The sequence below is a fragment of the Tachyglossus aculeatus genome, chromosome 5 (assembly GCF_015852505.1).
Source record: "Tachyglossus aculeatus isolate mTacAcu1 chromosome 5, mTacAcu1.pri, whole genome shotgun sequence".
NCBI classification, from domain to species: domain Eukaryota; kingdom Metazoa; phylum Chordata; class Mammalia; order Monotremata; family Tachyglossidae; genus Tachyglossus; species Tachyglossus aculeatus.
Genome location: NC_052070.1, coordinates 72102330 through 72390687, shown reverse-complemented (window position 1 = coordinate 72390687; position 288358 = coordinate 72102330). Strand labels below are relative to the sequence as shown.

At 47.8% G+C, this 288358-nt stretch overlaps 1 protein-coding gene and 2 non-coding genes across 9 annotated transcripts; 2 read left to right on the top strand and 1 right to left on the bottom strand.

Moving 5' to 3' along the window:
• Positions 1-84131: 84131 nt before the first annotated feature.
• On the top strand, positions 84132-283537 carry CELF6 (CUGBP Elav-like family member 6). 7 transcript variants are annotated; one of them, XR_005451109.1, is made up of 14 exons: positions 84132-84276; positions 94233-94315; positions 229048-229096; positions 251231-251359; positions 251887-251966; positions 253452-253595; positions 257688-257832; positions 258786-258935; positions 261569-261631; positions 263029-263109; positions 264838-264981; positions 269563-269718; positions 274198-274296; positions 277605-283537. XR_005451109.1 is itself a non-coding variant. In XM_038747440.1 (13 exons), exons 1-12 carry the CDS (start codon positions 84132-84134, stop codon positions 269688-269690), a joined length of 1338 nt encoding a protein of 445 aa, XP_038603368.1. In that variant the 3' UTR covers positions 269691-269718; positions 277605-283537. The 7 variants fall into 7 exon arrangements, 5 of the variants coding, with proteins under 5 accessions (XP_038603368.1, XP_038603369.1, XP_038603367.1 ...); XR_005451110.1 differs by lacking the exon at positions 277605-283537 and adding an exon at positions 274878-275843; XM_038747440.1 differs by lacking the exon at positions 274198-274296 and having other exon boundaries at positions 251234-251359.
• Positions 188282-188418, top strand: LOC119929357. Its single transcript, XR_005451484.1, has one exon. It is a non-coding gene; the product is annotated as a small nucleolar RNA SNORA7 (small nucleolar RNA).
• Positions 244158-244294, bottom strand: LOC119929268. Its single transcript, XR_005451400.1, has one exon. It is a non-coding gene; the product is annotated as a small nucleolar RNA SNORA7 (small nucleolar RNA).
• Positions 283538-288358: the final 4821 nt, after the last annotated feature.

Sequence of the window (288358 nt, the reverse complement as noted above, 5' to 3'; positions counted from 1 at the left end):
GGCTCACAGTCTATGGAGGAAGGAGTAGGATTTAATGCCCGCTTTACAGATGAGGTAACTGGGGTGCAGAGAAGTGAAATGACTGGCTCAAGGCCACACAGCAGACATATGGCAGAGCTGGGATTAGAACCCTGGTCCTCTGAATCCCAGACTCATGCTCTTTCCACTAGGCCACAGATGACTCAATTATTCCACTCCACCAATGGACATCCTGTGAACTCCAGCTTCCATTCATTCATTCATTCATTCATTCATTCATTCATTCAATCGTATTTATTGAGCACTTACTGTGTGCAGAGCACCATATTAAGCGCTTGGGAAGTACAAGTTGGCAACATATAGAGACGGTCCCTACCCAACAGTGGGCTCACAGTCTAGAAAATACACTCATTTCCGTTTTAACAGCCCCTGTGATGACATCCAGGCAGCAAGTTACTTAACGGGGTCGTTTTAAAGGGGTTTTTGAATTGGAGAGGCTAGTGCCAATCCATCCCGGATGATAAGTCATTAAATAGCTTGGCGTTTCTATGAAGCAGCATGGTGTAGTGGATAGAGCAGGGGCCTGGGGGCAGAAGGTCATGGGTTCTAATCCCAGCTCCACTACTGTCTGCTGTGTGACCTCGAACAAGTCACTTTACTTGTCTTTCCCTCAGTTACCTCATCTGTAAAATGGGGATTGAGGCTGCGAGACTCCTGTGGGACAGGGACCGTGTCCAACCCGATTTGCTTGTATCCACCCCATTGCTTAGTACAGTGCCTGGAACATAGTAAGCACATAACAAATATCACAATTATTATTATGAAAGCATTTGTGGCATGTGAGGTTTTTTGGGGGTTTTTATGGCATTTATGAAGTGCATACTATATGCAAAGCACTGTTCTAAGTGCTAGAGAGGTTACAAGGTGATCAGGTTGTCCCACCTGGGGCTCACAGTCTTAATCCCCATTTTCCAGATGAGGTAACTGAGGCCCAGAGATGTTAAGTGACTTGTTACTTGATTCACACAACTGACAAGTGGCAGAGCCGGGATTTGAACCCATGACCTCTGACTCCAAAGCCCGGGCTCTTTCCACTGAGCCACGCTGCTTCGGAGGCCTTGGAGGGAGAGGGAGTGGAGTAGTTGGAGTAGGAAAAGTGTCTGCTTCTTCCCGGCTGGGACTCTCTTGGAAGGAGAGCAGCCCTGACAGGAGACTTGATCCCGCTTAGCTGGTTGATCTCGTCACCTGGCTCTTGTCCTGTACAGGACGGCAATAATCCCACTCCCTAATCTACAGATGGAGAAATTGAAGGCCAGAGAGTGCGCTTAGTACAGTGCTCTGCACACAGTAAGCGCTCAATAAATACGATTGAATGAATAAACGCAGGGCTGTTGATTATGGGGGTCTCAGATTACAATGAACAAAAAACATTCTGCTCACCTCTGCAAGGCAATGGGCTGGGAGGAGCCTCCTCTCTTGGGGAACAAAGCAGAACAGATGGGTTCTGTTCCCGACATTTCTCCTCATAACAACAAACTTCATCTGTTTGGGTCTATACTCACTCCCTGTTTTCTCAGGAGCAGCTGGAGATGCTTCAAACTGGCTAGAGCACAGGCTTGGGAGTCAGAAGGGTCTAATCCCGGCTCTGCCACATGTCTGTTGTGTGGCCTTGGGCAAGTTAACTTCTTTGTGCCTCAGTTACCTCATCTGTAAAATGGGGATTAAGACTGTGAGCCCCATGTAGGACAGAGATTGCGTCCAACCCAATATGCTTGTATGTATCCCTGTGTTTAGTACAGTGCCTGGCACATAGTAAGTGCTTAACAAAAACAATTATTATTATTATTATTAGAGGCAGGCACATATTCAAGGGCTGTTCCTTCTCCTTGCTCTCAAGAGGAGCTGGACAGGATATGTGGCCTAGTGGTAATCAATCAATGGTATTTATTTAGTACTTATTTAGTAGTATTTAATAGTACTTAGTGCAGATCATTGTAATAATAATAATAATAATAATTTTGGTATTTGTTAAGTGCTTACTATATGCAAATCACTGTTCTAAGAGCTGGGAGGATACAAGGTGATCAGGTTGGCCCACCTGGGATTGACAGTCTTTATCCCCATTTTACAGATGAGGGAACTGACGCACAGAGAAATTAAGTAACTTGCCCAAAGTCACACAGCTGAAGAGCTGGGATTTGAACCCATGACCTCTGACTCCAAAGCCCAGGCCCTTGCCACTGAGCCATGCTGCTTCTCTATAATGATGGTATTTGTTTAGCGCTTACTATATGCCAAGCACTGTTCTAAGCGCTGGGGAGATACAAAGTGATCGGGTTGTCCCACGTGGGGCTCACAGTCTTCATCCCCATTTTACAGATCAGGGAACTGAAGCCCAGAGAAGTTAAGTGAGTTGTCGACAATTGGCAGAGCTGGGATTTGAACCCATGACCTCTGACTCCAAAGCCCGGGCTCTTTCCACTGAGCCACGCTGAGGCCTACTATGCCCTTGGGAAGAATACAACAAAGTTGGTAGACACTTTCCTTGTCCCCACTTGGAAAGAACACAGAACTGGGAATCCAAGATCTGGTTCTAGTTCCAGCTCCTCTATCTGCCTGCTGTGTGAATGAGGGCAAGTCACCTAACTTCTCTGGTGTAGTGGCTAGAGCACAGGACTGGGATTCAGAAGATCCTGGGTTCTAATCCCAGCTCTGCCACTTGCCTACTTTGTGACCTTGGGCAAGTCACTTTACTTCTCTGTTCCTCAGTGACCTCATCTGTAAAATGGGGATTAAGACCGTGAGCCCCTTGCGGGACAGGGACCGCGTCCAACCCGATTTGCTTGTATCCACCCCAGTGCTTATTAATAATAATAATAATAATGGTATTGGTTAAGTGCTTACTATGTGCCAAACACTGTTCTAAGCATTGGAGTAGATACAAGGTAATCAGGTTGTCCCACGTGGGGCTCACAGCCTTAATCCCCATCTTACAGATAAGGAAACTGAAGCATAGAGAAGTGAAGTCACTTGCCCAAGGTCACACAGCAGACAGGTGGCATAGTCGGAATTAGAACACACATCCACTGTCTCCCACGACATGCTCTTTCCACTAAATCATGCTGCTTCCCTGGGTATTGCACAGAGTAAAACTTAACAAATACCATTATTATTAATTATTATTATTATTATTATTATTATTATTATTCTCTGCACCTCTGTTTCGTCATCTGTAAAATGAGAGTAAAGTAGATGGCAAAGCCTGTGTGGGACAGGAACTGTCTAACATGATTGTCTTGTAACTACTACATATTTTGGGCCATAGTAAACACTAAATATCACCATCACTATTATTAACTTAGGCTTGCTTTCCGTCATTCCCTTTTTCTTCCACTTGCTCCCACTAGTTGTCAATCATTTTTGTCTATCTGTCCACCCCCATTCGATTGTAAAGTCCTTGTGATGATGATGCCAGCGTGGTTTTCCTTCTGATATACTCTCCCGACCCCTTGGTATAGTGCTTTTCCCAAAGAAGGTGCTTGGTCTATATCATTAATCGATTGATCGATTGACAGGCTGAGAGGGTCTGACTGCAAAACCATAAGGCCATGTCTGAGGGAAGAAAGTGGAGCAATGAATTTGGAAAATAATCTCTGCTATTTCAGAACTGATGAGCACACTCAAAATAGGATTCCGAACAGCTGGATTGACCCAGATCCTTTGTCCACCTGGTCAATGTGGACAACTGCCATGAGATTTCCAGGCATTCCTCGAGCGGAAGATGGGAGACAGGGGCACAATTTAGCCCATTAGTGATTTAATGCAACCATAATGCCCACCCTCCGGATAGAACAGAATTATTTCGTTTTGGAAGCTGGCTCACTGTTCGGGAGTTTGGATGGGATTGCAGTCAATCGATCAGTTAATCAAGGGTATTTATTGAGCACTTACTGTGTGCAGAGCACTATACTAAGCACTCGGAAAGTACAATTCGGCAACATATAGAGACAGTCCCTAGCCAACAACGGGCTCGCATATTGTGTGCTGAACACTGTACTAAGCGCTTGGGAGAGTACACTATAAGAGTTGATAGGAACGTTCCTGCCCACAATAAGTTTATAGTCTAGAGGGTGACTGTGGTCATGATGTTTGAAGTCAGGTAGCTGGCTGGAACCTGTTGGGTAGGGACTGTCTCTATATGTTGCCAACTTGTACTTCCCAAGCGCTTAGTACAGTTCTCTGCACATGGTAAGCGCTCAATAAATACGACTGATGATGATGATGATGATTTCTATGACCAGGTCTTGCCTCTGATGTCCCTGCCCCTCACCCAGCCTCATTCTGATGGACACAGCCCTTGGGCGGAGTCAATAGCCCATTGTTGGGTAGGGACCGTCTCTATATGCTGCCAACCTGTACTTCCCAAGCGCTTAGTACAGTGCTCGTCACACAGTAAGCGCTCAATAAATATGACTGAATGAACGAATAGGTCTGGGAAGCAATGTTGCCTAGTGAAAAGAGCATAGGAATGGGAGTCAGAGTTCCTGGGTCCTAATCCTGTTACCTGTTATGTGACCTTGGGTTGGCCACTTAACTTCTCTGGGCCTCAGTTTCTTCATCGACAAAATGGGGATTGAATACCTGTTCTCCCTCCTTCTTAAACTATGAGCCTGATGTGGGGCCTGATTATTTTGTATCTTCCCCAGTGCTTGGTACAATGCTCGACATATAGCAAGGGCTTAACAAATATTATTATTATTATTATCATTATTCTTATAAGGCCAGATTCCTGTCCCTTCATGGCTTTTGTGCCATTGAGGCAAATTGGGTCTTCCTTATGTTCCTGGACTTCCCCTCTCTTCCTCCCTCTCCACTCCCCACTTCTTTCAAGGTTCATCTCGGACACCATGCCTGGCTATGTACTACTGCCTGAAGTAAACACCTTTTCCTTCGCTCTCCACCTTCTTCCTCTGCTCCCCCATCCCCCCAACCCACCTCCAACCCTGCCTGATCCCAGGCTTTCCACCTGCCTCTCCCCCCTTCAATATTGGTGGATTTGGAGGATTCATCGAGACTGTCCCGGGCAAGAAGCCCAGCTGGATATCTGAGTCACAAGCGCTACTCCTTTTTTCTCTTCCGCCCCATGGAGAGATGCTTTCCAAGTCTCTCGCTCTCCCCATCTCCTGTTGCTTTTCTGCACGTCAAAAGCCGACTCCCCATCTCCCCCCTCCCCGCCTCGCTCTCTGTCTGGAGCTCCTAATCCCACTACTGATTGGAGGATCCGTTGCTGGGGGAAACAGCCTGGTTTCCAAGGGAAGAACTCGGAGATGCTGGCGAGAAGCAACAGGTCGCATGCTACAGGTGGTGTTGCCTCCTGGAGATACTGGTGCAGTGCCGGGCCCTCTCATTGGTGGTTGTCATGGTGCTGTCCTACGGTGCGCAGTGGGAAGGAGCTGAGGGGTGGGCAGGGGGAAGAGGAGGGAAAAGAGGTTCTGATTGTCAGGAAGTGAGATCTGACTGTGTGGGGATACTCCTGAAAGGGGTCCCCAGGGGCAAGGAGCTGGGCCCTGAATAGCTACCATTATTTTCTTCTCCTCCTACCCGACTGCCCCACCTTCAAAAGAAACACACACAAAAAACCTAATGGCACCACCTGCAACCTGGGCAAAAGCATCACCCTAAAGCAGGAAACCTTGATGATAGCCCCAATCTCAGCCTGTCATTTTCCTTTAATGATGTCTGTGAAGCACTGGCTCAGAGATGAGCACTGGGTTGTTTACCAGATAAACAGATCAGACACAGTCCCTGACCCACATGCAGCTCACGTTGTAAAAGGAGGGCAGTTAACATCCTCATTTTGCAGATGGGGAAACGGAAGCAAATGACTTGCCTAGGGTCAACCAGCAGGCTAACAATACAATATGGTATTTATTAAGGGCTTGCAATGTGCCAAGCACTTTATTAAGTGCTGGGGTAGACAAAAGATAATCGGGGTGAGGGGGCTCACCGACTAAGTTGGAGGTCAAACAGGTATTCACTCATTCATTCAATCGTATTTATTGAGCACTTACTGTGTGCAGAGCACTGTACTAAGCACTTGGGAAGTACAAGTCGGCAACATATAGAGACGGTCCCTACCCAACAACGGGCTCACGGACTAGAAAGTATTGAATCCCCATTTTACAGATGAGGAAACTGCGGCTCAGAGAAATTAAGTGACCTGCCCCAGGTCACCCGGCAGGCAAGTGGCAAAGCCAAGACTAGAATCCAGGTCCCCTAACTCCCAGGCCTAATGGTACTGGGGCCTTGGACCTCACCGTTCTGAAAATCCCTGGAGGTTTTCTGGTTGCAAGGGCTGAACTGAGCAGTGGCCTTGTAACTACAAAGGTCCCCATTCCTCCTTGAGAATGAGCAGATTCAGGGCATTGGTTTTCTTTGGGAGGGTGGGACCATGGGGTGAGATCGGGAATTTGGGGGGCGGGGGCCCAGAGATGTCAGGAAGAAAGAGGGCAGGGAAGGTGAGAGACCAGAAATACTGGGTGTTGAGTGCAGGTGGGCAGGCCTGAGATGCGTTCTGTGACTCAGTAGCCCAGAGTTGAACAGGCTTGTGGCAAACAAAGCTGACCCTGGCCGGGGAGGAGGAAGGGGCGGGGAAGAGAAGAAGAGGAAGGGAAGAAAGAATGGGCTGCAGGGGGAAGGGAAGAAAGAATGGGCTGCAGGGGGAAGGGAAGGAGGAGGGGGGGAAGGGAAGGAGGAGGAGGGGAAGGGAAGAAGAGCCATACCTGTTTTCACTGCTTCTTAGGGCAGATGGCAGGGCCAGCTGTCTTTCACTAGAAACCTCAAAAATCTCCAGTGGCTACCAATCAATCTGTGCATCAGGCAGAAACTCCTCACCCTGGGCTTCAAGGCTCTCCATCACCTCGCCCCCTCCTACCTCACCTCCCTTCTCTCCTTCTACAGCCCAGCCCACACCCTCCGCTCCTCTGCCACTAACCTCCTCACTGTACCTTGTTCTCGCCCGTCCCGCCGTCGACCCCCGGCCCACGTCCTACCCCTGGCCTGGAATGCCCTCCCTCTGCCCATCCGCCAGGCTAGCTCTCTTCCTCCCTTCAAGGCCCTACTGAGAGCTCACCTCCTCCAGGCGGCCTTCCCAGGCTGAGCCCCCTCCTTCCTCTCTCCCTTGTCCCCCTCTCCATCCTCCCATCTTACCTCCTTCCCTTCCCCACAGCACCTGTATATACGTTTGTACATATTTATTACTCTATTTATTTTACTTGTACATATCTATTCTATTTATTTTATTTTGTTAATATGTTTGATTTTGTTCCCTGTCTCCCCCTTCTAGACTGTGAGCCCACTGTTGGGTAGGGACTGTCTCTAGATGTTGCCAACTTGTACTTCCCAAGCGCTTAGTACAGTACTCTGTGCACAGTAAGCGCTCAATAAAGACGATGGATTGATTGATCAGAGAAGCAGCGTGGCTCAGTGGAAAGAGCCCAGGCTTTGGAGTCGGAGGTCACGGGTTCAAATCCCGGCCCCGCCAATTGCCGGCTGTGTGACTTTGGCCAAGTCACTTCACTTCTCTGTGCCTCAGTTCCCTCATCTGTAAAATGGGGAGGAAGACTGTGAGCCCCATGTGGGACAACCTGATCACCTTGTAACCTCCCTAGCGCTTAGAACAGTGCTTTGCACATAGTAAGTGCTTAATAAATGCCATTATTATTATTATCATTATTGATTGATTGATTGAAACCCAGATATTTAGTCAGGCCGGCGCGCACATGCACACACGCATCCCCTTGTTATCCACTCACCCGTCTGAACTGTTCAGCGCTTAGAACAGCGCTTTGCACATAGTAAGTGCTTAATAAATGCCATTATTATTATTATTATTATTATTATTGATTGATTGAAACCCAGATATTTAGCCGGGCCGGTGCACACATGCACACACGCATCCCCTTGCTATCCACCCGCCCGTCTGAACTGTTCAGCGCTTAGAACAGTGCTTTGCACATAGTAAGTGCTTAATAAATGCCATTATTATTATTATTATCATTATTATTATTATTATTATTATTATTAATTGAAACCCAGATATTTAGTCAGGCCGGTGCGCACATGCACACACGCATCCCCTTGCTATCCACCCGCCCGTCTGAACTGTTCAGCGCTTAGAACAGTGCTTTGCACATAGTAAGTGCTTAATAAATGCCATTATTATTATTATTATTATTAATAATAATAATAATAATAATAATAATAATAATAATAATTGAAACCCAGATATTTAGCCGGGCCGGTGCACACATGCACACATGCATCCCCTTGCTATCCACCCACCCGTCTGAACTGTTCAGTGCTTAGAACAGTGCTTTGCACATAGTAAGTGCTTAATAAATGCCATTATTATTATTATTCTTAATTGAAAACCAGATATTTAGCCAGGCCGGTGCACACATGCACACACGCATCCCCTTGCTATCCACCCGCCCGCCTGAACTGTTCAGCGCTTAGAACAGTGCTTTGCACATAGTAAGTGCTTAATAAATGCCATTATTATTATTATCATTATTATTATTATTATTATTATTATTATTAATTGAAACCCAGATATTTAGCCAGGCCGGTGCACACATGCACACACGCATCCCCTTGCTATCCACCCGCCCGTCTGAACTGTTCAGCGCTTAGAACAGTGCTTGGCACATAGTAAGTGCTTAATAAATGCCATTATTATTATTATTATTAATTGAAAACCAGATATTTAGCCAGGCCGGTGCGCACATGCACACACGCATCCCCTTGCTATCCACCCGGCCGTCTGAACTGTTCAGCGCTTAGAACAGGGCTTGGAACATAGTAAGTGCTTAATAAATGCCATTATTATTAGTAGTAGTATTATTGATTGAAACGCAGATATTTAGTTGGGCCGGTGCGCACATGCACGCACGCATCCCCTTGCTATCCACCCGCCCGTCTGAACTGTTCAGCGCTTAGAACAGGGCTTGGCACATAGTCAGCGCTTGACAAATACCATTAAACAAAGAAACAAACAATCCCTACAAACAATCAATCTGTAACGGGGCGCGCCCCGGGACCAACGTGCAATATTCCGAGTTGCCAGCAGGTGGCGCCCCCTCCCCGGTTCCCGCCTCGCCCCGAAGCCTTTGCTCCTCAGCTCCCTGGGGTTGCTCATCATCATCATCATCAATCGTATTTATTGAGCGCTTACTGTGTGCAGAGCACTGGACTAAGCGCTTGGGAAGGACAAGTTGGCAACACATAGAGACAGTCCCTACCCAGTAGTGGGCTCACAGTCTCTGCCTAATTTTTTCTCCGTCCCTCAGTCAATCAATCAATCATCAATCGTATTTATTGAGCGCTTACTGTGTGCAGAGCACTGTACTAAGCGCTTGGGAAGGACAAGTTGGCAACACATAGAGACAGCCCCTACCCAATAGTGGGCTCACAGTCTCTGCCTAATTTCTTCTCCGTCCCTCAATCAATCAATCAATCATATTTATTGAGCGCTTACTGTGTGCAGAGCACTGGACTAAGCGCTTGGGAAGTACAAGTTGGCAACATATAGAGACAGTCCCTACCCAACAGTGGGCTCGCAGTCTAAAAGGGGGAGAGTCTCCCTCGGCTTGCAGACTCCTTCAGAGATGCTTGGCCAATCTGTTCTTTGATCCATGCCCGCCACATTAAGGGGGATCAGGTCATTGGCAAGGGGATAAACAGATTTTCCACCGGGGGCCCGTTTGTGAGTGGGACTGTGGGTCAGTGGAGTGAGGCTGGAGGGAGGATGACTGGGTTTGGGCCCCCGCTTTCGTACCCTTCCTGGTGTCCTAGCTAGCACGGAGAGCACTAGACATCTTGAAACACAACCCCTCACAGGCCGCCAACTCCCTCCCTCCTGGGGCTCATCCACAGCTTCTAGACTGTGAGCCCACTGCTGGGTAGGGACTGTCTCGATATGTTGCCAACTTGTACAGTGCTCTGCACACAGTAAGCGCTCAATAAATACGATTGATTGATTGATCCACATCTCTACTCTGTAAGACTTTCAACTTAATAAAATAATGACATTTAGTAAGTGCTTACTATGTGCAAGGCACTGTTCTAAGCGCTGGGGAGGTTACAAGGTGATCAGGTTGTCCCACGGTGGTGGGCTCACAATATTAATCCCCATTTTACAGATGAGGTAACTGAGGCCCAGAGAAGTTAAGTGACTTGCCCAAAGTCACACAGCTGACAGTTGGTGGAGCCGGGATTTGAACCCCTGACCTCTGACTCCAAAGCCCTTGCTCTTTCCACTGAGCCACGTTCCTTCTCCTTGGACTTGGCCTGGGCCTCAGGATGGGCTCAGCCATCTTGATGAGGAGGCAGTTCCCTGAGGGGCTTCCTCCTGAGGTGAGGAGAGTGGATCTTTGTGTCACCTGAATGGGGGGCCCCAATATGGGTGACTCTCTAGGGTCATATGTTTGCCAGAACCCTGCTCCTCTTCCCTTTTCATCAAACACCCGGCAGAGTTCATGGTTTAAAGCAACAGAGGCACACTGCCAGTTTCTACTTCGCCAACAGCCACTCTGAGTAATTGCGTAGGACCCTCCATTGGACTCGTAAGCCCCCTCCTCCTTTTTCCGAAGGTTGCAATCATCCTCCACAGCACACCCCCGGGTGGGGCCTATAGAAATTGAAGCATCTTTACTCTGGTGGGACTGATGGAAGACCTTGGAGGGTGGGCTCCGTTTCCCAAAGCCTGATGATGATGGTATTTGGTAAACACTTACTCTGCGTCAAGCACTGTTCTAAGAGCTGGAGCCGACTCCACCCCAGGATCCAACCCTGCTCCTACATCGGCTAAACTCTCCCCTTGAAGCAGGCCTGCTCCCCACCTCCATGCCAGAGAGGAGCACAGGGGGGCTCAAATCTAGAAGAAACCCATCTGTCCCAGATCTGCCTTTCTTTCTCCATCCCTCCAGCTCAGGGAAAGCCCCGGGTACCTCGCTGCAAGGCCTGTCCAGGGAAGGAGGCAGGCAGGGTCTCGAGCTCCAGAGGTCATCCCTGCCTGGGGTCCGAGCCATGAAACTGCCAAATAGGTGACGATTGTCTACTAAGGACGAGGGAAACCCTGGAGCCCCGCTTCGGGCCCATCCCTCCCCCTCCAGGCAATCCGCAAGCACCCTCTCACCCATCCACACATACGTATTCCTCCATCTGGACGCATTTGCACATATCCACGCACACAAAGGCACTGAAAAATGCAGATAACCATTGGTGTGCATTCAGAGACAGCCACCTACTCGCGTGTGCCAGACAAAACAGACGCTCCCTTTTGCACGCTCACAGAAATGTGTACAGACCTGAACACATGCACGCATCCTGGCGTTTCTAGGCACACTCCCCAGACTCAAGGCTCCTTCCCACCCCAGTTTCCCCCTCCCATTCCCCCCTTCACTCCCATCTCAGCCGCTCCCCAAGGGCCCCCTACCAACATCCGGGATTTACACAGAGAGGAGGCGGAGGAGCTAGATTTTGGGTTTCCAAGAGATTTTAATTCGAGCTTTGGAGCTGGGTGTCCACTTCCAGGAAATGCACATTTACACCTTCACCCCCACACCACGTTCCCCCGGCTAGGGAATGGGCCCCCACAGCTTCTTGCAAGCTAGATATAGTCGCTTCGTGCATACACAAACACACACACACACAAACACACAATGCTCAGCCCCCGTTTCCGCCAAGACATCCACTCGGTCAGTCACATGGATGCCCTCCCTCTGGTCCCCAAGCCCATCCCGCCCAGTTCTGATGGCAGGGCGCTGAGTGAGCTCACAAAGGAGGCCCTAATTGCAGCTTGCAGGTGTCCGCTCTTCAAGGAAGCTTTGTTCTGGGGCACACCACAGCAGGGAGGCCGCAGACAGGAAGGGGTTTTAGGGTGGGGAAAAGCAGCAACAGCATGGGAGCTGCAGTAGGGGAGATGCAACTGGGGCCTGGCACGTGCCCACCCCCCTGCAGCTGCGATTCCTCAGCCTCTCTGAGCAAGCCTGGCGTGGGATGCCACGGGAGAGTAGTTAGGCTGGAATTTGTAACCTGAATCAGCTGGGGGCAATTGGGAGGCCGTAATGATTAATAATAATCATGATACTTGCTAAGTGCTTACTATGTGTCAAACACTTCTCTAAGCGCTGGGGTAGATACAAGTTAATCAGGTTGGACACAGTCCCTGTCCCATATGGGGCTCACACTCTTAATCCCCAATTTGCAGAAGAGGGAACTGAAGCCCAGAGAAGTGAAATGATTTGCCCCAGGTCACACAGCAGACATGAGGCGGAGCTGAGATTAGAACCCAGCTCTTTCTCCCTTCAAGGCCCTCCTGAGAGCTCACCTCCTCCAGGAGGCCTTCCCAGACTGAGCCCCTTCCTTCCTCTCCCCGTCGTCCCCCTCTCCATCCCCCCATCTTACCTCCTTCCCTTCCCCACAGCACCTGTATATATGTTTGTACATAATTATTACTCTATTTTACTTGTACATATCTATTCTATTTATTTTATTTTGTTAGTATGTTTGGTTTTGTTCTCTGTCTCCCCCTTTTAGACTGTGAGCCCACTGTTGGGTAGGGACAGTCTCTATATGTTGCCAACCTGTACTTCCCAAGTGCTTAGTACGGTGCTCTGCACACAGTAAGCGCTCAATAAATACGATTGATTGATTGATTGATTGATTTCTGACTCCCAAGCCAGTGCTCTATGGAGAGCTATTCAGTTTAGGGGTGAGGACAGAGCAGGGGATGGGGCATGGAGGTGAGAGAGCTGTCCCTGGGCGGCCTTGTGGCGGTGGGTTGGCTACCCACGTGAAGGTGGGCAACTCGATGAGGCTTCTGGACCAGGCCAACAGGACCCAGGACTGGCACCTTGGACTGGGGGGGGATTCAGATGAGTGTCTGAGCATCCATTTGCGACAAGAACCCTGAGAGTATTTATATGTGTGTGTACGCACATGTGCCCGCACATGTCAGAGGGAATTGGAAAATGCAAATGAAAAACAACAACAGTGATATTTGTACAGAACCTCATATGTCAAAAATGAGATTAAAAAAGTAATTACCAAAGTCTGGAATGAAGGACAAATGTATTTCTTGGTGCAACAAGCAGCAGGAATCAATAATTCCCAGCTCAGGTTAAGATGATAAAAGATAAGTACATTTTGCCTTTGGGTTTAGTTGTGAATTAAATGGAGCTTCATGCTGTATAAATTAATTTCCATTTTCCATATAAAACCATCAGCCCTTGCCTGGAAATACTTAAAGGTCAGACAGATCCAGCGAAGCGGCTGTGCCAGGAAAGAGCCTACCCTGCAAAAGGGAGCACACGCTTTTAATTGGCTTTGAACAACCCACACAGACACCCAGATGCCCAGCCACACAGTCGCACGGTCGGCCAGCCGCAAAACCCCACTGCCCCCAGATACCGGCGGGTCTGGCCAGATCCTCCCTCGGCTGCCTGTGCCCACAGTCCTAGCCACCCGGCTTGTTGCTGAACAGAGGGTAGAGTGGATTGGTAATGGCCTCCATTCTCCGGCTCGGCTGCGGCTGTGTGCCGAGCGCAGGCCCGGGTTGCGGACATTTTGGCCACCTGGAAGTGGGGAGAATTCACCGTCTCCCTTTCCTCCCCGCCCATCCCCAGCCTATTCCATATGACGTCAATTTTTTTTTTTTCTGTGTGCAGACACAACGGAGTCATGCCGAAATCTGTTCGAACACCTGAATCTCGAATGTTTCTGCTGCAGGGACGCCTGGCCCCCCTCCCTTGTTCTACAGCCATTGCGTCCCCTTCCAGATCCCTGTTTCACATACATGTCGGCTCTGGCTTGGGCAGAGGGAGGGTGGAATCGGCCAATTTTCAACTGCCTCCACTCTGCAGTCGAACGGCGGTCTCCCCACTGCTGCCCGGTGACTCCCTCCCAGATCGCCCCCCTCCCCCTCTCAACTCCTGCGCCATTAGCTAGGCGCCTCCCTGGCTGAAGCCCTCTGAAGCTGGCCCTGGAGCAGGGGGTTGAGAAATATCGCTCCTGAAGGCCTGGCCCTCTTTGGCTTCTTGAAAGCCTCTAGTGAGGGCCTCACTGGGCGGGGCAAGGGGTAGGGAAATGATCCTTCACCCCACAACCCTCCTGCCCCGCCCTGCTCTGATGTAACCTCCAGGGCAGATGGTGGTCCAGAGAAGTTGCAGGTCGCTCTGGCTCATCCTGGGAGCCAGTTAGTGCCAAGACCCATTAAGGGGTCTGGTTCACCCAGGGAAGGGCCAAGCCTCCATTTGGGAATCAGGCAGTCAGTCCTCATGGATCATCGGTAGGGGTTCAAGAGGAAAGAACCCGGGACCGGGGATCAGGGGACTTGCATTTGAATGACAACTCTGCTATTTGCGTGCTGTGTGACTTTGTGCAAGTCACTTAGCTTCTCTGTGCCGCAGTTTCCTCAACTGTAAAATGGAGATGAAATACCTATTCTCTCTCTCCACTTAGACTGCAAGCCGCATGTTGGATAGAGACTGTATCCACCCTCATTGTCTAATATCTACCCCAGTGTGTAGTACAGTGCTTGGTAAATAATAAGCACTTAACAAATACCACAATTCTCCTTCTCCTTCTCCTTCTTCTCCTCCTCCTCCCCCCCTCCTCCTTCTCCTCCTTCTCTTTCTTCTCCTCCTCCTCCTTTTCCTCCTCCTCATCTTCATCCTCCTCCTCATCATCCTCCTCCTCATCATCAAAAAGCATGTCTGGGCTCCTACCCCCCAGGAGCTTACCATCTAGTAAGGGAGATAATTTGCACAAAGAGATAATCAATGCAAGTGTGAAAAAATAAATTCAGAAGTGACAAGATGAGTCACTCTGGACCCTCTCTAGAACAGACCCAAACCCCTGAGAAGTGGGCTGGGAACAGATGAACTTTTGGGCGCTAAGAGGGGACATGGCTGATTGGCTTCGACAGCTGGGCTTTGGCATGCAGGCCTCTGCTAGGGCCCTGCCCTCCTCCCACTCATGTCTGCTTTATATCATCATCAATCGTATTTATTGAGCACTTACTGTGTGCAGAGCACTGTACTAAGCGCTTGGGAAGTACAAGTACCTTCTGAGGTCATCTGCAGGGAGCACTAGAAGCTGAACAGTGGCAAGCCCAGGCTGTCTGGGTGAGGGGCAGAGACCAGCTGACACCTTAGTCTGAGCTGCCTGGCACTCAAGGAAGGTGGGAATGGGGAAGAGCCTGGAAGTCAGAGGACCTGGGTTCTAATCCTGATTTGGCCACTTTCCTGCTGTGTGGCCTTGAGCAAGTCACTTAACTTCACTGTGCTTCAGTTTCCTCATCGGTAAGATGGGAATTCAGTACCTGTGCTCCCTCTCCCTTAGACTATGAGTCTCATGTAGAACAGAGACTGTGCCCAACGTCATTATCTTGCATCTACCCCAGTGCTTAGAATTGTGCTTGGCACGTAGTAACCACTTAAAAGCACCACCATTATTTTTAGAGGCAAGGGCGAGACCCTTTAAAGACTCTCCCCACTCATTCTCTGCTGCTAATGGAGGAGAGGGCCTGAGCAATATGAACTACTGGATTGCTCCCACCCCAACCACCAAACAAGCTAGGAATGGAGGTTTATCCATAGAAGCCCAGTTTCCTCTCCCTTAGCAAGGAAGGGCTAAAGGAGTTTAGTGGGTGAAGGCGAGTAAAGGGAAAATGACGGGAGTTTCATGCTGCAGAGAAGACCTAGCTCCGATTGACTGCAGGGTAGCAGCCAATAAATCGGTGGTATTTATTGAGCATCAACTGCATGCAGAGTGATGTATCGGCTGTCCTACTGAGTGATGTATTGGCTTCCCTGTGCAGAGCACAGAGTATAGTTGAATACCATCCTTGACTTCAAGAAGCTTACAGTCTAACAGTAGATATGGATGAACACAAGCTGTGCGGAGCTGTGGGTCTAGTGCTAGCTTGGCAGTGGTGGATTCCTCCAACTGAACCCCAGCTTAGCTAGAGTGTTTTGTCTGAGGTGAGTCGGCTGGGGGGGCCCTGACCATCCCCCAACTCCTCTAGATACATTGCATTCCCCTCCCAGGAGCTGAGGAACTCCGGTACCACTTCTGAACCATGGAACTCGGCAGCAGGATTTGGGTGCTTCAAATAAAAACACTGGGCATAAAGGCTTCTGGTGTGATATCCATAACAACCTGGGGACAGACCAGCTGAAATCCAATGGCCACCTTATGACTGAGCTCTGCCTAGATCCTAATTTTTTCCTTGGGTTTTTCTCAGTTCTAACTCAAATCCTTCTAATTCCAAAGTCTCCCTCCTCACCCGACCTCTCCCTCCTCCCTTTCTCTTTCTCTTCATTCCCTTCATGGTTTTCTCTCTCTGAAATAGTTTCCTTGGCTGGGTCTGTCTTATTCTGGACTTTTAGGCTCCTCACATCTTAGGGCTAATCGATTGACACGGCCAAGTTGGAATATGCTCTCCAAAAGCTCCCTCTATGTCCTCTCCATCTTTTTTTATGGTATTTGTTAAGTGCTTACTATGCTCTAGGCACTGTACTAAGCCCTGGGGGAGACACAATTTAATCAGGTCGGATGTAGTCCCTGTCCCACATGGGGCTCACAGTACTAATCCCCATTTTACAGATGAGGTATCTGAGGCACAGAGAAGTGAAGTAACTTGCCCAAGGTCACACAGTAAACAGGTGATGGAGTCGAGATTAGAAGCCAGGTCCTTCTGTCTCCCAGGCCTGTGCTCTATCCGCTAGGCCACGCTCTCTTTTTTTCATTAAACCAAAGCCCCTCGAGGACAGGAGACATGTATTTTCCATTCAGTGAACACTTCCAAGTGTTAAGCACGGTGGTCTCCATTCAGTAAGTGCTCAGTTAATACCACTGACTGATTGGCTGTTTTTCTCTCAGGCCCATTTAGCTAGTGAGGAAGATGCCCAGCTGAACTGTGGCTGAATTTGGAGATGGCCTGGGGGTCAGTACAGAGTGGGAGGGAAAAAGAGGAGTAGTGGGAATGCAGCGAGTCACAGTCCAGTGGGAGTTACTTTGGGCGAATAAATTTAGGAAATAAAAGAGGGAGAAAGAGGCTGGCAGATTGAAGAAGGACCCAGTTACCCACTGAAAATCCCAAAGCAGCTGAAATCTGGGGGTGTGGTGTTTTGCCCATGCCCGCCCAGAGGAAATGGAAAGTGGGTAGGAGGAAGGGTGCTAGAACTTGAGTAGGTCTGTGTGACCCTGCCCAGGAGCAGCATGGCCTAGTGGAAAGAGAATGGGCCTCGGAGTCAGAAATACCTGGGTTCTAATCCCAGCTCCCCCACTTATCTGCTGTGTGACCTCGGGCAAACCACTTCACTTCTCTGTGCCTCTTACTTCATCTGTAAAATGGGAATTAAGACTGTGAGCCCCATATGGGACAAGGGCTGTGTCCAACCTGATTTGCTTGTATCCACCCCAGCATTCATTCATTCATTCAGTCGTATTTATTGAGCGCTTACTGTGTGCAGAGCAATGTACTAAGCACTTGGGAAGTACAAGTTGGCAACATACAGCACTTACAACAGTGCCTGGAAATACTAAGTGCTTAACGAATACCACAATTATTATTATTATTACTAATAACCCCTTAGGCTGCCACCATCTTCCATTTCCTCATGTGGCAAAGTGTAATGGGAGGGACCAGATATTGTCAATGCATTCTGCACTGATTGGTGGAGGGGCAGAGCAGGCTGGGAGTTTCCCCTATTTTCCCATCCTGGTGGGCAAGAATGCAGCTGAGCCCTGGACAAGTGGTCCTCAGGGGTCCCTGTACTCCTTGGGTCTGGGTTTGGGGGAGCAGCAGGGGTATTGAGAGCTGGGAGAGGGAAGGGGTGAGTCTGCCATGGACCCATGCTCAGGGCTCAGTGAAACACACTCTTCCTGCCAGCTCTGGCAGGGGAAGGGAGATGGCACCCCACTCACAGAGCCGGCCTCTCCTGGGGTTCCCCCCAACCCAGGCTCCTCACCGAAACTCAGTCTGGTCCTGCGAGGGGGAAGAAGGGGAGGTCCCAGGGCTGGCTGCGGTGGGAGTGAGGTTGGTTCTAGGAGCTGACGCCTGTGGGGCGGTACCCTCTAAAAGGTTAATTACTCTGTAATTGGAGCTGCCGGTGATTAATTGGTGACATCAAGCCATCTTCAACTCCTGAGCCTTTCATCCGTGAGATGAATTATGGGCCCCAGGAAGCCGCCTTGGAAATATGCGGTGGAATTAACCCTGTTGCGTGGGTGGGGCACCGGCTAGGGTGGCAGCCCCAGGGCACCAACTTGTGCCATTGGGGGAATGACTGGCACTGAGACCAGGGCCCCTGAGGAGAGAGCACCTTCCCCGACTCGAGTACCCATTCTCCTCTTGTCTTAATATCTATAATTATTAGAAGGACAGCTCCATCTTCCCCAGCTGCCCCAACCCACCCCGCCCTCTCCCAGCTGTGCTCCTTGGTCCTCTCTCCCCTCTCCCCCACCCTCCGGGTTCAGGATTCAACAACCACAGAGAACATGATCTCTTTTCTTTCAATCTCCTCTCTCATATCCCTGCCCCTCCCTCCTGCTGCTGCTGCTCTCCACCCCCGGCCCCCTGTTTTGAGGGATGAATTACTATGTAGGTGTAGTGTTAAAACGATGCTCATTTCTGCCCCGCATCCAGAGGCAGACTGCGACCCCAAGGAAACTGGGATGGAACTGTCGATCATCATGATGGTATTTGTTAAGGGCTTACTATGTGCCAAGCACTATTCTAAGCGCTGGGGTAGATACAAGTTAATCGGGTTGTCCCACAGAGGGTTCACAGTCTTAATCCCCGTTTAACAGATGAGGTAGCAGGCACAGAGAAGTGAAGTGACTTGGCCAAGCTCACACGGCAGACAAGTGGCAGAGGCGGGATTAGAACTCATGTCCTCTGAATTCCAACTGACAGACTTTCGACTGACTCAGGAGGGACAGCCGCCTCTGCCAGGGCCACCGTCCCCTGCCATCTCTGTTGGCTGAGGAGAACCTTGAGGGGCAGTGAGGGGTGAGGGGTTGAAGCCAGAGGAAGGGAATTGCTGTCAACGAACCGGCTCGGCTCTTTGGCAGCAACTGGGCTCACTGGGCGGGAGCGATTCCAGGTTGGACTCCCGAGTCCAATTACTTAGGCCAAGCCAACATTTCCCAGATCCTGAAAAACAAAATAGGAAAGTAGAGACATGCCTTGGGGCACAAAGGGGGGATGAGAAAAGGGGAAGGATGTGAGCTATCTGCAGAAACAGGAATCAAATCAAGTAGGGACGGTAAAGTCAGGGCGATAACTATGGATTTGCAGAGACTCCTTAGAGTTCCATTCGTCAGAGGAGCTCAAAGCGCTTTGCAATTATCTGAAGAGATACCCATCTCCATATCCATCAGCAAGGCTCCCAGAGGCCTCCCCGCAAGACAGACCTGGGAGATTCTCTGCCTCCACGTTGTTTTTCTTAGCTGGAATGATTGATCGCAGCTGACTAGTCATGAACGAAAAGCGGGATCTAAAGTAGGTAGGTGAACTAGACATTTAACCATCTGGAGCATTGCTTTTCCCAGCTATCTCATTGGCTCAGGTTCGGGTGGCTGGGTTATGGGGAAGGTTGGGTAGAGAACCTGGATACCCACTCTGCCAGATGGCTTATGTCTTCTACCTGCCAGTGGGACTGACTCTTTTCCCTCATCTTGCTCCTTTTTGTAATGGCATTTATTAAGCAGTTACTTCATGCTAAGCCCTGGAGGGTTACAGTAATAATGATAATAATAATAATTATTATTATTATAGTATTTGTTGAGTGCTTACCATGTGCCAGAAGCTATACTAAACACCGGGATAGATACAAGATAATCAGGGAACACAGGTATTCATTCACTCATTCATTCAATTACATTTATTTAGTGCTTAATGTGTGCAGAACACTGTACTAAGCGCTTGGGAGAGTACAATGCAACAACAGACACATTCCCTGCCCACAATGAGTTTACAGTCTAGGCAGCAGGGGGGTAGGGAGACAGACGACAATACATATAAATACATTACAGATATGTACATAATAATAATAATGGCATTTGTTAAGCACTATGTGCAAAGTGTTGGAGAGGTTACAAGGTGATCAGGTTGTCCCACGGGGGGCTCACAGTCTTAATCCCCCTTTTACAGATGAGGTAACTGAGGCACGGAGAAGTTAAGTGACTTGTCCAAAGTCACACCGCTGACAATTGGCAGAGCCGGGATTTGAACCCACGACCTCCAACTCCAAAGCCCGTGCTCTTTTCCATTGAGTCATGCTGCTTCTCGTAAGTGCTGTGGGGCCGGGAGGGGGGAAGAACAAAGGCAACACAGAAGGGAGGGGGAGAAGAGGAAAGGAGGGAGTTAGTCTGGGAAGGCCTCTTGGAGGAGGTGTTCCCTCAATTAGGCTTTGAAGGGGGGTGGGGAGAGTAATTGTCTGTCGGATTTGAGGAGAGAGGGCCTCCCAAGCTAGAGTCAGGATGTGGGCTAGGGGTAAACTGAGCCCCTTCCTTCCTCTCCCCCTCACCCCCCTCTCCATCCCCCCATCTTACCTCCTTCCCTTCCCCACAGCACCTGTATAGATGTATATATGTTTGTACATATTTATTACTCTATTTATTTATTTTACTTGTACATATCTATTCTATTTATTTTATTTTGTTAGTATATTTGGTTTTGTTCTCTGTCTCCCCCTTTTAGACTGTGAGTCCACTATTGGGTAGGAACTGTTTCTATATGTTGCCAACTTGTACTTCCCAAGTGCTTAGTACAGTGTTCTGCACACAGTAAGCGCTCAATAAATATGATTGATGATGATGATGATGATGATAAATGAGATCGAGGCAGAGTAAGAAGGTTAGCATTAGAGGAGCGAAGTATGTGGGCTGCGTTGTAGAAAGAGAGTAGTGAGGTGAGGTCGGAGGGGGCAAGGTGGTGGAGTGCTTTAAATCCAAGGGGATGCCCATTGGCCAGATGAGGGATCTGAAGCACAGAGAAGTGAAGTGACTTGCCCAAGGTCACACAGCAGGTGAGTGCTTCCACTGGGATTAGAATTCAGGTCCTCTAACTCCCAGGCAGGTGCTAGGCCATGCTGCTAGAGCCCAACACGTGCAGACATGCCAGGACCCAGTCTGACCTGGTCTGGCCCACCCTTCCCTTGCCAGGGCCTGATACGACCCAGTCGAGCCCTGTGGGTGATGGGGCTTGTGCCAGCCTCACCCTTGTTTATCTTGTAGGTGGGCTCAGCCAGGTCCAATCTGACGTCTAGGAGAATGAAGTTGGGGGTGGAAGCCTGGATGAAACTGTGTGACAGGCGTGACCTTGGGCAAGACACTCAACTCCTTTATATCTCAGTTACCTCAGCTGCAAAATGGGGATTAAGAGTGAGAGCCCCATGTGGGACCGGGACTGTGTCCAGCATGATTAGCCTGTATCTACCCCAGAGCTTAGTACAGTGCCTAGCACACAGTAAGCCCTTTACAAGTACTATAATTATTATTATGCAGGTCTTCGCTGGGGCGCGGAGTCCTGGCATAAAGACCCCGTACCCCTACATCATCAGCATACAACAGGGCTGCCAATGCAAGGGACCTGGGGTCCTCCTTGACTCAAGACCACAGACTGCCCAGTCTGGCCTAGTCTGGGGAGAAGATTCACCATTTCTCGATTTCCTGCAGATCCAGGCAGGGCTCTGGGCCCCTGGTGTCCCTGCCCAAGTGTGTGGAACAGTTACAGACACCTGCTGCTCTTGGCCCAGAAACTTGTTGAAAGTCGCCTGCTTCAGCGGTTCCACCCTCAGAGGACTTTACAAACTCCCTAGGCTTTGCATTCTGTGTCTACTGTCCATGACCCTAATGGGCTCACCAGCTCCTTCCCAACTTCATTGCTCCTATTCACCCCGCTCCAATTCCCTTTAGGTCCCATCAACGTTCCCTTTCCCCTCCTCACCAATGCGATCTACCATTTCCCCTCTTTCACCTTCCCCACGCCCTGGACCTTCTTATTTCTCAGCGGTGTCACTTCGTAAACTCTGTTTGTTCTGTTTGTTTCTGCTCCAGCTCCATGTCATCATCTTCTCCCTTCCTCATCTCCCCCAGCTCCTTTACCTGATTACACAGGGAACCACCCTGTCATGACTCTGACTTCTGGCTGGCTGAAGGCTATTTATTATACTCCAGAGTGTAATAATGATGGTATTTGTTAGGCACTCACTATGTGCTAGACACTGTACTAAGTGCTGGGGTTGACACAAGCAAATCAAGTTGGACAAAGTCCCTGTCCCATGAGGGGCTCACAGTCTCAATCCCCATTTTACAGATGAGGTAACTGAAGTACAGAGAAGTGAAGTGACTTACTCAAGGTCACACGGCGGACAAGCGAGAGAACTGGGATTAGAATCCATGACCTTTTGATTCCGAGGCCCGTGTTCTTTCTTCTAGGCCACACTGCCTCTCACTAGGCCACCTTCCTTCTTCCTGTATCAACAGCTGCCTCGGGCCACCCAGCACATCCCTCCCCTTTCTCCATCCCTCCCCCAACTCACTCTTGAGGGCATCCAACCGCCTCCCCCCACCATACCTTCTTGCCTCAGCTAATTAGTTACAATATTTATTTAGCGTTTACTATGTGTCAAGCACCGCACTCAGGGCTGGGCTAGATACTGGAACATCAGCTCAGACTCAGTACCTGTTCCACATAATAATAATGATGGCATTTAAGTGCTTACTATGTGCAAAGCACTGTTCTAAGCGTTGGAGGGGATACAAGGTGATCAGGTTGTCTCACATGGGGCTCACAGTCTTAATCCCCATTTTCCAGATGAGGTAACCGAGGCATAGAGAAGTTAAGTGACTTGCCCAAAGTCTCACAGCTGACAAGTGGCGGAGCCAGGATTAGAACCCATGATCTCTGACTCCCAAGCCTGTGCTCCTTCCACTGAGCCACGCAGCTTCTCTTAGTGACTCACAGTCTAAAAGTTAGGGAGAGCAGCTCCCAGGGCAGAGCAGGGATTAGAACCCAGGTTGCCGATTCCCAGTCCCACAATCTTCCCATTGGGTTTGCTGGTTTATATGTATGTCCCATAATTTCTTCTGATTTATTGTTCTATTCCACCCTTCGTATTCATACAGCCTATTGTATTCTCATTCTTCTTCCTGCCCCTGCTACTGATAAATCATTTATATTTTCCTGAGTTCCACATCATATTTGAAAACTCCTGAGGGCAAGGTATACGTATTTCATTTCTGGTATACAACGTTCTGCACTCCATAAGCCCTCAATAAATTCTATTTATCCATTGATTTTAGGTACAGCGATGACACCAAGTCCTCTTGAGGGATCAGCAGAAAGTTTAATTCTCTAAGCCACCAATTTAGTAGGCAAGGGTAGTACATCAACTCCAGAAGTCAAGTTAAGAATCCAAGTCAAGGAAGTTGAGGCAAGGAGTCAAGATCAACCTGGGCCTGGGACTCAAGTGCTCTTGAGGCAATAAGTCTAGAGTCATTCATTCATTCATTCATTCAATCATATTTATTGAGCGCTTAGCGCCTGGGAAGTACAAGTTGGCAACATAGATAGTCATCATCATCATCATCATCATCAATCGTATTTATTGAGCACTTACTATGTGCAGAGCACTGTACTAAGCGCTTGGGAAGTACAAATTGGCAACTTATAGAGACAGTCTCTACCCAACAGTGGGCTCACAGTCTAGAAGGGGGAGTCCTCAGTGGAAGCCAGCATATGGAGCGAACCAATTGGCAGGGGATTCTGTAGCCTGAAGATTCCTCTTTGCATTCCTTATTTATTACCTTCAGGGCTCAAGGGAGAAGCTGTGAGACTGTCTTTAATTAGAGCTATGCATATAAGCACTTAGTATAGTGCTTTGCACACAGTAAGGGCTCAATAAGTACAATTGAATGAATGAATTCACCATCATCCCGGGATTTATTAAGCATCTATTGTGTATAGAATGCTGAACCGGGTAATTGGGAAAGTAGATCTATACATACTTTCATATTTAAAGGAGTCACCACTGGCGAAGAAGATAAATCAATCAGTGGTACTTTCTGAGTGCTCATTGAGAAGAGCAATGTGCACGAGAAAGTACAATTCTATAGAGTTCGTAGAATCGATCCCTGCCTACAAGTAACTTACAGTCTACAGGGAAGCAGCATGGCTCAGTGGAAAGAGCACGGGCTTTGGAGTCAGAGGTCATGGGTTCAAATCCCGACTCTGCCAACTGTCAGCTGTGTGACTTTGGGCAAGTCACTTCTCTGGGCCTCAGTTACCTCATCTGTAAAATGGGGATTAAAACTGTGAGCCCCCCATGGGACAACCTAATCACCTTGTAACCTCCCCAGTGCTTAGAACAGTGCTTTGCACATAGTAAGCGCTTAACAAATAGCATCATCATTATTATTATTATTACAGGGCAGGCAGACAAACAGTTCACCTACTAGTAGACCAGAAGCAGAAGGCAAGCACCTTACCCTCTAGAGGCCTCCAATCTAATGGGTGGTAGGCCTCTCACAGATCGAGAGGAGCGAGAGCCTCGGAAGCAACAAACCCTACCAATTTCTCAGCAGTGGCTTTTCCACAGCCCCTTCCACGCACCTCTGGAAATGGGAACAGCTGAGCTACAATTAACGGGTCATGTTACAAATGATTATTAGACAAGTGAACATCACTACATAATAGCTGTACTGCCACACTGCATAATAGATGCGGGGCGAGGGGAAAGGATAGGAAGAATCCTGAATCTTGCTTCCCGGCTGCTCCCCATCCTTTGTCACTGAGGTCTATTTGTCTTGATCTCAGCACAGTTTCTGCTCTTTAGGCCCAGCCCTGTGGGTGGTTTACCATCCGCTGGCTGGTGTCTCAGGGACATGGAAAATAGAATCTTAAGGGGGCTGAGTCTTGGAGCCCTGGGGTCTATTCAGATGCTACAGTTTAAAAGGGGTGTGTGTGTAGATGAGCTTGTGGGATAAGAGGAATCCAGAACCTCCGGACCATCCTTAAGGTTGGGGAATATTGGACTGAACCCAGAACTGACCCAAACTCCCTAGCCTCCTCAGCGCGGGGAGAGAGATTCCTCTCTCCCCTCCACCCCAGGGTACTGTGATGGATGCAGATCTCCAGGGGAGCCTCAGACAGGCCCATTCATGACCTAAACTAAGCAGGTTTGAGCAGGAACCGGATTCCTTCTGGGGCAGTTAGAAGACAAACGGTGATCAGAAAGTCACCAGCTCTAGAGGTTCCCGGCCCTTTAAGCTGACCGGCTAGGGAGGGACGAGTGGAGGGCTGGCAGTTTCCTCTGCAGCTCTAGCAGGATGGTTAATAGGGCATCCTCCTCTCACCACCCAGGGAGAGACCGACAGATGGCCCTTCTGCCCCTCCCAGGAGTGAAAGTTGGCTGGGAACAATCCCATGAATTGGGAACTGCATGGTGAGCAGGAAAGAACTTTTTATTGCCTGCAAAGTGCTCGGCAGTTTCCTGGTAATAGCAAACATTGGTAAAGAGAATTGGGAAAAGCAGACATTTTTATTGCCTAGGAAACGGCCCCTTTCCCATCTCTCCCCGCCTGCCTGGGGCCTCGCCTGACTCTGGCAGCCCAGAAAGTAGGAAGTTTTTCTTCCTTCCTGTCCAAGAGGGACAGGGGCAGGTGCAGTAGTGACTCCCCCTACACAATTGGTATGTACCCTCCTCCAGAAATGGGGAAAATATCATGGCCTAGTGGAAAGAGCATGGCCCTGGGAGTCAAATGACTTAATTCTAATCACGGATGCACCACTTGTCTGTTGTGTGATGCTTGGGCAAGTCACTGCACTTCTCTGTGCCTCTGTTCCCTATCTTTAAAATGGGGATTAAGGTTGTGAGGCCCACGTGGGACATGGATGGTGTCCAACCTGCTTAGTTGTGTCTACCCCAGCACTTAGTACAGTGCCTGGCACATAGTAAGTGCTTAACAAAAAACGGTAAAAAATGGATGACCACTGAAAACTCTTTCAATTCCTGCTTTTCAAATTCTTCCATCTTATACCAAGAAAGAACAAGAAACCTAGCTCTGGGGACTTCGGCCAGTCAAAGATCATGCTCTCCCTACATGGCGCCAGAGCTATTAAAGGCCTTAAAGTTGGACCCTTGACCTTACCTGGATTTCATTGATCTGTCTATCTCACTCTCTGGGCTGCTATGGATCTGGAAGAGGCCTGAGGGTGAAGACTGGGGAGGTCACCCCCTCCCATCCCCACCCACAATGAGCTGTCCTAGATCCACATCAGCCACTGAGTCTCTTCCTTCATGGGTAGTCAACAATGGGCCGGTGACAATGGAGATGTGGTGAGTTCCAGAGGCCCACCTGACCTGTTCTGGACCCTTCATATTCCTGTCCCTGACCACTGACCCCATTCCCCATCTAGGTCGTATTTCCCCCCACCCCCCGATTCTCTCTGCAAATAGAATGGGCCAACTTTCCACAAGTTGAAGGGGGAGGCAGCTGAGACTCTCCAAACAGCAGGATGTCAGTGCCACAGTACATTCAGAGTGGATGCTGTGACTCCAGTGGCAACTATAAAGTGCCAGAGAAACTGTCAATCATAATCAGCATCATTTTGGCTGACGGGGCCAGAGGCTGGAGGGGTGAGCGGTGAAAGGCAAGATTTCTCTCAGAGAGGAGTAAATGAGTGAGTGCTTTAACCCAAACTGAGCAGCCTTTTCTCCTGTTGGAAACTTGGGCATTGGCACTGGTAACCTTTGGGGTCCATTTGGAGCACTAGTTTGGGTCCAGGGCACTAAGGCTGGGAACACCTGCTGTAAAACCTGTTTATGCTTCCATTTTTAAAGAAGCTGTCAAACCCATAGGAGACTTTGCCCTTTGTAGACAAGGATCATGTCATTTACCACTATCACACCCTCAATCAATCACTTGTATTTTCCTCAACTCCTACCATGTGCAGAGCACTGTGGTAAGTGTTTAGGAGAGTATAATAGAATTGCTAGATGATGATGATGATGATGATGATGGCATTTGTTAAATTCTTACTACATGCCAAGCACTGTTCTAAGCGCTGGGGAGGCGGATACAAAGTAATCAGGTTGTCTGGGGGGAGGCAAACATTAACATGAATAAATAAATTACGGATATGTACATAAGTGCTGTGAAGCTGAGGGGTGGACAAATAAAGATGGATGGAACCACCTACATCTTTATATTTGAAAGACCATCGCTATCTTCAAAGCCCCAATAAAATCATATTTCTTCCAAGAAGCCTTCCCTGACTAACTTCTCATTTCCTCACCCGTATTTGCCCTCCCTTCTGTGCCATCTAGACTGTGAGCTCATTGTGGGCAGGAGTGTGTCTGTTGTTATACTGTACTCTCCCAAGAAATTCAGGACAATGATGGAGATGGAACTTGGAAGGGATCTACCTTGGGACTTTCGGGAGAAATGCTTCTCCTTGAAGACTTCGTTTTGGCCTTGTGTCTATGTAGGGCAAACCCAGTGCTATGTGTCATCTAATAGAAAGAATTCCCTGTCTTTAAGAGCTCATCCTTGGATATTGGGTTGCCACGGCCACCTATGGGGGTTATGCTCCTTTGGGATGGGGAGCAGATACCCCTACAGACTTCAGGCTCTGATTCTCACATATAAGCATCTTGGCCCTCTCCAGACTCATCTCCTCAGAGAGTGGAGAAGAAGAAATCTCTGGATTAGATAAACACATCTCCTCCGAGAGTGGAGAAGGAGAAATCTCCAGATCAGAACACAGACTCACCAAGACTGGCCTGGAGAGATGCCAAATTCTGGAAACATCTTCTCCAGGCATCCGTGGTTGGAGTTGTTTTGGGGCCTGGGAGGATTTACACAACTAAATGCATCCACACTCCCCGCTCTCTCCCCAGCCCATCTGCATCCCTATTCTCAGGGATGCCGCGGTAGTTGGATGCCCTGGGAATAAAAACCCCCTCTCTGCCAGCCTTCTCCCAAGGACGTGATGCCTAGCTCATTAGGGAAATGTTTCATCAGTCCCAAAGCCTCCATAGATGCTTCTGACCTATGAAGCGGACCTCATTTTGTCCTGCTAATAAGGATAATTGATTAAGATATTTATGAAGCATGTACAATGTGTCAAATGCTTGGGCTAAGCGTTGAGGTAAATACAAGATAATCAGGTTGGACACAGTCCCTGTCCCACATGGGGCTCAGAGTCTAAAGGGTAGGAAGAACGTGTATTTAATCCCCATTTTACAGGTGAGGAAACTGAGTCCCAGAGAGGTTAAGCAACTTGTCCCAGGTATCTCAGAAGGTCAGTGGCAGAGTTGCCAACTTGTACTTCCCAAGCGCTTATTACAGTGCTCTGCACACAGTGAGCACTCAATAAATAGATTGAATGAATGAATGAATGAATGACAAGAACCTGGGCTCTCTAACTTGTGGTTTTATCCTCTAGGTCACACTTGGCTTCCTGACTTTAAGATCACTTTATGGACTCTAAGGTGGGAGCCGAGCTTGGAGAGGGTGTGGGGTCATCTGAGGTCATGAGTCAGTGACGGGGGACTGGCACTGGAACGGGGGGAATGGGGGGAATGGAGAGAGGAGGGCGGGAAACTTATGTACACTTACACTTGACTTAGATTCATTATAATAGTAATGTCTGTCTCCCCCTCTAGACTCTAAACTCTTTGGAGGCAGAGACTGTATCTGCTTATTGAGAAGCAGCGTGGCTCAGTGGCAAGAGGGTGGGCTTGGGAGTCAGAGGTTGTGGGTTCTAGTACTGGCTCCGCCACTTGTCAGCTGGGTGACCTTGGGCAAGTCACTTCACTTCTCTGTGCCTCAGTTCCCTCATCTGTAAAATGGGGATTAAGACTGTGAGTCCCACATGGAACAACCTGATCACCTTGTATCCTCCCCAGAGCTTAGAACAGTGCTTTGCACATAGTAAGTGCTTTACAAATACCATTATTATTATTATTATTATTATTATTATTATTATTATTATTATGAAAGGAGGGACCTCGGTGCCCTCTGGGGACCCAAGAAGCTGCCCAGGCCGGGCTTCTTCCACCAACCCCACGGGTGGCAAAGGGTTAAGCAGCCTCATGCAATAACCGTGAACACATAAAACACAACTAAACAAATAGAGAAAACCTTTTGCTTTCCAGCCGTTTCCATTTATTTAAACCCTGCCATGTTTCCCCGGTTCCTTTCTTTAACTAGTTTTCTTTGTAAATTTCCCCAGAGCTCTGGGGCTTGGCTCTTGTTTGTTCTGGCAGGGAGCGCAGAGAGAATTTTTTCACGAACCACAGATTCAATTACGCTGGAGTAATCCCGCTCAGGGTGCTGATTGCATGGCAATGAATTTGTGTGTAATTTGAAATCTCTGGACCAAACAAGAAAGGAGAAGGGGGCGGGTGGGGTGGGGAGGGGAGAGGGGAGACACAAAAAAAGAAAAGAAAACAATAAAAGACGAGGCACTTCCTCCCTGCTAATGGGCTCATTTTCACGCAGCAGTGAACCCCGATGAGAGCAGCCGTCCCCTGAAAGGCTTCCACTGGCAGAAGCGGGAGAACTGTGGCCTTAGCCGGGGCAGCCAACGGGCAGCAGAAAGGCAGTCTCCCTGTCCTGGGGGTAGGTGGGCCCGGGGATGTTGATAATGATGGTAATGGCATTTATTAAGCGCTTACTATGTGCCAAGCATCAGTATCAGTATCCTGTTCCTTTGGGACATTTCTTCCAATCAATCAATCAGTGGTATTTATTGGGCACTTACTATGTGCAGAGCACTGTACTAATAATAATGATGGCATTTATTAAGTGCTTACTATGTGCAAAGCACTATTCTAAGCGCTGGGAAGGTTACAAGGTGATCAGGTTGTCCCACGGGGGGCTCACAGTCTTCATCCCCATTTTACAGATGAGGGAACTGAGGCCCAGAGAAGTTAAGTGACTTGCCCAAAGTCACACAACTGACAATTGGCAGAGCCGGGATTTGAACCCATGACCTCTGACTCCAAAGCCCGGGCTCTTTCCACTGAGCCACGATGGGTCTGGAGACCGGACCGGGTGGAGGTGGGCTGTGGGTTTTACCTGGGGACTGGCCTGGCGCATCTCACAGAGACGGGTCCTTGACAACTCCAAGGTGCTATCCACTGAGCTAAGTGGCCTAACTCCCTTCACTACAGTCCAGTCTGGTGATAGCAACCCAGTAAGCCTTGGCAGGGCACCAGTGCCAGACCTCAATGGGAATGGCCTGGAGGGGACTCTGACAATTTCCTCCCATCTGGAAGGGAGCCAGGCTGAAGGTCTGGAAAACCTCAGGGACCATCCAAACCCCCATTCCCTTTCTTCTATCCACTGCCCCTCCACGAAGACCTGTCGGCAGTCGGGACCATAGGTGGGTGAGGTAGACTTAAGGGGAAAGGTGAAAGGAATACATCACTGGAGTTCCTTGGTCCCAGTTCCACTGCCTGTGATCTGTCGGGCTGTGCTCTGTGCTCGGATGTTGCTGGGTCACTCAGCTCTGGATAAGTTGCTGAGCACAGGGCTTGGTTTGCATCCCTGGCTCTCTCCTCTGTCAATAACCACTCCCCACACATAAGCATACCGAGCATAGATTGGGACAGATGTTTCTGGTTGCTTCTGAGATTGCTATTTCCACGTCTCCTGGAAACCAGGGCAGTTGTCCTCCCTTTGCGGATGAGGCTGAGAGGGTGGAGGGAGAGATAGAGAGGCTTCTGGGAAGGGCTCAGGCCAGTTCCAAGTGGGCCAGATAATAATAATAATAATAATGATAATTATGGTATTTGTTAAGTGCTTACTCCGGGCACTGTTCTAAGTGCAGGGGTAGATACAAGGTAATCGGGTCGGACACAGTCCCTGTATCATATAGGGCTCACAGTTTTAATCCCCATCTTAGATATAGATAAGGGAATGAGGCACAGAGAAGTTAAGTGACTTGTCTAAGGTCACACAACAGACAAGTGGCAGAGATGGGATGAATGGACAGAAGGAGGCCTGGATCCCTGCGGCCCACTTGCAGTTTCACTAGAGGCCCCTTGACATCTTGCCCCATTCTCCACCACACCCCTGCCTGTCTTTTTTTTTTAATGGTATTTGTTAAGCAGTTGTTATGTGCCGGGCACTGTACTAAGCACCGGGAAGATAGAAGCCTGTCAGGTTGGAGGACACAGTCCCTGTCCCAGATGGGGCTCGCGGTCTTAATCCCCATTTTACAGGTGAGATAACTGAGGCATGGAGAAGTTAAGTAATTTGCCAGGACACCCAGCAGCCATGTGGTGGAGTTGGGATTAGAACCTAGGTCCTTCTGATTCCCAGGGCCATCCTCTATCCACTAAGCCAGGCTGCTTCTCTTTAGCATCTTATAAAGAAAAGAAGACATAGCCATTTCACCCACACCCCCGTCTATGGGCCATCCCACACCTAACCATCCCACACAAATGAGCCTCTCTCCTATTAAAAAACAGCTCCAGAAAAGGGAATTCCCCAACCTAACTCCATCACCCATTCCAGCATCCAAGAACCATCCCTTTAGGGCAATCGAACCTGAATTCCTCTTGCTGTGGAGAACTCCATTTCTTCTCCTTCTGAATGGGAAAGGAGAGCACCACCTAGAGTTCTTGACTCAGTGGGGAGAACCCTTATTCGTTCATTTAGTCATATTTATTGAGCTCTTACTGTGTGCAGAGCACTGTACTAAGCGCTTGGAAGTACAATTCGGCAACAGGGACAATCCCTACCCAACAACGGACTAATGCCCCCACATACTGACATAAACATTTGATCTCTCCCCCACCCCTCCCTACCTAGTGGGGGAGTTTGATGGGGTGATGCCTAGATGAAGACTCACTGGAGAAGGTGAGATATGTGAACTAGCAACAGGAAATGATGTGGCTTCATGGGGAAGGAACTGATATTTCATGGGGTGACCACTAATCTTCCAAAGAGGAGGCAGTGACCCTGTCCTGTGACTGAAGCCGGGGGAGGGAGAGCAAGGGAAGACTCATTCACCTCTGGAGCAAGGGAAGCCTCATTCACCTCTGCACTGGTGCTACCTGTCTCGTTCAGTCCAGTTCCCTTCCAGCTGCTGAGCTTCTTTCCCGCTCTCACTCCCAAGGCCCCAGGGGTGCTGGGTTTCTGGGACCTCAGGGGTGAAATATTATCAGGCGTCTATCTCGCCACCGACAACTCACCCATGTCCTGCCTCTGGCCTGCAACGCCCTCCCTCTTCATATCTGACAGACAATTACTCTCCCCACCTTCAAAGCCTTACTGAAGGAACTTCTTCAAGAGGCCTTCCATTCATTCATTCATTCATTTATTCAATCGTATTTATTGAGCACTTGCTGTGTGCAGATCACCGTACTAAGTGTTTGGGAGAGTATAATATAACAATAAACAAACACATTCTCTTTCCACAGTGATTTTACAGTCTAAAGACTATAAACTTCCCTAAGCCCTCATTTAATAATAATAATAATAATAATAATAATAATAATAATAATAATAATAATGACATTTGTTAAGCGCTTACTATGTGCAGAGCACTGTTCTAAGCGCTGGGGGGGATACAAGGTGATCAAGTTGTCCCACGTGGGGCTCACAGTCTTAATCCCCATTTTACAGATGAGGTAACTGAGGTTCAGAGAAGTTAAATGATTTGCCCAAGGTCACACAGCAGACATGCAGCGGAGTCGGGATTTGAACCCATGACCTCTGACTCCAAAGCCCATTCTCTTTCCAGTGAGCCAAGCATTTCCTTTTCTACTACTCCCTTCTGCATCACCCTGATTTGCTCCCTTTATTCACCCCCCTACCCTCAGCCCCACAGCACTATGGACATATCCTTCATTTATTTATTAATATTAATGTCTATCTCCCCCTCTAGACTGTAAATTCATTGTAGGCAGGGAATGTGTCTGTTATAGTGTTATATTGTACTCTCTCAATTGTTTAGTACAGTGCTCTGCACACAGTAAGCACTCAATAATGTACTCTCCCAAGTGCTTAGTACAGTGCTCTGCCCACAATAAGCATTCAATAAATATGATTGAATGAATGAATAAATTAATACGATTGACTAATTGATTGATTGCGAAAAAGGGAACGGCCAGGAGGCGTCGTCAGTCAGTCAGTCAGTCAATCTTATTTATTGAGGGTTTATTGTGCACAGAGCACTGTATAAAGCATTTGGTAGAGTAAAATATGACAATATAAGAGACACATTCCCTGTTATGGGGGTGGGGTGAGAGTGGGAGGGTGGATAGGTGCCCAGGGGTGTGAGCTACCCCTGCAGCCCAGTGTGGATGATGGGCAGAGCCAGGGGGCCTCTTCCTGCCGGCCAAAAGAGCCAGAGCAGAGTGAGCACCATCTGTCCTGCTCTCTGTCCCCACGCCATGCCCGCTGTGCCCTGTTTGGAGCCAGGCCGGACTGGCTGGGGGAGCAGGCGGTGCTGTGGAGGCGATGGGCCGCCTGGTACTCTGCAGCCCAGCCTTCGGCCATGGACTCGGGGGGCCGGAGTCCATGCCCCTTCGCTCCTGCAGCTACAGGACCCCCTCAGATGGCTGTGGGGGCAGCCCAGGACCGCCGGTTAGAAATCCGAACCAGGTGCCCAGCCCCTCTCCTTAGCTGCAACCAAGAGTGGCTTGGAGCTGAAGGAAAAAAAGCATCCACTTGGCAGTAATTCACACTGGCACGACCACAAGGGCAGCTACTATATTACTGGGGTGGCGTTCTGGAGGGTTCCGCTCACTTTTGCCCCTGGGTGAGCTAATCATGTCCAGGGTGCTGTCGGCTTTTCCCCCGTCAGATCGGCCGGCCTCCCTAACAAGCCTATAGGCCCGTGCCTTTTCCTGAAAATTATGGAAATTCAATCAAGCTCTGTGCTAAAGGCTGGAATAGACATCATCATCATCAATCGTATTTATTGAGCGCTTACTGTGTGCAGAGCACTGTACTAAGCTCTTGGGAAGTACAAATTGGCAGCATATAGAGACAGTCCTTACCCAACAGTGGGCTCACAGTCTAAAAGACACAAGATAATCAGACCAGACCCATTCCTGTCCTACGTGGGACTAAGAATTGAAGTGGTAGAGAGAGCGTGCATCTAGCCCCCATTTCACAGATGAGGAAACTGAGACCCAGAAAGGGTAAGAGACTTGTTCAAGGTCACACACAATAGGAAAATGGTAGAGCTGGGATTTGAATCTGGATCTTTTTCTTCAGTAGTAGTAGCAACAGAAGCACTAGTAGTAATAATAGTAATAGTAGCAGCAGAAGCAATAGTAGTATTAGTACTATTACTAATGGTCCACGTCATCCCCCGGGCCTGGAATCCCCTCCCTCTGCCCATCCGCCAAGCTAGCTCTCTTCCTCCCTTCAAGGCCCTGCTGAGAGCTCACCTCCTCCGGGAGGCCTTCCCAGACTGAGCCCCTTCCTTCCTCTCCCCCTCGTCCCCCTCTCCATCCCCCCCATCTTACCTCCTTCCCTTCCCCACAGCACCTGTATATATGTATATATGTTTGTACATATTTATCACTCTATTTATTTATTTATTTATTTTACTTGTACATATCTATTCTATTTATTTTATTTTGTTAGTATGTTTGGTTTTGTTCTCTGTCTCCCCCCTTTTAGACTGTAAGCCCACTGCTGGGTAGGGACTGTCTCTATATGTTGCCAATTTGTACTTCCCAAGCACTTAGTACAGTGCTCTGCACATAGTAAGCGCTCAATAAATACGATTGATGATGATGATGATTAGTAGTAGCAGCAGAAATAGTAGTAGCATTTACGGAGCCCCACTGGGTGCAATGCACTGTAGTAAGAGCTCTTTCCATTAGGCCTCTGCCCCTCGTCTCTGCGGACACTCAACACATAAGGACCGGTCACCTGGGACACCAGACCAATTTTCTTAGAATTTTAAGGGCTCAAAGGAATCTTGAAAGGTCAGCTCCTCCATCACCCTGCCTCTGGATAGAACCAAATTCAAAACATCCCAAGGAAAAGTTGTCTATCTTTTTCTTAAAGATTCCCAGAGGAGCAAGTCTGTACTTCCTCCTTCAACATTCTTTTACAGATTCCCACAAGCCATGGAGTCATACGATTCTTTCTAGCCACTCACCCACAACACTTTCTGCTTCCCTGTCTCCAGTGGGAGCTCTAAATATTTACTTGGGCCACCCATAGTCTATTCTTTTCTAAAACTTGCCTTGACTCCAGAGGAGTCGAATACCAAGGGTACCTGGCTAATCCCTCAGTTGGAGTTCTCTTAGCCCCTGCTCAACAGCTATGAGATGTGTCTTCTCTCCATTTTACAGATGGGGATACTGAGGCCTGGAGAGACAATAGAATATGTTTCTGGTCACCCAAGTTTGGGATCCTAGTGTCCCACCACAATGTCCTGGAGGAGCATCATTTGGAATCTAACAAACAGGATGCACATCTGTTCCCCACAGTCCAGTTCCTTGTCCTGCCCTGACTTTCCTATCACTTTAGACAATACCACCATTCTCCCTGTCTCACAAACCCGTAAGCTGTAGCATTATCCTCGCTCTTCTTCTCTCATACAAACCAAATGCTCAATCTGTTACCGAATCCCATCGATTCAATCTTCACAACATCACTAAAATTCTCTCTTTCCTCTTTATCCAAGTTACTACCACGTTGAGCCAAGCACTCATCCCATCCCAGCCTCCTGTCTCTCCCCACTCCAGTCCATAGGTCAAGCTCCTGCCTGGATTATTTTTCTAAACAAAAGTTCAGTCCACATCTCCCCAGTCCACAAGAACCTTCAGTAGGCTCCCATCCACCATCACATCAAACAAAAACTCCTTGCCATAGGCTTTAAGGCACTCAGTCGCCTTGCCCCTTCTATCTCACCTTGATTTCCTACTACAATTCGTTTCTCCCCTCTAACACCAACCTACTCACTGCACCTCCATGTCCTCTATCTCATCACCTACCCCTTGCCCACATCCTGCCTCTGGCCTGGAACTCCCTTCCCCTTCATATCCAATTGATGATCACTCTCTCCACCTTCGAAGCCTTATTAAAATCTCATCTCCAAGAAGCCTTTCCCTACAAGCCCTCATTTCCCCTTCTCCCTCTCCTTTCTGTGTCTTCCTTGTACTTGGATTTTTACCCTTTATTCACCCCAACCCCAGAGAACGTATGTATATATTAGCAATTTATTTTAATGTCTGTCTCTCCCTCTGGACTGTAAGCCCTTGTGAGCCTGGAAAGTGTCTACCAACTCTGTTATATTATACTCACCCAAGAGCTTAGTAGAGTGCTCTGCACACACTAAATGCTCAATAAGTCGTTCCACTACATCAGGTTCTGCACTCAGCCAATAAAAATCCAGAAAGCTGGACCCCAGAGCAGCCAGAGAATGGGGAGACAGCTTAACCATGTAGGATCTCTCTTCCATGTACCCAGAAAAACAAAATCTGTCCTGGGCTCTCTGGGGCCATCAAGCCCAAGAAATTGACTCCCTATCTTCTAGCCAAGAGGCCAGTCTTTGGGGGCTCTCTGAGCCCACTGACAATAATTTGGGTGTGCTGTTCCCTGGTGCTCAAGAACCCAGGGCTTGTGAGATGAACCCTGGTCCCTAAAATCCTCAGGACCAAGCAAATCGACGGCACCCTTCATCACTTCCCTCAGTTTCAACAGAGCTGAAAACAGAAGACTCAGAAACCTAGCTATGACCCTGCAGGATGGAGACCAGCTCTGATGGAAAGCTGAGTGGCCCTGGCCCTGGCCCTGGCCCTATGCAGTGTTGACAGCGGGGACCTCTGGAATGCCGGGGTCCTAAACCGGATGGCTGACCTCAGATGCCCGGAGGGGGAGGAGAGTCACAGGATTTCTACGATTCCCCCTCTTCTGGAGCTTGGCTGTGTGAGTGTAGAAGCTGCAGAGAGACTTCAGGCTTCTGGGAAATGACCAGTTAAAGGCCTTGTGCCAGGGTTGGGAAGCAGCCACATCCAGAAGTGGGGACTTTTCTCTCTGCCCCCCAAAACGAGTGGAGGCTCAGCAGCGGGGGCAGACGCTGATGTTCTGTTCTCCCTGCCCTGGGCAGCTGTCTTGAAGGCATGTAGTTCCCATAAGATGCCTCTGGTCCTGGGATCCCACTCAGGGCCAGCGCAGACTGTCTGCACTGACCAGGCTTCTGGCTCCCTTCTTCACCACGCCCCTCTCCTGGACCCAGAGGAGCCTCTAGCTCTCAGCTGATCCCCTCTCAACTCTTCCCAGGGAGATGTTCCATTCTCCTCTTTACCTTTTCTGGCCATTTTGTTACACTATTCACACATCAACCAATCAATTGTATTTATTGAGCAATTACTGTTTGCGGAGTATTCATTCATTCAGTTCATTCACTTGCACTTATCGAGCACTTACTGTGTGCAAAGCACTGTACTAAGAGTTGGGGAGAGTACAATATAACAGAGTTGGTGGACACATGCCCTGACCACAGTGAGCTTATAGTCTTGAGTTTACAGAAAGTGCTTAATAAATGCCATTATTATTATTATTATCTGGAAAATGGGGATTCAGACTGTGAGCCCCCTATGGGACAACCTGGTCACCTTGTAACCTCCCCAGCACTTAGAACAGTGCTTTGCACATAGTAAGCGCTTAACAAATGCCATTATTATTATTATTATTATTATTATTACAGTCTACAGCCTAGTCTCCACCAGAACAGACTAGATAAGGTGTCGAAAGGCAGACCAGATCATTTTGCTTTTTGTTTACAGCACCACTGGAGGACATTGCCAATAATGGTTCCACTGAGGGTTTTGGGTTGTTTGTGGCTTTCTGTTTACCATGCTCTCCCTTTCTCCTGAGTAACTAAGAGATGGTTGTACTCACACACACAGACACATACACACACACGCACACACACACATTTTCCCTCAGAAATACACAATAATGCACATTCGTAATTATGCACTCCCTCATTGACAATCACCCATTCCTACAACCTAGTCCCTCTGAAAAATAAACATACATGTAAAACCATGCACACTTAAAAACGCGCTCACTCTCTGTCATAGAAAGCACATGAAAACGACCTTACCCTGAGAAACCAGGAAGGCTTGTAAGCTGACCCAGAACCCTCAAGTAGCTCTAGCCTCTGGCAGTCAAATGCACCGAACAAAAACAATGCTGTCTTCGCGATTTTTTTGCTCTTTCATTCCAAACCTTTGTTCACTGTTCCTTTTGACATAGAGAAGAGGAGAAGGAGGAGAGGAAGGTGAGAAGAGGGTGCCGGAAAAAAGCTAGGGGAAGTTCTGGATGAACTTGGTAATGATGGTGTGGAGGGATTCAGTGCAGCTCCCTGCACCCTGGGACACCCTGAAATTTGGGAGAAACAGAGAGAAGAGTGTATAGTTGGAAGGCGGGGGTGGGATGGAGGGGGAGGAGGTGTTACACAGTCCTTGGATAATCTCAGAGGGCCCTGAGGGGATTTCTGCTTTTCCTGGTGCTGTCTATGGCTGTCTCCTCAGCCCACAGCCCAGCAGGGCTGGAAAAGGGCCTGCTGGAGGGGCAGTGTGGCCTGGTGGAATGACCAGGAGTCAGGAGACAACAGCTCTAGAAACAGCTTGGTTACTTGCTTGCTCTGTGACTTCAGGCAAGTCGCTTACCCTCTCTAGGCCTCAATTTCCTATTCTGTAAAATAGAGAAAAGTTATAGGCTCTCTGTCACCTTTTAGATTGGGAGGCTAAATTGCCCCCAGTCTGATTACCTTGTGTTTTCCACCATTCCTGGCATATAATAAGTGCTTAATAAATAGCATAATGTTGGACTAACCCAGAGGCCCAATCTGAGCTCCTGCAGTGTCCAGGCAGAGATGGCAGGGGAGAAGTCAAAGCCCCTAAGATCCCAGCACTGGAGCCTGGATGGAGCGCCTCCTGCACTCTCACCCCCACACCCTCTGGGAGGGACGCAGTTGTTCTTGCTGGGACCAACCCCAGTCTCCTGGAGAGATTTCTCCGGTAACCCTAAAATACCCAGTTGCCAGGGCTTGTAGCTTAGGGTTGTGATAGTGGCAATAAATTCATTCATTCATTCATTCAATTGTATTTATTGAGCGCTTACTGTGTGTAGAGCACTGTACTAAGCGCTTGGGAAGTACAAGTCAGCAACATATAGAGACTGTCCCTACCCAACAATGGGCTAACAGTCTAGAAGGGGGAGACAGACAACCCCCCCCAAAACAAGTAGACAGGTGTCAATACCAATAGAATAAATAGAGTTACAGCTATATACATCATTAATAAAATAGAATAATAAATATGTAAAAATGTACACAAGTGCTGTGGGGAGGGAAAAAGGGAAGGGCAGGGGGGAATGGGGAGGGGAGGAGGAGAGGAAAAAGGGGGGCTCAGTTTGGGAAGGCCTCCTGGAGGAGGTGAGCTCTCAGTAGGGCTTTGAAGGGAGGAAGAGAGCTAGTTTGGCAGATGTGTGGAGGGAGGGCATTCCAGGCCAGAGGTAGGACGTGGGTCAGGGGTTGATGGTGGGACAGGGGAGAATGAGGCACAGTGCTAGGAGGTTAGCAGCGGAGGAGCAGAGTGTGCGGGCTGGGCTGGAGAAGGAGAGAAGGGAGGTGAGGTAGGAGGGGGCAAGGTGATGGAGAGCTTTGAAGCCCAGAGTGAGGAGTTTTTGCTTGATTTGAAGGTTGATAGGCAACCACTGGAGATTTTTGAGGAGGGGTGTGACATGCCCAGAGCGTTTCTGTACAAGATAATCCAGGCAGCAGAGTGAAGTATAGACTGAAGTGGGGAGAGACAGGAGGATGGGAGATCAGAAAGGAGGCTGATGCAGTAATCCAGTTGGAATAGGATGAGAGATTGAACCAGCAAGGTAGCAGTTTGGATGGAGAGGAAAGGGCGGATCTTGGCGATGTTGTGGAGGAGGGACCGGCAGGTTTTGGTGACAGATTGGATGTGTGGGGTGAATGAGAGAGCAGAGTCAAGGATTACACCAAGGTTGCGGGTTTGTGTGAAGGGAAGGATGGTAGTGCCATCTACAGCGACAGGAAAGTCAGGGAGAGGACAGCGTTTGGGAGGGTAGATATGGAGCTCAGTCTTGGACATGTTGAGTTTTAAGTGGCAGGTAGACATCCAGATGGAGATGTCCTGAAGGCAGGGGGAGATCCGAGCCTGAAGGGAGGGAGAGAGAACAGGGGTGGAGATGTAGATTTGGGTGTCATCAGTGTAGAGATGATCGTTGAAGCCGTGGGAGTGAATGAGTTCACCAAGGTAGTGAGTATAGATGGAGAACAGAAGGGGAGAAAGAACTGACCCTTGAGAAACCCCTACAGTAAGAGGATGGGAGGGGGAGGAAGAGATCGTGAAGGAGACTGAGAATGAACAGCCAGAGAGATAAGAGGAGAACCAGGAGTCTGCGAAGCCAAGGTTGGATAGCATGTTGAGGAGAAGGGGATGGTCCACTGTGTCAAAGGCAGCTGAGAGGTCGAGGAGGAGGATTAGGATAGAATAGGAGCCATTGGATTCGGCAAGGAGAAGGTCACTGGTGACCTTCAAGAAGGGAGATTTGGTGGAGTGTAGGGGACGGAAGTCAGATTGGAGGGAGTCTAGGAGAGAGTTGGAGTTGAGGAATTCGAGGCAGCGTGTGTAGATTACTCATTCAAGGAGTTTGGAAAGGAAGGGTAGGAGGGAGATAAGGAGATAACTAGAAGGGGCAGTGGGGTCAAGAGAGGGGTTTTTTTAGGATGGGAGAGACGTGGGCATGTTTGAAGGCAGAGGGGAAGGAACCAGTGGAGAGTGGGTGAGCAGGGGCAGAAATGGGGCAGGGACAGTCCTGGGTTCAAATCCAGCTTTGAGGTGGCCTTACCATCCACTTAGTGGTTAATTAGACAGCTAATATGACTAATTAATGTCTCTTTCAAGTCGTTAATTAATGAATGTATGACTGCTCCTTTAAAACCTGTGCCATTCATAATAAAATGAACCCAGAGCACATGTGCCCCTCATCCTCCTTACCCAGTCCCTCAAAAACAATTAAAATACACAAACTGAACAGCAATAACTGGTCAATCCATCATTCAATTATTTACCAAGTGACTACTGAGTTCAGAGCATTGTACTAAGTGCTTAGCAAAGTACAGTAGAACTAAAAGATACATTCCTTGCCCTCAAGGAGCTTTTAATCTAATGAGGGGAGACAGAGAAAACATTTTTATGTTTTTTCATTATTATTATTTATTACTTTATAAAATAAAATAGATAATAGAATGAATATTTCTGGATAAATTAGCTAAAGAAATAACTGACTAAACCACCGAATAGACAAATGTGGGGGATGGGTACACATTCATAATTATTGAGGATGGTTGGTGGTTAACCCTAGGCCATGCTCCATCCCTAATTCAGGCCAATGGAAAAGGTGGAGAGGGGAGTTGGGTGGTCTCGGTTTTATATGGTTCCCCACAGCCACCCCAACCTCCAAAGGCTGAGAGTGAATGTTCGGGCCTGTGACAGATGACATGATTCGCTTACTCCCTCCGTGTCACAAATGCCCCTGTGCCAGGCAATTAGTCCCATCTGCATTCGACTCCCTTTGAAGAAATCCCATCTGAGCTTGGACAGGGCCCATGTTCTCCATACTCCACCCTGCTTTGCCCTCGTTCCTCAAATTAGTCAGGGAAGGCTCATTAGAGAAGGTAATATTTTAGAAGGGCTTTGAAAATGAGAACTATAATCTGGCAGAATTGGTTGTGGAGGTGGGGAGACCAACGTGAGCAAGGGCTTGGAGTTGGTTCAGTTGGGCACGAGGTACAGCTAGAAGAAGAGATGTGGGGGAGTGGAGAGTATGAGCTGGGGAATGGTGGGAGGAGAGCACCCATGTATGTCAGAGGGTGAGTGGTAGGCATTGGGACCTGGCGGGAGGGATTTTCCTCAGCAAGGACTCCCAGAAAGAGGGTTTAGGCTCCCTGAAGGGAGGATTGAGGGCAGCCAGTTGGATTTGCCTGGCTGATCGATCAATCAGTCAATTAAAAAATAGTACTTATTGAGCAACTACAAAGGACAAAAACACTAACCTGAGCATTTGGGCAAATGGAAATAGAAGAATTCATCAAGATCATCATCATCATCATCAATCGTATTTATTGAGCGCTTACTATGTGCAGAGCACTGTACTAAGCGCTTGGGAAGTACAAGTTGGCAACATATAGAGACAGTCCCTACCCAACAATGGGCTCACAGTCTAAAAGGGGGAAACAGAGAACAAACAGAGAAGAATTGTTCTGTGGCTTGAAGATGGCACCACTGACAGAGGGATTGTATACAACAGAAGCTAACCACACATTCCCTTGCCTCAAAGAGTTTACTGATTCATTCACTCGATTCATTCAGTCATATTTATTGAGCACTCACCCTGTGCCGAACACTGTACTAAGCGCTTGGGAGAGAACAATACAATAATAAACAGACACACTCCCTGCCAGAATGAGCTTGCAGTCTAGAGGACTAATGGGCAATGTAACCTAATGGCCAATCTTAATTATGGAAGAAGGCAGATCTCTAAATTGGTGAGTCTCCATCTTAGCCCTACGGGCTAGGGCTGATGGGTAGCTGCAGTAGAAAGCCCCAAAAGTCCAGACCACTGGCTTTAAGGCTCTCCACCAACTCTTTATCTCTTCCTTTCCAAATGTCTTCTCTCAGTCAATCAATCAATCAGTGATAGTTATTGAGTACTTACTAACTGCAGAGCACTGTACTATAAGGTCTTTGAAGGGTATAATACAACAGAATTAGCACACATTCCCTGCTCATAAAGAGCTTACTCTCACTACCCCCCAAGCTTTCCATCTTTGTTCCTTCCGAACTCATAGTCCCTTTGCTCACACTTTCATTCATTCATTCAATCGTATTTATTGAGCACTTACTATGTGCAGAGCACTGTACTAAGCACTTGGAAAGTACAATTTGGCAACAGATAGAGACAATCCCTACCCAACAATTGGCTCACAGTCTAAAAGTGGGGAAGACAGACAACAAAACAAACAAACCAAGTAGACAGGCATCAATATAAATAAATAGAACTATAGATATATACACATCCCATCTTCTGCCTGAAACTCTTTCATCTGTCAAATCTGCCAGACCACAGCTCTCCCCATCTTCAAACTCCCCTTGAAATCCCACCTCCTCCAGAAGGCCTTCCTAGTTAAGTCCCACCTTTTCAGGCCACGTTTATCCCAAGGCCAATCTTACCCTTAACACTTAAACACACAGTCTCAACTTAAACTTATTTATCTATCTGTGAGCCTGTTATCAACAGCTGCATCATTATTTCATTCTCCTCCTCTAGCTATTCAATCAATAGTATTTAATGATGGCTTATTGTGTAGAGAACTTGGGAGGGAAGATCCCTACCTTCATGACATTTGCAGTACTATTAATAATTGTGGTATTTGTTAAGCACTTACTAGGTGCCAAGCACTGTATTAAACACTGGGGTAGATACAAGATAATGAGGTTGGACACAGTCACTGTTCCCTATAGAGACCATAGTCTAAGTAGGAGGGAGGCTGGGTACTGAATCCTCATTTTACTGACAAGAAAGCTGAGGTCAGAAAAGGTAAGTGACTTGCCCAGGGTTATACAGCCAGAAAGTAGCAGAGCTGAGATTAGAACCCAGGTCTCCTGATTCCCAGGATTGTGCTCTTTCCACTAGGCCATGCTGCTTTAGAATCTAAAAGTGGTGTAAGACACTAAAATAAATTACAGATAGGAGGAGGTAATAGAGGTTACAAGTTATGTACAGACTACATAGGTTGTGCACATGATAAGTGCTTATATGGCATAGAAAGGCTGAAGTGGCAGTGGCGGGGGGGGGGGGGGGGGGGGTGGTGATAAAGGTGGGGAGATTAGTGATTGTGAATAGCTGAGCCATTGCTTGCAATTAACCGAGCCATTGCTTGCAATTAACCTGTCTGTCAGCTTCCATAATGAGATTATTAGCTTCTTGAGGGCAGGGACCATGTCTCTTAGTGGCTTAGTAGAAAGAGCACGGGTTTGGGAGTCAGAGATCGTGGGTTCTAATCCCCGTTCTGCCACTTATCTGCTGTATGACTGGATAAGCCACTTAACTTCTCTGTGGCTCAGTTACCTCATCAGGAAAATGGGGATTAAGACTGTGAGCCCCATGTGGGACAACCTGATTACCTTGTATCTACCCCAGCGCTTAGAACAGTGCTTGGCACATAGTAAGCACTTAACAAATACCATTATTATTGTTATTAATGCTAGTGGCATTTGTTAAGTGCTTACTATGTCCCAGACACTGTATTAAGCACTGGGGTGGATACAAGCAATCAGGTTGTACACAGTCCCTGTCCCATGTCGGGTTCACAGTTCAATCCCCATTTTACTGATGAGGGAATTGAGGCCCAGAGAAATGAAGTGACTTGCCTAAGGCCACATAGCAGACAAGTGGTGGAGCTGGGATTAGAACCCATGACTTTTTGACTCCAGGCCAGTGCTTTATCCACTATATCCTGCTGCTTCTTTCCACCACAGCATTCGGCTCCCAGCAGGGGCACAGTAAATATGCTGATCGATTGATCGTTTGAGAGACCCTGCTACTGCTCCAGTGGAAAGAGCTCTGGGAATGAGGACACTTGGGTTCTAGTCCTGTTCCTGCCTGAAGCAAACGTGGGCGAAGAGCACACACTTACTTGGCGAGGTGCAGCCCTTCCGTCGGCTTCTCTGGTGGCAGAAGGCCACACGGCCCCTTTAAGTGTCCTCCCCCATCAGCCTGCTGGGGGTCTCTTGGAGCCTGATGGTGGCAGTGGATGTGGAAGGGCCCATCTGGTGCCCAAATCTCCCGCTTCCCCAAGATGAGGCTGGGCACACGGGATCTCGTCTTGAGCGCTTGGCGGAGAGCAGGGTTGGCACTGCTGCCCACTGGGCCCTGCTGGCGGTAATTAAGCGGGAGAAATATGTTCTTTTGGATGGTGTCTCACCGGGACCGCTGGCTCAGGTGTGGGCCTGGGCTGGGGCCAGCTATTCCGGGGGACGCCCGCTGATAGTGGGGAGGGGAGATCTCGGGAGCTGGACGGATGCTGGTGGCTCCCTGGTTTGCCCCGGCGCTGGACTCCAGCTGCCCTCCCCAGTGCCACATCAAGGACTCCTCTCTTTGAGCAGAACAGAATCGATCAATCAACTGCATTGATTTTTTCTTTTTTTATTGTATTTATTCAGTGCTCACTATTGTCAAACACTGTTCTAAGTGCTCTAAGTCTCTGTCTGGCATGGGGCTCACAGACTAAAGAATAATGGTGACATTTATTAAGTGCTTACTACGCAGTGTTCTAAGCGATGGGGAGGTTACAAAGTGATCAGGTTGTCCCACATGGGGCTCACAGTCTTAATCCCCATTTTACAGATGAGGTAACTGAGACACAGAGAAGTGACGTGACCTGCCCAAAGTCACACACCTGACAGTTGGCAGAGCCGGGATTGGAACCCATGACCTCTGACTCCAAAGCCCGGGCTCTTTCCGCTGAGCCACGCCGCTTCTCTAAATAGAAGGGAGAACAGAATTGAGACACAGAAAAATTAAGTGACTTGGCCAAGGTCACACAACAAGCAATTGGCAGAGGAGGGATTAGAACCCAGGTGGTCCTCTGACACCCAGGCCTGTGCTCTTTGCACTAGGTCATGTTGCTTCTCATTTAATGAATGCTTACTGTGCACAAAGCACTGTACTAAGCACTTAGGAGAGTACAATATAATAGAGTTGGTAGACACATTCCGTGACCGCAATGAGCTTATAGTCTAGACACGAATAGAAATAAATAAATTGTGGATATGGACGTAAGTGCTGTGAACCTGAGGGAGGGGTGAATAAAGGGAGCAAATTAAACTGCAAGGGCAATTCAGAAGGGAGTGGAAGAGAAAATGAGGGCTTAGACAGGGAAGGCCTCTTGGAGGAGATACACCTTCAATAAGGCTCTGAAGGTGGGGAGAAGAGTGAAGGACCCTCCTTTTTACACTGGTAGTAGCAGCCACAGGCTTGGGTTTAGCTCCCTCAGGCTCCGACACCTTCTCTGACCAGCCTTGCAGAGGAGGAGAGACAATTCCCTTACAGCTCTCCAGGGGTTCTAGGAGACTCCTGCCTCTAAACCATCCTGGCGTTCCTTGGAATACCTACACTTCAAGCCTTTTCCTGGGGTGCTGTCTGGTCCTAACATACCCAGCTTTACCTTTCTTTTAATATAGCATTTATTAAACTCTTACTGAGTGCAAAGCACTATACTGTTTGGGAAAGTACAGTGCAACAGAGTTGGTAGACGTGAGCCTTACCCACAAGGAGCTTAGAGTCTGAATGAGACAGATATTAAAACAGATTACGGAAAGGGGAAATTGTAAAGTGAGGAAATAGCAGAGTTGCCCCACCAGGCTTGCTGATAGCCTGTTCTTCTGCCTCATAAACCCACAGCCACTCCTAAGGGGTTGACAGGCCTGACACCCACCCACTGTCTTTTTTCTAATGGGTTTGTGGCTTAAAAATGTCCATGCCCAGCTCTGAAGGTCAAAGGGCAGCATGGTTGTGGCCACCCAAATAACCTATCATTTATTTCTGCTCTTTTCCAGCCCAAAAGCTTGGCTTTCTGCCCATTGTATTTGCAATGATCTGGGCTGTAAAGTCTGTACTGTCTCTGTCAGTGAGAAGAAGGACCTTCTCAGGTTAGATTCTGCATTCTGAGCTGGGGAATTTGGAACCATGGACCAAGAGAGAACCTAATAATAATAATAATGATAAAGGTATTTTGTAAAGCGCTTACTATGTGTCAAGCACTGTTCTAAGCACTGAGTTAGATACAAGCTACTCAGGTTGGACACAGTCCTGGTTCCACGTGGGGCTCCTAGTCTTAATCCCCATTTTACAGATGAGTTAACTGAAGCACAGAGAAGTAATACGATTTTCCCAAGGTCACACAGCAGACTTTTAGGTGTCGGAATTAGAACCCAGGACCTTCTGACTCCCACGACCATGCTCTATCCACCAGGCCTTGCTGCTTCTAATGATGGATTGTTTTCCAGTTATGAACTGGGCACAAGCTCTCCATGACACCTCAACTCCCTGTAATTCTGTTTCCCAGTGCCAATCCCGTCAACAGGAGATTGGATAAATTCATGGATGACAGAGCCATGGAAAAGTCAGAGCTGTCCTTCACTGCTGGATGGATGTCAAAAAGGGCAAATCTCACATGAGGGACAGCCTGGCCTAGGGGAAGGACCACAGGCCTGCAAGTCAGAGGACCTGGGTTCTAATCCTGGCTCTGCCAGTTGCCTGCTGCTTGGCCTTTGGAAAGTTACTTAACTTCTCTGGGCCTCAGTTTCCTCATCAGTGAAATGGAGATTCAGTGCCTTTTCTCCCCAATAATTAGACTGTGAGCCCCATGTGGAACAAGGATGGTGTCCGACTTGATTAACATCCAACTACCCCAGCTCTCTGTGGTGTCGCTATGGGTCAGAAACGACTTGACGGCCTAAGACAAGACAAGGCCCCAGCTCTTACAACGGTGCTTGACACATAGTAAGCACTTTAAAAATGCAATAATAAAAATAAAAATGATGAAAATGTGTGCTCCAAAAACTCTACTGCTGCTGTTGGAGGCAGGCTACTGTGCTGGATGGACCATAGATCTGACCTAGAAAAGGCGTCACTTAGGAACTGTTGCTCTTACGTTGTTACAAGTCTGACCTGTTCTTCTCCAGCGAGGGGATATTTCTGAGACTTTGCCCAGGGGGTCTTTGAGTCACGCTGCAGTCAGCACTCATTCTAGCACCTTGCAGTCAGTGTACTCCCAGCTTTCCACAGCTCATACACACCCTTTAAAAGAGCATGTACCCTAGAACCGAGGGCCATGGGAAAACCAAGCCACAAATCAATGGGGGTGGATCAATGGGGGTGGACCAGGGGGAGAATCAGGCCACCACAAGTGGATTGTGATTCATCATCATCATCATCATCAATCGTATTTATTGAGCGCTTACTATGTGCAGAGCACTGTACTAAGTGCTTGGGAAGTACAAATTGGCAACATATAGAGACAGTCCCTACCCAACAGTGGGCTCACAGTCTAAAAGGGGGAGACAGAGAACAAAATCAAACATACTAACAAAATAAAATAAATAGAATAGATATGTACAAATAAATTAAATAAATAAATAAATAGAGTAAAAAAATATGTACAAACATATATACATATATACAGGTGCTGTGGGGAAGGGAGGGAGGTAAGATGGGGGGATGGAGAGGGGAACGAGGGGGAGAGGAAGGAAGGGGCTCAGTCTGGGAAGGCCTCCTGGAGGAGGTGAGCTCTCAGTAGGGCCTTGAAGGGAGGAAGAGCGCTAGCTTGGCGGATGGGCAGAGGGAGGGCATTCCAGGCCCGGGGGGTGACGTGGGCCGGGGGTCGATAGCGGGACAGGCGAGAGCGAGGTACGGTGAGGAGATCAGCGGTGGAGGAGCGGAGGGTGCGGACTGGGCTGTAGAAGGAGAGAAGGGAGGTGAGGTAGGAGGGGGCGAGGTGATGGACAGCCCTGAAGCCCAGGGTGAGGAGTTTCTGCCTGATTCATCCATTGGCTGGCCACACCCCACCTTCTGTGACTGTCAGTCCTTCTCGAAATGCCTACCAAACCTTTTTTCTCCTTCCTTGACACACGATATCCTCCTCTGCCTCATATTTTCAGGTGCCCTCCTATGCTTTCACACCCTTTCTCCTCTCAAAGTCCTTGACATCATGAGAGCAGTGAGGTCAAATGGGAAGGACCCATCCTAGTAGTCCGAGGACCTGTGTTCTAGTCCCAGTTCTGCCACTTGCCTGCCAGTGACCTCAGGCAGATCACTTCACTTCTCTGTTCCTCACTTATCTCATCTGTGAAATGGGGATTAAGATAGTGAGCCCCATGTGGGACATGGACTGTGTCCAACCTTGTATCTACCCCAGTACATAATACAGTGACTGGCATATAGCTAACACTTAACAAATACCATGTAAAAAAAATGCCTGTTCTCCCTCCTCCTTAGGCTATGAACACCCCTGTGGAACATGGACTGTGTCCAGTTGGATTAACTTGTATCTACCCCAGTGTTTAGTAGAGTTTTTGGCACATAGTAAGTGCTGACCCCCACCCCCACCCCCAAGTATAATTATTATACTACTATAATTATTATACTATATAATTGAGAAGCAGCATGGCTCAGTGGAAAAGAGCACGAGCTTTGGAGTCAGAGGTCAGGGGTTCAAATCTTGGCTCCAGCGATTGTCAGCTGTGTGACTTTGGGCAAGTCACTTAACTTCTCTGTGCCTCAGTTCCCTCATCTGTAAAATGGGGATTAAGACTATGAGCCCCCTATGGGACAATCTGATCACCTTGTAACCTCCCCAGCACTTAGAACAGTGCTTTGCACATAGTAAGCACTTAACAAATGCTATTATTATTATTATTATTATTATTATTATCATTAAGAGCATTTATTGAGCACCTACTGTATGCAGAGGTCAGGGACCTGGGAGCTAGGTAACAGGGTAGAAATTAAAGACCCCATCCCTTCCCTTAAGGTGCTTTTAGACTAATCGTGGAGAGAAACAGACACAAATGGCCAAATGTATGATAGGAAAAAAAGGATAGAATGAAATGATAAAAGCAGTAGTATGCAATAAAGAAGCAAATAACAGAGTCTCCCATAGAGTGAAACTCAGCCCTGAGCAGCACAAACAGCCCAAGAGAAGGATTGGACTCTAATGCTAATGGTTTGCACAGCATCACTCACACTCTCTCATCTCTGCCAGTTGTCATGCTGCTGGAACATGGAATGCAATGAGCAAGGGAGAAATAATAATATCAATGTTATTTATTAAGTGCTTACTATGTGCCAAGCACTGTTCTAAGCACTGGGGGAGATACAAGGTACTCAGGTTGTCCCACGTGGGGCTCACAGTCTTAATCCCCATTTTACAGATGAGGTAACTGAGCCACAGAGAAGTTAAGTGACTTGTTCAAAGTCACACAGCTAAGTGGCAGAGCTGGGATTAGAACCCATGACCTCTGACTCCAAAGACTGTGCTCTTTCCACTGCACATGAGAGATTTTTACATACAGGGCCTATTGATTGATGGCCGTAGTGACCCCAGGATAATGCCAAAGCTGGACCGTGGGGACATAACCCAGTGGAAAGAGCGCGGGCTTGGGAGTCAGAGGTCATGGGTTCGAATCCTGGCTCTGCCACTTGTCAGCTGTGTGACCTTGGGCAAGCCACATAACGTCTCTGTGCCTCAGTTACCTCATCTGTAAAATGGGGATTAAGACTGTGAGCCCCACGTGGGACAACCTGATCACCTTGTATTCCCCTCCCCCAGTGCTTAGAACAGTGTTTTGCACATAGTAAGCATTTAAGAAATACCACCATTATTGTAACCCAGCAGGTGGCTGCCTTGGAACGTGGGCAAGTCCTTTTTCTTCTCTATGCCTCAGTTTTCTCATCTGTAAAATGGTAATTCAATACCTGTCCTTCCTCCTACTTAGGCTGTCTGTGAGCCTCATGTAATAATAATAATAATGATGATGGTATTTGTTAAGTGCTTACTATTTCCCAAGCACTGTTCTAAGCTCTGGGATTGATACAAGATAATCAGATTGTCCCTCGTGGGGCTCACAGTCTTAATCCCCATTTTATAGATGAGGTAACTGAGGCACTGAGAAGTTAAGTGGTTTGCCCAAGGTCACACAGCAGACAAATGGGGGAGCTGGGATTAGAACCCACGTCTTCTAACTCCCAGGCTTGGGGTCTTGCCACTAAGCCACACTGCTTGGGACTGTGTCTGACCATCTTGTTTCTACCCCAGCACTTAGTAGTGGTTGGCACATAGTAAGGGCTAAACAAATACCACTATTATTATTATTATTATTATTATTATTATTGTTATTACTACTACTATTGGAAGCCTCTAGTCTTCTCCATCCGTGTTAACCAGTTGGTTTTCATGTTACCTGCTGGGCCTGTCCAACTCGTGGATTGCCCATTAGTCCACTGGTCAGAAAACTTCACCATTCCCCAAACTGCAGAGGAGGGACTAGAGCCCAGCTTTCCTGATTCCCAGAGCTAGGCTCTTTCCATTGGACCAATAGCAGGACTATTAACTAAATTACAAATAAAAAAGCAGGCCTGCACCACTGCTAAGGTGGCTGATCAATCAATTAACAATCAAGGGTATTTATTGAGCACTTAATGTGTGCAGAACACTATACTAAGCTCTTGGGAGAGTAATAATAATAATAATAATTGTGGTATTTGTTAAGTGCTTACTATTTGCCAGGCACTGTACGCAGCACCGGGGTGGTTACAAACAAATTGGGTTGAACACGGTCCCTGTGCCACCTGAAGCTCATAGTCTTAATCTCCATTTTACGGATGAGGTAACTGAGGCACAGAGGCGTGAAGTGACTTGCCCAGGGCCAAACAGCAGCCAAGTGGCAGAGCCAGGATAAGGACCCATGATCTTCTGACGTCTAGGCCTGTGCTCTATCCACCATGCCATGCGAGTTGGTAGACATACTCCTTGCCCACAGTAAGCTTACAGTCTAGAGGGTGAGGCAGATTTCAATATAAACAGGGAATTAGTGGTCCTCTGTCTCCAGAAGGCTACAACCATCACCATACCTTATCCTCTTCCCTCTGTAACCCCCTCGCTTGTGCTCTGCAGAGGCTATTGGCTCCATCTCGAGTTGGAGTTCCTCTTTCCCGGCTAACATTTTCCAGAAGAGCTCTCCAGAGAGTAGCATCTGAGCCAGTCCCCTGGGCCGTGATGGCTCTGAACTGGGAGCCCTGGATTTGGGCTTCTTTCCAGCAGAGAAGGTAAGTCACTGATGAATATTTGGAAGAGGACAGGGCTGAGCCTGCATTTCTGCCGTCATCTTTTTTCATGCTCGAAAGGGCCCATTTGCCTGTCATTTATTTGAATCTGGTGGCTGATGGATTAATACATGGACTCGATTCAGTTGTACGTTCGCTCACTGTTCCTGCACTGTGGCCATCCTTGGTTCCAAGTCAGAGGCCAGGCTCAGCGAAGACTCTTTGGCAGCTAGGAGAAGACACAGGAGCAGCATGGGGAGAGTTTTTTTCTTTGTTACTCCCTCAGGATTCAATCGCCTAGCCCCCATCTATCTCATCCTGCTGCTTTTCTACTACAGCCCAGCCCGCACACTTGACTCCTCTAATGCCAAACTTCTCACTGTACTTTGATCTTGTCTTTCTCACCGCCCGCCTCTCGCCCACATCCTGCCTCTGGCCTGGAATGCCCTTTTTCTTCATAGCTGACAAACAATTACTCTCCCCTCCTTCAAATCCTTATGAAGGCGTATATCCTCCAAGAGGCCTTCCCTGACTAAGCCCTCGTTTCCTCTTCTCCCACTCCCTTCTGCGTTGCCCTAATTTTTACCCTTTATTCACCCCTTCCTCTGTCCCTCAGCACTTATGTACATATCTGTAATTTTTTTATATTAATGTCTCTCTCCCCCTCTAGACTGTAAGCCTCTTGTGAACAGGGAATGTGTCTACCAACTCTGTTATTTTGTACACTCCCAAGAGCTTTGTACAGGCCTCTGCACACAGTAAGCACTCAGTAAATATAATCGATGGATAGATTGATTTCTTACCAAGTGTGGAAAACAGGAAATGGCAGAGAGCTTCGATCGGAGAACTGCTACTTTTGGAGCTGAGGTAACCAGAGTCCCCTGCATGTAGCCTCAACGCAGTGACAAACTCAGACCAAGTCTCCCTCTTCCCCCGAATGCCCCACACACCAATTTTGAGTCACTCCAGGTCAGGGGGAGAGTGGCTTCTTGGAGGTGCAGCGGTAGTCTCTAGCTGCCACCCATGTGCCCCTAAAACAGTACATGTATATGTGTGTCCCTGGGAGCAAGAGGACTACAAGTCCAAGTGGGCCATGGAACAACTGTAGCCCCCCATTCCCACCCTGCAACCCCACCTGCATCAGGAAGCTTAGTATTCTGGAGAGGCTGGGGCTTTGAGCTCGGCTAAGATCTCAGCCCATACGGGTGTTTTGTGAAAGTCTTGTTTCTTTGAAGCTTCAGAGAAACAGTGCTCAATTGACACTGCCTTTTGGGGATTCAGTGAGAAAGCTGGGTACCCAGAGAAGGAGTTGTCTATTTTCAGGACACTTGTCCAAAGCCAACATTCTCTCCACAAGATTTCCTTGTGAGTAGGGATTGTGTCTACCAACTTTGCCATATCGTACTTTCCCAAGCACTTAGAACAGAGCTCTGCACAATGAGAACTCAATGACTATGACTGATTGATAGGTTGATGGGTCAAAGGGTTTTCGCTGTTGTAGCCCTGTGCCCATGGGGGTTGCTGTCCAGAAAAAAATGAGGGAGTTGGCAAGTAAACATTTCTGGAAAAATAAGAGTTAGAATCGCCAGGACCGGGCCAGTCCTTTGAACCACTGACACTCACTCCTGCCTAAGACATCAAGCATTGGAAATAAGAGGAAGAGCTAGTGGAAAAAATCTGAAGGCCTGATGATATTGCTGAGCAGGGAGAGGCAAGGCTGTGCAATGGGTTCTTTTGAGTCACTGGTACTCAAGAACTAAAAGAACCTTAATGCTTTTTGGAGGCTGAGAAGACCATTTCATCTATTTCTGCAGATTTATATTGGGTGTACTTTTGTCTGCCATAAACTCTAACTCCTTGAGGGTTTGGACCTTATCTATTTGTTACCATGCCCCTGTGGTGCTTAGTGAAGGGCTATGCATCCTGTGGACACTTAATTCACACTCATTGATTTCACTGCTTTGATAGAACATCCAACATTCCCCCTCTGGACTGTAAGCTTCTCGTGAAAAGGGAACATGTCTAGCAGATCTTCTGGTACTCTCCCCAGGGCTTAGTACAGAACTCTGCTCACAGTAAGTGCTTGATAAATACAATCAATCGATTGACTATTCCAACTCGGTTTAAAAAAACATTAATTATTGCATTTATTAAATGCATATGATAGCCAATACAATGCTTGGCAAAGCACTTAGCAAAAAGCGCAGTTATTACTATCATCATTATTACTAAGCACAGAGCTAAGCACTGGGGGAGATACAAGAGGATAGGATCAGACACAGTCCTTGTCTCATTCAGGGCTCACGATCTAAGAGATAGGCAAAGCAGGCATCTTATCCCTGTTTCACAGATGAGGACATTGAGGAATAAAGAGGTTAAGTGACTTGGCCAAGGTCACCCAGTTAGTAGTAGAGCTGGAATTTAGACCCAGAACTCATGATTCCTAGCCCCAGGCTCTTTCTATCGGGTCTCAATGCCTCCTTGGAGGCTTTGGAGAGAGATGAGTGCTCAACCTTTCCCTGTCATAAGTGTCCTGTTTTGAAGTCTTCTCTGGAGCTGAAGCAGTTTCTCCCCTGGTTCAGAAACCACCCAGCAAGCCAGGAACACTGACCTCACTGGGCAGTCACCAGAGAGGCCGAACAATGAAGGGAACTAGGGGAGGTCCCTCTGTCATTCCTTTCTCCAGGTCCAGGAAGACATTTTGATGTCTCAGTGGTCATGTGCCGGCTGTTTCCGAAGATGCCAGCTATTTCTGGAGAGCTCGGTGTTCGTAATTAAATTCCTAATTATCTGTTTGCTTGTTAATTAGGATTGTCAGGATAACTGGCAATGAGGCGCTGCTAAAGAGGCAATTACCCGGGAACAAGATCCTTTGCTGAGCAGAGATGGCTGCTGCTCAGTCAGTGAAGTCAGAGCGCTAAAGACTTTGGAAAACTTTTGTACGTGATATTTCTTTCCTTCGTGGGAATTGGTGTTTGGTTTGAGGTAGAGGACTGGGATGGGCTAATCATGGTGAGCTGAGGGATGACAGGTACTGACAATGCAGTGCATAGGCGATGCAGAGGGGAAGATAGGTAGGTAGCAGGGAAATGAGGGCTTAGTCAAGGAAGGCCTCCTGGAGGAGATGTGGTTTTAGGAGGATTTTGAGGGGAGGGTTGTGCCTTTATGGGTGTGTTTACTCCTGTGTGGTTCCAGAAGGGGAGGAACACAAGCTGAGACTTAAATGGGTTGGGGAAGTGGGGAGGTCGTTAACTTTTTCTTTCTTTCTTTTTTTTTTAAATGATATTTGCTAAGCACTTACTGCGTGTCCAGCCCTGTACTGAGAACTGAGAGTAGACATAAGCTAACCAGGTTGGACACAGTCCGTGTCCCACATGGGGCTCAGTCTTCAATCTCATTTTACAGAGAAGGCAACTGAGGCACAGAGATGTGACGTGCCCAGGGTTGCCCGTCAGACAAGTGGCGGAGCTGGGATTAGAACCCAGGTCCTTCTGACACCCAGGCCCGTGCTCGATCCTCTAGGCCATGCCACTTCTTTGGGGTCCTTCCTGCCAAGCAACAAACACACCCTGAATGTTGTACTCCTAGACCTAAAGCAGACGGCCTATTGGGCTCCTCCGACTACACAAGCCTCCAGAAAATAATAATAATGATAATAACAATTGTGGTATTTGTTAATCTCTTACTATGTGCCAGGCAGTGTACTAAACAATGAAATGGTGGGGTGGATGGGGTGGATCCTGTCTCACAAGCCCACAAGCTTGGTATCATCCTTGACTCCGCTCTCTCTTTCACCCCACATATCCAATCTGTCACCGAAAACTGCCGGTCTCACCTTCACAGCATCACCAAGATCTACCCTTCATCTCCATCCAAACTGCTTCCTCGTTGGTGCAATCTCTCATCCTATCCCGACTGTATTACTGCATCAGCCTCCTTTCTGATCTCCATCCTCCTTTCTCTCCCTGCTTCAGTCGGTACTTCACTCTGCTGCCCGGATTATCTTTCTACAGAAATGCTCTGAGCATGTCACTCCCCTTCTCAAAAATCTCCAGTGGTTGCCTATCAACCTTCGAATCAAGCAAAAACTCCTCACTCTGGGCTTCAAAGCTCTCCATCACCTTGCCCACTCCTACCTCACACACCTTCCTTCTCTCCTTCTACAGCCCAGTTCACAAACTCTGCTCCTCTTCCGCTAACCTCCTCACTGTGCCTGGTTCTCGCCTGTCCTGCCGTCGACCCCTGGCCCACGTCCTACCTCTGGCCTGGAATGCCCTCCCTCTTCACATCCGCCAAACTAGCTCTCTTCCCCTCTTCAAAGTCCTAATGAGGGACCACCTCCTCCAGGAGGCCTTCCCAGACTGAGCCCCCTTTTTTCCTCTGCTCCTCCTCCCCTCCCCATAGCCCCTACTCCCTCCTTCTGCTCTACCCCCTTCCCTGCCCCACAGCATTCGTGTATATTTGTAAACATATATTACTCTATTTTATTAATGATGTGTATGTAACTATAATTCTATTTATCTATTTTGATGCTATTGATGCCTGACTAACTTGTTTTGTTTTGTTGTCTGTCTCCCCCTTCTAGACTGTGAGCCCGTCGCTGGGTAGGGTTTGTCGCTGTTGCTGAATTGTATTTTCCAAGCGCTTAGTACAGTGTTCTGCAAACAGTAAGTGCTCAATAAATACGATTGATTGAATGAATGAATGCTAGCAAATTGGGTTGGACACGGTTCCTGTCCCACCTGGGGCTCACAGTCTTAATCCCCATCTTACAGATGAGGTAAATGAAGCACGGGGAAGTGAAGTGACTTGCCCACACAGCAGACATGTGGTGGAGCTGGGATTAGAACCCACACACAGAGAAGTGTGTTGTAAACCCAAGAGCCCTGTTCAGCCCAAATCAATGGTATTTACTGATCCCTTACAGTGTACAGAGCACTATTCAAAGCACTTGGGGGAGTACAACTGAGAAAGAGAGACTTGGACTCTCCCCTTATGGAGGTTACAGTCTAATACCTGGACCAATAACTTACTTCTGGATCCCTGAAGTCACTTACTGGGTTCTGCCACCTAGGTAGCCAATGGAGCTATTCACTGGTGAGGATGAAAACCTCGTGCAGGGTCGCCTCTGGAGCGTTTCCAGTCCTCTATCAGTCTTGACTATGGAAGGGAGAGTCAAGCAGAGGAATATCCATTCCATTCCTAGCTTGGACAGTGGTTAGCAAGTGGAAGACAATCTGCTACCAGTCAAAACTCCCCTGTGCTGGACAGCAGCGACCTGGGAGAGAGTCAAGGGTGGAGAATCCAGTTTACTGCATGGAAAGAGGCAACGGTAAACCACTTCCATATTTTTTAGCAAGGAAACTCTATGAATACACTACCAGAATGATTGCAGATAGAGGTGGGGCGTTCTGGGAGAGATGTGTCCACGGCGTCACTACGGGTTGGAGACGACTCGACTGCATAAGACAAGAGGATGAATAACACTACTGGAGGAGATGATCTACTTTTATTGCTTGCAGACTGTAACCTGCAAACTCCTCTGTAGATTGGTAAGCTCCTTGTGGGCAGGGACCTCTCTACTAGCTCTGTTCTAGTGCATTCATTCATTCAATCAAATTTATTGAGCATGAACTGTGTGCAAAGCACTGAACTAAGCGTTTGGGAGAGTACAATATAACAACAGAAACATTCCTGCCCACGACGAGTTCACAGTCTAGAGTGCTTATACTTCCCCCAAGCGCTTAATATGGGACTCTGCACACAGTAAGTGTTCAACAAATACCACTGATGGATTGAGAAGGAGTTGCTTATTTGCATCTGTAGCATGTGTATTGAGAGATGATGGGACTGGAGGTCAGGAGCCATCTTCCCAGCTCAGCCTCTGGCCTGTTGTGTAGCCTTGGGCAAAGCATTTAACCTTTCTGGGCATCAGTTTCCTCATCTGTAAAATGGAGGTATCTGTTCTGTACTGTACTCTTCCTAGCGTATAATACTCACCTAAGAACCTAGTGCAGGGCTTAGTAAGTGCTCAATAAATACTGCTGAGTGATTGACTCCTATCTCTTGCATTGTGAGCCCCAGAGACAGAAGCTCTGAGTCTTTCCTATCTGTCCAAACACTTTGCACAGTCCTTTGACACATGGCAAGTTCATCATAATTATGGAACACACCCTAATTACCCTACCAAAGCGGGTTAAAGAAAATAGGGTAAATGGTTCTCTAGGCACTAGCCTCACCCTGGGACATTCTAATGGATCTGATTTTTGCGATTTCAAACACTTTCCTCCCATTCTGTCTCTGGTGGAGAAAGGGCGCAGAATAGGGAGCTGCTTCTCTCTATAATGCTTCTTTTCCTCAGGAAGGATAATAGTAATAATAATGGCATTTGTTAAGCACTTACTATGTGCTAAGAAGTGGTCTAAGGGCTGGGGTAGATACAAGGTAATCAGGTTGTCCCACGTGGGGCTGACATTCTTCACCCCCATTTTACAGATGAGAAAACTGAGGCACAGAGAGGTCAAGTGACTTTCCCAAAGTCACACAGCTGATAAGTGGCGGAGCCGGGATTAGAACCCACGACCTCTGACTCCCAAGCTCATGCTCTTTCTGCCCCTCAGTCCTTCAAAGTGCCTCTCACTGAAAATCCATCACTCAATCAATTATTGAGCGCTTACTATGTGCAGAGCACTGTACCGAGCACTTGGGAGAGTGCAATTTAACAGAGTTGGGAGACACGTTCACTGGGCATGCCCAGAGACGCTCTTGATTGGTCCCATTTCCCAGCCAAAGGAGGAGCCAAGCTGGGCTGGGCTGCGCTCTCTGGGCTGCTGGCAGGACATTGCTAAGTATGATATTAAACTCAGGCAAATATCAGAAGGGTCAGCTGCAGTTTATTACCACAATAGAGGATGAAATATTTAACAAGTTAAAGTTTAATAAAGCTTAATTGGAGCAGAATTAAAAAATAATGGCTCTAATTTCCCAAGAAGTAATTGAGCTCAGACTCCTGGTATTCACCTTCGGTATTTGAAGACCCCCCCGCCCCCCCGGGTAGATCCCTTCATGTCTCTGTCTCAGATACTTCCTGGCCATGCCTTCTTTGACCCCTCCCTGCCGACCCTTTCCCTCCTTCCCCTCCCTGAAAAGAGAAGGGCCTCCCTGAGGCTTGGTGTGAGGGCCTGCTATCAGGATACCCTCTCCTCCATCGAGTTTTCCTTGAGGACGCTCGTGTCCCGCAGATTCCCAAGGATGATCATCCAGGCAGGCCTAGACTTGGCTTGAGACCACCCTCCTTCCTGGCCTCCTGATGTGGTTTAAAGCCCCAAGAGGCCATCAGGTCCAGCCCCCTGCCTCCAGGTAAGTGAATCCCTTGACCTTCAGGACAGCACTTAGAACAGTGCTTTGCACATAGTAAACACTAAATAAATGCCATAATTCTTATAGGTGGAGCCTGTACTCTTCTTTAAGGTCTCCAGTCCTGGCCTTTGGAAAGGTGAGGTCCAGGAGGATTTGGCCACCGTGTGAACCTGGGTTTCCCTGAAACCATGAAGGGAGACAGGGTCTAGGTTGGGGAGAAAGCTGGAGCACTTAGTACAGTGCCTTACTCACAGTAAGTGCTTAATAAATATGATTGTTCAATTGATTGGAGCCTGTAGCCTGGAGTAAGCAGACTGAGGCCATGGTTTGCCACTCTTTCTCAATAAAAGCCTTATTAAAAGCACATCTCCTCCAAAAGACCTCATTTCCTTTTCTCCCATTCCTTTCTGTATCACCCTTGCACTTGGATATAATAATAATAATAATGATAGCATTTATTAAGTGCTTACTATGTGCAAAGCACTGTTCTGAGCACTGGGGAGGTTACAAGGTAATCAGGTTGCCCCACGGGGGGCTCACAGTCTTAATCCCCATTTTACAGATGAGGGAACTGAGGCCCAGAGAAGTTAAGTGACTTGCCTAAAGTCACACAGCTGGTTATCGGCAGAGCCGGGATATGAACCACTTATTCACCCCTCTCTAAGCCCCACAGCACTTTCTGTCTCCCCCTCTTGACTATAAGCTCGTTATGGACAAGGAGTGTGACCACCAACTCTGTTATATTGTACTCACCCAAGCACTTAGTAGAATGTTCTGCACTCAGTAAGCACTCGGTAAATATTACTGATTTGATTGATTGAACAATAAGGGGTGGCAGAGATAGAGGGAGACCCAGTTGAGGGATATTCCCTCATAATCCCAGGAGACTCAGTTGGACTCCTGCTTAGCAGGGCCCATGCTGGACTTGACAGGCTGTTCACCCCCAGCCCCTGGCTCTCTTGGTCTCAGACCCCCGAAGATGCTCTAGGCCCAAGGGACTGTGTCTAATCACCCACAGCAAAACGCAGGTCCTTTTGGGCTCTGTTGTGCTCTCCTGCTAAAGTGAGCTCTCCAGGATGATCTTTAAGCCTAGAAAAGGCTATTACACCCAGGGCAATGACCTTCGCTGAAGCTGGAACAAGAAGAAATAGGCTTCATCTGCAGCCAGAGCAGAGGCGAGAGGGTGTGGGACAACCTTGACTGGAGGGTTCAGGTTGGGGGAAGGTGGAGGGGGTCAGTCCTCACCTGTCTGAGCTGGGGAGGCAGGTGGATGGGGTGGTCTCCTGCAGCCCTAGGAGGAGGCTGCTCCCAGACTTGTCAATCAATCCAAATGGGGGCAGAGAAGGGTTTGCCTCACTTACCAGTGATTTGGGATCTTTGTGGCATGGTTTTCCTAGGACAGAGTAACACTCAAGAACTCAGGGACTTTGGGGCCCTTTCTGATCCCCTACCCCCTGATCTAACCCTGCTGGGAAAGGAAGTTGCCAGAACTCTCCTGCTCTGGGGGAACAGGAGAAAGGCTTGGGGAATGGGGACCTCCACTTTCCTCTTTCTCCTGGGGTGTGACAATGATAGTAATAATAACGATTTGTTACTTCATTCCAAGCACTGGGGAAGATTCGATCCAATCCAATCTGACACAGTCCCTATCCCATATGAGGCTCACAGTCTAAGGAGAGAGGACTGATATTTAATCCCCATTTTCAGGTGAAGAAACTGAGGCACAAAGAAGTTGTGACCTTCCTAGGGTTATATAGCAGGCAAGTGGCAGAGCTGAGAATTGAACCCTGGGCTCTTTCTACTAGGCTACATTGTTTCTCAAAACATACTGTTCTTCTTAATAGAAGGAAATACACACAGTGTAGCTTCCCCAGGGATTGTATTCAAGCATGTCGAGTGAAAAGGAAACCAGTGCTGAACATGAAGAAAAGGAGGAGGAGGAGGAGGACCTAGAGGAGAAGGGGAGGGGAAGGAGAAGGGGGAGAGGGAGGAGGTGAAGGGAAAAGAGGGGGGGGCAGAAGGTAAAGGGGAGAGTGGAAGGGGAGAAGGTGGAGATGGAGGAGGGGGAAGGGGAGAAGGAGGGGGAAGAGAAAGTGAAGGAGGGAGAGGAAGAGGAGAAGGTGGTGTAGGGGAGGAGGAGGGAAAGGAGGTGGAGAGCTGGATAGTGAGGAAGGAGGAACAGTCAAAACTAATACTAAAGTGTGCTGAGGGCATACTGGCCATTGGGCACTGTAGTCTATGGGGCTACATCTAGTGGTCAGAAAAATCAGGCTCTAGCACCAACTCTCCCCCTGATCTGCTGTGACCTCGGGCAAGTCACTTAAATTCTCTGTGTCTCAGTTTCCTCATCTGTAGAAATGGGCATTAAATCCTACTCCCTTCTATCTAGACTGTAAGCCGCAGGTGGGACAGGGACTCTGTCCTTGTATCTACATTAGTGTTTAGAACAGTGCTTGGCACATAATAAACAATTAACAAATACCATAATTATCATTATTATTTTATTATTTTAAGACAAATATCGATATATTACCAGAGGGGTTAAGAAGAGAGTTTGCAAATACAATGGAAAAAAGCCCCAAGACTCCCAAGAGAGAATAGAGATCTCTTAATAAAGTGGGTAGGGGTGGTAATTATCAGTGGCTTGGAAAGGATAATAGTATTGAGCTCATGTCCGGATCCTGTCGTTATCATGAAAAATAAAGAGCAGAAATTTGGGCAATTAGGAAGTGATGTAGATGTTACTGAAGCTGCTATTGACAAAAAAGCCAGGCCAGGAAGAAGAGTCAGGATATTTCAGCAAGTGCCAGTCAGCAGATTCTGACGACCAGCCTCCTGGGGAAACTGAGACACCCCTCTGGCAATTATTTCAAGCAAATTATAGAGATCTGAGGAAATGTTCTTCAAGACAGGAGCAGAGGTGAGAAAGGAGATGGGCAACCAGCTTTCAGAAAGGAGAAGAAGAATGATCCTGCCCTTACCTTCCTGAAGATCTGCTGCCCATAATTAATGAGAAACTTTTAGAGAGGAGAGCTGGGTCCCACTAAATGACAGTAGAGTTATAAACAAGGAAGTACTGAGGGTTTGGAAGGAATTAGTTGTGCCAAGCAATGTTCATCTATTCATTCATTCAATCGTATTTATTGAGTGCTTACTGTGTGCAGAGCACTGAACTAAGTGCTTGGGAAGTACAAGTCGTTAACATATAGAAACAGTCCCCATCCAACAACGGGCTCACAGTCTAGAAGGGGGAGACAGACAACAAAACATGTAGAAGGTGTCAAAATCGTTGAAAGCTTTATCTTCCATAGGGTTACAAAATGATGGGAAGAAGGAAACCCATGAAGAGTTCACCTTATTTTAGTGTGGAGACAACGTCCCACAACATTTACTTGCCAAATGAATTCCAGTTGGCATGATAATAATAATAATAATAATGGCATTTATTAAGCACTTACTATGTGCAAAGCACTGTTCTAAGCGCTGGGGAGGTTACAAGGTGATCAGGTTGTCCCATGGGGGGCTCACAGTCTTCACCCCCATTTTACAGATGAGGAAACTGAGGCACAGAGAAGTTAAGTGACTTGCCCAAAGTCACACAGCTGACAATTGGCAGAGCTGGGATTTGAACCCATGTCCTCTGACTCCAAAGCCCAGGCATGAAGAGATGCACTAGATTCTCACATTTGAATGAAAGAACCAGAGAAGCAGCATGGCCTGGTGGATAGAACATGGTCCTGGGAGTCAGAAGGACCTGAGTTCTAATTTCTGCTCTATCACATGTCTGCTGTGTGACTTGGGGCAAATCACTTAACTTCTCTGTGCTTCAGTGACCTTATCTGTAAAATGGGAATTTAGACTGTGAGCTCTATGTCGGACGGGGATTGTGTCCAACCTGATTGTCTTGTATCTACCCCCGGGCTTAGTACAGTGCCTGACATACAGTAAGTGCTTAACAAATACCATAAATAAAACCCAGAGGAGCCCTTTGAGTAGGTGTGAGCCATGGGGAAGGTAGCAGAGGAGGCAGGCGGGTTTTATTCCTTCAGGAATTTCAGGACTGTAGAGGCTCTTGAATGCTGAATCTGAGTCACATGAGACTCCCAGAAGGTAACATAGCCTAGTAGAAGGAGCGTGTAGGTGGGGAGTCAGATTAGGGTTCTACTCCCAGCTCTGGCCCTGTCCTGTTATGTGACCTGGGGAAAATCACTTAATCTCTGGGACTCAGTTTCTTTACCTGTTAAATGGAAAGAAGATGTGCTGTTCCCAGCTCTTTGATTGTGAGCTCCGCGTGGGGCAGGGGCTGTGTCTTATCTGATTATCTTGTACCCACTCTAATGCTGTACCCATAGTAAATGCTTAATAAATTATCTGGCAACTACTGGAATGACTGAACCATGGAACACCCTGCCTGTGAGCAGAAAGACATTAATGGACTGGGGAAGGAAGTAGGTTCCTTGCCGGGGTGAAAGTGCCTGGCTTCAGAACTACTCATTGTCCAGGTTTTCTAGTCTCCTCAGATGATATTTTCCCTTGCACAAGGGCAATCCAGCTGCTAGCTAGGCCCTGGGGGTCAGACTCCCCCTCCTCAGTCATTGGCTGTTCTAAAGCATCTTTTTCTAGCTCCCTCGATGCCCTTTAATTGCCTCAGCTCTTCTCTGGTCACCCGCTACTTCTCCTGACCTCTTCCTCACCGGCTCCTGCCAAAGCCCTTGGCCCCCAGGGCCCCTTAAAGTTATCAAGTCAGTCTCAGACCATCCAGCTACAGGAGGAGGTCTGCAATTTATTTTGATGTCTGTTCCCCCTCTGTAGATGGCAACATCCTTATGGTCTGGGATTGTGTCTACCAACTGTATTTTACTGTAGTTTCCCAAGAGCTAAGTTCAGTGTTTTGCACACAGAAAATGCTCAATAAATACCCTTGATTGATTGATTGATTGATGGGTCCCAATGACTACCTGCCGTGGTTGGCCCTTGTTCTCAGGCATAACAGATCTGGCTCTCTCTAGGTTTCAATGGTTGGCACTGGTTTGACCTGGCACCCTTTGTTAGGGCATGACAGCCCCCTGGGAGAACTCCCTACATGACATCCCTGCAGGCCCTTTCACTTCCTTGGGGGGTTCTTTTTGGTGAGTCAGTTTTGGTCCCGGTGGGCCAGAGAGTCAGAGTCATGCTTCTCTAGACTGGAAGCTCACTGTAGGTAGGGAACATATTCATTCATTCATTTAATCATATTTATTGAGCTCTTTCTGTGTGCAGAGCACTGTACTAAGTGCTTGGGAAAGTACAACACAACAATTAACAGACACATTCCCTGCCCACAACAAGCTCTACCAACTCTGTTATAGTATACTCTCCCAAGTGCCTGGTACCGTGCTCTGTACACAGTAAGTGCTCAATAAATATGACTGATTGATTTCCCCTTACAGAACCTTTTCTCCCAGTAGCCTGAGCCTGCTCACTTTACTGCTGCTCATCTTACAGATGGGGAAAGCGAGGCCCAGAGAAGGAGAACAATAGGTTCAAAGTTGCTGAATGAGACTGTTGGAGAGTCAGGATGAGGACTCATGTCATCAGTGTATTCACTGAGTCTACTGAGTGCTAAGCACTGTACTGGGCATCCCCTGGGTGCTGAACACTGTACTGGCTGTCTACTGGGTGCAGAGCACTGCCCTGGTGGTGTAAGGAAAAATAATAAATGTGAAGACCCAGCTGGACTCGGCTGTTGCTCTGTGAACAACTGCTGCTCATCTGCTACAACTTCACCTTCACCCTTTCTCCTTGTCCCCACAACCCCCTTCCCCTCTACTTCCCTGAGCTTATCATACTAAAAAAAGATGGCTGCCAGTGACCGCATGTGATAGTGTCTTCTTATATGACATCATTCTTTCACCCAGTGCTGAATCTCATGTTATTCTGCCCTATATCATCATCATCATCAATCGTATTTATTGAGCACTTACTATGTGCAGAGCACTGTACTAAGCGCTTGGGAAGTACAAATTGGCAACATATAGAGACAGTCCCTACCCAACAGTGGGCTCACAGTCTAAAAGGGGGAGACAGAGAACAAAACCAAACATACTAACAAAATAAAATAAATAGAATAGATATGTACAAATAAAATAAATAAATAAATAAATAGAGTAATAAATATGTACAAACATATATACATATATACAGTGCACCCTATCACATTCCCTTCCATTTCTATATACACCATCCAATGTGCCAATATATCCCATGGTCACTGAGTAAAGGCACCTCAATGTTATCAGACAACCCTCCCAACCTTTCCTGTAAGGATTATACTAGATTGCACACTGTTAATACCTTGTGGGCATGGATTTCATCCACCAACTCTATTATATTATGCCCTCCCAAGTGCTTAGTAGCAGTATGCTCTGCACACAGTAAATGCTCAAGAAATACTATTGATTGTAAACTCCTTGAAGTCAAGAAACAAGAGTTTTATTTTTAGTGTGCTCTTCCAAGCCCTCAATGTACTCAGTAAGTGCTCAGTAAATACCACTGACTGGTTGATAGTTGTCTTATATTTCTAGCTCTCCCAGAGCAAGAACAACTGGCTTCTTAGTGAATCCTTAGTGTTGCAGTCAGGTTTGTGTCCTGGTTATCAGGGGCTGATGCCAAGGAGGTTGGATGATGTTTCCCAGCCTTTTTTTTTTAATGGTGTTTGTTCAACCCTTCCTGTGTACCCAGCATTGTGCTAAGCCCCGGGGAAGATAAGATACTCAGGTTGGACACAGTCCCTGCCCCCCAGGAGTCTCGCAGTCTAAGTAGGAGGGAGGAGAATTCAATCCCCATTTTACAGATGAGGAAACTGAAGCCTAGAGAATTTAAGTGGCATGCCCAAGGTCACACAGCTGACAAGTGATGGAGCTGGGATTTGAACCCAGGTCCTCTGGTTCCAGGCCTGTGTTCTTTTCATTTCTCTGGGCCTCAGTAACCTCATCTGTAAAGTGGTGATTGAGACTGTGAGCCCCACGTGGGACAGGGACTGTGTCTAACCCAATTTGCTTGCATCCACCCCAGCGCTTAGTACAGTGTCTGGCACACAGCAAGCACTTAACAAATACCATAATTATTATTATTATTATTTTCTCTAGGCCACACTTCTTCTCAGCTCTGCAGGAAAAGGAGAAAATGATTTTTAAAAAATAAAATCAAAATCCCGATTCCAGGAGGAGCTCTACATGCCCAAAACACAACCGCAGGTTTCTTGACTTCAGATTTTTGGTGGTGCTCTTGAGCTGTTTTGTGTTCCAGCCATTGTTGACTGCTTTCCCACACATTCTCAGCAGCACAAATTAGGAAACCGGTGTTGAGCGAAAAGTGTTTATAATACTCACTCTTCCAGTGACTGAGATATAAGTAACTGGAGGCAAAAGAAAAGTCAAAATAAACACTGTTTGGGTGTAATGTATGGAAGTAGGATGGGCCATGTGAGTGCTTAGAGACTACAGAGATAAACTCTTAAATAGTTTTCTCCTGACAGAATGAAGTGGTGGGGGTGAGGGCCGTGGGGATGGGAAGGGAGGGAGACAGGGACAGACAGAAAACCTGAGATAATCATCCCATGCACTAATTTATATTTAAACCCACTTTCCACACTTATGAATTTATCTATAGTCAATTATTTATTTGGCTAGGCCATCAGGACATCCTCACTCTACCTGTTATAGCCTTGTTCCTTCTCTAGATCACTTTATTTGAAAATCATTTATATCTACTGGGCTCCTCCATTAACCTGAAAACCCCCTGTGGGCAAGAACCATGGGCTTTCACTTCTGGTGTGCTCTTCCAAATGCTCAGACTAATGTTTTCCACAAAGCAGGGGCTCAGTAAACACCATTGATTGATTGACGGAGTCTTAGGGAGAGGATATTCTTATCAGGGTTTTCTGAATGACGGCTGTGGAGCTGTTCATTCAGTCAAAGTTTCAAACAGTGCAACTTGGGAAAATGTCAGGAACAGGTTCAAAAAAAATTTCTGACTGAATCCAGCACCCTAGTATGGTCGAATATTCCCAAGACCTACAGCCTGTCCTGACACAAATTCAGTTTGGTTCTTTTCTCTTCACTTCTCTTTTTACCGTGCCTTGATCTCTTCTTGCCCACCTTTGATCTCTTGCCCACTCCTCCGCCTTCACCTCTTGCAGACCACTGTCCACCCCATCTTCAAAGCCACACGTCCTTCAAGAGGCCTTCCCTGATTAATCTCTCATTTCTCCACCCTATCCTCCACCACTGCCACTTCGGCACTTTTTCATTTCCTAAGCACTTTCTGGATACACTACCAGAACTATTGCAGATGGAGAGCGGAGTGTTACAGGAGAGATGTGTCCATGGCATCGCTATGGATGAGAGACAACATAAGACTAGTATTGTAGTAAGTGTTTGGGAAAATACAATACAAAGGGTTAGGTTGTTGCTGACTTGTACTTCCCAAGCGCTTAGTACAGTGCTCTGCACACAGTAAGCACTCAATAAATACGATTGAATGAATGAATGAATAAATACAATTGATTGAATGAATGAAAGTAGGTATAGATGATCCCTGCCCACAAGGAGCTTACTAACTAGAGAAGCAGCGTGGCATAGTGGAAAGAGCCCGGGCTTGGGAGTCAGAGGTCGTGGGTTCTAATCCCAGCTCTGCCACTGATCAGCTGTGTGACTTTGGGCACTTGACTTCTCTGTGCCTCAGTTCTCTCATCTGTAAAATGGGGATGAAGATTGTGAGCCCCACGAGGGACAACCTCATTACCTTGTATCTACCCCAGTGCTTAGAAGAGTGCCTGGCACATAGTAAGCACTTAACAAAAGCCATCATTATTATTATTAGAGGGGGAGACAGACATTAAAAGAATTTACAGATGGATATGTATAGAAGTTCTGTGGGGCTGGTGGGGAGGGGACAATATCAAAGTACTTAAGAGGAAAAGATATAAGTGCATAGGCAACGCAGAAGGGAGGACTTAGAGAAGAGAGGACTAAGTCGGTGAAGGTTTCTTGGGGGAGCTGTGATTTTAGGAGGGTGTTGAAGGTGGGAGAGTGGTGGACTGTCGGACATGAAAGGGTAGGGATTTCTGGGCCTGAAGGAGAATGCGGGCAAGGGGTTGTCGGTGAGACAGATGAGAATGAGGTACAGTGAGAAGGTTGATGTTAGAGGAGCAAATTGTGCGGACTGGGCTATAGTAGGAGAGCAGCGAGGTAAGGCAGGAGGGGGAAAGCGGATTGAATGCTTTAAAGCTGGTGGTATAGATTTTCTGTTTGATAAGGAGGTGGGCGGACCCAATTACAGGTTTTTGAGGAAAGGGGAGATGTGGACTGAACAGTTTTTTAGAAAAATGATCCAGAGAGAAGCAGCGTGGCCTAGTGGATAGAGACCTTAGGTCTGGGAGTCAGAGGGACCTGGGTTCTAATCCTAGCTCCACCACTTGTCTGCTGTGTGACCTTGGGCAAGTGTCTTCACCTCTCTGTGCCTCAGTTACCTATCTATAAAATGGGGATTAAATGCCTGTTCCCCCTTCTACTTAGACCATAAGGCCCATGACGGACAGGGACTGTGTCCCTCCTAATTAACTTGTACCTATCCCAGTGTTTAGAACAGTGTTTGACACATAATAAGCACTTAGCAAATACCATTAGTACAGTGCTCTGCACACAGTAAGCGCTCAATAAATACGATTGATGATGATGATTTTTAAAATGGAGTTTGTTTAGTAGGCAAACTGGGTGGGCACATGTCCCGGCCCCATCTGGCAGGAGGCAAGGGATCTCTCCCGCTGGCGCCTCCGCCACAGCCTCCGCGGGCCCCTCAGCCTTCCCGGGCCCCCCAACTCCTCCTGGAACAACCGACTGGGCAGCTGGGGCCTCTCCCGCTCTTCGGCCCGGAACTCCAGCAGGCTGCTAGGGTAAAATTGAGTTTTCGGCAATGTAATTGCTGATGTGATTCAGTTCCTGTAGCATTTAGTGCAAATTGTGTTCTTTCCTTGACCGTGTACAGGTCAGCCGGCACAATGATGACTGCAAGGCAGGTTCCCCGGCACTGTCTCTCCTGAAAAGGGGGAATTGGTTACCCAGCAGAGCTTTATCAAGATATACAGTTTCTTTGGTCAAGTGTGAAATTCATTTCCTGGCTGTACAGAATACAATTCCAGGGCTGTACATCTCCCTCCTTTGCAGGCTGCTTGGGTCTTTTTTTTCCCTTTCTGATGGTGTCTCAGCTCCGGTCTGCCTCTTCTCTCTTTTCCCTCCTGGAGGGGAGAGACGAAGCTCATGGAAGAGCCCCCGGAGGGACCCAGGAGCTCAGCTCCCCTCTCCCAGGGAAGAGAGGACAGTTCTGGGGGCATGGAGTAAAAAGCAGGAGAAATTGAAGTGGGGTTAGTTCTTACCCACCTACCACAGAAGGGTCGCTCCCACTTTTCCCGTGGGTAGAGCTTCCAAAATGGGAGTTGGGGGTTGGGGAGGGCCGGGGAAGGAGGATATCGCTCCTTCCATATGCCGATGACGATCATGCTGATACCGCACCTGCCTCCCCCCGCCGTCTGAAGCTGCCAGCAACCGATGCCAACCCTTTAACTCCCTCACCGAACAGGGTACCCCAAAGGACGAAGGGCCAACCTGAAATTCTCGGTTGCAGTGGGAGAAGGAGGACCCAGTGGAGAAGGGGAAAAATGAAAAATATTCCATGGCACAGGCTACTTGTGGATTAAGCGGGAGAATGTACATAGCCACAATTTTTTGATTTATATTAATGCCTATGTCCCCCTCCATCAATCCATCAATCAATGGTCTTTATTGAGTGCTTACTATGTACAGATCACAGTACTAAGCACTTGGGAGAGTACAACAGCATTTGCAGATTAATTCCCTCTAGACTGTAAGCTCTTTGTGGTCAAGGAATATGACTACCAACTCTTGAATTGTACTCTCACTAGTGCTTAGTACAGTGCTGTGCAAAGAATAAGCACTCAACAATCGATCGATTGATTGAATGAGCTAATGACTTGAGTGCGGAAACTAGCTTTGTCACGGACTGTGAGAGGGGACAAATTACTTCACTGCTACGAGACTCAGTTATCCTATCTCCAAAATGGGGAGAAAAGCAAATTCCCCTTCCTATTCAGCGGATTAGAGGATAAACTATCTAAGAAAGAAGAAAAGTGTTGGAGAGAGCCAAGGGGTGGATTATTGTTGTTTCTGCTGTTGTTCTGATAAATGATTTAATTATAAAATAGACAGGTATGGAACATTAGAGTACACTAATTATATAATAATATCAATACTTATTTAATGGAGTAGACTCATTCTTGTGGTGTTTTCTCTTCCAATTGCTTATTTCAGTGCTCTGCACACAGTAAACACTCAGTAAACACTCCTGGAGAGGATGAAGATTAATGCAGTATAGCAAATAGGTTCAAAAACTTCTAACTGACTGTAGTCAATAATAATAATGATGATGATAATGGTATTTGTTGAGCACTTACTATGTGCCAAGCACTGTTCAATGTTTTAGTCCTTCTCATTCTCACCAATGTAAGGTTATATTCTCAGCAGTTAATAAATTCATCATCTTCCCTCCTAAGCCTTCGCCTTCTCCTAACTTTCCGATCCCAGTCAATAACACTATCCTCCCGGTCCCAGAAGCTCACAGCCTCAGTGTCATCTTTGACTCCTCTCTGCCTTTCACGTCCTCATTCAGTCTGTCGCTAAATCCAACCAGTTTTTCCCCCACAGTATTTCCCTGATTCAGTCCTTCCTCTCCACCCCTTACAGCCATAAACTGAGTGTAAGGCCACAAAACCTCCTGACCTGACTTTTGCATCAGCCTCTCCTCAGTCTCTCTCCTCCATTCTGCTGCCACATTCCTGATAAGTCATTCAGAGCAGTTAAAAAAAACCTTCAGTGGCTGCCCATTTTATCAAATGCTAACTCCTTACTATTGGCTTCAAGGTTCATCACCACTGTCTTTTCTTTTCTGCTCTCTTCTCCCGTTACATCCCAGCTTTCATTATTCACTCCTCCCAGACGAATCTCCTAACTCTACCTCACTCTTGACATTACTGTCTCTGACCGGTTTGCATGTACCTTTCCCCTGTGTGGAAGTTTTTCTACTCTGAAATCTCCCCAAACTCAACCCTATCCACGTTTAAAGTCTCATAAAAACCATCTCTCCAGGAGACTTTCTTCTCCCTGATCATGCCATCTTATTGCAAGAGTATTGGTGTATTTCCTATATGTACTCATATAATTGCCTCCACCACTTAATTGCTCCATTCTGCTTTTTGAGGAGGAAATACAATTTTATTTTTTGTACGTCTACTAAATAGTGATAGCCATAGAGAAGGGGGAGGAGGATCAGAATGTAGACAATATAGAAGTGCAGAGGAGTTACTTCATTAAAAATGCCGCAGACCAGAAAAGGCGAACAAGAAGGATGAGAGTGCCAAAACACAACAGTGGGGGGCTGGGGAGGGAGGGAGAATAATAATAATAATGGCATTTATTAAGAGCTTACTATGTGCACAGCACTGTTCTAAGCGTTGGGGAGGTTACAAGGTGATCAGGTTGCCCTACGGGGGGGCTCACAGTCTTAATCCCCATTTTACAGATGAGGAAACTGAGGCCCAGAGAAGTTAAGTGACTTGCCCAAAGTCACACAGCTGACAAGTGGCGGAGCCGGGGTTTGAACCCATGACCTCTGACTCCAAAGCCCGGGCTCTTTCCACTGAGTCATGCTGCTTCTATGAATGAAAGGGGTTAGGGCAAAGGAAAGAAGGAAAGGTTAGGGAGAAGGAAAGTTGAGCTACTCCAAATCAGGTCTGCCAGACTCTTGCTCTTTCCACTAGGCTGTGCTGCTTCTGTGAATGAAAGAGATTAGGGCACAGCTCATGAATTCAACCCAGCTTTGGGTTTAAGTGTACCAAGAGAGGTCCCTGAGTCTCTAATTAACTATCACAAACTTTCCAAATTACATTTAGTGATTCTGAAGGGAGTTTCAAGTAGGCAGTAACTGCGTATTATCCTCTAGATGTAAGCTCGTTGCGGGCAGGGAATGTGTCTGTTATATCATTGTTTTTCACTCTCCCAAGTAATAATAATAGTAATAATAATGGCATTTATTAAGCGCTCACTTTGTGGAAAGCACTGTTCTAAGCACTGGAGAGGTTACAAAGTGATCAGGTTATTCCAGGGGGGCTCACAGTCTTTATCCCCATTGTACAGATGAGGTAACTGAGGCCCAAAGAAGTTAAGTGACTTGCCCAAAGTCACACAGCTGACAATTGATGAAGCCAGGATTTGAACCCATGACCTCTGACTCCAAAGCCCGTGCTCTTTCCACTGAGCCATACTGTTTCTCAGTACTAAGTACTTAGTACACTGCTCTGTACACAGTAAGCACTCAGTAAATATGAGTTTCAAGCACTGTATTAAGCACTTGGGAGAGTACAATATAATATTAAAGAGAATCCCTGCCCACCACGAACTTACAGTGAGTCAGTCAGTCAATCATATTTACTGAGCACTTACTGTGTATATAGCAATATACTAGAGCTAAATAAATTAGAGGTAAGGGGAAACAACAGAGTACAAAGACACCTATGTAAGGTGATGCAGGATTGCTGAAGTGGCAGGAAAGGGGATGGGACAAGGATGGTGAGATGGGTGATTAATCAGGGAAGGCCTCCTGGAGGGGTTGTGATTTTGGCAAAAACTCCTCACCCTCAGCTTCAAGGCTGTCCATCACCTCGCCCCCTCCTACCTCACCTCCCTTCTCTTCTTCTACAGCCCAGCCTGCACCCTCCGCTTCTCTGCCGCTAATCTCCTCACCGTGCCTCGTTCTCACCTGTCCTGCCATCGACCCCCGGCCCATGTCATCCTCCTGTCCTGGAATGCCCTCCCTCTGCACATCCGCCAAGCTAGCTCTCTTTCTCTCTTCAAAGCCCTACTGAGAGCTCACCTCCTCCAAGAGGCCTTCCCAGACTGAGCCCCCCTCCTTGCTCCCCCCATCTTCCCTCTCCCCATCCCCCTGCCTTACCTCCTTCCCCTCCCCACAGCACCTGTATATATGTATATATATGTTTGTGCATTTTTATTACTCTATTTTATTTGTACATATTTATTCTATTTATTTTATTTTGTTAATATGCTTTGTTTTGTTCTCTGTCTCCCCCTTCTAGACTCTGAGCCCACTGTTGGGTAGGGACCGTCTCTATATGTTACCAACTTGTACTTCCCAAGCGCTTAGTACAGTGCTCTGCACACAGTAAGCGCTCAATGAATACAATTGAATGAATGAATGAATTTTGGAAGGGCTTTGAAGATGGGGAGGACAAGTTAGCATGATTTAGTGGATAGAGCATGGGCCTGGAGTCAGAAGACTCTGGGTTCTAATCCCGTCTCTGCCACATACCTGCAGTGTGACCTTGGGCAAGCCACTTGACTTCTCTGGACCTCAGTTACCCAATTCATACTTACCTGAGCACTTAGAACAGTGCTTGGCACATAGTAAGTACTTACCAAGTACTACTACCACTACTACTAAATAATTATGATACCATAGTCATTACTAATGTGATTTATATATGTGATGAATAGATATGCAATCTAGTACTCTTGAAGATCATCTAGAGGCTCACTAATAATCATGGAATTTATTGAGTGCTTACTATATGCCAAGCACTGGGGTGGTTAGATCAGACAGAATCTCTTGGAGTTTGGTTAATTCTTTGTTAGAAATTAGTGACCTCTACTGCATAATCTGGATCCAATACAATAATTAGACAAGTGGCTTCAAAATGAAGGGGACCGTCTGTGTTATCCTCCCTCTAGTTCCATTGTGCAATATCCATCAATCAATCCTAACTGTACAGCGCAAACTATACCAAGTGTTTTGGAGAATACAATCCTGATAAGAGCCTTTCTCTCAAGGAGTTTTCAATCAAACAGAGGACAGAGGCAGAAAATAATTTACAGAAAGGAAAAAAAGAGAATAGAAAGATGGAGAGGTGAATAAATGTGTGCTTAAGTAGCAGAGCTCATGAAGCAATATGGACAAAAGTGCTACAGGTGGCAGGAGGGGGGCGGGGGTGTATGCGATGGTTTATGAACTCAATAAATATGATTGAATGAATGAATGAACGCCGGGGTGGCTCCCAAGGAGATCGGGTTGGATGCAGGCCTCATCCTGCAGCAGGCTCTTACCATGTGAATTACTCTATTTATTTATTTATTTGTTTATCTTATATTACTCTTTATTTACTTATTTTATTTGTACATGTTTATTCTATTTATTTTATTTTGTTAATATGTTTGGTTTTGTTCTCTGTCTCCCCCTTCTAGACTGTGAACCCACTGTTGGGTAGGGACCGTCTCTATATGTTGCCGATTTGTACTTCCCAAGCGCTTAGTACAGTGCTCTGCACACAGTAAGCGCTCAATAAATACGATTGAATGAATGAATGAATGTGCCAAGATGATGGTTGTGAGGTGGTGGGCTTTTGGAGGCTGTTGAAGATGGGGAGAGCTGTAGTCTGGTGAAGTTGAGCGGAGAGAGAGTTTGATACCGTGCATTGGCCTGGGGTTGATGTCTTAGGAGGGGACTGGGGTGCAGTGGAGGGAGGAAAAGGATTTTGTAGCCAGTGACTGGGACTTGATCATTGCAATTGATTATATTGCTGATGGCCATGCTATTCATTTTCCCCTCCCCCTTACTTTCCTCCCCACTCCATGGCAGACTAATGGCCTGAAAATTGTCCTCTTCAGGCAGTCAGAAAAGCTGTACTTTGGGCCTCAGAGCTATGCTAAAATCAAATGGCCAGATTGCTGATGCTTTGCGGTGTTCCTTTTGTGGCTGAGTCTTGTCAGATGCTGGTTTGTCCTCAGGGAAAAATAATCAAAATAAATTCAAAGGGAGAAAGATTTCAAACCCTCTGTCCCCATCGTTGGGTCCTGGTCCTCCGGTCTGACCCAGCTGCATCTCTCTTTGGCCAGATGCAGGACTGATCTCATGCAGGAGGAGGATTCAAGCCACCATCAAACCAAGATGGTAATTTTGATGGTCTAGTGCCAAGCTGATATACATTGGCATCAATCAATCAATCAATCGTATTTATTGAGCGCTTACTGTGTGCAAAGCACTGTACTAAGCACTTGGGAAGTACAAGTTAGTAACATATAGAGACAGTCCCTACCCAACAGTGGGCTCACAGTCTAGAAGGGGGAGACAGAGAACAAAACAAAACATATTAACAAAATAAAACAAATGGAATAGATATGTTCAAGTAAAATAAATAAATAAATAGAGCAATAAATATGTACAAACATATATACATATATACAGGTGCTGTGGGGAAGGGAAGGAGGTAAGGCGGGGGGATGGAGGGGGAGGAGGGGGAGAGGAAGGAGGGGGCTCAGTCTGGGAAGGCCTCCTGGAGGAGGTGAGCTCTCAGTAGGGCCATGAAGGGAGGAAGAGAGCTAGCTTGGCGGATGTGGGGAGGGAGGGCATTCCAGGCCAGGGGGATGATGTGGGCCGGGGGTCGATGGAGGGACAGGCGAGAACGAGGCACGGTGAGGAGATTAGCGGCAGAGGAGTGGAGGGTACGGGCTGGGCTGTAGAAGGAGAGAAGGGAGGTGAGGTAGGAGAGGGCGAGGTGATGGACAGCCTTGAAGCCGAGGGTGAGGAGTTTCTGCCTGATGCGTAGGTTGATTGGTAGCCACTGGAGATTTTTGAGGAGGGGAGTAACATGCCCAGAGTGTTCCTGGACAAAGACAATCCAGGCAGCAGTGTGAAGTATGGATTGAAGTGGGGAGAGACAGGAGGATGGGAGATCGGAGAGGAGGCTGATATAGTAGTCCAGATGGGATAGGATGAGAGCTTGAATGAGCAGGGTAGCGGTTGGGATGTAGAGGAAAGGGTGGATCTTGGTAATTTTGCGGAGCTGAGGCCGGTAGGTTTTGGTGACGGCTTGGATGTGAGGGGTGAATGAGAGAGCGGAGTCAAGGATGACACCAAGGTTGCGGGCTTGTGAGATGGGAAGGATGGTAGTGCCATCAACAGTGATGGGAAAATCAGGGAGAGGGCAGGGTTTGGGAGGGAAGACAAGGAGTTAGTCTTGGACATGTTGAGTTTTAGGTGGCCGGTAGACATCCAGATGGAGATGTCCTGAAGGCAGGAGGAGATACGAGCCTCGGGGGGGGGGGGGGGGGGGGGGGCGGAGAGAGCAGGGGCAGAGATGTAGATCTGGGTGTCATCAGCGTAGAGATGATAGTTGAGATGGGAGTGAATGAGGTCACCAAGGGAGTGAGTGTAGATCGAGAACAGAAGGGGACCAAGAACTGCCCTTGAGGAACCTCCACAGTAAGGGGATGGGAGGGGGAGGAGGAGCCTGCAAAAGAGACTGAGGCATCACAGATCAACAAGGTGTTGACATTTTCCTGACTAACAGTAAGGGGAAGTAGTGTGGCCTAATGGGTACAGGTCTGGGAGTAGCAAAAGCCTGCATTCTAATTCTGGCTCAATCACTTGTCTTCTGTGTGACCTTGGGCAAGTCACCTCACTTTTCTGTGTCTCAGTTACCCCGTCAGTAGAATGGGGATTAAGACTATAAGCCCCATGTGGGACCTGAACTGTGTCCAACACGATTAGCTTGATTCTACACCAAAGCTTAGTAATAATAATAATAATGGCATTTGTTAAGCACTTACTATGTGCAAAGCATTGTTCTAAGTGCTGGGGAGGATACAAGGTGATCAGGTTGTCCCCCATGGGGCTCACAGTCTTAATCCCCATTTTCCAGATGAGGTAACTGAGGCACAGAGAAGTTAAGTGACTTGCCCAAAGTCATACAGCAGACAAGTGGCGGAGCTGGGATTTGAACCCATGACCTCTGACTCCCAAGCCCGGGCTCTTTCCACTGAGCCACGCTGCTTGGCACATAGTGAGCACTTGACTGCCATAACAACAACAACAAAAGGGTTTGATCGTGGCCATCCATCAGAGATGCATCAATCATTCGGTGGTATTTTTTGAGGATTTGCTGTGTGGAGCACTTTAATAGGCACTTGAAAGATTGCAATAGAATTACTGAATATGACCCCTCTTCTCAAGGAACCTGACAATATAGCAGGAACGACACACACTAAAATAAGTTACAGCTGAGAGGAAGTAATGGGATATACAAGATATGTACTTAAGTGGTGCAGGGATTGTGATTACTTAAATGCTTAGGTGGTATGGAAGTGTTGAAATGGCAGTAAGGTAGGGAAATAGAGGAGGGAGAGGAGAGATTAATCGGGGAAGGCCTTTTGGAGAAGATGTGATTTTAGAAGGGCTGCGAAGATGGAGAGAGCAGTGGTCTTCTGAATTTCAAAGGGATGAGAGATAAGGGCAGCGGGGAGGGTTTGAGCAAGAGGCAGGTGGCCGGAGAGTGAAGAGCAAGGCACACTAGTAGTAGAGGAGGTAGTAGTACATCTTCAAGACTGTAAACTCCCTCTAGAATGTAAGCTTGCTGAGGGCAGAGAACATGACTACCAACTCTGTTATATTGTACTCTCCCAAGCACTTAGTACGGTGCTCTGCATACAGTAAGTGCTCAGTGAATATGACTGATTGATCGATTATTTGATAGTAAATGTCCACTTGGTGCAGTGCACTATAGTTAGCGAGTGCTTGGAAACTACAGAATAAAGAGGGGAATATTAAAAGGCAAGGAACACAGGAGCCTATACTCTAATGGGGGGAGATGAACCTAAAAATATTCACAAATTGAGTGGTCAAAATAAATAATTGGATAAACTTATGGATGAATGGCCAGGATGGGTTATAAATAAGTTCATAAGAGTTGGGTTGGGCTTGAGAGGAATGAAGCTCGTTAGCTAGGGCGTAGTGGGAAAAGAGTGGATACGTGGGATGGGGAGAGCGAAATGAATGTTTTAAAGCTGAGGGTCAGTAGTTCTTGCTTGATGCAGAGAGAAACAGACAACCCATTTGGGGTTTTTGAGGATTGGGGAGATGTATGCAGGATGACACTGTAGAAAAGCGAGCCGGGTAGCAGAGGAAAGTATGGCCTGGAGAGGAGGTCATCAGTGAAGCAGCTGAGGAAGTCCTCCAACTGGGATTTGACAATTATCTGGACCAGCAGGGTGGCCTTTTCTTTTCAGTGGTATTTGCTAAGTGCTTACTATGTGCCAGACACTGTGCTAAGAGCTGGGATAGACACAAGCTCATCAGGTTGAACACATGGGGCTCACAGCCTTAATCCCTATTGGGCAGATGAGGTAACTGAGGCCAGAGAAGTTAAGTGAGTTGCCCAAGGTACATGCTTAGGTGGTATGGAAGTGTCGAAATGGTAGTAAGGTAGGGAAATAGAGGGGGGAGATGAGAGATTAATCGGGGAAGGCCTTTTGGAGGAGATGTGATTTTAGAAGGGCTGTGAAGATGGAGAGAGCAGTGGCCTTCTGAATTTCAAAGGGATGAGAGATAAGGGCAGGGGGGAGGGTTTGAGCAAGAGGCAGACAAGTGGTAGACTCGGGATTAGGACCCAAATCATCACCATCAATCGTATTTATTGAGCGCTTACTATGTGCAGAGCACTGTACTAAGCGCTTGGGAAGTACAAATTGGCAACATATAGAGACAATCCCTACCCACATTGGGCTCACAGTCTAAAATGAGAAAAGAGGCCCGAAGAGGAAGGGGAAAATTCTGGAGATGTTGTGTTCATTAATTCAATCAAGAAGTTTCTCAAACCAATTTACGTTTTCATTTCTGGATAATAACTGATCGCAACTGTGTGTGAAGTGCCCTCTGGCCCGAGGCACTAGAGAGAACAAAATATCAGAACCACTTTCCTTCCAGGGGTCACCTGGCTGCGTGGCTGAGTAGATTGGGAGCTCTGTGTTCTAATGCTGGCTCTAGCCCTCACTTGCTGGGTGTCTCTGGGTGTAACCTACCTTCTTTGATCCTTGGTTCATCCACCCGGAGCCAGAAATAAGGAGAAAGAACTCTTTTCTCTTTGCTCACCATCATGTTCCCACAAATGAAGTGAAAAGCAGAAGTGCAAAGTATTCCATTTTACCTCTATCTAGGTGATAAAATACCATGGCAGATTTCTCCAGGTAATATTATCCCATGCAGAACACTATCATATATGGATTTTAAAATCCTTTTGGGAGGGCTGGTGCTTCTATCTATCCATTTAGACTCTATTCTGCTATTTAATAACATTGCATTTTTATTCATTCCTTTTGTACCCGAAAAATCTTTCCTTCCTGGTTTTAAAGAAATGTTGGGTAACAGGGTAAGCCTGAAAAGCTAAGAAAGAACATGGTATTTCACACTGAATACTGCTAAATAAATGCCTCTTTGAATGGACCATTTCATTAAGGACAAAGGTTTGTAGTTTTTACACAGGTATGGGGCAGAAACAAAATCTTTGCATCTCTCCAAGATTGTTCTGCAATTGCCCCTACTTCTTCTTCTGTCCTGTTAGCCTGAATATGTTCTTTTCACTCGAAGTTTCCTTTATGATTGCCAATAAAAGGTGTTAGATGAAATCAATATATTTGCAAAACTTTTTTAACCACTCTCTACTTTTATTTAGTCTGATCGCTGTGAGTAGAGTGAATTATATAAATGAAAAGAGAGTGTGTGTGTGTGAGAGAGAGAGAGAAAGAAAGAGAAGGTCAGGCAGATTTCCCTTGAAGTCTTGAATGTGCACAATGTATTTCTCGTGGTATGTGCCCATTTTAGTGTGTGTAAATGGCTGAGTCTCTATATAAGAATCTATGTTTTGTGTTTGTGTTGTGCAACTAACTAATCAATCAATCAATCATTCATTCAATGGTATTTACTGAGCACTTATGATATTCAGAGCCCTGTACTAAGTGCTTGGGAGAATACAATACAGTAGAGTTAACAGACACATTCCATTTTTACTCTCCTAGAACATAGTGTCTAGCTCCTATTTAAGAGCGTCAATATCTCAGATTCTATTTGAGGGTGAGACTATCTCTGTATCTGTGTTTCTCTCATTATCGCTCTTCATTTCTCTGCATGGTTCCCTGGATAGGCACATTTTAACATTTGTGCGTGTGTGTGAGTCTGTATCCTGTTATACTTTTTCTGTGTTTATTGGGAGATCCAGTCTCCTGTCTAGGTGGGTTTGTAAATGTGGCAGAATCTCCGGGGAAGCTGAGGAAGAACTCAATACATTTTTATCTATGTAGGTGTGTATTTCTGTGCCTTTTAAGCATGACTAAATACTGGGTGTGCCCCGTTTTTATTTATGTCTTTTTATAAGCACTGTGTAAGAGCTTTTTTCTGTGCTTTCCCTGCTTTTTTCCATATATTTTCTTCTCTGTTGCTTTCTTTGTGTGTGTTTGTCTGCTACTCTATGTGTGTCGGGGCTGGGGAGGGGGAGGTGGCCGGGAGGGGAGGAGGTGGGAAGTGAATGTTCATGTGTATTTCTATGTCTTCCTCTCTTATTCTGTGCATGTGTGCCTGGATTTCTATTGAAGCCTGTCAGACGTCCTCTATCTACATTCATTTCTATGAATCTCTCAGATGGTTTAGGTGTAAGTCTCCATGTGTATGTGTGTACATGTATCTCTGTGTGTTGTGAATATCTGTCCCATTTTTCTTTTCTGGCAAGCTTTTCCTGTGTGTTTCTTATTTGTATGTGGCATATTTTATCATTATGTTTATGTGTGAGGAGTTGTGGGGATGTGGATGAGGGAAATGCAGGTATTGGTCCATTTTCACGTGTCTCTCTCTTGTTCTGGATGCTATTTTTCTGTTTCTAGTTATTCTGCATGCATATGAGCAGTGTGTGTGTGTGTTTGTGTGTGTTTGTGCATGTGTTTGTGTACATTTCTGGGTATGTGTATGTTTGTTTAGATATGGGCCTATCCACCATAGACAGTAAGATGTCTTCTTGCATCCCCCTCAAATGGAATCACATCATTCTTAATAGTCCCACTCCCTTCTGTGTCACCCTTGCACTTGGATTCACTCCCTTTATTCACCCCTTCCTCAGCCACATAGCACTTATAAATAAAACATAAATTATGGATATGTACATATCAATGTCTATCTCCCCTTCTAGACTGTAAGTTCGTTGTGGTCAGGGAACATGTCTATCCAGTTTGTTGTATTGCTATATTGTTGTCAGTCTATTGTATTTATTGAGCAAATACTGTGTACAGAGCACTGTACTAAGTGCTTGGAGAGTTCAGTGTAACATTTCCTGCCCACAACAAGCTTACAGTCTCAAGGGTGAGCTTACATATTATACTCTCCCCAGTGCTTAGTACAGTACTCTGCACACAGTGACTGATGCTGACAGCCCAGTTTCTCTCCCTTCCTCCCCCATGCCTTCACACTGACACGATTAACACAAACCGACTCACAACACACCCAGCCCACTCTCTCCTGACACGGAAACTTGCCAATAAATCTGGAGAATCGATCCCTTCTGTCCTGGAACCTGCAGGCAGGGCAGGAAAGGTGCCAAAGCAGGAAGGGCAGGCAGGGAGTCCTCCCAGGGTTAGTCCCTCTTACCCCTCGTATCTGTGCTTGGCCACCTCCTCATCAACTACTGCATAGCTCCTGCTCCTTTGCTGTCCTAGCTCCAGTTTCTGGAAGCCTTGGAAAATAATATTTTCATTCTTCTTCTCTTCGTTGCTCTTCCAAGTACCAGGGGATTTTTGCCCCCTGCCTCCCAAGGAATCACGTCCTTACCATGCCCTGTTGGTGGGCTTCGGACCTTTGCCATGTAGTATTCACAGCCATCTCACCCTCCACTGATTTGGACCCTGCCACTTCATCCTCCACTGATTTGGACTCTCAAACATCATTTTCTTTGCCTCCTGGGAGTATCTCCACCCTCCTCTCCTTGGTTTTTCCCCTGTGGATTCCTGTGAAACTTTCCGCCCTCCCTCCGCCCCACAACCCCTTCCCCTTTTCCTCCCCTCAAGAGATTTAATGGAGGATCTGGAGAGATGGGTTAAGCCAATTTTAAGAAATCTACCAAGCTACGTACATCAGCTCTTTCTCTTCCCAGCTCCTCTGGAAAGGTCAAAAACAGAAATGTACAGACTACTGTTGTTGTTATGATTATTTGGAAATCTCGGAAATGTCTGCCTTTCCAGAAAAGAGAAACCCTACACCCTCTCCTGTGGCTGTTCTCCTAGGTTCTTGCTCTCTGGGAGGAGAGTACTCGTTCCTTACAGCCCCCGGTCATTTTCTCAGCCGTCCCAGTTCTAACAACTACTCTGGATGGTACCCAAATCGCTAACCTGTTTTTTTGCTTCGATAATCCGGGCTTTCGCTGAGCCTCCCGTCCCCTCCCCTTTCCCAGTGTGGTTGCAACCGAGGGGTAGCTCGCAGTCGGCTCATCTGATCATTAATCTGTTCCAACAGTAACAGCCTCCTAAGCCAGCCCCACGGCCCCACTTCCCTCGCACTAACCTTTGTACTTGGAGCCGCTGCTAAATTTCGCAGTTGCTCGAGCCATCCACTGGGCACGCACACAGCTCCTCCCTGTAAGAAAAAAAAGAAAGAAAGGGGGGGGGGGGGAAAAAACACCATAACGAGCCGCGCCAGGGTGTGTATTGACGTGGGTGTGCATTCGCGATTCTGGGTGGTGGTGTGTGTGCTTTTGTGGGTGTGTCCGGGTTGTGTATAAATTGTGTCTCGCCCTCCATCGGAAAGCACACTCCCGCCTGCCCCAAACTCTCCATCCCTAGTGGTTCCTCCGACCCCTTGGCTACCCCACTGGGGTGCCCAGGCCGTGCCAAGTTCTCCGTTGCCATGGAGAGGGGTGGCACTGGGGGTTAGTAGGTGGTCTCCTTCTTCCTCCTGCCTCTCCCTCCCCTTCCTCCCTCTGCCAGCCGCCCACCTGCCCCCTCCCCAACCCCAAGACCCCCCCTCTTTCCCGGCCCTGGCCCTCCCCCTGGTCGCCGTGCCCTCATTATGTTAATCGTTCGCGGCTAGTCCAGGGCTGGCGGACTGACGTCACCAGGCACAGTGGCAGCAGATGCTTGGTGCCTGGGGGGCGGGGGGGCGGGAGAGGGGAGGGAGAGGGGAGGGAGAGGGGAGGGGGAGCAGAGGGATAGGAGGGGAGGGGGAGAGACAGAGGGGGAGAGGGGAGAGAAAAGAGAGCAAAGAAGGGGGGGAGAGGGAGGGTGACAGAAAGAGCAAAGGAGAGAGGCAGAGAAAGAACGAAAAGGAGGGGGGGTTCTCACTCTCCCTCCCTTTTTTCCTCCTGCCCTCCTCTCCATCCTCCCCGCCCTCCTCACCTCCTCCTCTTCTTCCCCTTCCCCCCTCCCTCTCTTCCTCCTCCTCCTCCTCCTCCTCTCCCTCCTCCTCTTTCTCTCCCTCCTCTTCCTCCAACCAGAGAGGACAGCAGGGACTAGGGCCGGGGCGGGCGGGGCGGGAGAGAGGGAGGGGAGAGGAGGAGGAGGAGAAGGAGGAGGAGGAGGAGGAGGAGGAGGAGGAGGAGGGGAGAGGAGGGGGAGGGCGGGGAGGGGGGTGGGGGTGGGGGGGGAGGGCGGGGGGACATGGCCGCGGTCCCCAACGGAGTGTCCGCGGCGGGCGAGAGCCCCGGCTTCAGCACCACGAACAGCGGCGGCGGGATGAACGGGCTGAGCCCCGGCCCGGGCCCGGGCCCCGGCCCCCTCCCCGGCCCCGGCCCCGGCCCCGGCCCCGGCCCCAGCCCCGGCCCCATCCCCATCCCCATCCCCGGCCCCGTCCCCATCTCCATCCCCGGCCCCATCCCCATGAAGGACCACGATGCCATCAAGCTGTTCGTCGGCCAGATCCCCCGCAACCTGGAAGAGAAGGACCTCAAGCCCCTCTTCGAGGAGTTCGGCAAGATCTACGAGCTGACCGTGCTGAAGGACAGGTTCACCGGCATGCACAAAGGTGGGTGGCAGCCCTCCGCCCCCCCCCACCCCCACCCCAAAACCCCCGGACGCCCTCTCCCTGACCCCCAAGTCTCCCGGGACCCCCAACTTCCCCTGGCATGCCCCTGACACTCCCACTGCCCTTTCACCCGCAACTCTTTCCCGCACTTCGAACTGCCCCAGCTCCCCCCTACATTTTTTTTCCTAGAGCCTTAACAGCCCCTCTTCCTCTTCCTGGCTCCCAACGTCTTCCTTTTCCCCCTTTCCAAAACCTCCTTCTCCTCCTCCTCCTCCTCCTCTACATATCCCCCTCGGCCCCTCTCTCCACTCTTATGTTCACTCTTTCATCCCATCCTCCTCCTCCTCCTCCTCCTCCTCCTCTACATATCCCCCTCGGCCCCTCTCGCCACTCTTATATTCACTCTTTCATCCCATCCTGGCCCCGCTTTCCTGCTCATACTCCCTCTCCTCACTCCCGACACACACACACACACACACACACACACACACACACCTGTTTCCAGGACTGCTCTTACCCTCCTCAAAAGAAAGGGGGTGACGAGGGAGTAGAGGGGAGAAGGGGGGAGTTCTGGCTGGAGGTCTCGCTGAGTAGGTTTGAACCTGGGGAAGGGGGGCGTTGTAAGTAGCTAAAGCCAACCGCATCTAATAGGGAACAGTTGCCCGTGCCTGGCATCCTCCTGTGGCACTTGGAGATCTCTCCTTCTGTCTCAGCTTTGCCCATCCCCCATCCCACCCCACCCAGCTCCATCTCCGAGTTGAAGAGGGTGGGGGGGGGGCAAGTCGATCAGGCTCTCCTATTTGCCCTCATCCATCTGTGCCACACCCCAGAGGAAGAGAAGGGAGGGAGGAGGAGGAGAGAGAGGAAGAGGAGGAGGAGGAAGAGAAGGAGGAGGAGGAGGTTTGTTTACACCCTGGGAAAAAAGTCAGCTCTGAAGTCATGAAAACCAGCCCCAGTGGAGTTGACTCCTTCTGGGCTAGGCAGCTAGGTCCTGGCCTTATCCCAACCTTTCCAATTTGGGGGGGGGGGGGGGGGTCTGAGTAGGAGGGGAGAGCGGGTGTCCCCTACATGACTGCCCCTTGGCCACAACTTTTCCTCGATCATTTCTCAAGCCTTTGGAAATACCAAACTCAAATGTCGTGATTATTTTTTTTAAAAGAACTAGCAGGCTCGGACGGCCATTTAGAGTAGATTGCTCAGGGCTGGGATTTGATTGTAGCAGAGGGAATCCTTTGACTGAAATGGAATATTATGTGTTAGTCATCTGGGGGCCGAGAGAGTTCGATAGGTGTGAAGCTGGGGAGGTTAGAAGGGAGGTGGACTGAAAGCTTACCTGTTGTTGTCAGCTCCTAAAAACAGCTGGAAAAGTAGCAGCACTCCAAAAGCCAAGGGTCTCTCTCTCTCTCTCTCTCTCTCTCTCTCTCTCTCTCTCTCTCTCTCTCTCTCTCTCTCTCTCTCTCTCTCTCTCTCCCCCCCCCCTCTTTCTCTTTCTTTTCTTTCCCCTCTTTCCCCCAGTGCTTCTTGCAGATTTTATCTGGGCTTCCCCTGGCTCCAACCTTTGCATTTTTAAATACTGTGTAATGAAGAACCCATTAACTCTACCAGCCAGATGCTGTGCATCCATCTACCCATTATCCTATCTAAGTATCTATCTTTGTATTTGTGTGTCTAGGTATCTGCCTGTCCCTCCACCAACATTAAGACACACACACATGCTTATAATATTCTCTTCATAATGAAACCAAAGGGGCCTATTTTCAGGACTTTGTTGAACAGGAGTTCTTTGTATGGGGGGTGGACGGGTGGGGCTTTTCAAACAGTCTCAATTTACCCAGCGAAGGGAGGACCAACCAGGAACTTTGCTATAGAGAGGTTTTTGTTGTAAAGGAGTTAGAGCCCTTTTCCAGAAGCTTTTCCAATAGCTGATCTCCAGAATTCATGGCTGAACTGTAGTGCAAATGTACCCAGAGCAGAACCCCTCTGAGTGTAATCTGGTCTGTATTCCTTAATTAATCAATCGATAGATCAATCATATTTTCCCATCAGTCATATCTGTCTTAGGGGAGATTGCTTTGGCTTCAAAATGCTAACTGGAACCTTCACTGTCTCACTGAATGCTCCCTAATCCTTGGATTCAGGGAGGCTGTTTGGGTGGGTTTCTGGAGCAGGCCCTTCCCAGAGAAATGGGGTCGGGGGGTGGCATTTTGGGGTTTTGACTGAAAAGGGAAAAGGGAAGAGGAAATCTTGATGCACAGACAACTTTTAACAGATGGTGTGTTTAGAAAAAAACAACAAAACCTTCCTCCATTATCTGCATGCGGTGGGCTTCGTAATCCACAAAGTGTCGTATGGCTAAAGAGCTTCCTGAATTAGGAAGTGGAACCTAAATGGCCTGAGAGTATTACTTGTTTATTTCTAATGTTCCTGAGCTGTTTCCCTGAGATGAAATGGTTATATAAGTCTGAGTCTTATGTTTACATAAAGACCCAGCGAAAGGAGAGAGGGGTTGGGGTGGGAAAAAGAAACCTTGGAATTTCTACCTTATTTTTTTTCTCATTTTCCTCCCACTCCCCAAAACAGCATTCACCTACGTTGTTTCTCCTCCCTGGAGTGTTCTGATTAACTGCCAGATGAGCTCACCTTGGAGATACAAATATTCAGATGCTTGTCAGGGTTCAAGGGATGTGGAATACAATTCTAGAGTTTCGATGGAGCTTTCACGAAACATGGCCTTTTCCAGCATAGTTAACCAATAGAATCGATTCCTCTTAAATTGGGCAACCAGATGACTAAGGCAACTCATTAAAAAATGCTGGGGGGTCAGAAATGTGTGTGTGTGTGTGTGTGTGTCTTCACATTACTTTTACTGGACACTTCCCAGGCTAACAAGATAGTTAATCATATTTATACAGTGTGTGCAGAACACTGTACTAAGCTCTTGGGAGACACATTCCCTGCCCATAATGAGCTTACAGTCTAGAGGCGGGGAGACAGACATTAATACATATAAATAAATTACAGACATGTACATAAGTGCTGTGGGACTGGGAGAGGGGATGAATAAGGGAAGCAAGTCAGGGTGACGCAGAAGGGTGTTGAAGAAAAGAAAAGGCTTAGATGGGGAAGACATGACAACTCAAAACTCAGAATGAATGCAACTTGATTACACAAAGGCACATACGCTAGGCTCACTACCCCAGGGGTTCAGGAAGGGGACAGTTGAGGGACGGGAGGTACAGCTTCTAAATTTTATGGAGCAAAACCAAAACTGAACAGCACCTTGAGAGGCTGGCGTGAACTGGCCCGGCCCCATCTACTGGAAATGTCAGAGCAACCAATTTTTTTTTTCGAATTTGAGAATGAAACCCAAATCCGGCCAAAGAATTCCAAACTCCCACTGGCTAGTTTCAGATGAAAACCAACATTCATGCCATCCAAGTCAAATGGGTTTCATGGGGAAAGGCCAGTGATTTGATCTGAAATGGTAAATTACATATTTAGAAATCTGAACAAGCGATGGAATCTAATAATGCCTGCTTGACAAGATCCAGTTTGATATTTTCTCCTGCCTTTCAGGCACTTAAAAAAAATCACACCGTACTAATGTTTTTCCCTTGACTCTTCCAAGCGGGCAAATAAATTAAACATAAGAAAGTTTAACAGTTGTTTAAGGCAAACAGAGAGCTCCTGGTGTACTTGGTTGCTTTTGTCTATCTGATTGCATCCTGATGGTTACACTTCTTCAATCTCCACCCTGTTGAATTCATTCCGTCTGAAGGCAATATGATTGCACTTATTAAGAGTTATTAATACTTAATCATCTGGTAGGTTTAATTGTGCCAATATTAAAAATGCATCTATGTCAATTTCATTCATTAAATATTTACTTTTTTAAAAAAAGGAAACTGTTTTGCTGATGTTTTAATACCTCTTAAAGAAGTTTTGCATTTTGACTGAATAAAACAAGAAAGAGAGGGAGAGAGAAAGACCCCCCATTCGTTGCAGCCCCTAATATGTTTTTAGGCTTTATTCTTGGTTCTTGTCTTCTGGACAAACCAGGGAGGAGGGCCACAGATCATAAAGTCGAGATGTGTTGTCCAGAAAAAAAAGACACAACACAAAAACAGTTCTAGGAGGCTGCCCAGGGAGGTGAGGACAAATGATGCTGACACTGTTTTAAGATTAAAAGCATTAGCAACAGGCTGGGTGTGACCTGCTCAGTACCTCCCCTCATCAGTCAGCAGGGAGAGGGGATCTAAGGGCTGTCAGGGCCTTTAAGATCAGTATTGCCCATCCTTTTCCTCGACCCTCCCCATTTCACATAAATATCCACCATCCCTCCCTGAGGAGACTTCTGTAAAGCCCTTCTTTACAGTCGTGGTGGGTGGTTGGGAAGGGTGGGGTAATAGTGCCGCATTTCATGACAAAATGGCAATCTTCTGAAACAAAAACTGCTAAAACAGCTATATTTCCTCAGTAGAGAGCCTTTTGGATGTCATCTAATCTATATCCACCACTCCAGTTTCTTGTTCTGGTCGTCTAGCCTTTTTCTACCTTCCCTTCTCACTGCACTCTCTGGGACTTCTGTCTCCCCTCCTGCCCTCCCCCATCCCCACCACTTCATTTAGAATTTTCTTGGCTGGTGGTTGCTGTGGTTTAGACTCATTTCCTTGAGTCTCCTTCAGTTGGGTAACTGGATTTAAATGTGTTATTGAAATTTAGCCTCTAGACCCAGATTTGGTGACAAAGCTGAAGGGAGAGTGGAGAAAGTGAATCAAAATGTCTAAAAAAAGAAGAAAGAGCTGTGAAGGGAAGGAAATAACAGACAGCACCAACACGGGCTCAGATCCTTTCAATACGAAGAGGCAGAGAGATGGAAACAGCACAAATTTCCTCTCTCCCTCTCTATGTATATATACATAGAAAGAGAGAAAGAATTTGTGCTGTTTGTGCTATATATATATATAGTGCCACACTCACACATACAACACATAAACTGACAATTTAGAACAACAGAGAGACAATAATGAGAGCAATAATAGCACTAATAATCATCCTTCCCACATGTAGAGAGCCATTTGTTCAATATCAAATAGGGTGAAAGCCTGTGATAGATAGATCCAACAATAATAATAAAATAGTGGTATTTGTCAAGTGCTTACTGTATGCCAGGCACTGTACTAAGCACTGGTGTGGACACAAGCAAATCAGGTTGGACACAGTCCCTGTTCCAAAGGGGGCTCACAGTCTCAATCCCCATTTTACAGATGAGGTAACTGAGGCACAGAGAAGTGAAGTAACTTGCCCAAGGTCACACAGCAGACAAGTGGCAGAGCCAGGATTAGAACCTATGATCTTCTGACTCTTAGGCCCATGCTCCATCTGCTTCACCAGGCTGGATCATTGCTTCACCAACAACTGAAATGCAGCCACTTCTGGGGTGGAGATGACATGTATTTAAACACTTCAGTAGAGCTCCCCAGTAGGATAGGTTGAGAAGGGATGGGAAGTGTTGGTTCTGGCTGAGACCCTAGGGCTAGGCAATGGATGGATCTGTGATTGGCGAGTGAATTTGGGGAAATTGTGTTTCCAGAAGAAATCGCTCATTTGGGTCTGAATGTCCCCAGTACAAGCCCCGCCCTAGACATCTCCCTGACATTATGAAATCTCGAGCCCCACAGAAGAGACCAGTGGTTTCAGATCCAGTCATGCCTTCAAAGTTTCCCCAATATTGTGGTCTGTTCACCCACCTGACCAACAGACTGAATTTCAGGCTGTTCCAGCCTCCATCTTGGCCATCTCACACTTTCTGTCCCTTCCCAACAATGTTGAGGTCTCAGGACAGTCACCAGAGTCTGGTGGCAGGTTGAGGGGCTTGGACAGTACCCCCTGCCCTTCTGGGGAGGAGCTGCCAATCATCCATACTCCTAAGCCAATCAGGAGGCCCCACGAGGATGCATGCCCGTCCCCAACCCATTCTCTCTGTTTTGTTTCCATCCCATTCGATCAAGACAAAAAAGTATGAATTGCAAATCCCCCCACAGAACTCAGATTCTGCTAGTCAAGGCCCCTGAGGGACTGAGCCAGGCGTGGATCCTGTGAACTTTCTTCCAATCCGGTTATAGGGAATCACTAGCTTTCCCAAGCAATAATCTCAGTGTCAGACTTGTGCCTGGTTGAGATGGATTCCCCTTCTTTCTTCCCACCCTGTGAGCATCGCCTGGCCCTCGCCCTCCCGACAGCATTGGGGAAGGCATCTTTCCTGTCATTATCTAACTCCCCCTCTCAGCAAGGAGGAATTGCTAGGAATGAAGCCCCGATAGAGGGACTGGATAGCTAAGGGGATTAGAATTTGTGGGGTGAACCATCTGACCCAGAATGAGGGTCTGGATGGGGAAGGATGGAGACCCCTCCCAGCTAAGAATACGTCACAGACCCCCCAGACAGCTGAGCCCAGTGGTCTGGTCTTCATGGTCCAACCTTAGATGGGCCAAGGGAATTTTAATCGTGTTCCTGATTCTGGGCCAGCAGCTTCCCTGGCAGCCTCTGCACATCTGAATGACCGAACCAACTTTCCTGGGGCGGCAAAGGCTACACAACCACAAAGATTTCCCCGAGGGTCGAGTTTAGGAGGATGAAAGAGCCAGCCCCAAGAATGTGGATGTGTTGCTTGGGTATCATTTGTGAACATATACCCCGCCCCTCTCCCCCCCGGCCTGTGGGCTCTTTCCTAGTTCAAATGAAATCCTACTTCCCTCAACAGTACAATTACTTGAATGGATTCCCCTTCACACTCCCCAAGCTTCTACTACTGCTCCAGATGCCTGTGTGCGAGAGTAGTCGGTGGGGAGCTGTGGGAAGAGAACTGGGGGCTGGTCAAGTCCCAGAGGGAACTCGCGGATGCAGTTTGGAACGCTCCAGTCCCAGGGCTAGAGAAACATCAATTCATTCATTCAGTCGTATTTATTGAGCGCTTACTGTGTGCACAGCACTGTACTAAGCGCTTGCAATTGCTCCACGGGACTGCTCTGCCTTCTGCTGACTCCCAAGCCCCTCCCTCCTGGCCCCATTTCCCTCAGTTTCTCCATCCACCGGGAGGGCTGAGAGGCAGAGTAAAATAATAATTATGAAGTTTATTAGGTGCTTACTTTGGGCTAAGCACTGGGTTAGATTTAAGGTGATGAGAGAAGACATCGCCCCATCCTACATGGGGCTCTATCCTATCCGCATTTTACAGATAAGGAAACCGAGGCTCAGAGAGGGTAAATGACTTGACTCAGGTCACACAGTAGGCTGGGGTGGAGTTGAGTCTTCTGACTTTCAGTCTGTGCTCTTTCCAGGACTTGGCTCCTCCCCATTTGAAGCCTCCTCCTGGACTCTGGGTGGGGGTCTACCTGCCAGCAGGAGGGAAGGAAGGCATTAAACCTGGAGCAGAGCTGGGGAAGGCCAGGGTGGCAGAGGGTCCAGAGTGTGGAATTTGGGTGAAACCAAAAGAAGCCCCAGAGCTAGTTCTGTTGCCTGGAAAAGGCCCCTCTTCTTGCCACTAGCTTCCATCTAGGGCACACTGGAGTTTGGTAGAGGTTTGTCAACAGAGAGGAAAAGGGAAAAGCAAGGAAGGCTTGCACTCAGGGCAGGAAAGAGAGAGATGACCAGAGTCAAAGAGGAAAGAGGGCTGATGTTGCTTCCCCATATGCCCTCCGTTGGCCAAACTGGCAGGAGGCGTGGGACACAGCAGGGAGGGCCATAGGAGCACAGGGGCGCAGAGACTGCTGGCTCCCATTTCACAGAGATGGAGGTGGCGTCGGAAGCAAGAGAACACGAAGTGGCCGAGAGTCCTCGATCCCAGGGAGCTGGAGGAGAGGTCAGGCCTGCTCTGAGAGATTCCCCCCACCGAACTGGGAGCACTGATGGCAGTGCTTCAACGTACCAGACATAATGTACAGTAGTCCCACTTCTAAAATTACCTCCACACCTCAGGGACGAGAGGCCCCGGTTCTGCGCTGCAGAGATGTCAGGTTCCCGCGTCTTTCCGCTGCTCTGGGTAGCAGTTGCATAATTCCATTCCATCGCTCCATCTCCACGTCAGCGGCCCACGGAGCTGGCAGCATCCAGCCGGGAGCAGCCCCTGGTTGAGAGGGTGTGGCTGATGCAGACTCCAGAGTGGGATGACATTCTCGGGTCCCTCGGGGATGGGTCACAGGCGTTGCGCCTTCTAGGTTCTCATCCTGCTCTGGAGGAGGATGCCTGCTGTGTCTGAGCTGCCAGGAAGACACAATCTGTGGAAGATCAGAGGAGAGAGGGGAAGAGAGAGAGAGAAAGAGAGAGAGAGAGAGAGAGAGAGAGAGAGAGAGAGAGAGAGGAGGAAGGTAGAAAAGGGGACTTAGCAGAGCAGCTAGACTGAGTCCTCTCCTCTCTCCCACATTTTGCCCATCTAGGACTTGCTCCCTCCCCACCTCCAGAACAACTCTTTCCCAGACCAGGTCTTTCGGGATCCCAGATGTCCTTCAGGAGAACCTCCACTGTAAAGCCTGAATCTGGCAAAGAGCCTGACATGGCTTAGTCATGACTTCCTCCCTTCAAGGCCCTACTGAGAACTCACCTCCTCCAGGAGGCCTTCCCAGACTGAGCCCCTTCCTTCCTCTCCCCCTCGTTCCCCTCTCCATCCCCCCCATCTTACCTCCTTCCCTTCCCCACAGCACCTGTATATATGTATATATGTTTGTACATATTTGTTATTCTATTTATTTATTTATTTATTTATTTATTTATTTTACTTGTATATATCTATTCTATTTATTTTATTTTGTTAGTATGTTTGGTTTTGCTCTCTGTCTCCCCCTTTTAGACTGTGAGCCCACTGTTGGGTAGGGACTGTCTCTATATGTTGCCAACTTGTACTTCCCAAGCGCTTAGTACAGTGCTCTGCACACAGTAAGTGCTCAATAAATACGATTGATGATGATGATGACTGCCTAGATTGTAAATTCGTAGAGGGCAGGGAATGTGTCTATTATATTGCTATATTGAATTCCCCCAAGCACTTAGTACAGTGCTCTGCACACAGTAAGTGTTCAACAAAATATGATTGATTGATTGATTGTTGGGAAAAGCCACTCTGGACCTCAGTTTTCTCATCTGTACAGTGAGGATAAGTCCATGGGCTAATTAACCTACTGGGCCCAGGATAGGAGGACTGAAGTTCCATTCTTCTTTGAAATGGTAAACCTTCACACTAGGTAACCTTAGCATTTTGTTTCAGTGCCTCATTGTCCCCTTCTGTACAGTGGGAAAGACTGGGATCCTATAAAGCAAAAGACACTTCCCTCTCCCTTCCCCATCCAACCCTCTAGTTCTCAGAGGTGCTTATGTGGTGAGTGAAAGCAATGGGCTGGGAAAATGACCAAAAGCCCCAACTAGGGCTATCAAGGGTTGCTAGCTCTGGATAATCTTGATTCAAAGCCTCCAAGGCTGAGATGAACCCCCTGAAGGGTGGGAAAATCCAGGTCTCTTACTGTTTCCCAGTAATCCAAAAGTTATGCCCACAGACTGATAGTTTCCTCTTGATGCTCCGGACTGATAGCTTGATTTGGAACTACTTCTGGCATGGTCATCATCATCATCATCAATTGTATTTATTGAGCGCTTACTGTGTGCAGAGCACTGTACTAAGCGCTTGGGAAGTACAAATTGGCATCATAACCAATGGTCCTGGCTCGAGCTCTTCATTTTCCCTTTTCTCCCTTCACCCAGGTGCCCTAGTGGGATTACAGAGTTGTGGAGGAGGGGACAACTTGGGGAAGGGTGCAAATGGCTCCCCATTCCTTTTTCTAGGCTAAGGGAGTCCTCCTGGTAGTCAAGGGTGAAGGGGTGCTAGCTGAAGGAGTGGCAGGTGGAATCTTCACCAGAACTGCCTGGCATTTCCACTTCTCCTGACCCTCTTTCTCTTTCCTCTTCAGGGTGTGCCTTCCTCACCTACTGTGCCCGGGATTCTGCCCTGAAAGCTCAGAGTGCGCTGCATGAGCAGAAGACACTGCCAGGGGTAAGTGTGATGAGAGGCGGTGGAGCAGTACGGAGCTGAGGTCGGGAACAGACCCAATCTCACTACTGCTCTCTCTGGACTCTCCCCAGGCCCCACCCCAGCCAGGCCTCTGTACTGTCACTTCTGCTCTGAAGTCGTATTTGTGTTTCTGAAAAACCACCTGGTTGAGGAATCGCATTACAGAACCCTTGATTCAGTGGGAATCGGAGAGTTGGCGGGGTAGATGATTTGAAGATACCGCAGTTAATATATTTCAATACAATTCCTGGATTATTGTTATGTCCACCATTAGCAGAATGCTTTACACCCTTACCCTTCTGTGCTACTTCTCTGCTTTATAAACTGTAAAGCAAAAACCCCAAGAATCACAAAGCAGCATACGGAATGGCACAGTAAGGCTGAGGCAGAGGCTGGGAAACGAAGCAGCATTGTGTCTTGACCAACTCCTCGCTCACGTGCATAACCTTTTCTTCCTAAATTAATCTACTTGCACCAACCCAGGAATTATGCGATGCCAGAATTTTCTGTGTTGTGTTGTATTGTGTGAAGGACAGTGCGTAATTCTTCTATTGTCTTATATCCAACTTGTGTGATGAAAACACATGCTATTGCAGAATGACTGCATAAAGGAGGGAATTTCTCAGCTCCTGAGCTGTGGGGATTACTGACTTTAGGCCTTGGTGATTTGGGGGTGGAAGCCCTGTCTGGTGCTGACCCAGCCTAGGGAGACAAGAGCTTTCTCATCCTCCACCATCCCCTCCCAACTTGACCTCCCCTACTGATTAGTGGATATTCTGCCAAATTCGATCTGAAGGCAGATTGACTCAGTGACTTTTGGGTGAGCTCACGCATCACTTGGGTGTGGATTTCAGAAGCTTGAAAGGGTTCAGTTATTGATGGAAGGGCATGTTGGCTGGGCCTGTCTCTCGTTTGTCTGGGGGCTTGGGAACCTCTAGGACCCAGCTTCAGTTCGGAGTTCCAATTCTTGCTAGGAGAGTAGAGGAGGGAGAGGAGGAGGAGGAGGAGGAGAAAAACAGAGGAGTTGTGGCTGTAGAGGAGGAGGAAGAGGAGAAAGCAGCATGGCCTAATGGATAGAACACAGGCCTGGGAATCAGAAGGACCTGGGTTCTAATCCCGGCTCCACCATTTATCTGCTGTGACCTTGGGTAAGTCACTTCACTTCTCTGTGCCTCAGTTACCTCATCTGCAAAATGGGGATTAAGACTGTGACCCCTATGTGGGACAGGGACTGTGTTCAACCTGATTTTCTTGTATCTAACCAAGTGCTTAGTACTTTGCCTGACACACAGTTAACACTTAACAAATGCCATTATTACTATTATTTTATATAAGGAGGAGGAGGAAGAGGAGGAGGAGTTTGAGGCAGTGGATGTGAGGGGAGGGTGCCCTGGGCTTTGTGGGCCTGGCCATGAAAGGGCAAGGTGAAACATGTGGCTGAAGCATCGGGGTAAGAGTTGGGGTGGAAATAATAATAATAATAATGATGCCATTTATTAAGCACTTACTATGTGCCAAGCACTGTTCTAAGCACTGGGGAGGTTACAAGGTGATCAGGTTGTCCCACAGGGGGCTCACATTAATCCCCATTTTACAGATGAGGGAACCGAGGCCCAGAGAAGTTAAGTGACTTGCCCAAAGTCACACAGCTGACAATTGGGGGAGCCGGGACTTGAACCCATGACCTCTGACTCCAAAGCCCGGGCTCTTTCCACTGAGCCACGCTGGAAAGGAGTTCAACAGTGAGACTGGTGCATCGTGAAGCCTCAGACTCGTTGTCACTTGGCTCATCCCTGGGGATCTGAGAGGGGCAGTGATGTAGCAGGTTTGCATGCACAGAATATAATCTGGAGCACTGATCACCAACCATCATCCCTAGCTGGGTTTGGGGATGCAGGCTCTGATGGCCAGCTGTTTCCCCTCCATTTTATTATCATTATTATTAACAATATTATTATTATTAATACTAACATTATTATTTGTTAAGCACCTACTTTGTGCCAAGCACTGTACCAAGTACCAAGGTAGATTCAGTATTAGTAGATCGGACACAGTCCCTGCCCAACATGGGGCTCACAGAATAAATAGGAGGCAGAATGGGTATTTAATCCTCATTTTACAGATGAGACATGGAGAATAATAATAATAATAATGATGGCATTCATTAAGTGCTTGCTATGTGCAACACACTGTGCTGGGGAGGTTACAAGGTGATCAGGTTGTCCCAAAGGGGGCTCACAGTCTTAATCCTCATTTTACAGATGTGGTGACTGAGGCCCAGAGAAGTTAAGTGACTTGCCCAAAGTCACACACCTGACAATTGGCAGAGCCTGGACTTGAACCCATGACCTCTGACTCCAAAGCCCATGCTCTTTCCACTGAGCCACGCTGCTTCTCTAGAAGTGAAGTGACTTGCCTAAAGTCTCACAGCAGGCAAGCGGCCGAGCCGGGATCAGAAACCAGGACCTCTGATTCCTAGGCCCGTGCTCTTTCCATCAGCCCACACTGCTTCTCTTTCCCCTCCTTCCAGGACTGGCAGATACTGGGGAGAACTGCGAGCCTGAGATGGTTCTCCCCATCTCCCAACCCTGCCTCCTGACCCTAGGCATCCTGCTCTCTGGATGAGAGGGAGAACCTTAGCCACCCTTCCTCTTCCCCCCACATCTTACACAGCTGACACCCAGAGGAGCCTTTCAAAGGGCAGCAGCCTGGGAAGGGAAATCTCAATGGAGCAATCTCTTCCCGGGCCCTGCACCACTACCATGCTCTGCTTCAGCTGTAAGTGTTGCCTAGGGGAGCAGTTCCCCAGCTGCCATGAGGGCCCGTGCTCCTCTGGGGCAGGGGTGCTTACCCTCCTCACCTCCAAGACAGTAAAGATGGTCTTTCTCCCCCCATACCTAAACCCAGAGGCACGAGCTCTCACCACCCTGGGGGTTGAAAAACGGGTGGGTATTCATGGCAAAACACCAAAAGTTCCAGCGGCAGAGGCTTGAGACGCCATAAACTGGAAGGCGATAGACCCAACGAGACAGACTGCTGGGGAGGATGAGCAAGAGAGTGATGGAAAAAAAGAGAAACAGGAAGAAGAAGAGGCAATGAGTGAGCTTGAGAGGGAGAGCTGAAGAGCCCAGGGGAAAGACCAAAATCCAGAAGAGGAGATTTAATAGATGTGACCCAGAGGGGACTTAGTGCCTGTGAGTGTCACCGTGACATCTCTGAACTTTCCTGGGGGAGTTTTTCCTCCCGTAGTCTCGCTATCTGAGAAGAAAACGCGTCTCATGGATGTAACAATGGCCCTCTGCCTAAAACGTGCTGCGCTGTTCATCCGAAGACTTAAGTACTTTGCCCGTGGTTACTACAGTAATAATACCTTGTATTTATTCAGGTCTGTCCTCCAGGGAGCACAAAGCCCTTACAGACTTCACTTCTGGCTGCACCCTGGGGAGGGAGAGAGGGAGCACAGAGGATTAACCTGATTCTGGATATGAGTTTTACCTTCTGTAAAATGGAGGCGAAAATATTATAATTATAGCATTTATTAAGTGCTCTCCATGTGTGCAAGCACTGTGCTGAAACACTGAGGGATCAAAGAGAGTCCCTGCCCCACGCAGGAGCATAGATATCTCATACTCATTTTTCAGAGGAGGAAAATGAAGAACTGAGGGATAACCGACCTGCCCGAAGTCACCCAGCAGGTCTGTGGTAGCTCTGGGGATAGAATTTGGGTTTCCTAACGTCCACCCTGTGCCTGTTCCACTGGACCTCACTGCCCCCCAACTCCACGGGCTGTGGTGGGAAATAAGGATCCCTGCCTGCAGTGTTTTGAGGTGGGATAAAGCGCTCACAGAAACCTTGCTTTCCTGCTGCACTCCCCTATTCCTCTCCCAAAATGTCACTGTGATTTTGGGACTTTCTAGCACAATGATGGGACAACCAAGGGCATAACAATGATAATGATAATGATAATAATAATAATAATAATAACTTTGGTATTTGTTAAGTGTTTACAAATGTGTTTATGTGTTTGTTTATGCGCCTCGGACTGTGCAAAGACTCTGCGGTAAATCAATCAATCACTGCAGTTAGCAGAGCCCTGTACTATGCTCTTGGGAAAGTACAATACAACAGAGCCGGTAGACACGTTCTCTGCCCACATGTTGCTTTTAGAACAGGCATGCAGAAACACAGTCAGTCAGTCAATTGTATTATTGAGTGCTTATGTGCAGAGCACTCTGCTACGCAGTTGGGAGAGTACAGCTGAACCAGGTCACGTTGGGGCAAATCTCTTTGCTTTGCTTTCTCCATTTCCATGAAATGGGAGTCATCATCAGCTTCTCGAGAGCAAGGATCATGTCTTGTATTTTTATTGTAGCTCCCAAGGGCTTAGTGCACTGTGCTCTGTGCATAGTATGGACCTCCTTCAGTGTTCTGCACAAAATACTCTCAGAAAGTACCAATGATGCTGATGAGAGAGGAATAATGTTAGTATTTGTTTAGCGCTTACTATGTGCCAAGCACTGTTCTAAGCGCCGTGGGAATACAAGGCAATCAAGCTTGTCCCACGTGGGGCTCACAATCTTCATCCCCATTTTACAGATGAGTTCACTGAGGCACAGAGAAGTTAAATGACTTGCCCAAAGTCACACAGCTGACAATTGACAGGGCCAGGATTTGAACTGGGAATGAGATGAGAGGGTTTGGAAGCAGCGGAAATACTTCTTAATGGCCTTGCTTGGTGTTTGGGAGTCTTTTGAGGAGGGATCCGGAGAGTCAGGTGAGAAGATAAGCTCAATCCTGTATGAGGAGACTCTCCCAGATCCATCCCCATCAGAAAGTGCCATCAGTGGGGCTGGTGTCACAGGTGTTGGCTCATTTCAGGGTGTCTCTTTCGATTGTGCTCCTGCCCTTGATACATTTACACCTAATTCTAGACTATAAGTTTATTGTGTACAGGGAATATGTCCGTTTATTGTTATATAGCACTCTCCTAAGCCCTTAGTACAGTGCTTTGCTCACAGTAAGTGCTCAATAAATGCTATTGAGTGAATGAATTAAACTAATGTGTGAGTTGCTGGAAGAATCTTCTTATTCCTGCCAGGGACCCTAACTCAGTGACACATCTGCATGGGCTGGAGCTGGAAACCCATCAGAATTAGGGGCTCCTGATGCTGGAGAGACCCCTACTGCCACCAACCCAAGGGACATGGGACTTTATCAGAGAAGGCAGACCCCTGGAACAGGTTGGGAAAACTTGGAGAGCATTGGCTTTTAATTTTGTGATGATGAGAAATTTAGCCCTGCCCTGGATGGTAGCCCTGCCCTGGATGAGAAGCAGCATGGCTCAGTGGAAAGAGCATGGGCTTTGGAGTCAGAGGTCATGGGTTCAAATCCCGGCTCCGCCAATTGGCAGCTGTGTGACTTTTGGCAAGTCACTTAACTTCTCTGTGCCTCAGTGACCTCATCTGTAAAATGGGGATTAAGACTGTGAGCCCCCCATGGGACAACCTGATCACTTTGTAACCTCCCCAGCATTTAGAACAGTAAGCGCTTAATAAATGCCATAATAATAATAATTATTATTATTAGCCCGGAAGTTGGTCTGAAAGTTGGACCAAGTCCTAGGCAGAGCTGAGATTTAGCCTTTAACATGGGGCTCAAACTGTGACCTCTATGGAGGTCAGGGTCAGCTGCTAGCCACCTGATGGAAGAAAGTTGAGGGGCTAAGCCTCAGGGAGGGGGGCAGAGGACAAGAAGGAAAGCTCATTAGGTAGGATTTGGCTATGGGAGCTGGGAAAGGAGGGGGTGGGATGGGATTGAGTGGGAGAGAAGGGCTTTAGGAGAGAGCAGTGGGGAGGGAATTTCTGTGCCCTGGAGAAGTGCTCTATTTTTCCTAGGGAAATACTTCTTGTGGCCAAAATCAGGACCATTCATTCATTCATTCATTCAATCGTATTTATTGAGCACTTGCTGTGTGCAAAGCACTGTGCTAAGCGCTTGGGAAGTACAAGTTGGCAACATATAGAGACGGTCCCCACCCAACAGCAGGCTCACAGTCTAGAAGGGGGAGACAGACAACAAAACAAAACATATTAACAAAATAAAATAAATAGAATAGTAAATATGTACAAGAAAAATAAATAGAGTAATAAATCTGTACAAACATATATACAGGTGCTGTGGGGAGGGGAAGGAGGTAAGGCAGGGGGATGGGGAGGGGGAGGAGGGGGAAAGGAAGGAGGGGGCTCAGTCTGGGAAGGCGTCCAGGAGGAGGTGAGCTCTCAGTAGGGCTTTGAAGGGAGGAAGAGAGCTAGCTTGGTGGATGTAGAGAGGGGTTGGTTGGAGTTCGAGAGAGTTGGTAGAGAAGATTTGGACTCTCTGCTAAGTAGACTGTAAGACTCTTGTGGTCAGAGGCTGTGTCAACCAAACTACTGTATTGTACTCTCCAAGCTTTTAGTACAAGTGCTCTATGCACAGTAAATACTCAGTGAATAACATTGATTGATTAAATAATTTCTAACTTCATTTTTGTGGCCTGTTTGGACACTGAATGCTTCCAGAGAATTAATCAACCAATCATATAGTATTTTTTAGTGCAGGACATTGCATATGAAGTGTGCTTCGGAGACTAAAATAGAGCTAAGTGGCACAATCCCTACCATCAAGGAGCTTAAAAGGAGACAGGCTCAAAATAATTTAAAGACAGGAGGGAAAAGAGAATGGAAAGATGACTATGTGAATAAATCAGTGCTCAAATGGTAAAGTACATAGTAGTAAGGAAAATGGTAATAGCAGTAGTATTTATGAAGCACTTACTGTGTACAGACACTGTACACAGTGGGAAAGAGTACAGGTGGGATTTACACACTGTCCCTGACCCTCAGAGGGGTCACAACGCTGAGAGGGACGAGCATCAGACACACAAGGAGAGATGAAGTGAACACTAAAACAACGTAATTAAAAAAAACAACATAAAACAAAAAGCAGTAGGGCACTGTGCCTAGAGGGGCAGAATTTTAGTCTCCTCTTGGCTCAGAGTTCACAGCCATAACTGGATATGGAGCTATGCTATGGTTGCGTTTCTCTGTGGGCAGGGAATATGTCTGTCATTTTGTTATATTGAACTTTCCCAAGCACTTAGTACAGTGCTCTGCACACAGAAGCGCTCAATAAATACGATTGACTGACCGACTTAATGACTGGTTCCAGGCAGGTCAGGACGGAGGTTCTTTTGTGACATAGAGGAGAGTCGGAGCAGATATCCAGGGAGCCAGGCTGACAGTCCAGTAGAGGCGAATGCCAAGGGCCCTGGGAGTCTAAATCGTGGTGGGGGGGGGGGGGGGGGACCAGCCGAGGGGCCCCAGCAGAAATAAATTCATTTGGACAAAAGCACTAAGATGAGTGGCTGTTGTGTACATAAGAACTGAGGACAAAGCAGGGAGGATGTGACCTGGAGAGAAGGAAAATGAATTGGGGAAAGCCTCCTGGAGGAGGAGAAATTTCAAGAGGGCTTTGAAGGCTGGGGAGAGCTGTGGGTTTTAAAGAAGAGGGAGCTCCAGCCTGGAGGATGGCTTGAGCAAGGGGGCAGAGGGGAGAGGTATTATTAATGTCTGTTTCCCCTTCTAGACTTCACATTCGTTGAGAGCAGGAAATGTGTGTATTGTTACAGTGTACTCTCTCACACACTTATCATCATCATCATCAGTCGTATTTATTGAGCGCTTACTGTGTGCAGAGCACTGTACTAAGCGCTTGGGAAGTACAAGTTGGCAACATATAGAGACAGTCCCTACCCAACAGTGGGCTCACAGTCTAAAACGGGGAGACCGAGAGCAAAACCGAACATACTAACAAAATAAAATAAATAGAATAGATATGTACAAGTAAAATAAATAAATAAATAAATAAATAAATAGAGTAATAAATATGTACAAACATATGTACATATATACAGGTGCTGTGGGGAAGGGAAGGAGGTAAGATGGGGGGGATGGAGAGGGGGACGAGGGGGAGAGGAAGGAAGGGGCTCAGTCTGGGAAGGCCTCCTGGAGGAGGTGAGCTCTCAGTAGGGCCTTGAAGGGAGGAAGAGAGCTAGCTTGGCGGATGGGCAGAGGGAGGACATTCCAGGCCCGGGGATGACGTGGGCAGGGGGTCGATGGCGGGAGCACTTAGCACAGTGCCTTGTCCATAATAAGCACTCAATAATGCGTTTGAATAAACGAAGGAATGAGTGAATGAGAGAGGTAAGAGCGAGGCGCAGAGAGGTTAACATGGGAGGAACAGAGAGTTCCCGCCCTCACTTCTGAGTGGAAAGCACCATCTGCTGACCCCCCCTCACTCCCCGTCCTTGCTATTTCTCAACCTAATACGGCCCTGCAGGCTCAGAACCCAAACTGGGTCTGAGCCAAGATATGGGAGTGAGCACGCCAACTCCTTCAGGATGTATAATGATGGCCAGGGGCCAGCCTCCTGGCTACAGATAGTCTGGTTGAGTAGCTCAACCCTCTCCTGGCCTTGGCAGCTGTGACCCTGCCCGACACCCCTCCCCACCACGTGGCAAGGTGGGTCCCTCGGCACAGTCGGTTCCTAATCCGAACAGGTCTTAACATCCTGGCATAGAAGAGGCTCCATCCAGAGCTATTGACCTGCTGTTCTAATTGCCTGACATTCTGTTTAGTAAACCCTAATTACCGGAGCAGCGAGTTAAATGTGAAACTGTTAAATGCAGATTGACAGCTGGGGCCACGGACCTAATTACCCACCTTCCAATCCTCGTGCCCAGATCCTGCGCAGTGTAAGCATGCGCTGCTCCCGTTACCTTGGTAACACCCGGGCATTGCCTGCACGATGAGAAGAGGGCCGGTGGAATCAGGCAGCAGGGCTCAGAGGCTTCTTGTTCTCTCTTCTCAACAGGAGAGAGAGCCACCGCCCCCAGAGTGGCTCTGCCTGACCTGGGATTCAGAGGGAGAGACGGTCCCTTACCAGAGCCTGGGAAAGTGGGAGACTCTGGGGTGCTGGGGTTCAGCGGAGATTGCCCTTCTTGTTGGGCTGCCAAAGTCCAGATGCTGTCAGTGACAGAGGATGGGAAGGGCCCTGGGCTTAGGTGACCCTCCCTGCCTTTCAAAGCCAGAAACGTAGCTTACAGTAGGTCTCCTCACAGCTCCCGGTTTAAACAGAACCACTCCACATTAATATGCCCCCTCAGGCTGTGTCCATCCGGCGGTGGCAAACAGGAGGGATGAAAATCAGACTTCCTGATTCCTTCCCCCAATCCCCAACCTGTTGCCCTGAATCTCATGTGAGGATTATTGAATGTGAAGGGATTTTGAAGATTCTAATTTACTTTTCACTGTCGATTACTATGGGCATTCTGCTCCGCTTAGCTTGTGGGGATTGAGTTTTTCATTTTTGCCTTTTTTGGGTCTATTTCACCTCTAGGTTCCCAGCCCTGGTCTCCAGGCTGGTGGGGGAATTGGATTCTCAAGGCTGCAGAGAATATATTTTTTTCAACAGGCTTTTGTCCCTCTTGATGGTTTTGAGCTTTAATTTTAGGATAAGTATGACTCCTACTGAGATGGAACAAAATCCATTTTTATTTTCCCCTACAAGGCTGGTACCAAATTCCTGGTCAGTAGCCTTTTCTGGGGTTGCTCTTGGGATGCAGCATTCTGGGTCGGAGCCTAGATGTTCTGCCCTGAGGGGTGGCCGTGACTTTGAGGTTGGATTTGAATATCAGGTTTGCCCCCTTGGTGCCCCGGCAGCAGGGTCCTTTCATTTGAAAGGGCTTTGGTTGTCTGGGCAGGCTCTCTGCTTTCCCTTTGACTTGGTGGAGAGAAAACGGATTCTTTTTATAGATGTTCATTGAAGTGGGCACTGCCCAGTCTGAATTCTTCTCACTGGGAGTCTTTTCATGAGGTGGAGGCTTTAGCCAAGATTTCAGCCCCTTCTCTGGTCCTTCCTCTTTCCACCAGCCATCTTCCAGGCCCAAGGACTGGGAAGTCACTGGATTCTTGGCTCCACTTGACATCTGGAGCAGAAATGGAAAAGGTTCCCTCTGGGAACTCAGGCACTTGCAGTTTAGTTGGTTTCCCCAAGAGCTGGGAGAGGCTGTGTATCTCTCCATTGCTTCCATGGCCCTGTCTGCTGAAACAGGAGCCCTGAGATGCCTTTCTTTTCTCTAGACTCTATGTTTGTTGTGGGCAGTGAATGGATCTACCAACTTTGTTATATGGTTATATTGCGCTCTCCCAAGTGCTCAGTCCAATGCTTTGCACACAGTAAATAAGTATTCAATAAACCCGACTGACTGGTCGTCGATTGATTGAATCAAAGTGAGAGTTCACACCCCAGGCAACTGTGAGCTCATCCTGTAGACTATGAGCTCATTGTGGGCAGGAATGTGTCTGTTGTTATATTGGACTTGCCCAAGTGCTTAGTACAGTGCTTTGCACACAGTAAGTGCTAATAAATACGATTGAATTGAACCATGAGCTGGGCTGTCATTGATACAGGGCTGGGGGGCGGGGAGGATGGGGACTACAAGTCCCAGAATTCCACTCTTCTTTGCCCCCTCATAAGATGTAGGTTGGAGAACAGCTTGCTGGGGCTTGTAGTCTGGCTGTTGGTGCCCATGTAGGCACACCTCCTCCAAGAGGCCTTCCCAAACTAAGCTCCATTTTTTCTCATCTCCCACTCCCTGCTGAGTTGCCCTGACTTGCTCCCTTTGCTCTTCCCCACCTTCCGCCCCACAGCACTTAAGTATATATCTGTCATTTTTTTATTTATATTGATGTCTATTTGTATTGATGTCAGTCTCCCCACCCCCACCCCGCCTCTAGACTGTGAGCTCACTGTGGGCAGGGATTGTCACTCTTTATTACTGTATTGTACTTTCCCAAGTGCCTGGTACAGCGCTCTGCACACAGTAAGGACTTAATAAATGCGACTGAATGAATGAGTGAATGAATGAAGCTGTCACGTGCTATGGGAGGTCCCTGAGGACCTGGCAGATCAAGCTGGCTCTTCTCCAAGAGTCAACAGGAACCTCTGGCCTCCTGGCCCCAGGCGAGGGGAAGGCTGTCCTGCCCCATGCTGCATTAATAAGGAGCAGGGAATGGACCCAGGAGAGGGCCTCTGGAACCCAGCTGACCAGCGTGGGCTCTGTGAAATTACCCTGAACAGAGACCCTTCCCACCCTCCCACTGTCCTGTCCAGGAAGCCGATCATTACCACAGTGTCCTGCTGTTTCCAGGGGGAAGGCAAGGGGCAGATGGATGCCAACCTGTGACTGGGCATGAGGAGGTTTCTGGAGAGGAGAGTGCTATGGGGCAGTGCAAGAGCACTTTGTCCTGCTCTCTGAGGGCCAACCGAGGCTAACAGTTCTGGGGCTGAATGGAGTGGTGGGGCTCTTGGGACAGCTTCTCCAGGCAAATGATGAGGAGACGGAGGCTGACTGGTGGGCAGCACAGCCCGGTCTGGTCCTTCAGGAATGTCTCTGGAGAGGCAAAGAACCAGGGCCTGGGGGCGGAGCACTGCTGCAATGGCGTTCCCGTTGGCAGCTGGGTGGCCCCTGCGGCTGGGTGGCTGTCTCTGTCGCGCTCTGCCTGCCTCTCAGGCAGACACTGACAGCTTTGCTGATACTTTTTGCGGAGCCCTGACAGATGGCTGCTTTACGGGATGGGAGAATGATCCATAAATTACCAAAGAAACATCTCCGGCTCCCCTAGGGTCCAGGCGGCAGCTTTGGAGCAGCTGCAGCTGCATTTTGATCGGCAGTGGGATTTGCTGTGGGGGTCTCTCCCCTCTGCTGTTCTCCAGCTGCTGAGGACATGGATACCTGAAGGGGAAGGGAGGGGGGCAGGGTGGTGAAGGTGGAAAGCCTGAGTTCTCTGTATCCTGAATCCCTGGGCTGGGGGGGCTTTTCCCAGGTGGATGTGCTGTACAGAGGAAGGGCTGACAGATGCTGTCCCTTCCTGAAATAGTCAGAACACTGCTACTGGACTCCTGGGTGACTTTGAGCGAGTCACATAACCTCCTTGGGCCTCAGTTTCCTCACCTTATAAAATGGGCATAATAGTATCTGTCTCTCCCAACCTCTCAGGGCTGATCAGAAAATGATATAGGATCATTGATGTGAAAATACAACCGAGGAATTCCTATTATTATTTTATTATTATTATAAGAAGCCTGGGGTCTGATGCCTGTGTAGAACACTGTTTGTCCATCTCAATCCCCTCCTCACCTTTAGGTCATAAACTCCTTGCAGTCAGGTCTGGGGTTGGCAAATTCCCTCTGTGCTTAAGGATGGGGCCATGTTGATACTTGGGAAGAGAACTGGGGGAAAGTCGAGCGGCCTAGGCTGGTGTTGTCTTCTACCCATTGTCCCTTTCCACTTTTTCCTCTCTATCTCCTATTTATCGTGATGTTGTCGATCTCCACTCAAGGGCCCCTTGGGCCTATCTTCTCCTTGCCCTTTCTAGTCTCTCACGCAGGGAAGACAGGAAATAGGCTGAGGCTCAGAGTCCATTCCACAATGAGTAGGTGAGGGCGGGACAGAGCATTGAAGAAATCTGCCCTACTCATCGCACCCCTACCATTTCCTTCTCTCCCCTCCCCTGAGGCTCGAGCTGTTATCACATCTTAGAAACCAGCTGGGTTCCCTGCCCTGTAGAGGAGGCCTAGGGGCTCTCACTTCAAGTCAGTGAGTGGCACGCTTGGGACTCAAGAAAACTGTTGGATAGAACACAGTGTGGTGGTCCAGATTTAATCAGATCTCCTGATTAGCAAATGATTCATTCAATAGTATTTATTGACTGCTTACTGTGTGCAGAATGCTGTACTAAGCACTTGGGAAGTACAAGTTTGCAACATATAGAGAGGGTCCCTACCCAACAGCAAGCTCACAGTCTAGAAGGGGGAGACAGACAACAAAACAAAACAAAACATAGAAACCAAATAAAATAAATAGAGTAAATATATACAAGTAAAATAAATAAATAAATAGAGTAATAAATCTGTACAAACATATATACATATATTCAGGTGATGTGGGGAGGGGAAGGAGGTAAGGCTGGGGGATGGGGAGGGGGAGTAGGGGGATAGGAAGGAGGGGGCTCAGTCTGGGAAGGCCTCCTAGAGGAGGTGAGCTCTCAGTAGGGATTTGAAGGGAGGAAGAGAGCTAGTTTGGCGGATGTGCAGAGGGAGGGCATTCCAGGACAGGGGGAGGACGTGGGCCAGGGGTCGACGGTGGGACAGGTGAGAACGAGGCACAGTGAGGAGATTAGCGGCAGAGGAGCGGAGGGTGTAGGCTGGGCTGTAGAAGGAGAGAAGGGAGGTGAGGTAGGAGGGGGCGAGGTGATGGAGAGCCTTGAAGCTGAGGGTGAGGAATTTTTGCCTGATATGTAAGTTGATTTGTAGCCACTGGAGATTTTTGAGGAGGGGAGTAACGTGCCCAGAGCATTTCTGCACAAAGACGATCCGGGCAGTGGCGTGAAGTATGGACTGAAGTGGGGAGAGACAGGAGGTTGGGAGATTGGAGAGGAGGCTGATGCAGTAATCCAGTCAGGAAAGGATGAGAGATTGAACAAGTAGGGTAGTGGTTTGGATGGAGAGGAAAGGGCGGATCTTGACGATGTTGCAGAGGTGAGACCGGCAGGATTTGGTGACGGATTGGATGTGATTTCCTCTGTTTCACTATACATTCAAGGATTCCATTGCCCTCCCACACCCCCACACCCACCCACCTACCCACCCAAACATCACTCCTCCCCTGCTGGTCCCAAACTAGAGAATAACAGCACCTTCCTGGATCTTTACCACTGTACATTCAATACCATTTTGGGGGGTGCTCTTAAGGAGAGGACTTAGTCTCTCCTCAAAGAGGGTATGTCCTCATTGGAGAAATGAAAACCCAAACGGGAATCAAAACCCAGATTCCAAAGTGGCCATAATGGATAAACTGGATCCTTGAAGAGATCACTCAGTCAATCAACCCACAGTATTTATTGAGCACCTATTGTGAGCAGAGCACTGTTTGAAGCATTTGGGAGAGATACCAAAAGCAAAGCGCATGTTCCTTGTACTTAAGGAATTTATACTCTAATGAGAGAGAGGGAAGATGGGCCTAGTCTAATCTCAATCCCAAAATTCCTTCCAGGGCAGAAGTCTGGAATGCTGCTGAGAGGATTCCCATCATCATGTCCTCCTCAAGTGTGGAGGGCAGGATGCAGGAATGGAGAGAACCGGGGTCCCTACGACCTTTCCTGTCCCTTTTATTTCATTTTATATTTTATGGCATTCATTAAGCATTTGATCTGTGCCAGGTGCTGTACTAAGCACTGGTGAAGATACAAGATAATCAGGTTGGACGCAGTCCATTTCCCATAAAATCCCAATCTTCATTTTATAGAGAAGGAAACTGAGGCACAGAGAAATTAAGTGACTTCTGCCAAGTGGTGGAACTGGGATTAAAACCAGTGTAGCCTAGTGGAAAGAGCACAGATCTGGAAGTCATAGAACCGATATTCTAATCCCGGCTCCGCCGCTTGTGCGTTGTGTGACCTTGGGCAAGTCATTTAACTTCTGTGTACCTCAGTTACCGAACCTGTAGAATAGGGATTAAGAATGTGAGTCCCTTGTGGGACATGGACCAAGTCCAACCTTATTAGCTTGAACCAGTTCCATAGTTTAGTACAGTTCCTGATACATAGTAAGCACTTAATAAATACCATTAAATTGTCGGCTGTGTGACTTTGGACAAGTCACTTAACTTCTCTGTGCCTCAGTTACCTCATCTGTAAAATGGGGATTAAGACTGTGAGCCCCCCGTGGGACAACCTGATCACCTTGTTACCTCCCCAGCACTTAGAACAGTGCTTTCCACATAGTAAGTGCTTAATAAATGCCATTATTATTATTATTATTATTATTATTTAAAAAAATTAAAGAACCCAGGTCCTTTGACTTCTAGGCCTGTGCCTTTTCCACTAGGCCATACTTCTTCTTGAGGTCACATGGCTGGTTATCACATCAAGGTCTTAGTAGCCATGTAATTTACAACAGGGTTAGGGACTCTCTGGGGTTCCATTCTGCTGTAATCCATCAATCAATCAATCAATTCTATTTATTAAGCACTTTCCAAATGCAACCCACGCTCCCTGCTGTCAAAGAGTTTACAATCTAATAAAGAGGCAGCCATAAATTACTTGGGAGGAGGAGGAAGAACAAGAATATAACGGAGGCAGGGCAAATAATGGAATAAATAATCACTTTTACAAACAAATTTACATGGGTACAGAACTGCTAAGAGTAGGGGTGGCAGTTGGGTTGACAGAATTGGTGCACCTGATTGTCAACCCCTCAAGATCAGGGATCATGTCCACCAACTCTATTGTACTCTCCCAGGTGCTCAGTACAGTGCTTTTCAATCAATTAATCATATTTATTGAGCGCTTAACATGTGCATTGCACTATACTAAGTGCTTGGGAGAGCAATAAAATGGATTTGATAGACACGATCCCTGCTTAGGGGCTTACCTAATAAGTACTCAATAAATGCCATTGATTATTGATTGATGCAATTAGAGTGTCATGAATTACCTGAGAAAGATTTCTTGAAAGAGATGGGATTTTAGGAGGGCTTAGAAGCTGGGGAAAGCTGTGATCTGGTGATTTTGGTAGGGGTAGGAACTTCCAGGCTGAGGGAACAGCGTAAGCAAAGAGCATTCAGAGGTGCGAGGGAAGTCGTCTGTTTATTGTTATATTGTACTTTCCAAAGTGTTTTGTACAGTACTCTGGACACAGTAAGCGTTCAATAAACACGACTGAATGAATGAATGAATGAATGAATGAATGAGGCAAAAGTGAGGTACAATTAGAGGGTGAGTTAGGGAGAAGCAGAGTGGGAACTGGGGAGGGGCAGTTAAAGAGGGCTGATATGTAAGATGAAGAAAGCTCGTGGTGAACCTTTGAAGCCAATGGTGAGGAGTTTGTGCTGGAAACAGTGGAGATACATTGGAGATTTTTGCGAAGTTGGGAAATGTATGCCACACAATATGCCAAAGGATGACATGCAAATTCGTGGTGTTCCATATTTTTCCCTTCAAAGCCCTACTGAGAGCTCTCTTCCTCCAGGAGGCCTTCCCAGACTGAGCCCCCCTTTTTCCTATCCTCATCCTCCTCCACTCCCCATTGCCCACCCCACTGTACCCCCTCACCCTCCCCACAGCACTTGTGTATATCTGTACATATTTATTACTCTATTTTATTAATGACATGTATATAGCTATAGTTATATTTATTCTGACATTTATGCTGTCTGTCTCCCCCTTCTAGACCATGAGCCCATTGTTGGGAAGGGAACATCTCTACATGTTGCTGATTTGTACTTCTCAAGTGCTTAGTACAGTGCTCTGCACACAGTAAGTGCTCAATAAATAGATTGAATGAAAAACAATACTTCAAGATGATGATCCGGGAAACAGTGTATAACATAGACTGAAATGGGCTGAGGCTGGATTCAGGAAGACCAGCGTGGAAGCTCATGTAGTAATCAATCAATCAATCAATCAATCGTATTTATTGAGTGCTTACTATGTGCAGAGCACTGTACTAAGCGCTTGGGAAGTACAAATTGGCAACACATAGAGACAGTCCCTACCCAACAGTGGGCTCACAGTCTAAAAGGGGGAGACAGAGAACAGAACCAAACATACCAACAAAATTAAATAAATAGGATAGAAATGTGCAAGTAAAATAAATAAATAAATAAATAAATAGAGTAATAAATATGTACAACCATATATACATATATACAGGTGCTGTGGGGAAGGGAAGGAGGTAAGATGGGGGGATGGAGAGGGGGACGAGGGGGAGAGGAGGGAAGGGGCTCAGTCTGGGAAGGCCTCCTGGAGGAGGTGAGCTCTCAGCAGGGCCTTGAAGGGAGGAAGAGAGCTAGCTTGGCGGAGGGGCAGAGGGAGGGCATTCCAGGCCCGGGGGATGACGTGGGCCGGGGATCGACAGCGGGACAGGCGAGAACGAGGTAATCTAACTGTGATGTGACAAGAGCATGAACAGGGTGGCTGGAGAGGAAGGGACAGAGGTGGGAAAGGTGGAAGAAACACAACTTGGGGAAGGCACCTCTAGATTGCCCCATTAATTTAAGGCCATCATCCTTGTAACTCTAGATTTGGTTCATCCCAAAAGGCACAGTAAGTGTTCAGCTAACAAATCTACCCCAGGAAGGCTACTGAGGTTTGGAGGAATGTCAAATGCCCCACCCTCCTCTAATTTGTAGGTTACACACACACGCGCACACACACACACACACACACACACACACACACACACACTGCTCAAATACCCTCCTTTAAAAAACATATAAGATTATACCCCCCTTTAAAAAACAGATAAGATTATGTCACACAGCAAGCATTCAATAAATACGATTGAATGAATGAATCAAACTAGACCCAAGAATAATCACTTATACCTGATCTGGAACTTGTTCCTAATTTAAACCCAGGTGGTACTTGTTCCTAACTTAAACCCAAGTGCTACCATCCCCTTGAACCTCTGCTTTAGTTCCCTTAGCAGGTCTCTACAGTACATGTCATCCACAGGTTCTTCCCTGCGCGGTCACCTTGCTGACCCTCAGCCTTTCTGGTGAACACTTCCTTCCTTATTGGCAGTGTCTCTGAGCAGTTTTCATCACTTTCCTAAACCCCTCTTAAAAATAATAATAATAATCACAATTATGATATTTATTAAGCGCTTACTATGTGCCAAGCACCATTCTAAGTGTTGGGGTAGGTATAAGGTAATTTGGGTGGACGCAGTCTCTTTCCCGCACAGGGTTCACAGTCTTAATCCCCATTTTACAAATGAGGTAACTGAGGCATGGAGAATTCAAGTGACTTGTCAAAGGTCACACAGCAGACCAGTGGTGGATATGGGATTAGAACCCAAGTCCTTCTGTCTCCCAGGCTCATTCTCTATTCACTAGGCCTCACTGCTTCTTCTTTGCCTGATTCCTTCCTGTAATTGGCTGAGCTCTGACTGATGTCACCAGGTGAGTGATTGGCATCCTTTGTAAAATCATTTTCTGTCCAGGAGGGATCCTTATGTGGAAGCAGATCCCCTGCTGGAGGAACTCCTGGGGCTCTCCCCGTTTTCTACATGAGGGGCTAACCTCTGGGCCGTCACGGTCCTGGTTCGGGTTCTGCCCACAGGAGGGGAGCAAAGGAGCAGGGAAGCCTACCTGCCACCCACCACCCATCACCACGCTGGCACAGAAGACGATTTGAGGGCTAATCTTCTCCACTATGCCTCGGAAACAGGTGGTGCCCCTCTGGGGGACCTGCTGCCCCCCCCTCCCCTCCCGCTTTGGGGCTCAGACCAACAGATGATCACTCCTCCCACCTTCAAAACCTTATCGAAGGCACATCTCTTCCAAAAAACCTTCTGCAACTCAGCCCTCATTTCCTCTTCTCCCACTTTTTTCTGTCTCACCCTTGCACATGGATTTGCATCCTTTATTCACCCCACCCTCAGTCCCACAGCACTTATGTGCATATCCATAACATTTCTTTAAACTAATACCTGTCTCCCCCTCTAGACTGTAAGTGCCTTGTGAGCAGGGACTATGTCTACCATCTCTCTTATATCGTACTCTCCCAAGCACTTAGCACAATGCTCTGCCCACAGTAAGTGCTCAGTAAATATGATTGATTGAATGAATGCAGGAAATCATCCTCCCCCCATGTCGCTGACCTTGCGCCTCCACATTCGAGACTTCCTTCAGAGGTTGGACCTAGATTGGGATTGTTTCTGGGCAGCCTGGTGACTGAAAAATGTGGGCTGTGGTGGGCCCAGGAAAATTGTCCAGAGAAACTTTCCATGTGCATAGGCACTATTGCTGAGGACTCCGGCGTCATAGAGTTGAGTTATTGCCTCTAGGAGATGAATGGTTGGATTATTCTTCAATCAATCAATCAATCAATCAAGTGCATTTATTGAGTGCTTACTGTGTGCAGAGCACTGTACTAAGCACTTGAGACAGTACATTATAACAGAGTTGGTAGAAACATTCCCTTCCCATAGCAATCTTATGATCTAGAGGGGATGGACATTAATATAAAGAAATCAATTATGATTATGTTTATATGTGCTGAGGGACTGAGGGAGCGGTGAAAAAAGGGTGTAAATCCAAGTGCAAGGGTGACACAGAAGGGAGTGGGAGAAAAGGAAAGGAGGGCTTTGTCAGGGAAGGCCTCTTGAAGGAGATGTGCCTTCAAGAAGGCTTTGAAAGGGGGGAGATTAATAGTCTGCAGCCTGTGTGTTTCCTCCCTCCCCAAAATGGGCATCTTTGTAGCCATCTGAAACCATTTAGCGGAGGTGGCAAAAAAATCTCTCAAACAGTATTCGCATCAGTATGTGAGCAGAGGTGAGGGCAGACTCATCAACTATATCTTTGGAACCGCTGAAAAAATCAGGTTGCCCTGATGCAAGGGTCTGATGGTCTGAGTTCTGAGGGTTAGGAGCCTGCTGGGGTCAATCCTCCTCTTCTGTCCCTGCCCCCAGCCCGGTGCAGGGAGCTGGACCCCTACCTGAGGTCAGGCTGCCCCCTCTAGACTGCAAGCTCTTTATAAACAGGGAATGTGTCTGTTTATTGTTATATTGTACTCCCCCAAGTGCTTAGTGCAATGCTCTGCACACAGTAAGCATTCAATAAATACAATTAACTGACTGACTGGCTAACTCTGTCCTGGCCCCGCACAGCCCCACTTTGGCCCTTTGCTTCCCCGGGCCAGGATCTGCAGGAAGCTGGTTTTTCCGAATTAACCCAGCCCAGAGTCCTGGCATCTCGCCGGTCTGGCACTCTGGGTCGGGAGCTGTCTTTCAAGCATCAAGGCCACTGGAGACCCCGAATGGCATCTTTACCATCCTGGCTGCAGAACATCATTAAAAATTAAGGAGCAATTGGAAATCCCACAGAAGAGATCAATCAAGGAGGGATGTCTGAAAACTCAGGCGTGAGTTTCCCAGGTGTAATGAGCAGGTAAAGACTGGGGCACTGCCTGGAGCCAGGTTTGGGCATGGAAGCTGCCTTCCAGTGGGGCAAACAGGGCCAAATCCCCACTCGCTTGAGGGCCCAGTAAACACGTACAATCCGGGGAATGACAATGAAGGCTTTGGCCAGGGATGTTGCTTCTGCTCCATCCCACAGAAACAAGGAGTGAGGCAGGAATGGAGATGGCTCTATCCCCAGTCAATCAATCGATCAGTCATGATTATTGAGAGCCTACTGTGTGCAGAGCCCTGTACTGGGCTCCCGCAAAGAATCAATCAATCGATCCGTCAATCGATAGTTTAGAGAACCTACTGCGTGCAGGGTCCTGTACTGAACCCTTAGCAGAATGCATCTGACTAGAGAGATAGCATGGCGGAGTGGAAAAAGCCCAGGGTACTAATCCCGGATCCAGAATTTACCAGCTGTGTGACCTTAGCCAAATCACTTATGTTCTCTGTGCCTTGGTTTTCTCATCTGTAAAATGGGAATTCAATACCTGTTTCCCCTCCCACTTAGTCCTATGTGAGACAGGGACTGTGTCCAACCTGATTAACTTATATCTATCCCGGTGCTTAGAACAGTGCTTGATACATAGTAAGTGCTTAACAAATGCCATTACTGTCATTGTTATTATCAATATTATTGTTATCATTGTTGGACATGATCCCTTCCCTCAGGAGCTTTTATTCCAATAGCTTAACTAAAGCAATCAATTAATCAATTATTTATTGAGCACTTACTGTGTGCAGAGCACTGTACTAAGTGCTTGGGAGAGCACAATATAACAGAGTTAGTAGACAAGTTCCTTGCCCCCAATAAGGTTACAGTCTAAAGGAAGTCATTCACAAATTGTTGGTATGGAATGGAACTACACTACAGGTTTTGAAAGCAGAAGGAGTTTATTTTACACAGAGGCTTTTGAGGAGGGGGAGATATGTGGTTAAGACATTTCCCTCTACCATGGGAAGAGACACCCATAAGCCCTCCTCCATTCTATGTCCTAGGTTTAATCAATCGATCAATCCATCCATCGTATTTATTGAGCATTTACTGTGTGCAGAGCACTGTACTAAGTACTTGGGAGAGTACACTATAAGAGTTGGTAGAAAAGGTCTCTTTCTATAACAAGCTTACAGTCTAAAGAGAACAGACATTAATATAAAGAAATTAATTATGGATATTTACATATGTGCTGTGGGGCTGAGGGAGGGGTGAATAAAGAGTTAATACAAGTCCAAGGGAAACACAGAAGGGAGTGGGAGAAAAGGAAATAAAGCCCTAGTCAGGAAAGGCCACTTGGATGAGATTTGCCTTCCATAAGGCTTTGAAGTTGAGGAAAGTTAAAGAGGGAGGATGTTCCAGGCCAGAGGCAAGACAAGGGGGATTGGTCGGCAGCGAGTTAGACGAGATGGAGGTACAGTGAGTAAGTTGACGTTAGAGGAGCAAGGAATGCAAGCTGGGTTGTAGCAGAAAAGCGGCTGATTAGACTGTAACCTCCTTGTGGGCAGAGAATGTGTTTGCCAACTCTGTTGTTACAGTACTCTCCCAATCACTTAGTACAGTACTCTGCAAGCAGTAAGCACTCAACAAACGCCATTGATGATTATTGATAACTCTGCCAGGAGAGCAAGAAGGAGAAGGCAGTGGCAGGGCAGGGCTGCAAGAGGCCGGTGTCCCCACCCAGACCCAAGAGCTGGCTGCACCAAGGGAGATTTTTCCAGGCCTCAAACCACGGCATTGATTTCTGCGGGCTCTGTGCTGTTTGGCTTTATGTGGGTTTCGACCTCCTGAGCTTAACAAAGTGAAAATAAATATTTAATTATTCTCCTAAATAAAAATCAATAGCACCACTGGCTGGCTAAGTAAATGGTGGGGGCCATAAATTTTCCCCGCACACAACTCGCAGATCTTCCATTACGGTTCCAAATAATGGGTTGCGGGCTCCGCTGAATGATGCCACAGGAAAACAATAATTAAACAAGGTGGAGGGGATGCTGGAAAAGTCCGGATTGAGGAGAGGATGCAGCGGGTCAAGGCTTTCCTCTGTGCCTGATCACTTGGCATGTCCTCGGGTAGTCTGTGCAGCATCCACACTGGACTCCTGTCTGCCTCAGAGGTGATCCTATGAGTTAGCTGACCCCATGAGTCTATTTATTTTATTTTGTTAGTATGTTTGGTTTTGTTCTCTGTCTCCCCCTTTTAGACTGTGAGCTCACTGTTGGGTAGGGACTGTCTCTATATGTTGCCAACTTGTACTTCCCAAGTGCTTAGTACAATGCTCTGCACACAGTAAGCGCTCAATAAATACGATTGATGATGATGATGATGATGAGTTAGCTGGTCTCCTGTGGGAATAAGGGCTGACAGGCAGGGGTGGGCTGACCTGCACATTCACATAGGTGGTGGTCGGGGGGGGGGGCGGGGGGTAGCCTGAAGGAGTGGGTGGGAGCATGACTCTGCAGGTACTCAGGTTATGTACACATAAAGGCCTGTGTGTACATCAGGGTGGCAGGGCTTGCATTTGGGTGTGGATGCAAGTATCAATTACAGTATTTATTTAACACCGGTACTAAACATTGGAGGAGGTACATCATAAACAGACGCAGTTCCTTTCCCACATGGGGCTCACAGTCTATTCGAGTCAATCGATCAGTGATATTTATGGAGCATTTCCTGTATGCAGAGCACTGAACTGAGCTCTTGGGAGAGTAATAATAATAATAATAATGATGGTATTTGCTAAGTGCTTACTATGTGCTGTTCTAAGCACTAGGATAGATATGAGGTAATCATGTTGTCCCACATGGGGCTCACAGTCTTAATCCCTATTTTACAGATGAGGTAGCTGAGGCACAGAGAAGTTAAGTGACTTGCCCAAAGTCACACAGCTGACAGGTGGTGGAGCCAGTACTGGAAAATAATAATAATAATGGCATTTGTTAAGTGCTTACTATGTACAAAGCACTGTTCTAAGCGCTGGGGGGATACAGGATCATCAGGTTGTCCCACGTGGGGCTCAAAGTCTTAATCCCCATTTTACAGATGAGGTAACTGAGGCTCAGAGAAGTTAAGTGACTTGCCCAAGGTCACACAGCAGACATGTGGCGGAGCCGGGATTAGAACCCATGACCTCTGACTCCCAAGCCCGGGCTCTTTCCACTGAGCCACGCTGCTTACAATAGTGTACAATAGAGTTGGCGGACATGATCTAAAAGGTAGGGAAAACAGGTAATATTCCTTGTGGGCAGGGAACATGTTTACCAACTCTGTTACATTATTCAATCCCAAGAGCTGCACTGTGTGCTTGAGAGTGCGTCCTCTGCACACAGTAAGTGCTCAGGAAATACAGTTGATTGTTTCCCATTTTAAAGCACTCAAATCACCTTGCCGCCTCCTACGTCACCTCGCTATTCTCCCACTACAACCCAGCCCGTACACTTCGTTCCTCTAATGCTAACCTTCTCACTTTACCTCGATTTCATCTATCTTGCCACCGACCTCTCGCCCACATCCTACCTCTGGCCTGGAACGCCCTCCCTCCTCATATCAGACAGATAATTGCTCTCCCCCACCTCAAAGCCTTATTGAAGGCACATCTCCTTCAAGAAGCCTTCCCTGACTAAGCCCTCCTCTCCTCTTCTCCAACTCCCTCTGCACTGCTCTTACTTGCTCCTTCATTCATCCTCCCTCCCATCCCCACAGCACATATGTATATATCTGTATATATCTATAACATTTATTTATCTATTTATATTAGTGCCTGTCTCCCCCTCCAGACTGTGAGCTCACTGTGGGCAGGAATGTGTCTCCCAAGCACTTAGTACAGTGCTTTGCACACAGTAAGTGCTCAATAAATATAATGATTAATAATGATAATAATAATACAGATGAGGAAACTGAGGCTCAGACAGGTTAAGTAAAGCCACACAGCAGGCCAGGGGCAGAGCTGCTACTGGGATCTAGTTTCCCGGCTCTTTTCAATAGACCTTGCTGCCTCCCTGTGAGTGAGTGCATACGTGTGCGTCTGCTCACGCGTGTTGGCTCACGGGCCATGCCCCGATCCCTTAACTCTATGGCAGCATCTCCGAGATGGGTGAGAGGGGGCTCTCTGGGTGTCAAGGGCTGACGTGTTCAGCAGGAGGCTCCAAATAAATGCAATTAGAAAAAAAAAAGCCACAGGGAGAGGGCAATCTGTTTTATTGACAGTAATTCAGAGCTGGTGTGTAAATCATTAAGATCTCGGAGTTTGAGACTACTTAGCTACGTCACCGTCTTATATATCAATACAGCCAGGCAAGCTTTTTTAAAATCAATTAGTCAGTGCTCTAACAGTAAATAAAAATAACATCCTGGAAGTGGAATAATCCACTTGGCAGCAGCTCTCAACACGCTTCTCAGGCCAGGGAAGGCATTGAGTAGAGACATTTTCCCTTATAGAGGTTTTAATCCTACCTTGTACGCTGAGCACCCTGTGGTCATCTGCCCTCTAGGTGCTGGAAAATTGATAATCTCTTTGGGTAGATGGATTTGGTGATGGCAGCTGACACCATCTCTTTTCTCCCCAAACTAAGCAACTAGAGATGAGTCAGAGGAAGGACCCCCCACTTACAGCCCTCCGCACATCTGCCAAGCTAGCTCTCTTCCTCGCTTCAAAGCCCTACTGAGAGCTCACCTCCTCCAGGAGGCCTTCCCAGACTGAGCCCCCTCCTTCCCCTCCCCCTCCCCATGCCCCCGCCCTACCTCCTTCCCCTCCCACAGCACCTGTATATATGTTTGTACAGATTTATTACTCTATTTTACTTGTACATGTTTACTATTCTATTTATTTTATTTTGTTAATATATTTTGTTTTGTTGTCTGTCTCCCCCTTCTAGACTGTGAGCCTGTGGTTGGATAGGGACCATCTCTATTTGTTGCCAACCTGTACTTCCCAAGCGCTTAGTACAGTGCTCTGCACACAGTAAGCCCTCAATAAATACAATTGAATGAATGAATGAATTGAAAGAATGAATGAAAATAACTAGAAGCAATTAGTAAGCAATGCGTTTGCAAATACTGGCATGAAATTATAGCAAATCACATCAGGCTGACTCCCTTCTGTGTCTCCCTGACTTGCTCCCTTCATTCATCCTCGACTCTGCTCTCTCCTTCATCCCACACATCCAATCCATCACCAAAACCTGCTGATCTCACCACCATAACATCATCAAGATCCACCCTTTCCTCTCCATCCAAACCGCTACCTTGCTGGTTCAATCTCTCATCCTATTCCGACTGGATTACTGCATCAGCCTCCTCTCTGATCTCCCATCCTCCTGTCTCTCCCCACTTCAGTCTATACTTCACTCTGCTGCCTGGATCATCTTTGTACAGAAACACTCTGGGCATGTTACTCCCCTCCTCAAAAATCTCCAGTGCCTGCCTGTCAACCTACACATAAAGCAAAAACTCCTCACTCTCGGATTCAATGCTCTCCATCCCCTCACCCCCTCCTACCTCACCTTCCTTCTCTCCTTCTCCAGCCCAGCTCGCACCCTCTGCTCCTCTGCCGCTAACCTCCTCACTGTACCTCATTCTCGCCTGTCCCGCCGTCCACCCCCAGCCCACACCCTCCCCCTGGCCTGGAATGCCCTCGCTGCACATATCTGCCAAGCTAGCTCTCTTCCTCCCTTCAAAGCCCTACTGAGAGCTCAGCTCCTCCAGGAGGCCTTCCCAGACTGAGCCCCCTTTTTCCTCTCCACCCCATCCCCCCTGCCCTACCTCCTTCCCTTCCCCACAGCACCTGTACATATGTTTGTACAGATTTATCACTATTTATTTTACTTGTACATATTTACTATTCTATTCATTTTGTTAATGATTTGCATCTAGATTTACTTCTATTTATTCTGATGACTTGACACCTGTCCACACGTTTTGTTTTGTTGCCTGTCTTCTCCTTCTAGACTGTGAGCCCATTGTTGGGTAGGGACCATCTCTATATATTGCCAACTTGTACTTCGCAAGCACTTAGTACAGTGTTCTGCACACAGTAAGCACTCAATAAATACGATTGAATGAATGAATTTTTAAAAGTGCCTCCTGAGGGAAGAAGAAATGTTATTGAGCAAGGTTGGCCTGAGTTCTGCCCCAAGGGGCTGTGTCAGCACCCAAGATCTCTGGACTGTGCGCTCATTGCGGGAAGGAATGTGTCTGTTATATTGTACTCTCCCAAACACTTTGTACGGTGCTTTGCACACAGTAAGCACTCAATGCATATGATTGAACCAATGAATGCCTGAATGTGGGAAGCACCCTATGACATTTTTGCAGAGAATCAAGGCAGGGGAATGTTATGTTCACTGAGGCAGGGGAGGGTTGTGTTGTCTGATATAGGATGTGCACACTCTTCCTAAAGCCAATGCTTCCTTTTTTAAAAAATGACATTTGTTAAACACTTACTATGTGCCAGTACTTACTAAGTACTGGGATAGATACAAGCTAAACAGGTTGGACACAGTCCACATCCCACCTGGAGCTCACAGTCTTAATCCCCATTTTACAGATGGGGTAACTGAGGCCCAGAGAAGTGAAGTGACTTGCCCACAGTCACACAGTCGACAAGTGGCAGAGCCGGGTTGGAACCCGGGTCCTTCTGATTCCCAGGCCTGTGCTCTATCCACTGGGTCACACTGCTTCTCATGCTCTTTTGCAACAGTGGTGGAACCAATAGAAGTAAGGAGACCAGCAGATTCTAAAATAATAATGATGGCATTTATTAAGCACTTACTATGTGCAAAGTACTGTTCTAAGCGCTGGGGAGGTTACAAGGTGATAAGGTTGTCCCAAGGGGGACTCAGAGTCTTAATCCCCATTTTACAGATGAAGTAACTGAGGCACAGAGAAGTTAAGTGACTTGCCCAAATTCACACAGCTGACAATTGCTGAAGCTGGGATTTGAACCCATGACCTCTAACTCCAAAGCACGTTCTCTTTCCACTGAGCCATGCTGCTTCTGGTAACTAGCTGTAGCCACTGGTCTCCATAGCCTCTTGGTTTCTTCCAGTACCAAAATGAGAAAAATATAAAGGATCATTCATTCATTCATTCATTCAATCATATTTATAGAGTGCTTACTGTGTGCAGAGCACTGTACTAAGCGCTTGGGAAGTACAAGTTGGCAACATATAGAGACAGTCCCTACCCAACAGTGGGCTCACAGTCTAGAAGACTGTGACTGTGGATCAGAAAAATAAAGTACGTAAATTAAAACTGGTTCATTAGTCTGTAAGCTCCTTGAAGGCAGAGATCATGATGATGGCATTTATTAAGTGCTTACTATGTGACAGGCACTGTACTAAGCACTGGGGTGGATCCAAGCAAATCAGGTTGGACACGGTCCCTGTCCCATGTGAGGCTCACAGTCTCAATCCCCATTTTACAGATGAGGTCGCTGAGGCAAAGAGAAGTGAAGTGACTTGCCCAAAGTCACACAGCTGATAAGTGGCAGAGCCGGGATTAGAACCCATGACCCCTGACTCCCAAGCCCATGCTCTTGCTACTAAGCCACACTTGTCTTCCTACTCTATTATACTTGTACTTCCCAAGTGCTTAGTACAGTGCTCTGCACACAGTAAGCGCTCAATAAATATGATTGAATGAATGAATTATACTGTATTCTCCCAAGTAGTTAGTACACTATTCTTCAACAGTAAATGCTCAATAAATACCCCTGATTGATTGAGTGAATTTTAGGAAAAGGCAGTGTCGTCTAGTGGAAAGAACACAGGGTCTGGTAGTTAGGGCACCTGAGTTCTAATCCTGCCTCTCCTTCTTACCTACTGTGTGACTTCAGGCAAGTCAGTTAACTTCTCTGGGACTCAATTTCCTCATCCGTAAAATGAGAAGTTATCACCCATTCTCTCCCCCTTAGACTGTGAGTCCTATGTGGGACCGGGACTGCATCTGATTATCTTGTATCTATCCTAGTGCTTGGCACATAGTAAGCATTTAGTAAATTCCATAATTATTATTAAATCAGGGAGGAAGCTATTTAATGCTTGACCAGATCTCGAAGTTGTAAAATCTCCTGAAATCCGTTTTTGTTGAAGACCTTTAAATAGAAAGATATACAATTAGCAGAGAGTATTTGTCTCTTGGCTTTGGGCTCCGATCAGTCCTTTATTACATATTGGAATCAGTTAAGAAGAAAAATGTGAAGAATTAGAAGACGGTTCAGAGAAACACAACTAGACACAGGCCCAGGAGGAACGGTTAGAAAAATTGGGATTATTTAGAATGGAGAAAAAAAGACTCAAAGGGAACTCAATGAGTCTTTAAATATCTGAGGTCAGAGTGAGGAAGCACCTATAAGAGATGTAAGAGAGGGTTTTCTCACTGAGAGCATTTGGGAGATGCTTCTTGAGGTTAATGACTCCTTTTTTGGAGAGCTCATTGAAGAGGATGGACAGAGTCATAACAATGGGATCATAATGGGTTTGTCCTGGTGCAAGACAGGGAACAGATCATCAGTCAACCAGGCAATCAATTGATCAATCAGTCAGTCATATTTCTTGCGTACTTACAGTGTCTGGAGTACTGTATGAAGAACTTGGGAGAGTACAAAAGAGGAGGTGCACCCAATCTCTGCTCCTGATGATCTTGCAATCTAGTGGGGGAGACAAACATTAAAAGAAATTACACATAGGGGAAGAGAAGAGCACAAAGATATGTAGGTATGGGGTGGGAGGGTGCTTATATAATTATAAATATCATATATAATTATATATTATAATAATTTTATTATTATAGTATTATATATTATACTCTCCCAAGCTCTTAGTACAATGCTCTGCACCAGTAAGTGCTCAATAAATATGATTAAAAGAATGAATGAATAAATGAATGAGGGTGGCTCAGACCCTCAGCCTCCCAACACTTATGTACATACCCATAATTTACTTATTTATATTAATGTCTGACTCCCCCTCTAGACTGTAAGCTCACTGTATGAAGGGAACGTGTCTACCAACTATGCTATATTGTACTCTTCCAAGCACTTAATATAGTGCTCTACACACAGTAAGCACTCAGTAAATACCATTGATTGATTGACTGATCGACTGAGAAGCAGGGGAGTATCAAAGTGCCCAGGGAGTCTGGATTTAAGTGCTTAGGTGATTCAGAAGGGAAGGAAAACAGAAAGGGGAGATGAGAGGTGAGTCAGGCAAAGCTTCCTGGAGGAGCTGTGATTTTAGTAGGGCTTCAGAGTTGGGGTGAGTGGGGGACTTCAAGACCTCTTGGGATCACTTCTAGTTCTGGCTTCAGTAACCCTCAGGTTAGGGTTGTAAAATCAATCGAGCTAAAATTAGAGCTCCCGAGCAGAGAGGGATTAATGTTGACCCAGGTTGGATGGGCAGAAATATCCCTCCCGAGGTGATTCTGAAACAGCAGAATGTTTTTTTCAGGTTGGCCTTTGACCATCCAATAAAAGAAGGGAAAAGTTTTCGAAATAGCCACTAACCATATGCAGGGGATAGCTGAAAAAAGAATCCCACAGGACCAGATGGGATTTGTGAAATGGCAGAGAGATCCTTAAACACAGAAAAAGCAGATGTGGTAGTGATTTTTCAACAACAGAAATGGGAGGGGGTGGGAGGGAACTGTCTGTACAATTACCATCCAATGAATCTAACTCTGGCTGGAAACCAAACTAATATTGAGAGACCCTATTTGTACACAAGGGTTGCCCAGGACCTAGGGAGAAGAGGGTAAGAGATCTGGGAGCTAGAGGCAGGAGACCTAAAGAATAAATCCTCTGGGAGCAATTGAATTGCCTTTTGGATCAGATGACAAATTCAGGGCAGGAAGGGAACACAGAAAATGGAGTGAACCCGGCCTTGGAGACAGCATTTGCTCACAAGGCCTCATCCAAAAGAATTCATTCCAGTTGGCTGGCATCTAACTGAACTGGACAATGGCACCCAAATGGGAATCTTGGCAGGAGGAAAGGGAAATCTAGGCTTGAGCTGGGGGAAGACAGGGAGGTAGGCAGAAGAGGGCATCTGGACAAGTCCCTGGGCTGGACTTTTAACACACCTTCATCCATGGGCCCCACCCGGAACAATACCTCACACCTTGGGCCTGGAAGAAATCAGGCAGCATGTCTAAGGAAAGTTGGGCAGAGAGCACAAACCCTGTCCTCCTCCTAACTTTCCAATCTCTGAAGTGAGCACCACCGTCTTTCCTGTCTCACAAGCCCGTAACCTTGGAATTAGCCTTGACTTCTCTCTCTCATTCAACCCACATATAAATCCATATCGACCATTCAATCCATCACTAAAATCCTGTCGATTCCAAATTAACAACATTGCTAAAATCTACCCTTTCTAGGTTCACAACATCACTAAAATCCACCCCATCCTCTCCATCAAAACTGCTACCACATTAATCCAATCCCGTATCCTACCCTCCCTTGATTACTGTATCAGCCTTGCTGATAACCTCCCTGACTCTTGTCTCTCCTGACTCCAGTCTATACTTTCACTCTGTTGCCCGGATCATTTTTCTAGAAAAACGTTCAGGCCATGTTTCCCCAGTCCTCAAGAAACTCCAATGGCTGCCCATCCACCTCCACATCAAACAGAAACTCACCATTGGCTTTAAAGCACTCAGTCACTTTGCCCCCTCCTACCTCGCCTTGCTCTCGCCTACTAGAACTCAGCCTCCACACTTCACTTCTCTAATGCTAACCTTCTCATTGTGCTTCGATCTCATCTCTCTCACCAGTGGCCTCACACCCATGTTATACTTCTGGCCTGGAATGCCCTCCCTTCTCAAATCTGACCGGTAATTACGATCTCCCCCTTCAAAGGCTTCCTGAAGGCACATCTCCTCCAAGAGGCCTGCCCTGACTAAACCTTTTCCTCTTCTTCCTCTCCCTTCTGCAATGCCCTGACTTGCTCCCTTCATTCATCTCCCTACCCCCAGCCCCACAGCTCTTACATGCCTATCTGTAATTTATTTATTTATGTTAATGTCTGTCTCCCCCTCTAAACTGTAAGCTTGTTGTGGGCAGGGAATGTGTATGTTTATTGTTATATTGTATTCTCCCAAACAGTGCAGTGCTCTGCACACAGTAAGCGCTCCATCAATACGATTGAATGAATGAATGAACACAAGAGAAATTAAATGAATGATGGAGATCTCACTGGGGCTTTTTCTCTAGTTTTCCTTGGAGCAGGGGTAGGGTCGTATTTGTGTTTTCTTTAGCAGGTGTCATGGGAACTGGTCATGCTCAGAAGGAGAGGGGATGACTTTAAGACCTTGGATTTGTAAAGCCCTTTAAACAATTTTTCCAGAGCACTTTCACATTCTTTATCTAATTTTATCCTCCCCACATCCTGTGAGGCAGGGAGAAAGGCAGGTATTATTATTGCCATTCTACAAAAGAAGAAATTGAAGCCCAGGGAGGTGATGTGACTGGTCTAAGGCCCCACAGCAGACCAGTGGTGGAGCTAGGGCTAGAACCCAGATCTTTTGGTTCTCATCCCCATGTTTTTCCTTCCAACCTACCTTCTCCCACTGTCTTCCCAGTTCTGATTCCTTTGGTCTGGGACAAAGTGAATTTTATGGGCTGTGAAAATATTTGTAGTCCAGAAGGGTTTTTTTGTTTGGTTGGGTTTTTTTTTTTAATTCAAACCTGTCAGCAAGGTTGGTTTCATTCATAATCTGGAACCGAGAGACACAGAGCAGGTTTGTGATGTTCATGACTTGAATTCACCCATGTGGCTGGGAGTGTGATAGCTGGTGGACTCTTGATCTAGGAGAGCAGGGCCATTTGGTCTTTTCAGTAGGTTGGAGTAACTGTTTGCACTTTTGGGACTTATCTGGGATGGGGTTTGAGGGTGACGAATGATCCCTGACATCGTTGTACCATGGGATAGGGCCAGCGAAGGAAGGAAACCAACCTAGCTGGGAGTCTTTGGGAAGCAGAGAGGTGGCTAATGTGCAAGGAGGACTATCTTTGGACCAAGAGCTTTGGGCTTAATGCAGGAGCTGGGGTCCCCTCTCCCAGGCATGCGGAAGAAACTGGAGTCTGGAAGCATGTGTGTGTGTTTTCAGGTGTGCTTGGGAAGTGGTGTGGCTTAGTGGATAGAGCATGGGCCCAGGAATCAGAAAGACCTGAGTTCTAATCCTGACTCTGCCACATGTCTGCTGTGCGATCTTGAACAAGTCACTTCACTTCTCTGTGCCTTATCTGTAAAATGGAGATAAGAGTGTGAGCCCCATTTGGGACAAGGACTGTGTCCAACCTGATTAACTTGCAGCTACTCCAGTGCTTTGCAAATAGTAAACACTTAACCAGTACCATTATTTTGATTATTATTATCATGAGTGTGTGTGTGTGTGTGTGTGTGTGTGTGTGTGTGTATGTGTGTGTGTTTGCACGTGTATGTATGTGTCTGAATTTCCTATCTGGGAATGAGGCTTCTGACAGATAGCTCCTGCATGTAGCTCTTACTACATGTGGAGCCCTGTTAAGCACTTGGGAAAAGTACAATATGATAGAGCTGGTAGATGCAATTCCTGCTTATTAGGAGCTTACAGTCTAAGAGGGAGATGGACATTAAAATAAATTGCGGATAGAGGAAGGCGTAGAATATAAGGATACTTTTATAAACCTTGAGAGGCTGGGGTGACTATCAAAGCCCTTAAGGGATACATAGCTAAGTGCATTGACAATGCAGAGGACAGGGAGTAGGGGAAATAAGGGCTCAGTCAGAGAAGGCCTTTTGGAGGAGATGTGATTTTAGAAGGGTTTTGAAGGAATGATAAGGGTAGTAGTACTTCACCATTGGCCCTGGGTCAGGCCTGTGAGGGTCTGAGGACCTCTGACTTATTCTACACATACTCTTGTCATGTCCCTCATATGTATGTCAGGCACTCCATTCTACATGATGCCTAGGTAGCTACCATATTGTTTCATTTGCCACTTGCAGGCCCCATCACTGTTTATAAAACCAGTTCTGAGCATCCTGATCTTCCCGGAGTTTTTCCTCTCATTACTGTTGCATGGCTAAATGAAATGTCTGCTCTTATGGGCATTAATGGCATAGTGGATACAGCACAGGCCTAGGAGTCAGAAGGTCATGGGTTCTAATTCTGGCAAAGCCACCTGTCAGCTGTGTGGCCTTGAGCAAGCCACTTCACTTCTCTGTGCCTCAGTTACCTCATTTATAAAAAAGGGATGAAGACTGTGAGACCTGTGCAGGACAGGGACTGTATCCAACCCAATTGGCTTGCATCCACCCCAGGGCTTAGTACAGTGTCTGGCACATAGTAAGCGCTTAAGAAATACCATAATTATTATTAATATTAACTAATTCAGTCATTCAGTCAATCATATTTATTGAGCACTTACTGTGTGCAGAGCACTGTACTAAGCGCTTGGGAAGTACAAGTTGGCAACATTTAGAGATGGTCCCTACCCAACAGCGGGCTCACAGTCTAGAAGGGGGAGACGGACAACAAAATGAAACATATTAACCAAATAAAATAAATAGAATAAATATATACAAGTAAAATAAATAAAGAGTAATAAATACATATATACATATATACAGGTGCTGTGGAGAGGGGAAGGAGGTAAGGGAGGGGGGATGGGGATGAGGAGGAGGGGGCTCAGTCTGGGAAGGCCTCCTGGAGGGCTCAGTAGGGCTTTGAAGCCCGTCCAGGCAGTTCACTAATAAGTAACATCATTTAAAAAACATGTAATTAGGTGCTGTGGAGTTGCAGGTGGGGAGAATATCAAATGTCCTAAGGTCACAGATCCAAGTGCAGAGACAACACAGAAGGGAGAGCGAGTTGTGTAAAAGAGGGCTTAATTGGGGAAGGCCACTTGGAGGAGATGTGATCTCAATCATGCTTTGAAGGTGGAGAGAGTGGTGGTCTGGCATATGTGGAAGGGGAGGGAGTTCCAAGCCAGGGGAAGGAGGTGGAAAGGGGTAGGTGGCAAGATAGATGAGATTGGGGCACAGTGAGTAAGCTGGCGCTAAGGGAGCTGAATGTGTGGGAGGAAGGCAGAGTGTGTGAGCTGGATAGTAGGAGGAGATCAGTGAGGTGAGGAAGGATGGGGTGAACTAATCGAGTGCTTTAAATCCAATGGTAAGGAGTTTCTGTTTGATGTGGAAGTGGACGGAAAGCCACTGGAGGTTCTTGAGGAGTGGGGAGATGTGGACTGCATGTTTTTGTTGATAAATAATCCATGCATCAGAGTGGGGAGAGACAGGAGGCTGGGAGGTCAGCAAGGAGGTAGACACAGTAGGCAAGGAGGGAGAGAATAAGTACTTGCATCAGCATGGTAGCAGTTTGGATGGAGAGGTAAGGATGGATTTTAACAGTGTTGTGAAGGTAGAACAACAGGATTTGGTGACAGACTGAATATGTGGGTGGAATGAGAGAGAAGAGTCAAGGACAACACCAAGATTATGGGTTTGTGTTTGGATGTGAAGATAGGGAGTTCAGTTTTGGATATGTTTAATTTGAGGTGTTGGCAGGACATCCAGGTAGACCTGCTTTGAAGGCAGGAGGAAATGCAAGATTGCAGGGAAGGAGAGATGTCAGGGCTGAAGATGGAGATTTGGGAATCATTTGCCTAGAGATGGTAATTAAAGCCATGGGTGCAAATGAGTTCTCCAAAGGAGTGAGTGTAAGGGGAAAATGGATGTTATTCTCTTTCCCACTAGAGTGATGGAAGACAGGGTAGGGTGGGGCAGTATGGCCTAATGGATAGAACACAGGTGGGCCTGGGAGTCCGAAGGACCTCGGTTCTAATCCTGGTTCTACCACTTGTCCGCTCTGTAACTGTGGGCAAGTCACTTAACTTCTCTGTGCCTCAGTTCCCTCATCTGTAAAATGGGAATTAAAACCGTGAGCGCTATGTGGGATATGGAATGTATCCAACCCGCTCATCTTGTATGTACCCTGGCACTTAGAACAGTGACTGACACATAGTAAGTGCTTAACAAATTCGCTGATTATTATTATTATGTCTCCTCAATGATGTGAGGGGAGCTGATGCCAGTTGCGGGGGAGGCAGTGTGGCTGGCCTCAGAGCATGCTGGGAGTCTGGCAGTAGTGCCCCAGTCACGGTGGGAGGGAAGGTTGGAGGCTGCTAGGACTGTGGCACAACCCTGCTTTACTCAACCGAGAGGAAGAAAAGTGTTAAACAAAGTCCCTTCAACTCAGACTCGATGAATTACAACAACATAGGGCAGGGGGTTTTAGGATCTCACTGAACTTGTCAGACAGCCAGACTTGCTAGTAGTTACCAGAGCTGAGGTCTATTTACGAAATCAAAAGCGTCTGTACAAATACATCATGGGAATATATAGTCGTCCTTCGAACTCGGAGACGATGACACTGTCAGTGACATCATGGGGAAACTGCTACCAGGGTGAAAATTTAGTCATTTTTTTTGGCCTTTCTGCCCTTCCCAGACGGCTTTGCAGCAGCTCTGCTCCCAGACCATTATTGCTTTCTCTACATCCAGTCCATTAATATAATTTATTGAGTGCCTACACATTGCCTACAGTACTGAGCACTTGGGAGAACAGGATAGAGCTAGGAGGCATGATCCCTGCCCTCAATAAGCATACAATATAGAAGACAGGTATAAAATAATTATAAAAAAGATGAAAAAGAGAAAGGAAAGATGGGTAGGTGGATAAGTACTTAAGGTGATACAGAAACGCTATGCGTATTTGTGAGTACATAAGTGCAGAAGTAGTACTAAAGTGCTGGGTTAGTACTGTAAGCTCATCTTGGGAAAGGAATGTGTCTGTTTATTGCTATATTGTACTCTCCCAAGTATTTAGTACAGCTTTCTGCATACAGTAAGCACTCAATAAATGTGATTGACTGTCTAATTAGGAAACTTTCACCTGGGAAAAGAGATGTTAATCAGGGAAGGCCTCCTGGAGGAGTGGGGGTTCAGAAAGGCTTTGAAGGTGGGGAAAGTTGCGGACTGGCAGATTTGAGGATGGTGGGAGTTCCATGTAAGACAAATGACTTGAGCAAAGAGACATAGGCAGGAGAGTGAAGAATGAGGCAATGAGGTGAGCTGGAGAGGACTGAGGAGTGGAGTTGGGGTGTAGAAGGAAAAGAGAGTGGATAAATAGGATGGAGGGAGATAATAAAATGCTTTAAAGCCAGTCATCAGGAGTTTCTGCTTGATGCCGAGAGGAATGGGAAATTCTTGAGGTGTTAGGAGATGTGATCAACATTTTAGAGAAGTAATCTGGGCGGCAGAGTGAACTATGGACTGGGGAGGCCAGAGACAGGAGACAGGGAAATCAGCGAGAAGGCTGATGCAATAATTAAACCAAGATGTGACAAATGGAGAGGAAGGGACATACCCTGGAAATATTTTGGAGGAAAAATAACAACAGGGTTTAGCGACAAACTGAATGTGAGAAGCCCATAGCAGAAGTGCAAGATTAAGTTGAAAAATAAGTGTTAATATAAAAATTGAAACTTTGCATAGGTGCTCAGGGTAGGTGTATAAATGTACGTACTGAGTGCAGCATTTAGATGAAATTTCTGCTCCTACCCCAGTGGCTAGTGCATTGCTCAGGGAATCTATCTCCGGCTCTGCCTGCTGCTGGCTAATGTGGACAAAGTCTGCATGTATACTTGTACTCTCCCAAGCTCTTAGCACAGTGCTCATCACATAGCAAATACTCAATAAATGCCTCTGGTTGGCTGATGCACTTTGCAATATCCTGCCCACCTACTGCACACTTTGCCCCAGCAGAATCGTGACTGGCAGCGGGCGAGTGGGTGAGTGTGGTGCAGAACAAGCCACTAGCACCGTTATCAATTCCTCCATGCACAGTCTCAGATCGGAAATCTCAGCACTGACACGCACCCATTGTGCCTGAGAATGAGATCTGGGAAGGAAGAGATTAGTCCTTAGCAGTGTGGTTCTGTGGAAAGAGCACGGGCTTGGGAGTCAGAGGATGTGAGTTCTAATCCTGGCTCCACCACTTGTCTGCTGTGTGACCTTGGGCAAGCCACTTAACTTCTTGATGTCTCAGTTACCTCATCTGTAAGATGGGGATTAAGACTGTGAGCCCCACGTGGGACAGCCTGATTAACTTGTATCTACCTCAGCACTTAGAACAGTGCTTGGAACATAGTAAGCACCTAACAAATACCATTGTTATTATCAATCCTGGAAGGCCTTCCAGGAGAGGTGGGTTTTCTGGAGGGCTTTGAAGACGTGGAGAACTGTGATCTTGGGAGTTGAAGGAGAAGTGCTTTCCAGGCCCATCGACCTTCATCTCTTCAACCACCCCATTGTAAAAATCTTCCCTCCTCTGAACAGGCAATGGGTAACTCCCACTATATGACACTTGCCTGTAATACCCATGGGAGTCCATGGCTTGTCCACGTGGGGTTCAGCTAGCCAGGCTAGTAGCTGGGGAGATGGAGCTTGAAGGGCGGGAAGGGAATAGTGGGGATGATGGATAGGCAGGGTATTTGCTTCTCAGGATGAAGAGAAGCAGTGTGGCTCAGTGGAAAGAGCATGGGCTTTGGAGTCAGAGGTCATGGGTTCAAATCCTGGCTCTGCCACTTGTCAGCTGTGTGACTTTGGGCAAGTCACCTAACTTCTCTGTGCCTCTGTTCCCTCATCTGTAAAATGGGGATGAAGACTGTGAGCCTCCCATGGGACAACCTGATCACCTTGTAACCTCCCCGTCGCTTACAGCAGTGCTTTGCACATAGTAAGCACTTAATAAATGCCATTATTATTATTATTATTATCTGGGCAGGACAGCATCTGCCAATGCTCAAAGGCAAAGGACATCATCCTTCAGGACAAAGGAGACTGTAGACTACACGCAGCCTCCAGTAGATGGAAACTCCCTGTGGGCTATGGTAATGCCTACATCTCTATTCTATTGTACTTTCTCAAGAGCTTACTACAGTGCTTTATACACAGTAAGTGCTCAATAAATACCACTGTTTGATTGATTGGCCTGCCCAAGCATGTTGAGGTTACAGCAAAAGTGACAGAAGGTGTGTGTTTGTGCATGTGTGTGTGTTTGCACATGTGTGTGGGTCTTAAACCCTGGAGGTCACCCTAAAATCCAGCTTCTGCCTTCCCTCCGCCCTCACTGTCCCCTGTCCCCCTTGTTAAACAAGTGCGCTGATACGTTAATACACGTGAGATGGAGTCCGAGTGTTTGAAGAGTGTTGGTAAATGGTCCCTTGAGGGGTGGAGCAGGCGAGGATGGAGATTATTCAGGTCGGGTAGCGGTCACCTCTCACATCCCTAATGGGTTCTGACAGCTGCTGTTCCTGCTAACAGAGTCCTCCGGCCCAGCTGTGAAAATCCTAATTCACCTCCACACACACAACCGCTCCATCCCCCGCCTCTCTTCCTCTTCCGTGCCAGCCAGTCTACCCCACAGAAACCCCATTGGCCTGATCGGCAAGGAAGCAAGTGCTTCCTCCCTGAGAGGGTTTTTCTACCCTCTGGGAGGCCTTTCTGAAGCAGTAAATCCTCTTCACTCTGCTTTTTCCCAGGGCCATCTCCACCCTCCAACAATTACTCTGCCCTGCCTCCTCTTTCAAAGCCATATTGAAAGCATATCTCCTCCAGGGGGCCTTCCCTGACTAAGCTCTCTTTTCCTCTTCTCCCACTCCCTCCTGCATCCACTGACTTGCTCCCTTTATCCATCCCCTCTCCCAGCCCCACAGGACTTGTGTATGTATCTGTAGTCTATTTCTTTGTATTAATAGCTGCCTCTCCCTCTAGGCTGTAATCTCGTTGTGGGCAGGGAATGTGTCTGCTTATTGTTATATCGTACTCTCCCAAGCACTTAGTATAGTGCTTTGCACACAGTAAGTATTCAATAAATATGAATGAATGAATGAATGAATTAGCCCTTCATTCCACTCAACTCTAGTCTTTACCTATCCTCATATGCCCACTGAACGCTTCCCCTGCCCCTCTTTCACCTTGCAAGGCAGTGCCCAATCATATCGACATCCAGCCTTTGCTCTTCCCATGTGGTGCTTACAGTTTCCCCTCCACCCTCCTACCAGTCTCCTGCCAGCCAGCTAGTCTCCCCTACAAAAACTCCATTGGCCCAATCAGCAAGGAAGCATTTTCTTAGGGGGATTCATTTTTGAGATGGTCTTTCTTCCCTCCGGGAGGCCTTTGAGCACCAGCAAGTCCCTGGTCTTTAAACATTGGCAGGATGCTGTTCTCCTGCGCAGAGCTCACCCAGAGAAACACCCCACCCACCTCTCATCTCCACGATTCCCCTCCTGCCCTTTGTTATGTTATGATTGGGAAGTTTCCTGCTTCCCCGATAATAAGGGGCAGATGGTTGAAAGAGTCTGGAAGGAGAACCATATTCCAAGATTTGTATGAGCTTCAGTGAGAAAGACATAAAGAGATGAGGATAGAGGTTGTCTGGAGCAGAGGGATGGAGGTGGCTGGGAAATGCTTGGGAGCCTGGAGGAGTGGGGCTTGGGAGGCAGGAGAACTGGGTGGAGCAGCTCAGAAAGGAGGAAGAGCGTTACTCTCTGTTAACTAGGGAGCTCTAAGTCACACTGCAGGAACCAGAGATCCAGAGAGTGAAGACTTCTGGGAGCCACAGAGGAGGAATTGGGTCCAGGCTTTCTCCAATGAATTTTCTCCTCCCAGGTCAATACCAGTTTTCCCTCCTACTTAGATTGCAAGACCCATGTGAGACAGGGGCTTTGTCATCCAACTTGATTATCTGATATCCACCCCAGTGCTTAGAACAGTATTTGACACATAGTAAACACGCTTAACAAGTTCAACAATTATTATTACTACTTGCAATAATCAACTTGTACTTCCCAAGTGCTTAGTACAGTGCTCTGCACACAGTAAGCACTCAATAAATACGATTGAATGAATGGATTACTAGCACTTACGCACTCAGCCACCAGTTAGCACTCAACACCAGTAGCACTGCAAATCTGTTCATCACTTTGTGTCTGTTTTCCACATCCGACTATAAGCTTCTTGAGAGCAGGGATTATGTCTTTTTACCTTTATGGTGCTCTCTCAGAGTGCTGTGCTTTGCAGATACTCAGTCAACACCACTGATTAATTGACGGATTAGCAAGATAACCTGTGGCCTCTCTGTTTTGAGTACAGGGAATCAAGTAGTTCAGGGGCAGACCATGGCCCTGAGCCTGAAGGTCTGGGGCCAAAGCACTCTTCTCACCTCCTCCCTGTGACACGGAGAGCAGGGCCTCTCAATGTAGTCATTAGGGTATTTATGAAGTGCTTACTCTCTCTCAATCAATCAATGGTATTTTTTGAGTGCTTACTGTGTGAACTAAGGGCTTTGGGGAGTACCCTTCAATAGAGTTGGTCGGCATCATCCAAAATACAGTGCTAAATGCTGGGGTAGATCCAGGCTAATCGGATGGGACACAGCCACTATTCCAGACAAGGCTTGCTATATAAGAAAGAGGATCTAATAATAATGATGGCATTTATTAAGCGCTTACTATGTGCAAAGCACTGTTCTAGGTGCTGTGGAGGTCACAAGGTGATCGGGTTGCCCCACGGGTTGCCTCACAGTCTTAATCCCCATTTTACAGATGAGTTAACTGAGGCACAGAGAAGTTAAGTGACTTGTCCGGAGTCACACAGCTGACAATTGGCAGAGCCAGGATTTGAACCCATGACCTCTGACTCCAAAGCCCATGCTCTTTCCACTGCGCCACGCTGTTTTATCCCCATTTTACAGATGGGGAAACTTTGGTGTGGAGAGGCTAAGTGACTTGCCCAAGATCACACAGCAGGTTAGTGATAGAGTTGGAGTTAGAACCTGGGTCTCCTGATTCCCAGGCCCTATTGACTAACTTATGCTGTCACATGATATCCCCCATTGCTGCCCTGGGATTTCTTAGATGCCTTCTTTCCCCTCTTGGGTGGCCAGTTCTGAGTTAAAGAGTTTTGTTGGTGCAGGGGGTGGGAAATAACCACATAAGCAAGGCCCAACTTCCTCTTTCCTCCCCATACCAGGAAGGTGGCACCTTCCCTTGGCCACCTCCTTCTCCAGTGGGTGAGGGACAGGTGGGGGTCCTAGGTCCCCAGGCCCCAGGAGACGGTGCCTCCCCTCTTCCCCCTCAGCCAAACAATATTCTTTATGAGCTTCACAAAACAATAATCTGACACCCTGCAGGAGTCATTAGCCTCCAGCTGCCCCCAGGAGGGAGGAGGCAAGGCTGGCAGCGCCAGGGCGTCCGCAAACACACAACGCGCAGCGGCTAATGGCACCATTAATGAGAGCCGGGCTCCCTGTCTCCTAGGAAAATGAATTACCCCAAACGACCCGATCAATCAGGGGAGACACGGTGGCAGGGGTGGCCCAGGCACCAGCCAAGGGGCGGGGGATGGGGGAACTGCTAGCCCAGATCTCATCTCTTTAACTTCCTTCCTTCTCCACTCTTCCTCCTTCACTCCGAGCCTACCTTCCTCCCTTCCTTTCTCTCTGTCTCCTTCCCTTCTTTCCTCCCTCATTTTCTCCTCCCCCCACTCCCCCAGCTTTTCTTCCTTCCTTCCTTCTAGTCCCACTTCTCTGACCTTTTTCCTAAATAGGCTCTCAAACCCTCAAAACTCCAGCCCCACCCTCTCTCTCCTGGAGAAAAAGCCTCCGTGTTTAGTCCTGTGGGAAGAAGGGGAAGGGCTCTTGGAGGGGCAGGGAGGAATGGTGATTCCCTTCCTAGGCCTGTGGGGCCCCAAAGTGAGGCCCAGGGGCCACCAGGAATGGATTGTAACTTGACTCTTGGAGGGTTTCTCCAGGGGAAGAGTGTGGGTTCTGAAGGAGGGGGTATGGCGGAAAAGATAATAATAACAATAATAATAATAATAATAATGATTATGGTATTTGTTAAGTGCTTACTATGTGCCAAGCACTGTTCTAAGCACTGAGGTAGATACAAGGTAATCAGTTTGGACACAGTCCCTTTCCCAAGTCGGACTCTCAGTCTCAAACCCCCTATTACAGATGAGGTAACTGAGGCCCAGAGAAGTGAAGTGACTTTCCCAAGATCTCATAGCAGACAAGCGTTGGAGTCAGAATTAGAACTCATGACCTTCTGACTCCCATGCCTGTGCTCTATTCACTATCCCATACTGCTTCTAGATAGAAGGGTCAGCAGTGAGGAGAGAAAGCAGGGGAATAATGAGAAGCAGTGTGGCTCAGTGGAAAGAGCACAGGCTTTGGAGTCAGAGATCATGGGTTCAAATTCCGGCTCTGCCAATTGTCAGCCGTGTGACTTTGGGCAAGTCACTTCACTTCTCTGTGCCTTAGTTCCGTCATCTGTAAAATGGGGATTAAGACTGTGAGCCCCCCGTGGGACAACCTGATCACCCTGTAACCTCTCCAGTGCTTAGGACAGTGTTTTGCACATTGTAAGCAGTTAATAAATGCCATTAAAAAATGGGCAAAAGCAGGGGCACCAGTGAGGGGAGAGCAGGGGTACCATTGGGGGAGAGCAGGGGCACCAGGCAGGAGAAAGCAGCGGCACCAGAGGGGAGAGAGCAGGGGTGCCGGTGGGTGAGAGCTGGGGCAGAGACAGGGGAAAGCCTGAGGGCTTTTGAGGTTTTACAGAAAAGCAGTAGGACCCTAACAACATCCTCCTGTGCCAGCCTCTGCTCCCACTGAGAACAGACTCCAGGTCCTAGATCCTGAGAGAGAGCTGCTCGGCTGAAGGCCTGACCATGCCAGTGCACGGTGTAAGGCAGGCCTCTGAGAAACTCTCCCTGGTAGAGGATCCTGGAACCAGAGGAAAGATGACCCCCATGAACTACTCCACTCCTCGCTCTACTCTTGATTTTCATAGTATTCACTCTAGAGAAGCAGTGGAGTCTAAGGGAAAGAGGATGCACCTAGGTTCTAATCAATCAATCAATCAATCAATCATATTTATTGAGCACTGATTATACGTAGAGCACTGTACTAAATGATTGAGAGAGTACAATGCAAAAGAATTAGCAGCCACGTTCCCTGCCTACAATAAACTCAAGGTCTTATAGTGACTCTGCCACTTGTCTGCTGGGTGACCTTGAGCAAGTCACTTAACTCGTCTGTGCCTCAGTGTGCTCATCTATACAACGGGGATTAAATCCTACTCCCTCCCAGGTGGGACAGGGATTGTGTCTGACCTGATAACTTTGTATCTATTACAGTGCTTGGAGCATAGTAAGCACTTAACAAATACCATAATTATTCTAGAGACAAGTGCTGGACTCAAACACTCATTCGTATATTCACTCTCTCTCTGTCTCTCTACATCACTCTGTCTCTAAATGCATCTCCAAATGCAGCTCCTAGGAAGTAAAAGATCCACTTGCGTGAATGTAAAGGGGAAGCAGCTCTCTGCCCTGTCCATCCTGAGCCCTAGGTCAGGGACAGCTAGAACAGCTGACCAGAGGGAGGCCTGGTGCTGGTGAGAGAAACATAGAGAAAATTTGCTCTGGGAGAGTGTCCCTGGAGGGAGTATTCTGACTTCGAGAGCAGTATAGGGATGACGATGATGATGATGAGGATGGTGATGGTATTTATTAAGGGCTTATATGTGAGCCAAGCATGCAAGTGGGAGGGTAGGTATCTTCTTCAGTCAGTCAGTTTATTTACTGAGCACTTATTGTGTGCAGGGCACTGCACTAAACACTTAGGAGAGTACAATATACCAGTATAACGTTCTGTGTCCAAAATGAGCTTACAGGTGAAGAAACTAAGGTCCAGAGAGGCTAAGTAACCTGCTCAAGGAACCCAGGTCTCCTGACTTCTAGTCCCGTGCTCTTTCCACACTGCTTCCCCACCCTTTCTCTGGAGTGTGATGGTCTCTGCCAGGCACTGTCTTTGCCGGTGATGGATCAGCCCCGGGAAAGGCCGGTCCTGACTGCCTGCAGTCTTCCCATTCTCTCAGGAAAGGTGGGAACAAGCTGCAGAGCAAAGAGGGAGAGAGAAGCCGATGGATAAAGCAAAGCACTTGACATAGTAGTTTAACCAGCTCTTAATTAGGTTAGGAAAACTGCCAAAAAGTGATAGTTTTAAAAGTAAGATTAAATAGCAAAGCATTATGGATATTGCCATAAAGAATTGCAGGTCACTGGCAGTGTGGCTTAACCATCTCTTAATTAGGACAGAAGGACTGCCAAAAAAAGGAACCATTTCTCCATGGGAAATAAGGCTGCCCAAGCCACGCCACCCCAGCACAGTGTCAGGTCCGACTCCTGCTCTTCCTCCTTCCAGCATCTCACCTTTCACTGATGGCCCTCCGGCCTAGCAAGATGCTGGGCCTAGGAGGGTCCGAGAAGCCTGGAGGAGAGCTGGAGGCAGGATGAAGGGGAACTGTCTTCCTCCTCTTCCTCCTTTTCCTTCTCCTCCTCCTCCTCCTCCTCCGCTCCCCATCCCTCAGCGGGATGGCTTGTTGAGATTCTCTGAGTTCCTAGCTGCCATGTAAACCCTGGGGTTCCCATAATCTGACGCATTTTTACATCCCATTTGTGTCAATTTATGTAAATTTGACATTTATATCAAAGACCTTCCTTAAGCCTTTTGGCTCTGGCTTGCCAGATGGGAGAGGCTTAATGTGTCAAACATGGAAGTGTCCAGGGGCCTGGGAGCTGTTCTGGACAGTATGAACCAAATGCAGTTCCAGGTAGTCCCAGACCCCTCCCTGGCTCGGGCCTTCAGGGAGATCTCCAACCCCCACACCCAGTAGCCACTTTAGTCCTCCTGTGGGGAACTCTGGCCTGGACTAACCTGGACTAGACTAGACTGGCTTGGTTGTGGGCAGGAGGGGTTGGGTGGGTCAATGCAGGAGGGAATCCAGGGAGCAGAATGGCTCTTCATCCCATGCCCCAGGACCTCAGAAGCCTGTTAGCCCCCACGCCAACCGGAGGAAGGCAGGGTCATTCATTCATTCATTCAATCGTATTTATTGAGCACTTACAGTGTACAGAGCACTGTACTAAGCGCTTGGGAAGTACAAGTTGGCAACATATAGAGATGGTCCCTACCCAACAGTGGGCTCACAGTCTAGAAGGGGGAAACAGAGAACAAAACAAAACAAACATATTAACAAAATAAAATAAATAGAATAAATATGTACAAATAAAATAAATAAATAGAGTAATAAATACATACAAACATATATACATATATACAGGTGCTGTGGGGAGGGGAAGGAGGTAAGGTGGGGAGAGGGGGAGGAGGGGGAGAGGAAGAAGGGGGCTCAGTCTGGGAAGGCCTCTCAGGAGCCCTGAGAGTAGTAGGGTCATGTGGGGAGGGCTATCTAGCTTGGAGCAGGCCCAGGAATCTCTGATCCAAGTTCCTCCCCAGTCCCTTGAAGCCAAGATGATTCTGTGATTTCCTCAAGTGCATAGAACCAGGTCACGGTTGTGGCTGAAGCCACTGACTAGCCATGAGGAGCAATGTGGCATAGTAGAAAGACCATGGTGCAGTGCATCAGGAGATCTGAGTACTAATTCCAGTTCTGCCACTGGTCTGCCGTGTGACCTTAGGCAAGTCACTTAGCCTCTCTGAGCCTCAGGAGTCTTGGACCCCAGCAATGTGAATTTTCCTGCACGTGTTTGGGTACACTCAATAGCAGGCACAGGGATCACGTGGCCAAGGCATGAGCCTAGACAACATTCATGCATGCACCAGTGCTTCCTCCTGCCTGTCTTCTGTTTTTCAGTTGCACCAGTGATGCCATGTACCCTTGCCCAGAGGCGAGGGAGGGAGGTCATATGAACATGGTCTAGTGGGTATAAAATGGGCCTGGGAGTCAGAAGGACCTGGGTTCTAATCCTGACTCTGCCACTTGTCTGCTGTGTGACATTGGGCAAGTCACTTAAATTCTCCGTGCCTCAATTACCTCATTGTGAGCCTCACGTGGGGCATGGACTGTGTTCAACCTGATCAGCTTGAATTTATTACTGTGCTTAGTACAGTTCCTGGCACACAGTAGGTGCTTAACAAATGCCATTAAAAATAATAATAATAATGATAATGGCATTTGTTAAGCGCTTACTCTGTGCAAAGCACTGTTCTAAGCACTGGAGCACTGTTCTAAGCAAAGCAACAGTGAACAGTGAAGAAAGTTGGAGAGCCTGGGCTGCCTGCTCATGGTAGTATGTGTCAGGAGACCTGGCTTCATTCAGTCATATTTATTGAACGCTTAGTGTGTGCTGAACTAAGCACTGAACTAAGTGCTTGGGAAGTACAATTCAACAACAAATAGAGACAATAGCTGCCCACAACGGGCTCACAATCTTGAAGGGGGTTCCAATTCCAGCTCTGACACTAGTCTGCTGGGTGATGTTGGACAACTCATCTAACCTCTCTGAGACCTTCGGTTGCCTCATCTATAAAATGAGGATAATCCCTACCACTCAGATTTTTAGCCTTGTGTGGGACAGAAACTGCTTCTCTTAATAATAATAATAATAATAATAATAATAATAATAATAGCATTTATTAAGTGCTTACTATGTGCAAAGCACTGTTCCAGGTGCTGTGGAGGTTACAAGGTGATTGGGTTGTCCCACGGGGTGCTCACATTCTTAATCCCCATTTTACAGATGCGGTAACTGAGGCACAGAGAAGTTAAGTGACTTTTCCAAGGTCACACAGCTGACAATTGGCAGAACCAGGATTTTAACCCATGAACTCTGACTCCAAAGCCCGTGCCCTTTCCACTGAGCCATGCTGCTTCTCCAGGTATCCCAGCATTTGACACAGTTCTTCGGCATGTAGTAAGTGTTGAGTAGATACCATAAATAGTAAAATAGGAAAGGAATTTTTGGGCTCTAGCTGATAGCATTTTTTAAAATGTTCCAAGTTGATAGGGCTTTTTATGGTATTTGTTAAAAACTCACTATGTGCCACACACTGTATTAAGCACTGAGGTAGATACACACTAATCAGATTGGACACCTTCCATGTCCCACATGGGGCTCACAGTCTTAATCCCCACTTTACAGATGAGGTAACTGAGGCAAGGAGAAATTAAGTGACTTGCCCAAGGTCCCACAACAGCAAAGTGGCAGAGCTGTGATTAAATCCCAGGTCCTTCTGACTCCCGGGTCCAAGCTGTATTCACTAGGCCACTCTGCTTTTGTCTTACCAATTGGAGGGCGAAGAGAAAGGAGGAAGCAGAGGAGGGGTGAGCTATAGGAGACTGAAGGGGTAGGAATCCACAGGCTATGAAATACCCTGGCAAGACGCCCTCCAGATCTACCCTTCAGCACAAGGACCCCTCCACTCATTCCCAGAACTAACCCAGTCTTCCTGGGGACCTCTGGACTGGGAAAGACCTGAGCTGGGCCCTCCCCAGCCTATCCTGGTTCTATATGGGCCAGGGCCTAAGCCCTAGGTTCACTGACCATTCTCAAAGCTGCAATCTATTCTTCACCTAATAATCATTATGATGTTTGGTAAGCACTTACTATGTGCCAAGCACTCTACTAAGTGCTGGGGCAGATACAATATCATCAGATTGAACACTGTCCCTGTCCCACATGGAGCTCACAGTCCAAAGGGGAGGAAGACCAAGTAATGAAGAGATGGAGGCAGAGACAAGTAAAGTGACTTGCCCAAGGTCACTTGAGCAAGCACGGGTGGAGTGGTGTGAGGGAAAACCTGCTACTTACAGAGCAGGCAAGTAGCGGAGCCAGGAATAGAACCCAGGTCCTCTGCATCCCTTCCCCTTGCCCTTCTTCTGCTTCCCAGTCCTTGAGAGGTTTGCAGTAAAGTGTTAGAAAAAGTTTGGCTAGTCTTGTCATCTTCAGGGGGTGAGCCTTGGTACAATCTTGGCATGCAGTGGGGTTAAATGGAAGAGAGAGAGGTGGCATCTCCCTGTTCCTCCAGGTGCTACTCTCTTAGGAGAGGATGATGGGGTGGAGAGGCTGGTGTGAGTGAAGAGAGCCAGCATTGGCCTCTCCATGGACAGTGATGCTCATTCTGGTGTCAATCTCTGTCACATTCCTCCGGCTGGCATATTACCCCTTGAAAGAAGGAATCCATCTGCGTTTTATAACTCTATCCGGCCTGAGGAGCAGGAGCCCTGATTGGCTGCTAATGGCTCTGTGTGATGTAAATATTTCAGTGTGATTACGTGGATCAGAATTTGCCAGCTTCGGAGAACAGGTAAAGCAGTGGACATTTACATTTAGCAGTGCTCCAATTTAACCAGCCCCAGCAGAGAGCAACTTAGAGCTGGGCAACCTTCTGCAAACCTTCTGCCTCCACTGGCAAGATAGGAAGGCTCTTCAGGGTGTGGAGCTTAAAGGCCTCCCCCTGCTGTGACTTCCTTCCCCTACTGAGGTCTCCGTCTGGGATGGCACCTGTGGAGAACATTCCTGCTTCCCTGAGCTGTGAAGCAGCAGGCACTACCTGGGTCACCCTCGTTAGAGCCACAATTGCTGTGCCCCCCTTTCGGTTGGGGTAGCTCATTTCCTTTCATCTCATCTCAGCAGGGTTATGTGAGGAGCTATTTCACAGGGCCAGATGACTGGTTATTCCCACACCAAGGGGTGAGTCCCTCTCCCTGCTGGTTTAGGAGAACTCTCTCTCCCCTCATAGTCCCCCGCACCACCCAAACTCCCAGTTTCTAAGGGGGAGCCTGGGTTTTACGTACAGGTACACTTCATAGTTCTCTCATACATGTTTCCCTCACAGCCCTTCTAATGCTTCTCATGTCCTCTGTTGCCTTTCCCTCAGGGGGATTTAGTCTCACCTTGCATGGGTTTGAAGGCTGGGAAGACCACCATGTTCCAGCTGCTTCTCCATGGCTCCTTTGAGCTAAGTGACTCCCCTCTGTCCAATGGGGGCATGTGACCCGGTTGGCTTTCACTCCATTCCTCCACCAGGTCACCCATAATAGGATGATGTGACAGTCAACACCTCCCAGGACTGGCTGATGATGGTTTCCCCCATCCCACATTCCCTCAGCATGGTGTATTGGCCACTGGTTTTGGAGGCCAGTCCCAAAGCTGGGCCTTTGGGAGGCTCACCCTCCCAGGCTTCTAAGCCCTATGAAGCAGCATGACCTAGCGGCAAAAGCAGGGGCTTGAGAGTCAGAGGATGTGTGCTCTAATCCCGGTTCTGCCACTTGTCTGCTCTGTGACCTTGGACAAGTCACTTAACTTCACTGTGTCTCAGTTACCTCATCTGGAAAATGGGGATTAAGACTGTGAGCCCTGTGTGGGACAGGGACTGTGTCAACCTGATTACCTTGTATCCTAGTGCTTGGCACATAGTGAGCACTTAACAAATATCACAATTATTATTGTTTTTATTGCTATCTAAATCCCAGTGTTCACCTGCTTTTCCCATTCTCTGTGCTGTTCAAGACTTGTCAAATTCAAAGCGCTTCCCAATAGGGTCCGGGGGAACTGGGGTCTCTTGGATAGTTTAGGAGAGGATCTCCAGAAGCACCCTTGATCCTGGGCCCCAGCCACTCAACCGTATGTGAAGGGGATTTGTGAGATGGAGTCTGTTGCTGAAGGGATCCTTTGAAAAATGCAGGAATTCACTGTCCTCAGAAAAGGGGGAATGTAAAATAAATCCAAGGATCAAGAGGGGTTCATTCATTCATTCATTCATTCATTCAATCGTATTTATTGAGCGCTTACTGTGTGCACAGCACTGTACTAAGTGCTTGGGAAGTACAAGTTGGTAACATATAGAGACAGTCCCTACCCAACAGCGGGCTCACAGTCTAGAAGGGGGAGACTGACAACAAAAAAAAACATAACAAAATAAAATAAATAGAATAGTAAATTTGTACAAGTAAAATAAATAGAGTAATAAATCTGTACAAACATATATACAGGTGCTGTGGGGAGGGGAAGGAGGTATGGCGGGGGGATGGGGAGGGGGAGAGGTAGGAGGGGGCATCAAGCCATTTGGGAGATGGGGTTGAAGCCATCTCCCAAATAGTCAGATCAGAGTCCTTGGGATGGAGTCAGTTGGACCTGGATTCTGCTTTATCCCTGAATGGATTCCAGCCAAGCTTGTGTGAATGGTCAGGTCATGCCCAGCCCAGTGGGAACAGGAGATTTTACATCATCGTTCCCTTAAAGCGCCAGACCCCATTTTGGCCTTTCACGCAAAGACTGGGTTAGGCTACAGTTCTAGAAGGAGGCTAGTCTATTGAAAGGGGATAGACAGCTTCACTCCCCTGGCCCTGTTCTCCTAAATCAAACTGTCTCGCCTGTTGGCAAGGTCTAGAAGGAGCAGGTCGCTTGGGAGGGAAAACGTGTGAAGGTGTGTAAGAAATAGGTGAGGGTGGTTTTTCCATCTATAGAGGTTACCCACTTAAAATGTAAGCTTCTCTGTTAAGGTGTAAGCCTCCTATGAGCAGGCAACATGCCATGTCTTTGTTTCCAATTTCCCAAGTGTTTAGTACAGTTGCACCATGCACTGCACCCAGTGGGTACTCAGTAAATACTAACAATGAGAGGAGATCTTCAGCAGGGAACTGGTTCAGAACCAGGGACAGGGCCTCTCCACATGAAAGGCGACAAGGGGATGAAGAAATGTTCAATCGATTAACAGCACACTTTTGTGCCTACTGTGTGTGGAACATTTATTAAGTTCTTGGGAAAATACAATAAAAGTACAAGATACAATCCTTGCTCTCAAGGAGTTTTTGATCACATCAGTAATTCCTCATTGTGTTGTGACGTCTGATTGAATTTGGAAGAATTCTGATTTTTAAATGAGTTTCCCTTCCCTTCCTGACTCCGTTTTTTTTTAAGGTATTCGTTAAGTGCTTACAAAGTTTCCAGACACTCTTTCTAGTGCCGAGGTATATACAAATTAATCAGATTGGACACCGCCCATGTCCCAAATAAGGCTCACAGCCTTAATCCTCATTTTACAAATGAGCTAACTGAAGCACAGAGAAGTGGACTGACTTGCCCAAGGTCACACAGCAGACAAGTGGCCAGGAGGGTCTTCTGACTCCAGTCCCATGCTCTTTCCACTAGGCAACGCTGCTTCTTACAGTTTCTTCACCTCATTTCCAGACCCCTTGTTCCTTTTCTTGAGACGAATCATCGCTAGGTCATACTCCTTCCCACCATCACCTTTCAGGTTTGAGAAACCCTCAGTGACCAATGGAAACCCCAAGTATCCCCATGACCTTTTAGACTGTGAGCCCACTGTTGGGTAGGGACTGTCTCTATATGTTGCCAACTTGTACTTCCCAAGTGCTTAGTCCAGTGCTCTGCACACAGTAAGTGCTCAATAAATACGATTGATTGATTGATTGACCCTACTTAGGGAATCATTGGCCCATTCTGCTCTTGGTATAGCACAGTCCTCCTTTAGTTATGTGGGGTTTGGTGATCTCCTAGCACTTTTGGCTGTTTCCCTCAGAGGAAGAAGTTGCTACTGGATTCTGAGAGGGAAGCAGGTAGCCTGGAAGAGTGCTCCGGTTAGTAAGTGAAGCAACTCAAGCAAGACACAGCTTTCTGGAATAGATAATCCACTCTGGATAGGGTACAGGAGATTTGATAGTCACTTCTAAGGTGACAGGCAAGGCAGCCGTCTTGGCAAAACTGCTGGGCTACTGGGACATCCCATTAGTCAGTGCAGGGATGGACTCAGATGGCACTGATTTTTTTTTTTTCTCTCAGCCCACTGGCTTTTTTCCCTTCCTTTGCAACCAAATTCCTTTTCTCCAACAATAAACCCATTAATTCCCTCCCCCTTCCCTGCTGTCTTGCATAACTAAGGAGTTCTTACCTTCATTCCCTTCACTCCTTTCACCCTGCTGGGACCATCTGGACTTACTGGTGCTGAAGGCATTTAAGACAAGAATGTGAGGTTTAACCCACTAAATCTCTGTCCTTATTTCCTTGGTGTGAGCTCTTCAGCAAGTTTGCCTCAGCCTCTTAGGTGGGTGGCTGGTTTCCATTTCTGGTCTCCCTCCTACTTAGACTGCGAGCCCCGTGTGGGACAGGAACTGTGTCTGATCGAATTAACTTGTATCTATCCCAGCACTTAGAACAGCACTTGGCACTTAGTAAGTGCTTAACAAATATTATAATAATAGTTTGGTTTTGTTCTCTGTCTCCCCCTTTTAGACTGTGAGCCCAATGTTGGGTAGGGACTGTCTCTATATGTTGCCAATTTGTACTTCCCAAGCGCTTAGTACAGTGCTTTGCACATAGTAAGCACTCAATAAATACGATTGATGATGATGATGATGATCCAATCAATCCAGCTCCCTATTGGCAGACCTTTATATATCTCCATTTTAAAAAAACGGTAGTAGATTTCTGTTGTTGGTGCCCAAATGCATCATTAAGAAAAATAATCTTACTTGTTTAATGTTTACTATGAGAAGCAGCGTGGCTCAGTGGAAAAAAGCATGGGCTTTGGAGTCAGAGGTCATGGGTTCAAATCCCGGCTCTGCCAATTAGCTGTATGACTTTGGGCAAGTCACTTAACTTCTCTGTGCCTCAATTACCTCATCTGTAAAATGGGGATTAAGACTGTGAGCCCCCTGTGGGACAACCTGATCACCTTGTAACCTCCCTATTGCTTAGAATAGTGCTCTGCACATAATAAGTGCTTAATAAATGCCATCATCATCATTATTATTATTATCAAGTTTGGCACTAAGCACTGGAATAGATTCAAGATATCAAGTCAAACACAGCCCCTGCCCACATGGGGCTCACAGTGTAAGTAGAAGGAAGAACAGGTGTTTAGTCTCTATTTTACCAATGAGGAAACTGAGGCACAGAGAAGCTGGTGACTTGCCAAAGGTCACCCTCCAGACAAGTGGCAGAGCCAGGATTATAGCCATGATCCTCTGACTCCTAGGTCAGTACTCTTTCAGGTAGGTCATGTTCCTTCCCCACTGAAATTATCTTGTGTGTGTGTCCTACCTTGCTGTGGGCAAGGATCGAGTCTTATTTTCCTTTGTGAATCCAGAGAACACATAGCAATCTTTCCATGCTATTGACCAACAAATTAACAACTTGATTGGCTCTCTGCTCTGACGCCATTGCTGGGATGAAGGAGTTTGAAGGAAACAACTAGCAAATGGTGGCATTTAGCTAAAGGATATATCTAGATACCAGGGTCTTTAATCTGCAGTGGAACTTTTGGCTAAAAGTCTTCAGTGCCCAGAGTTCAGAGTAGTAACTAGACAGAGCCACTTCTGTATAGTGTACCAGAAACATGATTTACTGACTTATAGAAAGGACGGCTACTCTGGGTGTGATTCAAGTCGGGGTCCTGACCCCCCCCCCCACCCCAATCCTCTCTCTAAAATCATGGTATCTACTAAGAGCCTACTATATGCTAAACACTGTGCCAATTTCTGGGAAAGGTAGAAAATAATCGGGTTAGACTTAGTCCCTATCCCACACAGGTTCACACACTAAGAGATAGGGAGACCAGGTACCTTAGCCCTATTTTACTGATGAGAAAGCAAGGGTTAAAACCATCAATCAGTGGTATTTATTGAGTGCTTACTCTCTGCAGAGTACTATACTAAGCACTTGAGAAAGTACAATAGAGTTAGTAGACAAGATCCTTGCCCTCAAGGATTTACAATTTATTTTACAATCTCACTAAGTGGTTTGGTCAAGGTCACCCAGCAGTCAGGTGACAGAGGTGGGATTAGCACTTCGGTCTCTTGAGGCTGCTCCCATGGTCTTTCCACTAAATTAATCAATCAATCAATCAGTGGTCACTCTGCTTCCCTCTCTGGTACTCTGGCTCTTGCTTTTCTTATCATTCTTCCAAACCATTGACACAAACTGCAGGAGGGACGTATAAGAAGCATGCATGTCAGAGAGGAAGGGACATCTACTAAATATACATACATAAACTCATCCTCTAGACTGTAAGCTCATTGTGGGCAGGGAACATGTCTACCAACTCTGTCGTATTGTACTCTCCCAAGCGCTTAGTGTAGTGCATCTATCAGTAACTGCTTACTGTGTGCAAGGCATCATATTAAGCACTTGGGAGAGTACAATACAACAGAGTTGGTAGACCCATCTCATATATATATATATATATATATATATATATTCAGAGAGAGAGAGATGATAGCAAGGAGAGAGCAAGGGAAGAATAAGCTGAGTCAAGCTTTCCCAGGCAGAGGGAATCAGAGATCTAATAACTGGTTTTCCACAGGAGAATCTGCTCCTGTCACTTATGTCAACAAAGCATTCAACTCTTCATATCCCTTTTATTAAAGGGAAAGATAGAGGGAGCTGATACCTAGAAGAAAAATCCACTCCCCAAAAGTTCTGTATTTATTAAAGGTATGATCCTCTCCAGCTACCTGAACTTTTTTCTATCTGCCAGAAAAAAAAAATTGACGATGCTCATTCTTAAAGTCAATTATTCCAAAGACATTTGCGTTGGGGGAAAGCATTGTTTGAAGAAATACATGGCAAATGTGTGTTCTGTGGGTTGACATGGGGGACATATTGTAGGTGATTGTTTGCTATGCAATCTTCGGCTACTCTGTAGACAACAGCTTTAATCCACTCTATGAGGGAGCAGAAAGAAGTAAAAATAAAGAACAACACACAGGGACCCAGCATGAAATCATTAAACTACACCTTCTCTGGTTTTAAAGAGCATTTTACCATGATGTTTGGGATTGAATTCTTAGGGCTTCCAAATCCAGAACCCCAGAGTTGCGTCCCATCTTTCTCCTCTGTGTCAGCACTTGTCTGCTTGTTGGCTGAGTGTGAGAAACCAAGTTTTATCTATGATGAGAGCCTCTGGAACTCCTCTGGGAATTCTTGCAAAAACCCCAGCCAGCTCTCTCGGAAAGCCAAATGGGAAGGTGGAAAACAGGAAGCTCACTCAAAAGAGGGACGGTGGATTGACATGCATGATAAAAGCAGAGGCAGTTTGTCACACACACACACACACACACACACACACACACACACACACACACACATTTTCCAAGAGGAGGAGTGAATGCTACTTTGGATAAGAGTCACAGGGCTATTGGACAGACACAATCTCACACCTTGGTCACCTGCTCCTGGAAGGGCTGTTGCTAGGAAGAGAAAGGCAGGTGAGCAGCAGGTGGAAGGAAAGATCAGCGGGATATGGGGGAAGAAGGGCTGTAGGGGCTCATCATTATGGAAAGGCAGAGAAAGATGGAATGGGTGGGGTGACCAAGAGCGAAGCTTGGGGACTGGATTATTCCGGCACTGACAGACTCCTTGGTGGTTGAAAATAAGGATGTATTCTTTCCTCCTCTGGCTGCTAGTCTCATCGTTGGAGGGATGACATTTGGGAAGCCTAGAAAGAAATTTGGATAATGAGCAGCCTGATTAAAAGAAGAGTTGAGCTTGGTTAAGGGAGGCAGAATTACAGTGGGCAGCAAGGAAGACCTGCCACTGCCATCGAGCTGACTCCTAAAGGGGGCATTAAAGGAACAGGCTCCAAAGTAGCTTGGAGGATAAGAGAAAAGATGCAAAGGAGAGATGAAGTGCCATGATGAGGCTGGATGTCCCTGGAGCTGAGGGTGATAATATCAGGACAGGACTAATGGAAGGAAATGGTAATCTGAACTATCATGAGCTCATATCTGGTCAAGCCCAAGGCTTGACAGCCCCCCCAAAATGGGTTGTAGTAAGGTTCCCTCTTGTGGAACAAGCACAAGAATGAAAAAGAGGCAATAATATACAGCTAGGCAAGAGAAATAGCTTTAGCAGCCAGAGAAATGTCTGAGGAAAGGGGCTTTAATTTGAAAGGTTGAGATAAGGAAGTCTCTTTCTTTTCCTTGAATTGTAAGGGTTGGTTTTGTTTTGCTATTTCCCTTTCCAAATTTAAACACAAGTGTTTCTCTCCCTTCTCCTGGCCCCTCTCCTCTCCCCTCAATGTGACTAGCTTCTGATTGGAGGGTCCTCCTGTCTTCAGTGGTTTTCAAATGAGAGGGGCCAATTCTGTTTAGACCAGTCTGTCCAGATAAGAAAACAGCCTTCTCCGTCATTCTCAGCCCCTTTGACTGTGATTCTGCACAGCCTGGGGAAATGTTCGCTTTTACCATTTTGTTGATTTCCCTTCTTGTGCTTCCCTTGGCATTGAGAAATGGAAACTTAACAGTTGCACTTTCCATTTCTAATTTCTAGCTGGCATGTCCCAATTCTCACTTGCTTGCCCAGGCTAATGGATTTGCATTGCAAACACCACATAGAGAGGTTTATAAACAGCTCCTCTTTCTGGTTAAATCCCACCGGACTAACATTTCCAGTTAAATAAGACCCCTTGTGGCTCAATCTACCCCTGGGTTGCTGGGCTGAAGGGCCCCTGCTATGGTTTCCAATCCAGGGGGGAATCTCAGCGGTTATCAGCTGTCTACCGACTGCACTGCTCTAGGTCTGAGCAACCCCAGAGCCAAATTCTAATTCGAGGTGATGCTTGGAGCTGTCGTCCTTGGGACATGGCAGGAAATAAAACCCTAGGCTACAGTCCCTGAGACAAGCACCCAAGAGGCCGCTCACTGTACAGGGCTTCTCATTACAGAGGAGACGGTGACAAATTGGGCAGTTCTCAGTGAAGAGCAACATGAGTGATGAGAGGGCTGGAAGGATTGATTTATGAAGGGAGACTGTGACTGTGTGTGGAGCCCATTTCAACTGAGAACTAGAGGGAGCTGCAGATGGATGGGGCTGAAGATAGATCTGAAAGGGCAAACAGTAGAGAGGATTTTGAAGCCCAAAAGAGAAGGCAGGAGGAGCAAGGGAAACAGAATGATAACTGATGAAGAACCATCGGAATTGTGGAACTGAAGTGATTTGGACCATGCTGGACTCTCCAGTGAACTCTCTTTTATCTACCCCAGAGCTGAATATAGTGCTTGACACAGAGTAAGCACTTAATAAATATCACAATTATTATTAAGGCTCTTAGGAAGGAGGAGGAGGGATTTGAGGCAGAGCTCAGGCCAAAACTCATCTTCTCTCATTAATCACAGAGGATTTATCCCTGCCTCCAGATACACCCCTTTCTAGATGGGGTTTAGCCCCCCAGCAGCACTGGTGAAGGGAAGACCAGAGATCAGGAACAGCGTCCCGCTGGAGAAGTCCTTCTGTGGACAGTGGGAGTTCTAATCCCAGCTCCACCATTTGTCTGCCACGAGACCTTGGGCGATTGGTACTACAATGCTGAGACAGGAATTGAGCTTAGTTCAGAAGGTGTTGATGGTTGTGGGAAGGGCAGTTGCTAAGCATATGGGTCTTCCTGGTTGAGGAATGAGAGAGCCATGCTCCTTCTTGCCGTGGCATAAACTTCAGAGTCACCAAGCAATGAGGACATTGTTGCCCTCATTCCCTGCCCGTATTCAAATTGTACAGTGCTCTGTACACAGTAAGTGCTCAAAAATACGATTGATTGATTAATTGATTTAGTCTCACCCACTCAGTCTCTTGCCTGAGGCTCTGGGTCTCTTCACAAGTATCTGTGTTTGGGCAATCCCTGAAAGAAATGTCCAGACACAGAGAGACATGATACTGAGTACTGCACGGGCCAATCTATCAATCGTATTTATTTACTGATTGTTTACTATGTGCAGAGCACTGTACTAAGCACATGGGTAAGTACAATACAACATAATTAGCAGGCATGTTCCCTACCCATAATCACCTGGGGGAGTACAGTATAGCAGAGTTGGTAGACACGTTCCCTGCCCACAACAAGCTTATAGTCTACAGGGGAAGAGCATGGATACCCTGGTCACTGCATAACCAGTTGAGCAGCTAAACTTTTTTTAAAAAAAAATGGTATTTGTTAAGCGCTTATTCTTTGTCAAGCACTGTCCTATGTGCTGGGAATGGTAGACGTTAATCAGGCCAGCCCCAGCCCCTGTCCCTCATTCATTCATTCATTCATTCATTCAATCATATTTATTGAGTGCTTACTGTGTGCAGAGCACTGTACTAAGCGCTTGGGAAGTACAAGTTGGCAACATATAGAGACGGTCCCTACCCAACAGTGGGCTCACAGTCTAGAAGGGGGAGACAGAGAAAAAAACAAAACATATTAACAAAATAAAATAAATAGAATAAATATGTACAAATAAAATAAATAAATGAATAGAGTAATAACTACGTACAGACATATATACATATATGCAGGTATATATGTATCTGCCCCGGCGCTTAGAACAGTGCCTGGCCCATAGTAAGCTCTTAACAGAGCCCTTCGAAAACATAAATATGTCACACTGTGGGGGCCTTTGCAGGGAAAAACCCAGGGAAGAACACGACAAACTTCAATAATAATAACCATGACACAAGCGCTGAGGTATATATGCAATAATCGGTTGCATATATACCTCATATATATCTCGGTTCCCTCATCTGGAAAATGGGGATTAAATCCTCCTTTGACCGTGAGCCCCACGTGGGACGGGGACCGTGGCCAACCTGACAAGATCCTTTTTTCTTATTTATTTGGGGATTTACTTTGATTTCTTTGGGGCCTTTCCCCTGACCCCCGCCCCCTGCCCCCCTCGGCGCCCCTCATGGGGTGCACAGTTTAAGTAGGAGGGAGAATAGGTATTGAATCTCCACTTTTCAGTCGAGGAATCTGAAGTTAAGTGACTTGCCCTAGGTCATGCAGCAGGTAAGTGGTGGAGCCTGGATTAGAACCCAGGTCCTCTGGCTCCCAGGCTCATGCTTTATTCACTAGGCCACACTTCTTCCCGTAGCAACTCATGTTATGGCAACTCGGTTGCCCTCTTTGGGAGTGGAGGTCCTCTGCTGGAGGCCTGCCTCTCCACCTGGCTTCCCCTTCCTCCCCTTCCTGCAGAGATGGATCCTGACACAATCAGATCACCAGACTACATCTAGAGAACAGTCACTGGGTGACAACGGAAGAAGCGGAAGACAACATTGTTTTTTCATGCCAGAACATGCCCACTCTCAGTTGCGTTTTGCCAGGAAACTCCTTTTAGAAAGGCAAAGTGAGACGGGTGGGGGAGTGATCTCTCCTGAGGATAAGGGAAGGGTGGTATTGCAGCCTGTTGGATTTACATTTAAGTAATTTCCCTCCCCTGTGAGCCATCACTGCTGCTGTCAGATAGGCTCCAGAATGGACCCAGACATGATGATGAAGGGAAAATGGGGTTTCTTTACTCCTGTTCTGACCCCGACCAAGCCCTTAACAGCATAAGGCCTCTGGGGAGGCATCAGAGCCCATTTTGGGTGAATTACAAAAGAAAAGCACAACAACATATTTGAAATGTATTTAGCAATATCTTTAAAGGTTTATAATAGTCGTAATCTTCTCCAGGCCATTCTTTATGAGCATAATGACCAGATGGATCACTAATTGCCTGAGCTCTGCCTCAGGCTCTTAAGTTCTTCAATCTGTCATTAACTACCGGGTAAAGGAGATGCACATCACACGGATTATGATTAATTAATTCAGGGAGAATGAAGCTGACTAGAGTTAGCGTTCTGATGGTCCAAGAGATGAGACCTCTGTTCGGCATATTTGTGCTCTCTCTCACTCTCTCCTTCTTTCTCTTTATTTTTCTCTTTCTCTCTCCCTCCCTCGCTCTCACACTCTGTCTTTGTCTTTCTCCTTCCTCAATCTCTTCTGCATTCCCCAACTGTCCAACACGAGACAATAGGACAGGCCTCATGAAGCATCAGCCTCAGGCTAGGACGTTTTATCCTTTGCATTAATAGGTAATTTTCATAAAAACAAACTCCTACCCCTTAGGACTGAATATAATTAATCCCCCGGGAGGATTAAAGCGGTGGCTTGTGCTTAATATGAGAGCAACTTTTGTCTATGGGGGTTCTTCTGGGGCTTTGCTAAGGCAAGGTCTCTCAAAACCCCTTTTAGGTGGGAGTTGTCACGTCGGGAGATATGGGGAAACTGAGGCTCAGAGTGAGTCAGTGACATGCCCTTGACAGAGCAGTCAGTGTTTTCTTTCTGGCTTTCTTTCTCTGCTGTGACCAGGAAGGGTCTGTGTCCAGCCCTTGGGCAGCAAGCTGTGGGCCATTTCCGAGGGAAGGGATCTAGGTCCACTCTGGGTATTTGTTCATCAGCAAGAAAGGGGAACGTGAATGTCAAGAGGCCAGTTCACAGGTTGCAGCTAAGCAGAGCGTGGGCAGCCCAGGAGCAAGCTGCTCTGACTCGTGGCTCTGGCCATTTATCTCAATCCTGACCCCAAACTCTCTGGGTTATTCAAAGCCCAGGCTCCCGACACAGATTGGCCGATGGTGCTCCAACTTGTACCCGTTTCCTTCTTGCTTTTCTCACCTTGGGTTTATGCAAATCTTAGCTCTGACACCTCCACCACACCACCCAGCTTCTCCCTACTGGTCTCGTTCTGGGGTCTTCCCTGACCATGACACCAGGCTCAGTTCCTGATTCTAGCTCTCCACTGGCCTCAGGGTCGACTTGAGGAGAGGTCAACATTCCCACCATCCTTTAATGCAGGCAAAATGTTCATTAGCCTGTTTTCACTCCCCTCCTCCATAAGTCCTGTGCATGGACTCATTCAGTTACCATCAAATGAGGACTGTAATGGGTACTGTGATCCGTCCTTGTCCTCAAGAAGCTTTTTTTAAAAACGGTATTTGTTAAGCACTTACCCTGTGTCAAGCACTGGGGTAGCTATAAGATAATCAGGTGGGTCATAGTCCCTGTCCCACATGGGACTCATAATCTGAGTTGGATGGAGGAGAATTTAATCCCCAATTTACAGATGAGGTAACGGAGGCACAGAGAAGTTGTGATTTGCCCAAGATCACGTAGTAAGCAATTGGCAGAACCAAGGTTAGAACCCAGGTATTCTGACTCCCAAGCCTATGCTTTCACAAGACCATGCTGCTTCTCACGTCTAATATGGGAGACAGGTCAAAACATTAAGATAAGCATAAAGCACCAGGGAGGCAGGGAGACACAGCACCTGAAAGACACACAAGGTTCAAACCACAGAAACCTAGTAGAGAGTTAGTTGGTTCTGAAGCAGATCACCCTCCTTCCCAAATAGAATGAGCACCTTAGCCTCTCCATCTTCTACCCCTCCTCTTCCCCCAAACTCAGAAACACCCAGATATTCCTAGGAAGAGCCGAAGTACCGTGGAAGTTTAGGAATCCCAAACAGGAGGAGAATAAGCTGTTTACCGTGAGGCCAAGTGAAATCATAATGAACTGTGAAGAGGAATTAAGCTGTTCAAAGGAGAAATCTTCCATGGAGCTTAACGAGGGTGGCACAATTAGGGGGAAGCTCAGTGGGCAGTGGATTCTCCGTATCACTAAAGGAGGAGTAAAAGCACCTGAATGCTCTGCTGTTACCCCTCTAAATTAGGGATCCAGGCAGGGGTGATGGCTGCAGAATAGGGCTGCTTTCAGCTCTCTGGGTAATGGAGATAACAAGTGGGGTTCTGGATAATTGGGGCTTTTAGGTCCAGCTGCTGGCTCTCTATTGTGTAGACCATTATCCAACCGGCAGACACCACACTGCCTCTTTGTGGGTGAAAGGTGTGGGATTACTCCTCTACCCTTTCTGGGAAAGAGAAATTACGACTCTTTTTTTATGATATTTATCAAGTGCTTATCAGATGCCAGGTACTGTATTAAGCACATGCTAGTCAGGTTGGACATAGTCCCTTTCCCATGTGGGGCTCACGGTCTTAATCTCTATTTTTACAGATGAGGTAACAGAGGCCCAGAGAAGTGAAGTGACTTGCCCAAGCTCACACGGTAGACAGGTGGCCGAGCTGGGATTAGAAACCAGGTCCTTCTGATTCCCAGGCCCGAGCTCTATCCTCTAGGTCGTGCGTTTGACCCTCCCTCTCGGATCAAAGCTTCCTGACCCAAGCTCATTTTTATCTTTCCCATCACCCACTAGGACAGATATGTGAGCTTTAGGAATTTGGTATTTGCCCCATCCTCAACCCCAAAGCACTAATGTACATGTCTGTAAGTTGTATTTTATAAGCTATGCATATCACTGTCGGTCTCTCCTCTAGACTGTAAGCTTGTTGTGGACAGGGAACATATCTACCAACTCTGCTCTATTCCACTCTCCCAAGCGCTTGGGTCAGTGCTCTACACACAGTAAGCACTCAATAATTACCATTGATTAATTCATTCATTCATACATGACGGACAACACTCTTCCTACTTTCCAAGCCTTGTTAAAACACATCTTCTAGGTAGGGACCGTCTCTATATGTTGCCAACTTGTACTTCCCAAGTGCTTAGTACAGTGATCTGCACACAGTAAGCACTCAATAAATATGATTGAATGAATGAATGAATGAATCTCCTCCAAGAGGACTTCCCCAACTAAACCTTCATTTCTCCTTTTCCCTCTTCCTTCTGTGTCATCTATGCAATTGGATCTGTAACCTTTAAGCACTTGCTATTCACCCTACTCTCAACTCCACAACACTTATGTACCTATCCTTAATTTGTTTTAAAGTCTGCCTCTCCCTCTAGACTGTAAGCTCTTTGTGGACAGGGAACATTTCTACGAATTGTATTGCAGTGCACTCTCCCAAACACTTAATACAGAGCTCTGCATATAGTAAATGTGCAGTAAATACCACTGATCGATTGATTGCTTGACGGAGATTCTGGTCTCTCCCATCTTTTGTCTACCTCTCAGCCTAATCAGCCACCTCATCCTCCCAGCACAGCCCAGAGACCCCCGTTGTTCAGTGGACTGATGTAGGTATCTGCTGACCTTCTCAGCGCTGTCTGAGGGGACCCACAGTCACTGGCTCATTTGTTCGTGCCCTTTTCAGAGTCTGAATCCCAACCTCTCTATTCCCCTAGGGCCCTAGTGTGCGTCTGACCCAGGCAAGAAGGTGGCTGAAACCAACAGGGCAGTTGCAAGGCTTAGTAGATAGAGCATGGGCCTGGGAATTAGAAGGACCTAAGTTCTAATCACAGTTCTGCTGCTTGTCTGCTGTGTGTCCTTGGACAAGTCACTTAAATTCACCGTGCTTCAGTTCCCTCATCTGCAAAATGGGGATGATGAACCCCAAGTGGGACAAGGGACTATGTCCAACCTGATTTGCTTGTATCCACCCCATTGTTTATTACAGTGCCTGGCACACAGTAAACACTTGACAAATACCACAATTATTATTATTATTGTTATTATTCAGTTCCCTCATCTGTAAAATGGGGATGAAGGTGGTGACTGGGACTGTGTCCAATCTGATTACCTTGTATCTTTCCCAGTGTTTAGGACAGTGCTTGCCACATAGTAAGTGCTTAACAAATACCATTATTATTATTATTATTATGAACCCTGGGTGATTGAAGCTCAAAGAGAAAGCTGAGTCACCTTTTGGTCCCTACAGGAAATGCTGCGTCTGCCACCACTAAGGAGCAGGCTAGTCCAAATGTGACAGTCCACTATCACACGCTCTGCCTCCACTTCCTGGTCATTCATAGCCTTGTTAGCACCGGAGGACATTTGGTGGTTGACGTCTAAGGGAGACAGTGCCTTGGTAAATGGATTTTCTCCAAATCACAGGTAGGAGTGGGAACTCTCAGGTCTAAGTGGGCCTCATTACCTATGCCTTTAGAGCAGGCTATTGTTAAAGGCCTGAAACCAGCCTAATAAGGTTATGAACCTGAGACGATCCCTCTGACTCTGAAGGATCCCCAAACCCTGGTCATGAAACTTCAGAATATTCCTGGGCACATGGCTCATCCTCATTTCATAGGTGTCAGTTCTACTTTCGCAACATAGCTAAAATCCACTCTTTCCTCTCCATCCAAACTGCTACCACATTAATGCAAGCACTTATCCTAACCCACCTTGATTATTGTATCAGCCCCCTTGCTGACCTCCCAGCCTCCTGACTCTCCCCAGTCCAGTCCATTCTCCACTCTGCTGCCTGAATCATTTTCCTTCAAAAATGTTCAGACCATGCTTCCTCAGTCCTCAAGAACCTCCAGTGGTTGCCCATCCACCTCTGCATCAAACAAAAACTCCTCACCTTTAGCTTTAAATCACTCAATCACCTTGCTCCCTCCTACCTCACCTCACTACTCTCCTACTACAACCCAGCCCACACACTTCATTCCTCTAATGCTAACCTTCTTACTGTACCTCGATCTCGCCTATCTTGCCACCAACCTCTCGCCCACATCCTGCCTCTGGCCTGGATTGCCCTCCCTCCTCACATCAGACAGATCATTTCTCTCCTCCCCTTTCAAAGCCATACTGAAGGCACATCTCCTCCAAGAAGCCTTCCCTAAGCTCTCCTCTCCTCATCTCCCACTCCCTTCTGTGTATCCCTGACTTGCTCCCTTCATTCATCCTCCATCCCATCCCCAAAACACATATGTATATATCTGTAATTAATTAATTAATTTGTTTATGCATTTGAATGTCTGTCTCCCCGTCTAGCCTGGAAGCTCGTTATGGGCAGGGAATGTGTCTGTTTGTTGTTGTGTTGTACTTTCCCAAGCACTTAGTTCAGTGCTTTGCACACTGTGAGTGCTTAATAAATGCAATTGAATGAATGAACAAAAGGTGACTAGCCCAGAGCTCAGGGAGAAGCTGACCCAGGTTACAGGGGGATTCATTCATTCATTCATTCAATCGTATTTATTGAGCACTTACTGTGTGCAGAGCACTGTACTAAGCACTTGGGAAGTACAAGTTGGCAACATATTCATGAGGTACCGCCAAAGCGAGGACCCAGGAGTGCTGGTTCCCAGCTCCATGGCCCTTTCCACCCTTACCTGGCTCTGCCACTGGAATGAAGCCTAACAGAAATGTTTGTCCAAGATTAAAAATGAGGAGAGGACTTGCTCGAGTGGCACAAATACCACAATTATCTATTATTATTGGCAGGCTCAGCTATGGTCTGCAGGCTTGAGGCAGGGCTCCGAGAGTTCTTGGAGCAAAATCCATTTCCTCCCTTGGATCCAAATAACCAGTGTTCAGTGTTTCCTTAAACCAACTTCCAGGGGGTAGGGTGGGCAGGAGGTGCCCGGGACTAAGTGCTTTGAGATCTCCCCAGAACATCAGCCAGCCAGCGGGACTCTGAAGCCTGTGCATAGATGGGTTCTCACTGCTCTCAGGGACAGCTTCACCTGAGCTAAGACCCCCCAATTTGGTCTCTCCACACAGAAGAAGTTATTATTAGAGAAGGGGAAAGATTTCCTTCTGTGGAGCTGATGAAAGGAGGGGAGGGGCCAGAGGACTGGTTGGGAAGCTGTAAAAGGAATTGCTCAGCATGTTTTATTATTTACTGCTGCTGCTTTTATGTTCCATTCAGCAGGGGCCCAATCTCTCCCCCACCTGGTACACAAAAGGCTCGACTTTGACATGAAATATGTTTATTAGCAATGACAAGTACACAATTACCAAAAGGGAGTTCAATCTGCATATTTTTTTCTGACTTTCTGGCAGCTAAATGAATGGCAGCTAATAAGAGAAAAGGAATTCTGGGCGGGGTGGGAGAATATGACGGGTGTCTTGCCTCAGGATGGGCACTGGGCAAGAAAGCATCCCAAAGGGGCAAAATAGGTTGGTCAATCTGTTGGCTACTTCTAGCCCGTGGTTTGATTTGGGGGGTCTCAAGTAGGTGGTCAGGCAGACTGAGGAGTTAACTCTGGCGACCAGGCAGTGGACTTGAGCATATGGGACAGTTAGCCCCACAGTTAATCTCTCAGTTTACCCAGCTAGGAAAGGGTTAGCATCCTCTCCGCCCCTCAGCTGCTCTGTAACCTGGATTCAGCTCCCGTGGTTTCAGCCCTCCACATGTGCCTGCTCACAAACAGTCAGAAATAAACTATCAATGATCAACTTTCATTCATTCATTCATTCATGCATTCAATTGCATTTATTGAGCTCTTACTGTGTGTAGAGCACTGTACTAAGTGCTTGAGAGGGTACAATACAAGAATAAGCATTTAGTACAGTGCTTTGCACACAGTAAGTGCTCAATAAATACGACTGAATGAATAAACAGACACATTGCCTACCTACAACAACCTTACAGTCTAGAGGGGGGAGACTTGGTTGAGCTGTGAACAGGAATGTGCCATGAATGGGAGTCAGAAGGACCTGAGTTCTAAACCCTGTTCTGCCACTTGTCTGCTGTGGGACCCTGGTCAAGTCACTTCACTTCTCTGTGCCTCAGTTCCCTCATCTGTAAAGTGGGGCTTAAGATTGTGAGCCCCATGTAGGACTTGGACTATATCCAGGGCTTAACAAATATCTTAAAAAAATGTAAGGCGAGGGCAGCAATTCCTCACTATAGTCTACTAACCAGACTCTTATTAGCCTTGGGTCTAGGCACTTTCAGTCAGTCAGTCAGTCAATCATATTTACTGAGCATTTATTGTGTGCAGAGCACTGTGCTAAGTGCTTGGGAGAGTACAATACAACAATAAACAGTGAATAAACAATAAAAGAGAAGTAGCATGGCTCAATGGAAAGAGCACGGGCTTGGGAGTCATGGGTTCAAATCCCGGCTCCACCAATTGTCAGCTGTGTGACTTTGGGCAAGTCACTTGACTTCTCTGTGCCTCAGTCACCTCATCTGTAAAATGGGGATTAAGACTGTAAGCCCCACGTGGGACAACCTAATCACCTTGTATCCTCCCCAGTGCTTAGAACAGTGTTTTGCACATAGTAAGTGCTTAACAAATGGCATAATTGTTATTATTAAACATACTTCCAACAGGGTGTAGAAACACAGGGCAGGGTCCAGAGAAAAGCAACAGAAATGATTAAAGGGATGGAAAATGAGGATGGAGCCCTACTCCATGAGGATGGTCGGGAATGACAGGGAAGCAAGGACCAAGAACCCAGCCAGAGGAATTGATGAGAGAATGCCAGTGGCTTGCCTAGGAAGATGGGACTTGGAATGCATCGATTGTATAGGTGGACGGGGTGGGGCACATTGTGAAGAACACATAGAGGTTTTTACACGCAAGACCTATTTATAGCCAAAGTGACTGCAGCCTGAGGCCGATCCTGTGCCCTAGCACCCTCCGCTCCTCTGCCGCTAATCTCCTCACTGTACCTCGTTCTCGCCTGTCCCGCCGTCGACCCCCGGCCCACGTCATCCCCCGGGCCTGGAATGCCCTCCCTCTGCCCCTCCGCCAAGCTAGCTCTCTTCCTCCCTTCAAGGCCCTGCTAAGAGCTCACCTCCTCCAGGAGGCCTTCCCAGACTGAGCCCCTTCCTTCCTCTCCCCCTCGTCCCCCTCTCCATCCCCCCATCTTACCTCCTTCCCTTCCCCACAGCACCTGTATATATGTATATATGGTTGTACATATTTATTACTCTATTTATTTCTTTATTTATTTATTTTACTTGTACATTTCTATCCTATTTATTTAATTTTGTTGGTATGTTTGGTTCTGTTCTCTGTCTCCCCCTTTTAGACTGTGAGCCCACTGTTGGGTAGGGACTGTCTCTACGTGTTGCCAATTTGTACTTCCCAAGCGCTTAGTACAGTGCTCTGCACATAGTAAGCGCTCAATAAATGTGATTGATTGATTGATTGATTGACTAGTACCTTGACCCAGAAGGGAGGAGGTTTGGAAAGCCATTGTGATCTTTGCCGTTCATTTCAGCCAGCTACTTTTTAGGGCTCATGCTGGGCCTGTCCACTTGATCCTAGGCCCTGTGTGGCCCTTTGGTCAGTACTCTTCACCTCTGATAGTCCCAAGGGAGAATTGGGAATAGAGCGCAGGCCTCCTGATTCCCACGGCAGTGCTTTTCTCCCTGGACCAAAAGCAGAGCAAAAATGGACAATACATACTCTATGGGGAGATGAAAGGAATCATGAGTTGGGTAGGCAGGAGAAGAGAAGGCTAAGGAGAGACTTAATAAATGCCTTCAAGAGTTTTTATTAAAAGGAAGTTGGCCAGTTGCTTTCACTGTCCCCAGAGGGTCAGGCAAGAGGAAATTAAGCGGGAGATATTTTGTTGGACAAAAGGACAAGCGTCGTGACCGCCACGTTGTGAAAACACTGGAACAGGCTACCAAGACGGGTTGTGACGCCTTGGCCCCTGGAGACCTTTAAGAATAAAATGCACAACCATCTGTCCTGGATAGTTTAGTCATTCAGCTGCCTAGAAGCAGGGAATTGGACCAAGGGACCTCTTAGGAACTCTTTCAGCTCTCTGAATGGATAATCCCAAAGTCTTTCACATCAATAAGTAAATTTCATCTTCACCTCCTTCCCTTCATTCCCTGAACACTCTGCCTCTACTCCTCAGGTTTGCACTAAAAGAGGCAGAGGAGTTCAAGTCAGTGTGGCCTTGTGGAAAGAGCACAAACCTTGGAGTCAGAGGATCTGGGTTCCAAGCCCGGCTCTGCCACGAGTCTGCTGGGTGATCTTGGGCAAGTCATTTAACATCTCTGTGCCTCCATTACCTCATCTGTAAAATGGGGATGAAATGCTACTCCCTTTTGGACTGTAAGCACCACGTGGGAGAGGAACTGTGTCCAATCGAATCAACTTTTCATTCATTCATTCAATCGTATTTATTGAGCGCTTACTGTGTGCAGAGCACTGTACTAAGTGCTTGGGAAGTACAAGATGGCAACATGTAGAGATGGTCCCAACCCAACAACAGGCTCACAATCTTGTATCTACCCCAGCACTTAGAACAGTGCTGGGCACATAGTAAGCACTTAATGGGCATAATAATGAAAATCATAATAAAGCCAGGCTAGGAATGACCAACCTGTAATTGAAAGTGTGGCAACAACACTAGGCAATAAAATGTCTAGGTTATTATAATTAGAATTCATTCTGCTTACCTTCTTAAGGCCAAGACAGTTCAGGTCATGCTATGCAGGTTGAATATTGCCTCTCCGATGCTTTCTACACTCTCTGGTTCTCTTGTTTGATGTCAAGCCACACCTTGGCGATCTAGCCCCAGTCATGGTATCCTAAAATAGCTTCCAGTGGAAATTGTGTAGACAGGCTGGTAAAACAGGGCAGAGGGCGTGGCTGATGCTCAGAACAGGGAAATGGTGGAAGAACCTACCATTCTGCAGAGTGGCTGATGAGGAAGGAGGGAGGGAGGGAGCAGGAGAGGCCTGGTGAGGACCACAGGAAAGATTAGAAGGGAATGAAAATAGGATGCCCTCCCCCTCGACAGTCCTCAACAGCCCTCAACAACAGATCAACTACAAAGAGGAGGGCTGTTACAACTGAGTCCTATTTTCATTCCCTACTACTAATGGATGCTATAGGGAAACTGGGAAAACTGCAGATGTAGGCTCTTTTTTTGAGGTACTATACATGTCATGGCATCACGTGCTGCTGTTCTTACTGCATGGCTTGTTTTAAAATCCACCATGGTCTTCAGGCAGGAGGCCTTCCCCTTGGAAATCCTGGAAGCGGTGGCTCTCTCCAGGAGATGAAGAAGATGGCTTGGCTTCTCAGAGAGGAAGGTAGTGGGACTCAGTTACTTCGTGGGTCAGCTGGAGACCCAAAAGCCTTTGGACCAGAGCCACACCCCTTGCTCAGGGGCTGGGTTGTTTCATTCGGGCAGACCTTGTTTGTTGCAGTTCCCTGTGCTGCGGGTCCAGCCTACCCTAAGGCCTAACCTCCCTTTCTCTCCATTTCATTCCATTGGCTAAAGCTGGACAAGGGTGTTGGAAATCCAGGGTTCAGCCATCTTGATGATAAGGGAAAGTTCCCTAACAGAGGCCAGCAGCTCTCAGTTCACCCTGTAGGAAGCCCTGTGTAACCTCAGAAGGGGAAATCCATATTCCACCCATTCCCTCCAGGTCCCCACTCAAGAACCATCCTTTCATTTGACAGTCAGATTTCAGCGATCCTGAGCAGGGAGCCAGGAACTGTGATGAGCCTGTGATGAAGCAGAAGCAGGGAGGAGAAGTGTTTTCTGGGAGCTTTAATCCTTGCCCCACTTCCCTCCTTTGCCAGGAGTTGAGTAATTCAATTTAAGGAAGACCTGAGTTGGGTAGTGGGACATGCCTAGGAAGTCAAGGGTTAGGAAATCTATTCCATTGTAAATAGCTAACAGAGAAAGGCACAAGAAGTCTGAAGCATATGTTACTACCCTGAGAAGAGATGAAAAGAGACTCATGTGAGAGAGGAAAGACAAAGAAAAACAGGAGAGAGGGAGGGAGAGAGGGGGGGAGAGGGAGAGAGAAGGAGAAAGACAGAGAGTGAGAGAGAAAGCAGCTCTGTTTAATTTTCATTCCCTCCATCTCCCCCACACATCCTGGAAGTGGAACAGTCCAAGTGCAACAGCACAGCTCCCTAAATGCTGTAATTTCCACTATTCAAAGCACCTGGGTACGCAAAATTGTAGGGTTCAGAGAGTATGACTGGTCCCGCTACTTGATTGGCTGAGCAGGTCTAAGTGGCGTGCTGCTTCCAAGATATTTATCTATGGAGTGTGTGTGTCAATCTGCCCAGACCTTTATTTAACGAGCCTCAATTTTCCGGGAACACCTGGCCTACTGAGTGAAAAAAACGTAGCAAATCCAACCCCTGGGAGCTGAGAACTGTACAGTCTGTGGGTAGGTGGGAGTGTGTGTGTGTGTGTGTGTGTGTGTGTGTGTGTGTGTGTGTGTGTTTGCACATGTGTGTGTAACTTATTGCTATACAGCTACCAAATATAACATTACTAATCAGTGGACATCTGTAATGCCCTTGGAAGATGCCGAGCAACCAGACCTCTCCCCCTATATTTGATGGCCTTGACCGATGACCTGTATACGTCACTTATAGTTCCGATGTTCAGGTGGTGCTGGTGGGTGTGGCTATTCAATCCTGGTTCTAGATTCCACAACCTCAAATGATAGGTGGCTAACAAAACCGGCTCTGATCTCTGCTAGGGATCAAAGCCCCCAAGGTTATGCCCGACAGCCTCAGCCAGGCCGGGAGATCATTCCCGCTTCTCTGTTGGAAGCCTGAGGGATGCCCTGCCCCTGTGCCAGCTTCTGCATCCCATTCCCTGTGACTTCGAGTTCCCCCACTAGGCTGGGGATCTCTAGGGCAATGACTGGGTGATGCAGGTTCTAGGGCTTATGTCACTAAGTCGTGCAGTCATGGGGCCAAGGAGGGTTTCCTTCCAGTTCTCTCTGCCTTGCTGTCATCCTCCCTCTGGCCTGAAACTCTCCAACCCCTTCCTTCTCCCCCACCTTTTATATTTTGATTTATCTATAAATTATAAATATGTACATGAGTATTGTGGGGCTGAGGGTGGGGTGAATATCAATGCCTAAAGGGTACAGATCCAAGTGCAAGGGTAACAGATCCAAGATGTTTGAGTGCTCCAAAGTCAATGACAAGAAGCTTCTGTTTGATGCGGAGGTGGATTGAGATTGCTGAGGAGTGGGAAGATACGAAATGTTATTTTGGAAAAATGATTGAGGCAGCAGAGTGAAGTATGGATTGGAGGGGGAAGAGACAGGAGGCAGGGAGGTCAGCAGGGAGTCAGATGGAATAGTCAAGGATTAGTACTTGGCTCAGCATAGTACCAGTTTGAAACAGCATTGTCTAGTGGATAGAGCACAGGCGTGGGAATCAGAAGGACCTGGGTTCTAATTCTGACTCTGCAACTTGTCTGCTGGGAGACCTTAGGCAAGACTCTTCACTTCTCTGTGTGTCAGTTCCCTCATCTGTAAAATGGAGATTAAGATTGTGAGTCCAATGTGGGACAAAGACGGTGTCCAACCCAATTGGCTTGCATCCACCCCAGCACTTACTACAGTGCCTGTGACATAGTAAGTGCTTAACAAATACCTCAGTTATTTTTATTATCAGATGGAGTGGATTCTAGCAATATTGTGAAGGTATAACTGACAGGATTTGGTGACAGATTAAATATGTTGGTTGTACGAGAGGAATGAGTCAAGAATAATGTCGAGGTTATGGGCTTGTGAGATAAGGAGGATAGTGATGCTGTCTACAGGGATGGGAAAGACATGGGGAGCACAGAGTTTGAGTGGGACGATAAGGAGTTTTGTTTTGGACATGTTTAGTTGGAGGTGTCAACGGGACATCAAGGTTAGAAATGTCCTGAAGGCAAGAGGAAACATGGACTTCAAAACAAGGGAGAGGTCAGGGCCGAAGAGGTTAATTTGGGAATCCTCTGTGTAAAGAGGGCAGCTGAATTCATGAGCCATGACCAGAAGGGAGTTCTTTTGGTCAGCAGGTCTTCCCTGCTTCATCTCCACACTGGCCACCAAGGACGCTACCTGTGACCTCCGATGGTCTGAGTTTCAACAGATGGCTCCAAAATCCACTCTGGGGCTGAGTTGGTCAGCCCAAATAAGGGCCCAAATGCAATTGCCGTCAGCCACTCAAATTCACTAGGCTTCTACCACACACCAAGAGACTGGATGAGCTCAGTGCACAAACGGTGTAATGTTATATGTAAATGAACATTCTGTGTCAACAGCTCTGGGATTTTTTGGCATGAGACTGCAGCCCAGGGAGGGGTGGGCCCAAAGCTAGGGGATAGTACCCCTTGGGATGTGAGTCCCCTGACCCTTTTGTGGTGGGAGTGAACCATATATAATCTCCAGCTGTTCTTCATTTGCAAAGATGCTGCTGCTGATGGTAGGATCCTTTCCTTGTAAACCAGACTGTAAGACTCTAAGCTCTCTCTAGAAAGTAAGCTCCTCGTGGACAGGGATCATATCTACCAACTCTGGTATACAGTACTCTCTCAAGCGCTTGGTACAGTGCTCTGCGCACAGTCAATGCTCAATAAATATCACCGATTGTGACTAAGGCCGAGCGGGCTGGCGTGTGACCAACGCTTCCTCCTGCATTCTTTGCCCTTCCCAAAAGAACCTTTCTTGGGGGCTGCCTGCTAGGCTGCTGTTTCCATTACTGCAGTAGTCCTCGAAAAATCCACTGCTAAATCCCCACTGTCGACTGTGCTTCCGGGGTCTTTAGATAATTTATTCTGCCCTTCTGGCTTACACGTGCCCCCTCTCAGTTCACTAGACACCAACTACTTAGGTATCCTGCTGTCATCCAGGCTTCTCACATGTCCTACCCCGCAGAGAGATGTTGCCGAAGTATTATTTCAGTGCTGTGGTTCTGACTGTGTTCCAGGGTATCATTGTTGGCAGTCTTGTCCTTCCACCTGATGGTGAGGATGGTTTGTATATATGTTGCAGGTGAACCCCCTCTAGAAGCTGGATGCGTCTTCTGCAGTAGGTTCAGCTACTATAACCACATAAGAGTTTGGATGTCACCACAGACCAATAAACCTTCAACTTGGTATGGAGATTGATGTCCCTTTCCATACACTTTCCAGGCCCTTATTACAATGCTTTGCACACAATAAGCGCTCAATAAATATGATTGAATGAATGAATGAAATTGAACTGGGTTGCCCTCTTCTGGAAGTCCCGTTGGCCTTTTATGATTCTGTGAATTCTCTTTGCCTATCCACGCATCTTTGGACAGCGCACTGCTTAGGTAGAAGAATTTGGTGACAACTTTTAAGTTGCGGTCACTACCAGGTTAACTCTCATACCCTAGGCCAGCTTGAGGGGAAAAGGGTTTGATGCTGTCCTGAATCTCTGGTGAAAGCCAGACTCATCCTGCCTCCTGAATCAATCAGGTCATATTTACATTTGTTTGGTGTCTTGTTTTTAAAATCTCATGTATCTGTTCTGGCCCCATCAGTTTCTGTCATTTACATTGGCATGGGGAGGACTTACTGGGTGGCATTACAGCCCATTGGAAATGTGGACTGGGCTCTTGGATTTACCTTCCATTACTCTTTTCCTGGAAAATTCACTTGAGTCTAAAGAAGGAGATACAAAAAGCAGAATGGGCAGGAAAAGGCTTGTGTTTTGCTCTGGATTCAGCCACCAACTCTCTTGAGCATATCACTGAGGCTGTTTTCTGACTCACTTTCCTCATGGCTAAATGGTTTATTCCTTTCCTTCCCACCCCTCTCCTCCCACAGGGGCCCTGACATTCCCAACCCCTATAAGTAGAAGATACAGGGATGAGAAGCACAGTGAGTTGCAGGGTGGGATACCCCCTGAGAAGCCCCTGAGGACTGTGGTGCCACAGTTCCTTTCTGCATTGAGGTTCCCATTTCAGTTGATGGAATTAATAATAATAATATATTATTAATTATCAATGATATTATTATTATTATTATGGTGTTTGTTAAGCACTTACTACATGCCAAGCACTATTCTAAGCACCGGGGCAGATACAAGGTAATCAGGTTGTCCCATGTAGGGCTCACAGTCATAGTCCCCATTTTACAGATGAGGTAATTGAGGCACAGGGAAGTTAAGTGGCTTGCTCGAGGTCACACAGCAGACAAGTGGCCAAGCCAGGATTAGAACCCACGTCCTCTGACTCCCAAGCCTGTGCTCTTTCCACTAAACTACAATAGCTGGATGTTGGGAGGAAGGAGAAGGTATCTTGTCCCCTATGCTGGGCCACAGCCCTGCCTTGTCTCACTTTAGAGTTCTCCCAGGTGGTGGATGAGGCCAACCACCAGGGTGGCTCAAAATGGAAACCCAGCTGCCTCTCCTGTGCCCAGCTGGCATGGACACTGGCAGGGTTGGGGTGGGGGGCATTTCTCTAAGCAGAGAGAGTCAAGAAGCCATCCACCACCTTTGTACTGCAGGCGCCTTCTCCTTGCCCCTCCAGTTAGTCTGCTGGTAATGTTGGGGTCCACCCCGTCCTTGGGGGGCTCTGGGCCACGGCCAGGGCATGGAGCAGGAAGCCCTCCGGCCATGGATTGGGGTCTGGAGGACAGCTGAGTTGATGTGATTGGCTTTCTCCAAAATCCATATCATCCCAAGAGTAGCTGCATGCCTGAGGATGAGCAGTGGGATTAACTGCGCAAAGAAGGTGAGTGACTGGGATGAGAGGCATCCCCTGATCCCTATTTTGGGAGTCCCAAAGGAGTGGAAACTTCACCAGAGGATTGTGGTGTGTGCTCAGGCTAGGGTATGACAAGATCCAAAACCTCCAATGGCTACACACCTCAGATCCTCTTAACCATTGTATTCTCCCAAGTGCTTAGTACAATGTGAATGCTCAATAAATACAACTGATTGACTGACTGATTCAAGGCTTTCTACCACTTCTTCCCATCATTCATATCAGCGTTCTTTGTCTGCTATTCCTCTGTTGCCTCTTCACTCATCGCAAACTATGCTTTTTACTATACCTCACTCTCAGTTCTCCTCTCTCAAGCCTTTTGTTCACAGATCTCCCTCCCACCCTCCTCAAATCTGCCAGAATACCTACAGCTATCTCCATCTTCAAAGCCTTCTTCAAATCCAGTCTCCTCCAGGAAATTTTTCCTAATTAATTTCCAACATCCTAAATCGTACGAACCCAATAGCTACACCTAGCACTTATGGATTTATGTATGCTCAAGTGTACTTCCAATTATTATTCACTTAGTCCACCCTGATGTTTTGGCACTATTACCTGTTCCAGCCTGGTTCCTCCTCCTGCTCCCACTATTTATAAATGGAAGTAGTGAGATTTTATTAAGAGTTCACTGATGGCAATACACTTGTATCAAGCGCTTTGGAAACTATAGCCAGAGACACATTCCTTGCCTACAAGGAGCATACACTCTAATGGGGAAGACAAACAAAAATATTTTCACACTAAGTAAGCAGAATTCATGATTGTACAGTTGATTATACATACATAGACCAGCTGGGAGAAGGTATAGATAGATACATAAATATTAGAATGGACTGGTAGGTCACTGTGACATGAGATGGGGTTGAGAGTTAATTTATGATGTAAATTGGGGAGTCAATGCCTGTTCTCCCTCCTACTTAGACTGTGACCCCCATTTGTGGGAGGGGGACTGTGTCCAACCTGATTAACTTGTATCTACCCCAGTGCTTAGAAAAGTGCTTGACACATAGTAAGCATCGTCAGTATTTATTGAATGCTCACTACATTGTAATGACAAACATAATAATAACAATAATAATAATGACTACAATAATATGTTGCCAACTTGTACTTCCCAAGCGCTTAGTACAGTGCCCTGCACACAGTAAGCACTCAATAAATACGATTGATGATGATGATGATGATGATAATAATGATGGCCTCCCTCATTAGACTGTAAAAACCCTGAGGGCAGATTATATATCTTGCTTCTTGGGTCTCTCACAAGCATTATAGTACAGTGCTAGCCATATCATCATTCTGCCGCCAGTAGATGCTAATGAATATGATTGATTGAATGATTGATTGGGAGAGAGCTCAGCAGCAAGAAAGGCTTCCCACTGGAGTCTTGGGGGCTGCTGGGCCAGGCTGCCAGGGGGCAGGGAGCAATGCTGTGCCATTTGCCTGCCACGTGACCCCGATCAAATCACTTAACTTTTCTGGGCCTCGGTTTCCTCATCTGTACAATGGCAACTAAATACCTGTTCTTCCTCTTCCTAAGACTGTGAGCTCCTAAGTCCTGCCTAAGTGTGATGGGTCATGTAAGCTCGTGAGGGCAGGAAATGTGCCCGTTTATTGTTATCTTGCACTCTTCCAAGCGCTTAGTACAATGCTCTGCACACAGTAAGTGGTCAATAAATACGATTGAATGAATGTATTTACCCCCAACAATCAGTACGATGCTTGGCTCATGGTACGGTGCTCTGCACACGGTATGTGCTCAAAAAAGACGATTGATGATGATGATAAAGGCACCTTCCAAATACTATTATTATTCTGAGAACGAGAGGAAGGAACCGGCTTCTGCTTTTGTTCGAGCCTGCCGGCCCAGCGTCCGTGAGAGACCTAGTGAGAGAGACGCACCCTCTCTCTGTCCCGGCTTCCCGGTCCCCACTGGACCTTGGAGGAAGAACTGAACCTGCCACCCCCTACCCCTTCCACCTCCTTTCAAACGCCCACCCCTCCGCCCCTCCACCCTACCCTCCGCCGCTGGCCTCTCCTCCTTCTCCTCCTCTTGCCAGCTCTGATACCTTCAGCCTGCCGAGCCCAGGGACTGTGTGTGTGTGTGTGTGTGTGTGTGTGTGTGTGTGTGTGTGTGTGAACGTGTCTGTGTTTGCATGTGTGTTTGTGTGCTTGAGAGAAAGGAGTGTGTGGTGTGTGTGTGTGACAGAGACAGAAAGAGAAAAAAGAGAGTGTACGGTGTGTGTATGAGAGACAGAAGGAGAAGACAGTGTATGGTGTGTGTAAGAGAAAGACAGAGAGAGAGAGAGACAGAGAGGGTATGTGTGTGTGTTAGAGAGATAAGAGAGTGTATGGTGTGTGTGTGTGTGAGAGACAGAGAGAGAAGACAGTGTATGGTGTGTGTGAGAGTGGCAGAGAGAAAGAGAAGAGAGTGTATAGTGTGTGTGTGTGTTAGAGAGAAAAGAGAGTGTATGGTATGTGTAAGAGAGAGACAGAGAGAGAGAGGGGGTATGTGTGTGTGTGTTAGAGAGAAAAAAGAGTGCATGGTGTGTGTGTGTGTGTGTGTTAGAGAGAAAAGAGAGTGTACGGTGTGTGTGTGAGAGAGACAGAGAGAAGACAGTGTATGGTGTGTGTGAGAGTGGCAGAGAGAGAGAGAAGAGAGTGTATAGTGTGTGTGTGTGTGTTAGAGAGAAAAGAGAGTGTATGGTGTGTGTTTGTGTGTGTGTGTGTGTGTGTGAGAGAGAGAGAGAGAGAGAGAGAGAGGACAGTGTATGGTGTGTGTTTGAGAAAGACAAGAGAGAAGACAGTGTGCGGTGTGTGTGTGTGTGTGTGAGAGAGAGAGAGAGAGAGAGAGAGAGAGAGAGAGAGAAAGAGAGTGTCTGGTGTGGGGTGTGTGTGTGTGAGAGAGAGAGGGTGTGAGTGTGAGTGTGTGTGCGCGTGCCCATGTGCCTGGCTTCCAAAGAGGCTCGGCGGCGGCATCATCAGCGGCATCAGCAGCAGCAGCAGCAGCAGCAGCGGGCAGCAGCAGCAGCGGGCATCGGCGGGCTGGGCGGGCGGGCGGGCGGGCGGCGGGGGCTTTGCCATGCAGTTGCAGCAGGTCCCGGCTCACCCCAGCGGCCGGATGCCCCTGGTCTGGGTGCCCGCCGGCTCCAAAATCCTCTGCATCGAGGTAGGCTGCAGCGCCGGCCCCCCCGGGGCCCCGGCCCCCCGCTCTTTGTCTCCATCGGTCCGTGCGCCCGTCCGGCCCCCCACCCCGGCCCCCTCCCCGCCTCTTTTGTCTCTGGCGTTGGGCGGGGGACCCTGCTCTCGCCGCCGAGCCCCCCGCCCCCGGACCCCCGGATCCCCCCGGGGCGGGGGGGGGGGGGGCGCCCGGGGAGGGGCAGGCAGGGCGGACAGCTGACCCCGGGGGGGGAGGGGGGAGGCTGACCCTCGTGTGGGGGGAGGATGCTGACCCCGGGGAGGAGGGGATTGGGGGGATGCTGACCCCGCAGGGGATTGGGGGGATGCTGACCCTGCAGGGGAGGGGGCGGGATGCTGACCCTGGGGGGAGAGGGGAGGGGGGGGATGCTGAGCCTGGGGGGAGAGGGGAGGGGGGATGCTGACCCTGGAGGGGGGGGGATGCTGACCCTGCAGCGGAAGGGGCGGGATGCTGACCCTGGGGGGAGAGGGGAGGGGGGGATGCTGACCCTGGGGGGAGAAGGGAGGGGGGGATGCTGAGCCTGCAGGGGAGGGGGCGGGATGCCGACCCTGGCGGCCCCCGGCCGGGGGGAGGGGGAGGGAAGGTGGGGATGCTGACCCTGGGGGGGCGGGGAGAGGAGGGGAGGGGGCTGGTGACCCTGGGGGTGGGGAAGGGAAGGACGGGCAGCAATCAATCAATCAATCAATCAATCGTATTTATTGAGCGCTTACTGTGTGCAGAGCACTGGACGAAGCGCTTGGGACAGCAGGACGGTACCACTTGGTCTGGCCGCCCCCCGCCCACCCCGGGCCGTGCCATCCCGGCCGGGCCGCCGATCTCTCCCCCTCTCCTCCGCCCCCCTCCGTGCCCCATATGGGCCCTCCTCTCCGACCGCCGTGCCCCCCCCCCCCCCCACCATGGCACCGCCTCGCCCTCCCCCTGCCAGGCCCCCATCTTCCCCCAGCCCGCCGTGCCCCAGATTTCCCCCCTCCTCTTGGTGCCCACGCTCTGCCCCTCCTCCCTCCGTGCCCCCGATCTCCCCCGCCCCCCTGCCACGCCCATGATCGCCCCCTTTCCCCCGCCGTGCCCCCGCTCTCCCCCTGCCACGCCCACGATCGTCCCCCCCCTCCCCGCCCCCCGCCGTGCCCCCTTCCCTCCCAACTAGCAGCCCCTTTCCAGCCAGGGGGGGGATGGGGTGGACGCCTAGGCAGGGCTGGGGCTGCTGACCGTCGATCCCCCGCTGCTTCCCAGCTCCCCCCGGGGGCCTGTCACAGGTGGGTGGGTGGAGGTATGGATGTGGAGGCAGGTACGGATGAAGGGATGGATGGATGGTTGGTATGGATGAATAGATTCATTCATTCATTCAATCGTATTTACTGAGCGCTTTCTGTGTGCACAGCACTGTACTAAGCGCTTGGAAAGTATATTTCGGCAACAGAGACAATCCCTCCCAACAACGGGACCCGCCAGAGCACCCAGCTGGGCCCAGAACACAGGTTCCCCTCCAGAAAGCCCACCCTCCCCCTGCCCCCTCCCTTCACTCCCTTCCCCCGATGGCTGGGGCTGGAGCCGGGGAGGGATTTTTCCGGGGTTGGAGGCACTGCAGCTTCCTGTCACTCTCAAGGCTGTGATGCTGACCACCTCTCCACCCCCCACCAAGTCTCCCTCTGTCCCTGTGGTGTCCCTCTCCACGCCCTCACCCATTATTCCTACTCTGCCAGCTGCCTGCTCCACGCTTCTTCCACCTCCACCTGTCCCCCTCCTAGCCCATCTGCCCCTCTCTGCCCTCACTGGTCTGTGGTCCCTTTCTCCTGCAGCTATTCCCTTCTGGCACCTGCATACCTACAATAACAATAGTAATAATAATAATAATGGCATTTGTTAAGCACTTACTATGTGCAAAGCACTGTTCTAAGCGCTGGGGGGATACAATGTGATCAAGTTGCCCCACGTGGGGCTCACAGTCTTAATCCCCATTTTTACAGATGAGGTAACTGAGGCTCAGAGAAGTTAAGTGACTTGCCCAAGGTCACACAGCAGACTTGTGGTGGAGTCAGGATTCGAACCCATGACCTCTGACTCCAAAGCCTGGGCTCTTTCCACTGACCCACACTGCTTCTCGATGGCACAATGGCGCACATATACACAAGTGTACACGTGCGCACCCACACAAGCACACACACACACCTGTCCTCCCTCCAGCTAATTTCCAATGCACACTCACCCTCACTTCTCCCCCAGGAAGTTCCCCCTAACCCTTGGTTCCCCAGGATTGGTAGAAAGGACCCCCATCCCTCCTGAGGGATTCCTGCCTTTCAGAAATGAAAAAGCTTTCAGGTATAAGTCAGTCCTCCCCTTCATGCCCTCCTGCCCCTGGAACCTCTGCCAGCCTTCTTGGGCTTCCTGACAGGGTGCAAGAGACCACCTCCCCCCGCCCCACCCCCAACTCCCATCCCTCCCCTACACTGCCACCAAACAACACAGCATGCTGAACATAAAATCCACCCTTTCCTCTACATCCAAACTGCTATCATATTAATCCAAGCACTTATCTTATCCCACCTTGATTACTGCATCGACCTCCTTGCTGACCTCCCTGCCTCCTGTCTTTCCTCACTCCAGTCCATACTTCACTCTGCTGCCTGGATCATTTTTCTACAGAAATGTTCAGGCCATGTTTCTCCATGCCTCAGGAAACTTCAGTGGTTGTCCATCCACCTCTGCATCAAACAAAAACTCCTCACCATTGTGACTTTAAAGCATTCAATCACCTTGCTCCCTCCTACCTCACCTTGTTACTCTCCTACTAAATCTAAGCCTGCACAGTTTGCTCTTCTAATGCTAACATTTTCACTGTACCACGATCTCATCTATCTCACCACCAACCTCTCGCCCATGTCCAAGAGGCCTTCCACTCATTCAATCGTATTTATTGAGTGCTTAATTTCTTAGTGGGTGGAGGTGGGACCAGACGTTAATAAAAATAAACGAATTACAGATAGGTACATAAGTGTTGTTGGGCTGGGAGGGGGGAAGAACAAAGGGAGCAAGTCAGGGAGCAGAAGGGGGTGGGAGAAGAGGAAAGGCGGGGCTTGGTCAGGGAAGACCTCTCGGAGGAGATGTACCTTCAGGAAGGCTTTGAAGATAGGGAGAGTAATTGTCTGTCAGATTTGAGGAGGGAGGGTGTTCCAGGTCAGAGGCAGGATGTGGGCGAGGGGTTGGCAATGACAGCGACGAGATGGAGGCACAATGAGAAGGTTAGCATTAGAGGAGCAAAGCTTTCGGGCTAGGTTGTAGTTAGAGAGTAACGAGGTAAGGTAGGAGGTGGCAAGGTGATGGAGTGCTTTAAAGCCAAGAGTGAGGAGGTGTTGTTTGATGCGGAGGTGGATGGGCAACCACTGAAGTCCTTTGAGAAGTGGGGTGACATGTCCTGAACATTTTTGTAGAAAAATGATCTGGGCAGCAGCATGAAGTGTGCACTGGAGTGGGGAGAGACAGGAGGCTGGGCGGTCAGCAAGGAGGCTGATGTAGTAATCCAGGCAGGAGAGGATGAATAATTGTATTAACGTGGTAGCAGTTTGGTTGGAGAGGAAAAGGTGGATTTTAGCGATGCTGTGAAGTCAGGGCTGACATGATTTAGTGATGGACTATGCCCTGAGTAAGCCCTCTTTTCCTTTTCTTCAACTCCTTTCTGCATTTCCCTGACTTGCTCCCTTTATTCATCTCCTGTGCCAACACCACAGCACTTATGTACACATCTGTAATGTATTTATTTATATTAATGTCTGTCTTCCCCTCTAGACTGTAAGCTTGTCGTGGGCAAGGAATGTATCTTTTATATTATTTTATTGTAATAATAATAATGATGATGGAATTTGTTGAGTGCTTACTATGTGCCAAGCACTGTTCTAAGCACTGGGGTAGATACAAGGTAATCGGGTTGTCCCACATGGGGCTCACAGTCTTAATCCCCATTTTACAGATGAGGTAACTGAGGCACAGAGAAGTGGCTTGCCCAAAGTCACAGACTGAATTGAAAGAAGATGAGGAGACAGAGACACAGAGTTAAGTGACAGGCCTCAGGTCTCAGGTCACACAGCAAGTAAGTAGTGGAGTCAGGCTAAAACTTGAGTCTTCCGCCTCCCAATCCAGTGATCTTTCCACCAGGGCAAACAGCCTAACCATCCCATTCATCAACCCTTTGAGATCCTGGGTTAAGTGACCAGTGCGGTTTCCAGAAACCTCTGGCCGGGAGTTCCTGGTGGGAAGGTCTGGGCTTGGAGAGAGGTGGGGAGGGAGAGGAAAGCTGGATCTTTAGACGTTTGAGTGGAAGGGGAGTCAGGCCAGCTGCTCCTTGGCCAGGGGTTGGGCTGCTGGGATGAGGTGAGGGAGAGTTGGCACACACAGCAACTGCTGCTAATTGATGGTATTTGTTAAGTGCTTACCATGTGCCAAGCACTGTTAGTACCTCCCTGGGTTGGGCCCTTCTGTAGGGATAAAACATCTCCTGCATGTTCACCACCGGCAGGAAGGACTAGTTGGTTTTGCATCGAGCTCCCCCTTGCCTCCTTGGGTACAGGTAAGTCAGTCAGTCAGTTGTATTCATTGAGTGCTTATTGTGTGCAGAACACTGTATTAAGCACTTGGGAGAGTACAATATAGCAATATAACAGACACATTCCCTGATCACATGGATCTTAAATTGTATTCATTGAGTGCTTATTGTGTGCAGAGCACTATATTAATAATAATAATAATAATAATAATAATAATGGCATTTATTAAGCACTTACTATGTGCGAAGCACTGTTCTAAGAGCTGGGGAGGTTACAAGGTGATCAGGTTGTCCTACAGGGTCTCACAGTCAATCCCTATTTTACAGATGAGGTAACTGAGGCACAGAGAAGTTAAGTGACTTGCCGAAAGTCACACAGCTGACAGTTGGCAGAGCTAGGATTTGAACCCCTGACCACTGACTCCAAAGCCCGTGCTCTTTCCACTGAGCCACGCTGCTTCTCAACACTATTGAGAAACACTATTGGCATGGAAAACATCTCAAAATAAGGGGATATGTAAACATCTTCACTATTCTACCAAAACTCCACAGAAAAGAGTAAATAATTCCTCAATTTAGGACTCCTATATTTACCTTTACCCTCCTTCAGATAATAATATCCATTCATATTGCTGCTTTAACAAAACTTGGGTTAACAACTCTTAATTTGCTCTATAAAACTAAGATTACCTGCTTGAGTCCTGCATCGGTGATTTTGTCCTGGTTGCCTATATGTACTTTCTGAAGTAGAGCACTTGGGAGAATACAATACAACAATAAACAGACACATTCCCTGCCTACAACAAGCTTACAACCTCTATATGGAGAAGATTCAATACCGTTCTCCCTCCTACTTAGACCGCAAAACCCATGTGGGATAGGGACTCTGTCCTGCTTGATTACCATATATCTACACCAGTGCTTAGCCCAGAGCTTGGCACATAGTAAGCACTTAGTAAATACCATTATTACCGAGGGCAGGGATCAAGTCTACTTACCCTCTTGTACTCTCCCAAACACTTAGTGTTCTGCAAGCCGTAAGAGCTCAATAAATACCTTTGCTTGCGTGATATTATTGTATGAGATGGGTATGTTGAGGGCTGTTTCTTTAAGGGCCTGGGACTTTGGGAATTAGGGGTTATTGCCCCAGGACAATATGGAGAAATGTTTGATTTGAGGTAGAGAAGAGCTGGTGACCTGGCCTAGGGAGAACCGGCCCCAACAAACTATGGCTTTCTTGTGCACAGCGGTGACTCGTGTCTTGGGATAGGGGCCAGAAGGAAGTTGGTTGGCATTCCCTGTATATATGTATATATGTTCGTACATATTTATTACTCTATTTATTTATTTATTTATTTTATTTGTACATATCTATTCTATTTATTTTATTTTGTTAGTATGTTTGGTTTTGTTCTCTGTCTCCCCCTTTTAGACTGTGAGCCCACTGTTGGGTAGGGACTGTCCCTATATGTTGCCAATTTGTACTTCCCAAGCACTTAGTACAGTGCTCTGCACATAGTAAGCGCTCAATAAATACGATTGATGATGATGATGATGATGATTCCCTCCCTTGGGTAGCCCAGATATGGCCCCTCGAGGAGCCTGGGACCTAACCTGGCCTGTTTGTCCTTCTGGCAAGACCTGGTTCCTGCTTTCAGCTCCTTACCATCGCTGCTCCCCCCGTCCCCCCCGCCCCCCAACATAAGCAGAATGCTGAATATTAATAGAACCCTGGATGTTTTGAAACAGGCATCTGGTTTGCAGCACACGATGGAGGAGGGAGCCAGACCCAAGATTTGGGGTGGCAGCCTGGAAAGGGATTGGGGACCCCCAATGCGGGCAGATGAGATAGGGAGACTCTGCCCAGGGAGCCCAAGTTTTGGTGGGTTGGGGCTCCCCTCCAGAGAAGGAAACAATATCAAAGCAGGCAGGCCAAGCTTTCTACTTCCTTGAGTTTGGGGGTGGTGGGGATGGGGCAGGCTGTCCCACCGGGTTCCAGCTGAAGTACTAACTGGGTCATTTTAAATAGTCAGAGCCTCAACTTTCTCCACACCTCCTGCACCCCCTTCACTCCCCAAACCCTCAGTTCCAGAGTTTGCTGTGAGATGTTGGTTCAGAGGAGAGGGCATTAGCTGGGGAAGATTCCCATGGGGTGGAGAGAACCTGGGGGGTCCCACATGTCCATGGGAATCTTCCCCAGCTTCCCCGGTGCCCGTGGCACTGACTAGAGCTTCTCAAGCCTATCGCTCTGCCTGAACTGGACTTGTTCTCCCAGGGACACCACCCAAGTCGGACAAGTTCTTATTTGGTCTGAGAGGGCGTGTATGGTGCCGTGTCAATGCTCGGGAGGCCGCTTGCCCTGCTGGGAAGAGCATGGGAGGAGAAATCAGGAGACCTGGATTCTAGTCCCAGTTCTGCCCCTTCCCTACACTGTGACTCTGGGCAAGTCATGGAACTTTTCTGAGCCTCAGTTTACCCATCAGTAAAATGAGATGAAACTATCAATCAATTTGAAATGAAATTAAAAATTAGAGTGACAAGGAGGGAATTAGGAAACAGATGGTTAGCTCAGGATTTCCCTCTCCCTGCGATGCTCACATTAGGAGCTGGACGTAACAATAATGATAATGGTGTTTATTAAGGGCTTACTGTAAGCTCGTCCTCTAAACTGTAAGCTCGTTGTAGGCAGAGAATGTGTCTGTTTTTATATGGTACTCTCCCAAGCACTTAGTAAGTGCTCTGCACACAGTAAGCACTCAATAAATGTGATTGATTGACTGATTGATTGCTGTGTGTCAACCTCTATACTAAACTCTGGGGTAGAGTCAAGATAATCAGGTCTCACGTGGGGCTCACAACCTAAATGAGAGGGAGAATCAATCAATCAGTCAGTCAGTCAATCAATCATATTTATTGAACACTTAGTGTGTGCAGAGCACTGTACTAAGTGCTTGGGAGAGTACAGTATAACAATATAACAGACACATTCCCTGCCCACAATGAGCTTACAGTCTAGAAGGGAAGACAGATATTAACATAAATAGATTAAATTACGTAAGTGTTATGGGACTGAGGGAACAGGTTTTGAATTTCTGTTTTGCAGATGAAGGAACTGAGTCACAGAAAAGTGAAGGGACTTGCCCAAGGTCACACAGAAGACAAGTAGCAGAGCAGAGATTAGAACCTAGATGTTCTCACTCCCAGGCCTGTGTTCTTTCCATTAAGCCACACTGCTTCTAAGGGATCCTGAGCAAGGCAGCTGGGGAGCAGGCTGGTTCTGCAGGGGAGCCACTTGCTGGGTGTGCCATTCAAGAGTCATACAAACAAGAGATAAACAAGAACTGCCAAAAATGCCCATTCATTCCTGAGCCCTGTAGGGAGAAGCTTCCATAGTCAAGCCTCTCCCATGGCCAAGAAGCCACAGCCAGAATACATATCCTTCCTGGCATCTTTCCCAAATGGGGAGAAAGGCCTCTGGGAGCTGCCCGGGAGGGTCAAAAGGGTCTCAATGTTAGCTGGGCTTACTGGGATGTGTGTACATAGCTGGAGTCCTGAAAGTGATACCCATGGGCCGTGGGGAGGGGCATCAGAAGAAGCAGCGTGGCTTGGAGAAGCAGCGTGGCTCAGTGGAAAGAGCCTGGGCATGGGAGTCATGACCATGGGTTTGGTCATGGGTTCAAATCCCAGCTCCACCAATTGTCAGCTGTGTGACTTTGGGCAAGTCACTTCACTTCTCTGGGCCTCAGTTCCCTCATCTGTAAAATGGGGATTAAGACTGTGAGCCCCCCGTGGGACAACTTGATCACCTTGTAATCTCCCCAGTGCTTAGAACAGTGCTTTGCACATAGTAAGCGCTTAATAAATGCCATCATTATTATTATTATCCCAGGTGGCTATCATATGGGCTGTGGGCAGCAGGCACTGGTGAGTTCTCATGGGGCCAACCGTAACCAGAGGTTCTTTGTAGACCAGTTGACATAGGGTCCAAAGGATTGAGAACTACACTGAAGTAACCTGGACCTCCAAAATAGGGTAGAATAAAAACTCTGGGCCTCAGTTTACCTCATCTGTAAAATGAGGATTAAGACTGTGAGCACCCCGTGGGAACAACGTGATCACCTTGTAACCTCCCCAGCACTTAGACTAGTGCTTTGTACATAGTAAGTGCTTAATAATGCCATCATTATTATTATTAATACTAATAGTTATTATTAGTGAATAGTTATTATTATTATTATATTTGTTATGCACTCACTATGTGTCAAACACTATATTAAGCGTTGGGTAGGTACAAGATAAGCAGATTGGACACGGTCCCTGTCACACATGGAGTTCACTGTCTAACCCATTTTACAGATGTGGAAACTGAGACCTAGAGAAGTTAAGTGACTTATCTAAGGTCAACCAGCAGGTAAATGGCAGAGCCAGAATTAGAATCCAGGTCCTCTGGCTCCCAGGCATGTGCTTCTTTCACTAGGCTATGCTGCATCAAACAGAAACTCTGTACCATTGCTTGAAAGCACTCAATCAGCTCTCCCCCTCACACCTTACCTCACTGATTTCCTACTACAATCCAGCCCACACACCGTTCTCTAATGCCAACTTACTCGCTGTACCTCGATTTCATCTATCTTGTTGTCGACCCCTTGCCAATGTTCTCCATCTGGCCTGGCCTGGAACTCCCTCCCCCTTAATACCTCACAAACCATCACCCTCCCACCTTCAAAACATTATTAAAATCACATCTCCTCCAAGAGGCATTTCCCGACTAAGTCCTCATTTCCCCAACTCCCTCTTCCTTCTGCATCACTTATGCACTTGGATTGGTACCCTTTAAACACTTACTATTCTCCCCATCCTCAGCTCCACATGACTTCTGTACATACCTGTAATTTATTTTGATGTCTGTCTTCCCCTCTAGACTGTAAGCTCCTTGTGGGCAGGAAACCTGTCTACCAACTCTGTTGTACTCTCTCAACTGATTAGTGGAGTGCTCTGTGTACAGTCAGCGCTCAATAGATACCACTGATGAATTCCCTAAGTGGAGGGACCCTCTCAGAATAATCCCCAATAAATCAGATGGGAAGTAAGAAGTCTGGTTTGAGACAGAGGCCTGTGGCAGCAGATGAATGAATCGGGGAAGAGCTGGGGACAAGGTAAAAAAACAAAAGGAGAAACTTGGAATCTGGGGAATAGGAAAGCGTGAGAGGAAAGGGCTGGGACCCAGTCAGCCAACGGCTGAGCTGGCCTCTCCTTTCATTTGCTGAAGGATTGCTTGGAAGGGGGCCGGCAGCTGGAGCAGATGGAACCTCCCTCGGGCTCCCGGCCTTATGAATATTAAGCAGAGGCAGCTGACAGCTTTGGGCTCCGCTCCCCTCTCAGGTCAGTTGGGCTAAACCGGTGGTGGGGGTCTGGGCTAGAGGGAGTTCCCTCCAGCCTGGCTGTGGCCTCTTTGTGCAGGAAAGGGAGAGGGGGAGGTCTGCCGCTTCAAATCCACCAGGCCACAGCTCTCCCCAACTTCATAGCCCTCCTAAATTCCACCTCCTACAAGTAAGCCCTCCTCGATTAATTCCCAAGCAGCGTGGCTTAGTGGAAAGAGAATGGGCTTGGGAGTCAAAGGTCATGGGTTCTGATCCCGACTCCGCCACTTGCCAGCTGTGTGATTTTGGGCAAGTCACTTAACTTCTCTGTGCCTCAGTTACCTCATCTGTAAAATGTGGATTAAGAGCCCCAAGTGGGACAATCTGATTACCCCAGTGCTTTGAACAGTGCTCGGCACACAGAAAGCGCTTAACAAATACTATCATCATCATCATCCAAGTTGCATCAACCCAAGGGCCGCCCTGATCCTAGGGTACTTAACACTTACCTTGAACACATCTGTATCTATGCACATTCAACTCAACATTCATTATTTATTCAGTTATCCCATTCTGACATCCTTTTTCTCTTTTGTTTCGTTTTTTTTTATCGTCATTTTTTAAGTGCTTACTGTGTGCCAAGCCCTGGACTAAGTATTGGGAGAGATACAACTTAATCAGGTTGGACACAGTCCATGTCCCACAAGGGGTTCAGAGTCTTACTCCCCATTTTACAGATGAGTTAACAGAGGCACAAAGGAGTGAAGTGACTTGCCCAAGGTCACACAGTAGACAAGTGGCAGAGCTAGGGTTAGAACCCAGGTTCTTCTAACTCCCAGACCTGTGCTCTATCCACTAGGCCTTACTGCTTCTGTCCTTGTTCTTTCTTCTGCTCCCTCGACTTGTAAATCATGTGTATCTACCTTTCTTTCCCATTCAACTGTAAGCTCCCTAAGGGCCGGGAACTTGTTTTTGCTTTTGATGTCGTCTCCCAAGTGCTTAATGCAGTATTCCATGCTCAATAAATATCACTGACTGATTGATTGGAAAAGGGGCTATAAGAACTTGGGGGAAGCAGGAGATGTCCTCTTGGCCCCTCGGAGGATGAGAAATGAGGGCTTATGATCTCAACTCGGGGCACTTCAGGGAACTTGGATCTGTTTATTGTTACATTGTACTCTCCCAAGCACTTAGTACAGTGTTCTGCATACAGTAAATGCTCAATAAATACTACTGACTGACTGACTGGATGAGGTCTTGGGGTACAAAACAAGACCCAGAAGAGGAAGTTGGGGCTCAAAACAGGGAAAGGTTTGCTTTCTTCATTTGGCACCTGGAGTGGGGCTGGGCCCGGCTGTTTCAGATGCTCACTACGTGTGAAAAGCCCTGTCCTTTGGTTTCCAACTCGGGCACTGCACTGCCCAACCACTTGGATTCTGAGGTTTCCTATCTCCCTAAGTTCCCAGAGTTCAGGGCTGCTGGAGCCCCAAAAGGTAGGTGTGAGAGCATGGCAGAAAGATCTGGTAAGCAGAGCAACAACATTTCCCAACCAGAATTCACATTCCCCACTAACTGGCTGATTGAGAATCAGACCTCAACCTTCCAGGTTCTCCCACTCTGGCTCTCAGGCCCCGCTCTATGGACAGGGCCCATTCCTGCCCCCAGGGTTGGCTCCATCCTCAGGGATGGCTCCCAAGCATATCTTGGGAGCTCACAGGTTTTGTGGTGATAGATGTCACTGCTAGACATGCATGGGGAGAGAGTGTGTGCAAGAGGGCTTTACTCAAAGACCATAGAACGTGAGTGGCTTTGCAAACTCACAGCCTAAAATTATCAGTGAGAGAAACTCAGCCACCTGGCCTTTTTCCCTGAGTCCTCTATCTCTCCTTTCCTCCCAAGAGGCCCTCCTGCTGCCCCATAGGTGGAGAGGTGAGAAATGGGCTGAATCTTTTTGTTCCCGATGTCCAGAGCAACACTGAGCATTATGCTCAGAAGCTGAACTAGGAGGGAGGGCCCAACGTCTCCTGAATTTCCAATTTGCCCAGGCATTATGACACAGGGCAGCCTAGACTGATCAAGGGCAGAGGAGTCCTCTCGGGCAATGAGGGTGTCTCCCTGGGGCAGGGAAGACTGTAAGCACTCAATAAATAGAACTGATTGTTTTATTGAGTGATTCAGAAAGAGGAGGAGAAAAAGGAGGAGGAGGAGAAAGAAGAGAAGGAGGAGGGCTAATATGGGAGAAGGGCCTGCAGCCAGCCTTCTGTGACTACAGTGTTATCCCACATAGCCTATTTGGTGTTGTTCTGCAGTACATGCCTCTTTGTCATCATCATCATCATCATCAATCGTATTTATTGAGTGCTTACTATGTGCAGAGCACTGTACTAAGCGCTTGGGAAGTACAAATTGGCAACATATAGAGACAGTCCCTACCCAACAGTGGGCTCACAGTCTAAAAGGGGGAGACAGAGAACAAAACCAAACATACTAACAAAATAAAATAAATAGAATAGATATGTACAAATAAATTAAATAAATAAATAAATAAAGTTAAAAAAAAAATCACCAGAGCCTCCACTGTACACACACCCCAGTGGAAGATGTATTTCTGAGCTCTTCCCCTAAAAATCTCTCTAATCAACACTGAGCCGAATGCAGAACTCGCAATGGACAAAAAGGACCAGCCTGTGGACCAGCTACTGAGAGACCGGCTCCTGTAGTAGGGAAAGGAGCAGAGCCGGGGGTGTGAGTGGAGGGGGACGGGGACCTGGGAGAGAGTATCCCATCCCTAGAGGCTACCCCTTCCCCTGGATCTGCCCCTGCAACTACTCCTACCAAGTTTTCTGGAGATTCAGGCAGCTGCGGCAGGAGGTCCTGAGACACCCCCAGGGATGGTCCTCGGGGGAGACCACCATCCACCCGGGCTTCGGCCCCACATGCCGCTTAGGAGAGTAAGAGCCAACCTCGCCTCTTTCTCTGGATCCCCCTCCGCCCCCATAGGCTCTCAGAGCCCTTCCTTAATATTGGCTCCAACCTCACATTTCTTCCCAGAGTGTATCCCAACATCCCCTACTCCAGCTCCTCTAGAACTCCACTACCCCAGCTCAGAGCCCCCTTGGAACCCATGCTTCTCCCTCATTCCTTTCCTCTCTCCCCATCCAGGCCAGCCAGGCCTCCTCCCTCTAAGCCCACAGCCATTGTGCTCCTGCAGTCCTCCCTCCATCTGCTCTTGGCAATGCCCCTCCTCCCTTCCTCCTGCTGGGGCATCTCTGTGCTCATGACAGTCTCTTGCCAATGCTCCTCCCTCCAGCCTGGGCCTGGAGCACAGACTGTCTTTGGTGACTCAGCCCTTCCCAGGGCCTCAGCATCCACCCCTAATCCTCAAGCTTTCCTTTGCCCGATATGGAAATCTGCTTATCACCTCCCCTGGAGCCTTGCCCACAGACACCACCACTGCCTGGCTGACGGATTCCTCTGGCCCTGCCTCCCTCCCTTCCTATTGGACCTAGGGCCCTGGCCTGACACTCGCCCTCCAGCCTGGGGCCCCGATGCTGGAATGCTCCTCAGGTGCTCAGAGCACTGTGAGTCTGTCAAGACCCCAGATCAAATAGGAACACCAGGCCAGAGACATGGACCCGTTCTGTTCGTCTGACTGCTTGTCTGTCTGTCTGTCTGTCTCTCTATCTCCCCTCTGTTATTTCATCCTGGCTTCCACTTTGCACCCTTGTACACCCTGGCCTCTGTCCTCACAAAGCCATCTCGTCCTTAGCTTCCACTTCCTGTCTTTATTTCTCCACCTAGTGTCAGACAAGATTGTGGTTAGTGAAGCCAGTACAAGCATATGAAGGGGGCCACTCCCCACCCTCCTTCCCCTGATGTCCACCCCCATTTTCCACCCACAGCTGTCCTGGGCCTGATCTGCTCTCTGGCTCCCAGCTCAGGATCCTCCCTTCTCACTTGCTGCTGATCGATCGATCCATCAATCTATCAATCAATAATATTTCTTGAGCAGCAACTGTGAGCAGAGCATGGTATTAAGTTCTTGGGAAAGTACAGTAAAATTAGTAGACATGATCCTTGCCCTCAGGGAATTTACAATATAAAATAATTCACAGATCGGGACAAGGAGGTAAAAGGGATTTGTATCTGAGTTGGTGCTTAATATAGACCCTGTAAGTTCTGGGCCTAAGTGATTGAGAGGTGATTGTGGATTGAGTCCACAAGGGCTCAGTTGGACAGAAGGGCCAGAGAAGCAATTTGCGGGAATACAGTGGGGGAGAATAAGAAATTGATTGGGGATGGCCTCTTGGAAGGAGAAGTGATTTCAGGAGGAATTTGATGATGAGGAGATCTGCGGTCTGTCTGATCTGAAGGGGGAGTGAGTTACACAAGCAAGGGAAAGAGTGTGGTTAAGAGGTCAGCAAAAGGAGAGGTGAAAATGGGGCACAATGAGTAGGTTAGCTTGAGAAAAGCGAAGAGTGCCAGCTGGGAGGGAATGGGACAAAAGAGTGGTGAAGTAGGTGGGAGAGAATTAATTGACTATCTTAAAGTCAATGGTTAGGAGTTTCTGCTGGGGGTGTAGAGGAATGGGCAACTACTGGAGGATTCTGAGGAGTGGCGAGTCATGTGCAGAACGAGGTTTTAGGAAAATGATCCGGGCAGTAGAGTGAGTATGGACTGAAATGGACTTGGGTGGGACCAGAGGCAGAGTTGATCATTGAGGAGGCTGATACAGTAGTCAGGGAGGGATGTAGTAAGTGCCTGGGCCTGCTTGGTGGCCATTTGGATGAAAAGGAAAGGGTGGACCCTGGAGATGGGGTAAAGGAAAAACCAAAAGAATTTGGAGATAGACTGAATATTAAGATGGAGAAGAGGGGAGGGGATGAAGATCATGGAAAATTTCTGAGTTTCATGGATGGGGAGAGTGGTAACATTGTCAACCGTGGTGGGAAATCTAGAGGGAGGAGATGATCTGAGAAGGACAATAAGGACTGGAGACATTATTATCATTCTTATTCTTATTATTATAATTATAATTGTTACGGTACTTGTTAAGCACTTACTATGTGCCAAGCACTGTTCTAAGTGCTGGGGTAGATACAATTAATCATGTTGGGCACAACCCCTATCCCACATGGAGCTCACCCGCTTAATCCCTATTTTACAGATGAGGTAAGTGAGGCTCAAGGAAGTTAAATGACTTACCCCAGGTCACACAGTAGACATGTGGTGGAGCTGGGATTAGAACCCAAGTCCTTCTGGCTTCTAGGGCCGTGCTCTATCCACTAAGCCACACAGCTTCTCGCCTTGTCGTATTTGCCCTACTGTGCTCCTTCTGCCTTCTCTGTCTTCTTCACTTCCTGTGTTCCCACTGCCCTTACTGTCTTCCTTATCCTCTCCACAACTGCCACCGTCTTCTTCGTCCCCGGGCCCCCACTCCCCAGAAGGGGCCAGGACTTTTCTGAAGTAGTCTGAACCATCCACGTAGCTCTGAGAGTTAAGGTCGCAGGGAGGTCGTCTTGGAGGGGCAAGCTTATCTCCCTCTCAAACAGATATCTGGGGGCTGTGGGTCCTGCTGCAGCTCCCCTGCCCAGTCCAACCACCCCACCTCTCTATTCCTTGTCATCTCTTAACAGGGACTCCCTCTCCCCCTTGCTGCCCCTCACTTTCATTCATTCATTCAATTGTATTTATTGAGCGCTTATTGTGTGCCAAGGACTCTACTAAACTCTTGGAAGAGTACAATATAACATCAGACACGTTCCCTGCCCACAACAAGCTCACAGTCTAGAGGGAGAGGCAGACATTAATATTAAAAAAATGAATAAATAAATAAATTACAGATATAAACATATATATGACCCCTCTCAGGGTCACACCTGTAGAGTTTCCAGTACTCTACCAGTCTTGACTATGGGAGGGAGAGTCAAGCAGAGGCAGACCCATTCCATTCCAGCTTGGGCAGTGGCTAGTGAGTGTAAGGCAATCTGCTACAAGTCAAAACTCACCTGTGCTTGGCAGCAGAGGCAAGGGTGAATACTCAAATTGACTGTAAGGAAGGAGGCAATGATAAACCACTTCCGTATTTTTACCAAGAAAACTCTGTGGATACACTACCAGAATGATTGCAGATGGAGCTGGGTAGTTCTGGGAGAGATGTGTCCATGGTGTCGCTATTGGTCGGAGACTACTCAACAGCAAAAGACAAGACAGATATATGCATATGTGCTGTGGGGAAGGAAGGGAGGATGAATGAGGAAGCAATTATGAGCGGCACAGAAGGGAGTGGGAGAAGGGAAGAGGAGGGCTTAGGCAGGGAAGGCTTCCTGGAGACGATGTGCCTTCAATAAGGCTTTCAAGTGGGGGAGAGCAATTATCAGTCAATTATCTCGCCATTCCCCTTTCCACAATATTCCCTGAGCAAAATGAATCATCTGGCAAGTGATGCTCTCATCCTTCATTTTGCTCAAGACAAACACAATCTCAGACAACTCTGCATCTCAGCTGAAAATGGGGGCGAAGGGAGTCAAATTGCCACAGACAGGTCAGCGGGGCCCACTGAGCTTCAGGTCGGAGAGGCTCTTTTCAAGAAGAAATGTTTTGAGGATTGTGCGTCAAGGAGACCAAAGCATAAACAGTAACAGGGACTGCAAAGAACAAACATGACAGTGCAACAAGGGACAATCATTGTGGGTGCGTGTTTGTGTGTGTGAACACCAATGACTACCTTGCACTATAGCTCATTTTCATGCTGCTGACCCCTTGCCCACATCCTCCCTCTGGCCTGGAACTCCCTCCCACTTCACGTCCGACAGACCGACAGTCTTCCCACCTTCAAAGCCCTCCCTTCTGCGTCGTCTTGCACTCGGATCTGTGACCTTTGGTTATTTGACCTTCACCCCACCTCAGCCCCTCAGCACTTATGAACATATCTAGAAATAATATTTTATAAATTATATCTAATAATGCCTGTCTCCCCCTCTAGACTGAAAGTTCATTGTGGACAGGGATGTGTCTACCAAATGGGGTGTGTCTACCAAATCTGTTGTATCGTACTCTCCCAAGCGCTGAGAACAGTGCTCTACACATAGTAAGAGCTCACTATATATTCTTGATGATGATGATGATAAAATCCCATTACCTTCAAGGGGCCTTTCCTCTGTGTCGACTATTCACTTGGCTGCACCCTTTAAGCACTCTGATACCAACCCAGCCCCACAGCACTTATGTAAATATACTTATGCTCTATGATTTCTCCCATCTGTAATTTATATTAATGTTTGTCCTCCCCTGTAGCCTGTAAGCTCCCTGGGGACAGGGATCATGTATACCAATTCTGTTATATTCTCTCAAGCACTTAGTACGGTACTCTGTAATTTCATTCATTCATTCAATCGTATTTATTGAGCGCTTACTGTCTGCAGAGCACTGTACTAAGCGCTTGGGAAGTACAAGTCGGCAACATATAGAGACAGTCCCTACCCAGTAATGGGCTCACAGTCTAGAAGGGGGAGACAGTCAACAAAACAAAACATGTAGACAGGTGTCAAAATCATCAGAACAAACAGAATTAAAGCTATATGCACATCATTAACAAAATAAATAGAATAGTAAATATGTACAAATAAAATAGAGTAATAAATCTGTATAAATATATATACAAGTGCTGTGGGGAGGAGAAGGAAGTAGGGCAGGAGGGATGGAGAGGAGAAGAGAGATAAGGGGGCTCAGTCTGGGAAGACCTCTTGGAAGAGGTGAGCTCTCAGTAGAGCTTTGAAGGGAGGAAGAGATGTGTGGCGGATGTGTGGAGGGAGGACATTCCATGCCAGGGGAAGGACGGGGGCTGGGGGTCGACGGTGGGATGGGTGAGAACAAGGTACAATGAGGAGGATAGTAGCAGAGGAGTGGAGGGTGCAGGCTGGGCTGTAGAAGGAGAGAAGGGAGGTGAGGTAGGAGGGGGCAAGGTGATGGACAGACCTGAAGCAGAGAATGAGGAGTTTTTGCTTGATTCGTACTTGATTCATACTGTACTTACACAGTAAGTACTCATTAAATGCCACTGATTAATTCATTGATTGATTGACCCATGTCAGACTTGAAGCCAGCTCTGGGAGCCATAGACAGGAGGCTTTGAACAGGGAAACTGTTGTACCAATAGGCACATTGTCTCCTCAATCCATCAATCAAGCAATTTATTGAACTCTTACTGTGTGAAGACCATTTTACTAAGTGCCTGGCATAGTCCAATGTAACAGAGTTGATAGACCCATTCCCTGCCCATGACGAGCTTACAGTCTACAGGGGGAGATAGACATTAATAAATAGAATAAATCAGAGATATGTACATAAGTGTTATGGGGCTGAGGGTGGAGTAAATAAAGGGAGCAGATCCTAATGCAAGGGTGACACAGAAGGGAATGAGAGGGAAGGAATGAGAGCTTAGTCAGGGGAAGGCCTCTTGGACCTCTTGTGTGGCTCATCACCCAGGGGGAGCCCCCAGGCTCCTGTGGCCCAAAGGCTCCCTCCCCTGCTCCATGCAGAGCCCCCCGAACCCTATGCTGTGTGGGAAGAGTGAGGCTCCCAGAAGCTGGAGGACACAGGTCATGAGAAGGCCTCACGACTCTTCCATACAGTTCCCATCCCCTTGACCTTATCACTCCTCAGGGCTGGTAAGTGGATTTGCCATTGACTAGACTGAGGTGGAAAAACCTCGATGTGATTCATCCCCCTCTGCTGTCTTCTGCTTTGCCAAGAGGAGGGGTAACATCTCCCATTCAAGGCCTTCTCTGGATGTTGAATGTTCACAAAGCATAGGGTCTGGGGGCCACTGCCCCCGGCCAGCTGGGATTCACTTGCCAGCCTCTTTTCCACATCTCATGCTTTGTGACGGAGTGAATGCTTAATAAATACCATCGTTATCATTATTTTCATTGAGGGAGGAGAAAACAGTCATGGATTATGCCCAAAGGTAGGTGAGAAGCCGTATGGCATAGTGGATGGAGCAGGCTCCTGGAAGTCCGAATCCAAGCTCTGTCACTTTTCTGCTTTGTGGCCCTGGGCAAGTCATTTCACTTCTCTGGGCCTTAGTTACCTCATCTGTAAAATGGGGATTGATACTGTGAGCCTCTCGTGGGACAGGGACTGTGTCCAACCTGATTGGCTTGTATCCACCCCAGCACTTAGCACAGTACCTGGCACATAGTAAGTGCTTAATAAGTACCACAATTATTCATATTATTAGGTGGCCTTGAGTTCAAATTTAAGGGAGATTGGAGGTAGCATGGTGGAGAGACGGATCAAAGAGGGTGTGATCCTTTCTACCACAGTGTTAAAAGGAGGTAGCGTGATTTAGGGTAAAAACATGGGACTGAGCATCAGGTGACCTGGGTTCTAATCTGATCTCTGCCACTGAGGAGCACTGGGTGACATTGGGAAAATAATTTTTCCTCCCAGGGTCTCAGTTTCCTTATCTGTAAAAAAGGGATAAAATAGGCTTAGGACCTCCTGTGGTCCAGGGACTCTCTCCATTCTGATAATCCCGCATCTACCCTCAGGCTTAGCACGTAGTTAATGTTAAATAAATACCAGAACTATTAAGGATTTGGCAGGTCAGAGGTCACCACCTTTGGCTGCCCTTAGGGACGGTGGGAAGGAAGGAAGGGAGTATTGGTCTTGGAAATTTTACGGAAAAAAGTGCCCAGGCTCAGCTGAAGTTCTCCCTTTCTGAGCTCATTTGAATAAACCCACTGAAATGATCTAATCTATTTAAATACCATTACACCCACCTAGGCTGGAGTGAATGGAGGCTGGCAGCTCGGGTATTATCATTCTAAATATCATCATTGAAATGCAGTTCCTGAGCTAGAGCTGCCCCCTGAAGCAGGCTTAAAAGCCCCTCTAAGCTCCCCTCTGTCCAGAGGACCTAGGGAGGCCTGGGGAGAGGGAGAAGATGTGTGGAAAGGCAGGCTAAGATGGGAGGTTGGGTGGAGGGTGGGAGGGGACAGCTACCTGGCTCAGCTTGGACCTGGTCTGTTTAGATCTGGCAAAGGCCGGAGAGGTGGGATCAGTTGATCAGTGATATTTTTTTTGAGTGCTTACTGTGTGCAATGCATTGTATCCACTGTACCTCCATCTCACCTGTCTTGCTGCCGACCACTGGCCCACCTCCTGCCTCTTATCCTGGAAAGCCTTCCCTCCTCAAATCCGCCAATCACTCTTCCCTCCTTAAAAGCCCAACTGAAGGCACACCTTCTCCAAGAGGCCTTCCAAGACTAAGCCCCCTTTTCCTTAGCTCCCACTCCCTTCTGCGTCACCTTGACTCACTCCCTTTGCTCTCCCCTCACCAGCCCCATAGCACTTTTGTATATATATATATATATATATATATATATATATATATATATATATATATACATATATACATATTTATATATTTATGTGTATATATCTGTAATAATATTTATTTTTATTGATGCCTGTTTACTTGTTTTGATGTCTGTCTCCCCCTCTCTAGACTATAAATCCTTCGTGGGCAGGGATTGTCAACTTGTACTTCCCAAGCGCTTAGTACAGTGCTCTGCACACAGTAAGCACTCAATAAATATGATTGAATGAATGAATTGTCTCTCTTTATCGCTGTATTGTACTTTCTGAGCGCTTAGTAAGCTGTGCACACAGTAAGCATTCAATAAGTACGATTGAATGAATTGAATGAATGAAAGTGCTTGGGAGTTCATCATCATCATCATCATCATCATCAATCATATTTATTGAGCACTTACTATGTGCAGAGCACTGTACTAAGTGCTTGGGAAGTACAAATTGGCAACATATAGAGACAGTCCCTACCCAACAGTGGGCTCACAGTCTAAAAGGGGGAGACAGAGAACAAACCAAACATACTAACAAAATAAAATAAATAGAATAGATATGTACAAATAAATTAATTAAATAAATAAATAGAGTAATAAATATGTACAAACATATATACATATATACAGGTGCTGTGGGGAAGGGAATGAGGTAAGATGGGGGAGATGGAGAGAGGGACGAGGGGGAGAGGAAGGAAGGGGCTCAGTCTGGGAAGGCCTCCTGGAGGAGGTGAGCTCTCAGCAGGGCCTTGAAGGGAGGAAGAGAGCTAGCTTGGCGGATGGGCAGAGGGAAGGCATTCCAGGCCCGGGGGATGACGTGGGCCGGGGGTCGATGATGGGACAGGCGAGAACGAGGTACGGTGAGGAGATTAGCGGCAGAGGAGCGGAGGGTGTGGGCTGGGCTGTAGAAGGAGAGAAGGGAGGTGACGTAGGAGGGGGCGAGGTGATGGAGAGCCTTGAAGCCCAGGGTGAGGAGTTGGTAGACACATTCCCTGCCCTCAATGAGCTTATAATCTAGAGGGATCTATCAGGTCTCACACTGCCAGGCTGTTGGTAAGGGCGGACTTGCCACGGGGTGGCTGCCTCACTACCTCCAGGGCCTGGAGAGGTCGGTTCTTCACATAGGGGGATACCCACAGTTCTCCAGCAGACTAAGGGTTCACCCCCTACAGTACAGGGAGAATGGTCCAGGGCAATTGCAAAAACATTTCGATTTCTGGTCCAGTGCTTCAAACTCCATCCCTCCCCACATCAGACAGACCACAGCCCTCACCACATTCAAAGCCCTCCTACAACCTCACCTCTTCCAAAGAGCTCTCCCCAATTAATTTCCCAGCACCCTGAGACATGTCATCCCTTCAGCCAACTCGAATTCTTACAATCTTTTATTTACAATCTCCTTAGCACCCACATGTCTGTCTGCTCTATTCATTTTTACCACTCTAATTGTAATTATTTTTATGTCGATCTCCCTAGTTAGAGTGTAACCTCCTAATGCGCAAGGGGTTTAATTCTGTACTGCCCAAGGACTTGGCTCAGGGCACCGCATCAAATGGACACTCAATAAATGATGCTACTAATACTGCCACTACTTTTTCTGCTCAAGAGACTTACAATTTAACGGGGGCAGACTCAGATAGTATATGAATGTTAGGGACAGAAAGAAAAGAAGAGCAACAACTGTAACAACAAAAGTAAGCAAAAAATTAAAGAATAAGTGAAGTGACCGAATTGATATATACATGAGTGCCGAGAGTATCCAGTGGGGTGACCTGATCGGGGAGGTGATGGTTAGTCAGGAAATGCTTTCTGGAGAAGGTAGCTTTTCAGGAGCCTTCAAAGGGGGGATGGGACCGGGTTTGGTAGATTTGAGGAGGGATGGTGGTTTGGTGGAGTTTAGAAGCAGCATGGCCTAGGGGATAAAGCATGGGCCTGGGAGTAAGAGGACCTGGGTTCCAATTCTGTCTCCACCACTAGTCTGCTTGGGCAAGTCATTTAACTTCTTCGTGTCTCAGTGGTCTTATCTTTAAAACGGGAATTGAAACTGTGTGCCCCATGTGGGATATGGATGGTGTCCAACCTGACTAGTTTATGACAACCCCGGTGCTTAGCACGTAGTAAGCTCTTAACAGAAGCCATAAAAAGCGGTTCCATGCAGAGGGAGAGCAAGAGGTCTGAGTTGGGATAGGTCAGAGAGCAAGGCACAGTTTGGAGGTTTGATCCACCTCCCCCACCACCCACCCCCCCGACCCCGGGGCAGGGGGTGAGGCAGAGCGGAGGGAGGAAAAGGGGAGATTCCCCAACACAGCCTAGGAAGAACATTGACATCCTGGACCACTTACCCTAATCACACACCCCTGCCCCTGGGTGCATGCACAAACATAAACACGTACACATACACACACACCACACACACTCCCGCCTCCCCACCCCACCCCTTGGTCCCTTTACCATTTGGGCATTAGACAGAGAAGAGCTGGCAGAGCTTCTCCCAAGCCCATTTACTGCTCTGACTTTAATGTTATTAAACTCTGAATTGCTCATCCACTCCCATAAAATGCGAGAAGGTAGAGTAATGAGGATTGATTTGCCCTTGAGGAGGAGTTAGAGGTATTATTATTATTTTTTTCTCTTTAAGCAGGATGGAGAGATGGATGATTTAGGAAGGTCAGCCTGCCTGGCAGGAATTGTTCCTGCTTTTTCATTGGGATACAACAAGGAGAGGGCCAATGAGGTGAGCGGGACAGTTGTTTAAGTGCACGCACGCACACACACACACACACACACACACACACACACACACACACTTCCCCCGACACACATACACATGCAAACAGGCCCAGGGAGACACACATGAATAAACTGAGTTAAACATAGTAATGGAATCAGAGGCAACTAGAGTCACAGAACCAGTGCTTATTTTCCCCCCAAGAAGATTGTGAGTCCCACCAGAGACAGGGACCATGTCAGATTCCCAACTGCGTATTCTCTCCTAGTACTTAGTATGGTGCTCTGCATACAGTAAGTGCTTAATAAATACTATTAATAATAATTAGCATTATTTGTGTAATACAAGGTCAGCAGGTTGTCCCACGTGGGGCTCACATTCTTAATCCCCATTTTACAGATGATATAACTGAGGCCCAGAAACGTGAAGTGGCTTGCCCTAGGTCACACAGCAGACAAATGGCAGAGGCGGGATTAGAACTCATGTCCTCTGACTCTCAAGCCTGGGCTCTTGCCACTAAACCACGCTGCTTCTCTATTACTACTATCACTACTAGAATAGCCACCTTCTGAATCTGAGCCATGGTGAGAGTAAGGGAGGGTGTGCCTTAGGGGAGGGGAGAGAACAGATTGCTCAGTAATGTGTGTTTTAGATGCCAGAACTGAGAGCCGACCGACCGGGGCAGAACACTGCCTGAAAATCCATTTCCTTTCATTTCTCTTATCGGATCCCAGGGATCTACACTCCTGTTGCCTACCGTTGACTGTTACGTGAATATTCAGTTGAACATTCAGTTCTATTTATTCCGATTCCGTTGTCTGTAAATATTTCTTTATCTTTTCCCGATTTGAGTGTGAACTTAAGTGGGTAGGAAACTCCTGCTTGTGCTCTGTAGTACTTTGTACTGCATTCAAAAGGTACTCAATAAATACTATTACAGCAGCGTGGCTCAGTGGAAAGAGCACGGGCTTTGGAGTCAGATGTCATGGGTTCAAATCCTGGCTCTGCCAACTGTCAGCTGTGTGACTTTGGGCAAGTCACTTAACTTCTCTGTGCCTTAGTTACCTCATCTGTAAAATGGGGATTGAGACTGTGAGCCCTACGTGGGACAACCTGATCACCTTTTATCCCCCCAGCACTTAGAACAGTGCTTTGCACATAGTAAGTGCTTAACAAATATCATTTTTCTTATTAGTAGTAGTAATAATAATAATAATAATAATGGCATTTGTTATGTGCTTACTGTGTGTCAAACATTACTCTAAGCATTGGAGCAGATACAAGCTAATCAGGTTGGACACAATCCTTGTCTTACATGAGGCTCACATTCTTAATCCCCATTTTACAGATGAGGTAACTGAGGCACAGAGAGGTGCAGTGACTTGCCAAAGGTCACAAAGCAGACAAGTGGTGGAGCAGGGATTAGAACCCAGACCCAGGCTCTATTCACTAGGCCATGCTACTTCTCATACTTCTCATACTTCTTCTACTACTACTACTATTGCTATCTAACATGTACCCCCAAGTGCCCTGAAGAGTAACTGCCTACTCACTGCAAAGCACTGTACTAAGTGCTTGGGAGAGTACAGCAGAAGCAAGACACACATTCCCTGTCCTCAAGGAGCTTACAATGTAATGGAAACCTCCCCGTTTACCAGAGAGACCCCCTCAGCTAAAGAGAGTGCATTCATGTGCACACACACACACACACTTCTCATATGTTGCCGAATTGTACTTTCCAAGCGCTTAGTACAGTGCTCTGCACACAGTAAGAGCTCAATAAATATGATTGTATGAATGAATAAATATACAACTCCTCCAGCAAATATTTAGTTTCAATTCTAGGCCATGCTGAACCCCAACTCCCAAGGATGAAAGGGAGTGGGAGGCCAGCTGCGAGCCCCAGGAAACTAGGCCTCATTTTCTTGCCGGCCGGTCTCACAGAATGGGCTAGAACTCAGAGAAGCGGCAATCCATTTGACTCGTTGTGAGCAGGAAATGTGTGTTTATTGTTACGTTGTACTCTCCCAAGTGCCTAGAACAATGCTTTGCACACAGTAAGTGCACATTAAATATGATTGAATGAGTGGGTGAATGAATGACTTTTTCGGTGTGACTGTTTATCCCAAACTATGAAAGATGGATATAGGGGAGCAATTACCTCAACACAGAAGCCCTTCTGACAATTCCCTCTCTTTTTAGAGTGTCAAAACGAGCCCAGGAGGGGTTACTCTTCTACCCTGGGAAAATGGGAGTAACTTGGAGCAACTTGAATGAGCATAATTCAGCCTCTTGAGAAGGCTTCAAGTCTCCAGCTATCCTAGATTTCTAATAATACAAGTTTGTGAGATATATTTGAAAGGAAGAGTTTGTCCATCTTGGGGAGGATTGGAAGGATTGAAACTGGGAGTCAGGAGACCTGGGTCCTATACCCAGTTCAGCCACTGGCCTGCTGTGTAACCTTGGTCTGGGCCTCATTTTCCTCATCTGTATACTAGGGAAGAGATACCTGCTCTTCCTTTCCTAATCATAATAATTGTGGTATTTGTTAAGTGCTTACTATAACCATTGAATTCAAAAATGGAATAATCAGATATTCATAAGGGGGAGGAAGAAGAGGTATTTAATCCCCATTTTACAGATTTGGAAATGGAGGAACAGAGAAATTGACTTGTCTAAGATCACACAGCAGGCAAATGGGAGGGAGGGATTGGAACCCAGATTTTCTGACTCCCAATCCTGGGTTCTTTCCATTAGACCACACTGCCTCCTATGTGATATAGAGACTGTGTCTGATTCTGATTATCTCATATTCATCCCCGCATAGCCAGTGCTTGGCAGGTTATAAACACCAATAACTAACTCCGGAGCTGCCTACGTCTCTTCCCTAGAATCCCACAGTGAGTAAGTTGCTTTTCCAGGATTAAAAGTCATGACCCCTGAGACCTTTCATGTCCCAGTAATCATAAAATCCCCAGCCTCCTGGGGGCTGGCCAGAAGGCTGATTCTTCCCAAGAGGGATGAGGAGATGCGCTCTGAATAGTTGATGGTCATTGCTGGCTGGTGGAAGGCGGTGGGGTAGTTGAGGGATGGGGAGGTGGTTCCAATGGCACCGGGTGAAATAAAAGACTGTGGCATTCCAAGTCACTTTCTCCTTAGTAGTTCTCAAACTCTAATACCCCAGTATGCCGTTTGGTAGCTCCTCAACCTCAAACCTCCCTCTCTTGTCCAAGTCGCCCCTTGGTTATGAAAAACCTCTTTGCTTCTGCCTGCCCTAGCTCCTCCCCACCTTCTTAAAATTGCTTCACGAGACCACTTTCTTCAAGAGACCTGATTAATTTCCCAGCCCCTTCCAGCTGACCTGCACAAACCATGATTTGCTTGTTCCCCTTGGTTCAGTGTTGGAATTGCTGTATTTAGCTGCACATAGTTATGCTAATTGCCTATTTATCTTGTCTGTCTTAGACTGCAAGCTCCCTAACTAGAATAGATGCTGTGGAGTATCTAACATGTACCCACAGGTGCCCTGAAGAGTGCCCTGTCTAAATTTTTTTATGGTGTTTGTTAAGCACTTACTATGTGTCGTGCACTGTTCTAAGCACTGGGAAAAATACAAGTGTATCAGGTTGGACACAGTCTCTGTCCCACATGGGGCTCACAGTCTATGTAGAAGGGAGTAGAATTTAATCCCAATTTTACAGTTCAGGAAACTGAGGCACAGAGCAGTTAAGTGACTTACCCAAGGCCACCCAGCAAGCAGTTGGCAGAGCTAGGATTAGAACACAAATCCTCTGACTCCCCAGGCCCATGATCTTTCCAGCAGGCCATGCTGCTTCCCAGGGACTGGTTTCAGAAAAGGAAGTCTCCATCAGTTGATCAAGCAATTTTCATTCTTCTTCTTATTATTATTATTGTATTTGTTAAGCACTTACTATATATTTAGCCCCTGTACTAAGCCCTAGGGTAGATACAAGTTAATCAGGTCAGATCCCACATGGGGTTCACATTCTAAGTAATAACTGTGATATTTGTTAAGTGCTTACTATGTGCCAAATGTTGAATTAAGCTCTAGGGTAATAATAATAATAATAATTTTGGTGTTTCTTAAGCACTTACTATGTGCAAAACACTGTTCTAAGCCCAGAGGAGGATACAAGGTGATCAGGTTGTCCCATGTGGGGCTCACAATCTTAATCCCCATTTTACAGATGAGGTAACTGAGGCCCAGAGAAGTTAAGTGACCTACCCAAAGTCACACAGCTGACAATTGGCGGAGCCAGGATTTGAACCCATGACCTCTGACTCCCAAGCCCGTGCTCTTTCCACTGAGCCACACTGCTTCTCTACATACAAGATGATCAAGTTCCACATGGGCTTCACAATCTAAGTATGAAAGAGAACAAGTATTGAATCCTCATCTTGTAGATGAGGGAACTGAGGCACAGAGAAGTTAAGTGACTTGCCCAGGGACACACAGCAGAGAGGAGAAGGAGTCATAATTAGAACTCAGGTCCTCTGACTCCCAGGCATGGGCTCTTTCCATTAGGCCATACTACTCCCCACAATAGTATTTACTGAGCACCCTCTGTGTGTAGAGCACTCAGGCCAAAGGAGGTAAATACCATCCCTGACCTCAAAGAGACTTCAGTCTCCATTTCCTTCCCCTCTCCTGCTGGGTTTTGTCATCCTCTCCAATAAACAGATTCCCTTCAACATTACGAAGGGATGAACACGTGAAGTAGGGTGGGCTGAGAACTCTGGACACCTGTTGGATGTGCTTCAGACCCCAGGAAGGTAGGACTTTTGGATAATCCTGCCCAGGCCCTTGCAGAATAACCAGCCAGGGAGCACCTCAGTCACTCCAGCTACCTCCTTGCCTTTTTTCCCTCTGTAGCGTAGAAGCAGTGTGGCTCAGTGGAAAGAGCACAGGCTTTGGAGCCAGGGGTTCGAATCCTGACTGCCAATTGTCAGCTGTGTGACTTTGGGCAAGTCACTTAACTTCTCTGGGCCTCAGTTCCCTCATCTGTAAAATGGGGATTAAGACTGTGAGCCCCCCATGGGACAAGCTGATCTCCTTGTAACCTCCCCAGCACTTAGAACAGTGCTTTGCACATAGTAAGTGCTTAATAAATGCCATCATTATTATTATCAGTGGCCATCGTGAGAGGCAGTGTGGTCTAGTGGAAAGAGCACGAGCTGCGTGTCTGAGGAATTGGGTTCTAATCTCAGCTCCACTACTTGTCTGCTGTATGATCTTGGGAAAGTCATTTCATTTCATTTCAGGGACCAGCTGCTTATCTGTCTGTCCATTTATCTGACTGCCTTCTGCCTTCCCCTCCTAACGACTCTCTGTCTCCTGCCTCTCCCCTGCCCATCTCTCAGTCTTCCATTTTTTCAGCTGCTTTTCTTGATACTTTTTACCAGCTGGATGTTTGGAGCAGGTCAGGGGAAACACCGAAAGAAAAGTCTCATACCTAACCCAGTTATTTGTATCTACTCCAGCAATTAGAACAGTGCCTGGCACATAGTAAGCACTTAACAAATACCATTATCATCATCTCCTCAATGTACCCCCTCACCAACTTGGGAACCGAACACTGAGTAGAGATGAGAAGTCCTAATCACCAAATGGCCTTAGTCCTGTCTTTATGTTCGTTCATTCATTCAATTGTATTTGTTGAGTGCTTACTGTGTGCAGAGCACTGTACTGAGTGCTTGGGAAGTACAAGTCAGCAACATATAGAGACGGTGGCTACCCAACAATGGGCTCACAGTCTAGAAGGGGGAGACAGACAACAAAATAAAACATGTAGACAGGTGTCAAAATTGTCAGAACAAATAGAATTAAAGCTATATGCATATCATTAACAAAATAAATAGAATAGTAAATATGTACAAGTAAAATAGAGCAATAAATCTGTACAAATATACAAATACAAATACAAAAATACAAGTGCTATGGGAAGGGGAAGGGGGTAGGGTGGGGGGGATGGGGAAGAGGAGAGGAAAAAGGGGGCTCAGTCTGGGAAGGCCTCCTGGAGGAGGTGAACTCTCATATGATGATCGTATTATGTGATGATCAGTCCCCATTTAGATCGTAAATTCCTTGAGGTCAGGGTCTGCCTCTTCTCTTTCTTGATAACCCTATTGTGCACAGAGCAGGTCATGTTCAACTCTGGTCATGTTCAGAGGAGGACGTCTATCAACTCTGCTAGATTGTACTCTCCTAAGTGCTTAGTACAGTGCTCTGCACACAGTAAGAGCTCAAGAAATCTGAATGATTGATGCTGATGATGATGATGATGATGATGATATCTAGTCCTTGTCACCTGCAGGACCTGCTCACTAGATGTTCCCCTGGCCTGATCTCCAAACTTTGACCTTGATGATGATTATTTTATGTGTTAAGTGCTTACTACATTTCAAAGACTGCTATAAGCACTGGGATAGATACAAGTTACTCAAGTCGGACACTGTCTATGTCCCACATGGGCTTCACAAGGGTAGGGAGGAGAACAGGTGTTAAATTCCCATTTTACAGATGAGGAAACTGAGATACAAAGATGTTAGGTCACATAGCAGGCAACTGGCAGAGTAAGGATTAGAACCCAGAATCTCTGATTCTCAGGCCCGTTTTCTTCCCACTATGCCTGGCTGTTCCTCTAATGGTCAGGCAAATCTCTCCCCACTGACTGTAAGTCCTTTGTGGGTGGGGATTGTCTCTCTTTTTTGCTGTATTGTACTTTCCAAGCACTTAATACAGTGCTCTGCGCTCAGTAAACACAGTTGAACGAATGAATGCCATTCTCCCTTTCCCTTTGGGCTAGCTGCTTGTGGGCAGAACTGCGTCTTTGGCCATGTTTTCCTGAGGCGTTATCTCTCTTTCCCTAAGCCCTCTACAAGCCCAGGATTCTTGCCCCTCTCCCAAAGGGCAGCATGAATCACAGGGAGTCAGAATGACCTGGGTCCTAATCCTGGCTCCACCACTCATCTGCTGCGTGACCTTGGACCACTCACTTCACTGCTCTGTGCCTCATTTATGTCAGCTGTGAAATGGGGATTAAGACTGTGAGCTCTATGTGGGACCTGGACTATGTACAACCTGATTAGCTTGTATCTACCCCAGAGCTTATTCTAGTGCTAACCTTCTCACTGTGCCTCGATCTCACCTACCTCACTTCCAACCCCTAGTCCATGTCCTGCTTCTGGCCTGGAATGTCCTCCCTCCTCAAATCCGACAGACAATTACTCTCTTCCCTCTCAAACCCTTATTGAAGGCACATCTCCAAGAGGCCTTCCCAAACTAAGTCCCAACTTTCCTCATCTCCCATTCCTTTTTATGTCTCCCTGACTTGTTCCCATTGCTCTTCCTCACTCCCAGCCCCACAGCACTCATGTACATATCTGTAATTTTATTTCATTGTATTCATGTCTGTCTCCCCACGTTTAGACTGTGAATATGTTTGTTTATTGTATTGTATTCTACCAAGCACCTGACACAGTGTACTGCACACAGTAAAAGCTCACTAAATGCAATTGAATGAATGAATGAACTGTGCCCGGCTCATAATGAGCACTTAACAAACACTTTTATTATTATTATTATTATCATCATCATCATCATAGTAATAATAATAATAATTACCATAAAAAAGGGAGGAGGTGACCACCTCCAACAGGAGCCAAAGAATTCCTCTCTTTCTGGAGATTGGTGGGAGAGTGTGTGTGTGTGTGTGTGTGTGTCTGTGTCTGTGTGTGTGTTGTGTAGTTGTGTAGTTCTTGCTGGATTATCTATGTTGTCACTTGGCAGAGGCAGTGGCTTGGCAGATTACCCAGCTGTGGGAAACAATGAGGCTGGGAAGGCCCCCTCGACAGGACCAGGAATTGAGCTGTGACTCCAGAACTGTCACACCTATTTAAAGGAGCCACACATCTCATTTGAATGGAAATAGAATTTTCTCCTGTTTGACATGAGCTAATTTAAACAAGGAATCAGGAGAGAGAGAGAGAGAGAGAGAGAGAGAGAGAAAGACCCAGAGACAGAGGCCCAGAGGGAGAAACAGATAAGGAAAACTTGGGGAGGGGGGAGAAGGGGAATGAAAATAGACAAAAGAAGAGGGCTCTGGAGAGGAAGAGGAGAGGCAGAGGGAGCAAGGTAGAGGAGGAAAAGAAAAAAATGGTCAGGAGAAGGAGGAGAGAGGTGGGAAAGGGAGCTAGAGGAAGTGGAAGTAGGAAAGTTTCCTCTGGTAAGTCAGCCAATTAGTCAATCGTATTTATTGAGTGCTTACTGTGTTCAGAGCACTGCAGTAAGCATTGGGAGATTACAATATAAAAATATAACAGACGCACATTCCCTGCCCACAATGAACTCACAGTCTAGAGAGGGAGACAGACATTAATATAAATAAAAACATTACAGATATGTACATAAGTGCTGAGGGGCTGGGAGGGGAAACGAGTAAAGGGAACTAGTCAGGATGACATAGAAGGACAGAAGGGAGTGGAAGAAAAGGAAAAGAGGGCTTAAGCTCATTGTGGGCAGGGAACATGTCTACCAACTCTGTCATATGGTACTCTCCCAAGTGCTTATTACAGTGCGAGGCACAAAAAATGTGCTCAGTAAATATGATTGCTTGATTAATTGATTGGTTGATTGATTAAAAGAAAGAAGGCACAAAGTCTGGGCCTGCCATGGGTTCTGGGCACCAGTCCTGGTCAAAGGTCAAGCTGCTCTCAGGGTGGGGAGCTGCTTTTCGCCTCATCTCCAGATTTTTGGTTTTTTACACAGAAATGGTCCTGCTTGGACAATCCTTTTGAACTTAGTTATGCCACAATCTGTTGGTTCAATTTAATTCAGTTCTCTTCAATCGCATTTACTGAGTGCTTACTGTGTGCGGAGCACTGTACTAAGTGCTTGGGAAACTGTTCCTCATGGTGGACAATTTCTCCTTAAGGACTCTCTTTTCATGATCATGATGATGACTTTGGCAGGATCAAGAACTTGGAAGGAAGGAAAGGAAGGGGAAGATGGGGAGAAAATAGGGAGGGACAAATGGAGGGGGAGGAGGAGAGGAAGGAGGGAGGGAGGGAGGGAGGAATGGGGGAAAGGAAGGGGAAGAAGAAGGAGGGGAGGGAGGGAAGGAAGGATGGAGAGAGGAAGGAGTGTCTGAATGGTTGGAAGTGAAATCAATCAATCATATTTATTGAGCTCTTATTCTGTGCAGTGCACTGTACGTAGTACCTGGAGGTGTACAACATAACAGAGTTGGTAAACATGTTCCCTGCCCACATCGAGAAAGAAAGTAGATCCTCTTTAGCAAAGAGGGAGGCAAGCAGATGTGTGTGTACACACACACACACACACACACACACACACACACACACACACACACACAGAGAGAGCCAAGACAAGGGAGAAAGGGTTTTCTCACAACAACACCTTAAATTTGTAAATCGCTTTTCCATTTTCACTTAAACCCTCCTGTCTATCCCTATGAGGTTGAAAGATATAGCAGGCATTATTATGCCGATTTTACAGATGAAGAAACTGAGGCTCCGAGAGGTTAAGCCACCTACCCAAGGTCACGCAGCAGTGCCGTGACTAAAGAGCTACTCTGAGAAAAGCCCCTGAAAGAACCCAAGGCAGCTGGCCAACTGGACTGGGACCCTGGCTGTGGCAGAAAGACAGGGAAGCGGGGACCTAGGTGGTTGGGACTGGAGCGTGCTAATCAAGAGGTCCACCTGCCTCCCAGGGGGCCGGGGCTGGGGATAGTTGCTCAACTGCCATGAACCTCAGTGAATGTTTATTGTTATACTGTACTCTTCTGAGTGCTTGGTACAGTGCTCTGCGCACAGTAAGTACTCAATAAATACAATTCACTGACTAACTGACTCAGTGCACCAATCTGAGGTGAAGGGAACCAAGCACTTTGCTCGTGGAACGGAGGTAGAGGAAGGGGAAGAGAAAGGAGGAGGATAAGGGAAGCAGCATGTACTAGTGAAAAGAGGACAGGCCTCGGAGTCAGAGGACCTCTGGCTCAACCACTTGTCTGCTGTGTGACCTTGGGTTAGTCACTTCACTTCTCTGGGCCTCACTTCCCTCACCTGTTAAATGGGGATTAAGACTGTGAGTCCCATGTGGGATATGGACTGTGTCCAGCCTGACTAACTTGTATGTGCCCCAACACATAGTACAGTGCCTAGCACATAGTAAGCACTGAACAAATACCTTAAGAAAAAAAGAGAAGGGGATCCAGCTGTTCTGTTCTATCACTGCTTCTTCTCCCAATTTCCGGCATCATCTTCCCACTGCCGGTTGAGGGGGAAGGGAGGGGGCCCTTCCACTGACTGTGTGCGGGGAGCGGGCTGTCCCTGAAGTTTGGCTCCCTCAAGCCTGCCTGACATTTATAAACATCAGACAGTCCCGGAGAATCAATAGAGTTTAATAACTGCAGAGCAAAGAAGAGAGACACATCAAAATGACATTCTGCCGCTTGGTAAATGTTATTCTAAATCATCCTCACTGGATTTTTATTACATTAAGCATATAGCACTGGGGCTGGGGAAATGTATTCCATCAAAGGCCATTTCAATCGTAAATGTGATTGGCAGGACAGCCTCGGCCCGAGCGAGGAGTTTTCGCCTTCTCTTTCATAAAACTCATTTATTTCCGTTGCCTTTCATCAGTCAGAGAGGGATGAAGGCCCAGCCCAGTGCTGTGCACATTGTGAGCACCCAGTACCCTGGGAAATGGATGAATTAAAAAGCAGCTTCTGGGTGTGGGGAGCCCATCCTCCAGACAGTAAGCTCATTATGGGCAGGGAACGTGTCTGCTAATTCTGTTGTATTGTGCTCTCCCAAGCACTTAGTATAGTGCTCTGCACATAATAAGTGCTCAATAAATGCTACTGACTAGTTGCAAGATCATTGATTGCCGGAAGCAGCATGGCGTAGTAGACAGAACACAGGCCTGGGAGTTAGAAAGACCTGGGTTCTAATCCCAGCTCCGCTACATATCTGCTGTGTGACCATGGTTGGGCAAGTCACTTCACTTCTCTGTGCCTCAGTTACCTCATCTGTAAAATGGGGATTAGGACTGTGAGCCCCATGTGGGACAGGTACTTGTGTCCAGCCTGATTACCTTATATCTACCCCAGTGCTTAGAACAGTGCTTGGTACATAGTAAGTGCCTAACAAATACTATTATTATAATAATTGTTAATTATAATAAGGGCAGCGATCATGTCTTATTTTTCTCCCACCCCTCCTGTAGAATCCCGAATTGTTCCCTGGACCCAGGAGGTGCTCAAAGAATACTGTCGGCTGTCAGTCTGAACATTGCCCATTAGCGAAATATGGGGCTAGCGTCACCACGGGGTTGGCTGGCGTATCCTTTGGAACAATCATTTAAAGGTCTTTTCTATACAGTGGATCAATCGACTGATCAATCAATCAGTCAGTTGTATTTATTGTTTATTATCAGAAGGGCACCATACTAATTCCTTGGGAGAGTACAATAGAGTAAATAGATTTGATCCCTACCCTCGAGGAGCTTACCATCTATCAGGGGAAGAGGGCATTAATTAATTTAGTCAATCATATTTATTGAGCACTAACCATGTACAGAGCACTGTACTAAGCACTTGGGAGAGTACAATACAACAATAAGCTGACACACTCCCTGTCCACAAGGAGCTTACAGTTTAAAATTACAAGAAGTGGGGAGAAAGACTCCCAACTGTGTGGTTTGGTGGTGTGCTGCATGTGAATTTGTCAGGGAAGGACATAAGGTGAGGTTGGAAGGGGTTCTGAGCACGCCCCATGGCCACATGCCTTTGATAAATGAGATCCGGAGGGATCCTGAGTTGCGGCCTCGCTGTCCTGGCTGGGATCAGGTCTGCAGCTAAAGGGCCAGGAATTGGTCTGGGAAGGACAAGAGGAGCTTCAGACATGCTGGAAACTGCCCAGAGATCTCTGACAATGGAAGGTTGGAGCCTTGGTGTATTTCCACCTATAGAGCTGACAATCACCTTCTTCTATGTGTCCCCCAAGCACCTAGCGCAGCCTCCACATTGCAGATGGACCGGGAGTGGTCCGGAAGCAGTGGATAATGTCGATATTATCGACGTCAATGGGGATACTGGAGGTGTACTTTGGGTAATTCGTAAATAACGTCGATACTATCGACTTCGATGGGGAGACTGGAGGTGTACTTTGGGTAATTTGTAAGGGTCATTCCCCACATTAAACTATCAATCAATTATTCAATGGTACTAGACACTTGGCAGAACTCCAGCAAGAGAAAAGCATGGTTCCTGCCCTCAAGGAGTCTCTAATCTGAGGTATTTTAAGGAATCTGAGAAGTGGTCCAGGACTTTCAGAAATTCAGAGTGCGAACATGGAACTCCCTCTGCCGGTGTCATGCTCTCCTTAACCCCTGAAGGCCAGGGGCTCCAGGGAACAAGGACCAGGGGGAGTGGTGGGGGACTTGGCAGGGGATGGGGGGTGGAGGTGGGAGGCTGTGGAGGATGTTGCTAGGTTCAGGTTGAGTCTGCTACAGGAGGCGAAAGGCCCTGGTTGCTGTGGATTAGCCCTGGCTGGTCCATGAGATGGATGTGGGATTACCTAGGGCACCCCAGGAGAGTGTAAGTTTAGCAAATAGGGATTAGATCTCTTTAGAGCAGGGTGGGGATAAGTCTATGGGGTTTAGATTCTCGGTGCAATCCCTTGGACTAAAAATCTGGTAAATGTGACCGAGAGACAGTAATTGTGGCATTTGTTAAGTGCTTATTCTGTGCCAGGCACTGAACTAAGTGCTGGGGTAAATATAAGATAATTTGGTTGGACATAGTCACTCAACTTTTCAGCACCTCAGGTACCTCATTTGTAAAACGGGGATTAATGCTGTGAGCGTCATGTGAGACATGAAATGTGTCCAACCTGATTAGCTTGTATCTACCCCAGTTCTTGGAATGGTTCTTGACACATAGTAAGCACTTAACAAATACCGTCATCATCATCATCATCATTCCGCATGGGGCTCAACAAAGTCTTAATCCCCATTTTACAGATGAGGAAACTGAGGCACAGAGAAGTTAAGTGATTTACCCAAGGTCACACAGCAGACAAGAGGCAAAGCAGGCATTAGAACCCAGGTCCACTGACTCTTGGGCCCATGCTCTTTCCACTAGGCTGCATTCAAAGAGATCCTGAAGAAATAAAGATTTGGAATGGTTACCGGTTTATGAGAGCCCTGGATTGGAAGAGATGGAGAAAGTGGTGGGATAAGGGCATATATAGGCAGGTCATGTGATGCATGGCATAAAGGGAAGATCACAGGACTGAGAATCAGGAAGCTCGGGAAGCTCTAACTCTGCCCTTGCCCAGCTGGGTAATCTTGAGCAAATCAATTAATCTCTCTGAGTCCCAGTTTCTTCCTCCATAAAATGGAGGTGTGAGTGCAGTCGTTCTTAGTAAATACCCTCAGTATTATCGATGTTGATGGGGAGGCTGGAAGTCTACTTTGGGTCATTCAGAAGGGTCATTCCCTACATTAATCTATCAAGCAATTATTCAGTCATACTAGGCATTTGGCACGCCTTAGCTTTTAGCTTGTGAGCCCTTGTTGAGGCAGAGACTGTGCCTTGTTTTTGTCCCAACCCCTTGGATCCAAGCAAGTGCTTAATAAAAACCACAAATAAAGGACGCATGACATGGGTTGTTAATGCCACTCTCCAAATTCCAACTCCTTGAGAGAGTATGTGCTGGGGCACAAGTTCAGAACATCCTTGCTGGGCAGATGGAGTTAATAATAATAATTGCAATATTTGTTGACACTCTTTGACAAGCGCTGGGCCAGATACAAGATAATCAGGTCCCACGTGGGGCTCATTGTCTAAGTAGGAAGGAAAACAGGCATTGAATCCTCATTTTACAGATGAGGAAACTGAGGTACAGAGAAGTAAAGTGACTTGCCTGAGGTCACACAGCCAGGATTTTCTAACTCCTCCTCTGACTCCCACAGCTGTTCTCTTTCCACTTGACCACTGCTACCAGAGAGTGCAACCCCAGGTGCCTCCACCGTCAGCGAGATTCTTCAGTGGGCCCCAACGAGTGACTGATGAGTGACCCTGAACATGGAAAGGGAGGGAGACTATCCAGACTTAGGAGAGAAACCTTCCCATCACTCAGGACCAGCTAGGCTCCCAGGGCTCTGCGGGCTCCCCAGGGCTGCTGACGACAAGTGGGGACCCCCTGGCTGGTCCATAACCCCAGGGTCTGGTCTGGTCTAGATCCAACCTGGCTAGATGTGTTGTAATCCTCTGTAGACTCAGCCTCCAGCCCTTCTGCTTCTTTCCTTGGAATGGGAAGGTCGGTTCACTTCCACCTGCGACATGCCATGTGGGACATGTGTGGCCCACTGATGGAACATGCCCAGGACTGCCCACCCACCTAGTCATCTTGTCCTCCGGTGGGCCCCCCGGGACCCTGCCCTGCGGACCCCAGCTGGCCCCCTGTGCCAGAAAATGTAGCGGAGCACTTGAGCCCCACACCTGTCTCCCTCTGACTGGACTGGGGCTGAGTGCTGTGCAACCCCCCTGGAAAAGTCTCTTTCAGACAGTCTAAGATTCGAATTGGGCCAGTGCCTTTATCTGCCTCAGTGCCAGGAAATCACCCTCTGTCCTTTCTGCACCATCCCCCAAAGAAACCAAAAACCATATTTCTCACACTTCATTGCCCTGCCCACAACACCCTGTAAACTGGAGCAGAGACTCCGCTCATGGGATTCTAACCTTCAGCTATTCCGGAGCCTCAGATCTTGGGATTCACCACCCCCGCCCCCATGCCTTTACACACGCAAGGTCACGTACGCATACACACATGCACACACAATGCACATGTGCACACCTGAGCATAAACATACACATCCTATGTACACACACACACACACACACACAAATACACATACGTCTACACATACATGCACTCGCATTGTTTCCTCAATAAAGTCTGGCCCAGAAGCAAAGTGTGGGGTGGACGTTGATGGGCATCTAACACTCTCTGGCCTCATACCCCTCCCCTGCAGCAGGCAGAAGCCCCTGCCTTGAGTTGGGGGCTGGATCCTGGGGGGGCAGAGAAGAGGGCTCTGTCTCCAATAGAGCTCTCCTCTCCCCCTCCAGCGACACCCACCACTCCCCCCACCGAAGCCCCCATCCCACCAGGTCACGCAGTGCATTTTCCGAGGTGAGTATTTATCTTTCGCTCAGACTCCACTTAAGCAGTGACACTTTTTTTTTCCACCCGTCTCCCTGGAGATGCAACGTGTGAGGCAGTTGCTATGGAAACCCCTCTGCACTTTGCTCCGTGCATAAGGGGAAGCGATGACGTGTGGCTGTCACTCGAGTTACCAGGAGAAAGAAACTTTCAGCGACTATTTTTAAACTAATTATAGACTTGTCATTTGCTGAGCTCCCTCACTCATCCTCTCGCCTTACTCTTTTCCTTTCTCCCCCTCTTTTCCCTTCCCTTGGCTTCTTTTTTTCCCTTTCACTCTATTCTGTCTCCTTCCCACCCATTAAGCCTCCTCTTGCTTTTCTTTCTCTTCCTCCCTTTTTGCTTGGCTATTTCCTCTTATGATTGCTGTCCCATTTATTCTCCTCTCTCTCTCTCTCTCATTCCCTGTCTTTCTCTCTCCATTTCTCTCCATCTGAAGCAGCATGACCTGGTGGAAAGAGCCTGGCCCCGGCATGGTGTAATTGGTACAGCATGGGCCTGGGAGTTGGAAGGTCATGGGTTCTAGTCCCAGCTCATCCACTTGTCTGCTGTGTGACCTTGGGCAAGTCATTTCACTTCTCTGAGCCTCAGTTACTTCATCTGTAAAATGGGGATCGAGAATGTGAGCTCCATATGGGACCAGGACTGTGTCCAATTCTATTAGCCTGCTTCCACCCAAGCATTTAGTACAGTGCCTGGCACAAAGTAATTGCTTAACAAGTATTATTATTATTTTTATAATAATCCCTGCTCTTCCTCTTGCCTTCTGTGTGACCTTGGGCAAATGATTTAACCTCTCGGTTCCTCAGTTTCCTCAGCTGTAAAATGGGGATTAAATACCTGTTCCCCCTCCTCCTTCAATTTTGTGCCCCATGATGGAAAGGGACTGTGTCCAACCAGATTAATATGTATCTACCACAGTGCTTAGAATAGTATTTGACAGAGAGTAAGCACTTAACAAATACCATAATAATCATCATCATCTCCACCTCTCTCTTGCTTTTCTCTTTCTCCCTTCCCTCTTCCTGTCCTCCCTGCTCTCCCTCCTCTCCCTGCTCTCCTCTTTCTCTTTCCTTTCTGTCTTCGCAGTCATTATTGTTTCCATCCTCTCTCATGCCCCCTGGGTGCTGGACGATTTCCTATATCATCAGTTACTGAGCAGGTGTAGGGCAGGGAGAGGGCAGGGCAATGTGTCTCCAGGCCCTTAAGATCCAGGTTGGAAACTGCTGAGCCTTATGCAAACTGCCCTCACACACCACTGTCACTAGAAGAGAAACTGAAGCCCGGGGAGAGGAAAGCACTGGACTTGGGAATTGCACTGTCCTGAGAAAGCTGTGGGAAGGATGAGTCAAAGCACAAGGGGCATTTTTGTCCAAAAGGAAAGAGCAACAGAATCAACAGATCTGGATTCTAGTCACTGGCCTACTGTGTCATCTTGGTCGAGTCCCTGTCCTAAATGGGGCTCACAATTTAAGGAGGAGGGAGAACAGGTATTTAATCCCCATTTTACTGATGAGGTAACTGAGGCACAGAGAAGTGAAGCGACTTGTCCAAGATCACACAGCAGATGAGTGGCAAAGCTGGGATTAGAACAGTGCCTGGCATATAGTAAGTGCTTAACAAATAAATAATAATAATAATAATAATAATGGCATTTATTAAGCACTTACTATGTGCAAATCACTGTTCTAAGTGCTGGGGAGGTTACAAAGTGATCAGGTTGTCCCAAGAGGCTCACAGTCTTAATCCCCATTTTACAGATGAGGTAACTGAGGCCCAGAGAAGTTAAGTGACTTGCCCAAAGTCACACAGCTGACAAGTGACGGGGCCGGGATTTGAACCCCTGACCTCCGACTCCAAAGCCCGTGCTCTTTCCATTGAGCCACGCTGCTTCTCCATCATTATTATTAGAACCCAGGTCCTTCTGACTCCCAAGCCTGTGCCCCATCCATTAGGCCAGGCTGCTTCTCTTTGGGATTTTGTTTGGAATTTATACTCTAGTCAGACCTTGTTGGCAGCAGATCCCAGACAATCACAAGGCTGGAAATGCACCTCAAAGTTGGGTGGCTGATTAGGGAGGGGCAACTGAGTTCTCTAAGATTTGACAGCCCGGTGTCATGTCTCCTAGGTGTCAAATCTGGGCCCAGGGGTGGGGTAGAGTTCACCTGGCCTTGGTACCTCTGGGCTGCCAGCGTGACTTGGCCCCATTGCACTCTGGTGGCTATCAGCAGTGCCAATTCCAGAACTCCATGGCCTGGTCTCCTCTGAGGTGGCCCTAGTCGGAGGATGGAGATAGGTCTCCTTCGAGTGGCTCACCGGCCTGTTTCACACCTCAACTGCGCAATTCCGACTCCCGCCGAACCTCTGATTCCTAAATCTGCCGTGGAACCAGAGAAAACAGAGTGAAACCAACCTCACACTCATACACTGCATAGCCCCCTCCACAAACATGCACATTGACACGTACACTCACACCCATTCATACGTTCCCTTACCTGCATTCCACAGGGCAGGAGGCAGGGTAAGAGTTGTGGTTGAGACAAGTAGGTGGATCAGAGAGATTCAAGGACTCCTAGGATCCAATGGAATTGAAGGAAAGCTTGGGGCTGTTGATGCTCTCTGTCCCTCTGTTTCCCTCCAGCTCCTGATGGGGTGGGGGTGGGGGGGTAGCATGGCACGGCGGGGAATGTGTATGTGTGATGTGTAGGTGTGTTCATGTGTGTGCACACCAAAGGAGAGTGAGGGATTGGCGTGTTGTAAAAGTGGGTCACTGAGGGCAAATGGATGTATGTGAAGGTCTACGCCTCAGTTGAGAAGCAGCGTGGCTCAGTGGAAAGAGCATGGCTTTGGAGTCAGAGGTCATGGGTTCAAATCCCGGCTCTGCCACTTGTCAGATGTGTGATTTTGGACAAGGCAGTTCACTTCTCTGTGCCTCTGTTACCTCATCTGTAAAATGGGGATGAAGACTGTGAGCCCCATGTAGGACAACCTGATCACCTTGTAACCTCCCCAGTGCTTAGAACAGTGCTTTGCACACAGTAAGCGCTTAATAAATGGCATCATTATTATTATTATTCCACATCTGAGTGCAAAGATGTACCTACCTTTTTTATTTCCATACGCGAGCACATGCGTATACGGCTATGTTCTTGGGAGAAGGGATATGAGAGTGTGTGGGTTTCAGGGTAATAGCCTTGTCAGAGGCTTTAGGTTCACTCCGTTCCCAGTTTGCATTTCTGTTTTCGATGTGGTAGTTCATCCAAACCCTTTGTTTTCTACCCCTCCCTACCCCCTCCCTTTTTAAAATAATACATCAAGTGCTCTAGAAATCCTGGAATGATTAGTTAGTTCCAAAGTAAATTGTTCATCTGTGACTGCCTAGTGAGTTACCATAGTTACCTTCTTAAGCACATGGCCCATCACTATAGTAACAGAGGGGAAGCACTGCTGGTTGCCCCAGCAACCAATATAATTGTAGTGCCACTTGGAAAAAGGGAGGTGGCAACAGTGGGGGGAAAGGGGAGGATGGAGAGAGAGGGAAATGATAAAACCACCAAATTTTTATCCACAGACCTCAATCAAAGTCTCTTCCAGAGTATTGTCTGTGCAGGGCAGGATTCGGACCGGCAGGCTTAAAGAGCAAGTGACTGGAGTTTAGCTGCCCCTGATTGGTGTAGAAAAGGTGCATTTAGTGATGTCAGTGGGAGAGGGAGGAGGGAATCATGTGCTAAGGGGAAAACATTTTGTAAAACTCTTCCAGGATGGGGTAGGTGGGGAGGAGGTGTCCTGGTCACACCAACTCACCCACTAGTTCCGAGTGCCCAAAGATGCTGGTTTCAGTCATTCTTTCTCCCTCCTCCTCCTGCCTCACATCCCCTCCTTCTCCCCCTTCACACCTCCAGTGCTCAAGAGATCAGGACCCCACTGTGTGTACCTTGCAGGAAGGCCTCTTTCAGCTTCATGTTTGTAGAGAGCTTATTTGTTCCTAGGGTCAGGCTGGCAGAAGGAAGGAGCTGGAACCCTAGCTGTAGGATTTGTGGGATCAAGAAATTTGGGTAAATCTGATCCAACCAAGAGAAGCAGAATGGTGAGTTCTTCTGCTGGGCCTTCCTTAGGACAACATCCAGGAGGTGTTCATTCTCAACCCCATCTTGATGGCCACCGGCAGCTCTTTCAAATACCGGAGAGACACACGTGGCATCACAAGTGCCATTTTGCCTAGGGCACACCTGAAACTTGGAGCATTTCTCTGAGGAGGACCCCTGACCTTACCCACTTGCTTCCAAGCTTTTGTGTTCCCCTATCAGGTGCCAGTTTGTGTAGGTCCTACTGCCACGCCATGAAACTGGGCAGCAGGAGGCATGGAGGGTGTAGACATCAAGGACATCAGAGCATCCGATTTCATATTGATACCACCATCTTTCAGTGCCACCATCTTGGTGGTCTCCAGGCCAGCTGAATAACCAGATAAAATAGATGGATGACTCTCCTCCTTACAACACCCAAGTCCATCATTCATTCATTCATTCATTCATTCAATCATATTTATTCAGTGCTTACTGTGTGTAGAGAACTGTACTAAGCGCTTGGGAGAGTACAACTATAAACAGACACATTCCCTGCCCACAACAAGCCTACAGTCTAGAAGGGGGGAGACAGACAACAGTACAAATAAATAAAATTACAGATATGTACCTGAGAGAGAGGGGAAGAGCAAAGGGAGCAAGGCAGGGTGACGCAGAAGGGAGTGGGAGATGAAGAAAGGTGGGGTTTAGTCTGGAAAGTCTTCGCTGGAGGCTTCTCCATCCATCCACCTCATCTGCCGCCGCAGCCACTGAGTTAGAGAAAGAGATAGGCAGGCCGAGGATTTCTCTCCAAGATAATAATAATAATGATTGTGGTATTTGTTACACACTAACTATGTTCCAGGCATACTAAGTGCTGGGGTAGATTACAAGATAATTGGGTTGAATACAGTCCCTGTCCCACAGAGGGCTCACAGTCTCAATCCCCATTTTATAGATGAGGTAACTGAGGCTCAGAAAAGCTAAGCAACCTGCCTGAGGTCATACAGCAGCCAAGTAGGAGAGCTGGGATTAGAACTCAGGTCCTTCTGACTTCTAGGCCAGAGCTGTATCCACTAGGCAAGACTGCTTCTCCTGTAACTACCTGTGGCTCCTTCTCTATGTGGCCTGCAATTCTCTCAATCAGTCAAATAATGACACCCCTTTGGACTTTAAGCTCATTGTGAACAGGGACCATGTCTACCAACTCTGTTATACTGTACTTTCCCAAGCACTTAGTAAAGTGCTCTGCACACAGTAAGCCCTCAATAAATATGATTGATTGATTGATTGAATGATCCTTATTGAGAGCTTAATGAATGGAGAACACTCTACCAAACAATTGGGAAAGTACAGCAGAAACAAAGTGCATGCTCCCTGACTTCGAGGAGTTTACAATCTAATGGGAGAGGCAAGCAGACATAAATGATTTGCAATAGTAGGAGTTGGGGGAAGAGCAAGGGTACACCAGGTAGTGGTAATAATAATGATAATAGGAATGATGGTATTTGTTAAGCGCCAAGCAGTGTTCTAAGTGCTAGGATAGATACAAGGTTAACAGGTTGTCCCATGTAGGGCTCACAGTCTTAATCCCCATTTTACAGATGAGGTAACTGAGGCACAGAGAAGTTAAGTGGCTTGCCCAAAGTCACACAGCAGACAAGCGGCAGAGCAGGGATTAGAACCTATGACCTCTGGATAAAATGGCAGCATAAATATTCATACGTGATGAGGATGAGCATAACTACCTAAATTCTTATACTATGACTTGGATTGTTGGAAATTAATCAGGAGAAGCTGCCTGAAGGAGGTGACGTTTTGGGCGGGCTTTGAAGGTAGAGAAAGCTGTGATTTGGAAGTTTTTAAAGTTGGAGGGAGTTCAAGGTGGTGAGATGGTGTAAACCAGAAGACAGAGGCGGGAGAGGGAAAAGTGAGGAATAGTTAGAAGGTGAATTTGGAAGGAATAGAGTGTGAGCTGGGTAACGGTAAGTGAAGAGAGCTGATCTGTGAGGCGGAGAGAGCTGGTGGACAGCCTTGAAGCCAACCAATGGGAATTTCTGATTGATAAAGAGGGAAGTGGGACCTTTTGGTCAGTTTGAAGGAGTGGGTGGAGAGGTGCATACCCAGTGGTATTTTAGACCAAATTGGGACCATTAGGTCAGTAGGGACCACTGAGATGGGGGGCTGCTGAGCAGGTTGGGGCAGGTGGGGGAGACCAGCTGGCTCTTGGGGGGAGGGAGGCAGGAGCTTCCCTGGCGCGAAGGCTCATAAACATTCCCCCTCGTGTCAGTGTGACTAATTTGTTAGTCTTATCGCTGGCAGGATCCTGTGTGCCTGCCCATCCCTGGCAGAGGCCATAAAACTAATGTAGTGAGGCAGCAGTGCCGCCTGATGATGTATGCAGCTCGCCCCTGAAACAGGCATTAGCTTTATGAACCGGGGGGTAATTTAAAGGCAATAGCTGTCATTAGGCCTGGAGGAGAAGTTTGTGGGGAGTGAGACCCACACCCCAGCTGGCCCCAGAGACCCTAGGATGTGGTGGAACTGAGAGGGAGGGTCCAGGGAGGGGCCAGACAGCCACATTAGAGCCCACAACCAAAAAGGCAGGCCCCAGCCTCACCTGTCTATTTGCATGTTATTTATGGGAGGATTTTTATTTTAGTGACAAAGAATCAGAACTCTTTCTGTGGTCTCCCTTACCTTCTCTCCCAGCCTCTTTCCTTTCTTTCCCTCCCAAAAAACCTTGGGGCCAAGTTGAGATGACCCAGCCTGAAAAAAAGTCTTCTAGGATGTCACCAGCCTCCCCTGGGCTTTGAGAAGGTTCCTCTGGGGTTTGGGGTCCCTTGTCAACCCTTCTCATCCCCCGACACTGAACACGGCATAGTGGAAGGAGCAGAGAATGGGAATCAGGAGATCCGGATTCTGATTCCAGCTCTGGAGCTGGTCTGCTGTGCAGCCTTGGGCAAATTACTTAATCTCTCTTTGCCTCAGTTTCCTCTTCTATGATAAGGGGATGAACTACCAGCTCTCCCTACCTCTTAGATTATGAGCCCCGTTTGGGTCAAGGGTCTGATCTGATTATCTTACCACAGCGCTTGGCACAGAATAAGCACTTAATGAATATTTGACCAATCAATGGCATTTATTGACAATTTACTGTGCAGAGAGCACTGTACTCACCCCTTGGAAGAGAACAATAGAGTTGATAGACGTGATCCCCGCCCTCCAGAAGCTATTATTATTATCATTATTAGGGAGCGGAGGGTTTGCTGTAAACTGTAAGCTTGTTGTCAGCAGGGCATCTCACTGTTTGCTGTTGAGTTGTACTTTCCCAAGCACTTAGTACAGTGCTCTGCATGCTGTAAGTGCTCAGTAAATATGATTGATTGAATGAATGAATGAATTAAATCCGGAAAGGGTCAGTCTGGATGTGGCTTAGGGTCCTGTGGATAAGGAAGGAGGTATGAAATTACAGATTGCTGAAACCTTCAGAACTTCTGCAAAATAATGGCAAAATAAATCAAAGTTATGTGAACACACACACACACACACACCTGTACACCAGCACAAATGCTCGCACAGACACAGTTGATCCTCCAAGTCCAAACCCTATACAGCATAGCTAGTGATACCAAGCTGCCCCAGCCATCCCAGCCCTTCTCCTAACTCCAAGTGGTAACCCATGGCAGTGACCCACCATGATCAGCTTCCAGGGGCTCATGAACCGCTGGTCCCCCCTCCCCATACACTTCTAGGAAACTCTGGATTCAAGCTGCAGCTAGGAGACGCCGTGAGCTGAGTTTATTTGACCTTTCCCGGTTCCCTGACCCGGTAAATAACCTCAAGAGCAGTGATTCTGCCAGGGCCAGTCCCAAGCCCATGCACCATATTGATGACAGAGTTCTGCCCTCTCACCAGCATGCTGCCAACCAAATATGGACTCCACCCAATGAAGACTCGAAACTGTTCGATCTGCTCTGCAACTATTTTGGTCTTTGGAGCTGAGGATGGTGTGTGTGTGTGTGTGCATGTGTGTGTGTGTGTGTACATGAGTGTGTGTGTGTGTGATTATGGTCACATGTGGATGTTTGTATGTGTGTTTGCATGTGTGTATATATTCACATGTATGTGTGTGCACATAGCTTTGATTTACTTTTCCATTTAAAGAGGATGTCCCAAAAATCAGCCTCATGAAGAGGTTCTGAAAGTTTCAACAAGTCTACTGTTTCATACCTCCCCACTCCAGTGCTGCTCTCAAATCTGACCCATGTCCTGCCTGCTACTCCACATTTGGGGTTCCCCCTGTGCTTTTTCCCCACCCTCAGGTATCTCGAATTTCTCCTTTCAAAACTATCACAAGAAGTCGGGCCAAATTCTCTCCCAATTCCCCTCAAATCCCCCCTCCACAAAACAAAAAACACTAGATTCTCACATCTCCATTTTTTGGCTCACATATTAATCATTTTGTCTTAGAATACCTGAGGGAAAGGGAGGGGAAAGGGGATTATTATGCCGTTTAACTGGTGAATAAACTGAGGCACAGAGCGAGGATGTGACTAGCCCATAGTACTTCAATTTAGGAACCTAGAGCTAGTTAAGTCTTCTGCTGTTTAGTCCAACCCTCTATGTAGTAAAATGGGTTGAATTTCAGGGGCTCTCTGGGCGAGCTCTCTTAGAGCTCTCTATTTATTTTGCTTGTGTATATTTACTACTCTATTTATTTTGTTAATGATGTGCCTATAACTATAATTCTATTTATTCTGACAGTTTTGACACATGTCTACATGTTTTGTTGTCTGTCTCCCCCTTCTAGACTGTGAGCCTGTTGTTGGGTAGGGACCATCTCTATATGTTGCCGACTTGTACTTCCCAAGCGCTTAGTACAGTGCTCGGCACACAGTAAGCGCTCACTAAATACGACTGAATGAATGGAGTGCTCAAGCATCTGGCCTGCGATTGGGCTACAAAGGCCATTCAAGGGTTGTCCTGTTCTTCACCCTTCATCCTGGCCCGAACCTGGTGCCGACAGAACCCCGTTTCGTTTGCTCTCGGGTTGTTGTCTTTGGCAATCTCCATTTCCCAGCTCTGGCTCTCTGCTCCAGGGCTGCGGACTCCTCGAACGGCGTGTGCTAATGAAGGGTAATCTGTAATAACTCCATCTGGCGGGCAGCTGGTCTGCTTCCTGCAAGAGAAAGCAGAGGGCCTTCAAACAGCAGGCCGAGGCCCTCCGACGTAAGCAGCGATGTTCTGGATCTGATGGAGGGCCCAGGCAACACCTGTCCAGGGCAGGAACACTGGAGACCTCGTAGGGGTGAGGAGCTTGATAGAGCAACGAGGCTAGAGAGAAGGTACTGGGTTTGAACAGTGCTCTGCATATAGTAAGCGCTTAACAAATACCGTCATTATTATCATTATTATTATTACTGGGGCTCGTTCCACTCCCGAGGACCAACCCGATGTGGACCCCTTGCCCAAACCCAGCACCCAGTTTGAGGAAAATAAACAGGGGCTGGAAGGAGGGAGGAGGTGATATTTGAAGGACTAATAATAATAATAATAATGATAATAATAATGAATGATGGCATTTGTTCAGCGCTTACTATGTGCAAAGCACTATTCTAAGCGCTGGGGAGGATACAAGGTGATCAGGTTGCCCCACGTGGGACTCACAGTCTTAATCCCCATTTTACAGATGAGGTAACTGAGGCACAGAGAAGTTAAGTGACTTGCCCGAGGTCACACAGCTGACAGTCGGCGGAGATGGGATTTGAACCCATGACCTCTGACTCCCAAGCCCGTGCTCTTTCCATTGAGCCATGCTGAAGAGCTGCCATTGAGATTTTCTTTAGATCGCAAGCCCCGTGTGGGCAAGGCCATGTGTGCCATTTTCTCTCTTGTACTCTCCCAAGTGCTTAGCACAATGCTCAAGTGTTTAGTGAGTCACTTAACTTCTCTGTGCCTCAGTTACTGATTAGTAAAATGGGGATTAAAACTGTGAGTCCCATGTGGGACAGGGACTGTGTCCAATCTGATTACCTTGCATCTACCCCAGCACTTAGAACAGTGTTTGGTACATAATAAGGACCTAACAAATACCATAATTATCATTATGATCATTATTATTATTATAGGTGCTCAATGAATGCAATTGATTGAAGACTCTTAGGCTGGAGTAGTTAGCAGCGGGTGGGAAAGGAGAGGGGAGATGGAGATTCAGTCACCCAGGGTTAAAAGTAGCTGCCAACCTCCACTGGAAGGCTGAAGGAAGGATGAAAGAAACAAGGCTGTAATCTCTTTAGTTTGTAAGATCCTTGAGAGCAGAGAATGTGTCCATTACAGAAGCAGCCTGGCCTAGGGGAAAGAGCATGGGTTTGGAAGTCAGAGGACCTGGGTTCTAATCCCAACTCTGCCCCTTGGCTGCTGTGTGACCCTGGGCAAGTCATAACTTCTCTGTGCCTCAGTTCCCTCATCTGCAAAATGGAGATTCAATACCTGTTCTCCCTCCTTCTTAAACTTGTGAGCCTCGTGTAGGACTTGATTATCTTGTATCTGTCCCAGCACTCAGTACAGTGCTTGGTAGCAAGTGCTTAAAAGGTAGCACAATTAGTCGACTTGTACTTCCCAAGCGCTTAGTACAGTGTTTTCCACGCAATAAGTGCTCAGTAAATATGATTGAATGAATGAATTACCATTGTACTCTCCCATCAGTGTAGTGCAGTGTCCTGCTCACATTAAGCACTCATTAAATAGCACTGATTGGTGAAGAAGAAATTATGCCTGCTTAGAGGAGGTCTAGGCATGGAGACAGGAGGATGGGCCAGATAACCTCTTAAATCCCCAGCCATCTTTAGGATTCTAGGAGCAGCGTGCGGATTTTCAGGGATTAGAAGCTCTCAGCCTCCTTGGGGTTAAACAGCCATTCACGCAGCTCCCAGGAGAGTCCTCAGCAAGAAGAGGAACAACTTTCTGATCCTAAAAGCAGAAAATCCAATCAGCTCTCATGGCTCATGTGTCTCCAGCCAGGGAAGGAGAGACGAGGAGTGGAAGAGGAATCGGCAGGCCTGGTTCCAGGAACTGCACGCAGCTCCGACTCAACAGAGTCTGAAATGGGCCGGGAAAGCGGAGCGCCACGAGCCTACCGCCACCGCCACGCTGGATGCTCGGGCTCCCCTGTCATTCGGGCCGCCTCAGTGCCAGCAATTATTTCCAGGAACAAAACTGCACGTGTGTAAAATGAGGCCCGCCGTTCGCTCGTGAGTCAGCGAGCCTTCTCTTCAAGGCCCAGGGAGGCAGCTCCCCCCTCCAGGAATTAATTGAGAGTGTTGTGGACTGCACAGTGTGGCACCAGCCAAGCTCCCAGGTCCCCCAGTGGGCACGTTAACTAGGGATGGGGTCGGAGGAGGGCCTAGTTGCCTCTCAGGGAGCAAATCTAGTCGGGGCTGGGAGGATGGGTGCCGAGGGAGGGCCAGCAAATCATGTGTAGAGGGCGATGGCGGATGGAAGAAAAGAGGCTGTGGAGAGTGAGAGATTTCAGCTGCGGCTTCACAAAGGGCCTGTTCAAGGAGCTCTCGGGAAGGGAAAAATCTGTCCTGGCAGTGGAGCGGAGGGGAGGGGAGGGACCGCCCCAGACACTGCCGCTGCCTCGGTTCCAGCCTGTGGGGGAGAGATAAGGGCAGCCAAAAAGCCAAATGAGTTAATGCTCACAAACTGAATTAGAGCGAATGAGACAGGCTTGACAAATATATCTAGGGGGCAAAACAAGCTGGGAGAGAAATGAGGCCAATGATAAGAGGGTGGGGCTGGGATCTGGGGCTTACCCAAGGGGGCTTGGATGACTTGGGGGGGCGGGTGGGGGGGGAGGCTGGGCTGACCAGAGAGGGCTGGGCCTGACCTGGGGGCTGGGCCTGACTGGGGAGCTGGGGCTGAATTGAGTGGGGCTGGGATGATTTGGAGGGGGGCTGGGGTTGATCAGAGTTGGGGCAGGACTGACTGGAGGGTTGGGCTGACCAGAGGGGGACAAGGCTGACTGGAAGGGGGCTGGGGTAAATGGGGACCTGGGATTGACCAAGGGGGTGGGCTGACCAGAGGGTACTGTGGTGACTTTGATGGGGGGTGCTCCTCTAAAACCAATCTACTCCTAATCTCATCTTTCTCAGCACCAAATCCTCGCTCACATTCTCCCTCTGACCTGGAACTCCCTCCCCTTGATAGCTGACAGACCATCATAGCTCCGCCTTCAAAGCCCTCCTAAAATCATATCTCCTCCAAGAAGCCTTTCCTGACTAAGCCCTCACTTCCCCTATTTGCCTTCCCTTCTGTGTCACCTAAGCACTTGGCTCTGTACCCCTTAAGCACTTTCATTTTCACCCTATCCCCACAGCATTTATGTACATATCCATTGTAATCATTTTAATGTCTGTCTCTTCCTCAACTCTGTGAGCTCCTTGTGGGCAGGGAATGGGCTTGTATTGAAGTCTCCGCACATGATAAGTGCTCAATCGATTCCACTGATAGATATGATTGGCCAAATGGAGGTGGGCCGGGGCATCACACTCCCTGACCATGTTCAGCCTCTTTAAAGATTTCCAAGTTCCCCTGCCTTACAGAGGAGACTGGCTGAATGGGGTACAGTGGCCCCCACTCCCCAGCAAGGAAACTGAGGCCCAAAGAGTGTGAATAGAGTATTCAAAAAAAATCCAGGACTAGGCCAGGGTGGGCTCTTTCCCCTGGGTCCCTCGCTACCTCTCCAGCTCTGCCCAAGGAAATGGGAAAGAAGCAGGGGCAAAGCCTGCAGGACACAGCTTAAAGCTGGGATGAGCCTCTCTGGGACAGGCAGGGAATCCAGGAGGTGAGGGACAGCTTTGGACTGGCACGGGGCGTCCCTTAGACTAGCCCTGACCAAGGCTGACATAGTTTATTGGGTGAGCTGTGGAGGAGAAGCTCAGAAGAAATCCGATGGGGCGTGAGGCATCAAAGCTGGGAGCTGCTGCAGCTGGAACTCTGGGGAACCCACCCATCTGTCTGAGGCCAGGACTCAGGGGAACTAAGATTGGCCAGATGGGATATTGTGGAAAGGCTGTAAACCCCCAGGGCTGAATGAATCCCCTAGGAGGTGTAGACTTAGGAGGGGGAAAGGAAAAGGTGGCACCCCCAGAAGAAGCAGCATCGCCTAGTGGAAAGATCATAGGCCTGAGAGTTAGAGCACCTGGGTTCTAATCCCAGCTCCCTAGTTGTCTGCTGTGTTACTTTGGGCAAGTCACTGCTCTTCTCTGTAAAATGGGGATTAAAAAACTGAGAGCCCCGTGTGGAACATGGACTGTGGCCACCTTGTATCTACCCCAGCACTTAGCACAGTGCCTGGCAAAGAATAGGAGCTTAACAAATACAACTAAAAAAAAGAAAAAAAGATCACCTCTCCTGAGTACTGGCTGGTACTTTCAACTTTCATAAATTTGTGCTCTGTTCAATAGATTTATATTTCATGCTTTTGCTACCCACAGCTGTAGACTTGTTCCTTTTTCCTCCAATTTATTTCTGAATGGCTTGGTCTTCCCAATTTGAATGCAAGCTCCTGGTAGGTATGTGCCATGTCTCTTTCTAAGTTTAACTCTCCCAAGAGCTTAATACTGTGCTCTCCACCCAGCAGGTGCTCATAAATACCACTGATGGGTTGACTAGTAATTTTGCAGAGGGACAGAACAGCAAAGATGAATCAAAAGTGAAGGGCAGGGTGGTCTTGTGGAAAGAGCCAGAAGATCTGGGTTCTAAACCCAGCTCTGCCAATTGCTTGCCAGGTGACCTTGGGCAAGTCACTCATCTTCTCTGTGCTTCAGTTTTCTCAACTGTAAAATGGGGATTAAATATCTGTACCCCCACCTATTAGACTGTGTGCCCCAGGTGGGACAAGGACTGTGTCCAACTTGATTAACTTGTATCTTCCCCAGTGTTTAGTTGCTCAGTGGAAAAAGCACAGGCTTTGGAGTCAGAAGTCATGAGTTCAAATTCCAGCTCCACCAATTGTCAGCTGTGTGACTTTGGGCAAGACACTTAACTTCTCTGTGCCTCAGTTCCCTCCTCTGTAAAATGGGGATTAAGACTGTGAGCCCCCCGTGGGACAACCTGATCATCTTGTAACCTCCCCAGCACTTAAAACAGTGCTTGGCACATAGTAAGCACTTAATAAATGCCATCATCATCATCATCACAGAATAAGTGCTTAGCAAATAATTATAATAGTAATAATAACGTGAGGTGGCAGTGATAGATCATTAGCATTTCAAAAAAGGTTGGTTGGGCCCCTGACTGACTGTATTTATGGCACTGCGGGTGCTGAATAAAGATAAACAGGGCCTGTCCCTGCCTTCTGGGAGTTTATAAGCTAAAATGGTTGTCACTGATATTAATAGAGACAAAGATCATGTGAACAATTCAACGAATGCTGAACTTCGCATTTTCGCTGCATATAAGCAGGGGGGCAAGGCCATTTTATGAGGGAAAGTGGAAGGGAATTGGGAGGTAATGCAGCCACTGGAATGTTTGGGGATGGAAAAAAAATGTCACCTCTCTTCCACTTAGCCATCGAAAGCTTCCTGGAGGAGGTGGGCCCAAAAGAGGTGGGAGAAGGAGAGGCTAAAAGGGATGGGGTCGGGGGGCGGCGGTGGCTGGCTAAGAAAACCCAGCTCTAACATCCCCTGGGAGAGACGAGTCCAGGGGGAGCCAGGGGTATTGAGGGGAGCAGTCTCTTCTTGATTCCCCAAAACTGGCTTTTGCCCAGCTCACCAGAGGGACTGGGGAAAGATGGGACTTCCCCACCTTGCTGGAGTGACTGTAGATTGTGGACGGAATCCAAAAGAGTACGCAGCCGTAGAATCGGCATGAAGCCTACCATTTAGAGAAGCAGCATGGCTTAGTGGAAAGAGCCCGGGCTTGGAAGTCAGAGGTTGTGGGTTCTAATACCGGCTCCGCCACTTGTCAGCTGTGTGACCTTGGGCAAGTCACTTAACTTCTCTGTGCCTCAGTTACCTCATCTGTAAAATGGGGATTAAGACTGTAAGCCCCATGTGGGACAGCCTGATTACCTTGTATCTACCCCAGCACATAAAACAGTGCTTGGCACACAGTAAGTGCTTAACAAATGCCAACATTATTATTATTATCTAGCATCTCTCTCTCTTGCTCTCTCTAATGAGGAAACAATAAGGTCAAATGCTTGTCAGGATCAGGGGTCCAGACCCCTGGGGTTTGAGGAGGATCATCCTTTCCATGGTAGGGGATCCAGAATGGATCTTAAAATTCCCACTCTCCCTCGAGGCCTGCAGCTAGGGTCTCTACGTGGGAAGCAGCATGGCTCAGTGGAAAGATCCCGGGCTTGGGACTCAGAGGTCATGGGTTCTAATCCCGCCTCAGTCACTTGTCAGCTTTGTGACCTTGGGCAAGTCACTTCACTTCTCTGGGCCTCAGTTACCTCATCTGGAAAATGGGGATTGAGACTGTGAGCCCCACGTGGGACAGGGACTGTGTCCAACCTAATATGCTGTATCTACCCCAGCGCTTAGTACAGTGCTTGGCACATAGTAAGTGCTTAACAAATACCACAACTATTATTATTACCACAAAGAATGATCTGGTTCAGGACTGAGGGTTCCACATTAGGAGCTTGGAACTTCCAGATGACCTGCCAGAGCGAGCTGGGGCTCTGAGCCTCAGGCAATCAATCAATCAATCAATCAATCACTCAAATTTACTGAAAGCTTTCTGTGTGTAGAGCATTCATTCAATTGTATTTATTGAGTGCTTATTGTGTGCAGCACGTGCTTGGGAGAGTACGATACAACAATAAACAGACACATTCCCTGCCCATAATGAGCTTACAGTCTAGAGGAGGGGAGGCAGACATCAATATGAATAAATGTGTATATAAGTGCTGTGGAGCTGGGAGAGGGGAAGGACAAAGGGAGCAAGTCAGAAGGGAGTGGGAGAAGAGGAAAGGGGGGCTTAGTCAGGGAAGGCTTCTTGGAAGAGATGTCCTTCATTAAGACTTTGAAGGAGGGGAGAGTAATTGCCGGATTTGAGGAGGGAGGGCATTCCAAGCCAGAGGCAGAATGTGGGCTAGGCGTTGGAGGTGAGATAGGTGAGATCAAGGCACAGTGAGAAGATTAGCATTAGAGGAGTAAAGTGTGTTTTATGGGATGTAGTAGGGGAGTAGCAAGGTGAGGTAGGACAGTGGCAACTTGGGAAAATTTCAGGGTAGGAGCTAATTTGGGAAGATTTCTGGAGGAGGTGGGCCTTTGATTTTCAAAAGTGAGAAGAGTGGGGACAGAGAGTAGGAGGAGATAATGGCCGCTTGGTCAGGGGGTCACTCATCATGGTGACCCCAGGGGCAGGAGGGAAACCCATTTAGGGCCAAGGGTGGGATTTGAGATAATAATTATGGTACTTGTTAAGGGCTTACTATGTGCCAAGCACTGTTCTAAGTTAATCAGGTCACACACAGTTACTATCTCACATGGGGCTCAGACTCGTCCCCTTTTTATAGACGAGGTAACTGAGGCACAGAGAATTGAAGTGACTTGCCCAAGGTCACAGAGCATACATACGATGGAGCCAGGATTAGAATCCATATCCTTCTGACCCCCAGGACCGTGCTCTATCCAGGAAGCCATGCTGCTTCTCCAGCCACGCTTCTTCTTGCCCCTGGCCCCAGGTGGCCAGTTGTCCTGGCTTTCGTGAGGCTATGTGCCCGCTCCCTATTCACCTCACCCAGCGGGTCCTGCGTGAGCGCCGGGCTGGCGCTGGCTGCGTGATGGATGGCAGCCGTGGCCCTCCTTTCATCTGTCACCCTGATGAGTCGAAGGAGCTTTAATTGACTTTAATAGCCATCAAATGACATCAACAACTTCTACTAATACGCAAATCAATTAGCGAGATGGATGGGCTGAGAGGGGCTGCCAGGTGGCTCCAAGGAGGCAGGCGGCGGCCCGAGATGCATGATGCCGCTGGTCTCCGCCGGGATCCCCGGGCCCTGGGAAGACTTGGCCAACTCTGCAGGGCTGGAGGCCAGCTGCCCCTCACCCTGCTCCCCACCCCCAGCCAGGATCCAGGGTTGGGCAGCAGCAACCGTGAGCAGACACAGAGTTGGGAGCCCACAGGTGAGGTGAGAGGGAGAGAGGGAGAGTGTAAATCCACCCAACAGAGTTGGGGGAACTCCGAGCTGTTCTTGCTCCCATTATTTGGGTCTCTCAAAGTCCAGGCCAATGCTATCTGGGGAAAGGATGGCCCAGGGACAGCAGCACATCTGGGGAGTTACCCAGTGCCTACCAATCCCCCGCCACCAAACCACCACCAACTGTGGCTCCTTCTCTCCCCCTCTGGACTGTAAGCTCATTGTGGACAGGACATGTGTCTACCAACTCTATTACACTGTACTCTGCCAGGCACTTAGTGCAGTGCTCTGCTCACAGTAAACTCTCAATAAATGCGAAATGTACACCTCAAAGCATCAACCTTGAGTAACAGGCCCACTTTGGATGTCGTCTGGGGAGCCGTGGGAGAGAATGGGAATAAGTGATGCTGCCATCAGAGTGGGAACCGGGCTGAGGGCTTGGAGAGTTGGAGATGACCTGGGTTCTAGTCCTGGATTGGCCACAGACTGGATGGAGACCCAGGGGCAAACGCTTACCTTCCCTGGGCTGCAAGTACTCCAATTCCAACCGAGGAAGCATGGCCGGTGGAGAAAGCACAGGCCTGGCAGTCAGAAAGACCTGGGTTCTAATCTTGGCTCCACCACTTGTCTGCTGTGTGAAATTAGGCATGTCACTTCACTTCTCTGTACCTCAGTTACCTCACCTGTAAAACAGGGATTAAGACTGTGAGCCCTATGTGGGACAGGGATTGTGTCTAACCCGATTAACTTGCATCTACCCCAGTCCTTAGTACAGTGTCTGGAACATAATAAGTGCTTAACAAAAACATTAAAAAAAACTGCCCATCAGGGTAGCATCCCTGTTGAAGCCTAAGGCAGGGATGGAAGGCCGAGGTGGGTATAGACCTGGGACAGGGACCCCACCCATATCTCTCCTTTGCCTCTTTCTCCTAGTTCCTAGAATCCTCTCACTCCCCGTGGGTTGATGCCATTAGCCTCGCTTGGCGTGACCTACTAACTCCGCTGTGTCTGTCTGCTTTGTGTCTTGCAGATGAACCGTCCGATCCAGGTGAAGCCAGCAGACAGCGAGGGTCGAGGAGGTAGCAGCTCCTTTTTTATTCCTCTCTCACTTTCATGGGGTTCCCGGGATGGGAGAGGAGGTGGAATGTGGAGTGAGGGAGTTGCGTGGTACAAGGTGGGGTCCCCCAGGAGGGGGCTCGGTGGGGAGATGGCAAGGCTTCTCGTTTGAAGGATGACTGACAGGTCACGTGTAGAAATGACCAGCTGGGTCTTCCTTTCATACCCTGAGCTGAGTAACCCCAGACTGGAGTGTGTCCGGTAGCTTAATGAGCATGGTCAGAACTCAGTATCACTTGTCCCAGAATGTTTGAGGGCCTTGACTTGTCCTCCCTCCTCACCCCCAGCTCTTGTGATTGGAGAGCAGGGATGGGTATATGTAGCAACATCCCGGTTTCCTTTAAAAATTTTCTAGCTGTCTTACCTAGGCCTAATTCAGCCCCTTTGTCCTGCTGAAAGGGAAAAACTTTGCACAGGAAGGTGCAGAGAGACTGAACTGGCCATTTGCCCAGTTTTAGTTCTGACAGTCCAGTTTTCAGCTATCCCACCCTCTGACTAATACAGTTATGGCACTAGATTCCTTTACATCTGGTATTTCTATTTTAAATTCCCAGCCTCCCTCTGTCTCGGCTCCTGTGGCTGAGTTCCATGGTTCGGAAACAGCGCCTATGTTCAGAGGATCCCGGGAGGGGAGCACATGGGCTCTGGAGGCAATGCATCCACAGTGCATCCGTCAGGGCCCCCGGGCTGGAAAAACTCAGGCTGCCTCCTGCAAAGTGCTCTGTGTGACTTCAGTGAGTCACCCTATGTGCCCAGGGTAACACAGGTAGCACCACCCGTGTCTGGATGTCCGGCGCCCACCCTGAGAGACACCTTTGGGCCACAGGCTGGGCTCCCCTCTGCGCCGTCCAATGGTCTTGGCTCTGAGTGGGGTTTGCTGCTACCCTTGGTCTGGCCTTGAGGCTCAGAGCTTCCATCTTCCCCCAATAACCTGTGCATTGATTGGGATGACCTCGTCCCCTCTTTTTCCTCATCTTCCCTGGGAAAGCAAGGGTGAATGAGGGGGAAGGCCCTGGGTCCAGGCCAGTTGGGCTAGACCTCCCCCCAGCCTCATCTTAAGGATGCACTTATCTTAAGGACCACTTAAGGATGCAACTGCAGCAGAGACCCCAATCTGGGTGCCGGTGGAGCTCAGCACATCCTCGCCTCTGGGCAGCCCCCTTTGTTAAGGGTGGTTAGCTGGGGTGGGCAAGCGGAGGGCTAGGCAGGTGTAGGGTAAAAAGGACCTGGGGAGAAATTCAGATCGGGAGGGGCTCCAGGGTGGCCTAGGATCAGGACATCAGGGATGATGGGCGAGCCAACTGTCAATCAGCCTCTTTCTCGGGGCTGGGCAGGGAGTGCTGAGGAAAACAAATTCAAATAAAGAGGCCTGGGAGACCACACACAATCCCTCCCCTGGGCCCCCACACTAATGCTCCTAATGGCCCTCTGTGCAACCAGATGAGGAGAGAGGCAGGGGGAGGAGTGAAAGCCTTGTGCTGCTTCTTCCCCTCTCCTTCCCTCCCCCTGCACCCTCCTAGCTCAGAATCTACACATCTACATCTTCAATGAGCCCTCTTTCCCTTCACCCCAAAACACCCTTAGGTCCCCAGACTCTGATAGTCTGCATGCTATATCCCACCCTCCAGAGCCCACTCTTCCCTGCCCCCTTCTCTGCCTTTCCACCCCCTTCCCCCAAAACACACACACACACACACACACACGCACACACACACAAACACACACACACACACACACACACAAACACACACACACACACACCCCAAACTCTAATTAGGAAATGATAGAGTTGGGGCTCTAGGAACAAGGAGCCCCATAAGAGCCAGTGACAGCCCAGTTTCCCTTTCTAAGTCCAAATCTTTGTCATTACCATCATCAACCGATCAACAGTATTTATTGAACACTTACTATGTGGAGAACACTGTGCGAAGCATTTGGAAGAGTACAATAAATGTCAGAGCTATGATCCCTGTCCACAAGAATCTTACAGTCTAATAGGGCAGGCAGACACAAATAATTCACAGATAGGCGTAGATGCTTAATTACTTAATTACTACTACTGTCTAAGGAAGAAGCACTTAAATAGAGTATGTAAACTGATATATGCAACAATGCAATGCAATGAGAGATTGTGAGTACCAAAGTGTTGAGATGGTGCAAAAGTGGTGAGGTTGAGAGGATGTAACCTGGGAAGAAGAAAATTGATTTAGGGAAAGCTTCCTGGAAAAGGTGGGATTTCAGGAAGGCTTTGAAGACGTGGAGAGCTGTGGTGTGGTGATTTGAAGTGGGAGGGAATTCTAGGAAGGAGGAAGGGGCTTTTTTGCTATTTTTGTAATGGTATTTGATGAGTACTTACTAGGTGCTAAGCACTGTAACAAGCGCTGGAGTAGTTACAAGGTAATAAAATTGGACACAGTCCATGTCCCACATGGGGTTCATGGTCTTAAACCCCATTTTACAAATGAAACACAGAGAAGTTAAGCGACCTGCCCAAGGTCACACAGCAGACAAGTGGAGGAGCCAGGATTAGAACCTAGATTCTCAGACACTCAGGCCCCTGTTCTTACCACTAGACCATGCAGAGTCCTAACATGGTTTGAGCTAAGGGGCAGGAGGAGGGCCAGGGGATTGAGAATGAGGTACAGTGGGAAGGGGAGTTTGGGAGAAATGAGAGGGTGAGCTGGGTGAGGTATAATGGGAGAAGTGAGAGGATCATCCTCAGATTCTACCAGTTGGATAAATTCATTCAGTCGTATTTACTGAGTGCTTACTGTGTGCAGAGCACTGTACTAAGCACTTGGAAAGTACAATTCAGCAAAAATAGAGACAATCCCTGCCTACAGTGGGCTCACAGTGTATGCATGAGTCAAGCTTCCAGGTCTCTAGGAACAGCTGCTCTATGCAAGGGAGACAAGAGAGCCAGAGAGTGATTGGCTTCTTTTCTAGGTATATATGTTTGTACGTATTTATTACTCTATTTATTTATTTATTTATTTTACTTGTACATATCTATTCTATTTATTTTATTTTGTTAGTATGTTTGGTTTTGTTCTCTGTCTCCCCCTTTTAGTCTGTTAGCCCACTGTTGGGTAGGGACTGTCTCTATATGTTGCCAACTTGTACTTCCCAAGCACTTAGTACAGTGCTCTGCACACAGTAAGTGCTCAATAAATACGATTGATTGATTGATTGATTGATTCACTCCCCACCCTGCCCCCACCCAGCCCCCCACTATCCTTTTTATTTTCCCTTTCATGTGAAATTGGTGGGGAAAGGGAGAAAATGGAGACTGTCAGGATGAGTCTGAAGAAAGACTTAGGAGACACAGGAGGACTTCCTAGAGGAAGGAATCTGGGTGGGCAGCTAGAGGGGAAGGGAGACCCTGACTGAAGTGAACTGTCTCTGGGATCATATGAAGGTTTCCTGGGTGGGTGAGGTGGTCTTTTTCAGATCCCTATGTTTGGTGCTTAGTGTGAGGGGGAGGGGGCCAGGCTGGGGGAAAGGCGGATGTCTGCCAGTGCCCCAGACCACTGACTCTTGGAATGACTGGTCAAACCCACATTCAGCCACCCAAACTCCAACTATCCAGGTGGCCTGCTGGGACCCCACTCCTCTCCCTTAGATGCCTAGAGCGAAGGGTGAAACATGCAGTGAATGGCAAGACCTGGAAATCAGTGAGAACCCAAGTTGAGCTCCTTACTGGCAGAGCAGAGGAGTTTCTAGGTCAGCCCCCTTGAGGCCCAGATAGGAGCCCAGCTGGGCCCCTGACACCTTCCCCAGGCTCTGCCCAGTATGGGCCAAGCTGACCATTCATTCTTTCAATCGTATTTATTGGGCACTTACTGTTCAATCGTATTTATTGAGCACTTACTGTGTGCAGAGCACTGTACTAAGCATTGTGAAGTACAAGTTGGCAACATATAGAGACGGTCCCAACCCAACAGTGGGCTCACAGTCTAGAAGGGGGAGACAGACAAAGCAAAACATATTAACAAAATAAAATAAATAGAATAGTAAATATGTACAAGTAAAATAAGATCAGCTTCCAAACCACAAGATGCCCTTAGATGGTAATGCCCCTGCCTACCCTCTGGGGGATTGCCCTCTCGCTCTGGTGAGCTACAGCTAAGCTGGGAAAGGAAAACCAAGGATCTAACCCCAGGAGCTTAGCTGGACTAATTCCTCCCACCCCCATGTCAGAAGCTGCCCCCTGCCTCACTTCCCCCCAACTCAATGAACCCCCAGGAACCCAAACTGATTCAACCAATCCCTGGGTTTTTCTGGGCAGTAAAGGGTGGGTCTGACAAAGATGGGCAGGCTGCAATCTATCACCCAGTGCTGTGTAGAGATGGCCTGCTTCTGTTCCTAGGTAACCGCTGCTTAATGAAAGCCTAATTAATTAAGAGGAAAGGGCTCCCGCGTGGCTGGGGAAGTGTTGGCAGAAGGGTAGGGCTGTACCCATGCAGGCACCCAGTCAGAGAGGAGCAGGGCACAGCGTGGGTGCCACAGGGACCCAAATGTCCAACTCACTCAGGCCAGGGTGCCCTTTCAGCCCCAGAGCAGGCTTAGAGATGGTTAGTGAGAGACCCACCTGGCTGAGGAGCCAAGCTAAGCTGTGCAGGTAAGAATAATAATGAAAATAATGATAATAATAATAGTGGTATTTAAGTGCTTACTATGTGCCAGGCACTGTACTAAGTGCTGGGGTGGATACAAGCAAATCAGGTCGGACATAGTCCTAGTCCCATGTGGGGCTCACAATCTTAGTTCTCATTTTACAGATGAGATAACTGAGGCACAGAGAAGTGAAGCGACCTGCCCAAGGTCACACAGCAGACAAGTGGTGGAGCTGAGCTTAGAACTCATGATTTTCTGACTCTCAAGCCCAGGCTCTATTCACTACATGCTGCTTCTCAATAATGGTACTTGTTCAGGACTTACTAAGTGCCAAGTACTGTTCTAAACACTGGGGTATATGCAAATCAATCAGGCTGGAAACAGTTCCTGTCCCTCATGGGGCTTATACTCTTAACCCTCATTTTACAGATAAGTGAACTGACTTGCCCAAAGTCATACAGCAGGCAGGTCCTTCTGAACCCAACTCTTTCTGACTCCTAAGCTCATGTTCTTTCCACTAGGTCACACTGTTTCTTAGTCCCGGGGCTGAGTTGGTGCTTCTGCTGCCGTGACTAGATTTGGACCAAATCTCCCTAAGGGCACTGGGCTCTGCTTCTGTAGGACTCTGGAGCAGGTGAAGAGAAGGGCCAGAGAGCTGTAATAATAATAATAATTATAGTATTTGTTAAGCGCTTACTATGTGCCAAGCACTGTTCTGAGCACTGCAGTAGTTACAGGGTAATCAGGTTGTCCCACGTGGGGCTCGCATTTTTTTATCCCCATTTTACAGATGAGGGAACGGAGGGATGGAGAAGTGAAGTGACTTGCCCAAGGTCATGCAGCGGACAAGCGGCGGAGCCGGGATTAGAACTCACGTCCTCTGACTCCCAAGCCTGTTCTGGTCAGCCCAGGCCCAGGGGCCGTGGCTCCCTCTCTCCCCTGAAAGCCAGGCCAGCCTGCCTAGTCCTTGCCCAGCAAGAGCCAAACTCACAAGAGGGGCAGGCAGCCGGGCCCTGCTCTCACCTCAGGCCCTGAGCTCCCCTCCAGAATCATTAATATGAATTGTTACTCGCAGTATAACCACTGTGCACAAAGTCCTGCATTGGGTGTTTGGCCCTGTACCTCAGTGGCTTAGCGAATAGAGCTCGGTCCTGGGAGTCGAAAAGACCTGGGTTCTAATTCCAGCTCTGCCTCCTGATACCGTGTGACCTTGGTCAAATCACTTAACTTTCCTGCGCTTCAGTTACCTCATCTGTAAAATGGAGATTAATAGTGTGAGCCCCATGTGGGACAGGGACTTTGTCCAACCTGATTAACTTGTATCTACCTTAGCACTTAGAACAGTGTTGGGCACAAAGTTAGCAGTTAATAAGTATGATCATTATTATTGTTGTTATTAATACAAATGACAATGATAATGGTAATAAAGGCACACACCCTACCCACAAGGTGGGAAAAATCGAGCCACTTTCCTCTAGCTTCCTTCTGGGACCCCTTTTTTATTTTCTACAGACTAACTCTGAGGAAATGACAGGTCTTCCACCCAAGTGGCCTGCTTTACCTGCCCTGGTGGGAGTGGAGGGAGGTGACCAGGTGACTGACTAGGGGCTCCCGATCGCCCACACACCAGCCCTGTTTCCCAGACCTGATCCCTCAGGAGTAAGAGCTGGGGTGATGGTGGCCTGGCCAGTGGGATGCACATTTGGCGTTGGGTTTTCTTTTACACTATTTTTGATGACTTCTCCCTCCTTGCCTCCTTGCCTCCTTCCAGCACCAGATTTCCTGTACTGACTTGCCTGTCTACTTGTTTTTCTGTTTTGTTTTGTTGTCTATCTCTCCCCTTCTAGACTGTGAGCCCGTTGTTGGCTAGGTATTGTCTCTGTTGCCACATTGTACTTTCTAAGTGCTTAGTACAGTGTTCTGCACACAGTAAGCACTCAATAAGCTCAATAAGAGAAACGGCGTGCCTCAGTGGAAAGAGCCCTGGCTTTGGAGCCAGAGGTCATGGGTTCTAATCCCGACTCTGCCACTTGTCAGCTCTGTGACTTTGGGCAAGTCACTTAACTTGCCCAGAGCAGAGAAGCAGAGAAGCAGCGTGGCTCAGTGGAAAGAGCGCGGGCTCTGGAGTCAGAGGTCACGGGTTCAAATCCCGCCTCGGCCAATTGTCAGCTGCATGACTTTGGGGCAAGTCACTTCACTTCTCTGGGCCCCGGTGACCTCATCTGGAAAATGGGGGTGAAGACTATGAGCCCCCCGTGGGACAACCTGATCACCTTGTAACCTCCCCAGCGCTTAGAACAGTGCTTTGCACATAGTAAGCGCTTAATAAATGCCATTATTATTATTATTAACTTCTCTGGGCCTCAGTTCCCTCATCTGTAAAATGGGGATTAAGACTGTGAGCCCCCCGTGGGACAACCTGATCACCCTTAAACCTCCCCAGCGCTTAGAACAGTGCTTGGCACATAGTAAGCGCTTAATAAATGCCATCATTATTAATAAATAGGATTGAATGAATGAATGAGTGGCGAGGAGGAGGCTCTGCACATGGGAGCGGAACTCACCCCCGCCATCTAGTGGCCATGCGTTGAGAAGCTTTTTCCAAGCTGATACTGTCCCTAAACTCTGCGCTCCAGCATTCATTCAGCAGCACTGTCATCATCATCATCATCATCATCAATCGTATTTATTGAGCGCTTACTATGTGCAGAGCACTGTACTAAGCGCTTGGGAAGTACAAATTGGCAACATATAGGGACAGTCCCTACCCAATAGTGGGCTCACAGTCTAAAAGGGGGAGACAGAGAACCAAACCAAACATACTAACAAAATAAAATAAATAGAATAGATATGTACAAGTAAAATAAATAAATAAATAGAGTAATAAATATGTACAAGCATATATACATATATACAGGTGCTGTGGGGAAGGGAAGGAGGTAAGATGGGGGGAATGCAGAGGGGGATGAGGGGGAGAGGAAGGAAGGGGCTCAGTCTGGGAAGGCCTCCTGGAGGAGGCGAGCTCTCAGTAGGGCCTTGAAGGGAGGAAGAGAGCTAGCTTGGCAGATGGGCAGAGGGAGGGCATTCCAGGCCCGGGGGATGACGTCACCTCTTCATCCTCACTTCTCTTCTTCCTTCCTTCCTCTTCCTTTCCCCACTCCCGCCCATCCTCCCTCCCTTCCTACTACCTCTGTCTCTTTCTCCCTTACTTCCTCCTTCCCTCCCTTCCTCCTTCTCACCCTCCCCTTTTCCTTCCTCCCTTTCATTCATTCATTCAATCATATTTCAATCATATTTCAATCATATTCAATCATATTTATTGAGCGCTTACCATTTGCAGAGCACTGTACTAAGCGGTTGGGAAGTACAAGTCGGCAACATATAGAGACGGCCCCTACCCAACAACGGGCTCACAGTCTAGAAGGGGGAGACAGACAATAAAACAAAACAAGTTGACAGGTGTCAAAACCGTCAGAATAAATAGAATTATAGCCATCACATCGTTAATAAAATAAATTGAGTAGTAAATATGTACAAGTAAAATAAATAAAGTAATAAATATGTACAAATGTATACAAGTGCTGTGGGGAGGGGAAGGGGGTAAGGCGGGGTGGCAATGGGGAGGGGAGGAGGAGAGGAAAAAGGGGGCTCACTTTGGAAAGGCCTCTTGGAGGAGGTGAGCTCTCAGTAAGGCTTTGAAGGGAGGAAGAGAGCTAGTTTGGCGGATATGTGGAGGAAGGGCATTCCAGGCCAGGGGAAGGACGTGGGCCGGGGGTCGACCGCGGGACAGGCAAGAACGAGGCCCAGTGAGAAGGATAGCAGCAGAGGAGTGGAGGGTGTGGGCTGGGCTGTAGAAGGAGAGAAGGGAGGTGAGGTAAGAGGGGGCGAGGTGATGGAGAGCCTTGAAGCTGAGAGTGAGGAGTTTTTGCTTGATTCAGAGGTTGACAGGTAACCTCCCTCCCTTTCTTCCTCCCTCCCTTTCTTCCTCCCTCCCTTTCTTCCTCCATCCCTCCTGTCCTCCTTCCCTCCCTCCATCCTTCTCTTCCCTCCCTCATTCCTTCCTTCCTTCCTTCCTTCCTCTCTCCCCTCTTCCTCATTTTCTCTTTCTTCCTTTCATTCTTTCTTCCTTCCTGCTTTTTCTTTAACTCCTTTCGCCTTTCCCCTTTCCATCTTCCCTCTGTTCTTGTGGGGTTTTTTCTTTCTCTGCTCTTTCTTTTTTCCTTTCACTGGATCTGGAGACACTGGCCAGTCCCAGAGCTGCCCTGTCAGAGTCAATCAATCAATGGTATTCACTGAGCACTTACTAGGTGCAGAGCACTGTACTATTATAACAGTTTTGATGGAAATGTTCCCTGCCCATAAGGAGCTTACAGTCACAAGGTCATATCCTTTCAGGTAATCTCACTGGCCTAGATGTTGCCCTTGACCTGCCGGGAATGACCCCAAATTCCACATACAGGGATGATGGCACTTATGGGAGAGCCAGTGTGGTTAAGGGGAAAGACTATGAGATTAGACCATGAGTTCTAATCCCAGCTCTACCTCTGGCTTGTTTTGTGATCTTGGGCAAGTCACATAACCTCTCAGGGCCTCAATTTCCTCATCCGTAAACTGGGGACAAGATCCCTGCTCTCCGTACCTCTTAGAATGTGAGCCCCATGGGGGACAGGGACTGTGTCTGATCTGATCATTATATACTTACCTGGATCTCCTGACTCCCAGCCTCATTATCTTTCCACTATCATTCTGATCCTCTCCTTGTGTACCTCTGTGAATGGGGATAACACTCCCTCTTCCTGCCTCACTGAGTTGTGGAGAGAGAGAATCAATATACAAATATTGATAAACCTCCAGAAAAGTGCTCCCCATTTCACAGCGCTTTGGATACAGTAAGCACTTAATAAATACTATTACTACTACAGGGAATGACACTGAGGCGCAGAGAGTGAAGGAATGGTATTCGAGACCTTTTTTAAAAAAAATTGGTATTTGTAAAGCACTCATTATATGCGAAGCACTGTACTAAGTGTTAGAGTAGCTATAAGATAATCAGGTTGGACACAGTCCCTATATCACATGGGGCTCACAATCCAGTATCACGGTTGCATCTATCAATTATTCTTTTGCATCCAGTGTGACTCAGTGGAAAGAGCACAGGCTTTGGAGTCAGAGGCCATGGGTTCAAATTCCGGCTCTGCCAATTGTCAGCTGTGTGACTTTGGGTAAGTCACTTAACTTCTCTGTGCCTCAGTCACCTCAACTGTAAAATGGGGATTAAGACTATGAGGCCCCCCGTGGGACAACCTGATCACCTTGTTACCTCCCCAGCGCTTAGACCAGTGCTTTGCACATAGTAAGAGCTTAATAAATGCCATTATTATTATTATTACCTTTTATACTGATCTTTCCAACATTTGTTAACACCAACAAAAATGAATTGTTATGGAAACCTATCTTCCTAATGAACAAGATTTTTCCCCGAGTTGGGCTATAGGCTACCTGTCACTACATCCAAATCATCTTATACCCCTAAAAATGAAGCTTTGTCCCACAATTAACAGGGTAGACATGATCAGTAAGATGATGGGAGAACATTAACTATTTATAACCTGAAACCCAGTTTCCGATCAAGACAAGCAGTGGAAGGAGACAAGCTTCCTGGAGGAGTCAGGTGAAGAAGAGTCCCAAGCTACCCTATGGCGAAGCAGTGTAGCCTATTGGATAGAGCATGGGCCTGGGAGATTCTTCTTCTTAGAAGAATCTGGATTCTAAGCCAACTCTGGCACTTGTCTGCTGAGTGACCTTGGACAAGTCATTTAACTTCTCTGTGCCTCAGTTACCTCATCTGTAAAATGGGGATTAATGTTGTAAGCCCCATATAGGACATGGACTGTGACTAACCTGACTAGCTTGTATCTATCCCAGTATTTAGTACAATGCCTGGCACATAGTAAATGCTTAACAAATAACTATAAAAAAAAGTTAAGGCAGAAAGTGGGGTCTGTGAGACAGAACATGCCAGAACAGGAAGAGAAAGATGAAGACTGGGGAGAAAGACCTCACCCTTTGCAATTGTTATTTCTTTCGCCCCTTTCTAGCCCCCAAATTCAAAAACAATGGAACACTCACTTGGAAATTTGGACAAGCCCAGTTGGCCCCCAAGGGCAGAAGATGGCATACGTTCCTTGGGTATGCTGAGACTTGGGTTGAATCCAGGTTGATGGAAGGGGGCTGGAATAATAGAGTTTCCCCACATAGGCCTTCCTGGACCAGAAAGCGGGCAAATGATGTTATACCAGGGGACTCATTTTTAAAGGAAGCACTGGAAGGAGAACGGAGGTCTGAGCCCCAAACCCCACCAAGGAGTAGGCTGGTGTTGGGGGTCGTGCTCTCTGGCGTTGGGTGCACTTGTCTACTTGGAAGGTAAAGCAGGCCAAACTGGGAATGGTATTTGGAAGGAAAGACCCCACAGAAAGCTGCAGGCTAGGGAAGCCAGATTGACTAAACACTGCAATTATTTAAAACTCACCGCTTACTAGAAAATGATTTCGAGTTGTTGCCACTTGGTTCCATGTGAGGTGCGACTGATCACTGATCCTTGATAAATAAGTGCCAGAGAAACAAGTGGTGTACAACTTAACTTTATAATGCTGAAACTTGAACTTATAAGACTAAACTTGGAATGCAACAAGCTTTATAAGGCTTTTTTCATCTTCCACGGCCTTCTTATATTTCACCCAGTGTGATATAAACCATGAGCTGAGGAGTGCAGATATCTGTGGAAAGAAGAAGAGGAAAGGGGGGGCCTGGTAATAGTGTGAGACTAAAGAAATCCTGCTTGAAGGACATGAGAAAAGAGAAGCAGTGTGGCGAAGTGGATAGAGCATGGGCCTGAGAGCCAAAAGGACTTGGGTCCTAATCCCAGTTCCACGACTTGTCTGCTGTATGACGTTGGGCAAGTCACAGCTTCTCTGTTCCTCACTTACCCCGTCTGTAAAATGGGGATTAATATTGTGAGCCCCATGTGGGACATGGACCGTGCTCAACATTACTAGCTTGTATCTACCCCAGTGCTTAGTACCAAGTGAGTGCTTAACAAATACCATTTTAAAAAAAAGGAATGACAGAGAGGGTTGAAGGAACTTGGAAAAGGGGTAGTGTGTTTGTGCATGTCTGTGTCTGTGTATGTGTGTGTGCCTTTGTGTAACAAATGAAGCTGGAGACCAGAAGACTATAGACAACACTAATTGGGGAGAGGCTGATCCACAGGGAGGGGCTGACTAACAGCCCCTGAAAATGAGAATTGGCCTTGGGAGGGCCAGTCTGTCCTTTTTTGTTGGTGGGGTTATCCTGGACACAGTCAGCAGACCTCAGTTCCAACAACCCCAGTGGTGATTTAAAGTGATGAAAAGCATTGTGGCCTAGTGGAAAGACCAAGGGCCCGGGAGTCAGGAGACCTGGGTTTTAGTCCCACCTCCACCACTTGCCTTCAGTATGACCATGGGCAAATCAATTAACTTGTCTGTGCCTCTGTTTTCTCATCTGTAAAATGGAGGTAAACTACCTGTTCTTCCTCTCCATTAGACTGAGCCCCTTGCGGGGCCGGGACTGTGTCCAGGACTTACGACTGTAGTTGGCCCTAAATAAGTGCTTGCCAAATATCACACTGTTTTTATCATTATTACTCTGCAAACACCAGGAAAATATCTGTAATGTATTTTAATGTGTGCCTCCCCATCTAGACTGTAAGCTCCATGCGGGGAGGGGACATGTCTACCAAATATGTTGTATTATACCCTCCCAAGTGCTTAGTACAGTGTTCTGCACAGAGTAAGCACTCAGTAAATACCACTGATGAACTGATTACAGAATGTGATTTAGGGGAAAGGGAGGTTACTCTCTTCTCCTGATCCCGGGGACAATTGACTTACCCGAGTGCCCACTTCACTGGGGGTGGTGGGGAGGGCATTCAAACTGGCTATTTTTTTGTTTTAATAGTATTTGTTAAGTGCTTACTCTGTGCCAAGAACGGTACCAAGCACTGGGGGTAGATACAAGCTAATCAGGTTGGACACAGACCATGCTGTACACGGGACTCACAATCTTAATCCCTATTTTACAGACTCACTTCTCTGAGTCACAGAGAAGTGAAGTGATTTGCCCCAAGTCACACATCAGACAAGTGACGGAGCCGGGATTAGGACACAGATTCTCGACTCTCAGGCTGTACTCATTCCACTTCATTTCGGGTCAATCAATCAATCACCAGTAGTATTATTTGAGCGCTTACTATGTGCAGTGCACGGTGCTGAGCACTTCGGAGAGTACAATACAATTCAATTGGAGAAGCAGCATGGCTCAGTGGAAAGGGCGCGGGCTTGGGAGCCAGAGGTCATGGGTTCTAATTCCGACTCTGCCACTTGTCAGCTCTGTGACTTTGGGCAAGTCACTTAACTTCTCTGTGCCTCAGTTACCTCATCTGTAAAATGGGGCTTAAGACTGTGAGCCCCACGTGGGACAACCTGATCACCTTGTAACCTCCCCAGCGCTTAGAACAGTGCTTTGCACGTAGTAAGCGCTTAGCAAATACCATCATTATTATTATTAATTAGATTTACTGAGCACTTACTGTGTGCAAAGCACTGTACTAAGTGCTTAATAGAGGTAGTACAATATTGGTAGACCCAATCGCTGAGTGCATGAAGTTAATTCACTTCCTAGTGTCTCCCGCTGGGAAGTGACTGGCTTGAGGTTTCCAGCTACTCCCAAAGGCAGCTCCGGACGAGACTCTGAGATCAGTCCCCCAGATTTCGGTCTCCTCCAACCCCAACCCCCCCCCGGCTCCATCCCACTTCCCAGTGGCACAGGCTTCCAGCCGCGAGACCCCATCATCCCTCCACCGCCATCAGCCACTAAGTGAAATGTAGCTGTGGGCGTCTCGCTCCCGTACCCACAGTGACGCGGCACATTCAATCTTTATACCGTGGGTAAATAACTGTGTATTCAAAGGGAGATGCAGTTATTAAACACGACTCAGCTGGTGTGAGCAAGGCCCTCCTGCATATCCCAGAGGGAGCAAGGAAATAAATTACCCACTTACAGAATATAATTGGTGAGGGATTAAAAATCAATAGGAGCGAGCGCCTGAACAGGGGCCTCCGCCACACTGTTGCACACCTGCCTTGTCGAGGCGGAGATCCAGCTTTTCCCGGCTGGCTCCCGCCCGCTCCCTCAGCCCCTCCTTTCAAGGCCTTCCGTTCTCTTCCATTCCAATTCTGCCACCTCCCGTCTTCAGTCCGGGAATGACCAACTCCTCTCTAGACCGTTATGTTCTTCTCTTTAATGAAAAGCTCATGGGACTTCCGGGAAAGCCAGTATGGCTCTTCCTTCTGAATCAATGGCCTCCGAGTTTTGCACGGGGCTCGGTGGGGAGGGAGCTAGGACCAGGGTTGGGTGCCTGCTGTTTTAATTTGCAGTTGGCATTGTTTCCGATCTGCCCCATAGCACCTCTGCAGTATGGGAGAATCAAGCCGAGGTCCCTCCTAGGGACCAGGGATTGTAGTAGTAATAATAATAATAATGGCATTTGTTAAGCGCTTACTATGTGCAAAGCACTGTTCTAAGCGCTGGGGAGGTTACAAGGTCCTCAGGTTGTCCCACGGGGGACCTCACAGTCTTAATCCCCATTTTACAGATGAGGGAACTGAGACCCAGAGAAGTTAAGTGACTTGCCCAAAGTCACACAGCGGACAATTGGCGGAGCAGGGGTTTGAACCCATGACCTCTGACTTCACAGCCCGTGCTCTTCCCGCTGAGCCATGCTGCTTGTAGTATGTAGTCATTCATTCAATCATTCATGCATATTTATTGAGCGCTTACTGTGTGCAGAACACTGTACTAAGCCCATGGAAAGTACAATTCAGAAGTAGTCTTATCTTATGCCGTCGAGTCGTTTCTGATCCATAACGACACCACGGACACATCTCTCCCAGAACGCCCCACTCTCCATCTGCAATCACTATGGTAGTGTATCATCATCATCAATCGTATTTATTGAGCGCTTACTGTGTGTGTATCATCATCATCGTCACCATCAATCGTATTTATTGAGCGCTTACTGTGTGCAGAGCACTGTACTAAGCGCTTGGGAAGTACAAGTTGGCAACATATAGAGACAGTCCCTACCCAACAGTGGGCTCACAGTCTAAAAGTGGGAGACAGAGAACAAAACCAAACATACTAACAAAATAAAATAAATAGAAAGCTATGGAACGCTTCATGAATCCATAGAGTTGTCTTGGTAAAAATGTGGAAGTGGTTTACCATTGCCTCCTTCCACACAATAAACCTGAGTCCCCATCTTTGACTCTCTCCCATGCTGCTGCTGCCCAGCACGGGTGAGTTTTGACTCGTAGCAGATTGCCTTCCACTCACTAGCCACTGGCCAAGCGAGGAATGGAATGGTATGCCTCTGCTTGACTCTCCCTCCCATAGACAAGACTGGTAAAGTACTGGAAACTCTCCAGGTGCAAACCTGAGAGGTGGAGTAGTTACAGTAGAAATAATAATAATAATAATAATAATAACTATGTATTTGTTAGTGCTTACTATGTGCCGGGTCCTGTATTAAGTGCTGAGGTGGATGCAATCAAGTTGGGTTGGACAAAGTCCCTGTTCCACATAGAGTTCACAGTCTTAATAAGGTTGCTGAGGCTCAGAGAAGTGAAATAACTTGCCCAAGATCACACAGCAGACAAGTGGCACGAGCTTCTGACTCTCAGGCCGTGCTGTAGCCACTACACCATTCTGTTTCTAGTAATGGTAGTTGTAATTAAAGTTGTTGTAGTTGTAGTAGTAGTAGCATTGCACTGTACTAAACGCTTGGGTAGTACAACAGGAAAGTAGCACGCTCCCTGATCGCAAGGAGTTTACACTTTTAATGGGAGAGGCTGGCATAAAAGTATTGACAAACAGAGTAATCCAAATCCATAACTGAACGTTCAGGTGAATAAACATATCATTTGTAGTTAGAGGAGAAAGAAATAACAATTTGGCTTTAGATAGTAGGAGAGTGGAAGGATAAATAGATGAATAAATCTATTTTTTAATCCAAATTAATCGGAGTTAATTAAAATAAGATCATCTGAGAAACATTGTCGCCTAGTTCTGATGACTTGACACCTATCCACATGTTTTGTTTTGTTGTCTGTCTCCCCCTTCTAGACTGTGAGCCCGTTGTTGGGTAGGGTCCATCTCTACATGTTGCTAACTTGTACTTCCCAAGTGCTTAGTACAGTGCTCTGCACACAGTAAATGCTCAATAAATATGAATGAATGAATGAATGAAAACAGGCCTGGGAGTCAGAAGGATCTGGGTTCTAATCCTGATCCGCCGCTTGTCTGCTGTGTGACGATGGGCAATCACTTAACCTCTTTTTGCCTCGGTTACCTCATCTGTAAAATGATAATTAAGACAATGAACCCTATGTGGGACACGCACAGTATACAAACTAATTAGCTTGTGTCTACCCCTGTGCTTAGTACAATGCCTGATATATAGTAAGCACTTAAAAAATACCCTAAAATGCTAAGGTGTTAAAATAGACTCTGTTCTACCATAACATTAATTTTTTCCTATACATTTGGTCTGGAACCTTGTTAGGGAGTTAGGGAGTGTTCACCCACCAATGCCAGATTGTTTGGTTTCAGTGTACCATGGTATCAAAGGGAAACAGGGAATGCCTTCTAGCAGAAGTGGTATTTCAGGAGGAGCTTGGAGAAGGGGAGAGTGATCTGGCAGATTTAAAAGATTTGAAATTTCCTCAGAAGTTCCAGGTCTGAGGAAGAGCAGAAGTAAAGAGTTGGAAGAACTACATTGTGAGCCCCACGTGGGACAGGGATTGTGTCGAACCTATCATCTTGTGGAGACCTCAGTGCTTAGTACAGTGCTTGGTACATAGTAAGTGCTTAACAAATGCCCTGATTACCATAGTTAAGAAGGAGAGCCTAGAACAAGGCACAGTGGGCTTGGGAGGAATGAAGTGTTTGAGCTGGGATGCAATGGGAGAACAGCTGATAAGAGGGCGAGAGCTGATGGGTACCTTAAAGCCACTGGCCAGGCATTTCTGGTTCTGTAAAAAGGGATGGGTAGCCATTGGAAGCTTTTAAGTATTGAGAAGGAGTGTGAAGAACAAATTTTTAGAACAGAAGTCAGGAACCTGTGGCTCAAGAGATTCATATGGCTCTTTTTTTTATGGTATTTGTTAAGCACTTACTAAGTGCGAGGCACTGTTCTACACACTGGGGTAGATACAAGGTCATCAGGTTGGACACAGTCCATGTCCCCCAAGGGGCTCATAGTCTTCATCTCCATTTGACAGGTGAGGGAAGTGAGGCACAAAGAAGTGAAGGGACTTGTCTAAGAACATAGAGCAGAAAAGTAGTAGAGCTGGGATTAGAATCCAGTTCCTTCTGACTCCCAAGCCCGTGCTCTACCCACTAGGCCATGCCGCTTCTCTTAGATTCTTGGAATCAAAAGGGGCTCTTGAGCACAAATGCCCTCCCACAGATTTGGCACCTTGAGATTTGGCACCATTAATTTTGCCTCCACAGAACAAAAGTTATAATAATAATAATGTTGGTCTTTGTTAGGCACTTACTATGTGCCAAGCACTGTTCTAAGTACTGGGGTAGATACAAGGTAATCGGGTTGTCCCACGTGGGGCTCACAGTCTTAATCCCCGTTTTACAGATGAAGGAACTGAGGCACAGAGATGTTAAATGACTTGCCCAAAGTCACAGAGCTGACATGTGAGGGAGCTGGAATTAGAACCCATGACCTCTGACTCCCAAGCCCGTGCTCTTACCACTGAGCCACGCTGCTTCTCTATGCAGGAATCAGGGCAGGAAGTAGCAGGGTTGTCCCACCCCTTTGAGACGGAAAGGGCCAGGGGGTGCCAAGTTGGTTACTCGAGCTGTTCTTGTTCCCCCATTTCCCGTGCCACCCTCCTGCCCTCAGCAAGCAGCCGTGGTGATGCAGCAGGCCAGCCCAGCCAAGTAGGAAAAGAGACCGGTGCCCCCCATGCTCACCAGAGCCAAGAACAGCCCCCACGTCAGGCATCGCGAGCACCAGAAGCAGACGCCGTGGGCCAAGTGCTGGGTGGAAAAGCCCTGGGGCAGGAGTGAGTTCAGCCACTTTCAATCAATCAATCAATCAAAGGGATTTATTGAGCACTTACTATGTGCAGAGCGCTTTGGAGAGTATAGTACAAGAGAATAAGCAGACACATTCGCTGCCCATAATGAGCTTACAGTCTAGCAAGAGATCCCCATGCTGGGCACCTCACTACTTAGGGCTGGGTCGGAGAGTGGCTCCGTTAAGCAACGGTAGCAGTAGAGGGGAGGAAGAAAACCAGCAGATGTAAATTCCAGTTTCTTCCCCTCTCTCTTTCTCTCCCCTATCTTTCTCTCCTCTCCTTATTAAAAGGGTGGGGCAAATGCCTGTTTTGCCAAATCCACCCTCCCCTCCTTGCCCAGCTTCTCCTATCGGCACCCTGTCGGGGGAAGAGCCTCCCCCAAATCATTCACTCATTCATTCATTCAATCAATCAATCATATTTATTGAATGCTTATGGTGTGCAGAGCCCTGTACTAAAGCATTTGGAAAGTACAATTCAGCAATAAAGAGAGACAATCCCTGCCCCCACTGGGCTTACAGTCTAGAAGCGGGGAGACAGACAACGAAACAAGTAAACAGGCATTGATATAAATAAATACAATTATAAAAATATACTTATATACATAAGTTCTGTGGGGCGGGGAGAGGGGAGAAGGGCAAAGGGAGCAAGTTGAGGTGACGCGGAAGGGAGGGGGAGCTGAGGAAAAGGAGGGCTTAGTACGGGAAGGCCTTTACCTCTGGTTAAACCTTGAATACCTCTGGGAATTGGTCCCCTTGGTCAATCAATCAATCAATCAATCGTATTTATTGAGCACTTACTGTGTGCAGAGCACTGCACTAAGCGCTTGGGAAGTACAAGTTGGACATGGGCTGAAACACAACCTGCCTCCAGCCTCCTTCCCTGCTGGCTCAGTAGTTTTTTAGAGCTGAAGGCAGAAGGGGGAGATGTGAGGCTACAGACAAGAGTGGAAGTGGGGCAGGGGTCAAGAACCATCCAAAAAACTGTTGAGAGCAGGAGCATCCATGGGTGGGTAGGGATTCACCCTCTGGCTGATGTGAGAGGTGGAGACTCCCTCCCTGAGCATCATGCCTAGTGGTTAAAGCATGGGTCTGGGAGTTAGAAGGACCTGGGTTCTAATCCCAGCTCCACCACTTGGCTGCTGTGTGGCCTTGTGACTTCACTTTTCTGTGCCTCAGTTCCCTCATCTGTAAAATGGGGATTAAGACTGTGAGCCCTATGTGGTACAGAGTGGGCCCTCAGTGGAAAGAGCCCTCAGTGGAAAGAGCACGGGCTTTGGAGTCAGAGGTCAAGGGTTCACATCCCAGCTCTGCCAATTGTCAGCTGTGTGACTTTGGGCAAGTTACTTAACTTCTCTGTACCACAGTTCCCTCATCTGTAAAATGGGGATTAAGACTATGAGCTCCCATGGGACAACCTGATCACCTTGTATCTTCCCCAGTGCTTAGAACAGTGCTTTGCACATAGTAAGCCCTTAATAAATGCCATTATTATTATTATTCCAGGGACCATGTCCAACCTGATTATCTTGTAACTAGCGCAGCATTTAGAATAGTGCCTTGCCTGTAGTAAGGATTTAACAAATACCATCAATTAATATTATTATCACTAATGTGATGAAGATTCCCTGGTCAGAGTTAAGACCCCGGATCCACAAGAGCACCCAGGGAGCGGGACTAGGCTCCCACCAGCCCCGTCCCAGAGAAGCCTTCAGACAGGCTGTTTATTACTGACTTCCTCTCCATGCCCTTCCTCCTGTCCTCCACCTTTTCTTTTCCAGTTCCCCTCATTCCTTCCCTTTCCTTTCCCATCTCCTTGCCATGATGTAGTGCCATGATGCTATTACATTGCACCATGTGCAAAGTCACATAATAATGTTCCCTGGGGAGGAGAAGGGCATAGACTGTTTAAAGGCTCTTTAATTTGGCATTTCTGCAAAAAAAAAAATGTTGCCAATTTCTGTTTTAGAAAAATGATCCAGGAAACAAAGTGAGGTACTCTCCCAAACACTTAGTACAGTGTGCTGCACACCTTAAGCACTCAGTAAATGACATTGATTGATTGGTTGATTGATTGATGAGTGGAGAAGGGAGAGGCTGGGGATGGGAGACCAGTGAGGTGGCTGATGCAGTAATCTAGGCAGAATCTGACAAGCACCCAGACCAGGGTGGTGGCCATTTGCAGGGAGGAGCAGATTTAGGACATGTTTGGGAGGAAAAACCAGCAGAGGTTAGTGGCAGGGCAGTGCTGAAAGACAATAAAGGGTCAAGGATAATGCCAAAGTTGCAGGTTTCTGGGACAGGTCTTTCTTGAACAACATTTGCAGACCCACCAACACTCTCTTGCTGCCAGTTAAGTCTGTTTAGCGCTCTCTGGAAACAGAAAACATTTGTTCACCCTCTCCTCCGCATAGTAATTGCTACCAAATAGTGGGGGCTCTTCTAGGTGACGGCCAGTAGAATGGTTTGTTCCAGTATTTCCGGGAGCCCTCAGTGGCACAAACACTGGGTTCTAATCATGGCTCTGCCACTTGTCTGCTGTGTGACCTTGGGCAAGCCGCTTAACTTCTCTGGGCCTCAGTTCCCTCATCTGCAAAATGGGGGTGAAGACTCTAAGCCACATGTGGCACATGGACTATGTCCAATCTGATCAGTTTCTATCTACCTCAGGGCTTAGTACAGTGCCTGACACATAGTAAGCGTTTAATGAATATCATTTTTAAAAAAAAGCTGACTCACTTGAGCACTTTTTTGTGCTTGGGTGAAGACTCCGGATAAAGGAATTAGATTGTCTGCTTCTTGAGATCATAAGCCTCGCCCCGACCTGTGGAATTATATTTACAGATTGCCAACGTAGACCTGGTAACCCCTGTCTCCCTCATAGCCTCATTCCAGACTAACAAAACCTTCTCTCAGGAGCTCTCTCCATCCCTATTAATGTCTCTTCCCAGTCTCCCCACTGGCCCTCCCCTTCTTGAGCTTTTTTCTCTGGTTCAGGAGACTCATCGCCAGATTCCCAGGGAGGAAGAGCTCCAGGAGAGACCTGGGATCTCCATAGGCCACAATTCGCCATCACGAAGTGATATCTCCATTGGGATAGAGGGTGACAGAGGGAAAAACGGAGAGGTGCCAGGCCCAGGAGGAGAATGAGGGGAAAGTAGAAGAGAGGAGGAGGAAGGAAAAGGCCCAACTGGGTGGGGACCAGACAAGAAGCAGTGTGCCGCAGTAGAAGTTGGGCTCCGCTTTTTGTCCCCTCTGGCTTTCAGAGGGAAGAACTCAGGAAACCAAGAGAGGAGGCAGCCAAGGCAAACAGAAGAGACCAGTGTCTCCATGATGGGGAAGGGTCCCAATTGCTCCATAGCACAAAGAGACCCGCTGGGATGACAGAGAAATTTAAGCCACAGACAGTCCTACAGCTCAATAGAAACTGGGCTTTTATAGAGATGGTTTATGTTTAACTAGACAATATATGAACCCTATTCCCTCAACTAATTTTCCTGGGGCCTTAACTGACAAGGCATTAATCCTCTTCTGCCATTATTTATTTATTTTTTCTGCACGGCCTGACAAGGTACCTTATTTTCTTTGTCAAATGCCATTAATGCTCAGTGCGGGCTGTGGCACTGCTGAAGACAGATGCGGGTAATAATCATGAAATTCTCATTATTTACCATCACTTCCATCGTGTTTAAGTTATTTATGTCCCTCAGGCCAGGGCTGAGACCGTGGGTTATTCTCATAGTCAATCATAAAAATGCAATTGTTGTTACTTAATAGTCTCTCCACCTCCCATCTTGGCCCCCTTAACTCATCCTACCTCTCCCTGTATTATCTTTCTTCTCTTCCTCGGCTAGGGGATTTGCTGATAACAGAAGGGAGGGTGTGAGCATTATGGAGTTTTAGAGATGGGTGGGTTTCTCTCATCTTGGCCCATCACCCGTTCTGGTTTTTGGACTCTGGGTGCTGAGGATCCTGGATAAGGGTGAGGATCTGGCTCCTAATCCTGTCACCTGAATTCTGGAGAAAAAGAGGCCTTTGCCTCAGCCTGCTGGGCAAGGGGATTCATGAAGGAGTTGGACAAGAAAGTGGCCGTCCAGAGTGGGAAAAATGGCAGCTGCGGCTGACTCTGCAGGACAGAGGCCAATTCACTGTAGGGTGGAACTCTCTCTCCCAGGACAAGGGTAGGCCCAGAAGGGGCTCTAGGTCCTCAGGGACCACCCCATCCCCACCCTTCCTCCCCCTGTCAGCCCTGTCGATTTGCTAATGGCATTTCGTTTGGTTTTAGAAGATAGGAAGCTCTTTGTGGGGATGTTGGGGAAGCAGCAGAGTGAGGATGACGTCAGGCGGCTGTTTGAGCCCTTCGGACAGATCGAAGAATGCACCATCCTCAGAGGCCCTGATGGAGCCAGCAAAGGTGGGAAACGGAGGGGGTCCCTGTGGGTTTCAGAGGGTGAGGGGCCGTCTGAGGGCCTGGAGCCCAGGGAAGGACTCCCCCACAAGGTGGTCAGGCCTTGGCCCAGAAGCACACAGAGTGGCTCCCCTGTGCCACTAGCAGGGAAGCTTTTCCACGAGCCGGTGGCCCTTGAGCCCAGAGTTGATGCCATCCTACAAGAACAGCAGGGTTTCCAGGGACATTCCCCACATCAGATGGTTCCACAGTGGCCATCAACCCCCAAAAACTCCCGAGTCCTCCGAGCCTCCGTTCTCTGAGCCCAGCCCCTTCCTAGGTGGCCTCTGACCATCCTGACGGGAGGAGCCCTGGACCTGTGGCCTGCGCCACTCAGCCAGCACCGGGAAAAGGTGACAGCCCCTTCCCCATCTCCACCCCGCCCCCGCTCTCCCAGAGACTCGAACAGGGTGGGTGACAACCTGCCTCTTCCCCACCCTCCAAGCTTTCCAGTCCATCGGAGCTAATGCAGTGTCTGCCTTTTCTCCCACCAGGCTGTGCTTTTGTAAAGTACGGAAGCCACGCAGAAGCCCAAGCAGCTATCAACAGCCTGCACGGCAGCCAGACTATGCCAGTGAGTCCTGGGGAATTCCGATGGGAACAGCTCACCAAAGCCCTGCAGTTTCTATGTTGGTTTCCAGAGAAAAGAGCCTGGGGCAAAGCTAGGAGACTAAATTCACTTGACCCTCTCTGCTCCTCTTAATTAGTTATGGTATTTCTAAAGTGCGTCCTAGGTGCTAAGCACCAGGGGAGATAAAAGAGAATCAGATCAGACACGGTCCCTGTCCCACAACTTATTTCCATTTTACACATGAGGAAACCAAGGCCCAGAGAGGTTATGTACCTTGGTCACCTTTCAGGCCAGTGAGATAATTGGAATAATAGTAATAATGGGAAGCAAGGTGGCCCAGTGGCCTAGGCCCCTAGAGCTTAGGCCTGGAAGCCAGAGGTCCTGGGTGCTAATCCCAGCTCTGCCACTTGCCTGTTGTGTGACCTTGAGTAAGTCATTTAACGTCTCTGTGCCTCAGTTTTCTCAACTGCAAAATGGAGATTCAGTTCCTTGTTCCCTCCTTCTTGACTGTGAGCCCCATGTGGGACAAGAAATGTATCCGGCCTGTATCCCAGCGCTTAGAACAGTGCTTGACACATAGTAAGCGCTTAACAAATACTATAAAAAACTATGATTATAGCACTTATTAAGCTCCAAGCCGTGGAGTAGTCCATGACCCTCATGAGGCTCACAATCTACCTTATCCCCATTTTAAATCTACCTTATCCCCATTTTATCAAAGGAAAGCTGAGGCCAGAGAGGTCCAGTGATTTGCCCATGGTCACCTGGCCAGAACATGGAGGGTCAGAGGTTTGAACCCAGGTCTTCTGACTCCCAGTCCCACGGTCCTTCCCTTAAGGCAGGCTAAGAGCCAGCTGGCTGCCCTGTGCATTACTCCAGGGTCTCCCCTCTGTAAGAGTGAGGGGCTGCTGCTGCTGCTACTGCTGTAACAATGAGGGGAGGAGCAGAGCAGGGAGTAACTGGGATCCAGGAGAATGATGTGGACCCTGGGGACTTTGGAGGAAATGAGATTCCGGGTGATGAGAGTTAGAAGAGCTGGAGACTACCTCTGGGGATGCAGCTGAGGGCCACGCAGCTGGAGCCACATTTGGTCAGGATGGTGAGAAACTTCAGGGTGGTGGGAACTTCTAGAGGTCACTGTTTCCAGCCTCCTGCCTTCCAGCTGGACTGCTCCTAAAACAGCCCAAATGGAGGGAAGTCTCACCTTCTCTCTAGATTTCTCATCCTCTCATAGTTACCGTCCTAGGGGCCTTTCCAGGGGGACAGGTGATCGGAGGTTTGACTAGCAATGCACTGAGTCAGTACTTGTCTTGTTAAGCAAACTAGATATGGTGAGGGACTCTCCAAGCCCCAGGAGCTGATCCAAGCCAGTTTTCCCCATTGCTTCTCCATCCAAAGGAGCTCCACGCTCGGCCCTCTCGATGCTGAGGCCTGGCCCGGGTCATAGCCTCCTTCTCCCCGGTTTCTCTCTCTCTCTCTCTTTCCTAGGGAGCGTCCTCCAGCCTCGTAGTGAAGTTTGCAGACACGGACAAAGAGAGAACTCTGAGGCGAATGCATCAGATGGCGGGGCAGCTGGGCATCTTCAACCCAATGACGATCCAGTTTGGAGCCTATGGGGCGTACACACAAGCGGTAGGAGATGCTACTGCCTCTTTGAGGTCTTTCATCGTGGCCCCATTTCTTCCCAGCCAGAAATCGGGTGCTTTTGAGACCCAATCAGGCCTGGTCTGCTCCCCACCCAGTCTCCCAACAAGAGATCAGCAAATCTGGGCTTCTTCCCTCCAGGGTTGACGTCAGTTGTCTCTTTGGACCTAGAGAGGCTCTACCTGGTCTGAGGCCAAAACCAGGCTTAAGAATTGGGGTGAAACTAAAAAAAATTCTAACCGGTACACCCGTGACATCTTGCACATTATTCTGGGCACCCAGCTAATATCATGATGTCACAGTCTGGGCAGAAGTTCGAAGGCCCCAGGCCCCACAACCTCTACCTGTCGAGCAGAAAACCGAAACCCCCAGAAAGGGGATATTATCAATCAATCCATCAATCAGACATATTGAGCACTTACTCTGTGTAGAGCACTGAACTGAGCACTTGGGAAGGTACAATATAATGAAATTGGTAGACATGTTCCCTGACTACAACGAACTTACAGTCCAGAGGGGGAGACAGATATTAATATAAATTATTTAAATTACAGATATGTATGTAAATGCTGTGTGGCTGAGGAAGCAGTGAATAAAGGGTACAAATCTTAGTGCAAGGGAGAAACAGAAGGGAGTGAGAGAGGCGGGAATAAAAGCTTAGTTGGGAAAAACCCCTTGGAGGAGATTCATTCATTCAATCATATTTATTCATTCATTCATTCATTCAATCGTATTTATTGAGCGCTTACTATGTGCAGAGCACTGTACTAACTGCTTGGAAAGTTTATTGAGCACTTACTGTGTGCAAAGCACTGTAGTAAACACTTGGGAAAGTGCAATATAATATCAGACACATTTCCTGCCCACAGTGAGCTCATAGTCTAGGAGATATGCTTTTCAGAAGGCTTAATTATTCATTATTATTAATGTTGTTATTACTATTATCTATTATCCTTCTCCCCTTCTCCCCAACCCCCAGAGAAGTCTTCCCCACGACCTGGTGGGAACTTGGGATCACAGTTCCGGTTGCAGGAGGGCTGTAGAGCTAGGCCATTCCCTCCTACTCGGACCCATTCCCTCCTACTCGAACCCGACTCTCACCCTCCTACTCCCTGAAACTTATCCTCCCCAACTCTGACCCTGGCAGCAGGGGCAGCACGGGGAGATTAGGGGGAAGGGAGAAGGGAGCGAGTAAGCAGGCCACTGTTGCTGCTTTAGCTCAGAAACTAGCTTGGGACGAAGCAGGAGCGGGGAACAGCCATAGATGCCTGTGTGCACAGAAAGGCAGCAGCAGAGGTGGTCCACTGGCTGGACTAGGCCTGGCTGACTGGGTCAGGTTGGGGAGGTGCTCTGTGGTCCTGCCTCCCTAGAGCTGTTACCTCCGGCCTCCTCCTTCGGCCATGCTCACTGTTGGCTGATCTCTGAAAAAGTCTATTTCAGTCCATTACCAACCCCCACCTCCTCAGCCCCCTCACCCTCTGCCTATTTGGCCCCCTCTGTGGAGCCCATTTTCTGGCAACGGGGGCAGAGAGAGAGAGAGGCACAGTGGCGAGGGGTAGAGAGGCACAGGCATTCCCCATCCCTTTCCACCTTCCCAGTCTGGCTACCGGCAGCTAAAGGATGACCGAAGGGGCTGCTGCCATGGCAAAACGTCTTTCAAACTGGCATGGCCGGTCTGAAGCTTCCTCTTTTCCCGAGGCCAAGTTCTGACCTGTCCCGGGTTACTCCCAGCACGGCCTAAGAAACCCCCTTCTTCTCGGGCCCTGCCTAATAGTGTTGCCACTGTGAAGTCCAGTCCGGCCTCCTCTTCCTCCTGGCCACAGCCTCAAGTCATCCTAGGTGGAAATCCAGAGTCCACTGAAGCCGGCCCCTTCTAGCCCACTCTCCCTCCTGGGTTCTCAGAACAAATTGCTCCCTACCATGCTCCCCATTCCCTGAGGTGGGAGCCTTGTTGGTGGACTCAATTTAAGGGTACAGTGCCTTGGGTATTTGTCAGAAGGGAAAAGTACCAGCTAATCAATTTTTCAGATGGCTTTAAGAAAAAAGCCAATCAGCCCTGCAATAGCTGCTTGAGCCCTTCTGGTATTTATTTCTGTCTTGGCCTCAGTCAATCTGATGGCTATGAGATGTTAGCAGCCTGAAGAAACACAGAGCCAGGGCATGGAGGCTATTTCCTATTTTTGTTGGAATTCATTCTTACACACAGTATGATTTCATTTTAGTCTAGCCCAGTGTCCTTCAGACCCCAGGCCAGTAAAATTCTTCCCCTCTGTCTTCCAGAGCCTCAGTTTTCCACAGGTGACCCTCTCCTTGCTGGGGATCTTCATTTGCAGACTCATCAAGGGCAGTGGGTCCATCCCAGAGATCAGGGGCAGATCAAGGCAGCAGTGATCATGCTGGTTTTCATTTTTGTCCCTAGTGTACTTTGACTGTGCACTAGTGCTCACTTTTTTTAATGGTATATGTTAAGCTCTTACCATGTGCCAGGCACTGTACTAAGCGCTGGGGTAGATACAAATTGAGTAGGTTGGACACAGTCCCTGTCTCACACAGGGCTCACAGCCTTAATCCCCATTTTACAGATGGGGTAACTGAGGCACAGAGAGATTAAGTGACTTGCCCTGGGTCACACAGCTTACAAGTGCCAGAGTGGGAATTAGAACCCAGGTCCTTCTGACTCCCAGGACTATACTTTATTCACTAGGCCATGCTGCTTCTCGCCTAGATCGTGAGCCCCATGTGGGAAAGGGACTGTATCAAACCTAATCCACTTGTATCTACCCCAGCTCTTAGAATAGTGCCTGGCACATAGTAAGTATTTAACAAATACTGTAATAATAATAATAGTGCAGGGGGATTTGGAACCAAGCTCTCACGAGCTTCTTGGGATTGAGAAGTAGTGTGGCCTAAATGGAAAGAGCCCTGGACAGGGAGTCTGGGGACCTGGGTTCTAATCCTAGCTCTGCCACTTGCCTGCTCCATGACGCTGGGCAAATGACTTAGTTTCTCAGTGCTTCAGTTTCCTCTTCTGTATAGTAGGAATTAAATACCTGTTTTCCCTCCCCCTTAGACTGTGAGCTCCATGTGGGACAAAAATTGTGTCTAACGTGATTATGTTGTATCCATCTAGACATTTAGTACAGTGCTTGGCATTGTAGTAAAGTGCTTTACAAGTAGTGTAGTTATTATTAGAGTCCTTCCTTCTCTCCATCTACTGACCTCAGGAATCATTAGAGTTGTTTCATAATTGCATGCTGAGAAGGTAAATAAGATTTCAGGCCTTTGTAGAACAAACGATGGTAGTGTGCTAATATCCTGATGTCTTGGGAGGAACCCTGGTCGGCCCATAGGAGTCGGACTTAAATAAGTTATTTCCTGGAAAGCAGCATGGCCTAATGGAAAGAGCCGACCAGCCTGGAAGTCAGAGGATCTGGGTTCTAGTCCCAGCTCTACCATCTGTTTGCAATACGGCCCTGGGCGAGTCAATTCACTTCTCTGTGCTGCAATTCCCTCATCTGCAAAATAGGGGTTCAACACCTGTTCTCCCATCTCCTTAGACTGTGAGCCCCATGTGGGACCTGATTACCTTGTACTAAGCCTCAGTGCTCAGTACATCATCATCATCAATCGTATTTATTGAGCGCTTACTCTGTGCAGAGCACTGTACTAAGCGCTTGGGAAGTACAAATTGGCAACATATAGAGACAGTCCCTACCCAACAGTGGGCTCACAGTCTAAAAGGTACAGTGCAGGTACACCGCAGTACAGTGCTTGACACATACTAAGCACTTAACAAATATCACAATTTATTGTTATTATTAATGATAATAATAATGAGATGGGAAATAGACATTAACTTGAGAAGCTAACTTATTTTTTCTCCCTCTTTCCATCTCTCTTCCTCCCTCCCTCTCTCTTTTTTCTCTCTTTCTTTCTCCCCTTTCCTTCCTTTACTTCCATTGTCTTTTTCTTCTTTCCTGTTATTCCTCTTTTACCTGTCTCCCCTCTTCTTCTCCCTCCATGCTTCATGAGGACCACCCTTCCTTATTCTCTCTGTCCCTCCTTTTTTTTTTCTTTAAGATACTGCAGCAGCAGGCAGCTCTGATGGCTGCAGCACAAGGGACCTGCCTGAACCCCATGGCGGCCATCGCCGCTGCTCAAATGCAGCAGATGGCGGCCTTTAATGTCAGCGGCCTAGTGGCCGCACCCATGACGCCTTCATCAGGTAACCGTTGCCTGCCACCTCCCCCCTCCCCACTACTCCTATAGCGGATAGAGCACGGGCTTGGGAGTCAGAAGGACCGGGGTTCTAATCCCCACTCCGCCACTTGTAAACTGTGCGACCTAGGGAAAGTCACTTAATCTCTCTGTGCCTCAGTTACCTCATCTATAAAATGGGGATAAGGAGTGTGAGCCCTACTGGGGCATGGACAGTGCCCAACTGGATTAGCTACCCCGGTGCTTACAACAGTAATAATAATAATGGTATTTATTAAGCGCTTACTATGTGCAAAGCACTGTTCTAAGTGCTGGGGAGGTTACAAGGTGATCAAGTTGTCCGACGGAGGGCTCACAGTCTTAATCCCTCGTTTTAAAGAGGAGGTAACTGAGGCTCAGAGAAGTGAAGTGACTTGCCCAAAGTCACACAGCTGACAGTTGGCAGAGCCAGGATTTCAACCCATGACCTGTGACTCCAAAGCCTGGGCTCTTTCCACTGAGCCACGCTGCTTCTCCAACTACTTGACACATAGTCAGCATGTAACCAATGCCATTATTATTATTATTATTACTTGGCAGGTCTGGAAATAAGGGTGGTTGTGAGAAGGAGAAGGCTCTGTTCTTTGCCCCATCTCCCTTGCCAGTCACTCCCCTTGGCTGGCCATTTAGAAACAGACCCACAGCATTAAATTTGTGTGTCTCCATCAAAAATTCCTCTGCACTCCCCAGCTCAGCTCCCTCACAGGGGCAAAGCCCCATTCGCTACCTGCCCTGCTCAGCCCATCCTTGCATCTATTCTAAAGCCGGAGCAGGAGGCTAGGCAGACTTCTCAAAGGAGGAGCTGTATCCCTCTTTCCAGCCCACTTCACTGGGCAATTTTCTCCAGTCATTTCCATTGCCTCTCTGATAACTCTGCCTCCTTTCTCCCACTCCTCTTCTCCTCACCCTTCCCTGCTCCAGGTACAAGCACACCTCCAGGAATCAGCACCGCCACGGTCCCCAGCATAGCCACGCCCATTGGTGTCAATGGATTCAGTCCCCTCCCTCCCCAAACTAATGGGCAACCAGCATCAGAGACCATCTATGCCAATGGCATCCACCCATACCCAGGTAGGAGAGGCAAACTGGAGAAGAGACCCGGGCCTAATTCCCTGTTTAGAGGGGGAGGGAGAGGGAGAGCAGGAGAGCGTCACTGGCTTAAAAATGTCCCAAACCAAAGTGACCCCCAGCCTAGGGCTGAAGGAGAATACAGCAAGGTGGGGCTCTCGAGATCCAATTTCAAACAGCTAATGCTATGGAAGCAGCATGGCATAGTGGATAAAGCATGGTTTAGGAGTCAGAAGGTCACAGGTTCTAATCCCGGCTCTGCCAGTTGTCTGCTGTGTGGCCTTGGGCAAGTCACTTAACTTCTCTGTGCCTCAGTTACCTCATCTGTAAAGACTGTGAGCCCCATGCAAGACAGGGACTGTGTCCAACTCCAATTGTTTGTATAATAATAATAAGAATAATAGCATTTGTTAGGCGCTTACTATGTGCAAAGCACTGTTCTAAGTGCTGGGGGATACAAGGTGATCACGGTGTCCCAGGTGGAGCTCACAGTCTTCATCCTCATTTTACAGATGAGGTAACTGAGGCTCAGAGAAGTGAAGTGACTTGCCCAAGGTCACACAGCAGACATGTGGCAGAGCTGGGATTAGAAGTCCTGACCTCTGACTTCCAAGCCCGTGCTCTTTCCACTGAGCCACGCTGCTTCTCTAAGTGCTTCTCACGGTGCTTCTCACAGTGCTCGTATCCACCCCAGAGCTTAGTAATTCATTCATTCATTCAATTGTATTTATTGAGCACTTACTGTGTGCAGAGCACTGTACTAAGCACTTGTGAAGTACAGGTTGGCAACATAATTATTATTGTTATTATTATTGTGGCATTTGTTTGTTACTATGTGCCAAGTTCTAAGCACTGGGGTAGATATAAGGTAATCAGATTGTCCCACAGGGGGCTCACAGACTTAATCCCCATTTTACAGATGAGGTAACCGAGGCACAGAGAAGTTAAGCAGCTTGCCCAAAGTCACACAGCTGATAAGTGGCGGAGCCGAAATTAGAACCCACATCCTCTGACTCCCAAGCCTGTGCTCTTTCCACTAAGCCACGCTGCTTCTCTAGTACAATGCTTGGCACATAGTAAGCATTTAACAAATGCCACAATTAATTAATATCAAGTAGAGATTTGGGCAGAGAGACTTAAAGTTTGCCAAAGATAACAGACTGTAGTGTCAGCAAAGCATGAAAATCAAGCCTGGGCCCATGGGAGTCCAAACACTGACCTGGGATTCAGACGGTCATGCATTCTAATCCCAGCTCTGCTTCTTGTCTGCCGTGTGACCTTGGGCAAGTCAATTCACTTCTCTGTGCCTCAGTTACCCAATCTGTAAAATGGGAGTTTTGAAGTCTGTGAGCCTGACGTGGGACATGGACTGTGTCCAACCTGATTAGTGCTTAGAACAGTGCCTGGCACACAGTAAGTGCTTAACAAATACCACAACTATTAATTATTATTGTTTTCCAATGACATCTGGTTCAGGTGAAACAGTTTCATGTAGCCCCCAACCTCTAGGGCCAGGCTGACGGGGGCGTCCTTCTTTCTCACTGGGATTGCTAGTTCACTGTGTGCAGAGGAGTACTAAGAAGTTAGAAGGGTGACCAGGAAGCAAAATATTCAAGGCATGTATAATTTAATGGGGGAGGCGGCAGACATCAGTTATTCTTAATTATTCCCCCTCTAGACTATTATGGGCAAGGGAACATGCCTGCTAATTCTGTAGCATTGTACTCTCCCAAGCACTTAGTAAAGTGCTCTGCGCATGGTGAGTGTTCAATAAATGTCATTAATTGATTGATAGTGGGGACGGAGAGAACATTCTGCTGGGTGGACATAGAGCAGTTGAGATCATCCTGTTCCAAAAACCTTCCCTGCCTCTAGATTGCCCTGTAAATTCCAACTGCGGTAAGACTCAGCTGGGGACCAGACCAGCAGTGACTCTTCCTAGAGCATGGACTGTAAGCTCATGATGGGCAGGGAACAAGTCCATTAATTCTCTTGTATTGTACTCTCCCAAGCACTTAGTACAGTGCTCTGCACATAATAAACACTCAATAGAGAAACAGCGCAGCCTAGTTGATAGAGCATAGGCCTGGCAGTCTGAAGGATGAAGTTTCTAATAATAATAATGATGGTATTTGTTAAGCGCTTACTATATGCAAAGCACTGTTCTAAGCGCTGGCACTGTTCCAAGCATCAGCTATGTGATCTTGGGCAAGCCACTACTCTGTGCCTCAGTTACCTCATCTGTAAAATGGGGATTAAGACTGTGAACTCTCTGTGGGACAGGGATTGTGTCCAACTTGATCACCTTGTGTCTACCCCAGCGCTTAATCAGTGCCTGGAACATAGTAAATGCTTAACAAATACCACAATGTATTATTATTATTATTATTACAAATTGATTTATTGATCCTTGACGTGCATTAAGGAAATGAGGGCCACAACATCAGGACAAAGATTCTTCAAGGAGACATCCTTTCTGCCTGGGCAGTTCCTCTCCAGTTAGTAGCATTTACTGAGGGCCTACTTTTTGCTGAGTACCACCCCCAGCGCTTGGGAGAGTGCGGCAGAAGCACATGACAACAGTTCTTGAGGACTTCTCGCTTACTCTCTCCCTCTTCTTCCTTTTGATTTCCCAGCTCAAAGCCCCAGTGTGGCTGACCCTCTCCAGCAGGCCTACGCGGGCATGCAGCACTATGCAGGTCTCACCCTTTGCCTTTTCATTATCCATCCCTCACCTTCTTGCTCTGCCCTATCTCTTTCAGTGTGTGAAGGTGGGTGGGTGGGAAAAGGGAGGGTGAAGGGGCCAGAGGGGTGGTTTATAAGGTTCTGAGGAAATCCAAGGCTATGGAGGTGAAATAGTCAGCACTTATCCAACTTCTAGACAGTCTTGGGCATTTGGACCTAAGAGGCCCAGCCCAGCTACTGCTATTTCCAAGTTGGAGCCTTGAGCAGAAAATGGGATTCTGTGACTCTCTGGCCTCAGTAGGAGCCAGTAAGGGCAGAGAGAGCTTTGAAATTCTGAAAACAACTTCTTCAGGCCTCTCAAATGGTTATCGTCCCTTAGCTCACTACCACGCTTTTCACCTTTCTTGTCCAAGAGATAAATGGGATCGCAGCAAACCCAGGAGGCACTTTGGCCAGAGAACGTCCTACTTTTCTACCATACACCAGGGTCAGCCATAGGAATAAATACAAAATTTGGGGTCAGAGATGAGGAAGAAAGATGGTTCTTCTGAGGTCCAATCTAATTTGAGCTCCTCCGCTGAATAGTCCAGCCTACCGGGGCTAAGCCAAGATCAATTTGTCAAAATTGTGTTGATCATCTTGCCCTGTTGGCTAGTGGTAGGAAGATTTGCTAGCCCTCTTGGAAGGCATGCAGAAAGGTGTTTTTCACAAGATGACATCTTCACGGACCCTTCTGATTGGCCTGCTAGACCAACTGATTAGCAGCTCACACCTTATTAGCTCTTTGCTGCTCCTCTCCCTGTAACACCTGGAGGAAATGTCCTGAAGACCTCCATTCTGGCAAAAGATTGCGGTGATCAAGCTGGGAGCCAGAATAGGCCAAATATAGTCTGCTAATCTGGACTTGATGATATTAGGGCTCCTTGCACTGGTTTTTGGTGCTGGAACTAGCCATGCATTGCCTCAGATTCTTGAAGCCAATAGAGACAGTCCTTCCTTAGCTTATTACCTAAAAGAGTGTTGGCTGTCTGCGGATTTGGGTCAGAAAAGGAATTCCTCTGGGGGGCTAGGGAATGATCCAGAGGTCTCCTCCTTCCCAGCAGCCTTCAAATTCAGGGCTCTAAGCTCCCCTCAGCTCTTGTTCCCCAACTCTTGGTCTATGGACACCAGAGGATGAGGCCCTCCTTCTCCAGAGAGAAGAGAGGATTTCATGGGCTGAAGAAAGAAGGACTGAGTTGAGGCAGGAGAGATCAGGAACGAGGGAGTTTCAGGCACTATTCAGGACTTGGGGAAGGAGAGAGGGGCTGAGGGAAAAGTTGCTTGTGGATTCTGCTTGGTGTGGAGTTCACTGTTCAAAGCCCTGGCCTAGCCCTGCCCCGCAGCCCTGATCATTTCCCTCTTTGTGTTCCAGCAGCATACCCAGCCGCCTATGCACCAATCAGCCAAGCCTTTCCCCAGCAAGCCCCAATCATTCCACAGCAGCAGAGAGAAGGTAAGCAAGATGCTGGCAAGGTGGTGTGCATTTTGAGGAGAGAGAAACACCGTTCTGCACCTCAGCAGGCTAACTGAGAGACAGCAGCTGGGCAAACTCTGAAGCAAACATGTTCAGGCCCTAATGGATTTGTGAGGGGATGTAGGCCCTTCTAGGGACCCCAAGATCTGCAGAGCTAGAATGGATAGAAGTCGATAGAGAAGTGTTCTATGTGATTTTGGCCAGGGCTGATCTAATAGGGTCAGAGAGGCGAGTTGGTTCTCCTGTCAGACTGTTCTGAAAAACCCTAGTCTCAAATGGATCCATTCCAGGCTGAGAGAATTGAACTTGTTGGTTACTCAACAGAATTACCCAGAGAACCTGTATAATGGAGGAGTGGGGTGAGGGATAGGGGAAAGAAAGAGACGCACAAAGAGAACAAGAGATAAATGAGAGAGAAAGAGTGAAAAAGAGAAAGTGAGAGGTAGAGAGAGCACTCACCTCTGTAGTCAAAGAACAATAACGTTCGTGTGAAAGATCTTCATAGACAGGTTACCCAAAACACCACAGCCTGACCCCAAGGGCAAAAAGAATTACTGGTGCCATTGTTTATTCATGTGCTACCTGTCAGTATCTGGTTCCCAGGATGGAGGGTTGGACAGCAAGATGGATAGGTGATTAGGTGGGGGGAGAAGGAAGGCAAGAATGATGGCTTGAGTGATGGATGGAGGAAGAGGGAGGTAATTGGCTGACCAGATGATCCATGGTGAGATAAGGGTTTCAATGGACACAAGAGGGAAAGTGGATATGGAGGAGGAAGGGCGAGTGGAAAGAGGAAAGTGGGTGGGAAGACAGATGATGCCAGAAACAGTGGAGTGATCGACAAAGGGTTGCTATGGGGATGGATTTGAATGGAAAAAGGGAAGGGAAATGGAGAAAATGGACAATGGATGGTCAGAAGAGGAGTGGAGAGGGGTGTAGGGCGGGTGGGGAAGAGAGAAAGAGCGGTCCAATGAAGCGGATGAGCAGAAGAGCCGGTGGGCAGGTGGACAAGGGGTAACATCCAGCCCTCTGAGGCGTGGAAGCAGAAGGGCTGAGCAGACGGGTGAGTGCCTAGTTGGTGGTTTGTAATGAGAATGTTTTCAGTTAATCCTGGGATGTCTCCATTCGCATGCAGTTTGCTTAAAGTTGCCTGTTGAATTCAGGAATGTCGAGCATGTAAGAGTATGTCAAATGTGGGCATCTGTGCACTCCGTCGGGGTGAATTCCAAATCCAATACCCAGGGCCCCCACTATGCCCAGGACATAGGCAGCAGATTTTTAAGCCATGGTGAGGGAAGGAAAGAGGTGGGGCATTGGGTGGGGACATGGCAGGAAGGCTGGGATGGCCCTGCTTCCCCCAGGCTTCCGAGCCCCCAGACCATGGAATGGCAGTGTGGGAACGGGGGGCAGGGGAGCCGCTCCTTCACAGCTGGTGAGCGCACTATTTTTAGCAGGTTCTCCAAACTGAAGCCGGGGCGAGGGACCAATTGCAACCATGATCAGGGGGTCAAAGTCTGGGCCAATAGCCTCTAGGAGGGGCGCATCGAGGGAGCGCTGGAGGGACCAACTGGAGGCAGGGGGTTCCTATCCAGCCTCCAGGTGGACTAGCAGAGTTAAGATGGGGCGGTATCCACCCCACTGTGGGGCATCTGGGACCTTCAGCTAACCCGTGGCTGTCCCTCTGTGTGTGCCTGTGTGTCGCCTCAGGTCCCGAAGGCTGTAACCTGTTTATTTATCACCTGCCCCAGGAGTTCGGAGATGCCGAGCTCATGCAGATGTTCTTGCCTTTTGGCAATGTCATCTCTGCCAAAGTCTTTGTTGATCGTGCCACCAACCAGAGTAAATGCTTTGGTAAGTCACCATGGGACTCCCCACGCTACTGTGGAAGAACTCACCCACGCCCTCAGCTCCTCCCCTTCCACCATTTCGATTTGGGGGAGTGAAAGGCGAACTCACTGTAAGGTAACTTGGATTCCCATTTCACCCAGGTGCCTCCAGGGATGAGCATTTCATGGCCTGAAACCACTTCTCTCAGAGCTTCCCTCGAGGCCGATTGTAAACCAATTAAATGTTTGAGTGGTCGCTGCTTCACCTAAGTGAGGGTGCTTGTCACCCTGGGTGGGGCTGGCAGAGAGAGCCAGGGGTCCCAGCCAGGGATGACCATCCCCTTCAGGTAGACGCATCATTGCTATTTTTCTCATCACTAATAACAGTAACAGATCATCATCCAGCCTTTGTTGACTACCAACGATAATAATTATTGTATTGAATAAGGTCTTACCATGTTTCCAACACTATGCCAAGCACTGGGGTAAATAACATAACAGGATAATTAGAAGAGTTAGGAAAAGCCGGTGTCTAATCCCTAGTTTACAGAGGTAAAATGACATGCCCAAGCGCTCACCGGCAAGTGGCAGAATGTTTCTGCTTATTGTGAAATTGTACTCTCCCAAGCACTTAGAACAGTGCTCCGCACACAGTAAGTACAGTATGATGGCTGACTAGAACGCAGGACTCCTGATCCTCAGCTCCATGCTCTTTCCCACTAGGTGGTTTCACAGAGTCCTGTGCTTGTTTTTTGATAGACTTACTTTTTTTTGAAAATCATTTGCTAAATGGACTTGGAGACATTTTTCCAAATCTATCAATCAATCGATCAATTGTATTTATTGAGCGCTTACTATGTGCAGAGCACTGTACTAAGTGCTTGGGAAGTACAAGTTGGCAACATATAGAGACAGTCCCTACCCAACAGTGGCTCACAGTATAGAAGGGGGAGACAGAGAACAAAACCAAACATACTAACAAAATAAAATAAATAGAATAGATATGTACAAGTAAAATAAATAGAGTAATAAATATGTACAGACATATATACAGGTGCAGTGGGGAAGGGAAGGAGGTAAGATGAGGGGGATGGAGAGGGGGACGAGGGGGAGAGGAAGGAAGTGGCTTAGTCTGGGAAGGCCTCCTGGAGGAGGTGAGCTCTCAGTAGGGCCTTGGAGCTAAATCATGCCAAATAGGCATGATTGGGAGAAAAATGTGCACTCACACCCTACACTTCAAAATGCTTCCTTGTCATTTACACCTATGTGTCAAAGCCTTGACTAAATACTTTGCCGATTTTCACATGCCAACTGAAATGCTTGTGCAGATTGCTGCTCATCCTATGATTTTTATTATTCCTCAGTAGGTCTGCTTTCCCCCAACACTTTCATTCAGATCTTTCTCTCAGCTGGCCAAGTCACAATCTGGCACCTCATGGTCCCTCTGTCAACTAGCCAGAGAGAAATTGATAACAGCTGGAACTCACCTAGCATCTGTCTTCCAAGAAACTCAAAGGGCAACTTCAAGTAGGAGCCAAACACTAACTTTAATACTGTAATAGCTTCCATTTGCCCACTTTTATTCCCCATGCTTGCGAGTTAATATCCAAAAATTGGTGTTGAAAATGCTTCCCATATACAAATAAATATGGTATATTGACTTAATTATGCTCCACAGGATCTTTGTGAAGTAGACAGATGATTAATCCTATTTTGTTGATAAGAAAACTGAGGCTCAGAGAGATTAAGTGACCAGCCTGGCCATGACAAATTTAGAATCCAGATATCCTCCTGAGGAAAGCTCTTTCATTCTTTTGTTAAGCTAGGCTGCCCTGTTAGGAAAGTTGAAAATGAAAGTTGAAACACAATCCCTCAATCATACCCAATTATAGTCTCTGGAGCCCTTAGTTCTGTGTTCATTTTATTGTATTCTCCCAAGTGTTTAGTACAGAGCTCTGCATAGTACAGTACTCTGCATAGTACAGTGCTCTGCACACAGTAAATGCTCAATAAATACCATTGATGATGATGAGGAGGAGGAGGAGGAGGATGTTCTGCACACAGTAGGCTCTCATATTCTATTGATTGATGGATACTATTGATTGATGGATACTATTGATTGATGGATACCTTGGTTGGTTGAAAAGGAAGAGGAAAACAGACTTTACCTCATAGGTTTTTAATCAATCAATCAATCAATTGTATTAATTGAGGACTTACTGTATAGAGTAATATACTAAGCACTTGGGAGAATACAACACAACAATATAACAGACACATTCCCTGCCCACAACAAGCTTACAGTTTAGAGGGGAATTTCATGGGCTTTCATGGTTTCTGTGTATCCATAATTTAAAAATAGTGATTCATATCTAAAGACTCATGGAAAATGATAATTATTATTATTATAAAAATTACTCTTTAGCCATATGAATCAACCTGACATATAACGATTCCATTATAAAGAATGTATCTTACAAATGGTAAAAATCTGGAGGACATATGATTTAACTCTTGAAAAAACTGAGGAGCAGCTTGACCTAGTGGATAGAGTATGGGCGTGGGAGTCAGAAAGACCTGGGTTCTAATCCCTGCTTTGCCACTTGTTTGCTGTGTGACCTTGAGCAAGTCACTTAACTTCTCTCACTTATCTTATCTGTAAAACAGGAATTCAAACTGAGAGCCCCACGTGGGACATGGACTGGGCTCAACCTGATTAATAATAATAATAATAATGACAGAATTTGTTAAGCACTTACAATGTGCCAAGCATTGTTCTAAGCACTGGGGGAGACACAAGATTGTCAAGTTGTCCCAGGTGGGGCTCACAATTTTAATCCCCATTTTACAGATGAGATAACTGAGGCTCAGAGAAGTTCAGTGACTTACCCAAAGTCACACTGCTGACAAGTGGCAGAGCAGGAATTAGAACCCACGACCTATGACTCCCAAGCGTGTGCGCTTTCCACTAAGCCATGCTACTTCTCTAGCTTGTATCTATCCCAGCGCTTAGTACAAATAAGTGCTTAGGAAGCGCTTAACGAATACCACAAAAAAAATAATAAATCTGTGCAACGGCTACAGATGTAAATAGTGGCATTTAGTAGAGTACTTCCATAATGATTTTAAAGAAATATTGGGACAATTTTGCAGATGATTCAAGTAAAAGCTGACTTTTGCCTCAATTATCTTAAAAACTCCCCTTTTTTGGTCCACTTATCTAAATCCTCCACTGCATTCTGTAGATCTGACCTGTTCAGGGGCATCCTTTCCCCATGCTGACCAGACCCTGACTGCAACCTTCTACCAATCAGAGATAAATGCCTGCCATCTAATGGGCCTAACCAGAAATTGCAAATTCTTCATTAAAGTCACTTGCTCGACACAACTAAAAGTCCCCATGCAAGCTGGCTGGAGAGAGCAATCAATCAATCAATCAATCAATTGTATTTCTTGAGCGGTTACTGCACGCAGAGCACTGTACTAAACACTTGGGAGAGTACAATGTAGAGAAGCAGCGTGGCTCAGTGGAAAGAGCCCGGAAAGAGCCCGGGCTTTGGAGTCAGAGGTCATGGGTTCGAATCCCAGCTCCACCACAAGTCTGCTGTGTGACCTTGGGCAAGTCACTTAACTTCTCTGAGCCTCTATTACCTCATCTGTAAAAATGGGGATTAAGACTGTGAGCCCCATGTGGGACAACTTGATCACATTGTATCCCCCCCAGCGCTTAGAACAGTGCTTTGCACATAGTAAGCACTTAACAAATGCCATTATTATTATTATTATTATTACAACAAAATATAACAGACATATTCCCTGCGCACCATGAGCTTATAATTTAGAGGAAGTCACCACCACAGCTTTTCTCTCTCAACTGCCACCTGGAAACCCTGGATTCTTTATTTTTTTTTAAATGGTGTTTGTTAAGCACTTACTGTGTGCTGGGCACTGTTCTAAGCGCTCCTCCTTAGGGTCAAGGAAGGGTTGATCCCAAAGTAGGACCAGCAGAGAGGTTCTAGGCCCCAGAGAGCAGGCCGTCCACTGCTCGAGTAGACTGGGGTGGGGAGACAGGTGGGCACTGGAGACTCGAGAAGGGGCATGGGCATACACAACATTATAGGGAAGAGTGGGCGGATTTAAGGGAATGTCTGCATTCATTCATTCATTCATTCATTCAATCGTATTTATTGAGCACTTACTGTGTGCAGAGCACTGCACTAAGCGCTTGGGAAGTACAAGTTGGCAACATCTAGAGACGGTCCCTACCCAACAGCGGGCTTACAGTCTAGAAGGCACACAGTCCAGATTGATGAGGCCCCCCCCCCCACACAAGATTGATTGATTGTCCTGAATTCAAATCTGCCTGGGTCATAACACCATTGAGCGTGAAATGAAGAAACATGAGCCCAGAGATCGCATTTTAAGATTTCTTGCAGGGTGAGCTGAGCTTTCCCCTTCTGGGAAGCTGTTGGGGTTGTTGGCTGCTGGGAGGCTGAGTGTGTTGATGGGGTTTTACTGGCTTTGGAATTGAAATGTGTTCTTCACCTCCCCGCCCAACCTGATACCCTCCACTTTCCCCTTTTCCCCCCATATCATACACATCTAGGTTTTGTCAGTTTTGACAATCCAACTAGTGCTCAGGCAGCCATACAGGCCATGAACGGCTTCCAGATCGGCATGAAGAGGCTAAAGGTTCAACTAAAGCGGCCAAAAGATGCTAACAGACCCTACTGACCCCTGTTCACCCTGGCCCTGCAAACAGGTATGGTGTTAGGAGCGGTGGAGGGTGGGGAAGGGGCGCGTGTGGGTTCTGACCCCCTCATGGGCTGGGGGAAGTCAGTAAGGTGCCCTTCCTGAGGTCACTGTTTGGAGAGATACTTCAAGCGATGGAGGGGACAGGGCCCTGTCTCCACGAATCAGGGACTCCAGGAGGTTGGGGCTGCAATGAAGTGTGGAATGGACTTCCACCATTCAGTTTTACCATTGGCTTTTAACCACCAACACAGCCTATGCCACTGCTGGTTTTACTCTTCTGGCTTCTCCCTGTGTCCAGGGCTCAGTTTCCAGGTCAGGGCAGCTCTACACCTGGTTGTGAGATCCAGCCACACAGACAAACAACACATAACTAAATATCCTGGCGTCCGGGATCTCACACCTCAGGAAATTGGCCAGTAGAACTATGACATCATCATTACTCACCCTGACCAACCAATCTGCTTCACCAGGGAGGTGTGCCAAGGCTCTGTTTAGGACTTCACGATAAAGGGCTTCCGAGAGGAGAAGACTGGGTTCCAGTTTATCTGCTCCTGAAGGGACGGTTCAACTGCCCCTCAGGGACTGGAGTCCTGCCCTCTGAGGTCCTTCTGACTGTACTCATCAGGTGGTCAACTAGTGCAATACGAGTCAATTGACACCCATTCTATTCTGGCTAAGGACGGGCAGTCAGAAGGCTTAAGAAAGTCCCAGAAGGGAACGAGAAAGAGGATGTTGGGAGGGGCAGGAGCAGGAATGGGCCAAAGGGGCTGAGAGGAGTAGGAATCATGGTGGGGAGGTCTATGGTGACTCTGTAACGCCCTTGAGGTGACATTTTGTTTGGACTCTTACTGTCCTCCCTATCCAAACTTCTTTCAGCACCTTATTCGAAATTCATCTTCCTGGCTAATGAGCATCCTGTGGAGTCTCCTCAAAACCCACCCACCAGCCAGATCCGACGGTTCATAGGAAACTCTCTGTGACCCAAGGGGGAGAACGAGACTAATGAGCCCAGGCTGTGGGGCTGGTGTCTTCCCCTGGGCAGAGGTGACATTTAAAAGAGAGTGAGCTCTCTAATGCTGTCCATAAGTGTAGTCATTAACCATTACAGCGTCTCTTCCTTCAGTTGGCCCCTGTTTCCGTGGAGGTGGGAAAAGTGATAGAGTGTGGAGAGCAGGAGGCCATATTCAGATGCAGAATAGACGGAGCCCTGTCCCTAAAGAAACGGTTGACAAAGGACAAAGGGGTACCCACTGGAGCTGGAAGGTAGCAGGCTCAAAACAAACAGAGAGAATCATTTCTTCCCCCAAAGGATGGTAAGCACAGGGACTTGGTTCTCACAGGAAGTTTTCACAGGTTCTCACAGGACTTGGTTCTCTAAAATATCAGTAGGTCTAAGCGGAGTGTGGATAAATTAATGAAAGAAAGGACCACAAATGGGGCACTATGGGGAAGGTTTGAGTTAGAAAGGAAAAAGTAGGGTGTTTGATGGTTTATCCCTATCATTAAAAAGCTTGTCAAGAAAGGTGAGTAGCTCCATGGCTCTTCTTTGCACACTGGTGCTACTGTCAGATATAATGATAATAGTAATGATTATACTAATTGTCTTTTTTAAGCCTTCCTATGTTCTAAGAACTGTACCAAGTGTTGGGGCAGATGCAAGATAATCGGTGCGCAGAACACTAAACTGAGCAGTTGAGAAAGTACAATACGACAGAATTGAAAGACAAAGAGTTTACAGTTGCCCACAAAGAGTTAAAAGTCCAAAGGGAGAGAAAGACATTAAAATAAATTACAGATGTGTTCTTCAGTGCCGCAGGACTGAGTGGTATACATCAATCAATCAATCAATCGTATTTATTGAGCGCTTACTGTGTGCAGAGCACTGTACTAAGCGCTTGGGAAGTACAAGTTGGCAACCTATAGAGACAGTCCCTACCCAACAGTGAAGTGCTCACGTGCTTAAAGAGTTTAGAGCCAAGTGCAAGGGTGACACAGAAGGGAGAGGGAGTAGAGGAAATGAAGGCTTAGTCCTTCTCCAAGCCCTCTTGGAGAAGATATCATTTTAATAAGGCTTTGAGGGTGGGGAGAGTGGTGGTTGTATATGAAAGGGGAGAGAGTTCCAGGTCAGAGGGAGAACATGGGCAAAGGGTCAGAAGCAAGATAGATGAGATCGAGGTACAATGAGTAGGTTGGTGTTAGAGGAGCCAAGTGTGCAGCCTGGGTTGTATAGGAAAGATAGGAGAGAGAGTAAACTAATTGAGTGCTTTAAAGCCTATAGTAAGGAGTTTCTGTTTGATGAGGAGGAGGAGGTTCTTGAGGAGTAGGGAGACGTGGACTGAACTTTAAAAAACTTTGAACTTTAAAAAAAAATGATCCAGGCCGCAGAGTAAAGTATCACTGGGGAAGGGAGGGACAGGAGGCAAGGAGGGGTCAGCAAGGAGACTGATGCAGTAGTCTAGGCAGGATAAGATAAGTGCTTGGATCATTCATTCATTCATTCAATCATATTTATTGAGCACTTTGAAGCAACGGTTTGAATGGAGAAGAAAGGGTGGATTTTAGCTTTGTTGTGAAAGTAGAGCCAACAGGATTTGGTGACAGATTGAAAATGTGGGTTGAGTGAGAAAGATAAGTCAAGAATAATCTCGAAGTTGTGTGCTTGTGAGACAGGGAGGAGGGTGGTGCTGTCTACAGTGATGGGAAAGTTGAGGGAGGACAGGGTTTGAGTGGGAAGATGAGGAGTTCCGTTTTGGTCATTTTAAGTTTGAACTGTTTGAGAAACAATCAGGTAGGGATGTCCTGAAGGCAGAAGGAAACGTGAAAGGCAGAGGAGAGAGGTCAGGGATACAGAGGTGGATTTGGGAATCATCTGCATAAAGGATGATAATTGAGCCACCGGAGCTAATGAGTTTGCTGAGGGAGTGGATGGAGATGAAGAAACATTTTTGTAGAAATATGATCTGGGTAGAAGAGTGAAGTGTGGACTAGAGTGCGGAGAGACATGAGGCAGGGAGGTCAGCGAGGAGGCTGATATGGTAATAAAGGTGGGATAGGATAAGTGCTTGGATTAACATGGCAGCAGTTTGGATGGAGAGGAAAGGGCAGATTTTAGTGATGTTTTGAAGGATGAACTGGCAGGATTTAGTGGTAGATTGAATATGTGGGCTGAATGAGAGAGAAGAATCAAGGATGGTACCGAGGTTATGGACTTGTAAGACAGGAAGGATGGGAAAGTCAGGGGAAGGATGGGGTTTGGGTGGGAAGATAAGGAGTTCTGTTTATGACATTGGGGAAAAGGTTGCTACTGTTCTGGCCATTACCAGATACAGTGTACCACTGGCAGCCGACTCTCAGTTACCCACAGTTCTGGGAAACTGGGAGAGAGAAGGTAATTGAATCCGCAATTAATCCAGAACCTTCTCTTTAGCCAGTTGTTACAGGCTCACCCCCTTTAGCACAGAATGGAAGCCAAATGGGACAAAGGACCCCAACAAGCTGAGTTACCCTGACCCACAGAACTCCAGAAGAGTGGGGCGCTGGGTTCTGGGGTATGCACCTAAGAGGGACCAGGTCTCCCTTTGATGGGCGGGCGGGACAATGTGCCTAACTTCATGGACCACCCCTGGACCTTGGGAGAGATGGGGGTGTTTGCACTGCCATGGTAAGATTCGAAACACTTCCAAGCTGAACACAGGGACTCGGAAATGCTTGGGACAGAGGGGTGTGTTTGCTTCTCCTAATCCCCTTCCATTGGGCTGATCAACCAATGGCATTTACTGAGCACTTACTATGTTCAGAGCCTATACTAAGTAGTTTGGGGGACTTCAATACCACAGAATTAGCAGACACGTTCCCTGCCCATAATGAGCTTACCGTCTAGAGGGGGATTTGATGTCCAGTTTCCCCTCAGCCTAGCCCGAAACCAGTCTAACCTTTGAACTCTGACCCCCAGACCCCCCCACCCCCTACCTTCCCTCAAATAAGAATTTGACAGATTTTCCCGAGGGGCAGGGGAAAGGATGTTTCGGAGTCTGAATCTTCCCCATGGACTAGGACAGGATTCTGGTTCTACCACCGGAAAGGCCATTCCCTAAATCAAAATAAATACTTTAAGGCTTCACCACTGTGTGTAATCAAAGTCACCTGCAGACCAGTGGCTGGAAGGCTGAGGGTCAATCAGGAACAAAAAGTTCCCGCTCTATTGCTGAGAGCACCGTACGGTTTCGAGCCCGTCACTTAGTGTCCATGGGTCCCAATATGATGCCCTGCCCTACTTCTCAGGGCTTTTGAGATGACTAGGGCTTAGAGATGCTCAATGGATGGGATTGGAGGGTCGAGTAATACAAGACACATCTTCATAGGGGAATTTTCTAATCTTCAGAGAGAAAAAGAATAGCCAACAGCCTTATGTTGAGAAGACGCCATCAAACCAATTCATCTTTTCTTTTATGTTTTGTTTTTTGCAACCCAACCACTACCTAACCAGACCAGGCCAATCATAGCTCCAAGATGGCCCCACAGTTGCTCTCTAGCTGTTATGGGAGACCAAAAAAAAACCCTATCCCTCCCCAAATAAACCGAAACTGTAAGTCACTAACTCATGGTGTCATCCGTCTCGCCGATGACGTCATGTAGCCGGTTGTGAGGTCGTTGCATGATGTGCCGTTGAGTCTTTAATCTCTCTCTTTCCATTTCTTTCTTTCTCGTAGTGGTTTTTCTTTTTTGGCGATTGTGAAGTGCCGTATTTAATGCCCATGGTGGATAGTTATTGGAGTGCTGACTGGTCGGTCTTGATTAGTTGTGAACTTTGACTCTTGAACTTTTCTTCCTACTCCCTGCTGCTCTTCTTTTTTGCTGTTGTAACGTGACCGTGTGTCTGTCACTGCATTCAATGTACTGTGTAGCGACAGTGATTTTCCAAGTGTTGTGGGTTTGGGGGTGGTGAATTGCTGTTGATTCTGACGTAGCACAATTAATGGGGTTTAACTGAAATGCAGTCTCCTTAAGGACTATCAGGTCCGGGGGCTTTCCCGCCTGGGTTTTGGCCTCTCTGAAATGTGGAGAGACCCGCTCATTCAGGGGGACTTTCCTTGGGCTCCGGGACAGGTTTTCTAGAATCCGTAATCTGAACGTCTTTTATCGATCTCCCGGTGCTGTACGAGCCAGGGAGGGAAGCCAGATCACAGTTGGAGAAATTCCCCAGGAGCCTGAAGCTGATCTATGCCGAGAGAACTAGCTTGGTCCTGCTGGGGTGAGTGATGACCAGGGAGGGCTATGAGTCTTGGGAGAATATGTTTCCTGGAAGAATGGTGAGGGTAGTTTCCAGTGGTCTGTAACTGGCTACTGATTCTTCCGCTGCTATCAATTCCCTCCCATAAATGCCTTTGCTGAGACTATAAAGCATGTGATCTTCACAAAACCTTCTCTTGTTCCTCACTAAAATGTAGCTAAGGCAGGCCTGGTCGGTGGGGATATGGGCCAACATTACCTAGGAAGAGAGTCACTTCCTTGCCAGAGTCATTTGAATACCACCCAGGTGGGAAGACCCATAGCAGGTGAACATATTGCCCATTCTGACATTTCTCCCTAGCTCTCCTCATGAGAACCAGAGGTCTGTCGGGCTGTGGCCTGGACCACCCTCTTAAAAACCAGGCTATTCATTTCCTGTCCAGATCCAGAAAGGTCCTCTCTCACCCAGGATCTGCTTATGTGGAAGGAGATGAGAATTCCGTGTGTTCTCTCTTCTCTCTCATCTTCCCAGTCCCACCCTTTTCTGATGAAATGGTGAGCAAGGGGTTCTTGAGGTACCGATCCCCCTCATCTTCCGACCTCCACCCCCAAGAATCCCTAAGGTGGCTTCAGGTTTTCTTGATGACTTCACTCAGGCAGAGAACTTCCTCTGGAGAGGGTGACGTTCGGTGACTGACCCCCAGCGCTTGGCTCTGGGACGTATCGGCCAAACACAAAGGACAGACTGTGACCCTCCCCTCCTCACCCCCACTGCCACCTGCTGAACCCCTCCTGGCATTCTTCTGGGTCTGCTCTGGTTGTTCTTGGTGTGCTCAGGCCTCCTCTGGCCTTTCTGGATTTCTGGTCATCTTTCCACCTCAGCCACCTGGAGAATGGGCAACTTCCAACCACAACTTAATTTCAAAGAATGAGTCCCCAAACAGGGGCCTCCACTTCCATTTTTTTCCCATGTAGATTCCCTCAGAGTGGAACCTCAGAGGAGAGAGCTCAGGAAGGGCCCATTGTTCTCCCTCTGACTTAAACTATGTCACCATGGGTGAAATATCAATGATCAAGGTGCCTTCTCACCCCTCGGATTAAGTGTTTTATACCCAGCTGGTTCATCTCTTGAAACCTGGGATGCCGTGGATATTCGTGATGACAGGCAGCCCCCCGACCTAGCTCTGGGCAGTAGATATGACCTGAGATCCTGCTCTTTCCTGCCCCTTCACCTTCAGCATGGGGAAACAAGTCAAGCAGTGCACTTCGTCCTCTTCTCCCATGCCCCCGCCCCCCCACCCCCCCCACCGTCCCTGCCTCTGGCCCAGACATCTTAAAGTTCTATCCACGGGTCATCTGACATCTGGACAGCAATAGAGAAAAAAGGAAAGGCAAGATGGAAAAGCAGGACATCTTCTTCCCAAACATTTTCCTGGCAAATCCTCCCAGAAGGAATTCTGGGGGTACCCAGCAGACTTGAGATGGCTGGAGATGAATGCCATCTCTGGCCCTTTGGTGACTTTTCCCCAGAGCTTCCCTGAGTCTCTCCACCTCCTGCCACTGGCAGAGGGGCTGGTAGGGCCGGGACAGAGCAGAGCTGGGCAGGCTCAGGGAAATGACCAGAAGGCAGGGCTGTCCTAACACCCTAGTCTGGACTCCAGGGAGATGAGAAGAGGGTCAGTTTAGATAGAGGAGCCCTCACCCCTTGCCCTAACACCCCTTTTGGGTCAATCATTAAGTTAGTCTACACTGATTCATTGAATTGATGGACTGTTCATCCGTGAACTATTCCTTCTATGAACTGGTTAATATGATCCTTGCCCTACCCGCAGGGAGCTTACACTCCAATAGCTCTAAGCTCATTGTCATTGTAACTTCTGACTCCATAAATCCTTCTCTTTCTTCAAACGATATTGTTAGAGGAGAGTCCCAGCATCCTGAGATTCTATAGACAGTTGAGCTAGGAACTTCTGTCTATCCATCCCTGGTCAGAGGGATCACTGGCCCAAAGCATCCCTGAACACATTCTCTTGTAGGATCATGTTTTTTTTTTCCTCTGGTCTTGGCTGGACTCTTGGCCCTATTCACCTCTTCTATGCCTTCTTTGTATGCAGGAATCCCAAACCCATCCTTCCGTCTTCTCAGGGCTTTTCCCCTCCTTGTCCCTCTTGCTTGCTCCCAAACCCCCAAATGGCATTCTCCAGGGCCCATTGTTTTCCAGGATAATAGAAGCATGTCTCCCCTGCAAGGCAGAGCAGGTAGGGTTCATTGCTCTGTCTGGTTTTCCAGGACCCGATTTAGTTTCAGTCACAAGTATCAATGCTGACTGGACCTCTGTCTCACCCAAAAAGCACCCTCAGGTTGGGAGCAGAGAGCAGGAACCAACGACCAATGACCTGAGCCAATGACAGGATGGGGAGCAGCAGAGCGAAGTGATGGAGGCTGGAGTAGAGTTCAGAGGGCGGAGGGAGCTGGGCAGTTGAGAGGGCAGGGAGGAGGTACTGGCCAGGACTAAGTCAGAGGCCAGGGCAATCCTCAAGCCACGCGACTTCCCCCTTTTTCTCTCTCTGCCTTTTGGGAAGCTCCCTGCCTGTGTGTTCTGATGGTCTTTTGGTTCTACTCCATGCCCTTTAACACTCCCTCTGCTTCTTTGCTGTTTTACAGGTTGGATGTCCTGCAGTTTAAGAAGAGTATTTCCCTTTTCCCAAGTGCAGTATCCAAACTTGTAACTCTCTTTCTTTGCAACATATCACTACGGAGGAGGAAACTATTGGCGGCAAGAGAGAGAGCGAGTCATCTGGTTGTGTGGTGGTGTTTTGTTTTTTGGGTTTTTTTTAAATTCCGAATCAATTTTGCTTTTTTTTTCTTACAAACAAAAAACAACAAGAAAAAAAAAACAAACGAAAAGAGAAGAAAGAGAGGAAATGAAGTTGGATGAAGGGACGTGGGAGAACGTTGCTGGGAGGAGAGGTTCCCAGGGGCGGTGACTGTGGGAAGACTTTCTATTCCTCGGGTCGGACAACGGCCGCCGTTCGGGAAAAGGAAAGCGAACCCAATCCCGAGTCGAATGGAACGTCCGAGAGAGGCCTGGAGCCGAAAACCTACCTTTCGAAGCATTTGTTTGCTGCTACTGTTTCAGAGGAGGACCTGGGTCAGAGGTTTGACATGGATTTAAACCAAAGCCAGTGAGAGAGGGTGAGGCTTGTAGGTCTTACCTGGAGAGCAGTTTTGTTTTAAAAGGATAAAAAAGTGAAATTTTTTCCATACCTGGGTGGAAAAAGCAAAGGCTAGCAGGATGTTGAACTTATAAAGATATATATAGATACAGATATATATATCCCATGGGGAGTAGGGAGGGGACTGACCCTCCCACCCAGCTTATCACTGGCACAGGGAGATGGAATTTACTTCTTTCAAAGTCATATCATTCCTTAGAGTTTAGGGACCAAAGGACTCTTGCTTTTTTTAAAATATATATAAATAAATTAATTTAAAAAAACAAAAAAAAACACAAAAAAGAAAAAGGTACAGTATCTGCTGAAGCTGCAAGCATTTCAGAAACGGCAAAGAAAATACCCCAAAAAGAGGGAAACCCCCCCCAACACCCCCTGAGAGGACTGAAGATGCTCTATTCGCAGGGGTCTGGAATCCAGTGGCCCAGTGACTACGTGGGCTCTGGGAGAGGGTTAAGACTTGGAACAGTGGAAATTTTTCTGTCTGATATTTCATTCCCCGTCAACCCTTTCTCTACCCCTTTTTCCCTTTGCAAAATAAAGTAGCTAAGGATTGGGTTTATGTGCAAGTGATGGGAAAGTCACCTTAATCCCTCTCCCTCCCACCAAACCTCCTAGGTAATCTCACTCCATCTAACTCTGTCTGACCTAAACAGCTGGCCCCAAATTTCCAAACTAGCTAGCCCCGACCCTTGGCAAAATTAGCTTATGCCTCTGGGTCTCAATAACAGGGAAATGTAGCCAGAATGGGCACACCTGGGCCTTAGACCGAGGTTCCACCCGCAACTCAAGGGGTCATCCCTGTCCCCGGCAGGCTACATCCTGGTAGGCCCTGTTGCTTTGAGGGCTGTGTGCCCTAAGGATGGCTGGCATCTGGTCTTCCTGAAGACCCCAGAATGCCACCTGGACTGAGTAAAAGGCAACCCACCCCCGCAACATAGAAGCCAAGTTTCCTATTGTCCTGGGAACAGGGAAGCCAACGTGCAGTTGCAAATATGCATCCAGACAGGAGTGGTTGGAATGAATCCTAGGGCCCCTTTGGGCAGAAAAGCAACCTAAGAGAAAATTCCCCCTTGGTGTCCAAATGGAGAAGCTCCATCCCAGATTGTTCCCCATCATAGCACTCCAATCTGTCATCCCAATCTGTCGGGCTCGGGCCACTCCCTGGGGTGGGCAATTGCTTCTCTTTCCCCTAACGCCAGCTATCCCCTCCCTTCCTCCCTCCCTTGAGACCCACTGCTCTGCCTTCTCAAGGCCAAATAGCCTTCTTCCTGGCATCTGGAGTCCGGAGTGGGAATAGGAGAAAAGTTGCAGGGAAGGGCAGGGGAGATTGGCCCCAAACTCTCGTGTTTTTTAACCCATCTTCAGCCTTCCAGCAGCAGCGGGTGGGGCAGATGCCTTAGTCTGTGACAGGGCTTGGGGGAAACTTACCGCTCCCTGAGGTCTGCAGAGGCTTCAGGAGAGGCCCCTGTCAGGCAGCCTCAGATTCTGGTTGTGCTGGTGGGGCCTCACCCCTCTCCACCTGATGCTTTGTGGCGAAAGAGCAAGGGGTGGAGATGAGGAGCCTGAAGGACACTGTTGATAATGCCCCCTTCCCCACCCACTCTGCTGGATTCAGATGAAGCGTCATGGGCTGGAGGAGAAACAAGGGTGCCTGGGCTGCTCTCTGCTCTCTTTATTCCCTCCCTTCACTGGACCACTGGCACCTGCCCCTTCTGTGACCCCTTGTCCTCTTTCCCCACGTTTCAGAGCAGAATGCTGTTCTAAAGAGAGTTGGCACATAACATAGAGCTCTGCTGCATTTGAAGACCCAAACCAACCCACAAAAAAGACAATCGACTTTAGGGAGTCTGTGAAAGTGACTTTTTTTAACCAAAAAAACAAAAATAAAGAAAAAAAAGGAAAAATGCCCTGTGCCCGTGAAGATCCTGGGCAGGACAGAATCTGGGGTAAGAGCGGTTTCCACTTCCGCTCTCCAAAAGTCAAAAGCTGCCCAGATTGTGGCAGCCTGGGATCCAACTTCCACTTCACCCAGGGCAGGAGGGTCAGCGGGGTTCCCACCTGCCAACTCAACCCTGAGTTCAGCACGGCAGCCTTGCCCATGAAAGTGGGCGGAGGACAGTCCTTGGCCTCGACTTTGAGAATGGTTTTGCCAATGTTGCTGGAGCTGGGGGTTGGTGCCCGCATCCTGAGCACAGTTTTGCAACGCCTGGGAGCACAGAGTGGCCATTCATCCAGTTTTTATCCTGGACAGTCCGGTTTTCAGCTGGTCTGTTCCCAGACTGGTTCCGCAAGGGGGGTGGCAAAGGGTGTACAGTATTTTTGAGTACCGTCTGGGCTGGAAATATCGTTGACCCCTGCCCAGGAAGGATCCTGAGAGAAGCAGCCCCCGGCTGGGTACGGCTGCTTCACCCTCTGGATCCCTCCAAGGTGGGCGCCTTGCCTCCTGGACCAGTGTCTTTGGATCGATCGCTGACCAGCGCACCCTGGGCAGCATCCCAGAGTCCTATGGGTTCTGCAGAGGTCATCTAGCCCATGCCCCTGCCTCCAGACAAAGTCACCCCCTCACAAACAATCCCAGAAAGAAAAGCATCAATTCCCTGTTTGAAAGGTTCCAGAAAAGGGAATTTCACAATGCCTTCTGGCCACCTATCACAGCACCTCCCAGCCCTCCTGGGCAGGAAGGTTGTCCTTCTGCAGGAGACCGAGGGAACCAACAAGCCACCCCTGACTGGAAGCTTCAGAGGGGGCTTGGGGCGATGGTCCAGCCAGGGATCCCCTTCACCAGCCTGATGCCCCTGGAACCCCTCAGCCTGGAGGGGTCCCCCCAGCTCAACTGCCCGCTTGCCCCCCTTCCACCACCCCACAGACGTCTACACAGCCTCCCTTCCTAAACTTGCCCTGATTCTCTTCCTTGGCAGAGAGAGAGCCACGTTTGTTAGCAGAATTGGGATGCCAGGGGTTCTTAGAGAACGGTCCCTCAGAGGGAGAGACCCCCTCTGCCCTTCTGCACCACCCCTCCTCTCTGCCGAGGGCTGACCTAGGGATAGCCCAGGGAGTCCTGTGGAAAACCAGTCCTGATGGCATCTGGCTACCTGCTCTGTCCTGGACTTGCCCCGTGGCCTTGTATATGTCACCTCACCTCTCTGTGCCTCAGTTTACCCATCTGTAAAATGGGTGATGGACCGCTTCCTCCCCTCCTGTGGGTGTCTGTGAGGCTTTATTCCTGTTTGCCAAGCGCTGAGGGATTCCTGGGTGGATCGTGTTAAATACCGTATATTTTGGCATGTGAGATGAGGCAATTTTCAATATTTGGAAGCTTAAAAATGAGAGCGCCCAGGTGCCCGAGACATAGTCAAAAGAAGTGCGAGTTTCTCAAAAAAAAAAACTTTTTCATTGTTTTGAAAAAAGGGTGCATCTCTTATGCAACAGCATCTCATAGGTGCTTATATACGGTACATGCACAATCATCTCCGTAGGAATTGTTTATTGCTCGTGGCTTGCCCGTTGGCATCCCTCTCTGAAATGCCGATATCCTTCCTTTCTCCTAAGTCAGGGGCTGGCCTTCTGTGCTTTCTCAAGAGGCGAGTGTCCCCCGCTCTCGTCTGATCTGCTCTCCTGACGGAGTGGCCAACAGTCAGGGAGATGGGGCGTCCTCCCTCATCACCAGCCAGTGTCCAAGCAGCTTTCTCGCAGGGTCCTGCAGGGACTGAAAAGCCCCAGATCTTTGCTGCTTTGCCACTCCACTTACCAGCTCCTAACCTTTTAGGCCACCAGGCTGGGTTGCATGGGGCTCCCAGGCTCCTGAGATCAACCAGCAGGATTCTGATATCAGCCTCGAGCTGCTTGGCTTCAGCAAGCCATGGTTCAGACAGCCTGGGGTGACCCGCCACGCCGAGTAAAGAAAGGTGAAGGCAGGAAAGCTCCCTGGTTTCCTTAGGGTGTTCCCTCAGCCCCTCTGCTAAACCGTAGGAGAGTCTGGGCTTCCGCTGAACACACTCACGTTTCCTGCCATTCTACGCTTTCCCTTCATCCCCTAAGACTTCCTGTTCCTCAACCCCGCTCCCGGCTCCCAGCTGCATTTCCATTTTCTCTAGAGAAAAGGGCTGAATTGCGTTCCTTTCATGCTCTCGTCATACCCCTGCAGCAGCCAGACCTGATCCGTCTCCAAGGGATCCGGCTCTTTCCTGCTTCTTAAAGAGCCGCCCATCATTGCACAGGCTTAGTTCGTGGGGAGAGGGCCTGCCGATTGGTCAAGGATCCTTGGCCCTCAATGTCCAGAGACAATTCCACTGCTGAGACCTCTGCCTTTTGGCGTCCCAGTGCATTCCAGCTACATGGTGTTGGCCATGAAGTATGCCAGCCGATGAAGGGTCAGCTGGGCCCTTCCACACCAAGAGTGGCTGCATTTGAGTGGCAGGTGGAATAGCTCTGGCCTAGAAAGGGTGCATCCCAGCTGGGATGAAAGGTCCTAAAGGAGAATGAGATACCACCCCCGTTGATGTTCATATTCCCGGGGCAGAGAGAGAGGCACACAGAGCCAGGGAAACAAAGTAACATCGCCCAGGAAATGTGAGCGGCCGCTGGCATGTGGAAGCCCTGGTTGCTGTCAGAGAAGAGTGACCCACAGAGTGAGGCTGTCACTGGCAAGAAGAGATGGAGCTGAAAACTGAGCAGGTTCACAAAATGACCGTACCCCCATCTTTGGAGAAGAGGATCCCCTTTCTTCCATGCCCTTCCTTCCCTCTCTTTCCAACTGCTAAAGGGCTTGACGGAGCAGCTTGTCACTCCCGCTGCGGCCCAAAGGTGGAATGAGGAAGAGGAATGGCTTCAATTGCAGAAGGAGGAGGATGAAAAAGCAGGCCTCACTTTATGGTTGATGGGAAGCTCTTTTGAAAGGGTAACACAGAGACAGAGTGGTGATGGAAAACCAGGTCGGGGAGGATCCTTGGGGGATCAGTCTGTGGCCGGGTGGAGGTCATCTCAGCTGTTTTCTCTCTCTCTCACACTCTCATGCTTGCTCTTTCTCTCTTTCTCTGTAATGCAGACTCTCAGGCCTGAACTCAGACTCCTGAGACTAGGTCGGTTACTTCACCTGGACCCCACTCAGACTTGGTGGGCTGAGTTTAAGCCTCACGTGAGCGATGCTGCTGTATGGGGGAGGCATGGGGAGGGAGAGGGGAAAGGGCTACATGAAATGTCTGGGCCACATGAGGAATTGCACAGTTAATGTTTCCCCCCACAGCTGCTGAGCTGGATCAAGTGTGTACTGAGCAGGGGAACGACTGCACAGAATCCGTACTCCCCTTTTCCTGAAAGGACTGTCAAATCCATATCGCTTTCCAAAAAACCTTTTACCACGGATGCTATTTGTTTGCTCTTTTTATTTGGTGGCTGGGGAGGGGAGTTGTTCTTTGGTTTCCCTTTTGGTATCTTGTCTGTTTTGTGCTCTCACGCACCAAAGCCACGATGTGGGGACAACCAATTCTTCTAAGGGGAAGGTCTCTTGTGGACAAATGTGCAGGCATGCGTACAGGTGTCCCCATGCAAACACGTACACACCTGCAGGGCTGTTTGTCTTGGGTGGTGAGGGGAAAGTTGCCAGATCAGTGACCCAGCATGACCTCGCAGAAATCATCCCTGCAGGAACCCCTTCCCCTGCCTCTTTACTTTTTCCCCATCCACTCTACAAGGCACAGTTGGTCAGTGACCCTGTGTTACCTGATAGTAAAATCATCCTTATACATGAAGACAGTAACATAATTGCCTACAAGTCCAACTACAGATATTCATATATTCATATACTTCCTTCCTCTTCCTCCACCAAACAGCCTCCACACAGACACACACACACAGACACACACACACACAGACACACACACATATATATATATATATATATATATATATATATATATATATATATATATATGAGTTCCTTATCTCTCTGTCCAAATAACCTTCAGTCTGGGTTAGTCCCTCCTTTACCCTGTTTCAGAGGAATTGACAATAGGTGTTTTCCCCTCTCTGGGACCAGAAAGGTGTCTGGCAGTTGAGTGTCACCAAGCCTGTCATCAAGCTTACATTCTATATGGTTATAGCCCGAGAGTCCCTGAAGAAACATGACTAATGAAAAATAACCCAAGAAGGGACCAAGAAAGGCGGAATGTCCAACATATTCTCTTGGCTGCAAGTTCCAAGGGTAATGTCAGATATCTAACCTAGAAGTCAATCAAATCTTTATTTTCCTAGGCATCCAGAAATTCACAGATAATTCAAAGCCTCATTTTACCCGTTTGTTTTGATCTTCTTCCCAGCAAACTTTTCACTCAGGGCTGCTTACAAAGAGCATAACGGTTAGTCTCTCCTCTTCTCCCTCCCACTACTTATCACAGGATTGGGTGCCAATAGGCAGTGAAGCCACAAAAGAAAAGACGATGAAAGGAAGGAGGAAGATGATGGATCGGATAATCAGCCATTGGATAATTAGGAACTAAGATTGTGAGTGCCATGTGGGATGTGGTCTGTCACCAACCTGATTACCTTGTAATAATAATAATAATAATATTTGTTAAGTGCTTACTATATGCCAGGCACTGTTCTGTTAGGGTAGACATAAGATAATCAGGTTGGACACAGTCCCTGTTCCACATAGGGCTCACAGTCTTAATCCCCATTTTACAGATGAGGTAACCGAGGTACGGAGAAGTTAAGTGACTTGCCCAAGGTCACACAGCCGACAAGTGTACTTACCCCAGTGCTTAGAACAGTGCTTGGCACATAGTAAGCACTTAACAAATACCATCAAAAAAATCAGTTCCCTGGGTAATGAAACATTGTTGCCCGACTTTGGTCTTTCTTGGTGTTTCCAGGGGCCAGTGCATACTCTCGGGTTTGTGACCAATCAATAGTAAGTTTACACAGTTTCTGGTCCAGAGATGCAGGTTTGAGGTTTAAAGCCTCCTGATCAGTGTCTTAGCTCACCTGCTTGAAGATATGCTCAATATATCAGTGGGAGCATGGGCCTGTTCCTGGCTGCGGGCCTAAGCTGTTCCCTGAGCACCAGAGTGGGAGATATACTGCTGAGGCCCCACCTCTTGCCCACATCTAGGTCTCTGGAGCACGGGTGGAGCCGTGGGCCACAACGTGCTCTAGATGCATCCTCCCGGCTCTGGTCAATTGCTGCACGTGCTCTTGTCCTGAGTTAGCTGCAGCCCTGGTTCCTTCTCCTGACATAGCCAATCTCCCAACCCTCTGGGCTCAGAGCCCTTGCAGGCTAGCCACATCCAGTTCTCTTTGCTCCAGAGGGACCGCCCCCCTTCCACTCACTCTGCTGGTTCTCCACCTCCCCAGCCATACTTCAGCCTCCAGAGCAGGTATTTAGAGCAGGTATTTATTGAGCACTTAATGTGTGCAGAGCACTGTACTAAGCACTTGGGAGAGCACAATAAAGTTGGTAGAAGTGATCTCTGCCCTTAAGGAGCTTACAATTATATTCACTGTATGTGCTAATTAAGTGCAGAGCATTGTAAAGGGCCCCCAACTCTGTGCTTGGCACTATAGTGGATACTTAGATGGGAGAAAGCATTCTGCATTATGTCCCTACTGTGTGCAAAATAATGTACTGTACGCCTGAGAGAGTACAATTGAATAAAAGGCCTATTGTTTGTGACTTCATAATCCTTACAGGATTATACACCTCCTTGGGAGGCTTTTGAAATGACAATCCTACCCATGGGTTGTGTAAGGAGGTAGTATGGGTGATCGGAGAGGAAGCATCCAGCGCTTAGAACAGTGCTTTGCACATAATAAGTGCTTAATAAATGCCATTATTACTATTATCAGCACTGCTCTGAGGTGGTTTCCATTAGTCTAGAGCTGATTCCTGTTTGGGCTTTTTTTAAATAGTACTTGTTAAGTGCTTACTATGTTTTAGGCACTGTACTAAGCACTGAGCTAGATAAATGATAATCAGGTTGGACACAGTTCCTACCCCACATGGGGTCCACACTCTATGTCAAAGGGAGGATGATTTAATCCCTCATTTACAGATGAGTTAAGTGACTTGCCCAAGGTCCCACAGCAGGCAGGTGGTGGAGTCAGGATTGGAACCCAGGTCCTCAGACTCCTAGGCCTGCATTCTTTCCATTAGGCCACACTTCTTCCCTGTTCATAATTTAGGTGAGACAGTGAGAGCAAGGCTGCTTACATCTTCCACGGGATCGCTGGCAGGGAGATCACTCCCAGCATGTCCCCTGCCAGACTTTGAGCCTAAGGGATATGCACCCCAAAGACAAGGCCCATCCCCTTAAACCTTGAGTGCTGGCAAGATGTACAGAAGGTGAAGAGTTGATCCAGAGCTGGGGAGGGTGGACCAGGCCCTTTGATTAGGAGACAAGACTCTCAGGATCAATTCCAGAAGAGATTAAAGTCACCCTCCTTGACTTTGAGGCACGTTGAAGGAAACTAGGTTATCCACAGTTTGGGGCCTGGGGGGGTCAGATGGGGTGAGAGAAGAATTGAGGAGTGGAAGAGGCTGGACTCCAACCAGTCTGGAGCTCTGCCCACCCCCTCTCTCTGTGCTGGCCGACGCAATCGGGGAACTCTGGGGTGCAGAGTCGGGGAAAAGAAGTCTCAGCTAAGCCTCCTGAGCCACTATGGAGCACAAACCAGCCAACATGTCTCCCTCCCAACCAACATGTAGTGACAATGCTGTCCCCTACTCCCTGTCACCCCCTTCCCAGGAAGAAGACTGCCTCCATTCCCCTCTTGCTTTCATATCCATTGGTGCTTTACAGTGGGAAGTCTAGGGGTTCATTTTCCTTCCACCAAGGTTCCTGCTCCTGGTCAGCAAGTCTGCCCAATGACTTCTTGCCCTAGGCCAGTGGCTTAGTAACTCGTGGGCCCAAATGGACTCTCCTGGAGTAAGCCACATGCAAATTTGACCCCAACCGAGGGACTTTCTCACCCATTTCTTTGGGAGGGAGGGGACACCTCCTTTAGAGGCTGGAGCCCCAGGCCATCCCCCAAATCTGTGGAAATCACCTCAGCAACCTCTCCCCCTATTTTCCCACACCTTTCTGGCTTCTGTTCAGTAGCAACTGACTGCTCCAGGAGGGGAAGGTACAGCAGGAGGAAGCAAAGCAGAAGAGGAAACGAGAACAAGGGTCGGGGTCCTCCCCCTGGGATCTGTCCCAACACCTGGGAAAAGGCCATGCCCCTGCCTGGATTCCCATGCACCGTCCCTTCTGTCCCAGCCAACTCTCTCTGGATTTTCTAGGGGTGTACTTTCCAGCTGAGAATGTTTAAAATAAAGCTTGTTTTCTATTCTTTGTTTTCAGATGAGACTTGTTTTTAATATTCCCCACCAGTTTCTCCTCCACATTTCCCAGATCTGACCTTTCCTCTTCACCTATATGGCTATCACCCTGGTCCAGACCCTCATCATAACCCATTCTACTTTAACAGTCTCCTTGTGGGTCTCCTGCTTCCACCTCTCCTCTCACCACTCCCCCTACTTTGCCCTATTAGTGGGATCATCTTTCCTAAATGTTATCCTGCCCTCATCTCTTCACTCCTCAAAACCCTCCCATGTTTACCCATTCCTCTTGGCATTTCACAGAAACTTCTGACCACTGGCTTTAAGGACTCCATCAGCTCTCTTCCTCCCTCCTATCTCTTCTTCTCCCACTACACCACAACCTCCTCTAAACTGTAAACTCACTGCAGTCAGGGAAAGTATTTACCAACTCTGTTGTACTGTACCCTCCTAAAGGCTAAGTACAGTGCTCTGCAAATAGAAAGCACTCAATACATACCCTTGATGATGACTCAGCATGCTCTTTTCTCCCACACCTGTGCCTTATTCTCATTTCTCCTCCCTCCAATCCCGGTTGATACCCTTCTTCCTGCCTGGAGCTCCCTCCCCTTTTGAATCCACCAGCTCTCCACAATTTCAAAACCCTTCTGAATCCCTCCTACTCCAAGTGGTCTTCCTTGATTATGTTTTTTTTCCTTCTCCCCAAGTTACTTCATCCTTATCATTGCAGCCCTTTTTCTCCTACTGAGGACTTTTCTTCTCCCTACTTCCCACAACATGTTAGTACATCTTACAGACCCTACTAGTAGAGCACTTCTTCCTCCTATATATAAAATATTGCAGGTTCATATCCCCTGCTAGATTGT

Excerpts from the sequence above, each read along its gene's own strand:
- CELF6 (XM_038747438.1), top strand. The coding sequence starts at position 84,132 with ATGAAGGACCACGATGCCATCAAGCTGTTCGTCGGCCAGATCCCCCGC. Across the intron at positions 251,967-253,451 it reads ACGGCAGCCAGACTATGCCA|GGAGCGTCCTCCAGCCTCGT; the intron begins GTGAGTCCTGGG and ends TCTCTTTCCTAG. Across the intron at positions 264,982-269,562 it reads CAACCAGAGTAAATGCTTTG|GTTTTGTCAGTTTTGACAAT; the intron begins GTAAGTCACCAT and ends ATACACATCTAG.